The 255,027-nt window shown below is 38.5% G+C and overlaps 3 protein-coding genes and 3 long non-coding RNA genes across 9 annotated transcripts; 2 read left to right on the top strand and 4 right to left on the bottom strand.

Annotated features, from left to right (window-relative positions):
* Window positions 1–23,456: 23,456 nt before the first annotated feature.
* Window positions 23,457–32,536, bottom strand: LOC111856995 (ICOS ligand-like). 3 transcript variants are annotated; one of them, XM_023837411.2, is made up of 6 exons: window positions 32,301–32,535; window positions 31,698–31,744; window positions 29,956–30,261; window positions 26,062–26,358; window positions 25,820–25,947; window positions 23,457–25,353 (listed from the first exon to the last, which is right to left on the bottom strand). In XM_023837411.2, the coding sequence occupies exons 2-6, from the start codon at window positions 31,729–31,731 to the stop codon at window positions 25,324–25,326; spliced, it is 795 nt and encodes a 264-aa protein (XP_023693179.1). In that variant the 5' UTR covers window positions 31,732–31,744; window positions 32,301–32,535; the 3' UTR covers window positions 23,457–25,323. The 3 variants fall into 3 exon arrangements, with proteins under 3 accessions (XP_023693179.1, XP_023693159.1, XP_023693169.1); XM_023837391.2 differs by having other exon boundaries at window positions 31,698–31,747; window positions 32,301–32,534; XM_023837401.2 differs by having other exon boundaries at window positions 29,956–31,744; window positions 32,301–32,536.
* A 2,741-nt stretch (window positions 32,537–35,277) lies between these two features.
* Window positions 35,278–38,784, bottom strand: LOC140578881 (uncharacterized). The gene is made up of 3 exons (XR_011983177.1): window positions 38,537–38,784; window positions 36,722–36,904; window positions 35,278–36,087 (listed from the first exon to the last, which is right to left on the bottom strand). It is a non-coding gene; the product is annotated as an uncharacterized lncRNA (long non-coding RNA).
* A 19,471-nt stretch (window positions 38,785–58,255) lies between these two features.
* LOC140578879 (uncharacterized) lies at window positions 58,256–228,386 on the bottom strand. Its single transcript, XM_072700968.1, has 2 exons — window positions 224,615–228,386; window positions 58,256–58,383 (listed from the first exon to the last, which is right to left on the bottom strand). Exon 1 carries the CDS (start codon window positions 227,459–227,461, stop codon window positions 225,287–225,289), a length of 2,175 nt encoding a protein of 724 aa, XP_072557069.1. The 5' UTR covers window positions 227,462–228,386; the 3' UTR covers window positions 58,256–58,383; window positions 224,615–225,286.
* On the top strand, window positions 82,090–85,667 carry LOC111850994 (coiled-coil domain-containing protein 106-like). Its single transcript, XM_072700194.1, has 3 exons — window positions 82,090–82,146; window positions 84,178–84,358; window positions 85,202–85,667. Exons 1-3 carry the CDS (start codon window positions 82,090–82,092, stop codon window positions 85,516–85,518), a joined length of 555 nt encoding a protein of 184 aa, XP_072556295.1. The 3' UTR covers window positions 85,519–85,667.
* Window positions 228,387–240,001: 11,615 nt separating the features above from the next.
* LOC140578849 (uncharacterized) lies at window positions 240,002–242,829 on the top strand. Of its 2 annotated transcripts, XR_011983123.1 has the most exons (3): window positions 240,002–240,812; window positions 240,916–240,983; window positions 241,079–242,829. It is a non-coding gene; the product is annotated as an uncharacterized lncRNA (long non-coding RNA). The 2 variants fall into 2 exon arrangements; XR_011983122.1 differs by having other exon boundaries at window positions 240,002–240,983.
* Window positions 242,830–250,048: 7,219 nt separating this feature from the next.
* On the bottom strand, window positions 250,049–252,237 carry LOC140578851 (uncharacterized). The gene is made up of 3 exons (XR_011983131.1): window positions 252,066–252,237; window positions 251,895–251,962; window positions 250,049–251,799 (listed from the first exon to the last, which is right to left on the bottom strand). It is a non-coding gene; the product is annotated as an uncharacterized lncRNA (long non-coding RNA).
* Window positions 252,238–255,027: the final 2,790 nt, after the last annotated feature.

Genomic DNA, 255,027 nt, shown 5'->3' with positions numbered 1-255,027 from the left:
CGATTGTACAATTTCTACCATGAGTGTAAACTTAATTAGTTTACATGCATAAAACATTACGCATTACTTCTGTACCAAATACCAGATCCAGATCTGTAGAGGAAAAAACAGGCAAATATGAAACATAAATTGTTATTGCTGGTGTGATGTTGATCGAGTTTGCGTACGAATGTTTCTTCGCGTGGTTTCTAGTTTGAAAAGTACACAAAATCTCTCGTAATCGGATCACGATAAAATCTATCTGTACTGACCAGCTATAAATAACTGCTTTCCTAATTTTTTTTCTGCAGCGATGAATTATAACATGTAACATAGACTTTCTATATGTTTTTCACAGTGCTGTTAGAATCCAATTATTAAATTATCGCGCTGTTCTGTTTCCTGTGCGCTAGGAATTGTGGGATATGGAAGTGGTAGTGGAATCGCGCGAGCCACCATCGTTGCTGACTCGCTAAAGGAGGGCATAATCGACCACTCCCCCATAGCCCTTGCTGCTTTGAGACACACTTCAACATGGCGACGGGTCTCGGGAACGCGCAAACGAAGGCGGAGTGGTGAGGCGGAGTGTGTAGGGACCAGTTTGGGATTGGGCCCTAGTCTCTGCAGAACACTGACGCGAGTGGGCGGATTTCAAGCACTGGAAGTGTATTACAGTGGGCGGTTCCAAAGCATTGTTCTAATTGGCTAAAACAATCACTGGGTGGATTTCAAGTGGAATGGGCGGTTTCAAAGTGTTGTTCTGATTGGCTAAAACGACAACTGGGCGGATTTCAAGGTAAGTATCTGATTGGCTCTGTGACGGGACTTTCTGGAGGCGTGCAGAAACAGCGTTCAGAAACAATAGCGGCGGATTGGATGCAGTACATGACCCGGGTAAGTAAATGTCTATTTAGTCATACGTATTGTTTTTGATTATATGCTTATAATTATTTCTGATAATATTTCATTAAAATGGCGCCTCGCGATTCGCGTTTCTAAATGGCCGACTCGCCATTATTCATTTTGTTTGCTTACGTATGTGTGTTCCATATCTTTACCCTGTGTCACGCCCCGCTCCGTCCGCTCCCGATGTGTGCCACGCCCACCTCATTACCTCGTGTGATTCCCTGATTGTTCTTACCTGTGATTCGTCACCCTTAGCCTGTCTCTTGTATTTAGTCCGTGTCTAAGTCAGTGTACCCCAGATCTGTCATTGTATTGTCAAGTATTGTCCATGCTTGTCCGTTTTTGGTTAATTAAACCCAGTTTACCTGAAGTCCTGGTTTGCTCTCCTGCTTCCCTGCTCGCCTCCTTCGCCAAACGTGACAGAATGACCGATCTCTCCGAAAGCACGAAGCAGCAGTCCGAGCACCACCGGCTCGGACTGCTGCAAGACTTCGTGTATTGGCAATCCCAGCCCTAGGTCCAGGAGGACCCGGTAGCCCTGGAGCTGGCTAGCCGGGGCAGGGACCTGCTCCAGAAGGAGCGCCCATCTGGGCAGGAATACCCGCTTACAAGAGCCCGGAAATGCCTTCGCCACCTGAACCAGCGCCTGAAGAGCAACTGGGAGAAGCGGAGCAGAGAACGGATGGAAGAAGCCCCAATGCTCTTCCTGGGAGCTTGCTCTCTGCTCCCCGCCTGGGATGACACCGCCGCTACCCGCCTGGCGAGCTCCCATCCGGAGAAGCCACCTCCGATGGAAGCTTACTTTAATCGGCCGGAGCGTCTGGGGCACGGCGGAATTTGCACCGTAAGAGACGGCATTCCCCGGGTCTCGAGAGCCCTTAAAGGGACAACACCTTCTCGCTCGGCACCCCTCCTGCCGCCCGTGCCGAACCTACCGGCCGCACTGCCTGCTCCGGACCTGCCAGCGGCTACACCTGCTGCTGCCGCCGCCGCTCTGCCTGCGGCAATGCCTGCTGCTGCTGCTGCCACCGCCGCTCTGCCCGCGGCAATGCCTGCTGCTGCCGCCGCACTGCCCGCGGCACCGCCTGCTGCTGCTGCCGCACTGCCCGCGGCACCGCCTGTTCTGCCTGACCCGCCTGTCCTGCCTGACCCGCCTGTCCTGCTTGTCCTGCCTGCAGTCCCTGCAGCTGCCACCACTCTGCCTGCGACACTGCCTGAGGCGCCCGCTGCGGCGCCCCCTGCTGGCCGCGTGATGGCGGCGCCCGCTGCGGCGCCCCCTGCTGGCCGCGTGGTGGCGGCGCCCGCTGCGGCGCCCCCTGCTGGCCGCGTGGTGGCGGCGCCCGCCACGGCGCCCCCTGCTGGTCAGAAATTGGTGGTGCCTGCTGCAGCTCTGCCCGAGGTCCTGGCTTCACCTCCGCCGGCAGCTGAGGACACCGCTCTGCCTGCGGCACCCGCAGAGGCACCCCCTGCTGGCCGCGTGATGGCGGCGCCCGCCACGGCGCCCCCTGCTGGTCAGGAATTGGTGGTGCCTGCTGCAGCTCTGCCCGAGGGCTTGGCTTCGCCTCTGCCTGCAGCGGAGGAAACCGCTCTGCCTGTGGCGCCCCCTGCTGGCCTCACGCCCGAGGTGCCCGCCGAGGCGCCCCCTGCTGGCCGCACACCGGAGGTGCCCGTCGAGGCGCCCCCTGCTGGCCGCACACTGGAGGTGCACGCCGAGGCGCCCCCTGCTGGCCGCGTGAGGGTGGTGCCTGCCAAGGCGCCCCCTGCTGGTCGCACGCCCAAGGGACCTGCTGAGGCGCCCCCTGCTGGCCGCACGCCGGAGGTGCCCGCCGAGGCGCCCCCTGCTGGCCGCACGCTGGAGGTGCACGCCGAGGCGCCCCCTGCTGGCCGCGTGAGGGCGGTGCCTGCCAAGGCGGCCCCTGCTGGTCGCACGCCAGAGGCACCCGCCGAGGCGCTTCCACCTGAACTGCCTGTCTCACCTGTCTCGCCTGTCCTGCCGGCACCTGAACAGCCCGTCTCTCCCGTCCTGCCCGCGGCCCTGTCTGAGGCCGTCTCTCCCGTCCTGCCTGCGGCCCTGTCTGAGGCCGTCTCTCCCGTCCTGCCCGCGGCCCTGTCTGAGGCCACGCCCGCGGCTCCGGCTGCACCGCCTGCGGCCACACCCGTGGCTCCGGCTGCATCGCCTGCGGCCACGCCCCCTGCTCTGCCCGAGCCTACACCCTCGGGCACCTCCCTTCTGACTCCCTTGCCCTTGCCCCGACAAGGCCAATGCCACCTGGGACCCCGCCTTTCAGTGTCCCGTAAGGGACGGGGACACAGGCGTCGGGTCCAAGTCCCGCCCTCCCTGCCCCCTGGCTGTGGCTCGGTGGCTGCCTGCGGGTCCTCCGGCTCGGGGTCGGCGGTCTCCGCCGGGTCCCCCCCTGGTTCCGCAGTGCCGGTCCTCGGTCCCACCTCCAGCTCCGTGTCGGCCGCCTCCGGGCCCCCCTGCTCAGGCTTGGCGTCGGACGGCGCCTTCCCAGGCTCCGGCTGCGCCTCCGCCTGCCGCGGCTTCCCCCTCCTGCCTGCCTTCACTGGTGTTCCCTCCTGCTCCCTCCGTGTCCCCTCCGTCACTCCCTCGTCCCGTTCCCTTGGTCCCTGGGTGGTCCCCTTCAGCTCCCTTCTCCCTCTCGCCTGCGGCCCCTCCGGCTGCTGCCCGTTGCCCGCCTGGGCTCCCTCGGGCTCCCCTTTGTCCCCCTTCCGTTCCGGTCTGGTCTCCCCTGTCTGCTCCTCCTCCCTTCGTCCCGCCTGTGTCTGTTCCTCGTCCCCCTCTGTTCGCTCCTGGCCTCTTCGTGTCGCCTGTGGGTGTTCCCTCCGTGTCACCCTTTTCTGTCTGCCTGTCTGCGTTCCCTGTTCTCTGTCAGGTCTTGTCGTTTTTCTCGTCTTTGTTCCTGTTCTGTGTCTCTGTCCTGTTTCCCTGGTCTCGTTGATGGTTTTGTTCTTGTCTTCCAGGTCCTGTTACCCGGTCCCGTCCGTCGCCTCCTCTCGGGCGCGCCCGGATTTGTGCACGCCTTTGGGGGGGGGTTATGTCACGCCCCGCTTCGTTCGCTCCCGATGTGTGCCACGCCCACCTTGTTACCTCGTGTGATTCCCTGATTGTTCTTACCTGTGATTCGTTACCCTTAGCCTGTCTCTTGTATTTAGTCCGTGTCTAAGTCAGTGTACCCCAGATCTGTCATTGTATTGTCGTGTATTGTCCGTGTGCATGGTCCCCCGCGGATTCTGAATTATCGGAAGCCTTGTCAGACGTAGAATTTCTTCTCAATGCTGAGGAGATTGAAAATGACTTGGGACTGGGACAATTTGAAAATGTCTATGTTAAACAGGAAGGTGGTGGTGGTGATGTGGATCCGCAGCCTGATGGGGTCGTGCATCGCCACAGATTCAATAATGTACAGATTAGGCGAATTCTAAATATTCCGCAACCTAGAAACAAAGCCAATTTCCGCGAGTACTACGAAAATGTAATCGGGGGGTTTCAAAATATTGTGAATGAGGCGATACCTTATGGCGCATTTCAACCCTGCGCGGTGACTTTTTAAACGACGAGCTGTCTCAAATTGTACGGTATGGGGAGGGGGAGCTGACAGACTTGCAGCAACTGCTGGATCGCCTGGTTCAGGCTAATCAAGAGATTTTAAACGATTCCAACCTAGAAGTAATCGTAGACATAATCAATATCCCACGCGGCGGCGGTGGGAACAAACGAAAACTACAGACCATGCTAGCTTCAGAAATAATTTCTAAAAAAGCCAAACACATGTTTATCATTAAAAAAAACGACAGCAGAGCGTGTTTCGCCATAAACTTGGCGCATATGCTTCACGGAAACCTCACTGACGCCAAGGGTGAAAAGCTCGGCCTGGAGTTACAGGAGAAAGCGGGTTTCACCCACGATCATGCTGTCTGTTTAAATGACATAATCAATTTAGAGAAATTCATTGAATGCAAAGCAGTGGTGTATTATCAACAACCGTATTCAAACAATCTCCAGATTTACCAGACACCCACACCTACCGGCAGTAGACGGGTGATGTATTTCTTTTTACACAACCAGCATTTTTACGGCATTAAAAGCGTCAAGGGCTTCTTAGGGGCGAGCTACGTTTGCACAAGCTGTTTCAAAGGGTACGACTCGCCTCACACTTATCGCTGCAAAAAATTTTGCAACGTCTGTCAGACTAATTGTAGAGAAGGTGAAACCACACCGGGGGTAGTGTGTGAGCGGTGTTACAATGTCACGGGGGAAGAGCGTGTCCGCTACGTGGATTTCACGTCACTGTACCCGTTCACTCTGGCTAAATGTGAATTCCCCGTGGGGCACCCGGTAATCATTCATTCAAATTTTAAACCTCTGAATGAATACTTTGGCCTGATCAAAGCCACGGTGAACCCCCCGCGCGAGCTGTTCTTCCCCGTCCTACCCAGCAGACTGCCAAATGGGAAACTCGTGTTTACACTGTGCGGCCTGTGGTCATTCTGACGCAGAGTGTGCGCTGACCGGTGTGTGGGTCTCTGCAGAGCTCAATCTGGCATTAGACAGGGGCTATTCGGTCGTGAAGGTGCACGAAGTGTGGCATTTTCCCCAGACCAGCGGCAACCTGTTTAGAGGCTACATTAAAACCTTTCTCAAAGTGAAGCAACAGGCTTTGGGCTACCCCGACGGCCCGACCGATGACGCAGGTCACAGGGACTACATTAAAAACTATCTCGAGCGTGAGGGAATCCAATTGGAGCCCGATAAGATAGTGTCTAATGGGGGCAAGAGGCAGGTGGCCAAGCTTCTGCTTAACTCTCTGTGGGGTAAACTGGCGCAGAGGAACAACATGCTCCAGACATCTATAGTGTCTGACCCGGGGGTGTTTTTTAATTTTTTATGCTCGGAGCTGTATGAGATTTCCAGTTTTGCGTTTGTCAACGACGAGGTCGCCCTCATCCGCTGGCGGTACAAGTCTTCCTACAAAGTGCCGCCCGGAAAGACTAACATATTCATAGCCTGTCAAACTACCGCGTGGGGGGCGGTTGACGCTTTACAAAGTACTGGAAAAATTGGGGCAGCGGGTCCTGTATCACGACACAGACAGCATCGTGTACATAAGCAGGCCGGGTGAATATGAGCCGACCTTAGGCAATTGCCTGGGGGAGCTCACGTCCGAATTAGCCCCCGACGAATACATCGCTTCGTGGGGTGCGCTGGGGCCAAAAAGTTACTGTTACCGACTCAACAACAGGAAAACACAGTTGAAATGTAAGAGTATAACTCTAAATTACGAAACCTGTCAAAAGGTAAACTTTGACAGTATGATCGAATCGATTGAAAACTACATCGGTGGATGTAGGAATGATCCCCCTATAATGACGCACTACAACAAAATCGAACGCGACATGAAAAGTTTTCGCCTGTTTAATAGGCCTCTCGATAAAAAGGTCAGGGTCGTCTACGACAAACGCAGATTGTTGACTAACGAGGAAACTCTGCCTTTTGGGTACTGAAATGTAAAAACTAGCAGCATCGCAAAAGGGTGTTGTATGCCTTTAAAAATATTTCAACGAATGAATTTGTTAATGTATCATGAAAGTAAGATGTTTTAAAATTAAAGTTTTTTCAAAGATGTACATTTGTTTTAAAATGTAACAAATTTTTTCAAAGATGTTTTAAAATGAAAGTTTTTCAAAGTAAGATGTTTTTTTAAAATGTATCATGAAAGTAAGATGTTTTAAAATGAAAGTTTTTTTTTTCAAAGATGTACATTTGTTTTAAAATGTAACTTGTGTGTTTTTATTTTTCAAACTTGTACGAAAATGTTTTGTACATTTATCACAAGAGTTTATAAAAACTTTTACCCACGCATTCTGGGATTGTGTGTGTGTGTGTGTGGAAAAGATTTAAAAGATTAGGGTAGTGTTTACCGTTTCATCAGTGTTTTTTGGAAGATGATGGGTAGCGGCGTGAGAGAGGTCGACTTTGATAACCGTTTAGAATTGCCGTTTACGGCGATAATCGCCAGGGCAAGTTCTTTGGGGAAAACCTATTTTACTAAAGAATTGCTTTTAAATCAGAGTCACTGTTTCATAGGGGCACCCGTTAAAAAAATTTTGTGGTGTTACGCTTCCCGTCAGCCGCTTTATGATGAATTGCGTGATCAGATCAGCGAAATTGAATTTATACAAGGGCTGCCTAAAAGCTGGGAAGATGAGGAGCGGTTCCCCTCCGGCTCCTTGATAATCATTGATGATTTGATGGACAGCGCGTCCGAAAATAAACTCGTGGCAGAAGCGTTCACGAGATTCAGACATCACCGTCAAATCTCGGTCATATACCTCGTGCAGAACGTATTTCATCATGGCAAGTACAGTAGGACTATAACCCTAAATACTACTTATTATTGTCTGTTTAAGAATGTGCGAGACAGAATGCAAATCAAAGTTTTAGCTCAGCAAATGTTTCCTTGGCAGAAAAAGTTTTTTCTAGATGCATATGAAGAGGCCACTCGACCCACGCACGGGTATTTATTGGTCGATTTAAGAGCCACGTGCCCAGAAGAGTTCCGACTCAGGACCGGTTTATTACCGGGGTCACTCCCCGTCCTCTTTCTACCAGCGAGCCATTGATTGATTTAACATTACTGAACCATGTCCGAGCATCTCAGGAAACACCTGCCCACCCTTAAAGTTTTACAGAGGATGAGGGGGGTGAAACGTAAAAAGATTCTATCAGACCCATCTAATAACATAATTTTGGCTCTCTCTGAAATCTGTCTCAATCTTATAAGAGGCCGTATACCATTAACCATAGCTCAATTTAACAAGCTTAAGAAGCAGAAAAGGCTGATTAAGCTTTTCGCCTGTAAGAAAAACAGCATTGCGAGGAAACGCAAGGCCGTGCTTCAGAAAGGAGGATTTTTATTACCGCTGCTGTCAGTGGCTCTGCCATTCATCACAAGCCTGTTCACCAGTAAGATGGCTAACTAGCTTTTTTGTTTTTTTCCACCACCAGCATGAGCGAGGTAAAAAAAAAAGTTCCTGTTGAGCCCCCAACAACTCCGTATGCTGACCCAGAGGGCGACCCCGCATACCACCATCGGGGAATCGGCCCTGGGTGAACTTGAAAACCAGATGCACGGTTTATTAAATCAGCCGGGTATGAACTCGCACGAAAAAGTAAAGAGATACAACCAATTGCTACAGAGGTATCTGAATTTAGTCTGAAAAGAGGAAAATCAGGGGCGAGAAATTATACTTACCGAGCGGAAAGAAAGGAGGTGGAGGAGGAGAGACAGCCCGGCGGCGCGACTAGGGACAAATCTGTACAGGAAGTTGTCCAGCAAGTGGCGCCCAGGGCTAGAAAGAACGTGGGGTACATCATGCAGAAACTGCTCGATTCCGACGGGGCAGTATGTTGGACCCAGTCGGGTGAACTCATCATCAGAGATAGACCCATTAAAGGTTCCCATATTTTGGATTTGATGAAAACTTTATCCCAGCCGAAAACCCAGGCCGTCGGATATCCTAAAGGCTGGGAACCCTTTTTAAACATAATATCCGAATTAAACATCCCCCTCACGACCGTCGGTAACATTCAAGCTAGGAAAGCCCTAAGCCATCTTAAAGATTACGGCGGTGGAAACGCCACGGCGAGGGGTCCCCCGCCACCCTCCTCCCCTCCTGTGAAAAAGAAGCGCAAGAGACGTGCAAAATTTAGTACGAACTACTCTCCGCTTGTGGGTACCCCTCACACGCCGTGTGATTCCTCGCCTGAATATCGTTTATGGCCTTTAAAGGGTACCCCTTTTTCTCCGTGGATATATTACAGCGATTAAGTGTTTTATGCGTGTGAAAAAAAAAAAGCCTGTAACAACGAAAAAGATGGTTAATAAAATGTTGAATTTATTTAATAAAAGGTGTCACGTTTTTTTTTTTTTTTCCCGACAATAATCTAACAACTATAACAATCTTTAAATAGTTTTAAGGAACATACATTTTGCGGCTTTGAAAGTTTTTCGGCATTAACATGGCTAATACACTTTGAATATTTCTTGATAAACTTGGATACTAGAGCGTCATTTTTCCTCAAGTCATCAGAGTACAGCATCATAGTCTCTTGAAATGAAAGTCCCTTGAAGCACTGGTAGAGGAAAAAGGAGACGTGGGCCCCGCACGTGGAGGAAAAGTCGTGTTGAACTTGACGCGTATTATACCTTATTTCGCTAGCGTGCTTCCCCAAGAAGCGCATAAAACTTTTAGGGTAGTAAGGGGAATCGGGGGGATAACCGTAAGAATCAAAGAAGGAGGCTTTCCCCTCTTGGGGCTCCAAAATTATCCCGATCCAGTGTTCACCATCTCTATTGCGGTCGTGCGTGTTTGCGACCAGAAAAGTGGGCCTCGTCTCTACGCGGGTGGGTAATAAATCGCTAGGCCACACACCTCCAAAAGCATCCCCCAGCAGGGGTCGTAAAAGGCATTCCAGCTGGTGAGTGTTCATGATTAAAAGTCCACCAAAACTTGGAGTTTATTTCAATCACGGTGTCGAAGCAGGCATAGACGATGAGACTCATTGTCCAAGGTAGTGGGGCTCTGAACCTTAAATCCAGACGGCACGTGCCGCTGATGACGGGTGACAGGGCACCGCCGTCCAGCTCGTCGTCTCGGGAGAGATTGAGAGCAAATAGCGAGTATCCGTTTTCAAATCCTCACGGTTAATGCATAGCGCCGAATCCCTTAAATGCCTGTTTGTAGCCAGGAAAAGGTTGTAAAACTCTCTGACCGACTGCCTCGCGTTAAAATCGGGCTGGAATGGTTTGCTGGGTATGTGTCGGCCGTTTACAGAGAGACTCAGAAATTCCATGTCACAATGGTGAAACCTAAATGGGTTTCTGTTTCGCGTGCCCACGAACGCGGCGTGATCCACGATCCCCAAAACGATGTAGCGCGGTAAGTTGCCCAGGAAAAGATTGTCCTGCGGGCAGACCCGCGACTGTGTGGGCAGTGTGTAATTTTTAACGACTACCCTGCTTATAGGGTACAGGGCATTTGCTTTCATGAGAGCGGCCGAGTGACCCAGTGACACCGCCGGGGAGACGTCCACTTTTTTCACAAACAGACTGGCCCTCAGTATTTTCAGTTCATAATCGGCGTCATTTCTACACATGAGACAAAAATCGCTTTTAGCCTTTACAAACTTTAAGCGTATATCCACATTGTTTAACAGCATTCGTTCGCTGAAAAAAATATCAGCGTGTATAGGGCCGATCAGAGAGAATTCCCGAGAGTTTCTACAGAAGGCAGCTCGCTTCTGCAACCCCACGTTAGGGCCCTGGGGGGTGATGTCCATGCTATCCAAGTCGGCTCCGACGTCTTTGTACCAGAGCCCTGCCGAAAACTGACTCTCTAGCGTATCCGTAGAAAAATTGAGCAGCGTCTCTATGAATGACCTATAGGGGTGCGTGGCCGATGAGGAACTGATCAGGACGTCGTTCAGACTCACGTCCAGCTTAGGGAAAACTGAGATACAGTTTAGTGGGTACTGTATAATACCGCACGGGTCAGCGTCAACCAGGGATTAGATATAGCAATGTAGAGTTGAGGTCCAGATAGAAATTGCCCGACCCCGGTATTAGGAAATCCAAAACATCCTGATCGGTAATGGAATTTAATGGGTTGATTTTTACATAATTGGTCTGATCTATGGATAATTGCGTCATAGGGGCCGCAAACAGGTCCAGCTCAGATTTGGTGCATTCGGCCGAGAGGCGGTGAGCTAGAGCCATTCTTCCTTACGCTCTCTCTCTCTTAAAATATGTCCCCGGGGGGTTTCCTGTTTCTCTTTGGAGGTCAAGACTTGGGAATCCTGACAGCTCTGCTGCTGCGAGGTTTTTTATGACCGTGCTGCCTGGGTAAAGGTGCTGGGGCTCTCTTCCTACCCCGCTGAGATAGCAACAGCAGACCCGAGCCTTCCTGCTTGGGGTCACCGGTGTTTGTAAAACGGCCGCTGACTACAGAGCTGGCGAGATCCGAAGCTATTCCTTTGGCCGCCGATTTCAAATGAGGTTTCGCTATATCAACTCCACGCTTAAGAAAGGGTAAAACGAATCTAAAAGCCCTACTGAGCATGGAGCCCAACACACGCCCATACATCACGGTGCTCCCCGCAAAACCGGGGAGCCCATGTCCCGCCTGACTGGTGTAATACTGAATAAATCTCTGCGAATTGTGGTACGCCATGCTCCCCCACTACCTCCGCTTTCTCTCTTTTTTTTAAACGGGGATCTTTGGCATGGGGCGAAAGTGTAGCTTGACGATCGTTTTTCCGTAGGAGAAATTAATCAGAGTATTCTGATCGTTCTTTATCTCAATATGCAAATTCTGGAGGCTCTGCTTGTTCACCGGTACGTAGTGCAGTTTGTGGAACGGCAAAGTGACTACGTCGCCGAACCCACCGTCTATTTTAACGGTTCTCAGGAGCAGCACTACAAATTCCCCCACATGCTGCGGATCCACGATGTTACAGTAGACATACATATTATAGAATCCCGCGTGAATGTCGGCCGGGTAGGGTGAGGTTGGCATGGTACCTCCTACGTTATACCAGCCACCCGGCTCAAAGCCCAGCATGTAGGCCAGAGTAGGTTTAAATTTGATCTTGTATTTCTGATGTCCGGTTATATTAACCCTTCGCGTAATCTCATTGTATGCGAAGAAAACATCCGTACCTATTTTTTTTAACGAAGCATTAATTTCTGACACAATCTGTGAAACGGATTCATAATATCCAACTTTAATTTTCCGAGGGAAAAGGTAAGGCAAATCCACTAGAGGATCGGCGTCTCTTTTTGCCTCCACCTCCGTATCCCGCAATTCAAAAGTATTTTCGGGGTATGTAATATTTCGCCACGTGTAACAATACATGATTTCAGGAGTCCTACTTTGTAAGGCCCCCGTAGCTCTATAGGTCGCGAGAGCATCATGGTGTAATCCGAACTCTGGTTATCGGGGAAGATGGAGAGACAAGAGTTTGACGGTAGCGTGAGGTAAAAAGAGGGGCGATCCTCCATTTTTTTTTCCTTTTCTTGTAAAAATAAAAAATTAAATCCGTATCAAGTCCGACTGCAGTATCCATGAATCAAACCTAAAATCCACTTTTTCCCCTTTTCGTCGGTCTTTGAGCCTATAACCTTCTCGACCTTGAACGCACGTTTCGGAGATATTTTGACTTTCTGCAGCTCAGCTTCATAGAAGTCTTGGCAACAAAACGGGAAAAAACAAAACTTCAAACAAAATTTACTGTAAGACAAAATGTCCAATTTAATGTCCATCCATCCATCCATCATCTACCGCTTGTCCGGGGTTCGGGTCGCGGGGGTAGCAGCTTCAGTAGAGGCACCCAGACCTCCCTCTCCCCAGCCACCTCTACCAGCTCCTCGGGGAGGACACCGAGGCGTTCCCAGGCCAGCCGAGAGATATAATCCCTCCAGCGAGTCCTGGGTCTGCCCCGGGGCCTCCTCCCTGTAGGACATGCATGGAAAACCTCTCCGGGTAGCCGCCCAGGAGGCATCCGCACCAGATGTCCAAACCACCTCAACTGGCTCCTTTCGACGTGAAGAAGAAGCGGTTCTACTCTGAGGCGATAACTTCGGTCCTCGAGAAGTTAAATAAAAGCCCGCCCGCACTGAAATCTGATTGGCTTATTTTGCTAAGTAGACCAATCAGGATGCTGTCTGTCTAGCACGGGCTACATGAACAGGCACACACGCAGGGATCCATACATACGCACGCTCTCTCTCTCTCTCATTCCGTCGTGCGCGCGATTTTCTCAAGTGCGCAATGGACACGTTACTGTCTCGCGCGCATGCTCTTGTGTGCTTGCTCTAGTTTCCGGGACATTTTATTCAATTTGCGGGCATCAGGGAGCCGCTATCAATATGCGGGAGACTCCCGGATCTTCCGGGAGACTTGGGATGTCTGGCTTTTTCTTCCCAGTCTTTTTGTCATTCTGTTATTTTCACCTCCCACAAAATGAAACCTGCTACACTTTATTACCTACTACATTGATTTCACTTGCAAAGTCTCTCACCAATGTGGTTTCAATAAAATAATAATGTAAAACAAACATAAACATAAACTAGATATTGGAAGTCAGCTGAAATCCTTAGTCCTAACCCCCATTATGCCCCATAAGACCCAATCCAACAAGGTCCGATAAGGTGTTGTGAGTGAATTTGCATATAATGATCCCCTGGTGTGTGATGAGCCTGAGAAAGCACAATGGTGATTTCCTCATTGGTTAGTGTAATCACTTGACCAGCTTCCCATCCAAATGCTAGTTCAGTTACTTCCCTAGCCAGATGCTAGATCAATTACTTCCTCATCATTGTTTTCTTGATTGCTTTGGCATATTTCTCAAATGACATTTAACATTTGCAAATCAATGAGGGTAATCCCTACACCATGATATCACTTGTGCACAGCAGAATGTTATTTCTCATTGTTTCACAAATGTCTTAGTACATGTTTACAAATCACCATGTACAATTGTTATCATTTGGCATAATCATTAATTGCTTATGTTTTGATTGGATTATGTTGTTTCCCACTACAATAATTTTGCACCTAATATTATATACGTAAGTCGTGTTAGCTGCCAAGTTTCAGGTTTCAAGTTTTTTTTCGACACAATCGTATACAGTGGTCCCTCGTTAATGGCGGGAGTTATATTCTAAAAATAACCCGCAATAGGCGAAATCCGCGAAGTAGCTAGATTCTTTATTTATAAATCAAATATTTTCGTAGTTAGAGCATTGGAAACCTGTTTACGACCTTCTAAATACGGCTTTTAACAGAGCCCTCTAGACATGAAATAACACCCCTTAGTCACCATTACTTTATGACTGCTGGACACGGAATCAGGACTGAAGGGTTTATTTGGAATCACTCCAAATGCCAGACACAGGAACATGTAACATCAAAACGTCAATGACAGACATGGGGTTATAGACACTGACGTGGCCTTCAAACTGAATCAGATTGACAAAACAGCTGGTCACAATCGGGGTTGCATATGTGGTTAATAAGGGGGCGTGGCACACATGTACATCAGGTGGGGATGCTGTAAAGCGCTTTGGGACAATGTAATGTTGTGATAATGCGCTATACAAAAATAAATTTGTTGTTTGTTGTACAAGAGGATCGGACAGGCAGGTCATGACAATTACACTCGTATTACCCAAAATATTAGAAAAAATTATAGAAAATAAGAAATATTAGACATTATAAATATCACATTGTTATTATTGTACATTTAATTACGAAGAGCAAAGATGCTTCCGATGCGTAGCGATGAATCATTTTCGTTGTCTCGATCAACCTTTTAATCAATAGACAAAAAACCGCGATAGAGTGAAGCCGCGAAAGTCGAAGCGCGAAGTGGCGAGGGACGACTGTAGTGTACTATTGTGTAATGAAATGTTTTTTCCACTTGCTTCCTGGATTGTGCTCGATAAAATATGCAATACAAAGAAAACAGCATAGATAAGATAAGATAGTCACGCCCAGCTCCGAACGATCCTCGTGTGTGCCATGCCCCCTCATTACCTCGTGTCAATTCCTGATTGTCATCACCTGTTATGCTCCAACTTGTCCTGTGTATTTAGTCCGCATCTGAGTTAGTTTCCCTAGATCCGTCATTGTATTGTCGCGTGTGATGTCAGTGACCGTGTTGTCCGCCCTGAATAAACCCGTCTTCTTGGATCTTCGTCTACCTGCTTGATCTTTTCCCCGCATCCTGCCTGCCTGTCAGGCAGCGCGCGTGACAAAGATAAGATAAGTAACTTTGTCATAAACATGCTCAGTGCAACAAGAGGAATAAAGATAAGACAGTAAAGAGTTTAAAAAGAACAGTAGTAATAATGCAAAAAGAATAACAAAATAACTCTAACGAAGTAACACATAACTATAACAGATATAATAAAATAACAGATTATTAGTGAGAGTGGTAATGAAAAGTGACTTAGTGTTACGGCGATCGTGCGGGCGCGCGGGGAAGCAGGCGAGATGAGCCGTGAATATAGGGAAACACGGGGTTTAATGCAACCAACAGCAGGCAAGAACACAGAATGACACTACAACATCACAACGTCAATGACCGGACTGGGGATACAAACGGGAACGCGGACTAAATACACTGAACTAATGACAACAATCCGAAACAGCTGTAAAACACTGGGATTCCACATGAGGTTAACGAGGGGGCGTGGCACACCCCCCCCCCCCCCAAAGGCGCGCACACCGGGCGCGCCCGAGACGAGGCGACGGACGAGACGAGACCGGGGAACAGGACCTGAAAGACAAAAACCAAAAAACATCAACGAGAAACAGGAAACAAGACAGAGACACAGAACAGGAATAAGGACAGGAACCAAGACAAAACCCGACAAAGGACCGGGAACGCAGACAGACAGACAGAGAAGGGAGACACAGAGGGCACAGAAGGAACACCGAAAGGCGACACAAAGGGGCCAGGAGTGAACACAGGAGGAACAGAGGAACAAGGAGCAAAAACAGGCGGGACAGAGGGAAAGGGAGGAGGAGCCAGGGGAGCCTGAGAGAGCCCAGGCGGGCGACGGGCAGCGGCCGGAGGGACCGCAGGCGACAGGGAGGAGGGAGCAGGAGGGAACCACACAGGGGCCGAGGGAACGGGACGAGGGAGAGACGGAGGGGACACGGAGGGAGCAGGAGGGAACACCAGCGGAGGCAGGTAGGAGGGGGAAGCCGCGGCAGGCGACGGCGCAGCCGGCGAAGGCGGCGTCCGACGCCCCGCCCGACGCCCCGCCGAAGCAGGGGGGCCCGGAGGCGACGCCGAGGACCGGCACCGAGGCACCGGGGGGGGACCCGGAGGGGACCGCCGACCCAGAGCCGGAGGACCCGCAGGCAGCCACCGAGCGACAGCTAGGGGCCGAACGGGCGAGCCAGGGGGCAGGGTGGGCGGGACCCGGGCCCGACGCAGGTGTCCCCGCCCTTTCCGGGAGACAGATAGGCGGGGACTTGGCCGGGGTCTGTCACACCGGGGTGACGGTGGAGGAGTCACAGGGGAAGTCAAGGGGGCAGTCACAGGGAAAGCCACGGCAATCCCCGAGGGGTCCCACTCAAGCTCCCCCTCCGACTCCACTATGGAGGGAGGAGCATCATGGCAGCAGTCAGGGACCTCCTCGGGGACAGGAGCATAGGGAGTTGTGGGGGGCTGAGCTGAGAGCTCAGGGGCCGCGGGGAGCTCAGGCGCCGCGGGGAGCTCAGGGGTCAGGGCCTCAGGCGCCTCAGCTGTGGAAGTGGAGCCGCTGGAGAGACGGCAGCAAACTCCCTCCGGAGCTGCTCCAGGAGCGCAACTGCCTCCGGGGAGCCCCTTATGGCGGGTTCACCCACCACCCGCCAGTACAGACCCTGGAGGGTGAAAAATCTCCCAGCCATCTCCAGACAGGGCCGTGACTCAGGAACCACGGGGGGCGCTGCCGCCACAGGAACCACGGGGGGCGCTGCCGCCTCAGGAACCACGGGGGGCGCTGCCCGCTTCCGAAACCGCGGAACCCGCTGGATAGCGTCCTTAACGGACCTGGCCCCTTTAAGGGCCAGGCGCGTCCCGATGAAGGGGCATGTGGCTGGCTCTGGCTTGGGCAGCGAAGCGGCGGGCGGACGGTCTTCGGGCGTTCGCTTAGGCGAAGCGGCGGTGACGTCACCCGCGAACACCGCCGGGTGGAGAATCGAGCGGGGATTCTCCCTACGCGCAGCAGGGCAAACGGCGGAAAGGTAGACAGACCTGAGGAGGAGCTCGTCTGCTGCGTCCTCCTGTCTTCTGCCTCTACTCCTTCTGCGCGCTGGCGCTGCCACTCCAGGCACCCCGGGTGTCGGCTTCGGTTGCCGGTCAACTCCCGGCCAATACAGGCTGGAGTCACAGAAGGCGTAGTTCGCTGGAATCATCCTTGGAACTCCGGGTAAATCCGCCCACAGCTGGTGCGCCGGCGAAGTACCTGTTTTATATTTCGGGAGTCCGGTCATTCTGTTACGCCGATCGTGCGGGCGCGCGGGGAAGCAGGCGAGATGAGCCGTGAATATAGGGAAACACGGGGTTTAATGCAACCAACGGCAGGCAAGAACACAGAATGACACTACAACATCACAACGTCAATGACCGGACTGGGGATACAAACGGGAACGCGGACTAAATACACTGAATTAATGACAACAATCTGAAACAGCTGTAAAACACTGGGATTCCACATGAGGTTAACGAGGGGGCTTGGCACACATTAGGATCGGACGGAGCGGGGCATAACACTTAGTTTTTGTGCCATGAATTAAATGAGATAGCAGCATGTCATGAGGGGATGAAACAAACATTCAATAACATACAGGTAAGTAAATAAAAAGCAGATGAGTAATATTGTACAATCCGAATGAGAACCATAAATTCTGAAAAAGATCACCTACAGAAAGGGGAAGAGTTATACAGTCTTATTGCCACAGATAGAAAGGATTTCCTGTGGAATTCGGTTCTGCATTTACAGGGAATGAGTCTTTTGCTGTGTGTGCTCTGATGACCCATCATGGAGGCATGCATGGGGTGAGAGAAGTTGTCCATGATACTGAGAAGCTTTTTCAGCATTCTCCTCTCAGACACCTCCGCCAGGTTCTCCAGTCTGACACCCAGGACAAACCAGCCTTTTTAATCAGCTGTCGTCACCGCACTGCCCCAGCACACAGCTGCAAAAAACACCACACTCTCTACCACAGAGTGATAGAACATAGTCAGCATTTTCCTACAGACATTGAAAGACCTGAGCCTCCTCAGTAAGTAGAGCAGGCTCTGCCCTTTCTTGAAAACAGTGTCTGTGTTCTTGGACCAGTCCAGTTTACTGTCAATAAGAGAACAATATGCAATACAGTTTTTCCCAATTGCTTTGACACATTTCTCAAATGACATTTAACATTTGCAAAACAGCTAGTGCAATCCCCACACCATCACTTCTGCACAGCAGAATGTCACAATGTCACATGATCAAACTGTACAGTGGTGTGATAATGAACAGTACAACTGGCAGGAAAGATAAGAGGTTTGGTCTGAAGGTCAGCTGGGCTGGCAGTGACAATCCTTCTTCCTGACTGTGATGTCAGCAAGGCATGCTCTTAGCTGACCTATTCCTTTTTATACTTGAGACTGTTATACTTATCTGTTTGTCATATGTAGTCCATATTTTAGACAGAGTATGCTTTTGACCAGACTAGTATTTTTTTGCTCTATCCCCACCTCTATTTCTCCTGCTATTGTCTCCATCTGAGACCACAGAGGGTTTCGAAAAGAATCACATTACTCTATATTTTCTCAATTAATTTAGCTGATGATATTTCTAACATTATTAGTGAAATGGCTCATCAGTTTTAATTTCATTGACAAAAACAATAATGAACATTTTCAACAAAGATTTTTATAGATGAAAATGAGATGATGATAAAATAAAAATTAATCTATGATGCCAAAAATTATGACGAAATATATTACACTTTCATCAACAAATTAAAATGAGATAAAAATGTCAGAAAGATAAATTCTTGAAACTTATAAAATTAGAAGTAGTATCTTTAGTTACTGATGATTGCATTTGCACATCACTGGATAACGTTGATCTAACCAGCCTCAAGAGTGTAAACCATCTGTCAAGCAGAAACTATGCAGTTTTTTCTGTTAAGTCTGTCTTTAAATTGTTGAACCACTACAGTATGTCTCTGCCATACTCAGCTTTAGCTAGGAAAAACATACTGACATATGGATACATTTTACATTTGATGCAAAAGGAAAAAGAAGACTCCCTGTGGTGTGACAATTAAAAAGGTAAAAATACACAAACTTGAAGCACCATTTGCAGGTTTCTCATGACATGAGTTAAAGAAAAAGATGGGTTTCAAAATCAAGCACTTTACTGGAGCTGACAATTTTACAACATTGTTTTTTTTCTTCTTTTCTTCACTTAATGTGTGTATCTCACTAAAGCAGGGGCGGGCAATGTTATCCACAAAGGGCTGGTGTGTATGCAGGTTTTCAGGGTTATTAAGTCAGCTGTTCAAACCCAGCTGTTAGGACTTTTCAGCTAATGAGTCTTCTAATGTAATGTAATTGGGGAGTTGCAGCAAAAACCCACATAGACAGCAGCTCTTTCTGAATAAGATTACCCCCCCCCCCTGTACTAAAGCAATCTCCCTCCTACAGTACAGCCCCCTAGTGGTTGTGTCAGGCACCACATAGTCCCTCACTCTAAGCAATTATTCTACTGGGCCCAGTTTTTCAAAAAATTTAATCTGGATCAAATTGGTCCGGATTTGGAAATCCCATGTTTTGCTACCCAGGATTAACTGATCTATCTTACTTTTATGACAGTTTTTTAAAGGAACATTGGGTTGGATCACTGTGATCCAAATATCAAATTTCAGGATTACCAAATCCTGTTTATATGCCCCTGTATTACTACAGCCACACCTCCCAGGGAATTAGCAAAAAAACAACAGGTAGGCAAAATACCAGTGGCCACAAATAGCCATTGTTTGTTTTAATTGTAAGAAACAGAAACACTGCAAAAAAAAAAAAAAAAACCTTTTACATTTTTTTAGTTTGTTCTAATGTTAAATAACAAAACAAAAACAATACTGTCAAAAAGTCAAAAATCATTTACAGGACAGACACCAATGTTCTTACATAATGAAGGACACACTGGACATGCAATTAGAGATGCAATTGTGAGAAATTACTTTTCCTATTAAATTACTAGATGAGTATATCTGTTGTGGTCATTGTCATTGATATACTGTGGAATTATAGAGCTATGAGCAACAGTGACATTTATTTGACATCTGATAGCTTTGATATTAATTTGTTGTTGTTGTTTACCATATCTCAATATCATTATATGTGACATGCTTCATATAGGCTTCAAATATGAAGGCATTTATATATCATCAGTAACCATTAAGTTTGTGATCATTCACTTAACAAAAAATGTATATATATTAGGGCTGTCAAAATTAACGGGTTAATGCGGATTAATCCATCATCATGATTAATCTGATTAAAATTTTTAACGCAATTAACCCATCTGCAGCGCAGAATGATTCAAAATCACTGAAATGTCTCTGTCAACCCATTTCGGGTAGTTTTAGTGCGTTCCATTTCCCCTCGGAACTTGTATTCCGAGTCGGATTTCGGAGTTTTGAAGCCGGAAGTGACTACATGCGCTCCCGTTTCTCGGACATCCGAGAAATATCTCGGAGCAGCACAGAGGATCCTACGGAAGAGGATTAGGGCCACCATGAAAATATTATTTGAATTCTGACTTTAATCTCAGAATTCTGACTTTTTTCTCAGAATTCTGACTTTAATCTCAGAATTCTGAGTTTAGAAAAAAAAGTCAGAATTCTGACTTTAATCTCAGAATTCTGACTTTTTTCTCAGAATTCTGACTTTAATCTAAAAAAAGTCAGAATTCAAATAATATTTTCATGGTGGCCCTAATCCTCTTCCGTAGGATCCCGAGTTCAGAATCCAAGATGGCTGCGCCCTTTATCAACAGAAGGGAAAGTTGTAGTCTTATACTGTTTAAGCACTACTTCTCATTTGTGGCTCATTAAATCGATCGCACACGCTATACCGTCCAACTTATCTGTGGATGTGTTGCTACGGAGTATTATATGTAAAGCACTGCACGTAATGTGTCATCAACTGATATTGCTAACAATATCAATTAACCGGGCTAGAATTGGACTTCATGATTAGTTGGATTATTTGTCGGATTTACGGTAGTTCGTGCTAATTGTAAGCGAACGAAGATAAAGACCATTTAAACTGAGGTACCTTAAATCCGACAAGTTGTCCGGCTAAGCAAAAAATCTTGCTTTTTGATATGGGTCCATGGTATTGCACTTCTGTGGCAGATGGAATGCATCCGACTCATGTTCAAGATGTTCAATAAACATGTTAAGTGCATATATATTCCCTTTTTTCTTGAGTCTGTTTGCTCATGCAAAATTAAATGTGATTAATATAGATTAAAAATGAATTATATTTAATCATGATTAATCGAAATTAATCCACAGGAACCCTGTGATTAATCTGATTAAAATTTTTAATCATTTGACAGCACTAATATATATATTTTATTTGGTTTATTTGGGTCAAAAAATCACAACTGAATCCACCCTTCTGATGGGATCAGGATAATCCTGTTTTTTTGGATCAAATAGATCCCAATCTGAGTTCAAAGTTTTGAATAACCCAAAGGGCAGGTTTGATCCAAATCAAATGTGGTCTGATCTTAATTCAGGATCCCTCTTTTACTTTTGAAAAACCCATTTCCAAGATTTGATCCAATCCGTGATCCAAAATCCCACTGGATTACTTTTGAAAAACTGGGCCCTGGAGTGACATAAAGTATAAGATGCATGTAGAGCAATATTAACGTAACCATTAAAAATTTATAAAAAATAAAGGCATTAAACAAGATTAAAAGAGAAAACAGGATTAACCACTGTGTACCCATGCCTATGTATAAGGCACTTCCCATGTCCTATGGCAATATCGTGGTATTCCTGCAATAGTTAAGAAATCCCACGAGTGCCATATCCTAATGTGATTTGGTTAGAATTCTACAGCAGGTCTTGTGGTATGCATCAGTGGTAATCTCAGGAGCTGAATTTAATAAGTGCAACACATACTTTTTAATTATTAACATATTTACCTTTCATTTATTGACACATTACGTATTATTATAGTTATCATTATTATTAAACATGTATTGTTATTATTGTTGCAATTATTATTACTGATTATTAATGTTATTATCATAACATATTACTCATTAATTTATTACTTATTAATATATTGATGTTAAATTGAGCTCAGTTATGTCTAGGAGAAATACAAAGGACAAGAGATCCTATTTTGAGTTTTCCTTTCTCTGGGGATACCACTGGAATACCAATATCTCCTTTTGGTCTGGGTGTGACGCAAAGGCTACGGTTCGCTCTGAGTTATCAGGGTGTAGGCAGCTCCAACTCCATTGTCATATGTGTCTGTCATGACCTGGTGGGCAGCTCTGGGTCCAAAAGTGAAAGTGCAGGACTGATGAATATGTGCAGAAGCCTCAGGAAGTCAATATTATACAGGTTGTCGACTTTTTGGCTTGCGTTTCATTGACTGGGCTGCTTGAACTGTGAACAGAAGTGCAAAGTTCAGGTCCAGAAAGTACAAATGCAGACCAAGGCTTTGTTTCAACCAACCAGTTGAGTACTCTGTGAATGTGACTCTGTATACTCAGCTGGTTGGTTGAAATAAAACCTTGGTCTGCATTTGTACTTTCTGGACCTGAACTTTCCATCTCTGCTGTGCAGTCTAGTGAACTGGTTTGCTTAATTTTAGCCTCTGCTACTGCTGTTTCAATATGATAAGCAATCGTTATAGCTTTCTCCAATGTCAGTGGCACTTCAAAAAGCAGCCCACTCTCTAATGCACGGGGAATTTGTTTTTTTTCCACAAATATTTTTTTTCTGCCTTGTTTCCTTAAAGCAGCTACATACTATAATCTGTAATCTCACCCAGACACTGGCCATGTTTGGTGAAAAAACTGTAGTACTCTGGTACTACATTAACTTTCACGATGAAAAAATCCTGAATAGCTTGTAAAACAGTGTCAGCTTTGTCATCCGGTACTGTGAACATATAAAAAAAACCTTCAGTGCACAATGAATGAGTAAGGCATGTTTCCTTGCCCAGGGCCAACATTAGATGACTAAAATATGACTATAACTAAACCACATTTTTGTCAAAAGACTAAGACTAAAACTAAATTCAATTATGCTGTTAGAATTAACACTGCATACCATATAATTTTCACTTTTAAACTTTTAAAGTGCATGTAAACATGTTAGTCTTACTGAAATCGTACTAAATTGAATTTCTCAAAGTTGGACTAAGACTAAGCCTAGGCGCTCTGTGCATGCTAAGATGCTTAGAGCATAGCAGAGGTCGCATTCAAATAGGTACCAAGAGTACGGTACTTCAAGGTTTTGATTTTCCACTCATGTAAAAACTGGTACTGGAGTCAGCTAGATTAAGATCAGGCTTTTTCTTACCTTCAATTAGGCATGGATATTATTGTGCAGGGAGTTTATGTCTTGCTATAACATTTTTTGTCATGATTATTCATTTCCAAATTTCTAGTATGTTTAAAAATTAGTTTGAAGTTTTACTTCTGCTGCCTTTGCACAAGCATCTGAATGATGAGGATTCCCTGGGAGGTCTGGCTGTAGTAATACAGGGGCATACCTCTGGGATAGTGCCTGACAAAGTGATCAATACAATAAGAGTTTGTTTACTGGCAAACTGTTCACTTATTTGCAATCCTTTACTGTTATATTACAGTGCTTTCAGGCCCAAGTACGGTCCAGTATTTCTTACTTGCCCTATGAGAATGTGAACTCAAAGAAAGGGAAAAACAACTAGATAAACACTGAGATAGTCGTAATTTGTGTTTATATTTTCAAATAACTGCTGGTCACATCTGGATGTACTTGGGGGAAAAAAGCAATAATGAGCACAACAATAAAAAGTCATATAATATCCAAGATGAAATTACTTAATATACCTTTACCATGCATTCTTCCATGTCACAGACTGGCTAAGAGATTGTAGGATGATCAGTGTCACACTTTAAAGAATTATGAGTGGACTTTATACAAAAAAGAGATTTAATTTATCAGGGAATGAATCCATAGAGGTTCATCCTGAATATCTTAAGGAATACAACAGGGAATTAAGCCTGGCAGACAGAACAGTGTTCAGTGAAAACTGGTAATTATGTTAAAGGTTACAAGGCTAGGATGCACAATGAATCTCTACCCTCTATATTGTAACAATACCACGTTATGTATGATTATACTGTAAGAGGGTGTAATAAAGTTGAATATAAAATTAATGGATAGACGGATGGAATAGTTAGTCGATTTTTGGATATATTTACAGTTTGACCCTTACATGATTAAATTCCATCTCCGTGAGACACACAGCCACATATACTGTACACTCCCACCATATTACCGTATATACACTCATTGGCCACTTCATTAGGAATACCATTCTAATACTGGGTAGGCCTCAACTTTGGTCTGTTCTTCATGGCAAGGACTCAGTTAAGTGTTGAGAACATTGGGTCTATGTTGACTTAACGGCATCACATAATGGCTGCAGATTTGTTGTACATTCATGCTCTAAATTTCCCATTCCACCAAATCCCGAAGGTGCTCTGCTGGGCTCAGATCTGGTAATTGGAAGGCCATTGAAGTACACTACCATGTTCACAGAATCAGACTGAAATGACATATGATTTATGACATACTGTACAATCCACAGTATACCACCAACAGGCACCCTGGACTGTCGACACAAGGCAGGTTGGGTCCATGAATTTGTGCTGTTTACACCAAATTTTTACCACCTCTTCTCCATGTTGCAGCACAAATTGATATTCAACAGACCAGGTGACATTTTTCCAGTCATCAGCAGTTCAGTTTACATGAGCCTGTAAGCACTGTAGTCTCAGTTTCCTGTTCTTAACTGATAGGAATCCAATATGGTCTTCTGCCATTGTAGTCCATGCACCTCAAGGTTCAGCAAGTTGTGTTCAGACATACTTTTTTCGTTCATCACTGTAGTAATGAGTGGTTATTTGAGTTATTGAAGCCTTCCTATGAGCAGTCTACCCATTATCCTCTGATTTCTCTCATCAATAATATGTTTCTTTCCATAGAACTGCTATTTACTGGAGTTTTTTACACCATTCTGTGTAAACTATAGAAAGTGATGAAAATCCCAGGAGATCAGCAGTTTCTGAAAAACTTTACTTATATCACATATATCTAATTTCCCCTTATTCTTATGTTTGATCTGACCTATATCTGAAGCTCTTGGCCCAAATCTGCATGAATTCATGCACTGAGCTGCTGTCACATGATTGGCTGTTTAGATATTTACCTGAAGTGTCCAGGTGTTCCTAATATTGTAGGCAGTGAGTGTATACATACATTTCTAGAATAACAGGTTTAGGAGGTGATCCAGATTCTTGTTGCCAAATTAAACTATTCAATTTGAATGAGAAAGTCATCATGCATTGCATAATGAAACTAGCTTAGGCGTCAGTATCTGGGTTTCTTTAGCTTGTTGTCACTGGCTCAGATGTAGGTAGATGTAGTCAAATCTGGAAGCTTCCATCATCCACTAATGCAGTTCCCTCCACAGTCCGCCATGGGGTCACCGATGAGTCATTTGTGGACTGGCTCCTCTGCTTAGAGAGTCCTTAGATTAATTATGTCTCTTATTTCCCATACTCAGACCACCCATGATGCTCCAGTATAGCCCTTTAAGAAAGAAATACGCTTAAGTACCTGAACCACAGCTATGATACAACTTACCTACCAACTCAGACAGATAACAGGTTAATATAATGCAGTTACTCAATACAGCTTTGCTGTTGGAATACGACAAATAAACACAGCTTTACACTAATGACATATTGGCTACCTTCTAATACTACCCTCTAACTTTCTCTGAAGTTTCACGGTGACGTACAAGAAGCTAAAAATATTTTAGTAATTTAAATATTCATTAATTTCACAATAATTTAAGTTTCCTTTTGTGTCAGCTACTATTTTCAGGGACCTGAAGTATAAACGTTACTACATGTGTTGTTTATGACTAGTATTGTGAGAGGCTTTTCCTTTATAAAAGAGGCTCTTCTCTTCTAATAAACAATTAAATACTTGGTTCAAATATCTTGGTTTGAATACCATGCAAATAAGCGGGAGACAGAATGAAGAAGCTTACCATTTGAGTCAGATGCTGCCTCCTGTAATGCTTGATCAGCAGTACTGTGACTATCAGGATACTGGTCAAAATCCCTACTGTGATGGGAACCACACTGACAGCTGTGATTTGTTCTTGAATCTGCTTCACTATAAACAAGACGACAGGACAAGATCATGGTCAGCAGGAGAGCATGGCAAGAAAAGCTATAGGACTGAATGGACCCCTTAGGGCTAAGGAAACAGTGCACAAAGCTTACTCACTCGTGGGGGTGATGGCAGAGGGAGCGGGAAGAACTTCAGCAGTGGCATTGAGGTGCAGTCTGGGATTCTCCACCACACACTTTAGAATGGTGCCATTATCCATGCTGATGGATAGTGTGCTGGTCAGGGTATACAGCTGAGAAAAATTGTCCTGGTCCTGTGTAGAGTTAGCCACAATAGGCTCCCCATTGCGCAGCCAAAACAGTCTCCCCAGTGGGTATCCTCCCCTTGCCTGGCAGTGGTATTTCCCTGTTCCAGAATTCATCCCATTCACATCCAACTGGAGAGTATAGTTTGCTGGAAAGAAGAGGCACATATAAATTAATCTCTAAATACATGATTGCCACAAAAGTGCGCAATGAAATACCTACAGAGAATTGAGATATTGGTATTTTTTTCCCAGTACAGGAAGCTTTTTCACAAACCAGCAACTTTTGTCACATTCCCATGGTAGGAACTCGGCCTAACTGATGTTCCTCTGAGGTACTTCCTGAACCTTTTTTAGTCCCTAATCTGGAATAGGTACTTTGGGCTCAACCAAGACTACTGGGTGGGGCTTACATTCATAAACTTTGCTGAATGGTTGACCACAAGAACTGGTGTTAATTTGGAAGTTACTCAGAAATGCAGGGGGAAAAAAAGAAATAAAAGTACTGGAGCAAAAATTGAGCAGATGGATTTTTTATCAGATTAAATGCATTAATGAATAACTTTTTATGCTTATGTCTCCATATTTCTGCATTGGAAAATTCAGTCAATAACCAATATACTTATAATCTCGCCGGTGCCAGAGCATGTGAGCGGAGTGGAGCGGTGAGAGTTTCCGCTCCTCTGCTCTAATTCACACTAAGCCGCTCCGCTCAGCACCGCCCCTCGCTCCACTAAAATTTCTTCCCACTCCAGTCAAATCGCTCCACGCTTCCTCCAATTTAAAAGAGGGACAAATAATCTGCATGCCTAACAAATGTCACCTTAAACCGAAGCCTTATATCATAAAGAAATATGAGCAAACGCAACATTGCCAGTCAGAACAGAAAATATTTATTTTTAAACAACATAAAGGCACAACGGACAGGTTTGGCAATGGCATTCCACACAAAAATAGGCTTAAAAATAAAGGAATCAGTGGGCTTAATAGCCTAAAGAATATACAGGCTAAACATCCACGTTTTAAATTCCTCATTTTTTTTCTGTTGATGCTGCTGCGTCTCTCTATAAAATAAAATTTCACTGACAGCGTTACGTGAAATTAAAAAATCCTATTAGACCTACTTTGAATGACAAAACTAATTTATTTGATTACCAATATTTACCTTATAGGCTTTTACACTTTTATTTACTTTATAGACTTGATATGCTACAACCATATAAAACTTGCTTACATTTTGCTCTGGCCTCCGCGTGTTCGCGTAGCACACTCTCATGTTTCCGAGAAAGGTATCTTTTTAGATTCCAAAGTGAGTCTTTACTCACTGAAACAGTTTTCAGTGTTCTTGCTCTACATTATTGTCATCTATACGTTTGATAAGAATAGTACACTTGTATGATCTATCAGTTTCCTTTGTGAAATACTTTGCGAATTCCATCTCGGCCAATTTGTGTAACAGTCTTGATAACTGTACAGATTAATTCTGGGTAGATTTGGGCACGCCTCAGAGTCGTAGTGTGAGCGGTATCGGAGCGAAATTGGAGCGAGATAGAGCGACCGCTCCAGCCTTAAATAAAAAACCGCTCAGCGCTCTGACCAAATTCCGCTCGCTCCGCTCCTCGCTCACGCTCCACTCCACTCCGCTCACATGCTCTGGCCGGTGGTGGTGGTGAAACTTGCAAGCACCTACTAAGGGAATCACATTGCATCATTTTTCATTCTATGGAAAATAAAAGATTGATCTGCTGGCCAGATTTAATAATAAATTTTAAACATGTCATGCTATTTAAACATAAATATAAATAAAAGTATGCTTCCCATTTTTAACCAATATGGGATGTGTTTTGTCCTGAATTTTTGGAGTGTGCAATCAAATCCCCCCAATACCTAAAAAAAGATTTTTTCATCTTTCATTGTTTTGGAATTGCAGCATAGTTTCCTATGAAATTACAGGTGAAGTTTAACCTATGAGCCTTCCTGAATCTCCCATACTTATTTAGCATAAATTTCACAATTCTTGTTTTGTGGTGGGAAAACGGGTTCCCAGTGAAGACGACTCAGGAACTTGGAACCAAGAACTAGGTTCCTGAACTTTGGAGTGAAAGTGCCTTATGTGGCAAAGTGTGACAGTCCATGATAAAATGTATGGGTTACATCTCATCTCTGCACTATACAAGGAACTACCAGGGCCAGTGACCTCCTGCACCCAGGTTTGCTTGAAGCTGCATTCTATAGCAGAAAAAACATCATACAGTTAAAGAAACTAATAGAACAACGTTTTTCCACAAAGCTTTATTTTTTTTTTAACTTTTTTTAACGAGTTTTTTTATTCTAAGTGTAAGCAATTATGGCTTTTTACGCACTTGACCAACAGGAACCTTGAGTTCTGTTTTCATAATGAAAAGCATTGTGTATGCTGCAGCCTACAACAGTAAATAGTCCCATATGGTAATCCACATAATTATGTTAGTTGTGCTACATAATATGTGAATTTAATATCCGACGATTGAGTTAAACCCAGTGAATAGAGGAGTTAGACTAATTTTAATATATCTAATACTTTTATGTATAGCTAATGTTTATGCATTTTCTTGTGCAAATGTTGTTTATTACTGTGGTATTTATTGGATGCTAGACTGTTAGATTTAGCGTTGCAATAGCTACTCATTGTTATTTGGCATAAAAGTGAATAAAATAATACAAATGAGTTGTTCAAGTAATGAGTCAACCACAATGCCGAGGAGAGTAAGTCTTTCATATTTCAAAAATGGGGACTAAAAGAGTGAGTAGTTTGGTCAAATGAGAAAGTGAAACGGCAAATGAATTAGCATGTATTAACTGAATTTAGAATATGTATATCACCATATTGGAATATAAAGATAAAATTATATAATTATAAATTATTATTTAAGTTATACAGTAAAATGCCGTTGTAGTGGACTCGCTTATAACGGAATATCGTCTATAACTGAGGAGGTCCCCTGGTGCCGGCCGTGCGCCTTTAAGAACATGCAGAAAAAGCATCGGATATAGTGACTCGCATATAACGGAATTTCGCTTATAACAGACAAACAGTTTGGTCCCCAGGGCCGCTATTAGCTGTAGTTTTGTCCGGCTATAACAGACATGCAGGCTCCGCCTACAAGGATGTGGCGTGCCGGTGATATCCAGCGCAGATACGTAGTCGGGATTATTAATAGTCACGCATCTGGTGAGGTAAAGTTGGATTACTACATGTACAATATAATAATCTATACCACAAGTGTGTCTGCTAGGGTGTGGCATGAGTAAATGGTGTCCTGTAGTTGTGTTCTGGGCATACAGCAACTCTGGATATAAGGGACCGTTTTGCCAGGTCCCTTGAAGTCCGCTATAACTGGATTTTACTGTAATTATAAAATTCTAATTTATAGATATTTTTAACCCCCCCCCCCCCCCCCCCCCCCATCTTTGAGTCAGACGACGTCTGACTCAAATTCCACTGATAATTAAAGTGAACAGCAATCATTAGCATACTTCATGAATGTGTAACATATTAGCCATGATACTGATAGCTTTATGATACTTATTACAGTATAGGGTTATTTAGGTTGGTAGTCTTGCCATGGTACTTGCTGTGATGATTTTGTTTTTAAATGGCAAATGAATATAGCATGCATCATTTGAATTTATACTATGTATTTCACCATTTTTAAATATAAAGATAAAATTATGCAATTCATGTGACATAAAGCAAACACACTCACCAACCACCTGGAGTGACACCTTTGTTTCAACTATATCTCCATTCCTGTAGAAGCAGCTGTAGGTGTGCTCATCAAACACAGATACATTGCGGAGCAGCAGAGAGCAGTTCTTATGATTTTGTTGGTAATAAAGGTGGGTCCTGCTTTGATCCGGTACAGTCACGTTGCCAAACCGTTGGACATACTGGGCAACAACGGTTAGTCCAATCTGCCAGACCAGGTATGGGTCCCCTGTACTTGCTGGGCAGGGGCAGTGGAGATGAACATCGTCACCAACAAGAGCCAGTTGTGTGTCATGGGCCAGGGCTGGGTCAGAACAATCAGACACACAAATAACAGGAGGCATTTATTGCTACTTCACAGGACACACAGGCACACCCCTTACTAATGTTTTTTTGGCAAGGGCCCAGTTGAAATCCAAATTGGATTTTAAATCAGAGGAAGAGAAACTGAGAGCAATACTTGTTTTTCTTATTATAAATATCTGTAAATGAATAAACAACACACTATGCAAACTACAGTTAGCACAACCCAAAGCAAGAAGGTTTCCAAGAATAACACAGTAGGAAAAAATGGAGCTAAATCAATTAAAAATACAATAAGTAGCAAATCATTACCCATTTGCTTACACTCTTTGATGACAAAAACACAAATACATTCCAAATGCATGCAGGACCCTCAATCAGAACTGTTCAGTACATTACATTGTTATTTACTGATAGTTTGTATCTCGCTTAAAATTTTAATTGTTGCCTGTAATTTAGGCAAAACATATAACTGTAGCCAACATATAACAAAAATAGGTATAAATTTAGGTGGTGAGTGAAAAAGTTCCATTCTTATAAGAAGGAAGCAAAAGCAGCAGATTTCAGAAGGTTCACCAATAAATTCATGCTGATTAACTCACTAGCTGCCTATGCAAAAAGATATGTGAGAGGCTGATGCAAGAAATGGTCAGCAGGCACTGGGGTCACACACAAGCATGGGGGGAGTGGTTTTTCAGATCATACGCCCAGGACTCCACCATATTGGTATACACAATCTCGATAGGACTGAGAAGCTGATGTGAAAGCAGCTTTGGGGTTTTCGGTTCCTCTGCCATATGACTCCTGCCTCTGTCTACTTCATTTGTCTGCTTCTGCCACAGAGGAAGTGACCTCTTTGTCCAATGAGTGGAACAAAAAAAACACCATGCACAGCTCTCTTCAGAGATCTGAACTTTTTTCAGCAGGGAAATCCCCCACATTGTTGAAATGTCTGCCTCAAATTCCACTGATAATTAAAATGAAGAGTAATTACTTCCATACTTCTTAAATGTATAAAATATTAGCCACAGTACTGATGGTTTTATGATATTTATTAGTGTAGGTTTATTTGGGTTGGTAGTCTTGCTATGGTACTTGCTGTTGTTATTTTGTTTTTAAGTGGAAAAGTTCAGTGACAGATTTAATCATTCTTATGTGGCCGTGCATGGAGGTACAACTTTTTAAGCTTTAGAAATGCCATGACATGTTGAGACATAACACCATGGGTTTGCGTCATTTATTTGGTTCAGCAACCTGACACACTACACAATCAATCTCTTGTTTTTCCTGAAGAAGGTCAAGTTCTGTATCCTCAGAGTACAGCTGTTATTTCAAAACCTACACTGGAGTTTGGCTTTGTGTTGTGTTTTCTGCTATAGACAGAATGAGAGCAGAAGTCTTCACCTACCTGTTTAAGGTTACATAAAAATGACGTACCTGTTAGAAGGCAGGAAAGCAGCATGACTAACATGCTACAGTTTATTCTGCTGGAGGTAGAAAATATATAATGTTAATAAATATTAATAATTAATTAATGGAAGTTCTTTTGGCCAAATTTCAGTTCACAGTGATGTCAGGTGACATTGCTTAAAATCCCCGTTCTTTCCCCTTTCGTTTTATCGACGTTTCACGTGCTGCCGTTAAGGACTACTGCAGTTAAATTTACACTCTGAATGCGTTACATTTTACTAGAGAAAATCAAACGTTATTTATGTTATAATCTATGCTCTAAATATTTATATGAACAGCTCTTCCAACATGCATCATCAGTCGATCTGTTTTCTATAATCATCTATCCAGGAAAAGATCATTGAGAGCCCTTAACATATCCTACCAGGAGCACACGACGGACTAAATAGAAACACTTATTAAACTGGTAAACCGGCGCATACAAACTGATCACACACCCCTTGGGAAACGTGAGGCAATAGTCTGCTCCACCAAGCAAGCCGCCGCGAAACTACAGTTAAATTAAAAATACACCTTCCCGAAAGCATTGCTACAACATTCATTTAATGAAAGAGAAAACTGGAAACATACCAGTGTTCTTCCATTTTCACCGTGCGTGGGAAATTGAGAAGCAAAACGCGATTAAAAGATAAAGTCAGCGCAGCCTCTGCCACTTCCTCTGACGCGTATCGATTGTGAAATTTAAATGGGAAACGTGTTCGTAGCTCTTTAAGAGCCCTGTGAATTACCCGTTACTAAAACTGCAGATGATATTGCTTGCAGAAAGCATTGCCGTTCAACCCGTTAGGCGACATTGGTGGCCACTTAAGAACTAAACCCAGGCGGCGTGGTGGGGGGGGGGTATTTGACTCCTACAGAGTCTGATAATATTTCAGTTACGCCTCAAGATCTGTTCCAAAAACACATCTACTAGCCTGGGAGACACAAACACTATGCTGGTCCAACCCAAAACAAAAACATGGTGCCTGATGTCTTGCTAGGAAAACACCAGTGATACATGGCTGGCTACTACTGATCAAGCCCATCTGCTAACAGTTCTCTTCCAATAGTCGCAATATAAGACGACTGAACCAGGGAAAGGAAAAAGAAAGAGGTCTGTTAACCGCCCCCTGCAGAAGGACTGTATAAGAAAACTGCTTTCTGTCACTACCTTGGCCAGCTGAAACAAGCTCTAGAGCAGCGGTTCCCAACAGGGGGGTCCCGGCCCACAAGGGGGCCTCAGCGAGCTCTGAGGGGGGCCGCGTCATATTTTAAATTTTTTTTAGCAGTGGGCAATCAGGAGAACGATCGTGTTGCCTTAGTTAATTTTATCCCCTGGCTGACCAAAAAATGGACAAATTTGTAATTCGTCCTCCACAAAAAAGACAGAGTCTCACGGATTCGCCCTCAGCAGCTAATCGTAATGACCCAAGCATACTGGACCCAGGTGAGGAAGCTCCAAACATTTCGGGTCGCAGCGCTAGCAATACTGGAAACACGAAATACAGGAAATACCAAGATATATAGTTACCTGAACTATGGTTTTATTCCATTTTCTCGAAGCAAAGAGTCCCTGACCCAGCCACAGTGCATTATCTGCGCCAAAGTTCTTGCTAACGAATGCATGAGGCCGTCCAAATTAATAAGACATTTGCAGACGACTCATCCCCAATACCGCGACAATCCCAGAGCATTTTTTGAGCGCAAGGCAAAAGAATTGACACACACCCAAAATGAGATGAAGGACGTCACAGCTACTGATAAGAAACTTTTAAAAATATCGTACACAGTTGCTGAAAAAATCGCCAAAGCAAAGAAAGGGCATACAATTGCAGAAACTTTGATTTTGCCTTGCGCAACAGAGATTGTCAAGGAATTATTTGGAGAGGATAAATCAAAACAACTGGCCAAGATACCATTATCAAATAATACGGTCAAACGTCGCATCGCAACAATGTCAGAAGACGTGAGGGATCAGCTTTGTGCGCGACTTCGTGGTAACAAATTCGCACTTCAAATAGACGAGTCTACCGACGCGTCAAAAATGGCACAACTCCTCGCATATATACGTTCGTTATGAATGGGAAAACGAGATAAAAGAAGATTTTTTGTTTTGTAAAGAGCTCCGTACCACAACGACGGCAAACGATATTTTTGAAACTCTTGATAATTTCATCAGAACAAATGAGATAAACTGGAGTGACTGTATTGGGGTCTGTACTGATGGAGCTGCTGCGATGACTGGCAGGCAGTCCGGGGTAGTTCAGCGAATCAAAGAGGTTGCTCCGCTTGCCGTCTCAACGCACTGCTTTCTGCACAGAGAGGCGATTTCTACAAAAGAAATGGAACCCAGTCTTTATGGAGTTTTGGATGTGGCCGTAAAAATCGTGAACTTTGTAAAAGCCAGAGCCACCAACTCCAGGTTATTCACTGCTCTCTGCGAAGAGGTCGGCGCTGATTATCATACCCTGCTGATGCACACTGACGTGAGATGGCTGTCCAGAGGGCGGGTGCTGATGCGTCTGTTCAGCTTGAGGGAGGAGTTGCGTGATTTTCTTGCAGATAAAAGACCAGACCTTGCAGAGTTTTTGGACGATGACAAATTGCTCGCACAACTCAGCTACCTTTCAGACATATTCGATGAAATGAACTTAACAAACATGAAATGAACTTAGCATTGCATTGCTTAACAAAGCAATGCAAGGTGCAAACATAAACACTGTGGTGCAGCATGAACGAGTAGAAGCTTTCAAAAGAAAACTACACATTTGGAAAACCCGTGTCTCCTCTGGAATCAGTGACATGTTTGAGCACACCCATGCATTTATTGCAGACAGACACTTTGATTTTAAAATCATTCAACGACAAATAACAGTGCATCTATCAAAGCTTCTGGAGAAATTTGAAAGTTATTTCCCAGCTCTAACTGAGGAGCAGGCAGCTGATTTTCTGTGGATCAGAAACCCTTTCGCCGAGAACATTGAAACAAAGCTTCCAACTACACTGCCTTCAAGACTTCTGGAAGAGCTTATAGAAATATCTTCTGATGCCAGCCTGAAAGCTCATTTCAGTGAAGTTTCACTGGAATCATTCTGGTCTGAAATTGCAGAAGAACACCCAGTCTGTCACACTGCTGCAATAAAGGTGCTGATTCCCTTTTGCACCACCTACCTTTGTGAAGCTGGGTTTTCAACCATGACAGCCCTTAAAACCAAATACAGGGCCAGACTCACCCTTGAGGATGATATGCGTCTTGCTCTGTCAAAGATCTCTCCACGTATTGACCAAATTATTACTCACTGCCAGCAGCAATCCTCACACTGATTGATAAAGCATAACAAATAACATGCAAGTATTAAATTGTAATAGCCTTTATTAGTTTTTTCCCTTATACACCAGTGTGAATACTGATATTTTTGTTATTGAATTTCAAATAGGGCCAATTTAAAGGCCAAAGGCTTACGTTTTCAGTTACAAATGGCCTACTGATGTTTTGCTTTTATATTTTACATTAGACTATTATTTGTGCATAAACATATCTAGATATAGTAATAAACACACCGTTTGTTTGAAAACAACATTTTTTGTCATCCTTACTGCAAACTTATATGAGCGATAATATCATTAAATGTAGAGGGGACCTTACAATATTTTCCGGGGGAAAAGGGGGTCTCAGGCAAAAAAAGGTTGGGAACCACTGCTCTAGAGCACCAACCTCACCTTTGCTGTCACAGTGTGTATATCTTGCACCCACTTGAAGACCCAATATAGCACTACTTTAGAGCACTCTAGCTGCCCATTTACCACCTCTTCACCCATTACAACAGGAATTGGAGCTGTTCCAAGTTACTCCACTGTTGGAAGAGAGTTCCTGGGAATCAGTGCTGTGGTAGGGAAAAAGTATATAACTCAAAGAGAAATGTAATACCTTCAGCAAGTGAGAGGGATTCAGAGAAAATTGTGGTGAACTCAGTAGGTGAGCAGCTGCCAGATTTACTTTGTCTCCTAACGTGTTACTTTGTGGTTATGTTTTTGTTAGTTTGTTTTTCCTGTTTGTTTTTGACCCATTTTGGTCCCCTTATTTTCTGGTTTCCCCTTTGGGGTGGATCACCCCTTTTTCCATACCTTTGCCATGCCCCGCCATAAAACCATGTGATAAAAACTCTGTTTTCGGTCCCCACAAGGGGAAACTCAATTTTATAAAATCTGTGAATGCAACTTGTTCTAACCCCTTGGGGACCCAGGATCCACACAAAGAGCAGAGAGAGAAGCAAGGCATCAGGCAGATCATAGTAATTAAAAAGTCATAATCAGGAACATAAGCTGGAGTCAAAGGTCAGAATGCTGGTCCTGGGGGTGCAGGGCAATGCAGGTACATCTGTAAACACAAGCAACATGAGACACACACTCTTACTGAGACAGGGATTGGAACACACACACATTGGGCTGAGAATTGGGAGAATCACTCAGCCAACCACACAAGAGGAGAATTGAATATTTGAGGAAAACCTGGGATAGCGTATGCTCAGAGATTGGATATACATTCTACTGAAAGAACCTGTTATACCAGTTAAGTATAGGGTAGGTAATTATTAAAAGCCAGAAACTGGACTGAGACACAGCTGAATCAGAACTTTGGGAGGGAAGACCTGAAAGGGGCAGGTGTGGCTCCAGTGATGGAGCCATCAGCCTCACACCTGTATGATTACCTTTTTTTTGGGCCAATTATGTTACACTCAACAAACTTACTTTAATTTTATGTGCAATTGTATTTGAATGTTAGCCATGTAGATGCTTGGCCCCTTCATATGCTTGATAAAGATGAATTTCCCTAACAAATGTTTATTTAGATCACAGAAGACAGGTTTCCTTGATCCTCCCACATATAAATAAAGTTGTCAGAAAAGCCTTCTTCTACACGACATTGTACAATGGTCTGCAAGCTCATGTTCTCGATGTCACACTGTACCTACATCTAATATATGTAACTGTAACTATGGTTGCTGGTGTACCTGTATATGCCCTTTCGGCCTACTGTGCTTGTCCATCAATGTCTCATCATCTATGCATGATCTAACCAGTCCTGTTCTCTACTTTCCTTCCTTTTCCTTCCCATCCAAATGGTGCCTGGGATAGGCATAATCTGAGCTGGAGTCCTGGTTCTGCCCCATGGAATGGTGCACTATAACAGAATGCTGTAAAAAAAATAGTGAAATTATTACATTAACATACTGTTTATCAGTAAAACGGTACAATTGTTATGTCCTAAGAAATCATTAATTATGTTGGTATTACAATGTTGTGCATATGCATGGATGTTGCGTTGTAGGTTGCTTGTGGTGTCAGTTCTCAGTTCCCTTCTAGGCCTGTGGCCTGTACTACGAAGCGGGGTTACTGGCTTATCGAGGTAACTTTGCGAGTAACTTGATGGCATGTGGTGTAACTTCGCGATTAACCCGTACTACGAAAGGTGGGTAGGTTTTACTCGAGGCATGCTGCTATGGCAATTTATGCTAAGTCTCAAGTCTGTCAGTATATATGAAATGGAGCACTGGCATATAATATGCATACAATGTATTAATGAATAACTGTTAAAGAGAAAGTTATTCTGAAAACCCAAGGGGTGTGCATTGTTCCCTGTTGTCCACTGATCAAAGCAGACTTCACTAAATGTGCCTGTCTTGTGTAGTTTTAAAGTTATTAACCCATTCATGTATTGTCCCATTGCACATTATACGGATACATTCGAACATTCAAAAATTAATTAAAATTCGTACGTAAAGCAATCTGGGAAACAAAGAGGTGTGCAACAGTCACCATGAACCCAAAATGCTAAACCACCATGTCATTACAGCTGACAGGACCTATTATATTAGCCAATGACACAATTTGGCATAAATCACGAAATGGTTTGAAGCGCAAAAGTAATCGGTGTGCATCGATGTCTGTGTACTGACATCACAATTCTGTCATTAAAAATGCCCCACCTTACTTCCGTTAATAGTTATTAAAGCCAGAAAAATTTAACCGCGGTGACAGGTTCCTAGTGTCACGATGCAACGCGGAAGCAGGCGAATGAAGCCGTGAATAGGGGAACACAGGGTTTAATTCCACAAAAGGCAGGCAACAACACATTGACACTACAATGACCGGACTGGGGAAACACACGGAAACGCGGACTAAATACAATGGACCAGGGGCGTAGATTTCGGGTGGACGGAGGGGATGGCCCAATCCCAAACTATACCCTCGATACTCCGCCTTCATTTCGAGTCACACTCCCGCCGAGTCACCCTCACAACACGCCCTATGCACTTAAACTGAAGGAAACTGTCACAAGAAAGATTTGAGACAGACTTGCCCTCTTGCCCTTGTTTTTACAGTCTTCTTTACCGGAAAGAGGAAATGCATTACGTAGTGATTTGACGAAATGGATCCATCAAGAAGCTGTATTGTATTTTCTTTAATGACATATCAGTTATTTTAAAAAAGCACAAAGTTTATCTAATGCGAGAAGACGACGGCTACATCGTCTTATTGCACTGAGCAATTTTAAGTATGTACACGTCATATTGACGATTGTACAATTTCTACCATGAGTGTAAACTTAATTAGTTTACACGCATAAAACATTACGCATTACTTCTGTACCAAATACCAGATCCAGATCTGTAGAGGAAAAAACAGGCAAATATGAAACATAAATTGTTATTGCTGGTGTGATGTTGATCGAGTTTGCGTACGAATGTTTCTTCGCGTGGTTTCTAGTTTGAAAAGTACACAAAATCTCTCGTAATCGGATCACGATAAAATCTATCTGTACTGACCAGCTATAAATAACTGCTTTCCTAATTTTTTTTCTGCAGCGATGAATTATAACATGTAACATAGACTTTCTATATGTTTTTCACAGTGCTGTTAGAATCCAATTATTAAATTATCGCGCTGTTCTGTTTCCTGTGCGCTAGGAATTGTGGGATATGGAAGTGGTAGTGGAATCGCGCGAGCCACCATCGTTGCTGACTCGCTAAAGGAGGGCATAATCGACCACTCCCCCATAGCCCTTGCTGCTTTGAGACACACTTCAACATGGCGACGGGTCTCGGGAACGCGCAAACGAAGGCGGAGTGGTGAGGCGAAGTGTGTAGGGACCAGTTTGGGATTGGGCCGATGTGTCCCCACCAATATCCTCCGACCATTGAAATGTCCCCACCAATAATTTACTCCACTTAAAAAAAAACAAAAAAACAATCGTGCTGTCAACATTAATCTAGACACGCAGAAAGGGATAAATCACGTTCTCTCCTTGAGTCCTCCCGCCCCTAAAACACATATGAGTCATAGGTCCCCACCAATGTCCAGAGCAAATCTACGCCCTTGCAATGGACTAATTGACAACGATCAGGAACAGCCAGTAAACACGGGGAATCCACATGGGGTTAACGAAGGGGCGTGGCACACGAGAGGAGCGGACGATCGGGGCATGACACCAAGTCGTTTTCTCACTACACATATGCTTCTATTTTATCCTGTTGTAGATCATTTGTTTGTTAAACAATGGCTCACCTTCTATTAAGTGTAATATGAAGAGACACCTTTTTCTTATTAGCTGTAAAACATAGAAATATGCTATTATAAGTGGAGGCTAGACACAAGAAATCTTTCATGAGTAGAAATATAAATACATAGCACAATCACTTAACATGATGTTTTTATATTTCATCTTGACTTGCTGCCATGTACGCTTTCCACAACTAACGCATTTGAAATCAGGTCAGTTAAGTTACTGTTAATTAGTTAATTGTTATTAGGTTTACATTATGAGTAACATCACAGTAATGTAACTTTAGGGAGCATTACATTACTTATCAGCAAATAATAGGCTTCTGAATTGTGTCGCATACAACCACTACACAACATTAATGAACGGACTACAAAAGGCATACAGACACGGACTTAAATACATGGAACTAATGAAACTCGAAAGAGCTGATGACAAGGGGATTCCACATGAGGTAGCGAGGGGGGCGTGGCACACAGGAGGATCAGCACTAGCAGGGCGTGACATGTTTTTAATTAAAAACGCACCACTTTCGCTTTGTTTGCTCCTCTTGTCCAGGTGCTGGCTGCAAGTTGTTCAATAATGTCAAATAATGTCTATTAATATTTATGCATTATGTATTATGTATTATGGTGAATAATACACTGAACCAGGCAGGTAACAAGTGACATCACTTGTAGACGTCATATATCCTGAAGTGAATTTTCACTACTCAAAGATTTTAACCCCTTGAACTCATCACGTAATGACAACCAATGTGTATGTGATCTATAGTCCCAGCTGGATTGGACGGTGAAAATCCTTGTAGTTCCTGCTCGATATTTCTCAAAATATATCACCAGATGTGAATATGAGTAATGTTCCTTGTTAGATAAAAATCTCAAAACAACTTTGGATCAGTCTGTATACAATTAGGGACGTTACTTTCAGACATCATACTGGAGTAAATATTTAGTGGCCCAAACCCTTTTAATTCCTGAGCTCCTGTCTGGAAATCATCACATGTTACCCTTTGAGAAGTCATATTTTTGTTTAGATGTAATATTCTGTCATGAAAATGTTTGGCCCTTGGACCTTTGCTTGGATATGGTCAAGTAATGAAAACCAATCCAAATATAAATGCATTTCAGTGGTTAAAAATAAATAAAATTAAGTCATATTATTTTCAGATATTTTCTTTTTTTTCCTTTCAACTGTATTTATTAGAATTTTAACCAATAACACTAAATGATACAAAAGATACAAATGTTGGTCTTGATCTTAATACCCCCCCATACCTCCCTCCCTGTCGTACAAAATAAAATTGAAATAAACAAATTATATAAACAATACAAATCAAAATAATTGAAAAATAATAATTAGAGGGAAAAATATATATATATATACATACTAGGGCTGTCAAAATTAACGGGTTAACGCGGATTAATCCATCATCATGATTAATCTAATTAAAATTTTTAATGCAATTAACCCATCTGCAGTGCGGAATGACTCAAAATCCCTTAAATGTCTCTGTCAACCCATTTCGGGCAGTTTTGGTGCGTTCCATTTGCCCTCGGAACTCATATTCCAAGTCAGATTCTGAGTTTTGAAGCCGGAAGTGACGACATGCGCACTCCAGTTTCTTGGAGATCTGAGAAATGCAAAGAGGATCCCGACATTCCCGAGTTCAGAATCAAAGATGGCTGCGCCCTTTATCAACAGAAGGGAAACTTGTAGTTTTATACTGTTTAAGCACTACTTCTTATTTGTGGCTCATTAAATCGGTCGCACACACTATACCGTCCAACTTATCTGTGGACGTGTTGCTATGGAGTTTTATACGTAAAGCACTGCACGTAATGTGTTATCAACTGATATTGCTAACAATGGCAATTAACCGGACTAGAATTGGATTTTATGATTAGTCGGATTATTTGTCAGATTTACGGTAGTTTGGGCTAATTGTACGTGAAAGAAGATAAAGACCATTTAAACTGAGGTACCTTAAATCTGACAAGTTGTCGGGCTAAGCAAAAAATCTTGCTTTTTGATATGGGTCCATGGTATTGCACTTCTGTGGCAGATGGATTGCATCTGACTCATGTTCAAGATGTTCAGTAAACATGTTAAGTGCATATATATTCCCTTTTTTTCTTGAATCTGTTTGCTCATACAAAATGAAATGCGATTAATATAGATTAAAAATGAATGATATTTAATCGTGATTAATCGAAATTAATCCACAGCAACCCTGTGATTAATCTGATAAAAAATTGTAATAGTTTGACAGCACTAATACATACATATATATATACAGTCGTCCCTCGCCACTTCGCGCTTCTACTTTCGCGGCTTCACTCTATCGCGGTTTTTTGTCTATTGATTAAAAGGTTGATCGAGACAATAAAAATGATACATCGCTACGCATCGGAAGCATCTTTGCTCTTCGTAATTAAATGTACAATAATAACAATATGATATTTATAACGTCTAATATTTCTTATTTTCTATTATTTTTTCTAATATTTTGGGTAATACGAGTGTAATTGTCATGACCTGCCTGTCCGATCCTCTTGTATATGTGTGCCACGCCCCCTTATTAACCACATATGCAACCCCGATTGTGACCAGAGCATGTGAGTGGAGTGGAGTGGAGCGAGGAGCGGAGCGAGCGGAATTTGGTCAGAGCGCTGAGCTGTTTTTTAATTAAGGCTGGAGCGGTCGCTCTATCTCGCTCCAATTTCGCTCCGATACCGCTCACACTACGACTCTGAGGCGTGCCCAAATTCATCTGTACAATTATCAAGACTGTTACACAAATTGGCCGAGATGGAATTCGCAAAGTATTTCACAAAGGAAACTGATAGATCATACAAGTGTACTATTCTTATCAAACGTATACAGTATAAGTGCTGTGAAGCTGTCGTAATCTAGTTAAATGTTTAAAAATATTTATTATTTTATCATATTTTATGTATATTTCCAAGCTTATTCACAGGTCTTTCCTGCATTCATCTCACCATCCGTCCATGCCTCCTCAATCAGACAGATTGCTTAACTTGCAGCTGTCCAATTACGTGTACATATTTTATTGCTGCAGATAATTAAAGTAGGTATGATATACAACGCTGAAGGTTAGATGTATAGTACAATTACATATGTACAACATGAGGTCATTTCAGTCAGACAAACGTTTAAAATGGAAAACGAGCTTTCCATTTTTACCAGCAATTTCCATAGCACGTCTTAGTCGAAGTACTACACTGCCATCTATTGGACAAGTCAGGTTACTGAATCGTGAAATGTGTCTGTACTGAAATGGATAAAAATCCTCTTGTAGGACCACTACAAGAGGATTATCAGTATGAATGTTTATCAGTAAAAAATAATTTATTAAAATAAATATTACAGGGCTCTCCCTGAAAATAAAATGCTCTTAGCTTCCAAAGCCAAGGACACATTCTAGCGATTTTCCAGGAGACTGGACCTAACTAACCTGGGGCCTTATGAAAAACAATCAGTTCATGTTGAAGCTCACAAGGTATGGAGAACAAGAAACACAAGTAAGGGAGAAAGGCAAGGTGCAAAGCATACACAAGCAGTGTAACGACATATCAAGTAACAATGTATGATTAAAAATGCATCATTTCTCACAATATGAATAGTGGCCCGTTGCTCCTACTATAGTCTCACACCTCCAGGGTCATGGGTTCAATCTGCACCCCTGCTGTAATAAACAGTGAAATTATTACAGTAACATACTGTTTATCAGTAAAATAGTACAACACTGTAGAAAAAATGCTTTCTGGGCAATATTTATGCGAACCTTGCCGATAAAATACTGTAATGTACTGTAATTCTTTACATGAACTGCAAAAAAAAATAAACTGTAGAATTTATTCAAATTGAATGATGTAACAATTTGCACTCACTTTTTTGGGTTGAATTTAAACCGTTTTTAAGTAAAGTATACCCAATTCTAGGAAATATTTTAAATACATGAAGCTAAAGTCTACCTACTGTCACAGTACCATCCCCCCCATCCCCCCCCACCAGACCCACTCTGATCAGATAACTTTTTCTATGTTTATAAAACACACATGATACTCTGCTTTTCAGTTATTTTATTCAAGTGTTATTTTTAACAAAACAATTTTTATTTCAGCAGCATCACAAGCAGCTGTGGATCAAAAACATTTTTTTGTTAAAGGTTCGCAAAAATAAAGTTTAATATAACTTCAAACGACTATTAAGTAGCCCATAGCCTAACAAAAATTAGAAGCCAGGGTAATTTACCTGCGTGAAGTTGGCCCCCCATATGTTTCAGATTTCAACCAAACTGGTCTCAATCGTATGTGCCGCGTTTGTGCCGGATTGTGCCGTTAAAATTTTTGTTTGTGCTGTTTTAGTTTCTGAGATATAAATGTGTGTTTACATGGTGACGTCATCAGCGTGAAGTGGCCCCCCCATTTGCGTCAGATTTCCACCAGACCGATCGCAATCGTGTGTGCTGCGTTTCTGCTGGTTTGTGCCGTTAAAACTATCCTTTGTGCTGCTTTAGTTTCCGAGATATTAATGTTTGTTTACATGGTCACGTGACACCAGCGTGAAGTTAGCCCCCCATTTGTGTCTGATTTCCACCAAACCGATCGCAATCGTATGTACTGCGTTGTAACCCATGCTATCTGCACGCTCGCGTTTGCACAGCACTCGCTCGATTGGCGTTACAATAGTGCCAAAAGTCGAACCACGCGTGCGTGTGCGCTCGCGAGCTGAAAATCTATCCGCTCTACGCGCTCGCGTTCGCTGGACCCTATCTACGCGCTCGCGTCTGCACAGCACTCGCTCGCTTGACAGGATGAATTTTGACACTTTGGAGGCGGGAACAGTGGCTAATATCTCCGCTCCTTTGATTGGTTTTTTTAAATTTTGACTACGATTGGCCATTTGCTTTGGTAGAAGATGAAGATAACTTGTCACTGACCGCGGTTAAGTTAGCCTCATATTCGATATTCAGTTTTATGGCATTAATAACTTTTAACGGATGGTTGGGTGTTTTTAATGACAGAATCGTGATGTCCAGTACATAGGCAACGATGCACACCGATTATTTTTGCACTTCAAACCATTTCGTGATTTGTGCAAAATCGTTTTAATAGCTAATATTATATGTTCTTTCAGCTGTAATGACATGGTGGTTTAGCATTTTGGGCTCATGGCGACTGTTGCACACCCCTATGTTTCCCATATTACTTTACATACGAATTTTAGTTAATTTCTTAATGTTTGAATGTATCCGTATAATGTGCAATGGGACAATACATGAATGGGTTAGTAACTTTAAAACTAGACAAGACAGGCACATCTAGTGGAGTGTGCTTTGATCAGTGGAGTACAGGAAACAATGCACACCCCTTGGATTTTCAGAATAACTTTCTCTCTAACAGTTATTAACACATTGTATGCATGTTACATGCCATTGCTCCATTTCATCCATATTTATGCCAAATATGTATATACTGCTTTTATATTAGGCCACTTAAAATTAATAAATTGTTTTACATGACTCAAACTTCTAAAATATTGGTGAGTAGGGGATTTTATATTTTATATTTTTAGCGAAAAGACGATCGGCAACAGAGATATACTAAAACTAGAAAATTAAACTTTAATTTGTCAGTATCTCAACATTTTAAACTCTCAACAGTTCAAACAATTACAAGAAAAGAGAAACCTTCAAAACAAATGCCTAGTCTAAGAGTTTAATTGTCTTGCCACAGAATGGCCCAATAAAAGCGTCCTCCTGACAATAGCAAAACAGTTGTGTGACCTCAATGAGGGTCACTATTATTGGACCACCCTACAAGAGACTACTTGCTCACAGTGCACAGGATATCAGGATTTGGCACATTGACGATCTCTGACAGTTTTTGAGGTGAAAAAAACCGGATTTTTTGAAAAATATAAAATATTAAAAAAATCGAGGCGGCACCAAAAAATTGAGGCGGGCGGCCATGTAAAACAATTTATTAATTTTAAGTGGCCTTATATATGTGTACTCATTCTTTTTTTTTTTTTTTTTTTTTAACTATAATGTGTCGGTGTACGGCTGCTGGATCAATGCCATTCTTGATCTTGTTTTGTCTAATAACCAGGACAGGATTGGTAAATTAGACGTTTTAGAACCACTTGACAGTAGCGATCATAACATGGTTAAATTTGAGGTTAAGTTTAGTGCCCGAAGAGCAAAGTCCAAATCAAAAATATATAATGTTAGGAAGGCTAACTTCAATTGTATGAGATTAAAACTAGAAACTGTGAACTGGATGGAGTTAAATAACAAAACTGTTGAAGAGGCATGGGAATTTTTTAAAAGCACATTATTGCAAGTGCAAGAGGACTTCATACCTGTTTCCAGCAAGAATAAATCTAGGAAATTGCAACCTATGTGGTTTAATAGGGAAATAAAGTATAAAGTAAGGAGGAAGAGGGCTTTGTTCCAGAGATGGAAAATAACTGATGATGACATAATAAAGCAAGAGTATCTAAATCTACAGGCTGAATTAAAAAATGACATTAGACGAGCTAAAAGGAATGTCGAAAGGAAGATCGCATTGGAGGCTAAGGATGACGTTAAAAGTTTCTTCCAGTATTTTAACTCTAAAAGAGCTCTAAAAGCTGAAATTACTAATCTGCAGGATAGTAAGGGTCTTATAATTGAAAACGACATTGACATAGTAAATGAGTTCAATGATAGTTTTGCACGGGTATTCACTGTTGAGGACACTAGTAACTTACCAGTTCTTATTACTAATCTAACATCGTCTATAACTAATATATATATATAATATATATAACTGAAGCTGATGTTTTGCAAAGCCTAGCTAAGCTCAAAATAAATAAATCACAGGGCCCTGATGGCATCTTACCTATAGTGTTAAAAGAGATGAGGGATATTATTTGCCGACCCTTAACATTACTGTTTCAAAAATCCTTATCTGAAGGTGTGGTACCTTCTGATTGGAAGCATGCCAACATAACGCCCATTTTCAAAAAAGGGGATAGAAGTAATTTGTCAAACTATAGGCCAATCAGTCTAACTTGTATAACTGGTAAAGTTATGGAGGCTATAATCAAAGAGAAAATGGTAGATTACCTGGACTCAAATAACATTTTGAAGGATAGCCAGCATGGATTTAGGAGAGGTAGATCCTGTTTAACAAATCTGTTGGAGTTTTTTGAGGAAGCTACTCAGGAAATTGATGATAAGAAGGCCTATGATGTCATCTACTTAGATTTCCAAAAGGCTTTTGATGTTGTTCCCCACAAGAGGCTCTCACTTAAACTCAAAGCGACAGGTATTTTAGGAACTATAGCGACCTGGATTTATAACTGGTTAACGGATAGGAAGCAGCGAGTAGTTATAAGAGGCTCAATGTCACAGTGGGCCTGCGTTCATAGTGAGGTACCGCAGGGTTCAATTTTAGGACCACTTTTGTTCCTAATTTACATAAATGATATAGACACCAATATATACAGTAAACTGGTGAAATTTGCAGATGACACCAAGGTGGGTGGTGTAGCAGATACTGAACTAACGGCTCAGCAGCTACAGCGGGATCTTAATTTAATTAGTGACTGTGTCAGGGTCGGCCTCCCGCTGTGGTCCTTCCGTGCCCCTTCCCCGTTTGACCAGCAGGTGGTGCTGGTCATCCCCTCCATACGTCAGTCCTTGTTTCTCCCCTGTCTCTTGTCTGGTCTCGTGGCTCAATGTATTAAGCATGTGCTGTCTGTTTGCCCCTTGGTCCTGAGTTCCCTCTTGTTGTGAGTTCGAATCCCGCCTCCTCTGTTTTTGTATTTTGCTCCCTAGTGTTTCATTTCAGTTTCTTTAGTTCTTGTGTCTGATTTCGTAGTTGGTTTTGTCCCTTGTGCCCCTGCTTGTGTCTTTACCTGTTTAATTCCCTAGTGTTGGTTTCTGTTTCCTTGATTAATTCTTAGTTTCCCTGATTGTTAGTGTCTGAGTTAATTGGTTTCACCTGTGTCCTGTTTCCCTAGTCTTTGTTAATCAGCCTCACCTGCCCTGTTAGTCATTACCCCTGTAGTATATTAGTTCCTGCCTTTGTTCTGTTCCCCGCTGGTTCATTGCGTCGTGTCTAAACTATTGTCTAAGCTTGTGTCTCTGATGTCTACGTTTGTCTATGGTATGCCCTTGTCTCTGGTTTTCCCCCATGGTTGGATTTTACTTTAGTGTCTTGCTTTTCTAGTTAGTTTTTCCATGTGTGTTACTTAGTCTAGTTTATTCCTCCCTGTTTAGTTTTGACCCCTCGAGGTCCTTTTGTTTTGTTAGCCCTTCCTTGTGTTTTTCTTAGTTCAGTTTAATAAACCCTGTTTTGTTTGCTGGAGCCGCAAGTGGGTCGTCCGCCCCTCCTTTGTGCACCATGCCTCGTTCCCGTTCCCGTGCCGTCCGGAACCATGACAGACTGGGCTGACACCTGGCAGATGAAATTTAACATAGACAAATGTAAGGTACTCCATGTAGGGAGCAGAAATATAAAGTACAGGTATTTTATGGGACCTACTGAAATAAAGGTAGCTGATTATGAGAAAGACCTTGGTGTGTATGTTGATGCTTCCATGTCTCATTCTCGCCAGTGCGGGGAAGCAATAAAAAAGGCCAATAGGATGTTGGGGTATATTTTTCAATTCAATTCAATTTTATTTATATAGCACATTATCACAACATTACATTGTCTCAATGCGCTTTACATTTCTGCCTCGTAAGGACCCCCCATTGAGTAAGCCAAAGGCAATGGTGGCAAGGAAAAACTCCCTAAGAGGAAGAAACCTTGGGAGGAACCAGACCCAAAGGGGGAGCCCATCCTCCAGGGGCCGGCAGATGAGTCAAACAAACAAGATGAAATGACTAAGCTAATACGGGGGTTGAAATATGTCTCAATGCAGCGGCCGACCGGTGCAGGCACGTGGTGCTTGATGCACGATGGCAGGATTAAGAGACACACAGCCGCAGGATGGATGGCGAGGCATCGTGTTGAGCCAAGGGCAGGCAGGTTGGAGGGTAGTTGCCGGAGGTGGAGGTAGTTGTCTTGCAGGCCGCAGAGGCATAAACTCTTCAACGACATTGTGCTCCATGGAGCACACCCCAGAAGGGGTGAGGGAGGAAGTAAGAATAATTGTTTATTAGCCAGAGTTGAGGAAATCAGAGGCAGTGCAAGCAAAATGATCGAGTGCAATATTCGTCTAGGCTCCGGCAGATCTGAGTATAGCAGCATGAGAAAGAGGGAGAGACAGGCGGGAACACAGGCATGGGGACTCCCTGAACATCAGCACTCTAGTGTAGAGCTAGAGTGACAGCACTGATGCCTCAGTTTATCCAAAGCCAATGACACCGATCCCCACCCAGCTCATCACCTCATACTGTTAGTCTGACTGGGAGTGAGGGACTAGCTGGAACCAGAACTAGGTTTCCTATACGCTAAGCTATACAAGTGCGTTTTTAATCTAGACTTGAAAAGCGAGAGTGTGCCTGAATCCCGCACATCCGCCAGGAGACCATTCCACAGCTGCGGAGCTCTGTAAGAGAATGCTCTGCAGCCTGCCGTAGCCCTGTCTACTTTAGGAACTAATAGATATCCTGCTCCTTGTGAACGAAGCAGGCAAGAAGGGTTGTAAGGGACCAGAAGATCATTGAGATATTGTGGTGCAAGGCCATTCAGAGTTTTGTAAGTCAATAGTAATAATTTGTAGTCAATCCTAAACTTGACCGGTAGCCAGTGCAGGGAAGACAGGATAGGGCTAATGTGATCAAATTTTTTAGTTTTTGTTAGAACTCTGGCAGCTGCATTTTGTACTAACTGAAGTTTATGTAGCGATCCAGATGGACAACCCGAAAGGAGGGCATTGCAGTAGTCCAATCTAGAAGTTATAAAGGCATGTATTAGTTTTTCTGCATCTTGAAAGGACAGCAACTTCCAAAGCTTGGCTATGTTCCGTAGATGATAAAATGCCGTACTGGTAATGCTATTTATGTGAGCACTGAAGGTCGAAGTCTACCAGGACACCAAGATTTCTGACCACTGTTTTAAATTGAGTAGGGAGGCCGCTAGGGTTGGGGTTTACAAACTTATTGCGGGCCTCCTTAGGACCGATTAAAAGAACCTCAGTTTTTTCAGTAGACATTACATAGTTCTTATGTTCTTAACTAAATTTCCCGAAGGAACCTTCCCGAGGGATTAATAAAGTACTATCTAATCTAATCTAATCTATTGACAGTTAATTGGTAACACAAATTAATACATAAATAATTTGTAAAAGTGTGATTTAGGCAGTGCACCGTGGGACAAAGCAAATGCACCACAGTTGAATTGTTTGATTACGTGTTTCGTCACATTTAAAGTGATCTTGAAAATCCAAGGGGTGTGCATTATCACTCAGAGTCCACTGATGAAAGCATACTCCATAGGACATGGCTGTCCCATTTTGTTTTAGAGCTATTAACCCCTTAGTTGTTGCTTCATTCCACTTTAAGTGAACATAAGAACATAAGAAATTTACAAACGAGAGGAGGCCATTCGGCCCATCAAGCTCGTTTGGGGAGAACTTAACTAATAGCTCAGAGTTGTTAAAATCTTATCTAGCTCTGATTTAAAGGAACCCATGGTTTTAGCTTCCACTACACTAGCAGGAAGACTATTCCATACTCTAACTACACGCAATTCATCTTGTCGAGCGAGCGAGTGCTGTGCAGACGCGAGCGCGTAGATAGGGTCCAGCGAACGCGAGCGCGTAGAGAGGATGGGTTTTCAGCTCGCGAGCGGACACGCGCGCGCGGTTTGACTTTTGGCACTAATTTAACGCCGAGCGAGCGAGCGAGTGCTGTGCAAACGCGAGCGCGTAGAAAGCATGGGTTTTCTGCTTGCGAGCGCATACGCGCGCGTGGTTTTTATGCGCGCGAGTTTTGGCACTGATTTAACACCATAGTCTACGTGCTCAGATGAAAGCCGAGTGCGGAGTCTATTTACAATTAGACCAGCGGTGGAAAAAACGCGCTCAGCAGGCACAGAAGTTGCAGGAACAGCCAGGTACCACTGGGCAAGGGTGCTTAGCTTTGCAAATCGAGACTCATTTACTTTCCACCACAATAAAGGATCCTGGTTTACAGAGATGCATGGCTCCCTGAAGTAGCTTTCGATTTCGGTGTCATGCGGAGAAACATCACTCATGCCGTAGTCCTCGTCGAAAAGAGTGTTGAGCGCCGTTGCTGAGTCGGGCTTACTTTGTATGGGTCTGACAGGATTTGGGATTGTCTCGCAAAGCTGCTTCAGATTCTCTTTTACTCTCTCCCGAAGCTCTGTCTCAAGAAATTTGAGATGTTTGTGTCTTGGATCCAAAGCCGCTGCAATCAGAGGCAGATACACTTTCTCAGCATCCTCAGCATCTGCGACTGTGTGCCGTTTCAGAGATTCGGCTACGGCAATTTTAAATTCCGACACTCTTGGAGACTCACTCCTCTGTGTGTTTAAATGTCTAGTGATGAGACTGTGTGTGATCGGATAGACCATTGAACTGGAAACATGGGTCTCACTGCACATTGTAGTTGTGGCACACTTAAGAGACTTGAGAAGTGCTCATCTTTTAGATCAAGTGTCCTCGCATCTGCAAGTTTTGTAACATTGCGATCGGACAGAACAGCACACATAGCCCACCTCTGTTCCAAAAGGCGTTCGAACATGTCACACACCGAATTCCACCGCGTGCGACAATGCTGAATAAGCTTATGGTCGGGTATATTTTGTTCTTGTTGTTTCTGCCTTAGCGCGGCTGTAGCTATACTGTGCTGTGGTGTAAATGTGATACCAGGCGGCTACTTGCAGCTATTAGATTTTTTACAGTTGCAACATTGAAGCCCTCATTGATTGCAAGCTGCAGGGTGTGTGCGAAACAGGGCACTGATTCCCAAAGACTTTGATTTGCCAGAACCATGTTAGCAGCATTGTCGTGCACACATGCCATTATTTTTTCAGAGCTTAACCCCTTGGGACCGGCGATCCCGCCGGCGGGATCTGACAGAAATTTCGCAAAACCGTTTAAATAACTCCGCGAGTTTTTGTCATATACACATTTTAAAAATACTCTCAGAAACCTTGGACGGTCTACTTTTCAAATATATATAGGTAGAAACTAAATATATTTTTACAGCTTCGTGATACGAATTGAAAGAACAAGAGTGACTGACTTAAGCGTCTGCGTCTCGAAGCGGCTCTGATCGCCCACCCACTTGCAAATCGCGCTATTCGCATGATAATAACATGATAATCCGACAGTTAGTATTGGGTAAAGAAATATGTGAATACGCCCATTGTGACCGAAATAAACAAGAGCACATGTCTGGGTAGTGTTTACACTGATCGGCTACAATATAGCACACGGATACGTCTCTGCCGCTGAAGTGTTGCCACTTTCAGCAGCGAAGCTCATACCTGTGTTCATAGCTCAGTGGGCTAAGCCTGTGTGCCTGCAATCACGTGGTCGCCGATTCAAACGCAGCGTATTTAGAACGTGAATAGCGATCTTCCGCTGAGAGCGGTCCTACACGCTCCCGACGCAAGTAAAACAAAGAAAGATGACACGATTTGCTTTTTTGCCTATTTAACCTAATTTTAAAAACGTTAATACTTCTGACAATGGAAGTTTTGAAAAGAAGACAGATAACGGATTTAGTCAGTGTTTTTTTCATGATTCTACATAATGATTTCAGCGAGATATAAACTGAAATACACGAGAAAGATACGCGGTCGATGATGCCCTCGTCCCCAGAGCGTCAATAATAGTCACTGCATCATATTTATCGCTTTCTATATTTATATAGTCACAGTTTTTCATTTTTCATTCCATCTATCAATAAACTGTGAAAGGGATTTTATTGTTGCTACTTTTCTTGCGTTTCAAACTGCCTTTCCAAAGTGATGGGTGTGGGGTGCAGTGACATTCCAGACTGATGGGCCATTGACAGTATGCAAACTACTACAGGTGTGAGGACACCTATCTCATCAATATTCATTGTGAAGACCACTGACTTTGAGAAAAAGAGTGTCACTCCAAAGTTCTAACACTTTAGTAATCAAACTACATAAAATTTCAGAATGTCACTTTCACCTATGTGTAGCCAACCCCTGTGTCTATAAGCTTCAGAGCTCAAAAGTCTTACCTAGAAATGTCTATAATGTGATTTTTTACAATTTCTCAGCATGTCTGAAAATAGGTTTTTGAAAAGTATATGTTTAAAGTTGATTTTAACAAAAAATAGAATAATAACATTCTAAGAGGTCTCAGATTATTGGTGCTGAGTTTGTGCTGAATAAAAGCAAATGTATCACTTTGGGATAAATGTTTTTTAGATAGGTGAAATATTTTAAAATGTCAAGGCATGTCAGACTACCTCGAAAGTGGAAAAAAGGCCTCAGGCCCCAGGGGGTTAACAGCCACTTTTCTGTTGCATCTTTCAGTTAGTTGCCAATGTTCACAGCTGTGTGTGTTTCCTCGAAACCTCGCGTCTCCAATACTGCGCTGTGAATTTTCCATTCATTTATGTAATGACAGGTTAGCGTCATATACGATTCGGTGGTTAGCGAAGTCCACGAGCCCGTAGTTATTGCCACCCGCGCTGGCTTCGACAGACTGTCTTTTAGTGAACAAGCGCATTTTTTGTATAGAGCATCAATCCTTGCAGTGACCGCTTTGCACAATGGGACAGTATAGTGGGGCTCAACATAATTCATTAAACGTTTAAAACCTTCACCTTCCACAAAACTAATAGGCAGCAAGTCTTCTGCTGTCATTTCTGCTATTAACTGCGTCATCTTCTCTGCCCTGCCTTTGTCGCATTTCTGTCTGATGGTGAAATCTCTTATGCTCGTCTGACTGCTGGTAGTGGCATCGGCATCATCTGCTTTTTTGTGTTTATGTGCAAGATGATAACGCATCGAACTCGTTGTGGAGTTGTAGACGAGTGTGGCGCTGCACATCTTACACTTGACTGTTTTTTCGTTAAGTTTTTCAAAGTGTTGCCAGACATCGCTGCGCACTTTAGAAGCCATTTTCGCTCTGTGCTCCGGTCTTGTCTCTAGACCGCAACTTCTCACAGCCGTAACCAATCAAATATCAGACTACCGCCCAAATACCAGCATAACCAATCAGAAAGAATGAAAGTAGTTTAATGTTAAAAAATGCATTTTTAGAGCCCATCGATCGTCATTTTCATGCTCGATCGTCGCTGATGGGTTCGGTAATCGATTAATCGAGTACTCGTGCACATCCCTAGTATTTAAAGGGCCCTCTTCAGCATCCAACGCAAAGTGGTACTAGGCTTGAAACAAGGGTCTTTGCCAGCATGGCCTGATACAGTTTTCTGTCCCTTTGGGAGTAAAGGTCTTTGCTCAAGAGCTCATTAACATGTGGCTATTCTGCCAAGGCTGGGCTGTTCTGCAGCTGTGGTATATTTCACCCACCGTCATGAAGGAAACTCTGCCAAATACTGACCTTGCAAGATGTTCTCTGTTGAGATTAAAAGAAATGGAACAGCTTTGATTGCTCATGTGATGCTTTTTTGGGGTGATGTATTTGTTAATGTAAAGCCTTTTTGATTACCCACACGTGGCCTTGTAGCCTTATATTTGCAGAAAAGAGCCTGAGCAGTGATATTCTTTGCTGTGTGGGTCCTTGAACTGCCCACTCCCCTTTAGACCAATAGTGTTGGATGTATATTTGCATAGCATGACATTGTACTGCCTTTGATTTAGTAGATTTTTAATTCACTGTCATGATGTTGAATGGGACAAGTGCATAAAACCCCTACCACAGCTAAAATGGATCTTGTTGGGATGTGTTGGTTCGTGCTCCATGGAGTGATCATGGGTGGAAGACTAAGATTGGATGCACATAGAATAAAAAACCTCAATGCTTTCTAACATCCTCATCATAAGAGCACACATTAAGTCCTGCTCATACTAATCCTGGTATCTAAACCATCAGTTTTTCAGAACTCTTTGGCAGTTATACATATCTAAACACACAGAGCCAACTAATACAGAGCAATCAGTTTAAAGAACCCAAGGAATCCTGAAACAAAACAAGCAATGATATGTGATAGAGACCAATATCTGTGGCATTCCATTCTCAACTGCGGTGGGTTTCTAAATATTATGTAAAGATGGATATCCAAAATTTAAGCCTAATTAAAACCAAAATATTAAATGAACAAAATGATTAAATTTGTTGTTCTGTCCCAAGTTGTGATTAGAAAGCAATGAGGCTGCCATCCATTATATCTGCTCTAGGGAAATGCACTTCTGCAGCCACTAGGGGAGCTCTCACCTTCTCTCAGCCCTGCTAAATAATGTTACATAGTCTAACAAGCTTTATATTCTGTCAGTGAGCACTGCCTTACCGGAAATGCTTTCCCTGGAAATTATTGTAAACATGAATTACGTATTATAGGAGAAATACTTGAAAATGAATTAGATTTATTAACTGGCTCCTGAAATTAGGAATTGTAAATTAACTGACCTTAATGAGTATTAATTAAATTAATTCAGACACATTGCAGTTCATTCCACATGAAAAGATACAACTTAAGCTAAATCCGCTTAAATCATTTAGAGTGGTTAATAACACATTCAAGTTCAAGCAACTTGAAAAACTGAGCTTTTAAAGTTAAGGCTGAATTTTTATATCAATTTAACAAATACAGCTAAAGCTTTTTATACCTTTAAACATTAACAAAGACAGTTAATGTCTTCAGTAGCTGAACCCCGTTTCCCCCACTGTGACCATTAGCTGTCTGGTATATCAAAACAAGTGAAACAATGCTAGACCGTATAATTTCACCCTAAAAACGCTTTTACTGACATAAAATAGCAAATTTGCTTAAAATAACAAAACACAGCTATTGTTTTTACCATTTAAAAACGCAATAATCTCTTTCATCTCTAGCTAGAAAAGGTTGACGAGCCCAGAGCACGGTTAAAATTACGCTGCTAAAAGTTTTATTATCCTCAAAACGCATTTAAACCAGTACATTAATAAATACATGTAATGTGTTTTATTCTTTTAAAGACTAATGACCCCCGTTTTGCTGGCATGTACTGTACCGGACATGCTACGGCTACTGGCGGACATGTTGCTTCATCACGCGGCTCCCCGAAAACATCGCTCATGACATAATAGAGGGCTCGCGGCCATTCGTCGCCTGACATGTCTAAACATATTGGCTGTGCTTTTACTGACATAAAAAAGCACATTTGGTTAAAATTACACGTTAACAACTATTTTTTTATTTTTTACCATTTAAAACCGCTAGACCCTCTTTCGTCTCTAGCTAGAAAAGATCGATGTGCCCAGAGCACCGTTACAAGCACGCTGATAAAAGCCATTACCCTTAAAACGCATTTAAAATGATTCGTCAATAAACACCTGTAATGTATTTTATTCTTTTAAAGACTATTGACCCCGCTTTGGTGCAATATGTTTTTACCTTGTAGGTCGAAGGACAGGCTATGGTACATCTGCCTAGCGATTAATTCTAAATGCAGCTTCTACTTCTACTTCTAAATGCAGCTTCTAACTAGTTCCTATTAAATGTAATTAAATAATAATGTCCACCTCATTTTAAATAATAAAAAAACAATATCCTAAATTTTTGACTGTTGGTGACCTGGGCTATAAGAAAAACACACTTCTGTTGCTATAGTGTGCAGGTTTACAAAGAATGGTGTGCAAAGGGAAAAACATCCAGTATGCGGCAGTCCATCCGTCCATCCATCCCATCCATCTTCTGCCGATTGTCCGGGGTTCGGGTCGCGGGGGTAGCAGCTTCAGTAGAGGCAACCTGACCTCCCTCTCCCCAGCTAACCCCACCAGCTCCTCGGGGGGGACACCGAGGCGTTCCCAGGCCAGCCGAGAGATATAATCCCTCCAGCGAGTCCTGGGCCTGCCCCGGGGCCTCCTCCCTGTAGGACATGCACGGAAAACCTCTCCGGGTAGCCGCCCAGGAGGCATCCGCACCAGATGTCCAAATCACCTCAACTGGCTCCTTTCGACGTGAAGAAGCAGCGGTTCTACTCTGAGGCCCTCCCGGATATCCGAACTTCTCACCCTATCCCTAAGGGAGAGCCCAGACACCCTGTGGAGAAACCTCATTTCGGCCGCTTGTATTCGCGATCTCGTTCTTTCGGTCATTACCCATAGCTCATGACCATAGGTGAGGGTAGGGACAAAGATGGACCAATAGATCGAGAGCTTGGCTTTTTGGCTCAGTTCTTTCTTAGCCACGACGGACCGGTTAAGCGCCTGCAGAACTGCAGACGCCGCTCCGATCCGTCTATCCAGCTCCCGATCTCGCCTACCCTCACTCGAGAACAAGACCCCGAGATGCTTAAACTCCTCCACTTGAGGCAGTACGTCTTCCCCAACCCGAAGAGGGCAAACCACCCGTTTCCGGCTGAGAACCATGGTCTCGGACTTGGACGTGTTAATCCTCATCCCTGCCACTTCGCACTCGGCTGCAAACCACCCCAGTGCCTGCTGGAGATCCCCAGCAGATGAAGCCAGCAGGACGACATCGTCTGCAAAAAGCAGCGAGGCAATCCTGAGGTCACCAAACTGGACACCCTCGACGCCTTGGCTACGCCTAGAAATCCTGTCCATAAATATGATAAACAGGACCGATGACAAAGGGCAGCCCTGGCGGAGCCCAACACGCACCTGGAACACGTCCGACTTATTGCTGGCAATGCGGACCAAGCTTCTGCTTCGTTCGTACAGGGACCGGATCGCCCACAACAGTGGACCCCGGACCCCATACTCTCGAAGCACCCCCCACAGAGCACCTCGGGGAACCCGGTCGTAAGCCTTTTCCAAATCCACAAAACACATGTAGACTGGATAGGCAAACTCCCAGGCCCCCTCCAGTACCCTTGCAAGGGTATAAAGCTGGTCCAGCGTTCCACGACCAGGACGAAAACCGCATTATTCCTCCTGAATCCGAGATTCGACTATCGATCTCACCCTCCTCTCCAGTACCCCGGAATAGACTTTCCCAGGGAGGCTGAGAAGTGTGATCCCCCTGTAGTTGGAACACACCCTCCGGTCCCCTTTCTTAAATAAGGGGACCACCACCCCGGTCTGCCAATCCAGCGGCACTGTCCCTGACCTCCACGCACTGTTGAGAAGGCGTGTCAGCCACGACAGCCCCACAACATCTAGAGCCTTCAGGTACTCCGGGCGGATCTTGTCCACCCCCGGGGCCCGGCCACCACGGAGTTGTTTAACCACCCCGGCCACCTCAGCCTCAGTGATGGGCAAGCCCCCCCAAGCACCCTCGGGCTCTGTGCCCTCAGATGTCTCAAAGGCAGTATGCGTAGCTGTATCTGAGGCAGGGTTGAGGAGGTCCTCAAAGTATTCCTTCCACCTCCGGATGATGTCCCCAGGTGAGGTCAACAGCCCCCCCCCCCCCCCCCCACTATAAATAGTAGGAACAAGGAGCTGCTTCCCCCTCCTGATACTCCGTATGGTTTGCCAGAACCTTTTTGAGGCCGACCGAAAGTCACAGTCCTGTGGGTGAAAATGCCTTGTTGACGCTAGAGGTCAGAGGAGAATGGGCCGACTGATTCAAGCTGATAGAAGAGCAATTTTGACTGAAATAACCACTCGTTACAACCGAGGTATGCAGCAAAGCATTTGTGAAGCCACAACACGCACAACCTTGAGGCGGATGGGCTACAACAGCAGAAGACCCCACCGGGTACCACTCATCTCCACTACAAATAGGAAAAAGAGGCTACAATTTGCACGAGCTCACCAAAATTGGACAGTTGAAGACTGGGAAAATGTTGCCTGGTCTGATGAGTCTCGATTTCTGTTGAGACATTCAAATGGTAGAGTCAGAATTTGGTGTAAACAGAATGAGAACATGGATCCATCATGCCTTGTTACCACTGTGCAGGCTGGTGGTGGTGGTGTAATGGTGTGGGGGATGTTTTCTTGGCACACTTTAGGCCCCTTAGTGCCAATTGGGCATCGTTTAAATGCCACGGCCTACCTGAGCATTGTTTCTGACTATGTCCATCCCTTTATGACCACCATGTACCCATCCTCTGATGGCTACTTCCAGCAGGATAATGCACCGTGTCACAAAGCTCGAATCATTTCAAATTGGTTTCTTGAACATGACAATGAGTTCACTGTACTACAATGGCCCCCACAGTCACCAGATCTCAACCCAATAGAGCATCTTTGGGATGTGGTGGAACGGGAGCTTCGTGCCCTGGATGTGCATCCCACAAATCTCCATCAACTGCAAGATGCTATCCTATCAATATGGGCCAACATTTCTAAAGAATGCTTTCAGCACCTTGTTGAATCAATGCCACGTAGAATTAAGGCAGTTCTGAAGGTGAAAGGGGGTCAAACACCGTATTAGTATGGTGTTCCTAATAATCCTTTAGGTGAGTGTATATGCACTGTTTATGAATAGAGACATTTTACTATGTCCTATTTAAATATTATATTCAGTAAACAACTCCATTTCTTTGTCAACATACTGCAGTTTTCTACTTTGTTTCCTGAGGCTGATTTACAACTTGGCTGTCTGGACTGTTTGTAAATAAGTTTTCATGTCTGTGCTGCTCTTCCCTCTTTTTCTGCTGTGCCTTCCTCCAATAGGCCCTCTTGCTCCTTTTTTCTCTCTTACTCATCATTGCCACTGTTTTGACCTTTCCTTGTGCCCTTAGCCTGTGCCATGCCTGTCTCTGCTTCTATAAATATGCTTCCCTTCTCGCTGGATCAGCATCTCCACGCACCCTATATCGCCGCTGCTTTTCAGCTGCTGACACTCATTTTATTGAGACTGTGTCTGTTCCCCGCGTTTTTAATCATGGAAGCCGATTCCACCGTAGTGTGTGCCATAATAACTTAATAAAAATTACAATGAATCCGTTACTAGAAAACAGCTGTGATGCAGGGCTTAAACTTAAACTTGGACTTATGAATGTAAGATCACTGGCTCCTAAGGCACTATTAATAAATGAAATAATTACTGATTTTAGTCTTGGTGCCATATGCCTCACGGAGACCTGGCTTAAACCAAATGAATTCATGGCACTGAATGAATCTACTCCAGCTGAATACAGTTACAAGCATAACCCTCGACCAAATCGCAAAGGTGGTGGTGTTGCTGCAATTTTTCAATCCAGCCTAGGAGTGACTGAGAAATGTGGTCTTAGTTTCAGCACATTTGAAACTCTTGTTCTTAGTCTTGCTGGCTCATCTCTTTCTTGCTCTTCACCCCAAATCACCATTGTTATTGTTTATAGACCACCTGGGCCGTACAGTAATTTTCTTAAGGAGTTCGCTGATTTTTTAACTAACCTGGTGGTCAGTACTGACAAAGCTGTTATTGTGGGTGATTTTAACATTCATATGGAGAAAGATAGTGATCCTTTAAAAATAGCGTTTACAGCTATTCTTGACTCTCTAGGTGTATGTCAGAATGTAGTCGGGCCTACTCATGCCTGTAACCATACCCTTGATTTGATTATTAGTCATGGCATCTTGGTGGAACATGTATCTATTATGCCTCAGAGTCCCCTTCTCTCTGATCATTACTTGTTAACGTTTGAAATCCAGTATAGCCTCCCGTTGACCGCAGCTCCAAAGTACAGAATCAGACGTTCCATTGCCTCACTAACTACAATAACATTTATGAAACAACTTCCACAGTCCTTCAGCCTTACATCTGAAGCATCGTGTATAAATGAACTTGAACAGGCGACTGCAAACATGGATAAATCCCTTCGTAGCACACTAGATCTTGTAGCTCCACTTAAGAAAATAAAGCATAGAGATAAGAAACCTGCCCCCTGGTACTCTGATCATACACGTGAACTCAAACAGGCATCACGCAAGCTAGAGCGCAAATGGCGCTCAACTAAACTAGAAGTTTTCAAATCTGCATGGAAAGAGAGCCTGTCTAAATACAGACAAGCACTAGTGTCTGCTAGGTCTGTGTATCTCTCCAGATTAATAGACGGGAACAAAAACAATTCAAAATTCCTATTTGAATCCGTGGCTAGGTTAACACAGAATTCTCCATTAAACTCGCAAGTCCCACAATCTCTTAAGAGTAATGACTTTATTACATTCTTTAATGGTAAAATAACTAAGATTAGACAGACCATCCAGTGCACATCCTTAGCTACCTATGACTGCCAGACTCCTGCTAGTCTTATGCCTATCAATAATGAGACTTTTGAATCTTTCATTCCTATAAATCACCCAGAACTCCTGAGCTTAATTTCCTCCTGTAAATCCTCTACAAGCCTCATAGACCCAATTCCTACAAAATTTTTCAAGGAAATCGCACCACAGATTAGCAATACCCTGTTAAATGTGTTAAACTCTTCTCTTAAGCTTGGATATGTTCCTAAACCTTTTAAATTGGCTGTTATTAGACCCATTCTAAAGAAACCAAATCTTGACCCTAGTGTTTTAGGAAACTATAGACCAATCTCAAATCTTCCTTTCATTTCAAAGATCGTGGAAAAGGTTGTAGTTCGTCAGTTGTCTACTTTCCTACAAAAAAATAATAATAATGAATTGTATCAGTCTGGCTTTAGACCAAACCATAGCACAGAAACTGCTCTAGTCAAAGTAATGAATGATTTACTTATGGCTTCTGACCGTGGCTTGATATCGCTGTTGGTATTACTGGATTTAACTGCAGCATTTGATACTGTGGACCATAATATCCTCTTGGACCGGTTAGAAGGTGTAGTTGGCATTACAGGGACAGCACTCTCTTGGTTCCGCTCATATTTAACTGATCGCTATCAGTATGCACATGTGAACAACGAATCATCCAAGGCCACCAAAGTCACATACGGTGTCCCACAGGGATCAGTACTGGGCCCACTACTGTTTACACTATACATGCTACCGCTTGGTAACATTATTAGAAAACATGGTGTTGGTTTTCATTGTTATGCAGATGATACACAGTTATATATATCTGTTAACCCTGATGATACATCACTCCTATCTCGGTTAGAACATAAGAACATAAGAACAAGAACATAAGAACTATACAAACGAGAGGAGGCCATTCGGCCCATCGAGCTCGCTTGGGGAGAACTTAACTAATAGCTCAGAGTTGTTAAAATCTTATCTAGCTCTGATTTAAAGGAACCCAAGGATTCAGCTTGCACTACGTTATCAGGAAGACTATTCCATACTCTGACTACACGCTGTGTAAAGAAGTGCTTCCTTAAATCCAGTTTGAAATGTTCTCCCGCTAATTTCCACCTATGGCCACGAGTTCTTGTATTTGAACTAATGCTGAAGTAACTATTCGGTTGAACAGCATCCAAACCTGTTAGAATCTTATAGACCTGGATCATGTCCCCCCTCAGTCTCCTTTGCTTGAGGCTGAACAGATTTAGCTCAAATAACCTTTCCTCGTATGACATTCCTCTAAGACCAGGAATCATTCTTGTGGCCCTACGCTGCACCTTTTCTAAGGCCGCTATGTCCTTTTTAAGATATGGTGACCAAACCTGTACACAATATTCTAGGTGAGGTCTCACCAAGGAATTGTATAATCTTAGCATTACCTCCCTTGACTTAAACTCCACACACCTGGAGATGTACCCCAACATCCTATTGGCCTTTTTTATTGCTTCCCCACACTGGCGAGAATGAGACATGGAAGCATCAACATACACACCAAGGTCTTTCTCATAATCAGCTACCTTTATTTCAGTAGGTCCCATAAAATACCTGTACTTTATATTTCTGCTCCCTACATGGAGTACCTTACATTTGTCTATGTTAAATTTCATCTGCCAGGTGTCAGCCCAGTCACTAATTAAATTAAGATCCCGCTGTAGCTGCTGAGCCGCTAGTTCAGTATCTGCTACACCACCCACCTTGGTGTCATCTGCAAATTTCACCAGTTTACTGTATATATTGGTGTCTATATCATTTATGTAAATTAGGAACAAAAGTGGTCCTAAAATTGAACCCTGCGGTACCCCACTATGAACGCAGGCCCACTGTGACATCGAGCCTCTTATAACTACTCGCTGCTTCCTATCCGTTAACCAGTTATCAATCCAAGTCGCTACAGTTCCTAAAATACCTGTCGCTTTGAGTTTAAGTGAGAGCCTCTTGTGGGGAACAACATCAAAAGCCTTTTGGAAATCTAAATAGATGACATCATAGGCTTGTCATAAGATTGTCTGTTAGATATTCGGTGCTGGATGGCAAAAAATTTTCTAATGTTAAACACAGAAAAAACAGAAGTACTGGTGATTGGTCCCAAGGCTGCAAGAAATAAGTTTCACCACCTCAGCATTAGTGGCCTTCCTACACAACCTAACACAGTGGTTAGAAATCTTGGTCTTCTAGTAGATTCAGATCTATGTTTTGATGCTCACATAAGAAGTATTACTAGAACTGTGTTTTATCATCTACGAAACATAGCCAAGCTTCGTAAGATGCTCTCACTTCGTGATGCAGAAAAATTAATACATGCCTTCGTAACTACCAGACTAGACTACTGTAATGCCCTCCTTTCTGGTTGCCCGTCTGGTTCCTTAAATAAACTTCAGCTGGTACAAAATGCGGCAGCCAGAGTTCTCACAAACACTAAAAAATTTGATCACATCACACCAGTCTTATCCTCCCTTCATTGGTTACCAGTTAAGTCTCGGATTGACTATAAAATACTGCTGTTAACCTATAAAGCACTGAATGGCCTTGCACCAGACTACCTTAATAATCTGCTGACCACTTACAATCCCCCACGCTTGCTTCGATCTCAAGGTGCGGGATATCTGTTAGTACCTAGGGTAGAAAGATCTACGGCAGGCTGCAGAGCTTTCTCCTATAGAGCTCCTCAGCTGTGGAACGGTCTTCCACCAGATGTGCGGGTTTCAGGCTCACTTTCAATATTCAAGTCTAGACTAAAAACACACCTATTTAGTTTAGCTTATAGGGACACTAGTTCTAGCTCTAGCTAGCTTCTCACTCCCAGTTAAACCTATAGTGTGAGGTGTAGAGCTGGGTGGGGATCGGTGCCATTGGCTTTGGATAAACTGAATTGACAGTGCTGTCACTCTAGCTTCACAATTGCTTGTGGGATTGGAGTGCTGACATTTCAGGGACTCCCCATGCCTGCATTCCCACCTGCCTCTCCCTCCTACTTATGCTGCCATAGCCATATCTGCCGGAGCATTGCACTTCATATTGCACTCATCTAACTTTCAGCACTGCCTATAGTCTCCCTTACTTTGACTAATTGCATTTATTTCCACCACCTTCTCCTGGGTGGTGCTACCTGGAGCTTTCAATCTATCAAGATGTCCAGCACACCCTGCAACATGTGACGTCGCCACTGCCAATGACGACCGTGCATCCAGCTCGCCGTTCTGCCAGTGTCATCTTCCTTGTATGACCCGCTCCCTGCCTTCTGGCTGCCTGGCGATTGGAGGAAGTGTTGGCACCGGCTTGTCATCTCCCCCCTGCTCCCCGTTTGTGTTTCAGACTAAACTGTATTTGACTCTCCCTGCCGGCCCCTGGAGGATGGGCTCCCCCTTTGAGTCTGGTCCCTCCCAAGGTTTCTTCCTTCTAGGGAGTTTTTCCTTGCCACTTTCGCCTATGGCTTACTCACTGGGGGCTTTGGGTGGGGATGCTGTAAAGCGCTTTGGGACAATGTAATGTTGTGATAATGCGCTATACAAAAATAAATTTGTTGTTGTTGTTTGTAATTAAAATAGATTTAACCAATAAAAAAAGAGTCTTAAAGTATGCTAAGAGATATGTAGATTGATAATGATAATAATGTGGTGAAAATTACTGATGATACAGAGCACTGGTGTTACCTGCCAACTAAGTTACCCAGGCTGGGTAACTTAGTTGACAGGTAACTTGGTTGACAATTTCCATATTTTGTCACATAACTTCAACACCTAGCATAGTATAGCTAAGCACATGCCATTTTCTTGAACAGGTTAACAGCTATTTTTAACTTATAATTTAGTTAATATATGAAAACATTTAAAAGCCATGATTATGTGAGTGACTTAGTTGATGCTTAATTAATATACTGCAGGGCCATGTGCTATTTCAGATCAAATATTAATGAAAATGAGAGGACACTCACCATGTTGTATTCAAAATGTCCTCCAAAAAGGACAATGGCATCACAAAGTGCTGGTCACATGTTATTGGTGCAAACCATTTTTGAGTCAGAGAGGGGAGTTTTGTTAGTAACTTAGTTGACATACGTTTTGCGAACAACAGTAAATGTCAATATTTGAAGTACAGTATATAATTGTGAAAATTAAATTTAAAATTATTTTTCCTTAGTATATAACCCTCTGAAAAGCATTCTAAAATATATTTATTGACTTTAATGTTTTTTAATGAATTATTTTGAAACCAAAACACTGTCAACCTGAAATCGGACATGGCAAAATCTATAAATTTAAGATGATCATGATAGATTTTAAGGTGAAATATGCAAAAACTACATTAAATATTTGTATAGCGATATTACATCATGTACTTTTATGCATAAAATGTGAAATTTCAGAGAATAAAAGACTAAATAAATATAAATAACATCAGTGGACATGGAATGTACCCCAAATTATAGAATCACCCAGTGAAGGAGAATTGCTGAAAATTTTGGGTATGAGTTTGATTGGGTATTGGCCAAGTTGACTTTTGAGTAAGGAGTGGATCCTTTGCATGGCTTCTTGGGGTATTTCCTGCATTCTGCAGGCCATCCTGCACCTGGTGGGCGTCCTCTTTTTCCCTTCCAGTGTTTCGATTCACGAAATATAATGAGGGTCAGGAGACATCTGCAGATGGACCATGGCTGAGATCACTGTCGAGTCAGGTAGCAAAAATCACCAACTGTGACAGCAGCCCAGCAGCAGTGGCCAACATCATGTTGGGTCCTCGTTTAGGGTGGCCAGCAACATGCCTATCTGACCACCTATGCGATGAAGAAGCACACCCCCCCCCCCCAGCCCCCACCATGGGAAAGTCATACGAGGGGGGGACACCTTACAGTTTCACTTTCCTTAAAAGTGCTTTGAAAACTCTCCACTGACCTATTTCTAACTTTTTTATTTGCAGGTTTACTTTATATACAGACTCATACCTAACAGCCTTGTTTTATTTCGTAGCTGTGTCGTGTCTTAAGAATGAAAGCTTCCATCATTGTGAAATAAAGCAGTGGAAACTTTAAACAACTGAGAAAGTCGACCAGCTTGTGTTCAAGGATACCTTGGATGGATGAGGATTCATTAGAACAGTGGTCGCCAACCCGTCGATCGCGATCGACTGGTAGATCTTTATCACTGTCCCGGTAGCTCCCGAAAATAAAAACGTTTTCAGTTTTGCAAGCATCTGTATCTCTTAATCCAACTGCTTTATTTTCAATGAAGTGACCAATCAGATAAAAGAAGAGCACCCGTAAATTAACTGTCGCAAACGTCAATATGGATCTCCATGGTGATAGCCCGCGCGAGGTAACATACTACAAACTAGAATGGCGGAGGCTCCACGAAAGAAGGCAAAAACATACAATTTTCATCCAGAATGGGAACAGGAATTTCTGTTTACCTTGGTAAAAGAGAAGTGTGTATGTATGTTGTGCCACCAAAAACAAGCATTATGTAAAAGAGGGAATCTGGAGCGGCATCACAATACCAACCACCCGAAATTTAAAGACCGCTACCCGCAAAAGAGCGCGATTCGTGCACGGAAAGTTGACGAGCTGAGATCTGAGTTTTGCCTTCTGGTGGCATTGAGAAAAGTGATAACATAAAAAAGTGGGACATAACTGCACTTAGCTTAATTTGAGATTGTTGATAATTTTGTTGATAAAACAGTTCATTTATAAGGTAGGTAGTACCGTCAGAAACTTCAGTGAATAAGCACTTTACTGCTGACAATGGCATTTTTCTTGAGTTCAGTGCCACTTCATATGATCTGATTATATGATGGTTGCTTCCGAGTTAAGTAAAAAAAGAAAAAGAAAAGAACATTTAATGTATATTAAATTCAAATACAATTCAAATACTAAATAAAAGGCCTCAAGTTGGAAGTACAATCTGGGCTGTCTTTTTCTATCTATTCTTCGATAGGTAGATCTTGCCTTTCATTAAGGCCGAGGTCAGGGATCTTCGGCTTGAAAAGGTTGGTGACCACTGCATTAGAAACTATGTATGTCCACTAGGGGGCAGCAACCCTCCACAAGTCCTCCTGAGACCTGCTGATTGCTTAAGATTGAACAAACAGTGCAGGCAACCAGACCAGTGGCTCCCTATCCATGTACTTTTCCATCAGTACTACAGTGGCCCATTCTGATGATGCTATGTTGTAAATAGCTTGGTGATGTAATTCAGAATCATTCATAGTGAGTATTCTCTTACCATTTTTCAGGGACAGTGAATTGTGTTGCTGTAACAGTGACAGGGTTTCCTGCTCTCAGCTGCAATGTAACGAAGTGAACGCCAACATATTCTCAGCTGTAACTGCCTCGACTGGGAGGGTGCATGAAAAGTTCTGAGAGACATCATTGAAATTGCAGTCATAAATTTTACATATATACACTCACCTAAAGGATTATTAGGAACACCATACTAATACGGTGTTTGACCCCCTTTCGCCTTCAGAACTGCCTTAATTCTACGTGGCATTGATTCAACAAGGTGCTGAAAGCATTCTTTAGAAATGTTGGCCCATATTGATAGGATAGCATCTTGCAGTTGATGGAGATTTGTGGGATGCACATCCAGGGCACGAAGCTCCCGTTCCACCACATCCCAAAGATGCTCTATTGGGTTGAGATCTGGTGACTGTGGCGGCCATTTTAGTACAGTGAACTCATTGTCATGTTCCAGAAACCAATTTGAAATGATTCGAGCTTTGTGACATGGTGCATTATCCTGCTGGAAGTAGCCATCAGAGGATGGGTACATGGTGGTCATAAAGGGATGGACATGGTCAGAAACAATGCTCAGGTAGGCCGTGGCATTTAAACGATGCCCAATTGGCACTAAGGGGCCTAAAGTGTGCCAAGAAAACATCCCCCACACCATTACACCACCACCACCAGCCTGCACAGTGGTAACAAGGCATGATGGATCCATGTTCTCATTCTGTTTACGCCAAATTCTGACTCTACCATTTGAATGTCTCAACAGAAATCGAGTCTCATCAGACCAGGCAACATTTTTCCAGTCTTCAACTGTCCCAATTTTGGTGAGCTCGTGCAAATTGTAGCCTCTTTTTCCTATTTGTAGTGGAGATGAGTGGTACCCGGTGGGGTCTTCTGCTGTTGTAGCCCATCCGCCTCAAGGTTGTGCATGTTGTGGCTTCACAAATGCTTTGCTGCATACCTCGGTTGTAACGAGTGGTTATTTCAGTGAATGTTGCTCTTCTATCAGCTTGAATCAGTCAGCCCATTCTCCTCTGACCTCTAGCATCAACAATGCATTTTCGCCCACAGGACTGCCGCATACTGGATGTTTTTCCCTTTGCACACCATTCTTTGTAAACCCTAGAAATGGTTGTGTGTGAAAATCCCAGTAACTGAGCAGATTGTGAAATACTCAGACCGGCCCGTCTGGCACCAACAACCATGCCACGCTCAAAATTGCTTAAATAACCTTTCTTTCCCATTCTGACATTCAGTTTGGAGTTCAGGAGATTGTCTTGACCAGGACCACAACCCTAAATGCATTGAAGCAACTGCCATGTGATTGGTTGATTAGATAATTGCATTAATGAGAAATTGAACAGGTGTTCCTAATAATCCTTTAGGTGAGTATATATATATATATATATATATATATATATATATATATATATATATACACACACACACACACACACACACACACACACATTATTAGGTATGCATAGATGAAAGACTGGGGGAGGGGGGGGCATAGCCCAACCCTGCTCCCCCCCTCCCCCAGGAATCCATTACACTGCCATGTGGGCTGTGACAGCACTACTACCACAGATAAGCAGGTCCTCTGAAAAGCATAATATTTGAATATTTTCCCAAAGTACAGGCAGACATGTGCAAACTTGATGAGCAGTGGTACCTACAACAGACAATATCACATTTATTTAAAGTCATCCCACTTTACATGAGCAACATGTATAAAGAAATTGAAAAAGATGAATCAGAAAAAAAATCTGTAAATCACTTTCACAAGTTCATGCTAATCACAGACTTGAGCAATATACTGAATTGTAAGGTGTTTCTTCTCTTAGAAAAGTGATGAAAAAGCAAATTAACAGCAATCAAAATGTTACAAACTTACACAAGGACAGTCCTCACTTTTATTGCAAAGCATTTCTGAACACAACACATATTCAGGACCAAAGAAAGACATCAAAACAAACTCTACCTTTCGGTTTCTATCCCTGAAAAACCCCGACTTCCTGTGTCCACCCATCATATATTGGAAGGGTTAGCCTGTCTCCATTTAAAAGGATGAGGTGCCTAGACAGTAAGGTAGTGAAGGATGTTACAGATATTGAGGTGGTCCTGGTATCGGCTGTTGGAATGCCTTTGGTAAAATGAGCTTTATGAAGCAGCTTACAGTGCAAGAGACCATGTCTGTCTCTATCTAGGATACCCCTCCATTGGCGGTCTGAAAAAGTAGTACCAAGGGCTGATACCCGGGGTTTTTCAGGGATAGATACCGATTCTGGTGGCCGTTTAGTGATATGGGGATACAGCTTTCGGACAAAGAGTCCGCTTTGAAATAAATGAAACAGACGATTCTTTAGCAGGTTATACTTGACTGAAAGGATTGTGAATGTTTTCAGGGTTCAAGTGGTTACCCTTTGTTAGACATAATGACCCAATGTTTTTGAGGCAGATCATTTAATTAGAATGATTACAAACAAATAAAAAATATTCAAACATATTTTTGACCAGAGTCAATCGCAAACAGTTACATTCATTGCACAACGTCTGTCGGTACATGCTTGTCCCGCTCCATATCCCAGAACGGTTGAGCGGCTGCGTCTACATCATTACTGTATTCATTGACCATGACACCGCGTATCAATTCATCCATTTTGCTGCGTATGTCTCTCTCATTTAATGTATGTCTCTTATTTAAAACTACGGTAGAGTTGTAAAATTTGAATATTACAAGCCCAATAATACAATCTAAACATGGGCAAGGGTAGTCCTCTGGGTTTTTGACTTTTGTAAATGGTGTTTGCCCATGCAGTCTTGCCGGTTTTCTTATTCCAAACAAATTCCAAGACCAAATTGTCAGCTTTACGAAAAATGGCCTGAGGAAGACACACTGGGATGTTTTGAAACAAGTAAGAGAGAAGCGGCAGAACATTCATTTTAATGGCGTTAATCCGACCTGTTAGAGAAAGATTCAAAATAAACTAATGTTCACAATCGTCCTGGATCCTAGACAACAGTGGGAGGAAGTTAGCCTTGAGGTGACCATAACATTTATTTGTAATGGTTTTGCAAAGATAAGTGAAGCTGTCATTTGCAACTTTAAAGGGGAATTTATATAAGGGGTGTCATTTAGCAGCTGTGTTAATGCGAAAGATCTCACTTTCACACAAGTTCAGTTTATATCCAGATACCTGGGCAAATGCCTGAAGAATGGACAGGGCAGCTGGGATCGAAACCTCAATATAGGACAGATATAGCAGCAGGTCATCTGCATAAAGGGAGACCAAAACACCTGCACAATTCCTACAAATGTCAACTAGCTCAAAGTACAACAGGTAGGAGTTACATGGCAATAGCAAACAATAAAGGCCTTAAGAGACAACCCCTTCAAGCTGACTATTACATTTTTAAAAAACAATGTTGCATAGAATAAAAATAAAATACTCTTAGTTTCATCAGTGTTAACACAGTTCTTGGTAGCATTCATCTGGGTTCTCACTTGTTGTGGAGCGCTGTTGTTTCCTATTTGATGTTAGTTATAATTTGGTGTCATTTACTGTTTATTGTGCATATGGTCTATTGGGTCATTCCATGTCAAATCATCACACTTTCGGACCTCATCGTCACGGATTTTAATGAAACTTGGCATGCCGATTTGGTCACATGAGTAACTCATGAAACTGAAATTGGGCGAGTCTTGGATCAATATTGAGGGAGATTTAAGCGAAAAAATTATTAACTTTTTTTTGGGGGGACTATGACTTTGACTGGCTATATTTACCTTAATATAAGCTGCACAGAAATGGTCCTTATATTGTTTTGAAGGTATTGTCCAGCTCTATCATATGCCTTCCCCGTATGAATAAAATTCAATAAGAAAAAAACCTATATTTCAAAATTGATAAATTTTTTAAATAAAGCTAGCTAATAATATCATGAACATATCCAGAAAATTTGGTCTTTGGTTTTTAAGTCATTGCTGAGATATCTTGACGTAAAGGTAGCGTCACACAGTTTCATATCACTAATGGGCCTTTTTAATGGCAGCCAAACTGTCAATAGCCCTAGAAAGGGATACTTGGGAAAATAAGGAGATATCAGAAAGGGGTAAATTTGAGGGGAATGCCTCTGATGGTGAGATGGAGGGGGCAGAGGCTGGTATGGATGTAATGCATATGGTAAATGGAGGTGAGGAGAATGGATGTGAGGTGGGAGTGAATGTGGAGGAGGTTAAGGGAGAAGGAGAGAAAAGAGAGGGAATATTTTGGGATATACTTTGTCACAAGGAGGCAGATCATTGCTGGAAACCATTCAGGAAGAAGGATTTGAGGAAGAAGAAGAAACTGATGTGATGTTTCAGGAGGCACAAGACACTGAGGATGCCCAATTGGACAGATGGTGTCCATGTGGCTGGTGTAAGGTGGGGTAGGAGGCTTCTGAACCATGTGTTGGGCTTTAGTGCACTTGTGTATTGTGCTTGTTTGTTACAAATGAAATAATTAAGTTTATAAACTGAACATATATTTTAAAGGTACATGTTTATATCACTATCTACGTGTAAAGGGAGCAGACACAGGAAAAATGGGTAACACTTTATAACGTTCCTTTGTAAGGCATTTACAAGTGATTAGTTAATGATGAACTAATTATTTACAAAACATTCATAAATGATTAATAAGTGATATGCTAACAGTTTGTGTATGTTTTGTTAATACATTTACAAGTCATTTACAAGTGATTAGTTAGTGATGAACCTACCATTTACAAAACATTCATAAATGATTAATAAGTGATATGCTAACAGTTTGTGTATGTTTTGTTAATACATTTACAAGTCATTTACAAGTGATTAGTTAGTGATGAACCTACCATTTACAAAACATGACTGCATTCAAAAAGGAATGATAAATATGTTAATCATATTTTGATAAATATGTTAATCATGGTCGGTTAAAAAGCACAAAAATGCAATTATGCTAAAGCTCTTTTTTTTAAGAATAATAAATTATTTGGAGTCAAGTGAATCAACGTGTAAATGACTTACAGTTAGGGGATTACAGTGGGTTGTGTTAAACCCTTTCTTTCATCAGCATAGTCTTGGAGAGTGTGGGATCTAGTGATAATGTGAACCAGTTTCACCTTCCACAGCGTTACAGCGTTAACATGCTCCATGTGTCAAAGAACACATCTGTCTGCAGTCAGCCCTTACATTGCAGCACACGTTTTACTCATCATTCGTAGATCTTTCTTACCTGTTTCAAATCATCTGTAGCTGTACACAAGGCATTTACAACACTTTCTGCATCCCCTAATCTAAAGTGTAAACTACTCATCACTTGTAAATGTTTTACTCATCATTCGTAGATCTTTCTTACCTGTTTCAAATCATCGGTAGCTGTACACAAGGCATTTACAACACTTTCTGCATCCCCTAATCTAAAGTGTAAACTACTCATCACTTGTAAATGTTTTACTCATCATTCGTAGATCTTTTTTACCTGTTTCAAATCATCTGTAGCTGTACACAAGGCATTTACAACACTTTCTGCATCCCCTAATCTAAAGTGTAAACTACTCATCACTTGTAAATGTTTTACTCATCATTCGTAGATCTTTTTTACCTGTTTCAAATCATCTGTAGCTGTACACAAGGCATTTACAACACTTTCTGCATCCCCTAATCTAAAGTGTAAACTACTCATCACTTGTAAATGTTTTACTCATCATTCATAGATCTTTCTTACCTGTTTCAAATCATCTGTAGCTGTACACAAGGCATTTACAACACTTTCTGCATCCCCTAATCTAAAGTGTAAACTACTCATCACTTGTAAATGTTTTACTCATCATTCGTAGATCTTTTTTACCTGTTTCAAATCATCTGTAGCTGTACACAAGGCATTTACAACACTTTCTGCATCCCCTAATCTAAAGTGTAAACTACTCATCACTTGTAAATGTTTTACTCATCATTCGTAGATCTTTCTTACCTGTTTCAAATCATCTGTAGCTGTACACAAGGCATTTACAACACTTTCTGCATCCCCTAATCTAAAGTGTAAACTACTCATCACTTGTAAATGTTTTACTCATCATTCGTAGATCTTTTTTACCTGTTTCAAATCATCTGTAGCTGTACACAAGGCATTTACAACACTTTCTGCATCCCCTAATTTAAAGTGTAAACTACTCATCACTTGTAAATGTTTTACTCATCATTCGTAGATCTTTTTTACCTGTTTCAAATCATCTGTAGCTGTACACAAGGCATTTACAACACTTTCTGCATCCCCTAATCTAAAGTGTAAACTACTCATCACTTGTAAATGTTTTACTCATCATTCATAGATCTTTCTTACCTGTTTCAAATCATCTGTAGCTGTACACAAGGCATTTACAACACTTTCTGCATCCCCTAATCTAAAGTGTAAACTACTCATCACTTGTAAATGTTTTACTCATCATTCGTAGATCTTTTTTACCTGTTTCAAATCATCTGTAGCTGTACACAAGGCATTTACAACACTTTCTGCATCCCCTAATCTAAAGTGTAAACTACTCATCACTTGTACATGTTTTACTCATCATTCGTAGATCTTTTTTACCTGTTTCAAATCATCTGTAGCTGTACACAAGGCATTTACAACACTTTCTGCATCCCCTAATCTAAAGTGTAAACTACTCATCACTTGTAAATGTTTTACTCATCATTCGTAGATCTTTTTTACCTGTTTCAAATCATCTGTAGCTGTACACAAGGCATTTACAACACTTTCTGCATCCCCTAATTACTGTAACACGTACAAATTAGAAAAAAAATATATAATTTCTGCTATTCCTGACCTATTACAATGTCAATAAGTAAATCATCTGCAAATCTTTGTAAAGATGATTACTGTAAGCTGCAAAACAATCACTCTTTAACAGTGTACAAGTATGAGGAAATAATGCATAATGGTGCTGGCAGAATAACATTTATTTCAACCATGCAGGTTCAAAATAACATTTTCTATTGAATGTAACAACTTATAACAAATTTTGCAAACCCCCAGCCCCTCCAAACATATCCACACAACCTGTAACCAGCAGGTTTGCAAAATTGAGCAATTGAGCACTTTACATGACAAATGGTAACTTTGGTAACAATCTTTGAACTCTCAACTGTTTAACCTAAACTAGTATGAAAACATAAACTGGCACAGTACCCGACTTTTTACTTTCTCTTCATTATGGGGAGAACAACAACAACAACAAATTTATTTTTGTATAGCGCATTATCACAACATTACATTGTCCCAAAGCGCTTTACAGCATCCCCACCCAAAGCCCCCAGTGAGTAAGCCATAGGCGACAGTGGCAAGGAAAAACTCCCTAGAAGGAAGAAACCTTGGGAGGGACCAGACTCAAAGGGGGAGCCCATCCTCCAGGGGCCGGCAGGGAGAGTCAAATACAGTTTAGTCTGAAACACAAACGGGGAGCAGGGGGGAGATGACAAGCCGGTGCCAACACTTCCTCCAATCGCCAGGCAGCCAGAAGGCAGGGAGCGGGTCATACAAGGAAGATGACACTGGCAGAACGGCGAGCTGGATGCACGGTCGTCATTGGCAGTGGCGACGTCACATGTTGCAGGGTGTGCTGGACATCTTGATAGATTGAAAGCTCCAGGTAGCACCACCCAGGAGAAGGTGGTGGAAATAAATGCAATTAGTCAAAGTAAGGGAGACTATAGGCAGTGCTAAAAGTTAGATGAGTGCAATATGAAGTGCAATGCTCCGGCAGATATGGCTATGGCAGCATAAGTAGGAGGGAGAGGCAGGTGGGAATGCAGGCATGGGGAGTCCCTGAAATGTCAGCACTCCAATCCCACAAGCAATTGTGAAGCTAGAGTGACAGCACTGTCAATTCAGTTTATCCAAAGCCAATGGCACCGATCCCCACCCAGCTCTACACCTCACACTATAGGTTTAACTGGGAGTGAGAAGCTAGCTAGAGCTAGAACTAGTGTCCCTATAAGCTAAACTAAATAGGTGTGTTTTTAGTCTAGACTTGAATATTGAAAGTGAGCCTGAAACCCGCACATCCGGTGGAAGACCGTTCCACAGCTGAGGAGCTCTATAGGAGAAAGCTCTGCAGCCTGCCGTAGATCTTTCTACCCTAGGTACTAACAGATATCCCGCACCTTGAGATCGAAGCAAGCGTGGGGGATTGTATGTTTTCAGCAGATTATTAAGGTAGTCTGGTGCAAGGCCATTCAGTGCTTTATAGGTTAACAGCAGTATTTTATAGTCAATCCGAGACTTAACTGGTAACCAATGAAGGGAGGATAAGACTGGTGTGATGTGATCAAATTTTTTAGTGTTTGTGAGAACTCTGGCTGCCGCATTTTGTACCAGCAGAAGTTTATTTAAGGAACCAGACGGGCAACCAGAAAGGAGGGCATTACAGTAGTCTAGTCTGGTAGTTACGAAGGCATGTATTAATTTTTCTGCATCACGAAGTGAGAGCATCTTACGAAGCTTGGCTATGTTTCGTAGATGATAAAACACAGTTCTAGTAATACTTCTTATGTGAGCATCAAAACATAGATCTGAATCTACTAGAAGACCAAGATTTCTAACCACTGTGTTAGGTTGTGTAGGAAGGCCACTAATGCTGAGGTGGTGAAACTTATTTCTTGCAGCCTTGGGACCAATCACCAGTACTTCTGTTTTTTCTGTGTTTAACACCGAATCCAGCACCGAATATCTAACAGACAATCTTCTAACCGAGATAGGAGTGATGTATCATCAGGGTTAACAGATATATATAACTGTGTATCATCTGCATAACAATGAAAACCAACACCATGTTTTCTAATAATGTTACCAAGCGGTAGCATGTATAGTGTAAACAGTAGTGGGCCCAGTACTGATCCCTGTGGGACACCGTATGTGACTTTGGTGGCCTTGGATGATTCGTTGTTCACATGTGCATACTGATAGCGATCAGTTAAATATGAGCGGAACCAAGAGAGTGCTGTCCCTGTAATGCCAACTACACCTTCTAACCGGTCCAAGAGGATATTATGGTCCACAGTATCAAATGCTGCAGTTAAATCCAGTAATACCAACAGCGATATCAAGCCACGGTCAGAAGCCATAAGTAAATCATTCATTACTTTGACTAGAGCAGTTTCTGTGCTATGGTTTGGTCTAAAGCCAGACTGATACAATTCATTATTATTATTTTTTTGTAGGAAAGTAGACAACTGACGAACTACAACCTTTTCCACGATCTTTGAAATGAAAGGAAGATTTGAGATTGGTCTATAGTTTCCTAAAACACTAGGGTCAAGATTTGGTTTCTTTAGAATGGGTCTAATAACAGCCAATTTAAAAGGTTTAGGAACATATCCAAGCTTAAGAGAAGAGTTTAACACATTTAACAGGGTATTGCTAATCTGTGGTGCGATTTCCTTGAAAAATTTTGTAGGAATTGGGTCTATGAGGCTTGTAGAGGATTTACAGGAGGAAATTAAGCTCAGGAGTTCTGGGTGTTTTATAGGAATGAAAGATTCAAAAGTCTCATTATTGATAGGCATAAGACTAGCAGGAGTCTGGCAGTCATAGGTAGCTAAGGATGTGCACTGGATGGTCTGTCTAATCTTAGTTATTTTACCATTAAAGAATGTAATAAAGTCATTACTCTTAAGAGATTGTGGGACTTGCGAGTTTAATGGAGAATTCTGTGTTAACCTAGCCACGGATTCAAATAGGAATTTTGAATTGTTTTTGTTCCCGTCTATTAATCTGGAGAGATACACAGACCTAGCAGACACTAGTGCTTGTCTGTATTTAGACAGGCTCTCTTTCCATGCAGATTTGAAAACTTCTAGTTTAGTTGAGCGCCATTTGCGCTCTAGCTTGCGTGATGCCTGTTTGAGTTCACGTGTATGATCAGAGTACCAGGGGGCAGGTTTCTTATCTCTATGCTTTATTTTCTTAAGTGGAGCTACAAGATCTAGTGTGCTACGAAGGGATTTATCCATGTTTGCAGTCGCCTGTTCAAGTTCATTTATACACGATGCTTCAGATGTAAGGCTGAAGGACTGTGGAAGTTGTTTCATAAATGTTGTTGTAGTTAGTGAGGCAATGGAACGTCTGATTCTGCACTTTGGAGCTGCGGTCAACGGGAGGCTATACTGGATTTCAAACGTTAACAAGTAATGATCAGAGAGAAGGGGACTCTGAGGCATAATAGATACATGTTCCACCAAGATGCCATGACTAATAATCAAATCAAGGGTATGGTTACAGGCATGAGTAGGCCCGACTACATTCTGACATACACCTAGAGAGTCAAGAATAGCTGTAAACGCTATTTTTAAAGGATCACTATCTTTCTCCATATGAATGTTAAAATCACCCACAATAACAGCTTTGTCAGTACTGACCACCAGGTTAGTTAAAAAATCAGTGAACTCCTTAAGAAAATTACTGTACGGCCCAGGTGGTCTATAAACAATAACAATGGTGATTTGGGGTGAAGAGCAAGAAAGAGATGAGCCAGCAAGACTAAGAACAAGAGTTTCAAATGTGCTGAAACTAAGACCACATTTCTCAGTCACTCCTAGGCTGGATTGAAAAATTGCAGCAACACCACCACCTTTGCGATTTGGTCGAGGGTTATGCTTGTAACTGTATTCAGCTGGAGTAGATTCATTCAGTGCCATGAATTCATTTGGTTTAAGCCAGGTCTCCGTGAGGCATATGGCACCAAGACTAAAATCAGTAATTATTTCATTTATTAATAGTGCCTTAGGAGCCAGTGATCTTACATTCATAAGTCCAAGTTTAAGTTTAAGCCCTGCATCACAGCTGTTTTCTAGTATCGGATTCATTGTAATTTTTATTAAGTTATTATGGCACACACTACGGTGGAATCGGCTTCCATGATTAAAAACGCGGGGAACAGACACAGTCTCAATAAAATGAACCCTAGGTGACGACTCTAGGCGACTAGCAGGCGGTCGGTTATGCCGGTTTGCCTGCCGCCTGGGCTTGGCTCTAGTTAGTCAGCGATTTGTCTGGAGACTATGAGCTATGCTTTTAGACAAGAGGTCAGCACCAGCCCGCGAGGGGTGAATACCGTCCCTCTTCAAAAGCCCAGGCCTACCCCAAAACATCCGCCAGTTGTCAATATAACCCACACCATTTATCGGGCACCATTCCGACAGCCAGCGATGTAGCGACGATAATCTGCTGTACATTTCATCGCCACGTCTAGCAGGGATAGGGCCAGAGCACGTTACTGACACACACATCTTCTTCGCAAGGTTGCACACCTCTATAAAATTTGATTTCGTGATCTCCGATTGCCTCAATCGGACATCATTAGTGCCGACGTGGATAATAATGTTAGAGTATTTACGTTTACTTTTAGCCAGCACTTTTAAGTTTGCCGAGATGTCGGTCGCTCTGGCACCAGGGAGACAATTAACTATGGTCGCCGGAGTCGCTACTCTCACGTTTCTTAGAATAGAGTCGCCTATTACTAGAGCACTTTCAACAGGTGTCTCAGCGGGAGTTTCACTGAGTGGGGAGAACCTGTTGGAAACGCGAATGGGCGAATGGTGCCGGTGTGAATTTTGGTTGGATTTACGACTATGCCGCCGGGTCGTCACCCACTCGCCTTGCTGCGTAGGCTCTGCTGCCGGAGCGGGGGGAGACTGAATAGCTATGGCGGACATATCCGGAGCCGCTAACACTGAATCAATAAAACTCTCCGTTTCCTGAATGTCCCGTAACGTCCGGATACGTCCCTCTAAAACTACAATCTTCTCCGTCAGCCTAGCGACTAACTGACACTTCTCACAGGTAAACGTACCGCTAATAACCGGAGAAGAATAACTAAACATATTGCACTCAGAACACGGAACAGGAGACATGATGTTGTACTTACGTGAAACGGTAAGTTCTAAAGCTGGAAGCACCTTTTTGATTGAATGGAGATCGTGGGTCGGTGCTTGCGAAGGTGATTAATCCGTAGGGGTTTGGAGAATTATCAGAAGACTATTAAGCTTGTAAGGATTTTTATTTTTTCCGATGACTTAATTCTAATTAATTCTAATTATTATTTAGGTGATATCTATAGTTTTAAAGTTCGCGCGGTAGCAACCAGTTTCGCTCACGCAGGAAACAGCGGAGAAAGCTTTCCATTCTTTTTCATATGATCTACCTCTGACAAAAGTGCGGGAAATACCACTTAAAGTACAACTTTATCTATCTATAGAGTTTCCCAATGTCATGAATGAGACGACCTAAGGGTCCACTGTGATAATCTTTCGCCAGCCATTCTTGCCATTCAATAACTGCAAGGTGGTCAACCAGTAGTTCTTCTGTGCGGTTACCCCTGAGCCTCCACACATTCTCCTTGAAGGTCCTCCAGGCCCTCTCAATGTGTTGGGTATGAGCTCCTGTCTGGGCATCAACGAATGCCACACTGTGGTTCACAGTATAATGCTTGTAACCAAGCTGGGGCAGAGCATGTCTGTAAGCCCTCCACTCATCACTGATGATAATGGACCCTCTCTTGGCATGGTGAGCAATAAGTGGAATCAGTTCCCTTCTGGTCCTCCTTTCAACTAAGCGGAGGACTGGTTTTGCAGATTTGTGTCCTTGGTATTTCACCCCCAGCATGCCAAACACCCACTTCCTCCTTTTCCATCCACCATCCATTCTGCCTCGCCCATACTGAGAAAAGTCCAAAGAAAGAAAGGAATTTTAAATAGATTTGAAATTAATTAAAATAGATCATGGTTCAAACCCTGTGTAATTATGGTGGATAGTTTAAATTATAATAGTTATGTAATAAAAATATTAATAATAATTATGGTTACAATTTATTTTAAGGTGTCCTTGTTGCACTGTAATTATACATTTAAGTTTTGAGTAATATTAATTAACTACATGTACTTTCTATTTGGTTAGGATTAGGGTTTGGCTTAGGGTTACCTGCAATTATGCATATTTTATTGTTTTTATAATAGTAAATACATGTAACGTGCAACAAGGACACCGTAAAATAAAGTGTTAACATAATTATGACTCTTGCCTTTCTTTTATGTCGAAAGTGACTCTCATCTATAACAATGAACTGTTTTCTGCCCCCGATATGTTGTCCTCTTCTTCTCCTCAATTTGTCCATTGCCACCACACATGCCTCTCGCACTCTTTTGGCCATCATTGACAAGGTTGCAGAGCTCCCTGCTATGTCATCCTCGATCATATCAATTTGCCGCAAACGAAGTCCTTGAGAAAACCTAATAAATACAGTACAGAAAGTACAGAAAATTAATTGACCACATGTGATTGGGGCGTGTGTGTGTGTGTGTGTGTGGGGGGGGGGGGGGGGGGGGGATTAAACTAACCTGTACAGAAATTTCATCCATTTGAAGATTGAGACTTTGGAATGACTAAATATTGACTCGTGCCTAACTGACTTCTTCATTCTTCTGCCTCTGTGACTACTTCGCTGGCACCTCCTGGCAGATAAGTGAAAAGAAATATGCATAGAAGGCAAATAGGTTTTTACATATAAATTCAGATACAATAGTGAACGTGTGATCTACAGAGGTGAAAGTCCATTGGCACAAGTATTGTACATTTGATTTGGAGATCTGAGCTATTTTATACTATTTCATAATTTACTACAATATGAAAATTATGAATTTTCACTATTTTTAAAAATACTTTCACACATTACATACAGTTATCTGACATCTATAATAACTACCTATGAAAATCAAGCTTTTATAAAAATACAATATGTGTATGTAATACATAATGCATTGCATAATTTAATTTAAAAGAATAAAAAAGTAAAACTATGAATGCATTAGGTATGCATTACATTACAGATCAGGGTTCGAAATTAACACCCGCCAACCCGCCAAATGCGGGTTAAAAATCATTTTGGCGGGTATTGATAAAAACTTACCAGCCAGTTTGGCCGGTGATGCATGAACCAGTCATGCAAATCATGTCAGAGACGCTCTGGGTCGTTTGTCCCCTCCGTCCTACATTTCACATGAACACTACACTACGGGTGACGTTTTAGATACCTAAGGCAGCAGCACGCAGATACTGTACGCTTCGGTTTGCGGGTCCAATCAACGACGAGAGCGCGAAAACACAAACAAGAAATAGGAAATATCGGATGAGCAAAGAGGACTGAGCTGGACAGCGAAATAAGCTAAAATCAAAATGCTGCGGTGGTTAGGACAGACGTCAGGATCAGGAAGAGGTGAGAAGAGGAAGGAGGCAGAAGATGAAAATGTTGACAGAGCGTGCGAAACAAAGAGAAGGAAGTTTAATTGTAAATGGCAGAAAGGTTGTCATTGGCTAGTGTTTGATAGTAAAAATGCGGTCATGTTTTGTCAGATTTGCCGTGAGTACACGAAAGAAAAAAATAAAACTAAGAGTTTCGTGGTGGGGATGTATAGTTAAGTTTATAACAGTTTATAACTGTATAGTTTGTTGTGTGTATTGCACTTTCTGTGCGTTTTTCATGCACTGTTAATAAAATGATCAAATTTTCATTCAGTGGCATTCATAATCTCTTATTTTCACCACGTAAAAATTTGTCTAATGGAAATTCTGATTGGCTGGTAACTTCAGAAAGTTACCAGCCACTTTGGCTGGTGATCAAAAAAGTTAATTTCGAACCCTGTTACAGATCTCAAAATTCACCACCCCACCTTACTTACCATTCAAAATTGTCAATGCAATTACTTTGCTTCAACTTCATTCTGTGACTACAGGAATTACATTTAATCCTCCTTTTAAGTATTTTTTTCTTCTGCAGCCATTTTATAAGTTTCAGATGTTTCTTTTCCTCAACCAGCTCGCTCAACTTTCTAGCTAAACTTGGCATACTTGGCCTTGTACGCGTAGGTCTCCTCTGGTCTCCCTCCCACGGACTGTGTGTGGTCGCGCCAAAACTTTCAAATTGTAGCGCTGGGGTCACCCATACACAGCCAATCAGATCCATAGAAAACAATGTTAAATTGTAAAAGTATTTTTAAAGAATTACCATTACACGAATATGTAATAATTTATTTAAACATTTATTTTATCATTTTTTACTCTAATTAAGAAAAAATGCAAAATATAAAATTTTTACTATTAAGTGTTCTAATTGGTTGTATTAGTTGTGACGTACGTGGCCAGTAGGAGCATGTGAACTAGCGGGAGAAATGGCAGCACCGATCAGTACCGAAAAACCTTCCACCCGTTATAGAAAACGGTTCAAACAGAATACAGATGAAACAACCGTCGAGCAAAGAGAAACAGATGAAGCGGGCAGTAGCAGCAGCACAGGTAAGTGTACATTTACCACACAGTGGTAACATTTCTGCTAGCTAACTGCAAGCAATGTAATGTTACTTAGCTAACGTTTTTTTTAGATGCACCAAAACTTTTTGATCAGTACAAGAAGCATTTAAAAATGTTATTTATTATTTACATGGTTTTAAATAGTGTTTTAAATGCCTTAAGTCTTAAAAAATACAATTCAATATGAGTAATGTATCATCATGTATTCAGGGGCGGATCTACCGGGGTGGCATAGGGTGGCAAATGCCACCCTAAAAGAAAGCCTTGCCACCCCTGCTGCCATCCCAGTTGGCAGCAACGAATTAAAAGAAAAATTACGGCCAATTTGACATTTACGAGCGTGAATCTCCAATGTCCGACTGCGCTGAATGTAGCACGAGATAACACCGAGAGATGACGGTCGTAACCCCCCCCCACCGCTACCTGCATCGGCCACCCACACCCCAATATCTCACTCCGAGGTTCTTGGAAAAGTTGAGAGCCCTGGTGATAACTATGATTAAATTCAGTATATAAACGTCTGCCATACGTTGCCACCCCTCAGAAATTCCTGCCCCCCTCTTGCCACCACATAAATATTTTTCTAGATCCGCCCCTGCATGTATTAAAATATTTAGGGTCAACATGACCCCACAGATTGAAGTCACTGCTAAAATTTAAACATAACGTGGGTTAGGTGATTTGAAAGTGTACACTTCTTTTGCATAATCACCTGATAGGTGAAAAATCAGGCCCAGAGCCTTGCCCATATTTAATTTTATTTTTTTAAACATGCTAATGATATTGAAATGATGTAAACCTGTTTCTACAATAATACTGTATGTACTGTTGCATGTAAAGCACAAAATATATCATAATATAAAATAGGCCCAGACAAAAAACCTTATTTATTTTAGACAGTATAGTTAACTTAATGGTTAATTTATACAAATTCACTAATACACATCCTGTTAACAACTTTCTGTATCATTTCAGGAGTGATACAATCCCCGACAGCTGTGCTGTTTGCAAAAAAATGTCGCACACAACTCAGTGAGGCAAAGAAAAAAGAAGACCTTCAATCAAAGAAAATTGCTGAGTTGACCGAAGAAAGAGACTCCCTACTAAAGCAGCTGTCAGAATGTAACTAATTTACAATTACATTCACAGTAACTAAACTTCATGTTGATCAGCTATGGCAAACTACTAAAACATACTCTGAAACACAAAAATTTTTGCCTAACTTGGTGTGAAACTAAGTCAAACTCACTGGATAAGTACTGGGGCCTTAAAGACGTGATGAAATGTAAACAGGAACAGATATTTTCTTCTTTATGGTGACATCCGAATTAAATTAAATGTATACATAGAGTTCTCACAACAAGATCTATAACATACATTTACAAAACAGGTAGAATTCTCATTTACTCTAAGTCATTTAAATTTATTGTTAAAAAATGTGTTCATCATCTTTTACTTTGTTTGTATTCAAAATTAATGCAACCTCTTAATTTGTCCTTGAAAGTTATTGAATCTCATTGTCAAAAAATAATGGGATCCGTATGTTTGTGAGAGGGCACAAACAGTTTGACTTAAATAATTAGTCCACCTAAAAATACAAAATTCTCATAATTTGTAAGTCTAGATGTCTATTTGCACACTTTGGCCAAAAAATAAAAGAAAATGGAAAGTACATAAGACAAGTGGGCAAGTATGAAATACCAAAACCATGAGGTATTGGAACTGGCCCTAACTTACTTGGGTATAGCAATTCAGCAAAGGAAACTGACAGTAAACACAAGGATTTACATTTTACTACATTTTCACTATTAAAGTAACAAACGTTATCTGTGACAAATATTTAGAAAAAATATTTATTCTGATGAGGTCATGACTGTATTTTGGTGTTACGTGTCTCAGTATTAAGCTCTCTGTATTTCTCCCTCTGCATTAGACAAGAAGAAAAGTAGTGCTCGGACAAATGTGTCAGCTGACCTCAATGACTCAGACTTTTCTAACTCATCAGAGTCATTCTAGCAAGCGGCATCCTCTACATCATCTTCCTTGTCTTCTTCATCCTCCTCATCCTCCTCCTCATCTTCTGATTGTCAGAGAAAGAAAGTAAAAAAGCGCAACAAGTACAAGAAAAAGAAGACCCAGAAGGGGAAGAAGAAGAAGAAAGAGAAGATAAGGAAGGAAAGAAACTTTTTAAAGAGAGGTAAGTGGTGTTGGATTTTATCGTCTTTAGCTGAGCAGTTGATGGACCTTTCTCACATTTCCGGGTTTAGTGTTTTCACGATTTTCAATCAAAGGAAAAAAATGACAGAGATATTGCATTAGCGTTAACTAGTTTTTTGTAACTTGATAAAAAGGTGATATAATACAAAGTATAGTCTTACAAATGTACATACGTTGTTTTTTTCAAAAATCAAAATATGAATAAATGTCAATGCGTTATGATGATGACCGTTAAAACGCGTCATCACAGTCTTGTGAAAAGGGTCCATTGGTGGCTGGATCAGCAATTAGAAGTTAGTGGAGAGAAGTCTTTACTGAAGCTGTCAGTGTAGATAACTTTTTCAGGAGTGATGTCATGTCTAGGACCTCCTTAAGGAGAGCCTGCAATACACAAGAAAAAGACAAAAATTGTAGTGTTCTTGTAATTATGGGACCCTTGGTTTATAGTACACTTCACTGATACAACTGGCTTGCAACTGGATTTGTCTCAGTGTTTATGGGTTGCTTTGGTTATACCTTTACAAGAAGATACAACTAGTTTGCATATCACATATTCTTTCAGGCTGTAAAATGTTCCAGTGTTAACCGTATCTTTTTTGATACACAGTATGTTGATCAAGAATAGTGTTGACATTAATTTTATTATTGATCTAGAGTATGGTTTAGTAAAATAGTCATTTCAGTGTAATATGTTACATAATGGAAGATTTACAAACATGATTAAATGTTACATTAACAAGAACAGTAGTAAAGAATTTTACAAGGTTATGGATATTTTCACAGCTTGGTTAATTATTTTTTTTTTGTTTGTTTGTTTTTGCAGCTGTGAATCCAAAGGACGTTGTAAAGAGATACAAAAAGGTCTTGCATCATTTCAGGCAAGGGAAGAACTTGAGGTGTTCTTACAAGGCGGTTGGAGTGGACAGGAACACAGTGGTTGCCAGTGTTGCAATTGCAGAACTTGCCATTGTGTCTCAAACGAAGTATGAAGAACTCCTACAAGGCTGCTCCAGAGGCCAGAAGCTGCAGACCTTTATCCAGAAGTGTTCAGATGTCTTAAGCAATGATCCCGCACTTTTGTCAGAGGTAGATCATATGAAAAAGAATGGAAAGCTTCTCCCCATAATGAAGAGAAAGTAAAAAGTCGGGTACTGTGCCAGTTTATGTTTTCATACTAGTTTAGGTTAAACAGTTGAGAGTTCAAAGATTGTTACCAAAGTTACCATTTGTCATGTAAAGTGCTCAATTGCTCAATTTTGCAAACCTGCTGGTTACAGGTTGTGTGGATATGTTTGGAGGGGCTGGGGGTTTGCAAAATTTGTTATAAGTTGTTACATTCAATAGAAAATGTTATTTTGAACCTGCATGGTTGAAATAAATGTTATTCTGCCAGCACCATTATGCATTATTTCCTCATACTTGTACACTGTTAAAGAGTGATTGTTTTGCAGCTTACAGTAATCATCTTTACAAAGATTTGCAAATGATTTACTTATTGACATTGTAATAGGTCAGGAATAGCAGAAATTATATTTTTTTGTACGTGTTACAGTAATTAGGGGATGCAGAAAGTGTTGTAAATGCCTTGTGTACAGCTACAGATGATTTGAAACAGGTAAAAAAGATCTACGAATGATGAGTAAAACATTTACAAGTGATGAGTAGTTTACACTTTAGATTAGGGGATGCAGAAAGTGTTGTAAATGCCTTGTGTACAGCTACAGATGATTTGAAACAGGTAAGAAAGATCTATGAATGATGAGTAAAACATTTACAAGTGATGAGTAGTTTACACTTTAGATTAGGGGATGCAGAAAGTGTTGTAAATGCCTTGTGTACAGCTACAGATGATTTGAAACAGGTAAAAAAGATCTACGAATGATGAGTAAAACATTTACAAGTGATGAGTAGTTTACACTTTAGATTAGGGGATGCAGAAAGTGTTGTAAATGCCTTGTGTACAGCTACAGATGATTTGAAACAGGTAAGAAAGATCTACGAATGATGAGTAAAACATTTACAAGTGATGAGTAGTTTACACTTTAGATTAGGGGATGCAGAAAGTGTTGTAAATGCCTTGTGTACAGCTACAGATGATTTGAAACAGGTAAGAAAGATCTACGAATGATGAGTAAAACGTGTGCTGCAATGTAAGGGCTGACTGCAGACAGATGTGTTCTTTGACACATGGAGTATGTTAACGCTGTAACGCTGTGGAAGGTGAAACTGGTTCACATTATCACTAGATCCCACACTCTCCAAGACTATGCTGATGAAAGAAAGGGTTTAACACAACCCACTGTAATCCCCTAACTGTAAGTCATTTACACGTTGATTCACTTGACTCCAAATAATTTATTATTCTTAAAAAAAGAGCTTTAGCATAATTGCATTTTTGTGCTTTTTAACCGACCATGATTAACATATTTATCAAAATATGATTAACATATTTATCATTCCTTTTTGAATGCAGTCATGTTTTGTAAATGGTAGGTTCATCACTAACTAATCACTTGTAAATGACTTGTAAATGTATTAACAAAACATACACAAACTGTTAGCATATCACTTAATCATTTATGAATGTTTTGTAAATAATTAGTTCATCATTAACTAATCACTTGTAAATGCCTTACAAAGGAACGTTATAAAGTATTACCATGATGGCTTCACGAAAACACGTTTTCCTATAATAGTAGGTCGAACTCTTATAGGGGAAGCGCAGGTGTCATGAAATGAGCTCAGAATGTCAAGTTATAATGAAATCTTAATTTTGTGTTAGTTTGTCATGATTTCTTCACGAAAACACGTTTTCCTATAATGGTAGGTAGAACTCTTGTAGGGGAAGCGCAGGTTTCATGAAATGAACTCAGAATGTCAAGTTATAATGAAATCTTCATTTTGTGTTAGTTTGTCATGATTTCTTCACGAAAACACGTTTTCCTATAATGGTAGGTCGAGCTCTTGTAGGGGAAGCGCAGGATTCGTGAAATGAACTCAGAATGTCAAGTTATAATGAAATCTTCATTTTGTGTTAGTTTGTCATGATTTCTTCACGAAAACACGTTTTCCTATAATGTTAGGTCGAACTCTTGTAGGGGAAGCGCAGGTTTCATGAAATGAACTCAGAATGTCAAGTTATAATGAAATCTTCATTTTGTGTTAGTTTGTCATGATTTCTTCACGAAAACACGTTTTCCTATAATGGTAGGTCGAACTCTTGTAGGGGAAGCGCAGGATTCATGAAATGAACTCAGAATGTCAAGTTATAATGAAATCTTCATTTTGTGTTAGTTTGTCATGATTTCTTCACGAAAACACGTTTTCCTATAATGTTAGGTCGAACTCTTGTAGGGGAAGCGCAGGTTTCATGAAATGAACTCAGAATGTCAAGTTATAATGAAATCTTCATTTTGTGTTACTGTAGTTTGTCATGATTTCTTCACGAAAACACGTTTTCCTATAATGGTAGGTCGAACTCTTGTAGGGGAAGCACAGGATTCATGAAATGAACTCAGAATGTCAAGTTATAATGAAATCTTCATTTTGTGTTAGTTTGTCATGATTTCTTCACGAAAACACGTTTTCCTATAATGTTAGGTCGAACTCTTGTAGGGGAAGCGCAGGTTTCATGAAATGAACTCAGAATGTCAAGTTATAATGAAATCTTCATTTTGTGTTACAGTAGTTTGTCATGATTTCTTCACGAAAACACGTTTTCCTATAATGGTAGGTCGAACTCTTGTAGGGGAAGCGCAGGTTTCATGAAATAAACTCAGAATGTCAAGTTACAATGAAATCTTCATTTTGTGTTAGTTTGTCATGATTTCTTCACGAAAACACGTTTTCCTATAATGGTAGGTTAAACTCTTGTAGGGGAAGCGCAGGTTTCATGAAATGATTTCAGAATGTCAAGTTATAATGAAATCTTCATTTTGTGTTAGTTTGTCATGATTTCTTCACGAAAACACGTTTTCCTATAATGGTAGGTCGAACTCTTGTAGGGGAAGCGCAGGATTCATGAAATGAACTCATAATGTCAAGTTATAATGAAATCTTCATTTTGTGTTAGTTTGTCATGATTTCTTCACGAAAACACGTTTTCCTATAATGTTAGGCGAACTCTTATAGGGGAAGCGCAGGTTTCATGAAATCAACTCAGAATGTCAAGTTATAATGAAATCTTCATTTTGTGTTAGTTTGTCATGATTTCTTCACGAAAACACGTTTTCCTATAATGTTAGGTCGAACTCTTATAGAGGAAGCGCAGGTTTCATGAAATCAACTCAGAATGTCAAGTTATAATGAAATCTTCATTTTGTGTTAGTTTGTCATGATTTCTTCACGAAAACACGTTTTCCTATAATGTTAGGTCGAACTCTTGTAAGGGAAGCGCAGGTTTCATGAAATGAACTCAGAATGTCAAGTTATAATGAAATCTTCATTTTCTGTTAGTTTGTCATGATTTCTTCACGAAAACACGTTTTCCTATAATGTTAGGTCGAACTCTTATAGGGGAAGCGCAGGTTTCATGAAAACAACTCAGAATGTCAAGTTATAATGAAATCTTCGTTTTGTGTTAGTTTGTCATGAATTCTTCACGAAAACACGTTTTCCTATAATGGTAGGTCGAACTCTTATAGGGGAAACGCAGGTTTCATGAAATGAGCTCAGAATGTCAAGTTATAATGAAATCTTCATTTTGTGTTAGTTTGTCATGATTTCTTCACGAAAACATGTTTTCCTATAATGTTAGGTCAAACTCTTGTAGGGGAAGCGCAGGTTTCATGAAATGAACTCAGAATGTCAAGTTATAATGAAATCTTCATTTTGTGTTAGTTTGTCATGATTTCTTCACAAAAACACGTTTTCCTATAATAGTAGGTCGAACTCTTATAGGGGAAGCGCAGGTGTCATGAAATGAGCTCAGAATGTCAAGTTATAATGAAATCTTCATTTTGTGTTAGTTTGTCATGATTTCTTCACGAAAACACATTTTCCTATAATGGTAGGTCGAACTCTTGTAGGGGAAGCGCAGGTTTCATGAAATGAACTCAGAATGTCAAGTTATAATGAAATCTTCATTTTGTGTTAGTTTGTCATGATTTCTTCACGAAAACACGTTTTCCTATAATGGTAGGTCGAACTCTTGTAGGGGAAGCGCAGGATTCATGAAATGAACTCAGAATGTCAAGTTATAATGAAATCTTCATTTTGTGTTAGTTTGTCATGATTTCTTCACGAAAACACGTTTTCCTATAATGTTAGGTCGAACTCTTGTAGGGGAAGCGCAGGTTTCATGAAATGAACTCAGAATGTCAAGTTATAATGAAATCTTCATTTTGTGTTAGTTTGTCATGATTTCTTCACGAAAACACGTTTTCCTATAATGGTAGGTCGAACTCTTGTAGGGGAAGCGCAGGATTCATGAAATGAACTCAGAATGTCAAGTTATAATGAAATCTTCATTTTGTGTTAGTTTGTCATGATTTCTTCACGAAAACACGTTTTCCTATAATGTTAGGTCGAACTCTTGTAGGGGAAGCGCAGGTTTCATGAAATGAACTCAGAATGTCAAGTTATAATGAAATCTTCATTTTGTGTTAGTTTGTCATGATTTCTTGACGAAAACACGTTTTCCTATAATGTTAGGTCGAACTCTTATAGGGGAAGCGCAGGTTTCATGAAATCAACTGAGAATGTCAAGTTATAATGAAATCTTCATTTTGTGTTAGTTTGTCATGATTTCTTCACGAAAACACGTTTTCCTATAATGGTAGGTCGAACTCTTGTAGGGGAAGCGCAGGTTTCATGAAATGAACTCAGAATGTCAAGTTATAATGAAATCTTCATTTTGTGTTAGTTTGTCATGATTTCTTCACGAAAACACGTTTTCCTATAATGGTAGGTCGAACTCTTGTAGGGGAAGCGCAGGATTCATGAAATGAACTCAGAATGTCAAGTTATAATGAAATCTTCATTTTGTGTTAGTTTCTCATGATTTCTTCACGAAAACACGTTTTCCTATAATGTTAGGTCGATCTCTTGTAAGGGAAGCGCAGGTTTCATGAAATCAACTCAGAATGTCAAGTTATAATGAAATCTTCATTTTGTGTTAGTTTGTCATGATTTCTTCACGAAAACACGTTTTCCTATAATGTTAGGTCGAACTCTTATAGGGGAAGCGCAGGTTTCATGAAATCAACTCAGAATGTCAAGTTATAATGAAATCTTCATTTTGTGTTAGTTTGTCATGATTTCTTCACGAAAACACGTTTTCCTATAATAGTAGGTCGAACTCTTATAGGGGAAGCGCAGGTTTCATCAAATGAGCTCAGAATGTCAAGTTATAATGAAATCTTCATTTTGTGTTAGTTTGTCATGATTTCTTCACGAAAACACGTTTTCCTATAATGGTAGGTCGAACTCTTATAGGGGAAGCGCAGGTTTCATGAAAACAACTCAGAATGTCAAGTTATAATGAAATCTTCGTTTTGTGTTAGTTTGTCATGATTTCTTCACGAAAACACGTTTTCCTATAATGGTAGGTCGAACTCTTATAGGGGAAGCGCAGGTTTCATGAAATGAGCTCAGAATGTCAAGGTATAATGAAATCTTCATTTTGTGTTAGTTTGTCATGATTTCTTCACGAAAACACGTTTTCCTATAATGGTAGGTCGAACTCTTATAGGGGAAGCGCAGGTTTCATGAAAACAACTCAGAATGTCAAGTTATAATGAAATCTTCGTTTTGTGTTAGTTTGTCATGATTTCTTCACGAAAACACGTTTTCCTATAATGGTAGGTCGAGCTCTTATAGGGGAAGCACAGGTTTCATGAAATGAACTCAGAATGTCAAGTTATATTGAAATCTTCATTTTGTGTTAGTTTGTCATGATTTCTTCACGAAAACACGTTTTCCTATAATGGTAGGTCGAACTCTTATAGGGGAAGCGCAGGTTTCATGAAATGAACTCAGAATGTCAAGTTATAATGAAATCTTCATTTTGTGTTAGTTTGTCATGATTTCTTCACGAAAACACGTTTTCCTATAATAGTAGGTCGAACTCTTATAGGGGAAGCGCAGGTTTCATGAAATGAGCTCAGAATGTCAAGTTATAATGAAATCTTCATTTTGTGTTAGTTTGTCATGATTTCTTCACGAAAACACGTTTTCCTATAATGGTAGGTCGAACTCTTATAGGGGAAGCGCAGGTTTCATGAAAACAACTCAGAATGTCAAGTTATAATGAAATCTTCATTTTGTGTTAGTTTGTCATGATTTCTTCACGAAAACACGTTTTCCTATAATAGTAGGTCGAACTCTTATAGGGGAAGCGCAGGTTTCATGAAATGAGCTCAGAATGTCAAGTTATAATGAAATCTTCATTTTGTGTTAGTTTGTCATGATTTCTTCACGAAAACACGTTTTCCTATAATGGTAGGTCGAACTCTTGTAGGGGAAGCGCAGGTTTCATGAAATGAACTCAGAATGTCAAGTTATAATGAAATCTTCATTTTGTGTTAGTTTGTCATGATTTCTTCACGAAAACACGTTTTCCTATAATGGTAGGTCGAACTCTTGTAGCGGAAGCGCAGGATTCATGAAATGAACTCAGAATGTCAAGTTATAATGAAATCTTCATTTTGTGTTAGTTTGTCATGATTTCTTCACGAAAACACGTTTTCCTATTATTCTGTCCTTGCTAATGTTAATACGCAGCTTTTTTTAGCTTGACAGATAGCTAACAAGCTCCTCCAATAAACATCCAGGAAGCATCTTGCCGTTTGAGATATTTACTAAAAGATACACTGTGAAACTGAACAAATAATACATACATTACAAATTAATCCATACAATAAATACGATACACTTATAAACGGCCAAATTACCTACTAGCGGGACGCTGATACATTGAAAATCCCATTACACTGTAGCGCGATTAACACATCATTGTGTACATTACCTTTTATTTAGGTCACAAGTAACTTAACTTATCAGGTAAGTATTTAAAGTAAGCAATACAATTAATGTCTTTTCGTACTTACAGACATATGTTCTTTATGGGCTGAAGAAAGTTAACGGAGAGGAAGAAAACAACAGCTTGTCTCTGAATACGTCTAGAACTGACGTAACCTAGGAAAACTACGGTATGCGAAGAGGAACAAACTAACAAAACATCTTTTGCTATTTCAGACGGCACACCTATAATGTTAGGTCGAACTCTTGTAGGGGAAGCTCAGGTTTCATGAAATGAACTCAGAATGTCAAGTTATAATGAAATCTTCATTTTTTGTTAGTTTGTCATGATTTCTTCACGAAAACACGTTTTCCTATAATGGTAGGTCGAACTCTTGTAGCGGAAGCGCAGGATTCATGAAATGAACTCAGAATGTAAAGTTATAATGAAATCTTCATTTTGTGTTAGTTTGTCATGATTTCTTCACGAAAACACGTTTTCCTATAATAGTAGGTCGAACTCTTATAGGGGAAGCGCAGGTTTCATGAAATGAGCTCAGAATGTCAAGTTATAATGAAATCTTCATTTTGTGTTAGTTTGTCATGATTTCTTCACGAAAACACGTTTTCCTATAATGGTAGGTCGAACTCTTGCAGGGGAAGCGCAGGTTTCATGAAATAAACTCAGAATGTCAAGTTATAATGAAATCTTCATTTTGTGTTAGTTTGTCATGATTTCGTCACGAAAACCCGTTTTCCTATAATAGTAGGTCGAACTCTTATAGGGGAAGCGCAGGTTTCATGAAATGAGCTCAAAATGTCAAGTTATAATGAAATCTTCATTTTGTGTTAGTTTCTCATGATTTCTTCACGAAAACACGTTTTCCTATAATGGTAGGTCGAACTCTTGTAGGGGAAGCGCAGGATTCATGAAATGAACTCAGAATGTCAAGTTATAATGAAATCTTCATTTTGTGTTAGTTTGTCATGATATCTTCACGAAAACACGTTTTCTTATAATGTTAGGTCGAACTCTTATATGGGAAGCGCAGGTTTCATGAAATCAACTCAGAATGTCAAGTTATAATGAAATCTTCATTTTGTGTTAGTTTGTCATGATTTCTTCACGAAAACACGTTTTCCTATAATAGTAGGTCGAACTCTTATAGGGGAAGCGCAGGTTTCATGAAATGAACTCAGAATGTCAAGTTATAATGAAATCTTCATTTTGTGTTAGTTTGTCATGATTTCTTCACGAAAACACGTTTTCCTATAATGGTAGGTCGAACTCTTGTAGGAGAAGCGCAGGTTTCATGAAAACAACTCAGAATGTCAAGTTATAATGAAATCTTCGTTTTGTGTTAGTTTGTCATGAATTCTTCACGAAAACACGTTTTCCTATAATGGTAGGTCGAACTCTTATAGGGGAAGCGCAGGTTTCATGAAATGAGCTCAGAATGTCAAGTTATAATGAAATCTTCATTTTGTGTTAGTTTGTCATGATTTCTTCACGAAAACACGTTTTCCTATAATGTTAGGTCAAACTCTTGTAGGGGAAGCGCAGGTTTCATGAAATGAACTCAGAATGTCAAGTTATAATGAAATCTTCATTTTGTGTTAGTTTGTCATGATTTCTTCACGAAAACACGTTTTCCTATAATGGTAGGTCGAACTCTTGTAGGGGAAGCGCAGGATTCATGAAATGAACTCAGAATGTCAAGTTATAATGAAATCTTCATTTTGTGTTAGTTTGTTATGATTTCTTCACGAAAACACGTTTTCCTATAATGTTAGGTCGAACTCTTGTAGGGGAAGCGCAGGTTTCATGAAATGAACTCAGAATGTCAAGTTATAATGAAATCTTCATTTTGTGTTAGTTTGTCATGATTTCTTCACGAAAACACGTTTTCCTATAATGGTAGGTCGAACTCTTATAGGGGAAGCGCAGGTTTCATGAAATCAACTCAGAATGTCAAGTTATAATGAAATCTTCATTTTGTGTTAGTTTGTCATGATTTCTTCACGAAAACATGTTTTCCTATAATAGTAGGTCGAACTCTTATAGGGGAAGCGCAGGTTTCATCAAATGAGCTCAGAATGTCAAGTTATAATGAAATCTTCATTTTGTGTTAGTTTGTCATGATTTCTTCACGAAAACACGTTTTCCTATAATGGTAGGTCGAACTCTTATAGGGGAAGCGCAGGTTTCATGAAAACAACTCAGAATGTCAAGTTATAATGAAATCTTCGTTTTGTGTTAGTTTGTCATGATTTCTTCACGAAAACACGTTTTCCTATAATGGTAGGTCGAACTCTTATAGGGGAAGCGCAGGTTTCATGAAATGAGCTCAGAATGTCAAGGTATAATGAAATCTTCATTTTGTGTTAGTTTGTCATGATTTCTTCACGAAAACACGTTTTCCTATAATGGTAGGTCGAACTCTTATAGGGGAAGCGCAGGTTTCATGAAATGAACTCAGAATGTCAAGTTATAATGAAATCTTCATTTTGTGTTAGTTTGTCATGATTTCTTCACGAAAACACGTTTTCCTATAATGGTAGGTCGAACTCTTATAGGGGAAGCGCAGGTTTCATGAAATGAGCTCAGAATGTCAAGTTATAATGAAATCTTCATTTTGTTTTAGTTTGTCATGATTTCTTCACGAAAACACGTTTTCCTATAATGGTAGGTCGAACTCTTGTAGGGGAAGCGCAGGTTTCATGAAATGAACTCAGAATGTCAAGTTATAATGAAATCTTCATTTTGTGTTAGTTTGTCATGATTTCTTCACGAAAACACGTTTTCCTATAATAGTAGGTCGAACTCTTATAGGGGAAGCGCAGGTTTCATGAAATGAGCTCAGAATGTCAAGTTAAAATGAAATATTCATTTTGTGTTAGTTTGTCATGATTTCTTCACGAAAACACGTTTTCCTATAATGGTAGGTCGAACTCTTATAGGGGAAGCGCAGGTTTCATGAAAACAACTCAGAATGTCAAGTTATAATGAAATCTTCGTTTTATGTTAGTTTGTCATGATTTCTTCACGAAAACACGTTTTCCTATAATGGTAGGTCGAACTCTTATAGGGGAAGCGCAGGTTTCATGAAATGAACTCAGAATGTCAAGTTATAATGAAATCTTCATTTTGTGTTAGTTTGTCATGATATCTTCACGAAAACACGTTTTCCTATAATGTTAGGTCGAACTCTTATAGGGGAAGCGCAGGTTTCATGAAATGAACTCAGAATGTCAAGTTATAATGAAATCTTCATTTTGTGTTAGTTTGTCATGATTTCTTCACGAAAACACGTTTTCCTATAATAGTAGGTCGAACTCTTATAGGGGAAGCGCAGGTTTCATGAAATGAGCTCAGAATGTCAAGTTATAATGAAATCTTTATTTTGTGTTAGTATGTCATGATTTCTTCACGAAAACACATTTTCCTATAATGGTAGGTCGAACTCTTGTAGGGGAAGCGCAGGTTTCATGAAATGAACTCAGAATGTCAAGTTATAATGAAATCTTCATTTTGTGTTAGTTTGTCATGATTTCTTCACGAAAACACGTTTTCCTATAATGGTAGGTCGAACTCTTGTAGGGGAAGCGCAGGATTCATGAAATGAACTCAGAATGTCAAGTTATAATGAAATCTTCATTTTGTGTTAGTTTTTCATGATTTCTTCACGAAAACACGTTTTCCTATAATAGTAGGTCGAACTCTTATAGGGGAAGCGCAGGATTCATGAAATGAACTCAGAATGTCAAGTTATAATGAAATCTTCATTTTGTGTTAGTTTGTCATGATTTCTTCACGAAAACACGTTTTCCTATAATGGTAGGTCGAACTCTTATAGGGGAAGCGCAGGTTTCATGAAATCAACTCAGAATGTCAAGTTATAATGAAATCTTCATTTTGTGTTAGTTTGTCATGATTTCTTCACGAAAACATGTTTTCCTATAATAGTAGGTCGAACTCTTATAGGGGAAGTGCAGGTTTCATCAAATGAGCTCAGAATGTCAAGTTATAATGAAATCTTCATTTTGTGTTAGTTTGTCATGATTTCTTCACGAAAACACGTTTTCCTATAATGTTAGGTCGAACTCTTATAGGGGAAGCGCAGGTTTTATGAAATGAACTCAGAATGTCAAGTTATAATGAAATCTTCATTTTGTGTTAGTTTGTCATGATTTTTTCACGAAAACACGTTTTCCTATAATAGTAGGTCGAACTCTTATAGGGGAAGCGCAGGTTTCATGAAATGAGCTCAGAATGTCAAGTTATAATGAAATATTCATTTTGTGTTAGTTTGTCATGATTTCTTCACGAAAACACGTTTTCCTATAATGGTAGGTCGAACTCTTGTAGGGGAAGCGCAGGTTTCATGAAATGAACTCAGAATGTCAAGTTATAATGAAATCTTCATTTTGTGTTAGTTTGTCATGATTTCTTCACGAAAACACGTTTTCCTATAATGGTAGGTCGAACTCTTGTAGGGGAAGCGCAGGATTCATGAAATGAACTCAGAATGTCAAGTTATAATGAAATCTTCATTTTGTGTTAGTTTGTCATGATTTCTTCACGAAAACACGTTTTCCTATAATGTTAGGTCGAACTCTTATAGGGGAAGCGCAGGTTTCATGAAATGAACTCAGAATGTCAAGTTATAATGAAATCTTCATTTTGTGTTAGTTTGTCATGATTTCTTCACGAAAACACGTTTTCCTATAATAGTAGGTCGAACTCTTATAGGGGAAGCGCAGGTTTCATGAAATGAGCTCAGAATGTCAAGTTATAATGAAATATTCATTTTGTGTTAGCTTGTCATGATTTCTTCACGAAAACACGTTTTCCTATAATGGTAGGTCGAACTCTTGTAGGGGAAGCGCAGGTTTCATGAAATGAACTCAGAATGTCAAGTTATAATGAAATCTTCATTTTGTGTTAGTTTGTCATGATTTCTTCACGAAAACACGTTTTCCTATAATGGTAGGTCAAACTCTTGTAGGGGAAGCGCAGGATTCATGAAATGAACTCAGAATGTCAAGTTATAATGAAATCTTCATTTTGTGTTAGTTTGTCATGATTTCTTCACGAAAACACGTTTTCCTATAATGTTAGGTCGAACTCTTGTAGGGGAAGCGCAGGTTTCATGAAATGAACTCATAATGTCACGTTATAATGAAATCTTCATTTTGTGTTAGTTTGTCATGATTTCTTCACGAAAACACGTTTTCCTATAATGTTAGGTCGAACTCTTATAGGGGAAGCGCAGGTTTGATGAAATCAACTCAGAATGTCAAGTTATAATGAAATCTTCATTTTGTGTTAGTTTGTCATGATTTCTTCACGAAAACACGTTTTCCTATAATGGTAGGTCGAACTCTTGTAGGGGAAGCGCAGGATTCATGAAATGAACTCAGAATGTCAAGTTATAATGAAATCTTCATTTTGTGTTAGTTTGTCATGATTTCTTCACGAAAACACGTTTTCCTATAATGGTAGGTCGAACTCTTGTAGGGGAAGCGCAGGATTCATGAAATGAACTCAGAATGTCAAGTTATAATGAAATCTTCATTTTGTGTTAGTTTGTCATGATTTCTTCACGAAAACACGTTTTCCTATAATGTTAGGTCGAACTCTTATAGGGGAAGCGCAGGTTTTATGAAATGAACTCAGAATGTCAAGTTATAATGAAATCTTCATTTTGTGTTAGTTTGTCATGATTTTTTCACGAAAACACGTTTTCCTATAATAGTAGGTCGAACTCTTATAGGGGAAGCGCAGGTTTCATGAAATGAGCTCAGAATGTCAAGTTATAATGAAATATTCATTTTGTGTTAGTTTGTCATGATTTCTTCACGAAAACACGTTTTCCTATAATGGTAGGTCGAACTCTTGTAGGGGAAGCGCAGGTTTCATGAAATGAACTCAGAATGTCAAGTTATAATGAAATCTTCATTTTGTGTTAGTTTGTCATGATTTCTTCACGAAAACACGTTTTCCTATAATGGTAGGTCGAACTCTTGTAGGGGAAGCGCAGGATTCATGAAATGAACTCAGAATGTCAAGTTATAATGAAATCTTCATTTTGTGTTAGTTTGTCATGATTTCTTCACGAAAACACGTTTTCCTATAATGTTAGGTCGAACTCTTATAGGGGAAGCGCAGGTTTCATGAAATGAACTCAGAATGTCAAGTTATAATGAAATCTTCATTTTGTGTTAGTTTGTCATGATTTCTTCACGAAAACACGTTTTCCTATAATAGTAGGTCGAACTCTTATAGGGGAAGCGCAGGTTTCATGAAATGAGCTCAGAATGTCAAGTTATAATGAAATATTCATTTTGTGTTAGCTTGTCATGATTTCTTCACGAAAACACGTTTTCCTATAATGGTAGGTCGAACTCTTGTAGGGGAAGCGCAGGTTTCATGAAATGAACTCAGAATGTCAAGTTATAATGAAATCTTCATTTTGTGTTAGTTTGTCATGATTTCTTCACGAAAACACGTTTTCCTATAATGGTAGGTCGAACTCTTGTAGGGGAAGCGCAGGATTCATGAAATGAACTCAGAATGTCAAGTTATAATGAAATCTTCATTTTGTGTTAGTTTGTCATGATTTCTTCACGAAAACACGTTTTCCTATAATGTTAGGTCGAACTCTTGTAGGGGAAGCGCAGGTTTCATGAAATGAACTCATAATGTCACGTTATAATGAAATCTTCATTTTGTGTTAGTTTGTCATGATTTCTTCACGAAAACACGTTTTCCTATAATGTTAGGTCGAACTCTTATAGGGGAAGCGCAGGTTTGATGAAATCAACTCAGAATGTCAAGTTATAATGAAATCTTCATTTTGTGTTAGTTTGTCATGATTTCTTCACGAAAACACGTTTTCCTATAATAGTAGGTCGAACTCTTGTAGGGGAAGCGCAGGTTTCATGAAATGAACTCAGAATGTCAAGTTATAATGAAATCTTCATTTTGTGTTACTTTGTCATGATTTCTTCACGAAAACACGTTTTCCTATAATGGTACGTCGAACTCTTGTAGGGGAAGCGCAGGATTCATGAAATGAACTCAGAATGTCAAGTTATAATGAAATCTTCATTTTGTGTTACTTTGTCATGATTTCTTCACGAAAACACGTTTTCCTATAATGGTAGGTCGATCTCTTGCAGCGGAAGCGCAGGATTCATGAAATGAACTCAGAATGTCAAGTTATAATGAAATCTTCATTTTGTGTTAGTTTGTCATGAATTCTTCACGAAAACACGTTTTCCTATAATGGTAGGTCGAACTCTTGTAGGGGAAGCGCAGGTTTCATGAAATGAACTCAGAATGTCAAGTTATAATGAAATCTTCATTTTGTGTTAGTTTGTCATGATTTCTTCACGAAAACACGTTTTCCTATAATGGTAGGTCGAACTCTTGTAGGGGAAGCGCAGGATTCATGAAATGAACTCAGAATGTCAAGTTATAATGAAATCTTCATTTTGTGTTAGTTTGTCATGATTTCTTCACGAAAACACGTTTTCCTATAATGTTAGGTCGAACTCTTGTAGGGGAAGCGCAGGTTTCATGAAATGAACTCATAATGTCACGTTATAATGAAATCTTCATTTTGTGTTAGTTTGTCATGATTTCTTCACGAAAACACGTTTTCCTATAATGTTAGGTCGAACTCTTATAGGGGAAGCGCAGGTTTGATGAAATCAACTCAGAATGTCAAGTTATAATGAAATCTTCATTTTGTGTTAGTTTGTCATGATTTCTTCACGAAAACACGTTTTCCTATAATAGTAGGTCGAACTCTTGTAGGGGAAGCGCAGGTTTCATGAAATGAACTCAGAATGTCAAGTTATAATGAAATCTTCATTTTGTGTTACTTTGTCATGATTTCTTCACGAAAACACGTTTTCCTATAATGGTACGTCGAACTCTTGTAGGGGAAGCGCAGGATTCATGAAATGAACTCAGAATGTCAAGTTATAATGAAATCTTCATTTTGTGTTAGTTTGTCATGATTTCTTCACGAAAACACGTTTTCCTATAATGGTAGGTCGAACTCTTGTAGCGGAAGCGCAGGATTCATGAAATGAACTCAGAATGTAAAGTTATAATGAAATCTTCATTTTGTGTTAGTTTGTCATGAATTCTTCACGAAAACACGTTTTCCTATAATGGTAGGTCGAACTCTTATAGGGGAAGCGCAGGTTTCATGAAATGAGCTCAGAATGTCAAGTTATAATGAAATCTTCATTTTGTGTTAGTTTGTCATGATTTCTTCACGAAAACACGTTTTCCTATAATGTTAGGTCAAACTCTTGTAGGGGAAGCGCAGGTTTCATGAAATGAACTCAGAATGTCAAGTTATAATGAAATCTTCATTTTGTGTTAGTTTGTCATGATTTCTTCACGAAAACACGTTTTCCTATAATGGTAGGTCGAACTCTTGTAGGGGAAGCGCAGGATTCATGAAATGAACTCAGAATGTCAAGTTATAATGAAATCTTCATTTTGTGTTAGTTTGTTATGATTTCTTCACGAAAACACGTTTTCCTATAATGTTAGGTCGAACTCTTGTAGGGGAAGCGCAGGTTTCATGAAATGAACTCAGAATGTCAAGTTATAATGAAATCTTCATTTTGTGTTAGTTTGTCATGATTTCTTCACGAAAACACGTTTTCCTATAATAGTAGGTCGAACTCTTATAGGGGAAGCGCAGGTTTCATGAAATGAGCTCAGAATGTCAAGTTATAATGAAATATTCATTTTGTGTTAGCTTGTCATGATTTCTTCACGAAAACACGTTTTCCTATACTGGTAGGTCGAACTCTTGTAGGGGAAGCGCAGGTTTCATGAAATGAACTCAGAATGTCAAGTTATAATGAAATATTCATTTTGTGTTAGTTTGTCATGATTTCTTCACGAAAACACGTTTTCCTATAATGGTAGGTCGAACTCTTGTAGGGGAAGCGCAGGATTCATGAAATGAACTCAGAATGTCAAGTTATAATGAAATCTTCATTTTGTGTTAGTTTGTCATGATTTCTTCACGAAAACACGTTTTCCTATAATGGTAGGTCGAACTCTTGTAGGGGAAGCGCAGGATTCATGAAATGAACTCAGAATGTCAAGTTATAATGAAATCTTCATTTTGTGTTAGTTTGTCATGATTTCTTCACGAAAACACGTTTTCCTATAATGTTAGGTCGAACTCTTGTAGGGGAAGCGCAGGTTTCATGAAATGAACTCATAATGTCAAGTTATAATGAAATCTTCATTTTGTGTTAGTTTGTCATGATTTCTTCACGAAAACACGTTTTCCTATAATGTTAGGTCGAACTCTTATAGGGGAAGCGCAGGTTTCATGAAATCAACTCAGAATGTCAAGTTATAATGAAATCTTCATTTTGTGTTAGTTTGTCATGATTTCTTCACGAAAACACGTTTTCCTATAATGTTAGGTCGAACTCTTGTAGGGGAAGCGCAGGTTTCATGAAATGAGCTCAGAATGTCAAGTTATAATGAAATCTTCATTTTGTGTTACTTTGTCATGATTTCTTCACGAAAACACGTTTTCCTATAATGGTAGGTCGAACTCTTGTAGGGGAAGCGCAGGATTCATGAAATGAACTCAGAATGTCAAGTTATAATGAAATCTTCATTTTGTGTTAGTTTGTCATGATTTCTTCACGAAAACACGTTTTCCTATAATAGTAGGTCGAACTCTTGTAGGGGAAGCGCAGGTTTCATGAAATGAGCTCAGAATGTCAAGTTATAATGAAATCTTCATTTTGTTTTAGTTTGTCATGATTTCTTCACGAAAACACGTTTTCCTATAATGTTAGGTCGAACTCTTATAGGGGAAGCACAGGTTTCATGAAATGAACTCAGAATGTCAAGTTATAATGAAATCTTCATTTTGTGTTAGTTTGTCATGATTTCTTCACGAAAACACGTTTTCCTATAATGGTAGGTCGAACTCTTATAGGGGAAGCACAGGTTTCATGAAATGAACTCAGAATGTCAAGTTATAATGAAATCTTCATTTTGTGTTAGTTTGTCATGATTTCTTCACGAAAACACGTTTTCCTATAATGGTAGGTCGAACTCTTGTAGGGGAAGCGCAGGTTTCATGAAATAAACTCAGAATGTCAAGTTATAATGAAATCTTCATTTTGTGTTAGTTTGTCATGATTTCTTCACGAAAACACGTTTTCCTATAATGTTAGGTCGAACTCTTGTAGGGGAAGCGCAGGTTTCATGAAATGAACTCATAATGTCAAGTTATAATGAAATCTTCATTTTGTGTTAGTTTGTCATGATTTCTTCACGAAAACACGTTTTCCTATAATGTTAGGTCGAACTCTTATAGGGGAAGCGCAGGATTCATGAAATGTACTCAGAATGTCAAGTTATAATGAAATCTTCATTTTGTGTTAGTTTGTCATGATTTCTTCACGAAAACACGTTTTCCTATAATGTTAGGTCGAACTCTTGTAGGGGAAGCGCAGGTTTCATGAAATGAGCTCAGAATGTCAAGTTATAATGAAATCTTCATTTTGTGTTAGTTTGTCATGATTTCTTCACGAAAACACGTTTTCCTATAATGTTAGGTCGAACTCTTATAGGGGAAGCGCAGGTTTGATGAAATCAACTCAGAATGTCAAGTTATAATGAAATCTTCATTTTGTGTTAGTTTGTCATGATTTCTTCACGAAAACACGTTTTCCTATAATAGTAGGTCGAACTCTTGTAGGGGAAGCGCAGGTTTCATGAAATGAACTCAGAATGTCAAGTTATAATGAAATCTTCATTTTGTGTTAGTTTGTCATGATTTCTTCACGAAAACACGTTTTCCTATAATGGTAGGTCGAACTCTTGTAGGGGAAGCTCAGGTTTCATGAAATAAACTCAGAATGTCAAGTTATAATGAAATCTTCATTTTGTGTTAGTTTGTCATGATTTCGTCACGAAAACACGTTTTCCTATAATAGTAGGTCGAACTCTTATAGGGGAAGCGCAGGTTTCATGAAATGAGCTCAAATGTCAAGTTATAATGAAATCTTCATTTTGTGTTAGTTTCTCATGATTTCTTCACGAAAACACGTTTTCCTATAATGGTAGGTCGAACTCTTGTAGGGGAAGCGCAGGATTCATGAAATGAACTCAGAATGTCAAGTTATAATGAAATCTTCATTTTGTGTTAGTTTGTCATGATTTCTTCATGAAAACACGTTTTCCTATAATGTTAGGTCGAACTCTTATATGGGAAGCGCAGGTTTCATGAAATCAACTCAGAATGTCAAGTTATAATGAAATCTTCATTTTGTGTTAGTTTGTCATGATTTCTTCACGAAAACACGTTTTCCTATAATGTTAGGTCGAACTCTTATAGGGGAAGCGCAGGTTTCATGAAATCAACTCAGAATGTCAAGTTATAATGAAATCTTCATTTTGTGTTAGTTTGTCATGATTTCTTCACGAAAACACGTTTTCCTATAATGTTAGGTCGAACTCTTATAGGGGAAGCACAGGTTTCATGAAATGAACTCAGAATGTCAAGTTATAATGAAATCTTCATTTTGTGTTAGTTTGTCATGATTTCTTCACGAAAACAAGTTTTCCTATAATGGTAGGTCGAACTCTTATAGGGGAAGCGCAGGTTTCATGAAATGAACTCAGAATGTCAAGTTATAATGAAATCTTCATTTTGTGTTAGTTTGTCATGATTTCTTCACGAAAACACGTTTTCCTATAATGGTAGGTCGAACTCTTACAGGGGAAGCGCAGGTTTCATGAAATGAGCTCAGAATGTCAAGTTATAATGAAATCTTCATTTTGTTTTAGTTTGTCATGATTTCTTCACGAAAACACATTTTCCTATAATGTTAGGTCGAACTCTTATAGGGGAAGCACAGGTTTCATGAAATGAACTCAGAATGTCAAGTTATAATGAAATCTTCATTTTGTGTTAGTTTGTCATGATTTCTTCACGAAAACACGTTTTCCTATAATAGTAGGTCGAACTCTTATAGGGGAAGCGCAGGTTTCATGAAATGAGCTCAGAATGTCAAGTTATAATGAAATATTCATTTTGTGTTAGCTTGTCATGATTTCTTCACGAAAACACGTTTTCCTATAATGGTAGGTCGAACTCTTGTAGGGGAAGCGCAGGTTTCATGAAATGAACTCAGAATGTCAAGTTATAATGAAATATTCATTTTGTGTTAGTTTGTCATGATTTCTTCACGAAAACACGTTTTCCTATAATGGTAGGTCGAACTCTTGTAGGGGAAGCACAGGATTCATGAAATGAACTCAGAATGTCAAGTTATAATGAAATCTTCATTTTGTGTTAGTTTGTCATGATTTCTTCACGAAAACACGTTTTCCTATAATGGTAGGTCGAACTCTTGTAGGGGAAGCGCAGGATTCATGAAATGAACTCAGAATGTCAAGTTATAATGAAATCTTCATTTTGTGTTAGTTTGTCATGATTTCTTCACGAAAACACGTTTTCCTATAATGTTAGGTCGAACTCTTGTAGGGGAAGCGCAGGTTTCATGAAATGAACTCATAATGTCAAGTTATAATGAAATCTTCATTTTGTGTTAGTTTGTCATGATTTCTTCACGAAAACACGTTTTCCTATAATGTTAGGTCGAACTCTTATAGGGGAAGCGCAGGTTTCATGAAATCAACTCAGAATGTCAAGTTATAATGAAATCTTCATTTTGTGTTAGTTTGTCATGATTTCTTCACGAAAACACGTTTTCCTATAATGTTAGGTCGAACTCTTGTAGGGGAAGCGCAGGTTTCATGAAATGAGCTCAGAATGTCAAGTTATAATGAAATCTTCATTTTGTGTTAGTTTGTCATGATTTCTTCACGAAAACACGTTTTCCTATAATGGTAGGTCGAACTCTTGTAGGGGAAGCGCAGGTTTCATGAAATAAACTCAGAATGTCAAGTTATAATGAAATCTTCATTTTGTGTTAGTTTGTCATGATTTCTTCACGAAAACACGTTTTCCTATAATGTTAGGTCGAACTCTTGTAGGGGAAGCGCAGGTTTCATGAAATGAACTCATAATGTCAAGTTATAATGAAATCTTCATTTTGTGTTAGTTTGTCATGATTTCTTCACGAAAACACGTTTTCCTATAATGTTAGGTCGAACTCTTATAGGGGAAGCGCAGGATTCATGAAATGTACTCAGAATGTCAAGTTATAATGAAATCTTCATTTTGTGTTAGTTTGTCATGATTTCTTCACGAAAACACGTTTTCCTATAATGTTAGGTCGAACTCTTGTAGGGGAAGCGCAGGTTTCATGAAATGAGCTCAGAATGTCAAGTTATAATGAAATCTTCATTTTGTGTTAGTTTGTCATGATTTCTTCACGAAAACACGTTTTCCTATAATGTTAGGTCGAACTCTTATAGGGGAAGCGCAGGTTTGATGAAATCAACTCAGAATGTCAAGTTATAATGAAATCTTCATTTTGTGTTAGTTTGTCATGATTTCTTCACGAAAACACGTTTTCCTATAATAGTAGGTCGAACTCTTGTAGGGGAAGCGCAGGTTTCATGAAATGAACTCAGAATGTCAAGTTATAATGAAATCTTCATTTTGTGTTAGTTTGTCATGATTTCTTCACGAAAACACGTTTTCCTATAATGGTAGGTCGAACTCTTGTAGGGGAAGCTCAGGTTTCATGAAATAAACTCAGAATGTCAAGTTATAATGAAATCTTCATTTTGTGTTAGTTTGTCATGATTTCGTCACGAAAACACGTTTTCCTATAATAGTAGGTCGAACTCTTATAGGGGAAGCGCAGGTTTCATGAAATGAGCTCAAATGTCAAGTTATAATGAAATCTTCATTTTGTGTTAGTTTCTCATGATTTCTTCACGAAAACACGTTTTCCTATAATGGTAGGTCGAACTCTTGTAGGGGAAGCGCAGGATTCATGAAATGAACTCAGAATGTCAAGTTATAATGAAATCTTCATTTTGTGTTAGTTTGTCATGATTTCTTCATGAAAACACGTTTTCCTATAATGTTAGGTCGAACTCTTATATGGGAAGCGCAGGTTTCATGAAATCAACTCAGAATGTCAAGTTATAATGAAATCTTCATTTTGTGTTAGTTTGTCATGATTTCTTCACGAAAACACGTTTTCCTATAATGTTAGGTCGAACTCTTATAGGGGAAGCGCAGGTTTCATGAAATCAACTCAGAATGTCAAGTTATAATGAAATCTTCATTTTGTGTTAGTTTGTCATGATTTCTTCACGAAAACACGTTTTCCTATAATGTTAGGTCGAACTCTTATAGGGGAAGCACAGGTTTCATGAAATGAACTCAGAATGTCAAGTTATAATGAAATCTTCATTTTGTGTTAGTTTGTCATGATTTCTTCACGAAAACAAGTTTTCCTATAATGGTAGGTCGAACTCTTATAGGGGAAGCGCAGGTTTCATGAAATGAACTCAGAATGTCAAGTTATAATGAAATATTCATTTTGTGTTAGTTTGTCATGATTTCTTCACGAAAACACGTTTTCCTATAATGGTAGGTCGAACTCTTGTAGGGGAAGCACAGGATTCATGAAATGAACTCAGAATGTCAAGTTATAATGAAATCTTCATTTTGTGTTAGTTTGTCATGATTTCTTCACGAAAACACGTTTTCCTATAATGGTAGGTCGAACTCTTGTAGGGGAAGCGCAGGATTCATGAAATGAACTCAGAATGTCAAGTTATAATGAAATCTTCATTTTGTGTTAGTTTGTCATGATTTCTTCACGAAAACACGTTTTCCTATAATGTTAGGTCGAACTCTTGTAGGGGAAGCGCAGGTTTCATGAAATGAACTCATAATGTCAAGTTATAATGAAATCTTCATTTTGTGTTAGTTTGTCATGATTTCTTCACGAAAACACGTTTTCCTATAATGTTAGGTCGAACTCTTATAGGGGAAGCGCAGGTTTCATGAAATCAACTCAGAATGTCAAGTTATAATGAAATCTTCATTTTGTGTTAGTTTGTCATGATTTCTTCACGAAAACACGTTTTCCTATAATGTTAGGTCGAACTCTTGTAGGGGAAGCGCAGGTTTCATGAAATGAGCTCAGAATGTCAAGTTATAATGAAATCTTCATTTTGTGTTAGTTTGTCATGATTTCTTCACGAAAACACGTTTTCCTATAATGGTAGGTCGAACTCTTGTAGGGGAAGCGCAGGATTCATGAAATGAACTCAGAATGTCAAGTTATAATGAAATCTTCATTTTGTGTTAGTTTGTCATGATTTCTTCACGAAAACACGTTTTCCTATAATAGTAGGTCGAACTCTTGTAGGGGAAGCGCAGGTTTCATGAAATGAGCTCAGAATGTCAAGTTATAATGAAATCTTCATTTTGTGTTAGTTTGTCATGATTTCTTCACGAAAACACGTTTTCCTATAATAGTAGGTCGAACTCTTATAGGGGAAGCGCAGGTTTCATGAAATGAGCTCAAATGTCAAGTTATAATGAAATCTTCATTTTGTGTTAGTTTCTCATGATTTCTTCACGAAAACACGTTTTCCTATAATGGTAGGTCGAACTCTTGTAGGGGAAGCGCAGGATTCATGAAATGAACTCAGAATGTCAAGTTATAATGAAATCTTCATTTTGTGTTAGTTTGTCATGATTTCTTCATGAAAACACGTTTTCCTATAATGTTAGGTCGAACTCTTATATGGGAAGCGCAGGTTTCATGAAATCAACTCAGAATGTCAAGTTATAATGAAATCTTCATTTTGTGTTAGTTTGTCATGATTTCTTCACGAAAACACGTTTTCCTATAATGTTAGGTCGAACTCTTGTAGGGGAAGCGCAGGTTTCATGAAATCAACTCAGAATGTCAAGTTATAATGAAATCTTCATTTTGTGTTAGTTTGTCATGATTTCTTCACGAAAACACGTTTTCCTATAATAGTAGGTCGAACTCTTATAGGGGAAGCGCAGGTTTCATGAAATGAACTCAGAATGTCAAGTTATAATGAAATCTTCATTTTGTGTTAGTTTGTCATGATTTCTTCACGAAAACACGTTTTCCTATAATGGTAGGTCGAACTCTTGTAGGGGAAGCGCAGGATTCATGAAATGTACTCAGAATGTCAAGTTATAATGAAATCTTCATTTTGTGTTAGTTTGTCATGATTTCTTCACGAAAACACGTTTTCCTATAATGTTAGGTCGAACTCTTGTAGGGGAAGCGCAGGTTTCATGAAATGAGCTCAGAATGTCAAGTTATAATGAAATCTTCATTTTGTGTTAGTTTGTCATGATTTCTTCACGAAAACACGTTTTCCTATAATGTTAGGTCGAACTCTTATAGGGGAAGCGCAGGTTTCATGAAATGAGCTCAAATGTCAAGTTATAATGAAATCTTCATTTTGTGTTAGTTTCTCATGATTTCTTCACGAAAACACGTTTTCCTATAATGGTAGGTCGAACTCTTGTAGGGGAAGCGCAGGATTCATGAAATGAACTCAGAATGTCAAGTTATAATGAAATCTTCATTTTGTGTTAGTTTGTCATGATTTCTTCATGAAAACACGTTTTCCTATAATGTTAGGTCGAACTCTTATATGGGAAGCGCAGGTTTCATGAAATCAACTCAGAATGTCAAGTTATAATGAAATCTTCATTTTGTGTTAGTTTGTCATGATTTCTTCACGAAAACACGTTTTCCTATAATGTTAGGTCGAACTCTTATAGGGGAAGCGCAGGTTTCATGAAATCAACTCAGAATGTCAAGTTATAATGAAATCTTCATTTTGTGTTAGTTTGTCATGATTTCTTCACGAAAACACGTTTTCCTATAATAGTAGGTCGAACTCTTATAGGGGAAGCGCAGGTTTCATGAAATGAGCTCAGAATGTCAAGTTATAATGAAATCTTCATTTTGTGTTAGTTTGTCATGATTTCTTCACGAAAACACGTTTTCCTATAATGGTAGGTCGAACTCTTGTAGGGGAAGCGCAGGTATCATGAAATGAACTCAGAATGTCAAGTTATAATGAAATCTTCATTTTGTGTTAGTTTGTCATGATTTCTTCACGAAAACACGTTTTCCTATAATGTTAGGTCGAACTCTTGTAGGGGACGCGCAGGTTTCATGAAATGAACTCAGAATGTCAAGTTATAATGAAATCTTCATTTTGTGTTAGTTTGTCATGATTTCTTCACGAAAACACGTTTTCCTATAATGTTAGGTCGAACTCTTATAGGGGAAGCGCAGGTTTCATGAAATCAACTCAGAATGTCAAGTTATAATGAAATCTTCATTTTGTGTTAGTTTGTCATGATTTCTTCACGAAAACACGTTTTCCTATAATAGTAGGTCGAATTCTTATAGGGGAAGCGCAGGATTCATGAAATGAACTCAGAATGTCAAGTTATAATGAAATCTTCATTTTGTGTTAGTTTGTCATGATTTCTTCACGAAAACACGTTTTCCTATAATGTTAGGTCGAACTCTTGTAGGGGAAGCGCAGGTTTCATGAAATGAGCTCAGAATTTCAAGTTATAATGAAATCTTCATTTTGTGTTAGTTTGTCATGATTTCTTCACGAAAACACGTTTTCCTATAATGTTAGGTCGAACTCTTGTAGGGGAAGCGCAGGTTTCATGAAATGAACTCAGAATGTCAAGTTATAATGAAATCTTCATTTTGTGTTAGTTTGTCATGATTTCTTCACGAAAACACGTTTTCCTATAATAGTAGGTCGAACTCTTATAGGGGAAGCGCAGGTTTCATGAAATGAGCTCAGAATGTCAAGTTATAATGAAATCTTCATTTTGTGTTAGTTTGTCATGATTTCTTCACGAAAACACGTTTTCCTATAATGGTAGGTCGAACTCTTATAGGGGAAGCGCAGGTTTCATGAAAACAACTCAGAATGTCAAGTTATAATGAAATCTTCATTTTGTGTTAGTTTGTCATGATTTCTTCACGAAAACACGTTTTCCTATAATAGTAGGTCGAACTCTTATAGGGGAAGCGCAGGTTTCATGAAATGAGCTCAGAATGTCAAGTTATAATGAAATCTTCATTTTGTGTTAGTTTGTCATGATTTCTTCACGAAAACACGTTTTCCTATAATGGTAGGTCGAACTCTTGTAGGGGAAGCGCAGGTTTCATGAAATGAACTCAGAATGTCAAGTTATAATGAAATCTTCATTTTGTGTTAGTTTGTCATGATTTCTTCACGAAAACACGTTTTCCTATAATGGTAGGTCGAACTCTTGTAGCGGAAGCGCAGGATTCATGAAATGAACTCAGAATGTCAAGTTATAATGAAATCTTCATTTTGTGTTAGTTTGTCATGATTTCTTCACGAAAACACGTTTTCCTATTATTCTGTCCTTGCTAATGTTAATACGCAGCTTTTTTTAGCTTGACAGATAGCTAACAAGCTCCTCCAATAAACATCCAGGAAGCATCTTGCCGTTTGAGATATTTACTAAAAGATACACTGTGAAACTGAACAAATAATACATACATTACAAATTAATCCATACAATAAATACGATACACTTATAAACGGCCAAATTACCTACTAGCGGGACGCTGATACATTGAAAATCCCATTACACTGTAGCGCGATTAACACATCATTGTGTACATTACCTTTTATTTAGGTCACAAGTAACTTAACTTATCAGGTAAGTATTTAAAGTAAGCAATACAATTAATGTCTTTTCGTACTTACAGACATATGTTCTTTATGGGCTGAAGAAAGTTAACGGAGAGGAAGAAAACAACAGCTTGTCTCTGAATACGTCTAGAACTGACGTAACCTAGGAAAACTACGGTATGCGAAGAGGAACAAACTAACAAAACATCTTTTGCTATTTCAGACGGCACACCTATAATGTTAGGTCGAACTCTTGTAGGGGAAGCTCAGGTTTCATGAAATGAACTCAGAATGTCAAGTTATAATGAAATCTTCATTTTTTGTTAGTTTGTCATGATTTCTTCACGAAAACACGTTTTCCTATAATGGTAGGTCGAACTCTTGTAGCGGAAGCGCAGGATTCATGAAATGAACTCAGAATGTAAAGTTATAATGAAATCTTCATTTTGTGTTAGTTTGTCATGATTTCTTCACGAAAACACGTTTTCCTATAATAGTAGGTCGAACTCTTATAGGGGAAGCGCAGGTTTCATGAAATGAGCTCAGAATGTCAAGTTATAATGAAATCTTCATTTTGTGTTAGTTTGTCATGATTTCTTCACGAAAACACGTTTTCCTATAATGGTAGGTCGAACTCTTGCAGGGGAAGCGCAGGTTTCATGAAATAAACTCAGAATGTCAAGTTATAATGAAATCTTCATTTTGTGTTAGTTTGTCATGATTTCGTCACGAAAACCCGTTTTCCTATAATAGTAGGTCGAACTCTTATAGGGGAAGCGCAGGTTTCATGAAATGAGCTCAAAATGTCAAGTTATAATGAAATCTTCATTTTGTGTTAGTTTCTCATGATTTCTTCACGAAAACACGTTTTCCTATAATGGTAGGTCGAACTCTTGTAGGGGAAGCGCAGGATTCATGAAATGAACTCAGAATGTCAAGTTATAATGAAATCTTCATTTTGTGTTAGTTTGTCATGATTTCTTCACGAAAACACGTTTTCCTATAATGTTAGGTCGAACTCTTGTAGGGGAAGCGCAGGTTTCATGAAATGAACTCATAATGTCAAGTTATAATGAAATCTTCATTTTGTGTTAGTTTGTCATGATTTCTTCACGAAAACACGTTTTCCTATAATGTTAGGTCGAACTCTTATAGGGGAAGCGCAGGTTTCATGAAATCAACTCAGAATGTCAAGTTATAATGAAATCTTCATTTTGTGTTAGTTTGTCATGATTTCTTCACGAAAACACGTTTTCCTATAATGTTAGGTCGAACTCTTGTAGGGGAAGCGCAGGTTTCATGAAATGAGCTCAGAATGTCAAGTTATAATGAAATCTTCATTTTGTGTTAGTTTGTCATGATTTCTTCACGAAAACACGTTTTCCTATAATGGTAGGTCGAACTCTTGTAGGGGAAGCGCAGGATTCATGAAATGAACTCAGAATGTCAAGTTATAATGAAATCTTCATTTTGTGTTAGTTTGTCATGATTTCTTCACGAAAACACGTTTTCCTATAATAGTAGGTCGAACTCTTGTAGGGGAAGCGCAGGTTTCATGAAATGAGCTCAGAATGTCAAGTTATAATGAAATCTTCATTTTGTGTTAGTTTGTCATGATTTCTTCACGAAAACACGTTTTCCTATAATGGTAGGTCGAACTCTTGTAGGGGAAGCGCAGGATTCATGAAATGAACTCAGAATGTCAAGTTATAATGAAATCTTCATTTTGTGTTAGTTTGTCATGATTTCTTCACGAAAACACGTTTTCCTATAATAGTAGGTCGAACTCTTGTAGGGGAAGCGCAGGTTTCATGAAATGAGCTCAGAATGTCAAGTTATAATGAAATCTTCATTTTGTTTTAGTTTGTCATGATTTCTTCACGAAAACACGTTTTCCTATAATGTTAGGTCGAACTCTTATAGGGGAAGCACAGGTTTCATGAAATGAACTCAGAATGTCAAGTTATAATGAAATCTTCATTTTGTGTTAGTTTGTCATGATTTCTTCACGAAAACACGTTTTCCTATAATGGTAGGTCGAACTCTTATAGGGGAAGCACAGGTTTCATGAAATGAACTCAGAATGTCAAGTTATAATGAAATCTTCATTTTGTGTTAGTTTGTCATGATTTCTTCACGAAAACACGTTTTCCTATAATGGTAGGTCGAACTCTTGTAGGGGAAGCGCAGGTTTCATGAAATAAACTCAGAATGTCAAGTTATAATGAAATCTTCATTTTGTGTTAGTTTGTCATGATTTCTTCACGAAAACACGTTTGTCTCGAACTCTTGTAGGGGAAGCGCAGGTTTCATGAAATGAACTCATAATGTCAAGTTATAATGAAATCTTCATTTTGTGTTAGTTTGTCATGATTTCTTCACGAAAACACGTTTTCCTATAATGTTAGGTCGAACTCTTATAGGGGAAGCGCAGGATTCATGAAATGTACTCAGAATGTCAAGTTATAATGAAATCTTCATTTTGTGTTAGTTTGTCATGATTTCTTCACGAAAACACGTTTTCCTATAATGTTAGGTCGAACTCTTGTAGGGGAAGCGCAGGTTTCATGAAATGAGCTCAGAATGTCAAGTTATAATGAAATCTTCATTTTGTGTTAGTTTGTCATGATTTCTTCACGAAAACACGTTTTCCTATAATGTTAGGTCGAACTCTTATAGGGGAAGCGCAGGTTTGATGAAATCAACTCAGAATGTCAAGTTATAATGAAATCTTCATTTTGTGTTAGTTTGTCATGATTTCTTCACGAAAACACGTTTTCCTATAATAGTAGGTCGAACTCTTGTAGGGGAAGCGCAGGTTTCATGAAATGAACTCAGAATGTCAAGTTATAATGAAATCTTCATTTGGTGTTAGTTTGTCATGATTTCTTCACGAAAACACGTTTTCCTATAATGGTAGGTCGAACTCTTGTAGGGGAAGCTCAGGTTTCATGAAATAAACTCAGAATGTCAAGTTATAATGAAATCTTCATTTTGTGTTAGTTTGTCATGATTTCGTCACGAAAACACGTTTTCCTATAATAGTAGGTCGAACTCTTATAGGGGAAGCGCAGGTTTCATGAAATGAGCTCAAATGTCAAGTTATAATGAAATCTTCATTTTGTGTTAGTTTCTCATGATTTCTTCACGAAAACACGTTTTCCTATAATGGTAGGTCGAACTCTTGTAGGGGAAGCGCAGGATTCATGAAATGAACTCAGAATGTCAAGTTATAATGAAATCTTCATTTTGTGTTAGTTTGTCATGATTTCTTCATGAAAACACGTTTTCCTATAATGTTAGGTCGAACTCTTATATGGGAAGCGCAGGTTTCATGAAATCAACTCAGAATGTCAAGTTATAATGAAATCTTCATTTTGTGTTAGTTTGTCATGATTTCTTCACGAAAACACGTTTTCCTATAATGTTAGGTCGAACTCTTATAGGGGAAGCGCAGGTTTCATGAAATGAACTCAGAATGTCAAGTTATAATGAAATCTTCATTTTGTGTTAGTTTGTCATGATTTCTTCATGAAAACACGTTTTCCTATAATGTTAGGTCGAACTCTTATATGGGAAGCGCAGGTTTCATGAAATCAACTCAGAATGTCAAGTTATAATGAAATCTTCATTTTGTGTTAGTTTGTCATGATTTCTTCACGAAAACACGTTTTCCTATAATGTTACGTCGAACTCTTATAGGGGAAGCGCAGGTTTCATGAAATGAACTCAGAATGTCAAGTTATAATGAAATCTTCATTTTGTGTTAGTTTGTCATGATTTCTTCACGAAAACACGTTTTCCTATAATAGTAGGTCGAACTCTTATAGGGGAAGCGCAGGTTTCATGAAATGAACTCAGAATGTCAAGTTATAATGAAATCTTCATTTTGTGATAGTTTGTCATGATTTCTTCACGAAAACACGTTTTCCTATAATGGTAGGTCGAACTCTTGTAGGGGAAGCGCAGGATTCATGAAATGTACTCAGAATGTCAAGTTATAATGAAATCTTCATTTTGTGTTAGTTTGTCATGATTTCTTCACGAAAACACGTTTTCCTATAATGTTAGGTCGAACTCTTGTAGGGGAAGCGCAGGTTTCATGAAATGAGCTCAGAATGTCAAGTTATAATGAAATCTTCATTTTGTGTTAGTTTGTCATGATTTCTTCACGAAAACACGTTTTCCTATAATGGTAGGTCGAACTCTTGTAGGGGAAGCTCAGGTTTCATGAAATAAACTCAGAATGTCAAGTTATAATGAAATCTTCATTTTGTGTTAGTTTGTCATGATTTCGTCACGAAAACACGTTTTCCTATAATAGTAGGTCGAACTCTTATAGGGGAAGCGCAGGTTTCATGAAATGAGCTCAAATGTCAAGTTATAATGAAATCTTCATTTTGTGTTAGTTTCTCATGATTTCTTCACGAAAACACGTTTTCCTATAATGGTAGGTCGAACTCTTGTAGGGGAAGCGCAGGATTCATGAAATGAACTCAGAATGTCAAGTTATAATGAAATCTTCATTTTGTGTTAGTTTGTCATGATTTCTTCATGAAAACACGTTTTCCTATAATGTTAGGTCGAACTCTTATATGGGAAGCGCAGGTTTCATGAAATCAACTCAGAATGTCAAGTTATAATGAAATCTTCATTTTGTGTTAGTTTGTCATGATTTCTTCACGAAAACACGTTTTCCTATAATGTTAGGTCGAACTCTTGTAGGGGAAGCGCAGGTTTCATGAAATCAACTCAGAATGTCAAGTTATAATGAAATCTTCATTTTGTGTTAGTTTGTCATGATTTCTTCACGAAAACACGTTTTCCTATAATAGTAGGTCGAACTCTTATAGGGGAAGCGCAGGTTTCATGAAATGAACTCAGAATGTCAAGTTATAATGAAATCTTCATTTTGTGTTAGTTTGTCATGATTTCTTCACGAAAACACGTTTTCCTATAATGGTAGGTCGAACTCTTGTAGGGGAAGCGCAGGATTCATGAAATGTACTCAGAATGTCAAGTTATAATGAAATCTTCATTTTGTGTTAGTTTGTCATGATTTCTTCACGAAAACACGTTTTCCTATAATGTTAGGTCGAACTCTTGTAGGGGAAGCGCAGGTTTCATGAAATGAGCTCAGAATGTCAAGTTATAATGAAATCTTCATTTTGTGTTAGTTTGTCATGATTTCTTCACGAAAACACGTTTTCCTATAATGTTAGGTCGAACTCTTATAGGGGAAGCGCAGGTTTCATGAAATGAGCTCAAATGTCAAGTTATAATGAAATCTTCATTTTGTGTTAGTTTCTCATGATTTCTTCACGAAAACACGTTTTCCTATAATGGTAGGTCGAACTCTTGTAGGGGAAGCGCAGGATTCATGAAATGAACTCAGAATGTCAAGTTATAATGAAATCTTCATTTTGTGTTAGTTTGTCATGATTTCTTCATGAAAACACGTTTTCCTATAATGTTAGGTCGAACTCTTATATGGGAAGCGCAGGTTTGATGAAATCAACTCAGAATGTCAAGTTATAATGAAATCTTCATTTTGTGTTAGTTTGTCATGATTTCTTCACGAAAACACGTTTTCCTATAATGGTAGGTCGAACTCTTACAGGGGAAGCGCAGGTTTCATGAAATGAGCTCAGAATGTCAAGTTATAATGAAATCTTCATTTTGTTTTAGTTTGTCATGATTTCTTCACGAAAACACATTTTCCTATAATGTTAGGTCGAACTCTTATAGGGGAAGCACAGGTTTCATGAAATGAACTCAGAATGTCAAGTTATAATGAAATCTTCATTTTGTGTTAGTTTGTCATGATTTCTTCACGAAAACACGTTTTCCTATAATAGTAGGTCGAACTCTTATAGGGGAAGCGCAGGTTTCATGAAATGAGCTCAGAATGTCAAGTTATAATGAAATATTCATTTTGTGTTAGCTTGTCATGATTTCTTCACGAAAACACGTTTTCCTATAATGGTAGGTCGAACTCTTGTAGGGGAAGCGCAGGTTTCATGAAATGAACTCAGAATGTCAAGTTATAATGAAATATTCATTTTGTGTTAGTTTGTCATGATTTCTTCACGAAAACACGTTTTCCTATAATGGTAGGTCGAACTCTTGTAGGGGAAGCGCAGGATTCATGAAATGAACTCAGAATGTCAAGTTATAATGAAATCTTCATTTTGTGTTAGTTTGTCATGATTTCTTCACGAAAACACGTTTTCCTATAATGGTAGGTCGAACTCTTGTAGGGGAAGCGCAGGATTCATGAAATGAACTCAGAATGTCAAGTTATAATGAAATCTTCATTTTGTGTTAGTTTGTCATGATTTCTTCACGAAAACACGTTTTCCTATAATGTTAGGTCGAACTCTTGTAGGGGAAGCGCAGGTTTCATGAAATGAACTCATAATGTCAAGTTATAATGAAATCTTCATTTTGTGTTAGTTTGTCATGATTTCTTCACGAAAACACGTTTTCCTATAATGTTAGGTCGAACTCTTATAGGGGAAGCGCAGGTTTCATGAAATCAACTCAGAATGTCAAGTTATAATGAAATCTTCATTTTGTGTTAGTTTGTCATGATTTCTTCACGAAAACACGTTTTCCTATAATGTTAGGTCGAACTCTTGTAGGGGAAGCGCAGGTTTCATGAAATGAGCTCAGAATGTCAAGTTATAATGAAATCTTCATTTTGTGTTAGTTTGTCATGATTTCTTCACGAAAACACGTTTTCCTATAATGGTAGGTCGAACTCTTGTAGGGGAAGCGCAGGATTCATGAAATGAACTCAGAATGTCAAGTTATAATGAAATCTTCATTTTGTGTTAGTTTGTCATGATTTCTTCACGAAAACACGTTTTCCTATAATAGTAGGTCGAACTCTTGTAGGGGAAGCGCAGGTTTCATGAAATGAGCTCAGAATGTCAAGTTATAATGAAATCTTCATTTTGTGTTAGTTTGTCATGATTTCTTCACGAAAACACGTTTTCCTATAATGGTAGGTCGAACTCTTGTAGGGGAAGCGCAGGATTCATGAAATGAACTCAGAATGTCAAGTTATAATGAAATCTTCATTTTGTGTTAGTTTGTCATGATTTCTTCACGAAAACACGTTTTCCTATAATAGTAGGTCGAACTCTTGTAGGGGAAGCGCAGGTTTCATGAAATGAGCTCAGAATGTCAAGTTATAATGAAATCTTCATTTTGTTTTAGTTTGTCATGATTTCTTCACGAAAACACGTTTTCCTATAATGTTAGGTCGAACTCTTATAGGGGAAGCACAGGTTTCATGAAATGAACTCAGAATGTCAAGTTATAATGAAATCTTCATTTTGTGTTAGTTTGTCATGATTTCTTCACGAAAACACGTTTTCCTATAATGGTAGGTCGAACTCTTATAGGGGAAGCACAGGTTTCATGAAATGAACTCAGAATGTCAAGTTATAATGAAATCTTCATTTTGTGTTAGTTTGTCATGATTTCTTCACGAAAACACGTTTTCCTATAATGGTAGGTCGAACTCTTGTAGGGGAAGCGCAGGTTTCATGAAATAAACTCAGAATGTCAAGTTATAATGAAATCTTCATTTTGTGTTAGTTTGTCATGATTTCTTCACGAAAACACGTTTGTCTCGAACTCTTGTAGGGGAAGCGCAGGTTTCATGAAATGAACTCATAATGTCAAGTTATAATGAAATCTTCATTTTGTGTTAGTTTGTCATGATTTCTTCACGAAAACACGTTTTCCTATAATGTTAGGTCGAACTCTTATAGGGGAAGCGCAGGATTCATGAAATGTACTCAGAATGTCAAGTTATAATTAAATCTTCATTTTGTGTTAGTTTGTCATGATTTCTTCACGAAAACACGTTTTCCTATAATGTTAGGTCGAACTCTTGTAGGGGAAGCGCAGGTTTCATGAAATGAGCTCAGAATGTCAAGTTATAATGAAATCTTCATTTTGTGTTAGTTTGTCATGATTTCTTCACGAAAACACGTTTTCCTATAATGTTAGGTCGAACTCTTAGAGGGGAAGCGCAGGTTTGATGAAATCAACTCAGAATGTCAAGTTATAATGAAATCTTCATTTTGTGTTAGTTTGTCATGATTTCTTCACGAAAACACGTTTTCCTATAATGGTAGGTCGAACTCTTACAGGGGAAGCGCAGGTTTCATGAAATGAGCTCAGAATGTCAAGTTATAATGAAATCTTCATTTTGTTTTAGTTTGTCATGATTTCTTCACGAAAACACATTTTCCTATAATGTTAGGTCGAACTCTTATAGGGGAAGCACAGGTTTCATGAAATGAACTCAGAATGTCAAGTTATAATGAAATCTTCATTTTGTGTTAGTTTGTCATGATTTCTTCACGAAAACACGTTTTCCTATAATAGTAGGTCGAACTCTTATAGGGGAAGCGCAGGTTTCATGAAATGAGCTCAGAATGTCAAGTTATAATGAAATATTCATTTTGTGTTAGCTTGTCATGATTTCTTCACGAAAACACGTTTTCCTATAATGGTAGGTCGAACTCTTGTAGGGGAAGCGCAGGTTTCATGAAATGAACTCAGAATGTCAAGTTATAATGAAATATTCATTTTGTGTTAGTTTGTCATGATTTCTTCACGAAAACACGTTTTCCTATAATGGTAGGTCGAACTCTTGTAGGGGAAGCGCAGGATTCATGAAATGAACTCAGAATGTCAAGTTATAATGAAATCTTCATTTTGTGTTAGTTTGTCATGATTTCTTCACGAAAACACGTTTTCCTATAATGGTAGGTCGAACTCTTGTAGGGGAAGCGCAGGATTCATGAAATGAACTCAGAATGTCAAGTTATAATGAAATCTTCATTTTGTGTTAGTTTGTCATGATTTCTTCACGAAAACACGTTTTCCTATAATGTTAGGTCGAACTCTTGTAGGGGAAGCGCAGGTTTCATGAAATGAACTCATAATGTCAAGTTATAATGAAATCTTCATTTTGTGTTAGTTTGTCATGATTTCTTCACGAAAACACGTTTTCCTATAATGTTAGGTCGAACTCTTATAGGGGAAGCGCAGGTTTCATGAAATCAACTCAGAATGTCAAGTTATAATGAAATCTTCATTTTGTGTTAGTTTGTCATGATTTCTTCACGAAAACACGTTTTCCTATAATGTTAGGTCGAACTCTTGTAGGGGAAGCGCAGGTTTCATGAAATGAGCTCAGAATGTCAAGTTATAATGAAATCTTCATTTTGTGTTAGTTTGTCATGATTTCTTCACGAAAACACGTTTTCCTATAATGGTAGGTCGAACTCTTGTAGGGGAAGCGCAGGATTCATGAAATGAACTCAGAATGTCAAGTTATAATGAAATCTTCATTTTGTGTTAGTTTGTCATGATTTCTTCACGAAAACACGTTTTCCTATAATAGTAGGTCGAACTCTTGTAGGGGAAGCGCAGGTTTCATGAAATGAGCTCAGAATGTCAAGTTATAATGAAATCTTCATTTTGTGTTAGTTTGTCATGATTTCTTCACGAAAACACGTTTTCCTATAATGGTAGGTCGAACTCTTGTAGGGGAAGCGCAGGATTCATGAAATGAACTCAGAATGTCAAGTTATAATGAAATCTTCATTTTGTGTTAGTTTGTCATGATTTCTTCACGAAAACACGTTTTCCTATAATAGTAGGTCGAACTCTTGTAGGGGAAGCGCAGGTTTCATGAAATGAGCTCAGAATGTCAAGTTATAATGAAATCTTCATTTTGTTTTAGTTTGTCATGATTTCTTCACGAAAACACGTTTTCCTATAATGTTAGGTCGAACTCTTATAGGGGAAGCACAGGTTTCATGAAATGAACTCAGAATGTCAAGTTATAATGAAATCTTCATTTTGTGTTAGTTTGTCATGATTTCTTCACGAAAACACGTTTTCCTATAATGGTAGGTCGAACTCTTATAGGGGAAGCACAGGTTTCATGAAATGAACTCAGAATGTCAAGTTATAATGAAATCTTCATTTTGTGTTAGTTTGTCATGATTTCTTCACGAAAACACGTTTTCCTATAATGGTAGGTCGAACTCTTGTAGGGGAAGCGCAGGTTTCATGAAATAAACTCAGAATGTCAAGTTATAATGAAATATTCATTTTGTGTTAGCTTGTCATGATTTCTTCACGAAAACACGTTTTCCTATAATGGTAGGTCGAACTCTTGTAGGGGAAGCGCAGGTTTCATGAAATGAACTCAGAATGTCAAGTTATAATGAAATATTCATTTTGTGTTAGTTTGTCATGATTTCTTCACGAAAACACGTTTTCCTATAATGGTAGGTCGAACTCTTGTAGGGGAAGCGCAGGATTCATGAAATGAACTCAGAATGTCAAGTTATAATGAAATCTTCATTTTGTGTTAGTTTGTCATGATTTCTTCACGAAAACACGTTTTCCTATAATGGTAGGTCGAACTCTTGTAGGGGAAGCGCAGGATTCATGAAATGAACTCAGAATGTCAAGTTATAATGAAATCTTCATTTTGTGTTAGTTTGTCATGATTTCTTCACGAAAACACGTTTTCCTATAATGTTAGGTCGAACTCTTGTAGGGGAAGCGCAGGTTTCATGAAATGAACTCATAATGTCAAGTTATAATGAAATCTTCATTTTGTGTTAGTTTGTCATGATTTCTTCACGAAAACACGTTTTCCTATAATGTTAGGTCGAACTCTTATAGGGGAAGCGCAGGTTTCATGAAATCAACTCAGAATGTCAAGTTATAATGAAATCTTCATTTTGTGTTAGTTTGTCATGATTTCTTCACGAAAACACGTTTTCCTATAATGTTAGGTCGAACTCTTGTAGGGGAAGCGCAGGTTTCATGAAATGAGCTCAGAATGTCAAGTTATAATGAAATCTTCATTTTGTGTTAGTTTGTCATGATTTCTTCACGAAAACACGTTTTCCTATAATGGTAGGTCGAACTCTTGTAGGGGAAGCGCAGGATTCATGAAATGAACTCAGAATGTCAAGTTATAATGAAATCTTCATTTTGTGTTAGTTTGTCATGATTTCTTCACGAAAACACGTTTTCCTATAATAGTAGGTCGAACTCTTGTAGGGGAAGCGCAGGTTTCATGAAATGAGCTCAGAATGTCAAGTTATAATGAAATCTTCATTTTGTGTTAGTTTGTCATGATTTCTTCACGAAAACACGTTTTCCTATAATGGTAGGTCGAACTCTTGTAGGGGAAGCGCAGGATTCATGAAATGAACTCAGAATGTCAAGTTATAATGAAATCTTCATTTTGTGTTAGTTTGTCATGATTTCTTCACGAAAACACGTTTTCCTATAATAGTAGGTCGAACTCTTGTAGGGGAAGCGCAGGTTTCATGAAATGAGCTCAGAATGTCAAGTTATAATGAAATCTTCATTTTGTTTTAGTTTGTCATGATTTCTTCACGAAAACACGTTTTCCTATAATGTTAGGTCGAACTCTTATAGGGGAAGCACAGGTTTCATGAAATGAACTCAGAATGTCAAGTTATAATGAAATCTTCATTTTGTGTTAGTTTGTCATGATTTCTTCACGAAAACACGTTTTCCTATAATGGTAGGTCGAACTCTTATAGGGGAAGCACAGGTTTCATGAAATGAACTCAGAATGTCAAGTTATAATGAAATCTTCATTTTGTGTTAGTTTGTCATGATTTCTTCACGAAAACACGTTTTCCTATAATGGTAGGTCGAACTCTTGTAGGGGAAGCGCAGGTTTCATGAAATAAACTCAGAATGTCAAGTTATAATGAAATCTTCATTTTGTGTTAGTTTGTCATGATTTCTTCACGAAAACACGTTTGTCTCGAACTCTTGTAGGGGAAGCGCAGGTTTCATGAAATGAACTCATAATGTCAAGTTATAATGAAATCTTCATTTTGTGTTAGTTTGTCATGATTTCTTCACGAAAACACGTTTTCCTATAATGTTAGGTCGAACTCTTATAGGGGAAGCGCAGGATTCATGAAATGTACTCAGAATGTCAAGTTATAATGAAATCTTCATTTTGTGTTAGTTTGTCATGATTTCTTCACGAAAACACGTTTTCCTATAATGTTAGGTCGAACTCTTGTAGGGGAAGCGCAGGTTTCATGAAATGAGCTCAGAATGTCAAGTTATAATGAAATCTTCATTTTGTGTTAGTTTGTCATGATTTCTTCACGAAAACACGTTTTCCTATAATGGTAGGTCGAACTCTTGTAGGGGAAGCGCAGGATTCATGAAATGAACTCAGAATGTCAAGTTATAATGAAATCTTCATTTTGTGTTAGTTTGTCATGATTTCTTCACGAAAACACGTTTTCCTATAATAGTAGGTCGAACTCTTGTAGGGGAAGCGCAGGTTTCATGAAATGAGCTCAGAATGTCAAGTTATAATGAAATCTTCATTTTGTGTTAGTTTGTCATGATTTCTTCACGAAAACACGTTTTCCTATAATGGTAGGTCGAACTCTTGTAGGGGAAGCGCAGGATTCATGAAATGAACTCAGAATGTCAAGTTATAATGAAATCTTCATTTTGTGTTAGTTTGTCATGATTTCTTCACGAAAACACGTTTTCCTATAATAGTAGGTCGAACTCTTGTAGGGGAAGCGCAGGTTTCATGAAATGAGCTCAGAATGTCAAGTTATAATGAAATCTTCATTTTGTTTTAGTTTGTCATGATTTCTTCACGAAAACACGTTTTCCTATAATGTTAGGTCGAACTCTTATAGGGGAAGCACAGGTTTCATGAAATGAACTCAGAATGTCAAGTTATAATGAAATCTTCATTTTGTGTTAGTTTGTCATGATTTCTTCACGAAAACACGTTTTCCTATAATGGTAGGTCGAACTCTTATAGGGGAAGCACAGGTTTCATGAAATGAACTCAGAATGTCAAGTTATAATGAAATCTTCATTTTGTGTTAGTTTGTCATGATTTCTTCACGAAAACACGTTTTCCTATAATGGTAGGTCGAACTCTTGTAGGGGAAGCGCAGGTTTCATGAAATAAACTCAGAATGTCAAGTTATAATGAAATATTCATTTTGTGTTAGCTTGTCATGATTTCTTCACGAAAACACGTTTTCCTATAATGGTAGGTCGAACTCTTGTAGGGGAAGCGCAGGTTTCATGAAATGAACTCAGAATGTCAAGTTATAATGAAATATTCATTTTGTGTTAGTTTGTCATGATTTCTTCACGAAAACACGTTTTCCTATAATGGTAGGTCGAACTCTTGTAGGGGAAGCGCAGGATTCATGAAATGAACTCAGAATGTCAAGTTATAATGAAATCTTCATTTTGTGTTAGTTTGTCATGATTTCTTCACGAAAACACGTTTTCCTATAATGGTAGGTCGAACTCTTGTAGGGGAAGCGCAGGATTCATGAAATGAACTCAGAATGTCAAGTTATAATGAAATCTTCATTTTGTGTTAGTTTGTCATGATTTCTTCACGAAAACACGTTTTCCTATAATGTTAGGTCGAACTCTTGTAGGGGAAGCGCAGGTTTCATGAAATGAACTCATAATGTCAAGTTATAATGAAATCTTCATTTTGTGTTAGTTTGTCATGATTTCTTCACGAAAACACGTTTTCCTATAATGTTAGGTCGAACTCTTATAGGGGAAGCGCAGGTTTCATGAAATCAACTCAGAATGTCAAGTTATAATGAAATCTTCATTTTGTGTTAGTTTGTCATGATTTCTTCACGAAAACACGTTTTCCTATAATGTTAGGTCGAACTCTTGTAGGGGAAGCGCAGGTTTCATGAAATGAGCTCAGAATGTCAAGTTATAATGAAATCTTCATTTTGTGTTAGTTTGTCATGATTTCTTCACGAAAACACGTTTTCCTATAATGGTAGGTCGAACTCTTGTAGGGGAAGCGCAGGATTCATGAAATGAACTCAGAATGTCAAGTTATAATGAAATCTTCATTTTGTGTTAGTTTGTCATGATTTCTTCACGAAAACACGTTTTCCTATAATAGTAGGTCGAACTCTTGTAGGGGAAGCGCAGGTTTCATGAAATGAGCTCAGAATGTCAAGTTATAATGAAATCTTCATTTTGTGTTAGTTTGTCATGATTTCTTCACGAAAACACGTTTTCCTATAATGGTAGGTCGAACTCTTGTAGGGGAAGCGCAGGATTCATGAAATGAACTCAGAATGTCAAGTTATAATGAAATCTTCATTTTGTGTTAGTTTGTCATGATTTCTTCACGAAAACACGTTTTCCTATAATAGTAGGTCGAACTCTTGTAGGGGAAGCGCAGGTTTCATGAAATGAGCTCAGAATGTCAAGTTATAATGAAATCTTCATTTTGTTTTAGTTTGTCATGATTTCTTCACGAAAACACGTTTTCCTATAATGTTAGGTCGAACTCTTATAGGGGAAGCACAGGTTTCATGAAATGAACTCAGAATGTCAAGTTATAATGAAATCTTCATTTTGTGTTAGTTTGTCATGATTTCTTCACGAAAACACGTTTTCCTATAATGGTAGGTCGAACTCTTATAGGGGAAGCACAGGTTTCATGAAATGAACTCAGAATGTCAAGTTATAATGAAATCTTCATTTTGTGTTAGTTTGTCATGATTTCTTCACGAAAACACGTTTTCCTATAATGGTAGGTCGAACTCTTGTAGGGGAAGCGCAGGTTTCATGAAATAAACTCAGAATGTCAAGTTATAATGAAATCTTCATTTTGTGTTAGTTTGTCATGATTTCTTCACGAAAACACGTTTGTCTCGAACTCTTGTAGGGGAAGCGCAGGTTTCATGAAATGAACTCATAATGTCAAGTTATAATGAAATCTTCATTTTGTGTTAGTTTGTCATGATTTCTTCACGAAAACACGTTTTCCTATAATGTTAGGTCGAACTCTTATAGGGGAAGCGCAGGATTCATGAAATGTACTCAGAATGTCAAGTTATAATGAAATCTTCATTTTGTGTTAGTTTGTCATGATTTCTTCACGAAAACACGTTTTCCTATAATGTTAGGTCGAACTCTTGTAGGGGAAGCGCAGGTTTCATGAAATGAGCTCAGAATGTCAAGTTATAATGAAATCTTCATTTTGTGTTAGTTTGTCATGATTTCTTCACGAAAACACGTTTTCCTATAATGTTAGGTCGAACTCTTATAGGGGAAGCGCAGGTTTGATGAAATCAACTCAGAATGTCAAGTTATAATGAAATCTTCATTTTGTGTTAGTTTGTCATGATTTCTTCACGAAAACACGTTTTCCTATAATAGTAGGTCGAACTCTTGTAGGGGAAGCGCAGGTTTCATGAAATGAACTCAGAATGTCAAGTTATAATGAAATCTTCATTTGGTGTTAGTTTGTCATGATTTCTTCACGAAAACACGTTTTCCTATAATGGTAGGTCGAACTCTTGTAGGGGAAGCTCAGGTTTCATGAAATAAACTCAGAATGTCAAGTTATAATGAAATCTTCATTTTGTGTTAGTTTGTCATGATTTCGTCACGAAAACACGTTTTCCTATAATAGTAGGTCGAACTCTTATAGGGGAAGCGCAGGTTTCATGAAATGAGCTCAAATGTCAAGTTATAATGAAATCTTCATTTTGTGTTAGTTTCTCATGATTTCTTCACGAAAACACGTTTTCCTATAATGGTAGGTCGAACTCTTGTAGGGGAAGCGCAGGATTCATGAAATGAACTCAGAATGTCAAGTTATAATGAAATCTTCATTTTGTGTTAGTTTGTCATGATTTCTTCATGAAAACACGTTTTCCTATAATGTTAGGTCGAACTCTTATATGGGAAGCGCAGGTTTCATGAAATCAACTCAGAATGTCAAGTTATAATGAAATCTTCATTTTGTGTTAGTTTGTCATGATTTCTTCACGAAAACACGTTTTCCTATAATGTTAGGTCGAACTCTTATAGGGGAAGCGCAGGTTTCATGAAATGAACTCAGAATGTCAAGTTATAATGAAATCTTCATTTTGTGTTAGTTTGTCATGATTTCTTCATGAAAACACGTTTTCCTATAATGTTAGGTCGAACTCTTATATGGGAAGCGCAGGTTTCATGAAATCAACTCAGAATGTCAAGTTATAATGAAATCTTCATTTTGTGTTAGTTTGTCATGATTTCTTCACGAAAACACGTTTTCCTATAATGTTACGTCGAACTCTTATAGGGGAAGCGCAGGTTTCATGAAATGAACTCAGAATGTCAAGTTATAATGAAATCTTCATTTTGTGTTAGTTTGTCATGATTTCTTCACGAAAACACGTTTTCCTATAATAGTAGGTCGAACTCTTATAGGGGAAGCGCAGGTTTCATGAAATGAACTCAGAATGTCAAGTTATAATGAAATCTTCATTTTGTGATAGTTTGTCATGATTTCTTCACGAAAACACGTTTTCCTATAATGGTAGGTCGAACTCTTGTAGGGGAAGCGCAGGATTCATGAAATGTACTCAGAATGTCAAGTTATAATGAAATCTTCATTTTGTGTTAGTTTGTCATGATTTCTTCACGAAAACACGTTTTCCTATAATGTTAGGTCGAACTCTTGTAGGGGAAGCGCAGGTTTCATGAAATGAGCTCAGAATGTCAAGTTATAATGAAATCTTCATTTTGTGTTAGTTTGTCATGATTTCTTCACGAAAACACGTTTTCCTATAATGGTAGGTCGAACTCTTGTAGGGGAAGCTCAGGTTTCATGAAATAAACTCAGAATGTCAAGTTATAATGAAATCTTCATTTTGTGTTAGTTTGTCATGATTTCGTCACGAAAACACGTTTTCCTATAATAGTAGGTCGAACTCTTATAGGGGAAGCGCAGGTTTCATGAAATGAGCTCAAATGTCAAGTTATAATGAAATCTTCATTTTGTGTTAGTTTCTCATGATTTCTTCACGAAAACACGTTTTCCTATAATGGTAGGTCGAACTCTTGTAGGGGAAGCGCAGGATTCATGAAATGAACTCAGAATGTCAAGTTATAATGAAATCTTCATTTTGTGTTAGTTTGTCATGATTTCTTCATGAAAACACGTTTTCCTATAATGTTAGGTCGAACTCTTATATGGGAAGCGCAGGTTTCATGAAATCAACTCAGAATGTCAAGTTATAATGAAATCTTCATTTTGTGTTAGTTTGTCATGATTTCTTCACGAAAACACGTTTTCCTATAATGTTAGGTCGAACTCTTGTAGGGGAAGCGCAGGTTTCATGAAATCAACTCAGAATGTCAAGTTATAATGAAATCTTCATTTTGTGTTAGTTTGTCATGATTTCTTCACGAAAACACGTTTTCCTATAATAGTAGGTCGAACTCTTATAGGGGAAGCGCAGGTTTCATGAAATGAACTCAGAATGTCAAGTTATAATGAAATCTTCATTTTGTGTTAGTTTGTCATGATTTCTTCACGAAAACACGTTTTCCTATAATGGTAGGTCGAACTCTTGTAGGGGAAGCGCAGGATTCATGAAATGTACTCAGAATGTCAAGTTATAATGAAATCTTCATTTTGTGTTAGTTTGTCATGATTTCTTCACGAAAACACGTTTTCCTATAATGTTAGGTCGAACTCTTGTAGGGGAAGCGCAGGTTTCATGAAATGAGCTCAGAATGTCAAGTTATAATGAAATCTTCATTTTGTGTTAGTTTGTCATGATTTCTTCACGAAAACACGTTTTCCTATAATGTTAGGTCGAACTCTTATAGGGGAAGCGCAGGTTTCATGAAATGAGCTCAAATGTCAAGTTATAATGAAATCTTCATTTTGTGTTAGTTTCTCATGATTTCTTCACGAAAACACGTTTTCCTATAATGGTAGGTCGAACTCTTGTAGGGGAAGCGCAGGATTCATGAAATGAACTCAGAATGTCAAGTTATAATGAAATCTTCATTTTGTGTTAGTTTGTCATGATTTCTTCATGAAAACACGTTTTCCTATAATGTTAGGTCGAACTCTTATATGGGAAGCGCAGGTTTCATGAAATCAACTCAGAATGTCAAGTTATAATGAAATCTTCATTTTGTGTTAGTTTGTCATGATTTCTTCACGAAAACACGTTTTCCTATAATGTTAGGTCGAACTCTTATAGGGGAAGCGCAGGTTTCATGAAATCAACTCAGAATGTCAAGTTATAATGAAATCTTCATTTTGTGTTAGTTTGTCATGATTTCTTCACGAAAACACGTTTTCCTATAATAGTAGGTCGAACTCTTATAGGGGAAGCGCAGGTTTCATGAAATGAGCTCAGAATGTCAAGTTATAATGAAATCTTCATTTTGTGTTAGTTTGTCATGATTTCTTCACGAAAACACGTTTTCCTATAATGGTAGGTCGAACTCTTGTAGGGGAAGCGCAGGTATCATGAAATGAACTCAGAATGTCAAGTTATAATGAAATCTTCATTTTGTGTTAGTTTGTCATGATTTCTTCACGAAAACACGTTTTCCTATAATGTTAGGTCGAACTCTTGTAGGGGACGCGCAGGTTTCATGAAATGAACTCAGAATGTCAAGTTATAATGAAATCTTCATTTTGTGTTAGTTTGTCATGATTTCTTCACGAAAACACGTTTTCCTATAATGTTAGGTCGAACTCTTATAGGGGAAGCGCAGGTTTCATGAAATCAACTCAGAATGTCAAGTTATAATGAAATCTTCATTTTGTGTTAGTTTGTCATGATTTCTTCACGAAAACACGTTTTCCTATAATAGTAGGTCGAATTCTTATAGGGGAAGCGCAGGATTCATGAAATGAACTCAGAATGTCAAGTTATAATGAAATCTTCATTTTGTGTTAGTTTGTCATGATTTCTTCACGAAAACACGTTTTCCTATAATGTTAGGTCGAACTCTTGTAGGGGAAGCGCAGGTTTCATGAAATGAGCTCAGAATTTCAAGTTATAATGAAATCTTCATTTTGTGTTAGTTTGTCATGATTTCTTCACGAAAACACGTTTTCCTATAATGTTAGGTCGAACTCTTGTAGGGGAAGCGCAGGTTTCATGAAATGAACTCAGAATGTCAAGTTATAATGAAATCTTCATTTTGTGTTAGTTTGTCATGATTTCTTCACGAAAACACGTTTTCCTATAATAGTAGGTCGAACTCTTATAGGGGAAGCGCAGGTTTCATGAAATGAGCTCAGAATGTCAAGTTATAATGAAATCTTCATTTTGTGTTAGTTTGTCATGATTTCTTCACGAAAACACGTTTTCCTATAATGGTAGGTCGAACTCTTATAGGGGAAGCGCAGGTTTCATGAAAACAACTCAGAATGTCAAGTTATAATGAAATCTTCATTTTGTGTTAGTTTGTCATGATTTCTTCACGAAAACACGTTTTCCTATAATAGTAGGTCGAACTCTTATAGGGGAAGCGCAGGTTTCATGAAATGAGCTCAGAATGTCAAGTTATAATGAAATCTTCATTTTGTGTTAGTTTGTCATGATTTCTTCACGAAAACACGTTTTCCTATAATGGTAGGTCGAACTCTTGTAGGGGAAGCGCAGGTTTCATGAAATGAACTCAGAATGTCAAGTTATAATGAAATCTTCATTTTGTGTTAGTTTGTCATGATTTCTTCACGAAAACACGTTTTCCTATAATGGTAGGTCGAACTCTTGTAGCGGAAGCGCAGGATTCATGAAATGAACTCAGAATGTCAAGTTATAATGAAATCTTCATTTTGTGTTAGTTTGTCATGATTTCTTCACGAAAACACGTTTTCCTATTATTCTGTCCTTGCTAATGTTAATACGCAGCTTTTTTTAGCTTGACAGATAGCTAACAAGCTCCTCCAATAAACATCCAGGAAGCATCTTGCCGTTTGAGATATTTACTAAAAGATACACTGTGAAACTGAACAAATAATACATACATTACAAATTAATCCATACAATAAATACGATACACTTATAAACGGCCAAATTACCTACTAGCGGGACGCTGATACATTGAAAATCCCATTACACTGTAGCGCGATTAACACATCATTGTGTACATTACCTTTTATTTAGGTCACAAGTAACTTAACTTATCAGGTAAGTATTTAAAGTAAGCAATACAATTAATGTCTTTTCGTACTTACAGACATATGTTCTTTATGGGCTGAAGAAAGTTAACGGAGAGGAAGAAAACAACAGCTTGTCTCTGAATACGTCTAGAACTGACGTAACCTAGGAAAACTACGGTATGCGAAGAGGAACAAACTAACAAAACATCTTTTGCTATTTCAGACGGCACACCTATAATGTTAGGTCGAACTCTTGTAGGGGAAGCTCAGGTTTCATGAAATGAACTCAGAATGTCAAGTTATAATGAAATCTTCATTTTTTGTTAGTTTGTCATGATTTCTTCACGAAAACACGTTTTCCTATAATGGTAGGTCGAACTCTTGTAGCGGAAGCGCAGGATTCATGAAATGAACTCAGAATGTAAAGTTATAATGAAATCTTCATTTTGTGTTAGTTTGTCATGATTTCTTCACGAAAACACGTTTTCCTATAATAGTAGGTCGAACTCTTATAGGGGAAGCGCAGGTTTCATGAAATGAGCTCAGAATGTCAAGTTATAATGAAATCTTCATTTTGTGTTAGTTTGTCATGATTTCTTCACGAAAACACGTTTTCCTATAATGGTAGGTCGAACTCTTGCAGGGGAAGCGCAGGTTTCATGAAATAAACTCAGAATGTCAAGTTATAATGAAATCTTCATTTTGTGTTAGTTTGTCATGATTTCGTCACGAAAACCCGTTTTCCTATAATAGTAGGTCGAACTCTTATAGGGGAAGCGCAGGTTTCATGAAATGAGCTCAAAATGTCAAGTTATAATGAAATCTTCATTTTGTGTTAGTTTCTCATGATTTCTTCACGAAAACACGTTTTCCTATAATGGTAGGTCGAACTCTTGTAGGGGAAGCGCAGGATTCATGAAATGAACTCAGAATGTCAAGTTATAATGAAATCTTCATTTTGTGTTAGTTTGTCATGATATCTTCACGAAAACACGTTTTCTTATAATGTTAGGTCGAACTCTTATATGGGAAGCGCAGGTTTCATGAAATCAACTCAGAATGTCAAGTTATAATGAAATCTTCATTTTGTGTTAGTTTGTCATGATTTCTTCACGAAAACACGTTTTCCTATAATAGTAGGTCGAACTCTTATAGGGGAAGCGCAGGTTTCATGAAATGAACTCAGAATGTCAAGTTATAATGAAATCTTCATTTTGTGTTAGTTTGTCATGATTTCTTCACGAAAACACGTTTTCCTATAATGGTAGGTCGAACTCTTGTAGGAGAAGCGCAGGTTTCATGAAAACAACTCAGAATGTCAAGTTATAATGAAATCTTCGTTTTGTGTTAGTTTGTCATGAATTCTTCACGAAAACACGTTTTCCTATAATGGTAGGTCGAACTCTTATAGGGGAAGCGCAGGTTTCATGAAATGAGCTCAGAATGTCAAGTTATAATGAAATCTTCATTTTGTGTTAGTTTGTCATGATTTCTTCACGAAAACACGTTTTCCTATAATGTTAGGTCAAACTCTTGTAGGGGAAGCGCAGGTTTCATGAAATGAACTCAGAATGTCAAGTTATAATGAAATCTTCATTTTGTGTTAGTTTGTCATGATTTCTTCACGAAAACACGTTTTCCTATAATGGTAGGTCGAACTCTTGTAGGGGAAGCGCAGGATTCATGAAATGAACTCAGAATGTCAAGTTATAATGAAATCTTCATTTTGTGTTAGTTTGTTATGATTTCTTCACGAAAACACGTTTTCCTATAATGTTAGGTCGAACTCTTGTAGGGGAAGCGCAGGTTTCATGAAATGAACTCAGAATGTCAAGTTATAATGAAATCTTCATTTTGTGTTAGTTTGTCATGATTTCTTCACGAAAACACGTTTTCCTATAATGGTAGGTCGAACTCTTATAGGGGAAGCGCAGGTTTCATGAAATCAACTCAGAATGTCAAGTTATAATGAAATCTTCATTTTGTGTTAGTTTGTCATGATTTCTTCACGAAAACATGTTTTCCTATAATAGTAGGTCGAACTCTTATAGGGGAAGCGCAGGTTTCATCAAATGAGCTCAGAATGTCAAGTTATAATGAAATCTTCATTTTGTGTTAGTTTGTCATGATTTCTTCACGAAAACACGTTTTCCTATAATGGTAGGTCGAACTCTTATAGGGGAAGCGCAGGTTTCATGAAAACAACTCAGAATGTCAAGTTATAATGAAATCTTCGTTTTGTGTTAGTTTGTCATGATTTCTTCACGAAAACACGTTTTCCTATAATGGTAGGTCGAACTCTTATAGGGGAAGCGCAGGTTTCATGAAATGAGCTCAGAATGTCAAGGTATAATGAAATCTTCATTTTGTGTTAGTTTGTCATGATTTCTTCACGAAAACACGTTTTCCTATAATGGTAGGTCGAACTCTTATAGGGGAAGCGCAGGTTTCATGAAATGAACTCAGAATGTCAAGTTATAATGAAATCTTCATTTTGTGTTAGTTTGTCATGATTTCTTCACGAAAACACGTTTTCCTATAATGGTAGGTCGAACTCTTATAGGGGAAGCGCAGGTTTCATGAAATGAGCTCAGAATGTCAAGTTATAATGAAATCTTCATTTTGTTTTAGTTTGTCATGATTTCTTCACGAAAACACGTTTTCCTATAATGGTAGGTCGAACTCTTGTAGGGGAAGCGCAGGTTTCATGAAATGAACTCAGAATGTCAAGTTATAATGAAATCTTCATTTTGTGTTAGTTTGTCATGATTTCTTCACGAAAACACGTTTTCCTATAATAGTAGGTCGAACTCTTATAGGGGAAGCGCAGGTTTCATGAAATGAGCTCAGAATGTCAAGTTAAAATGAAATATTCATTTTGTGTTAGCTTGTCATGATTTCTTCACGAAAACACGTTTTCCTATAATGGTAGGTCGAACTCTTGTAGGGGAAGCGCAGGTTTCATGAAATGAACTCAGAATGTCAAGTTATAATGAAATCTTCATTTTGTGTTAGTTTGTCATGATTTCTTCACGAAAACACGTTTTCCTATAATGGTAGGTCAAACTCTTGTAGGGGAAGCGCAGGATTCATGAAATGAACTCAGAATGTCAAGTTATAATGAAATCTTCATTTTGTGTTAGTTTGTCATGATTTCTTCACGAAAACACGTTTTCCTATAATGTTAGGTCGAACTCTTGTAGGGGAAGCGCAGGTTTCATGAAATGAACTCATAATGTCACGTTATAATGAAATCTTCATTTTGTGTTAGTTTGTCATGATTTCTTCACGAAAACACGTTTTCCTATAATGTTAGGTCGAACTCTTATAGGGGAAGCGCAGGTTTGATGAAATCAACTCAGAATGTCAAGTTATAATGAAATCTTCATTTTGTGTTAGTTTGTCATGATTTCTTCACGAAAACACGTTTTCCTATAATGGTAGGTCGAACTCTTGTAGGGGAAGCGCAGGATTCATGAAATGAACTCAGAATGTCAAGTTATAATGAAATCTTCATTTTGTGTTAGTTTGTCATGATTTCTTCACGAAAACACGTTTTCCTATAATGGTAGGTCGAACTCTTGTAGGGGAAGCGCAGGATTCATGAAATGAACTCAGAATGTCAAGTTATAATGAAATCTTCATTTTGTGTTAGTTTGTCATGATTTCTTCACGAAAACACGTTTTCCTATAATGTTAGGTCGAACTCTTATAGGGGAAGCGCAGGTTTTATGAAATGAACTCAGAATGTCAAGTTATAATGAAATCTTCATTTTGTGTTAGTTTGTCATGATTTTTTCACGAAAACACGTTTTCCTATAATAGTAGGTCGAACTCTTATAGGGGAAGCGCAGGTTTCATGAAATGAGCTCAGAATGTCAAGTTATAATGAAATATTCATTTTGTGTTAGTTTGTCATGATTTCTTCACGAAAACACGTTTTCCTATAATGGTAGGTCGAACTCTTGTAGGGGAAGCGCAGGTTTCATGAAATGAACTCAGAATGTCAAGTTATAATGAAATCTTCATTTTGTGTTAGTTTGTCATGATTTCTTCACGAAAACACGTTTTCCTATAATGGTAGGTCGAACTCTTGTAGGGGAAGCGCAGGATTCATGAAATGAACTCAGAATGTCAAGTTATAATGAAATCTTCATTTTGTGTTAGTTTGTCATGATTTCTTCACGAAAACACGTTTTCCTATAATGTTAGGTCGAACTCTTATAGGGGAAGCGCAGGTTTCATGAAATGAACTCAGAATGTCAAGTTATAATGAAATCTTCATTTTGTGTTAGTTTGTCATGATTTCTTCACGAAAACACGTTTTCCTATAATAGTAGGTCGAACTCTTATAGGGGAAGCGCAGGTTTCATGAAATGAGCTCAGAATGTCAAGTTATAATGAAATATTCATTTTGTGTTAGCTTGTCATGATTTCTTCACGAAAACACGTTTTCCTATAATGGTAGGTCGAACTCTTGTAGGGGAAGCGCAGGTTTCATGAAATGAACTCAGAATGTCAAGTTATAATGAAATCTTCATTTTGTGTTAGTTTGTCATGATTTCTTCACGAAAACACGTTTTCCTATAATGGTAGGTCGAACTCTTGTAGGGGAAGCGCAGGATTCATGAAATGAACTCAGAATGTCAAGTTATAATGAAATCTTCATTTTGTGTTAGTTTGTCATGATTTCTTCACGAAAACACGTTTTCCTATAATGTTAGGTCGAACTCTTGTAGGGGAAGCGCAGGTTTCATGAAATGAACTCATAATGTCACGTTATAATGAAATCTTCATTTTGTGTTAGTTTGTCATGATTTCTTCACGAAAACACGTTTTCCTATAATGTTAGGTCGAACTCTTATAGGGGAAGCGCAGGTTTGATGAAATCAACTCAGAATGTCAAGTTATAATGAAATCTTCATTTTGTGTTAGTTTGTCATGATTTCTTCACGAAAACACGTTTTCCTATAATAGTAGGTCGAACTCTTGTAGGGGAAGCGCAGGTTTCATGAAATGAACTCAGAATGTCAAGTTATAATGAAATCTTCATTTTGTGTTACTTTGTCATGATTTCTTCACGAAAACACGTTTTCCTATAATGGTACGTCGAACTCTTGTAGGGGAAGCGCAGGATTCATGAAATGAACTCAGAATGTCAAGTTATAATGAAATCTTCATTTTGTGTTACTTTGTCATGATTTCTTCACGAAAACACGTTTTCCTATAATGGTAGGTCGATCTCTTGCAGCGGAAGCGCAGGATTCATGAAATGAACTCAGAATGTCAAGTTATAATGAAATCTTCATTTTGTGTTAGTTTGTCATGAATTCTTCACGAAAACACGTTTTCCTATAATGGTAGGTCGAACTCTTGTAGGGGAAGCGCAGGTTTCATGAAATGAACTCAGAATGTCAAGTTATAATGAAATCTTCATTTTGTGTTAGTTTGTCATGATTTCTTCACGAAAACACGTTTTCCTATAATGGTAGGTCGAACTCTTGTAGGGGAAGCGCAGGATTCATGAAATGAACTCAGAATGTCAAGTTATAATGAAATCTTCATTTTGTGTTAGTTTGTCATGATTTCTTCACGAAAACACGTTTTCCTATAATGTTAGGTCGAACTCTTGTAGGGGAAGCGCAGGTTTCATGAAATGAACTCATAATGTCACGTTATAATGAAATCTTCATTTTGTGTTAGTTTGTCATGATTTCTTCACGAAAACACGTTTTCCTATAATGTTAGGTCGAACTCTTATAGGGGAAGCGCAGGTTTGATGAAATCAACTCAGAATGTCAAGTTATAATGAAATCTTCATTTTGTGTTAGTTTGTCATGATTTCTTCACGAAAACACGTTTTCCTATAATAGTAGGTCGAACTCTTGTAGGGGAAGCGCAGGTTTCATGAAATGAACTCAGAATGTCAAGTTATAATGAAATCTTCATTTTGTGTTACTTTGTCATGATTTCTTCACGAAAACACGTTTTCCTATAATGGTACGTCGAACTCTTGTAGGGGAAGCGCAGGATTCATGAAATGAACTCAGAATGTCAAGTTATAATGAAATCTTCATTTTGTGTTAGTTTGTCATGATTTCTTCACGAAAACACGTTTTCCTATAATGGTAGGTCGAACTCTTGTAGCGGAAGCGCAGGATTCATGAAATGAACTCAGAATGTAAAGTTATAATGAAATCTTCATTTTGTGTTAGTTTGTCATGAATTCTTCACGAAAACACGTTTTCCTATAATGGTAGGTCGAACTCTTATAGGGGAAGCGCAGGTTTCATGAAATGAGCTCAGAATGTCAAGTTATAATGAAATCTTCATTTTGTGTTAGTTTGTCATGATTTCTTCACGAAAACACGTTTTCCTATAATGTTAGGTCAAACTCTTGTAGGGGAAGCGCAGGTTTCATGAAATGAACTCAGAATGTCAAGTTATAATTAAATCTTCATTTTGTGTTAGTTTGTCATGATTTCTTCACGAAAACACGTTTTCCTATAATGGTAGGTCGAACTCTTGTAGGGGAAGCGCAGGATTCATGAAATGAACTCAGAATGTCAAGTTATAATGAAATCTTCATTTTGTGTTAGTTTGTTATGATTTCTTCACGAAAACACGTTTTCCTATAATGTTAGGTCGAACTCTTGTAGGGGAAGCGCAGGTTTCATGAAATGAACTCAGAATGTCAAGTTATAATGAAATCTTCATTTTGTGTTAGTTTGTCATGATTTCTTCACGAAAACACGTTTTCCTATAATAGTAGGTCGAACTCTTATAGGGGAAGCGCAGGTTTCATGAAATGAGCTCAGAATGTCAAGTTATAATGAAATATTCATTTTGTGTTAGCTTGTCATGATTTCTTCACGAAAACACGTTTTCCTATACTGGTAGGTCGAACTCTTGTAGGGGAAGCGCAGGTTTCATGAAATGAACTCAGAATGTCAAGTTATAATGAAATATTCATTTTGTGTTAGTTTGTCATGATTTCTTCACGAAAACACGTTTTCCTATAATGGTAGGTCGAACTCTTGTAGGGGAAGCGCAGGATTCATGAAATGAACTCAGAATGTCAAGTTATAATGAAATCTTCATTTTGTGTTAGTTTGTCATGATTTCTTCACGAAAACACGTTTTCCTATAATGGTAGGTCGAACTCTTGTAGGGGAAGCGCAGGATTCATGAAATGAACTCAGAATGTCAAGTTATAATGAAATCTTCATTTTGTGTTAGTTTGTCATGATTTCTTCACGAAAACACGTTTTCCTATAATGTTAGGTCGAACTCTTGTAGGGGAAGCGCAGGTTTCATGAAATGAACTCATAATGTCAAGTTATAATGAAATCTTCATTTTGTGTTAGTTTGTCATGATTTCTTCACGAAAACACGTTTTCCTATAATGTTAGGTCGAACTCTTATAGGGGAAGCGCAGGTTTCATGAAATCAACTCAGAATGTCAAGTTATAATGAAATCTTCATTTTGTGTTAGTTTGTCATGATTTCTTCACGAAAACACGTTTTCCTATAATGTTAGGTCGAACTCTTGTAGGGGAAGCGCAGGTTTCATGAAATGAGCTCAGAATGTCAAGTTATAATGAAATCTTCATTTTGTGTTACTTTGTCATGATTTCTTCACGAAAACACGTTTTCCTATAATGGTAGGTCGAACTCTTGTAGGGGAAGCGCAGGATTCATGAAATGAACTCAGAATGTCAAGTTATAATGAAATCTTCATTTTGTGTTAGTTTGTCATGATTTCTTCACGAAAACACGTTTTCCTATAATAGTAGGTCGAACTCTTGTAGGGGAAGCGCAGGTTTCATGAAATGAGCTCAGAATGTCAAGTTATAATGAAATCTTCATTTTGTTTTAGTTTGTCATGATTTCTTCACGAAAACACGTTTTCCTATAATGTTAGGTCGAACTCTTATAGGGGAAGCACAGGTTTCATGAAATGAACTCAGAATGTCAAGTTATAATGAAATCTTCATTTTGTGTTAGTTTGTCATGATTTCTTCACGAAAACACGTTTTCCTATAATGGTAGGTCGAACTCTTATAGGGGAAGCACAGGTTTCATGAAATGAACTCAGAATGTCAAGTTATAATGAAATCTTCATTTTGTGTTAGTTTGTCATGATTTCTTCACGAAAACACGTTTTCCTATAATGGTAGGTCGAACTCTTGTAGGGGAAGCGCAGGTTTCATGAAATAAACTCAGAATGTCAAGTTATAATGAAATCTTCATTTTGTGTTAGTTTGTCATGATTTCTTCACGAAAACACGTTTTCCTATAATGTTAGGTCGAACTCTTGTAGGGGAAGCGCAGGTTTCATGAAATGAACTCATAATGTCAAGTTATAATGAAATCTTCATTTTGTGTTAGTTTGTCATGATTTCTTCACGAAAACACGTTTTCCTATAATGTTAGGTCGAACTCTTATAGGGGAAGCGCAGGATTCATGAAATGTACTCAGAATGTCAAGTTATAATGAAATCTTCATTTTGTGTTAGTTTGTCATGATTTCTTCACGAAAACACGTTTTCCTATAATGTTAGGTCGAACTCTTGTAGGGGAAGCGCAGGTTTCATGAAATGAGCTCAGAATGTCAAGTTATAATGAAATCTTCATTTTGTGTTAGTTTGTCATGATTTCTTCACGAAAACACGTTTTCCTATAATGTTAGGTCGAACTCTTATAGGGGAAGCGCAGGTTTGATGAAATCAACTCAGAATGTCAAGTTATAATGAAATCTTCATTTTGTGTTAGTTTGTCATGATTTCTTCACGAAAACACGTTTTCCTATAATAGTAGGTCGAACTCTTGTAGGGGAAGCGCAGGTTTCATGAAATGAACTCAGAATGTCAAGTTATAATGAAATCTTCATTTTGTGTTAGTTTGTCATGATTTCTTCACGAAAACACGTTTTCCTATAATGGTAGGTCGAACTCTTGTAGGGGAAGCTCAGGTTTCATGAAATAAACTCAGAATGTCAAGTTATAATGAAATCTTCATTTTGTGTTAGTTTGTCATGATTTCGTCACGAAAACACGTTTTCCTATAATAGTAGGTCGAACTCTTATAGGGGAAGCGCAGGTTTCATGAAATGAGCTCAAATGTCAAGTTATAATGAAATCTTCATTTTGTGTTAGTTTCTCATGATTTCTTCACGAAAACACGTTTTCCTATAATGGTAGGTCGAACTCTTGTAGGGGAAGCGCAGGATTCATGAAATGAACTCAGAATGTCAAGTTATAATGAAATCTTCATTTTGTGTTAGTTTGTCATGATTTCTTCATGAAAACACGTTTTCCTATAATGTTAGGTCGAACTCTTATATGGGAAGCGCAGGTTTCATGAAATCAACTCAGAATGTCAAGTTATAATGAAATCTTCATTTTGTGTTAGTTTGTCATGATTTCTTCACGAAAACACGTTTTCCTATAATGTTAGGTCGAACTCTTATAGGGGAAGCGCAGGTTTCATGAAATCAACTCAGAATGTCAAGTTATAATGAAATCTTCATTTTGTGTTAGTTTGTCATGATTTCTTCACGAAAACACGTTTTCCTATAATGTTAGGTCGAACTCTTATAGGGGAAGCACAGGTTTCATGAAATGAACTCAGAATGTCAAGTTATAATGAAATCTTCATTTTGTGTTAGTTTGTCATGATTTCTTCACGAAAACAAGTTTTCCTATAATGGTAGGTCGAACTCTTATAGGGGAAGCGCAGGTTTCATGAAATGAACTCAGAATGTCAAGTTATAATGAAATCTTCATTTTGTGTTAGTTTGTCATGATTTCTTCACGAAAACACGTTTTCCTATAATGGTAGGTCGAACTCTTACAGGGGAAGCGCAGGTTTCATGAAATGAGCTCAGAATGTCAAGTTATAATGAAATCTTCATTTTGTTTTAGTTTGTCATGATTTCTTCACGAAAACACATTTTCCTATAATGTTAGGTCGAACTCTTATAGGGGAAGCACAGGTTTCATGAAATGAACTCAGAATGTCAAGTTATAATGAAATCTTCATTTTGTGTTAGTTTGTCATGATTTCTTCACGAAAACACGTTTTCCTATAATAGTAGGTCGAACTCTTATAGGGGAAGCGCAGGTTTCATGAAATGAGCTCAGAATGTCAAGTTATAATGAAATATTCATTTTGTGTTAGCTTGTCATGATTTCTTCACGAAAACACGTTTTCCTATAATGGTAGGTCGAACTCTTGTAGGGGAAGCGCAGGTTTCATGAAATGAACTCAGAATGTCAAGTTATAATGAAATATTCATTTTGTGTTAGTTTGTCATGATTTCTTCACGAAAACACGTTTTCCTATAATGGTAGGTCGAACTCTTGTAGGGGAAGCACAGGATTCATGAAATGAACTCAGAATGTCAAGTTATAATGAAATCTTCATTTTGTGTTAGTTTGTCATGATTTCTTCACGAAAACACGTTTTCCTATAATGGTAGGTCGAACTCTTGTAGGGGAAGCGCAGGATTCATGAAATGAACTCAGAATGTCAAGTTATAATGAAATCTTCATTTTGTGTTAGTTTGTCATGATTTCTTCACGAAAACACGTTTTCCTATAATGTTAGGTCGAACTCTTGTAGGGGAAGCGCAGGTTTCATGAAATGAACTCATAATGTCAAGTTATAATGAAATCTTCATTTTGTGTTAGTTTGTCATGATTTCTTCACGAAAACACGTTTTCCTATAATGTTAGGTCGAACTCTTATAGGGGAAGCGCAGGTTTCATGAAATCAACTCAGAATGTCAAGTTATAATGAAATCTTCATTTTGTGTTAGTTTGTCATGATTTCTTCACGAAAACACGTTTTCCTATAATGTTAGGTCGAACTCTTGTAGGGGAAGCGCAGGTTTCATGAAATGAGCTCAGAATGTCAAGTTATAATGAAATCTTCATTTTGTGTTAGTTTGTCATGATTTCTTCACGAAAACACGTTTTCCTATAATGGTAGGTCGAACTCTTGTAGGGGAAGCGCAGGTTTCATGAAATAAACTCAGAATGTCAAGTTATAATGAAATCTTCATTTTGTGTTAGTTTGTCATGATTTCTTCACGAAAACACGTTTTCCTATAATGTTAGGTCGAACTCTTGTAGGGGAAGCGCAGGTTTCATGAAATGAACTCATAATGTCAAGTTATAATGAAATCTTCATTTTGTGTTAGTTTGTCATGATTTCTTCACGAAAACACGTTTTCCTATAATGTTAGGTCGAACTCTTATAGGGGAAGCGCAGGATTCATGAAATGTACTCAGAATGTCAAGTTATAATGAAATCTTCATTTTGTGTTAGTTTGTCATGATTTCTTCACGAAAACACGTTTTCCTATAATGTTAGGTCGAACTCTTGTAGGGGAAGCGCAGGTTTCATGAAATGAGCTCAGAATGTCAAGTTATAATGAAATCTTCATTTTGTGTTAGTTTGTCATGATTTCTTCACGAAAACACGTTTTCCTATAATGTTAGGTCGAACTCTTATAGGGGAAGCGCAGGTTTGATGAAATCAACTCAGAATGTCAAGTTATAATGAAATCTTCATTTTGTGTTAGTTTGTCATGATTTCTTCACGAAAACACGTTTTCCTATAATAGTAGGTCGAACTCTTGTAGGGGAAGCGCAGGTTTCATGAAATGAACTCAGAATGTCAAGTTATAATGAAATCTTCATTTTGTGTTAGTTTGTCATGATTTCTTCACGAAAACACGTTTTCCTATAATGGTAGGTCGAACTCTTGTAGGGGAAGCTCAGGTTTCATGAAATAAACTCAGAATGTCAAGTTATAATGAAATCTTCATTTTGTGTTAGTTTGTCATGATTTCGTCACGAAAACACGTTTTCCTATAATAGTAGGTCGAACTCTTATAGGGGAAGCGCAGGTTTCATGAAATGAGCTCAAATGTCAAGTTATAATGAAATCTTCATTTTGTGTTAGTTTCTCATGATTTCTTCACGAAAACACGTTTTCCTATAATGGTAGGTCGAACTCTTGTAGGGGAAGCGCAGGATTCATGAAATGAACTCAGAATGTCAAGTTATAATGAAATCTTCATTTTGTGTTAGTTTGTCATGATTTCTTCATGAAAACACGTTTTCCTATAATGTTAGGTCGAACTCTTATATGGGAAGCGCAGGTTTCATGAAATCAACTCAGAATGTCAAGTTATAATGAAATCTTCATTTTGTGTTAGTTTGTCATGATTTCTTCACGAAAACACGTTTTCCTATAATGTTAGGTCGAACTCTTATAGGGGAAGCGCAGGTTTCATGAAATCAACTCAGAATGTCAAGTTATAATGAAATCTTCATTTTGTGTTAGTTTGTCATGATTTCTTCACGAAAACACGTTTTCCTATAATGTTAGGTCGAACTCTTATAGGGGAAGCACAGGTTTCATGAAATGAACTCAGAATGTCAAGTTATAATGAAATCTTCATTTTGTGTTAGTTTGTCATGATTTCTTCACGAAAACAAGTTTTCCTATAATGGTAGGTCGAACTCTTATAGGGGAAGCGCAGGTTTCATGAAATGAACTCAGAATGTCAAGTTATAATGAAATATTCATTTTGTGTTAGTTTGTCATGATTTCTTCACGAAAACACGTTTTCCTATAATGGTAGGTCGAACTCTTGTAGGGGAAGCACAGGATTCATGAAATGAACTCAGAATGTCAAGTTATAATGAAATCTTCATTTTGTGTTAGTTTGTCATGATTTCTTCACGAAAACACGTTTTCCTATAATGGTAGGTCGAACTCTTGTAGGGGAAGCGCAGGATTCATGAAATGAACTCAGAATGTCAAGTTATAATGAAATCTTCATTTTGTGTTAGTTTGTCATGATTTCTTCACGAAAACACGTTTTCCTATAATGTTAGGTCGAACTCTTGTAGGGGAAGCGCAGGTTTCATGAAATGAACTCATAATGTCAAGTTATAATGAAATCTTCATTTTGTGTTAGTTTGTCATGATTTCTTCACGAAAACACGTTTTCCTATAATGTTAGGTCGAACTCTTATAGGGGAAGCGCAGGTTTCATGAAATCAACTCAGAATGTCAAGTTATAATGAAATCTTCATTTTGTGTTAGTTTGTCATGATTTCTTCACGAAAACACGTTTTCCTATAATGTTAGGTCGAACTCTTGTAGGGGAAGCGCAGGTTTCATGAAATGAGCTCAGAATGTCAAGTTATAATGAAATCTTCATTTTGTGTTAGTTTGTCATGATTTCTTCACGAAAACACGTTTTCCTATAATGGTAGGTCGAACTCTTGTAGGGGAAGCGCAGGATTCATGAAATGAACTCAGAATGTCAAGTTATAATGAAATCTTCATTTTGTGTTAGTTTGTCATGATTTCTTCACGAAAACACGTTTTCCTATAATAGTAGGTCGAACTCTTGTAGGGGAAGCGCAGGTTTCATGAAATGAGCTCAGAATGTCAAGTTATAATGAAATCTTCATTTTGTGTTAGTTTGTCATGATTTCTTCACGAAAACACGTTTTCCTATAATGGTAGGTCGAACTCTTGTAGGGGAAGCGCAGGATTCATGAAATGAACTCAGAATGTCAAGTTATAATGAAATCTTCATTTTGTGTTAGTTTGTCATGATTTCTTCACGAAAACACGTTTTCCTATAATAGTAGGTCGAACTCTTGTAGGGGAAGCGCAGGTTTCATGAAATGAGCTCAGAATGTCAAGTTATAATGAAATCTTCATTTTGTTTTAGTTTGTCATGATTTCTTCACGAAAACACGTTTTCCTATAATGTTAGGTCGAACTCTTATAGGGGAAGCACAGGTTTCATGAAATGAACTCAGAATGTCAAGTTATAATGAAATCTTCATTTTGTGTTAGTTTGTCATGATTTCTTCACGAAAACACGTTTTCCTATAATGGTAGGTCGAACTCTTATAGGGGAAGCACAGGTTTCATGAAATGAACTCAGAATGTCAAGTTATAATGAAATCTTCATTTTGTGTTAGTTTGTCATGATTTCTTCACGAAAACACGTTTTCCTATAATGGTAGGTCGAACTCTTGTAGGGGAAGCGCAGGTTTCATGAAATAAACTCAGAATGTCAAGTTATAATGAAATCTTCATTTTGTGTTAGTTTGTCATGATTTCTTCACGAAAACACGTTTGTCTCGAACTCTTGTAGGGGAAGCGCAGGTTTCATGAAATGAACTCATAATGTCAAGTTATAATGAAATCTTCATTTTGTGTTAGTTTGTCATGATTTCTTCACGAAAACACGTTTTCCTATAATGTTAGGTCGAACTCTTATAGGGGAAGCGCAGGATTCATGAAATGTACTCAGAATGTCAAGTTATAATTAAATCTTCATTTTGTGTTAGTTTGTCATGATTTCTTCACGAAAACACGTTTTCCTATAATGTTAGGTCGAACTCTTGTAGGGGAAGCGCAGGTTTCATGAAATGAGCTCAGAATGTCAAGTTATAATGAAATCTTCATTTTGTGTTAGTTTGTCATGATTTCTTCACGAAAACACGTTTTCCTATAATGTTAGGTCGAACTCTTAGAGGGGAAGCGCAGGTTTGATGAAATCAACTCAGAATGTCAAGTTATAATGAAATCTTCATTTTGTGTTAGTTTGTCATGATTTCTTCACGAAAACACGTTTTCCTATAATGGTAGGTCGAACTCTTACAGGGGAAGCGCAGGTTTCATGAAATGAGCTCAGAATGTCAAGTTATAATGAAATCTTCATTTTGTTTTAGTTTGTCATGATTTCTTCACGAAAACACATTTTCCTATAATGTTAGGTCGAACTCTTATAGGGGAAGCACAGGTTTCATGAAATGAACTCAGAATGTCAAGTTATAATGAAATCTTCATTTTGTGTTAGTTTGTCATGATTTCTTCACGAAAACACGTTTTCCTATAATAGTAGGTCGAACTCTTATAGGGGAAGCGCAGGTTTCATGAAATGAGCTCAGAATGTCAAGTTATAATGAAATATTCATTTTGTGTTAGCTTGTCATGATTTCTTCACGAAAACACGTTTTCCTATAATGGTAGGTCGAACTCTTGTAGGGGAAGCGCAGGTTTCATGAAATGAACTCAGAATGTCAAGTTATAATGAAATATTCATTTTGTGTTAGTTTGTCATGATTTCTTCACGAAAACACGTTTTCCTATAATGGTAGGTCGAACTCTTGTAGGGGAAGCGCAGGATTCATGAAATGAACTCAGAATGTCAAGTTATAATGAAATCTTCATTTTGTGTTAGTTTGTCATGATTTCTTCACGAAAACACGTTTTCCTATAATGGTAGGTCGAACTCTTGTAGGGGAAGCGCAGGATTCATGAAATGAACTCAGAATGTCAAGTTATAATGAAATCTTCATTTTGTGTTAGTTTGTCATGATTTCTTCACGAAAACACGTTTTCCTATAATGTTAGGTCGAACTCTTATAGGGGAAGCGCAGGTTTCATGAAATCAACTCAGAATGTCAAGTTATAATGAAATCTTCATTTTGTGTTAGTTTGTCATGATTTCTTCACGAAAACACGTTTTCCTATAATGTTAGGTCGAACTCTTGTAGGGGAAGCGCAGGTTTCATGAAATGAGCTCAGAATGTCAAGTTATAATGAAATCTTCATTTTGTGTTAGTTTGTCATGATTTCTTCACGAAAACACGTTTTCCTATAATGGTAGGTCGAACTCTTGTAGGGGAAGCGCAGGATTCATGAAATGAACTCAGAATGTCAAGTTATAATGAAATCTTCATTTTGTGTTAGTTTGTCATGATTTCTTCACGAAAACACGTTTTCCTATAATAGTAGGTCGAACTCTTGTAGGGGAAGCGCAGGTTTCATGAAATGAGCTCAGAATGTCAAGTTATAATGAAATCTTCATTTTGTGTTAGTTTGTCATGATTTCTTCACGAAAACACGTTTTCCTATAATGGTAGGTCGAACTCTTGTAGGGGAAGCGCAGGATTCATGAAATGAACTCAGAATGTCAAGTTATAATGAAATCTTCATTTTGTGTTAGTTTGTCATGATTTCTTCACGAAAACACGTTTTCCTATAATAGTAGGTCGAACTCTTGTAGGGGAAGCGCAGGTTTCATGAAATGAGCTCAGAATGTCAAGTTATAATGAAATCTTCATTTTGTTTTAGTTTGTCATGATTTCTTCACGAAAACACGTTTTCCTATAATGTTAGGTCGAACTCTTATAGGGGAAGCACAGGTTTCATGAAATGAACTCAGAATGTCAAGTTATAATGAAATCTTCATTTTGTGTTAGTTTGTCATGATTTCTTCACGAAAACACGTTTTCCTATAATGGTAGGTCGAACTCTTATAGGGGAAGCACAGGTTTCATGAAATGAACTCAGAATGTCAAGTTATAATGAAATCTTCATTTTGTGTTAGTTTGTCATGATTTCTTCACGAAAACACGTTTTCCTATAATGGTAGGTCGAACTCTTGTAGGGGAAGCGCAGGTTTCATGAAATAAACTCAGAATGTCAAGTTATAATGAAATATTCATTTTGTGTTAGCTTGTCATGATTTCTTCACGAAAACACGTTTTCCTATAATGGTAGGTCGAACTCTTGTAGGGGAAGCGCAGGTTTCATGAAATGAACTCAGAATGTCAAGTTATAATGAAATATTCATTTTGTGTTAGTTTGTCATGATTTCTTCACGAAAACACGTTTTCCTATAATGGTAGGTCGAACTCTTGTAGGGGAAGCGCAGGATTCATGAAATGAACTCAGAATGTCAAGTTATAATGAAATCTTCATTTTGTGTTAGTTTGTCATGATTTCTTCACGAAAACACGTTTTCCTATAATGGTAGGTCGAACTCTTGTAGGGGAAGCGCAGGATTCATGAAATGAACTCAGAATGTCAAGTTATAATGAAATCTTCATTTTGTGTTAGTTTGTCATGATTTCTTCACGAAAACACGTTTTCCTATAATGTTAGGTCGAACTCTTGTAGGGGAAGCGCAGGTTTCATGAAATGAACTCATAATGTCAAGTTATAATGAAATCTTCATTTTGTGTTAGTTTGTCATGATTTCTTCACGAAAACACGTTTTCCTATAATGTTAGGTCGAACTCTTATAGGGGAAGCGCAGGTTTCATGAAATCAACTCAGAATGTCAAGTTATAATGAAATCTTCATTTTGTGTTAGTTTGTCATGATTTCTTCACGAAAACACGTTTTCCTATAATGTTAGGTCGAACTCTTGTAGGGGAAGCGCAGGTTTCATGAAATGAGCTCAGAATGTCAAGTTATAATGAAATCTTCATTTTGTGTTAGTTTGTCATGATTTCTTCACGAAAACACGTTTTCCTATAATGGTAGGTCGAACTCTTGTAGGGGAAGCGCAGGATTCATGAAATGAACTCAGAATGTCAAGTTATAATGAAATCTTCATTTTGTGTTAGTTTGTCATGATTTCTTCACGAAAACACGTTTTCCTATAATAGTAGGTCGAACTCTTGTAGGGGAAGCGCAGGTTTCATGAAATGAGCTCAGAATGTCAAGTTATAATGAAATCTTCATTTTGTGTTAGTTTGTCATGATTTCTTCACGAAAACACGTTTTCCTATAATGGTAGGTCGAACTCTTGTAGGGGAAGCGCAGGATTCATGAAATGAACTCAGAATGTCAAGTTATAATGAAATCTTCATTTTGTGTTAGTTTGTCATGATTTCTTCACGAAAACACGTTTTCCTATAATAGTAGGTCGAACTCTTGTAGGGGAAGCGCAGGTTTCATGAAATGAGCTCAGAATGTCAAGTTATAATGAAATCTTCATTTTGTTTTAGTTTGTCATGATTTCTTCACGAAAACACGTTTTCCTATAATGTTAGGTCGAACTCTTATAGGGGAAGCACAGGTTTCATGAAATGAACTCAGAATGTCAAGTTATAATGAAATCTTCATTTTGTGTTAGTTTGTCATGATTTCTTCACGAAAACACGTTTTCCTATAATGGTAGGTCGAACTCTTATAGGGGAAGCACAGGTTTCATGAAATGAACTCAGAATGTCAAGTTATAATGAAATCTTCATTTTGTGTTAGTTTGTCATGATTTCTTCACGAAAACACGTTTTCCTATAATGGTAGGTCGAACTCTTGTAGGGGAAGCGCAGGTTTCATGAAATAAACTCAGAATGTCAAGTTATAATGAAATCTTCATTTTGTGTTAGTTTGTCATGATTTCTTCACGAAAACACGTTTGTCTCGAACTCTTGTAGGGGAAGCGCAGGTTTCATGAAATGAACTCATAATGTCAAGTTATAATGAAATCTTCATTTTGTGTTAGTTTGTCATGATTTCTTCACGAAAACACGTTTTCCTATAATGTTAGGTCGAACTCTTATAGGGGAAGCGCAGGATTCATGAAATGTACTCAGAATGTCAAGTTATAATGAAATCTTCATTTTGTGTTAGTTTGTCATGATTTCTTCACGAAAACACGTTTTCCTATAATGTTAGGTCGAACTCTTGTAGGGGAAGCGCAGGTTTCATGAAATGAACTCATAATGTCAAGTTATAATGAAATCTTCATTTTGTGTTAGTTTGTCATGATTTCTTCACGAAAACACGTTTTCCTATAATGTTAGGTCGAACTCTTATAGGGGAAGCGCAGGTTTCATGAAATCAACTCAGAATGTCAAGTTATAATGAAATCTTCATTTTGTGTTAGTTTGTCATGATTTCTTCACGAAAACACGTTTTCCTATAATGTTAGGTCGAACTCTTGTAGGGGAAGCGCAGGTTTCATGAAATGAGCTCAGAATGTCAAGTTATAATGAAATCTTCATTTTGTGTTAGTTTGTCATGATTTCTTCACGAAAACACGTTTTCCTATAATGGTAGGTCGAACTCTTGTAGGGGAAGCGCAGGATTCATGAAATGAACTCAGAATGTCAAGTTATAATGAAATCTTCATTTTGTGTTAGTTTGTCATGATTTCTTCACGAAAACACGTTTTCCTATAATAGTAGGTCGAACTCTTGTAGGGGAAGCGCAGGTTTCATGAAATGAGCTCAGAATGTCAAGTTATAATGAAATCTTCATTTTGTGTTAGTTTGTCATGATTTCTTCACGAAAACACGTTTTCCTATAATGGTAGGTCGAACTCTTGTAGGGGAAGCGCAGGATTCATGAAATGAACTCAGAATGTCAAGTTATAATGAAATCTTCATTTTGTGTTAGTTTGTCATGATTTCTTCACGAAAACACGTTTTCCTATAATAGTAGGTCGAACTCTTGTAGGGGAAGCGCAGGTTTCATGAAATGAGCTCAGAATGTCAAGTTATAATGAAATCTTCATTTTGTTTTAGTTTGTCATGATTTCTTCACGAAAACACGTTTTCCTATAATGTTAGGTCGAACTCTTATAGGGGAAGCACAGGTTTCATGAAATGAACTCAGAATGTCAAGTTATAATGAAATCTTCATTTTGTGTTAGTTTGTCATGATTTCTTCACGAAAACACGTTTTCCTATAATGGTAGGTCGAACTCTTATAGGGGAAGCACAGGTTTCATGAAATGAACTCAGAATGTCAAGTTATAATGAAATCTTCATTTTGTGTTAGTTTGTCATGATTTCTTCACGAAAACACGTTTTCCTATAATGGTAGGTCGAACTCTTGTAGGGGAAGCGCAGGTTTCATGAAATAAACTCAGAATGTCAAGTTATAATGAAATATTCATTTTGTGTTAGCTTGTCATGATTTCTTCACGAAAACACGTTTTCCTATAATGGTAGGTCGAACTCTTGTAGGGGAAGCGCAGGTTTCATGAAATGAACTCAGAATGTCAAGTTATAATGAAATATTCATTTTGTGTTAGTTTGTCATGATTTCTTCACGAAAACACGTTTTCCTATAATGGTAGGTCGAACTCTTGTAGGGGAAGCGCAGGATTCATGAAATGAACTCAGAATGTCAAGTTATAATGAAATCTTCATTTTGTGTTAGTTTGTCATGATTTCTTCACGAAAACACGTTTTCCTATAATGGTAGGTCGAACTCTTGTAGGGGAAGCGCAGGATTCATGAAATGAACTCAGAATGTCAAGTTATAATGAAATCTTCATTTTGTGTTAGTTTGTCATGATTTCTTCACGAAAACACGTTTTCCTATAATGTTAGGTCGAACTCTTGTAGGGGAAGCGCAGGTTTCATGAAATGAACTCATAATGTCAAGTTATAATGAAATCTTCATTTTGTGTTAGTTTGTCATGATTTCTTCACGAAAACACGTTTTCCTATAATGTTAGGTCGAACTCTTATAGGGGAAGCGCAGGTTTCATGAAATCAACTCAGAATGTCAAGTTATAATGAAATCTTCATTTTGTGTTAGTTTGTCATGATTTCTTCACGAAAACACGTTTTCCTATAATGTTAGGTCGAACTCTTGTAGGGGAAGCGCAGGTTTCATGAAATGAGCTCAGAATGTCAAGTTATAATGAAATCTTCATTTTGTGTTAGTTTGTCATGATTTCTTCACGAAAACACGTTTTCCTATAATGGTAGGTCGAACTCTTGTAGGGGAAGCGCAGGATTCATGAAATGAACTCAGAATGTCAAGTTATAATGAAATCTTCATTTTGTGTTAGTTTGTCATGATTTCTTCACGAAAACACGTTTTCCTATAATAGTAGGTCGAACTCTTGTAGGGGAAGCGCAGGTTTCATGAAATGAGCTCAGAATGTCAAGTTATAATGAAATCTTCATTTTGTGTTAGTTTGTCATGATTTCTTCACGAAAACACGTTTTCCTATAATGGTAGGTCGAACTCTTGTAGGGGAAGCGCAGGATTCATGAAATGAACTCAGAATGTCAAGTTATAATGAAATCTTCATTTTGTGTTAGTTTGTCATGATTTCTTCACGAAAACACGTTTTCCTATAATAGTAGGTCGAACTCTTGTAGGGGAAGCGCAGGTTTCATGAAATGAGCTCAGAATGTCAAGTTATAATGAAATCTTCATTTTGTTTTAGTTTGTCATGATTTCTTCACGAAAACACGTTTTCCTATAATGTTAGGTCGAACTCTTATAGGGGAAGCACAGGTTTCATGAAATGAACTCAGAATGTCAAGTTATAATGAAATCTTCATTTTGTGTTAGTTTGTCATGATTTCTTCACGAAAACACGTTTTCCTATAATGGTAGGTCGAACTCTTATAGGGGAAGCACAGGTTTCATGAAATGAACTCAGAATGTCAAGTTATAATGAAATCTTCATTTTGTGTTAGTTTGTCATGATTTCTTCACGAAAACACGTTTTCCTATAATGGTAGGTCGAACTCTTGTAGGGGAAGCGCAGGTTTCATGAAATAAACTCAGAATGTCAAGTTATAATGAAATCTTCATTTTGTGTTAGTTTGTCATGATTTCTTCACGAAAACACGTTTGTCTCGAACTCTTGTAGGGGAAGCGCAGGTTTCATGAAATGAACTCATAATGTCAAGTTATAATGAAATCTTCATTTTGTGTTAGTTTGTCATGATTTCTTCACGAAAACACGTTTTCCTATAATGTTAGGTCGAACTCTTATAGGGGAAGCGCAGGATTCATGAAATGTACTCAGAATGTCAAGTTATAATGAAATCTTCATTTTGTGTTAGTTTGTCATGATTTCTTCACGAAAACACGTTTTCCTATAATGTTAGGTCGAACTCTTGTAGGGGAAGCGCAGGTTTCATGAAATGAGCTCAGAATGTCAAGTTATAATGAAATCTTCATTTTGTGTTAGTTTGTCATGATTTCTTCACGAAAACACGTTTTCCTATAATGTTAGGTCGAACTCTTATAGGGGAAGCGCAGGTTTGATGAAATCAACTCAGAATGTCAAGTTATAATGAAATCTTCATTTTGTGTTAGTTTGTCATGATTTCTTCACGAAAACACGTTTTCCTATAATAGTAGGTCGAACTCTTGTAGGGGAAGCGCAGGTTTCATGAAATGAACTCAGAATGTCAAGTTATAATGAAATCTTCATTTGGTGTTAGTTTGTCATGATTTCTTCACGAAAACACGTTTTCCTATAATGGTAGGTCGAACTCTTGTAGGGGAAGCTCAGGTTTCATGAAATAAACTCAGAATGTCAAGTTATAATGAAATCTTCATTTTGTGTTAGTTTGTCATGATTTCGTCACGAAAACACGTTTTCCTATAATAGTAGGTCGAACTCTTATAGGGGAAGCGCAGGTTTCATGAAATGAGCTCAAATGTCAAGTTATAATGAAATCTTCATTTTGTGTTAGTTTCTCATGATTTCTTCACGAAAACACGTTTTCCTATAATGGTAGGTCGAACTCTTGTAGGGGAAGCGCAGGATTCATGAAATGAACTCAGAATGTCAAGTTATAATGAAATCTTCATTTTGTGTTAGTTTGTCATGATTTCTTCATGAAAACACGTTTTCCTATAATGTTAGGTCGAACTCTTATATGGGAAGCGCAGGTTTCATGAAATCAACTCAGAATGTCAAGTTATAATGAAATCTTCATTTTGTGTTAGTTTGTCATGATTTCTTCACGAAAACACGTTTTCCTATAATGTTAGGTCGAACTCTTATAGGGGAAGCGCAGGTTTCATGAAATGAACTCAGAATGTCAAGTTATAATGAAATCTTCATTTTGTGTTAGTTTGTCATGATTTCTTCATGAAAACACGTTTTCCTATAATGTTAGGTCGAACTCTTATATGGGAAGCGCAGGTTTCATGAAATCAACTCAGAATGTCAAGTTATAATGAAATCTTCATTTTGTGTTAGTTTGTCATGATTTCTTCACGAAAACACGTTTTCCTATAATGTTAGGTCGAACTCTTATAGGGGAAGCGCAGGTTTCATGAAATGAACTCAGAATGTCAAGTTATAATGAAATCTTCATTTTGTGTTAGTTTGTCATGATTTCTTCACGAAAACACGTTTTCCTATAATAGTAGGTCGAACTCTTATAGGGGAAGCGCAGGTTTCATGAAATGAACTCAGAATGTCAAGTTATAATGAAATCTTCATTTTGTGATAGTTTGTCATGATTTCTTCACGAAAACACGTTTTCCTATAATGGTAGGTCGAACTCTTGTAGGGGAAGCGCAGGATTCATGAAATGTACTCAGAATGTCAAGTTATAATGAAATCTTCATTTTGTGTTAGTTTGTCATGATTTCTTCACGAAAACACGTTTTCCTATAATGTTAGGTCGAACTCTTGTAGGGGAAGCGCAGGTTTCATGAAATGAGCTCAGAATGTCAAGTTATAATGAAATCTTCATTTTGTGTTAGTTTGTCATGATTTCTTCACGAAAACACGTTTTCCTATAATGGTAGGTCGAACTCTTGTAGGGGAAGCTCAGGTTTCATGAAATAAACTCAGAATGTCAAGTTATAATGAAATCTTCATTTTGTGTTAGTTTGTCATGATTTCGTCACGAAAACACGTTTTCCTATAATAGTAGGTCGAACTCTTATAGGGGAAGCGCAGGTTTCATGAAATGAGCTCAAATGTCAAGTTATAATGAAATCTTCATTTTGTGTTAGTTTCTCATGATTTCTTCACGAAAACACGTTTTCCTATAATGGTAGGTCGAACTCTTGTAGGGGAAGCGCAGGATTCATGAAATGAACTCAGAATGTCAAGTTATAATGAAATCTTCATTTTGTGTTAGTTTGTCATGATTTCTTCATGAAAACACGTTTTCCTATAATGTTAGGTCGAACTCTTATATGGGAAGCGCAGGTTTCATGAAATCAACTCAGAATGTCAAGTTATAATGAAATCTTCATTTTGTGTTAGTTTGTCATGATTTCTTCACGAAAACACGTTTTCCTATAATGTTAGGTCGAACTCTTGTAGGGGAAGCGCAGGTTTCATGAAATCAACTCAGAATGTCAAGTTATAATGAAATCTTCATTTTGTGTTAGTTTGTCATGATTTCTTCACGAAAACACGTTTTCCTATAATAGTAGGTCGAACTCTTATAGGGGAAGCGCAGGTTTCATGAAATGAACTCAGAATGTCAAGTTATAATGAAATCTTCATTTTGTGTTAGTTTGTCATGATTTCTTCACGAAAACACGTTTTCCTATAATGGTAGGTCGAACTCTTGTAGGGGAAGCGCAGGATTCATGAAATGTACTCAGAATGTCAAGTTATAATGAAATCTTCATTTTGTGTTAGTTTGTCATGATTTCTTCACGAAAACACGTTTTCCTATAATGTTAGGTCGAACTCTTGTAGGGGAAGCGCAGGTTTCATGAAATGAGCTCAGAATGTCAAGTTATAATGAAATCTTCATTTTGTGTTAGTTTGTCATGATTTCTTCACGAAAACACGTTTTCCTATAATGTTAGGTCGAACTCTTATAGGGGAAGCGCAGGTTTGATGAAATCAACTCAGAATGTCAAGTTATAATGAAATCTTCATTTTGTGTTAGTTTGTCATGATTTCTTCACGAAAACACGTTTTCCTATAATAGTAGGTCGAACTCTTGTAGGGGAAGCGCAGGTTTCATGAAATGAACTCAGAATGTCAAGTTATAATGAAATCTTCATTTTGTGTTAGTTTGTCATGATTTCTTCACGAAAACACGTTTTCCTATAATAGTAGGTCGAACTCTTATAGGGGAAGCGCAGGTTTCATGAAATGAGCTCAAATGTCAAGTTATAATGAAATCTTCATTTTGTGTTAGTTTCTCATGATTTCTTCACGAAAACACGTTTTCCTATAATGGTAGGTCGAACTCTTGTAGGGGAAGCGCAGGATTCATGAAATGAACTCAGAATGTCAAGTTATAATGAAATCTTCATTTTGTGTTAGTTTGTCATGATTTCTTCATGAAAACACGTTTTCCTATAATGTTAGGTCGAACTCTTATATGGGAAGCGCAGGTTTCATGAAATCAACTCAGAATGTCAAGTTATAATGAAATCTTCATTTTGTGTTAGTTTGTCATGATTTCTTCACGAAAACACGTTTTCCTATAATGTTAGGTCGAACTCTTATAGGGGAAGCGCAGGTTTCATGAAATCAACTCAGAATGTCAAGTTATAATGAAATCTTCATTTTGTGTTAGTTTGTCATGATTTCTTCACGAAAACACGTTTTCCTATAATAGTAGGTCGAACTCTTATAGGGGAAGCGCAGGTTTCATGAAATGAGCTCAGAATGTCAAGTTATAATGAAATCTTCATTTTGTGTTAGTTTGTCATGATTTCTTCACGAAAACACGTTTTCCTATAATGGTAGGTCGAACTCTTGTAGGGGAAGCGCAGGTATCATGAAATGAACTCAGAATGTCAAGTTATAATGAAATCTTCATTTTGTGTTAGTTTGTCATGATTTCTTCACGAAAACACGTTTTCCTATAATGTTAGGTCGAACTCTTGTAGGGGACGCGCAGGTTTCATGAAATGAACTCAGAATGTCAAGTTATAATGAAATCTTCATTTTGTGTTAGTTTGTCATGATTTCTTCACGAAAACACGTTTTCCTATAATGTTAGGTCGAACTCTTATAGGGGAAGCGCAGGTTTCATGAAATCAACTCAGAATGTCAAGTTATAATGAAATCTTCATTTTGTGTTAGTTTGTCATGATTTCTTCACGAAAACACGTTTTCCTATAATAGTAGGTCGAATTCTTATAGGGGAAGCGCAGGATTCATGAAATGAACTCAGAATGTCAAGTTATAATGAAATCTTCATTTTGTGTTAGTTTGTCATGATTTCTTCACGAAAACACGTTTTCCTATAATGTTAGGTCGAACTCTTGTAGGGGAAGCGCAGGTTTCATGAAATGAGCTCAGAATTTCAAGTTATAATGAAATCTTCATTTTGTGTTAGTTTGTCATGATTTCTTCACGAAAACACGTTTTCCTATAATGTTAGGTCGAACTCTTGTAGGGGAAGCGCAGGTTTCATGAAATGAACTCAGAATGTCAAGTTATAATGAAATCTTCATTTTGTGTTAGTTTGTCATGATTTCTTCACGAAAACACGTTTTCCTATAATAGTAGGTCGAACTCTTATAGGGGAAGCGCAGGTTTCATGAAATGAGCTCAGAATGTCAAGTTATAATGAAATCTTCATTTTGTGTTAGTTTGTCATGATTTCTTCACGAAAACACGTTTTCCTATAATGTTAGGTCGAACTCTTGTAGGGGAAGCGCAGGTTTCATGAAATGAACTCAGAATGTCAAGTTATAATGAAATCTTCATTTTGTGTTAGTTTGTCATGATTTCTTCACGAAAACACGTTTTCCTATAATGTTAGGTCGAACTCTTATAGGGGAAGCGCATGTTTCATGAAATCAACTCAGAATGTCAAGTTATAATGAAATCTTCATTTTGTGTTAGTTTGTCATGATTTCTTCACGAAAACACGTTTTCCTATAATAGTAGGTCGAATTCTTATAGGGGAAGCGCAGGATTCATGAAATGAACTCAGAATGTCAAGTTATAATGAAATCTTCATTTTGTGTTAGTTTGTCATGATTTCTTCACGAAAACACGTTTTCCTATAATGTTAGGTCGAACTCTTGTAGGGGAAGCGCAGGTTTCATGAAATGAGCTCAGAATTTCAAGTTATAATGAAATCTTCATTTTGTGTTAGTTTGTCATGATTTCTTCACGAAAACACGTTTTCCTATAATGGTAGGTCGAACTCTTGTAGGGGAAGCGCAGGATTCATGAAATGAACTCAGAATGTCAAGTTATAATGAAATCTTCATTTTGTGTTAGTTTGTCATGATTTCTTCACGAAAACACGTTTTCCTATAATGGTAGGTCGAACTCTTATAGGGGAAGCGCAGGTTTCATGAAATGAGCTCAGAATGTCAAGTTATAATGAAATCTTCATTTTGTGTTAGTTTGTCATGATTTCTTCACGAAAACACGTTTTCCTATAATGGTAGGTCGAACTCTTGTAGGGGAAGCGCAGGTTTCATGAAATAAACTCAGAATGTCAAGTTATAATGAAATCTTCATTTTGTGTTAGTTTGTCATGATTTCTTCACGAAAACACGTTTTCCTATAACAACAAACAACAACAACAAATTTATTTTTGTATAGCGCATTATCACAACATTACATTGTCCCAAAGCGCTTTACAGCATCCCCACCCAAAGCCCCCAGTGAGTAAGCCATAGGCGACAGTGGCAAGGAAAAACTCCCTAGAAGGAAGAAACCTTGGGAGGGACCAGACTCAAAGGGGGAGCCCATCCTCCAGGGGCCGGCAGGGAGAGTCAAATACAGTGTAGTCTGAAACACAAACGCAGAGTAGGGGGGAGATGACAAGCTGGTGCCAACACTTCCTCCAATCGCCAGGCAGCCAGAAGGCAGGGAGCGGGTCATACAAGGAAGATGACACTGGCAGAACGGCGAGCTGGATGCACGGTCGTCATTGGCAGTGGCGACGTCACATGTTGCAGGGTGTGCTGGACATCTTGATAGATTGAAGGCTCCAGGTAGCACCACCCAGGAGAAGGTGGTGGAAATAAATGCAATTAGTCAAAGTAAGGGAGACTATAGGCAGTGCTAAAAGTTAGATGAGTGCAATATGAAGTGCAATGCTCCGGCAGATATGGCTATGGCAGCATAAGTAGGAGGGAGAGGCAGGTGGGAATGCAGGCATGGGGAGTCCCTGAAATGTCAGCACTCCAATCCCACAAGCAATTGTGAAGCTAGAGTGACAGCACTGTCAATTCAGTTTATCCAAAGCCAATGGCACCGATCCCCACCCAGCTCTACACCTCACACTATAGGTTTAACTGGGAGTGAGAAGCTAGCTAGAACTAGTGTCCCTATAAGCTAAACTAAAAAGGTGTGTTTTTAGTCTAGACTTGAATATTGAAAGTGAGCCTGAAACCCGCACATCCGGTGGAAGACCGTTCCACAGCTGAGGAGCTCTATAGGAGAAAGCTCTGCAGCCTGCCGTAGATCTTTCTACCCTAGGTACTAACAGATATCCCGCACCTTGAGATCGAAGCAAGCGTGGGGGATTGTATGTGGTCAGCAGATTATTAAGGTAGTCTGGTGCAAGGCCATTCAGTGCTTTATAGGTTAACAGCAGTATTTTATAGTCAATCCGAGACTTAACTGGTAACCAGTGAAGGGAGGATAAGACTGGTGTGATGTGATCAAATTTTTTAGTGTTTGTGAGAACCCTGGCTGCTGCATTTTGTACCAGCTGAAGTTTATTTAAGGAACCAGACGGGCAACCAGAAAGGAGGGCATTACAGTAGTCTAGTCTGGTAGTTACGAAGGCATGTATTAATTTTTCTGCATCACGAAGTGAGAGCATCTTACGAAGCTTGGCTATGTTTCGTAGATGATAAAACGCAGTTCTAGTTATACTTCTTATGTGAGCATCAAAACATAGATCTGAATCTACTAGAAGACCAAGATTTCTAACCACTGTGTTAGGTTGTGTAGGAAGGCCACTAATGCTGAGGTGGTGAAACTTATTTCTTGCAGCCTTGGGACCAATCACCAGTACTTCTGTTTTTTCTGTGTTTAACATTAGAAAATTTTTTGCCATCCAGCACCGAATATCTAACAGACAATCTTCTAACCGAGATAGGAGTGATGTATCATCAGGGTTAACAGATATATATAACTGTGTATCATCTGCATAACAATGAAACCCAACACCATGTTTTCTAATAATGTTACCAAGCGGTAGCATGTATAGTGTAAACAGTAGTGGGCCCAGTACTGATCCCTGTGGGACACCGTATGTGACTTTGGTGGCCTTGGATGATTCGTTGTTCACATGTGCATACTGATAGCGATCAGTTAAATATGAGCGGAACCAAAAGAGTGCTGTCCCTGTAATGCCAACTACACCTTCTAACCGGTCCAAGAGGATATTATGGTCCACAGTATCAAATGCTGCAGTTAAATCTAGTAATACCAACAGCGATATCAAGCCACGGTCAGAAGCCATAAGTAAATCATTCATTACTTTGACTAGAGCAGTTTCTGTGCTATGGTTTGGTCTAAAGCCAGACTGATATAATTCATTAGTATTATTTTTTTGTAGGAAAGTATACAACTGACGAACTACAACCTTTTCCATGATCTTTGAAATGAAAGGAAGATTTGAGATTGGTCTATAGTTTCCTAAAACACTAGGGTCAAGATTTGGTTTCTTTAGAACGGGTCTAATAACAGCCAATTTAAAAGGTTTAGGAACATATCCAAGCTTAAGAGAAGAGTTTAACACATTTAACAGGGTATTGCTAATCTGTGGTGCGATTTCCTTGAAAAATTTTGTAGGAATTGGGTCTATGAGGCTTGTAGAGGATTTACAGGAGGAAATTAAGCTCAGGAGTTCTGGGTGTTTTATAGGAATGAAAGATTCAAAAGTCTCATTATTGATAGGCATAAGACTAGCAGGAGTCTGGCAGTCATAGGTAGCTAAGGATGTGCACTGGATGGTCTGTCTAATCTTAGTTATTTTACCATTAAAGAATGTAATAAAGTCATTACTCTTAAGAGATTGTGGGACTTGCGAGTTTAATGGAGAATTCTGTGTTAACCTAGCCACGGATTCAAATAGGAATTTTGAATTGTTTTTGTTCCCGTCTATTAATCTGGAGAGATACACAGACCTAGCAGTCACTAGTGCTTGTCTGTATTTAGACAGGCTCTCTTTCCATGCAGATTTGAAAACTTCTAGTTTAGTTGAGCGCCATTTGCGCTCTAGCTTGCGTGATGCCTGTTTGAGTTCACGTGTATGATCAGAGTACCAGGGGGCAGGTTTCTTATCTCTATGGTTTATTTTCTTAAGTGGAGCTACAAGATCTAGTGTGCTACGAAGGGATTTATCCATGTTTGCAGTCGCCTGTTCAAGTTCATTTATACACGATACTTCAGATGTAAGGCCGAAGGACTGTGGAAGTTGTTTCATAAATGTTGTTGTAGTTAGTGAGGCAATGGAACGTCTGATTCTGTACTTTGGAGCTGCGGTCAACGGGAGGCTATACTGGATTTCAAACGTTAACAAGTAATGATCAGAGAGAAGGGGACTCTGAGGCATAATAGATACATGTTCCACCAAGATGCCATGACTAATAATCAAATCAAGGGTATGGTTACAGGCATGAGTAGGCCCGACTACATTCTGACATACACCTAGAGAGTCAAGAATAGCTGTAAACGCTATTTTTAAAGGATCACTATCTTTCTCCATATGAATGTTAAAATCACCCACAATAACAGCTTTGTCAGTACTGACCACCAGGTTAGTTAAAAAATCAGCGAACTCCTTAAGAAAATTACTGTACGGCCCAGGTGGTCTATAAACAATAACAATGGTGATTTGGGGTGAAGAGCAAGAAAGAGATGAGCCAGCAAGACTAAGAACAAGAGTTTCAAATGTGCTGAAACTAAGACCACATTTCTCAGTCACTCTTAGGCTGGATTGAAAAATTGCAGCAACACCACCACCTTTGCGATTTGGTCGAGGGTTATGCTTGTAACTGTATTCAGCTGGAGTAGATTCATTCAGTGCCATGAATTCATTTGGTTTAAGCCAGGTCTCCGTGAGGCATATGGCACCAAGACTAAAATCAGTAATTATTTCATTTATTAATAGTGCCTTAGGAGCCAGTGATCTTACATTCATAAGTCCAAGTTTAAGTTTAAGCCCTGCATCACAGCTGTTTTCTAGTAACGGATTCATTGTAATTTTTATTAAGTTATTATGGCACACACTACGGTGGAATCGGCTTCCATGATTAAAAACGCGGGGAACAGACACAGTCTCAATAAAATGAACCCTAGGTGACGACTCTAGGCGACTAGCAGGCGGTCGGTTATGCCGGTTTGCCTGCCGCCTGGGCTTGGCTCTAGTTAGTCAGCGATTTGTCTGGAGACTATGAGCTATGCTTTTAGACAAGAGGTCAGCACCAGCCCGCGAGGGGTGAATACCGTCCCTCTTCAAAAGCCCAGGCCTACCCCAAAACATCCGCCAGTTGTCAATATAACCCACACCATTTATCGGGCACCATTCCGACAGCCAGCGATGTAGCGACGATAATCTGCTGTACATTTCATCGCCACGTCTAGCAGGGATAGGGCCAGAGCACGTTACTGACACACACATCTTCTTCGCAAGGTTGCACACCTCTATAAAATTTGATTTCGTGATCTCCGATTGCCTCAATCGGACATCATTAGTGCCGACGTGGATAATAATGTTAGAGTATTTACGTTTACTTTTAGCCAGCACTTTTAAGTTTGCCGAGATGTCGGTCGCTCTGGCACCAGGGAGACAATTAACTATGGTCGCTGGAGTCGCTACTCTCACGTTTCTTAGAATAGAGTCGCCTATTACTAGAGCACTTTCAACAGGTGTCTCAGCGGGAGTTTCACTGAGTGGGGAGAACCTGTTGGAAACGCGAATGGGCGAATGGTGCCGGTGTGAATTTTGGTTGGATTTACGACTATGCCGCCGGGTCGTCACCCACTCGCCTTGCTGCGTAGGCTCTGCTGCCGGAGCGGGGGGAGACTGAATACCTATGGCGGACGTATCCGGAGCCGCTAACACTGAATCAATAAAACTCTCCGTTTCCTGAATGTCCCGTAACGTCCGGATACGTCCCTCTAAAACTACAATCTTCTCCGTCAGCCTAGCTACTAACTGACACTTCTCACAGGTAAACGTACCGCTAATAACCGGAGAAGAATAACTAAACATATTGCACTCAGAACACGGAACAGGAGACATGATGTTGTACTTACGTGAAACGGTAAGTTCTAAAGCTGGAAGCACCTTTTTGATTGAATGGAGATCGTGGGTCGGTGCTTGCGAAGGTGATTAATCCGTAGGGGTTTGGAGAATTATCAGAAGACTATTAAGCTTGTAAGGATTTTTATTTTTTCCGATGACTTAATTCTAATCAAATTCTATAATAGTAGGTCGAACTCTTATAGGGGAAGGGCAGGTTTCATGAAATGAACTCAGAATGTCAAGTTATAATGAAATCTTCATTTTGTGTTAGTTTGTCATGATTTCTTCACGAAAACACGTTTTCCTATAATGGTAGGTCGAACTCTTGTAGGGGAAGCGCAGGTTTCATGAAAACAACTCAGAATGTCAAGTGATAATGAAATCTTCGTTTTGTGTTAGTTTGTCATGAATTCTTCACGAAAACACGTTTTCCTATAATGGTAGGTCGAACTCTTATAGGGGAAGCGCAGGTTTCATGAAATGAGCTCAGAATGTCAAGTTATAATGAAATCTTCATTTTGTGTTAGTTTGTCATGATTTCTTCACGAAAACACGTTTTCCTATAATGTTAGGTCAAACTCTTGTAGGGGAAGCGCAGGTTTCATGAAATGAACTCAGAATGTCAAGTTATAATGAAATCTTCATTTTGTGTTAGTTTGTCATGATTTCTTCACGAAAACACGTTTTCCTATAATAGTAGGTCGAACTCTTATAGGGGAAGCGCAGGATTCATGAAATGAACTCAGAATGTCAAGTTATAATGAAATCTTCATTTTGTGTTAGTTTGTCATGATTTCTTCACGAAAACACGTTTTCCTATAATGTTAGGTCGAACTCTTGTAGGGGAAGCGCAGGTTTCATGAAATGAGCTCAGAATTTCAAGTTATAATGAAATCTTCATTTTGTGTTAGTTTGTCATGATTTCTTCACGAAAACACGTTTTCCTATAATGTTAGGTCGAACTCTTGTAGGGGAAGCGCAGGTTTCATGAAATGAACTCAGAATGTCAAGTTATAATGAAATCTTCATTTTGTGTTAGTTTGTCATGATTTCTTCACGAAAACACGTTTTCCTATAATAGTAGGTCGAACTCTTATAGGGGAAGCGCAGGTTTCATGAAATGAGCTCAGAATGTCAAGTTATAATGAAATCTTCATTTTGTGTTAGTTTGTCATGATTTCTTCACGAAAACACGTTTTCCTATAATGTTAGGTCGAACTCTTGTAGGGGAAGCGCAGGTTTCATGAAATGAACTCAGAATGTCAAGTTATAATGAAATCTTCATTTTGTGTTAGTTTGTCATGATTTCTTCACGAAAACACGTTTTCCTATAATAGTAGGTCGAACTCTTATAGGGGAAGCGCAGGATTCATGAAATGAACTCAGAATGTCAAGTTATAATGAAATCTTCATTTTCTGTTAGTTTGTCATGATTTCTTCACGAAAACACGTTTTCCTATAATGTTAGGTCGAACTCTTGTAGGGGAAGCGCAGGTTTCATGAAATGAACTCAGAATGTCAAGTTATAATGAAATCTTCATTTTGTGTTAGTTTGTCATGATTTCTTCACGAAAACACGTTTTCCTATAATAGTAGGTCGAACTCTTGTAGGGGAAGCGCAGGATTCGTGAAATGAACTCAGAATGTCAAGTTATAATGAAATCTTCATTTTGTGTTAGTTTGTCATGATTTCTTCACGAAAACACGTTTTCCTATAATAGTAGGTCGAACTCTTATAGGGGAAGCGCAGGATTCATGAAATGAACTCAGAATGTCAAGTTATAATGAAATCTTCATTTTGTGTTAGTTTGTCATGATTTCTTCACGAAAACACGTTTTCCTATAATGGTAGGTTGAACTCTTATAGGGGAAGCGCAGGTTTCATGAAAACAACTCAGAATGTCAAGTTATAATGAAATCTTCATTTTGTGTTAGTTTGTCATGATTTCTTCACGAAAACACGTTTTCCTATAATGGTAGGTCGAACTCTTGTAGGGGAAGCGCAGGTTTCATGAAAACAACTCAGAATGTCAAGTTATAATGAAATCTTCATTTTGTGTTAGTTTGTCATGATTTCTTCACGAAAACACGTTTTCCTATAATGGTAGGTCGAACTCTTGTAGGGGAAGCGCAGGTTTCATGAAAACAACTCAGAATGTCAAGTTATAATGAAATCTTCATTTTGTGTTAGTTTGTCATGATTTCTTCACGAAAACACGTTTTCCTATAATGGTAGGTCGAACTCTTGTAGGGGAAGCGCAGGTTTCATGAAAACAACTCAGAATGTCAAGTTATAATGAAATCTTCATTTTGTGTTAGTTTGTCATGATTTCTTCACGAAAACACGTTTTCCTATAATGGTAGGTCGAACTCTTGTAGGGGAAGCGCAGGTTTCATGAAAACAACTCAGAATGTCAAGTTATAATGAAATCTTCATTTTGTGTTAGTTTGTCATGATTTCTTCACGAAAACACGTTTTCCTATAATGGTAGGTTGAACTCTTATAGGGGAAGCGCAGGTTTCATGAAAACAACTCAGAATGTCAAGTTATAATGAAATCTTCATTTTGTGTTAGTTTGTCATGATTTCTTCACGAAAACACGTTTTCCTATAATGGTAGGTTGAACTCTTGTAGGGGACGTGCAGGATTCATGAAAACAACTCAGAATGTCAAGTTATAATGAAATCTTCATTTTGTGTTAGTTTGTCATGATTTCTTCACGAAAACATGTTTTCCTATAATGGTAGGTCGAACTCTTATAGGGGAAGCGCAGGTTTCATGAAAACAACTCAGAATGTCAAGTTATAATGAAATCTTCATTTTGTGTTAGTTTGTCATGATTTCTTCACGAAAACACGTTTTCCTATAATGGTAGGTCGAACTCTTGTAGGGGAAGCGCAGGTTTCATGAAAACAACTCAGAATGTCAAGTTATAATGAAATCTTCATTTTGTGTTAGTTTGTCATGATTTCTTCACGAAAACACGTTTTCCTATAATGGTAGGTCGAACTCTTGTAGGGGACGTGCAGGATTCATGAAAACAACTCAGAATGTCAAGTTATAATGAAATCTTCATTTTGTGTTAGTTTGTCATGATTTCTTCACGAAAACACGTTTTCCTATAATGGTAGGTTGAACTCTTGTAGGGGAAGCGCAGGTTTCATGAAAACCACTCAGAATGTCAAGTTATAATGAAATCTTCATTTTGTGTTAGTTTGTCATGATTTCTTCACGAAAACACGTTTTCCTATAATGGTAGGTTGAACTCTTGTAGGGGAAGCGCAGGTTTCATGAAAACAACTCAGAATGTCAAGTTATAATGAAATCTTCATTTTGTGTTAGTTTGTCATGATTTCTTCACGAAAACACGTTTTCCTATAATGGTAGGTTGAACTCTTATAGGGGAAGCGCAGGTTTCATGAAAACAACTCAGAATGTCAAGTTATAATGAAATCTTCATTTTGTGTTAGTTTGTCATGATTTCTTCACGAAAACACGTTTTCCTATAATGGTAGGTTGAACTCTTGTAGGGGACGTGCAGGATTCATGAAAACAACTCAGAATGTCAAGTTATAATGAAATCTTCATTTTGTGTTAGTTTGTCATGATTTCTTCACGAAAACACGTTTTCCTATAATGGTACGTCGAACTCTTATAGGGGAAGCGCAGGTTTCATGAAAACAACTCAGAATGTCAAGTTATAATGAAATCTTCATTTTGTGTTAGTTTGTCATGATTTCTTCACGAAAACACGTTTTCCTATAATGGTAGGTTGAACTCTTGTAGGGGAAGCGCAGTTTTCATGAAAACCACTCAGAATGTCAAGTTATAATGAAATCTTCATTTTGTGTTAGTTTGTCATGATTTCTTCACGAAAACACGTTTTCCTATAATGGTAGGTCGAACTCTTGTAGGGGAAGCGCAGGTTTCATGAAAACAACTCAGAATGTCAAGTTATAATGAAATCTTCATTTTGTGTAAGTTTGTCATGATTTCTTCACGAAAACACGTTTTCCTATAATGGTAGTTCGAACTCTTGTAGGGGAAGCGCAGGATTCATGAAAACAACTCAGAATGTCAAGTTATAATGAAATCTTCATTTTGTGTTAGTTTGTCATGATTTCTTCACGAAAACACGTTTTCCTATAATGGTAGGTCGAACTCTTGTAGGGGAAGCGCAGGTTTCATGAAAACAACTCAGAATGTCAAGTTATAATGAAATCTTCATTTTGTGTTAGTTTGTCATGATTTCTTCACGAAAACACGTTTTCCTATAATGGTAGGTCGAACTCTTGTAGGGGAAGCGCAGGTTTCATGAAAACAACTCAGAATGTCAAGTTATAATGAAATCTTCATTTTGTGTTAGTTTGTCATGATTTCTTCACGAAAACACGTTTTCCTATAATGGTAGGTCGAACTCTTGTAGGGGAAGCGCAGGTTTCATGAAAACTACTCAGAATGTCAAGTTATAATGAAATCTTCATTTTGTGTTAGTTTGTCATGATTTCTTCACGAAAACACGTTTTCCTATAATGGTAGGTCGAACTCTTGTAGGGGAAGCGCAGGTTTCATGAAAACAACTCAGAATGTCAAGTTATAATGAAATCTTCATTTTGTGTTAGTTTGTCATGATTTCTTCACGAAAACACGTTTTCCTATAATGGTAGGTCGAACTCTTGTAGGGGAAGCGCAGGTTTCATGAAAACAACTCAGAATGTCAAGTTATAATGAAATCTTCATTTTGTGTTAGTTTGTCATGATTTCTTCACGAAAACACGTTTTCCTATAATGGTAGGTCGAACTCTTGTAGGGGAAGCGCAGGTTTCATGAAAACAACTCAGAATGTCAAGTTATAATGAAATCTTCATTTTGTGTTAGTTTGTCATGATTTCTTCACGAAAACACGTTTTCCTATAATGGTAGGTCGAACTCTTGTAGGGGAAGCGCAGGTTTCATGAAAACAACTCAGAATGTCAAGTTATAATGAAATCTTCATTTTGTGTTAGTTTGTCATGATTTCTTCACGAAAACACGTTTTCCTATAATGGTAGGTCGAACTCTTGTAGGGGAAGCGCAGGTTTCATGAAAACAACTCAGAATGTCAAGTTATAATGAAATCTTCATTTTGTGTTAGTTTGTCATGATTTCTTCACGAAAACACGTTTTCCTATAATGGTAGGTCGAACTCTTGTAGGGGAAGCGCAGGTTTCATGAAAACAACTCAGAATGTCAAGTTATAATGAAATCTCCATTTTGTGTTAGTTTGTCATGATTTCTTCACGAAAACACGTTTTCCTATAATGGTAGGTCGAACTCTTGTAGGGGAAGCGCAGGTTTCATGAAAACAACTCAGAATGTCAAGTTATAATGAAATCTTCATTTTGTGTTAGTTTGTCATGATTTCTTCACGAAAACACGTTTTCCTATAATGGTAGGTTGAACTCTTGTAGGGGAAGCGCAGGTTTCATGAAAACAACTCAGAATGTCAAGTTATAATGAAATCTTCATTTTGTGTTAGTTTGTCATGATTTCTTCACGAAAACACGTTTTCCTATAATGGTAGGTTGAACTCTTGTAGGGGAAGCGCAGGTTTCATGAAAACAACTCAGAATGTCAAGTTATAATGAAATCTTCATTTTGTGTTAGTTTGTCATGATTTCTTCACGAAAACACGTTTTCCTATAATGGTAGGTCGAACTCTTGTAGGGGAAGCGCAGGTTTCATGAAAACAACTCAGAATGTCAAGTTATAATGAAATCTTCATTTTGTGTTAGTTTGTCATGATTTCTTCACGAAAACACGTTTTCCTATAATGGTAGCTTGAACTCTTGTAGGGGACGTGCAGGATTCATGAAAACAACTCAGAATGTCAAGTTATAATGAAATCTTCATTTTGTGTTAGTTTGTCATGATTTCTTCACGAAAACACGTTTTCCTATAATGGTACGTCGAACTCTTATAGGGGAAGCGCAGGTTTCATGAAAACAACTCAGAATGTCAAGTTATAATGAAATCTTCATTTTGTGTTAGTTTGTCATGATTTCTTCACGAAAACACGTTTTCCTATAATGGTAGGTCGAACTCTTGTAGGGGAAGCGCAGGTTTCATGAAAACAACTCAGAATGTCAAGTTATAATGAAATCTTCATTTTGTGTTAGTTTGTCATGATTTCTTCACGAAAACACGTTTTCCTATAATGGTAGGTCGAACTCTTGTAGGGGAAGCGCAGGTTTCATGAAAACAACTCAGAATGTCAAGTTATAATGAAATCGTCATTTTGTGTTAGTTTGTCATGATTTCTTCACGAAAACACGTTTTCCTATAATGGTAGGTCGAACTCTTGTAGGGGAAGCGCAGGTTTCATGAAAACAACTCAGAATGTCAAGTTATAATGAAATCTTCATTTTGTGTAAGTTTGTCATGATTTCTTCACGAAAACACGTTTTCCTATAATGGTAGGTCGAACTCTTGTAGGGGAAGCGCAGGATTCATGAAAACAACTCAGAATGTCAAGTTATAATGAAATCTTCATTTTGTGTTAGTTTGTCATGATTTCTTCACGAAAACACGTTTTCCTATTATGGTAGGTCGAACTCTTGTAGGGGAAGCGCAGGTTTCATGAAAACAACTCAGAATGTCAAGTTATAATGAAATCTTCATTTTGTGTTAGTTTGTCATGATTTCTTCACGAAAACACGTTTTCCTATAATGGTAGGTCGAACTCTTGTAGGGGAAGCGCAGGTTTCATGAAAACAACTCAGAATGTCAAGTTATAATGAAATCTTCATTTTGTGTTAGTTTGTCATGATTTCTTCACGAAAACACGTTTTCCTATAATGGTAGGTCGAACTCTTGTAGGGGAAGCGCAGGTTTCATGAAAACAACTCAGAATGTCAAGTTATAATGAAATCTTCATTTTGTGTTAGTTTGTCATGATTTCTTCACGAAAACACGTTTTCCTATAATGGTAGGTCGAACTCTTGTAGGGGAAGCGCAGGTTTCATGAAAACAACTCAGAATGTCAAGTTATAATGAAATCTTCATTTTGTGTTAGTTTGTCATGATTTCTTCACGAAAACACGTTTTCCTATAATGGTAGGTCGAACTCTTGTAGGGGAAGCGCAGGTTTCATGAAAACAACTCAGAATGTCAAGTTATAATGAAATCTTCATTTTGTGTTAGTTTGTCATGATTTCTTCACGAAAACACGTTTTCCTATAATGGTAGGTCGAACTCTTGTAGGGGAAGCGCAGGTTTCATGAAAACAACTCAGAATGTCAAGTTATAATGAAATCTTCATTTTGTGTTAGTTTGTCATGATTTCTTCACGAAAACACGTTTTCCTATAATGGTAGGTCGAACTCTTGTAGGGGAAGCGCAGGTTTCATGAAAACAACTCAGAATGTCAAGTTATAATGAAATCTTCATTTTGTGTTAGTTTGTCATGATTTCTTCACGAAAACACGTTTTCCTATAATGGTAGGTTGAACTCTTGTAGGGGAAGCGCAGGTTTCATGAAAACAACTCAGAATGTCAAGTTATAATGAAATCTTCATTTTGTGTTAGTTTGTCATGATTTCTTCACGAAAACACGTTTTCCTATAATGGTAGGTTGAACTCTTGTAGGGGAAGCGCAGGTTTCATGAAAACAACTCAGAATGTCAAGTTATAATGAAATCTTCATTTTGTGTTAGTTTGTCATGATTTCTTCACGAAAACACGTTTTCCTGTAATGGTAGGTTGAACTCTTATAGGGGAAGCGCAGGTTTCATGAAAACCACTCAGAATGTCAAGTTATAATGAAATCTTCATTTTGTGTTAGTTTGTCATGATTTCTTCACGAAAACACGTTTTCCTATAATGGTAGGTTGAACTCTTATAGGGGAAGCGCAGGTTTCATGAAAACAACTCAGAATGTCAAGTTATAATGAAATCTTCATTTTGTGTTAGTTTGTCATGATTTCTTCACGAAAACACGTTTTCCTATAATGGTAGGTCGAACTCTTGTAGGGGAAGCGCAGGTTTCATGAAAACAACTCAGAATGTCAAGTTATAATGAAATCTTCATTTTGTGTTAGTTTGTCATGATTTCTTCACGAAAACACGTTTTCCTATAATGGTAGGTCGAACTCTTGTAGGGGAAGCGCAGGTTTCATGAAAACAACTCAGAATGTCAAGTTATAATGAAATCTTCATTTTGTGTTAGTTTGTCATGATTTCTTCACGAAAACACGTTTTCCTATAATGGTAGGTCGAACTCTTGTAGGGGAAGCGCAGGTTTCATGAAAACAACTCAGAATGTCAAGTTATAATGAAATCTTCATTTTGTGTTAGTTTGTCATGATTTCTTCACGAAAACACGTTTTCCTATAATGGTAGGTTGAACTCTTGTAGGGGAAGCGCAGGTTTCATGAAAACAACTCAGAATGTCAAGTTATAATGAAATCTTCATTTTGTGTTAGTTTGTCATGATTTCTTCACGAAAACACGTTTTCCTATAATGGTAGGTCGAACTCTTGTAGGGGAAGCGCAGGTTTCATGAAAACAACTCAGAATGTCAAGTTATAATGAAATCTTCATTTTGTGTTAGTTTGTCATGATTTCTTCACGAAAACACGTTTTCCTATTATGGTAGGTCGAACTCCTGTAGGGGAAGCGCAGGTTTCATGAAAACAACTCAGAATGTCAAGTTATAATAAAATCTTCATTTTGTGTAAGTTTGTCATGATTTCTTCACGAAAACACGTTTTCCGACAATGGTAGGTCGAACTCCTGTAGGGGAAGCGCAGGTTTCATAAAAACAACTCAGAATGTCAAGTTATAATGAAATCTTCATTTTGTGTTAGTTTGTCAAGATTTCTTCACGAACACACGTTTTCCTATAATGGTAGGTCGAACTCTTGTAGGGGAAGCGCAGGTTTCATGAAAACAACTCAGAATGTCAAGTTATAATGAAATCTTCATTTTGTGTTAGTTTGTCATGATTTCTTCACGAAAACACGTTTTCCTATAATGGTAGGTCGAACTCTTGTAGGGGAAGCGCAGGTTTCATGAAAACAACTCAGAATGTCAAGTTATAATGAAATCTTCATTTTGTGTTAGTTTGTCATGATTTCTTCACGAAAACACGTTTTCCTATAATGGTAGGTCGAACTCTTGTAGGGGAAGCGCAGGTTTCATGAAAACAACTCAGAATGTCAAGTTATAATGAAATCTTCATTTTGTGTTAGTTTGTCATGATTTCTTCACGAAAACACGTTTTCCTATAATGGTAGGTCGAACTCTTGTAGGGGAAGCGCAGGTTTCATGAAAACAACTCAGAATGTCAAGTTATAATGAAATCTTCATTTTGTGTAAGTTTGTCATGATTTCTTCACGAAAACACGTTTTCCTATAATGGTAGGTCGAACTCTTGTAGGGGAAGCGCAGGATTCATGAAAACAACTCAGAATGTCAAGTTATAATGAAATCTTCATTTTGTGTTAGTTTGTCATGATTTCTTCACGAAAACACGTTTTCCTATAATGGTAGGTCGAACTCTTGTAGGGGAAGCGCAGGTTTCATGAAAACAACTCAGAATGTCAAGTTATAATGAAATCTTCATTTTGTGTTAGTTTGTCATGATTTCTTCACGAAAACACGTTTTCCTATAATGGTAGGTCGAACTCTTGTAGGGGAAGCGCAGGTTTCATGAAAACAACTCAGAATGTCAAGTTATAAAGAAATCTTCATTTTGTGTTAGTTTGTCATGATTTCTTCACGAAAACACGTTTTCCTATAATGGTAGGTCGAACTCTTGTAGGGGAAGTGCAGGTTTCATGAAAACAACTCAGAATGTCAAGTTATAATGAAATCTTCATTTTGTGTTAGTTTGTCATGATTTCTTCACGAAAACACGTTTTCCTATAATGGTAGGTTGAACTCTTGTAGGGGAAGCGCAGGTTTCATGAAAACAACTCAGAATGTCAAGTTATAATGAAATCTTCATTTTGTGTTAGTTTGTCATGATTTCTTCACGAAAACACGTTTTCCTATAATGGTAGGTTGAACTCTTATAGGGGAAGCGCAGGTTTCATGAAAACAACTCAGAATGTCAAGTTATAATGAAATCTTCATTTTGTGTTAGTTTGTCATGATTTCTTCACGAAAACACGTTTTCCTATAATGGTAGGTCGAACTCTTGTAGGGGAAGTGCAGGATTCATGAAAACAACTCAGAATGTCAAGTTATAATGAAATCTTCATTTTGTGTTAGTTTGTCATGATTTCTTCACGAAAACACGTTTTCCTATAATGGTAGGTCGAACTCTTATAGGGGAAGCGCAGGTTTCATGAAAACAACTCAGAATGTCAAGTTATAATGAAATCTTCATTTTGTGTTAGTTTGTCATGATTTCTTCACGAAAACACGTTTTCCTATAATGGTAGGTCGAACTCTTGTAGGGGAAGCGCAGGTTTCATGAAAACAACTCAGAATGTCAAGTTATAATGAAATCTTCATTTTGTGTTAGTTTGTCATGATTTCTTCACGAAAACACGTTTTCCTATAATGGTAGGTTGAACTCTTGTAGGGGAAGTGCAGGATTCATGAAAACAACTCAGAATGTCAAGTTATAATGAAATCTTCATTTTGTGTTAGTTTGTCATGATTTCTTCACGAAAACACGTTTTCCTATAATGGTAGGTCGAACTCTTATAGGGGAAGCGCAGGTTTCATGAAAACAACTCAGAATGTCAAGTTATAATGAAATCTTCATTTTGTGTTAGTTTGTCATGATTTCTTCACGAAAACACGTTTTCCTATAATGGTAGGTTGAACTCTTGTAGGGGAAGCGCAGGTTTCATGAAAACAACTCAGAATGTCAAGTTATAATGAAATCTTCATTTTGTGTTAGTTTGTCATGATTTCTTCACGAAAACACGTTTTCCTATAATGGTAGGTTGAACTCTTGTAGGGGAAGCGCAGGTTTCATGAAAACAACTCAGAATGTCAAGTTATAATGAAATCTTCATTTTGTGTTAGTTTGTCATGATTTCTTCACGAAAACACGTTTTCCTATAATGGTAGGTTGAACTCTTATAGGGGAAGCGCAGGTTTCATGAAAACAACTCAGAATGTCAAGTTATAATGAAATCTTCATTTTGTGTTAGTTTGTCATGATTTCTTCACGAAAACACGTTTTCCTATAATGGTAGGTTGAACTCTTGTAGGGGAAGCGCAGGTTTCATGAAAACAACTCAGAATGTCAAGTTATAATGAAATCTTCATTTTGTGTAAGTTTGTCATGATTTCTTCACGAAAACACGTTTTCCTATAATGGTAGGTCGAACTCTTGTAGGGGAAGCGCAGGATTCATGAAAACAACTCAGAATGTCAAGTTATAATGAAATCTTCATTTTGTGTTAGTTTGTCATGATTTCTTCACGAAAACACGTTTTCCTATAATGGTAGGTCGAACTCTTGTAGGGGAAGCGCAGGTTTCATGAAAACAACTCAGAATGTCAAGTTATAATGAAATCTTCATTTTGTGTTAGTTTGTCATGATTTCTTCACGAAAACACGTTTTCCTATAATGGTAGGTTGAACTCTTATAGGGGAAGCGCAGGTTTCATGAAAACCACTCAGAATGTCAAGTTATAATGAAATCTTCATTTTGTGTTAGTTTGTCATGATTTCTTCACGAAAACACGTTTTCCTATAATGGTAGGTTGAACTCTTATAGGGGAAGCGCAGGTTTCATGAAAACAACTCAGAATGTCAAGTTATAATGAAATCTTCATTTTGTGTTAGTTTGTCATGATTTCTTCACGAAAACACGTCTTCCTATAATGGTAGGTTGAACTCTTGTAGGGGAAGCGCAGGTTTCATGAAAACAACTCAGAATGTCAAGTTATAATGAAATCTTCATTTTGTGTTAGTTTGTCATGATTTCTTCACGAAAACACGTTTTCCTATAATGGTAGGTCGAACTCTTGTAGGGGAAGCGCAGGTTTCATGAAAACAACTCAGAATGTCAAGTTATAATGAAATCTTCATTTTGTGTTAGTTTGTCATGATTTCTTCACGAAAACACGTTTTCCTATAATGGTAGGTCGAACTCTTGTAGGGGAAGCGCAGGTTTCATGAAAACAACTCAGAATGTCAAGTTATAATGAAATCTTCATTTTGTGTTAGTTTGTCATGATTTCTTCACGAAAACACGTTTTCCTATAATGGTAGGTTGAACTCTTGTAGGGGAAGCGCAGGTTTCATGAAAACAACTCAGAATGTCAAGTTATAATGAAATCTTCATTTTGTGTTAGTTTGTCATGATTTCTTCACGAAAACACGTTTTCCTATAATGGTAGGTCGAACTCTTGTAGGGGAAGCGCAGGTTTCATGAAAACAACTCAGAATGTCAAGTTATAATGAAATCTTCATTTTGTGTTAGTTTGTCATGATTTCTTCACGAAAACACGTTTTCCTATTATGGTAGGTCGAACTCTTGTAGGGGAAGCGCAGTTTTCATGAAAACAACTCAGAATGTCAAGTTATAATAAAATCTTCATTTTGTGTAAGTTTGTCATGATTTCTTCACGAAAACACGTTTTCCTATTATGGTAGGTCGAACTCCTGTAGGGGAAGCGCAGGTTTCATAAAAACAACTCAGAATGTCAAGTTATAATGAAATCTTCATTTTGTGTTAGTTTGTCAAGATTTCTTCACGAACACACGTTTTCCTATAATGGTAGGTCGAACTCTTGTAGGGGAAGCGCAGGTTTCATGAAAACAACTCAGAATGTCAAGTTATAATGAAATCTTCATTTTGTGTTAGTTTGTCATGATTTCTTCACGAAAACACGTTTTCCTATAATGGTAGGTCGAACTCTTGTAGGGGAAGCGCAGGTTTCATGAAAACAACTCAGAATGTCAAGTTATAATGAAATCTTCATTTTGTGTTAGTTTGTCATGATTTCTTCACGAAAACACGTTTTCCTATAATGGTAGGTTGAACTCTTGTAGGGGACGTGCAGGATTCATGAAAACAACTCAGAATGTCAAGTTATAATGAAATCTTCATTTTGTGTTAGTTTGTCATGATTTCTTCACGAAAACACGTTTTCCTATAATGGTAGGTCGAACTCTTATAGGGGAAGCGCAGGTTTCATGAAAACAACTCAGAATGTCAAGTTATAATGAAATCTTCATTTTGTGTTAGTTTGTCATGATTTCTTCACGAAAACACGTTTTCCTATAATGGTAGGTCGAACTCTTGTAGGGGAAGCGCAGGTTTCATGAAAACAACTCAGAATGTCAAGTTATAATGAAATCTTCATTTTGTGTTAGTTTGTCATGATTTCTTCACGAAAACACGTTTTCCTATAATGGTAGGTTGAACTCTTGTAGGGGAAGCGCAGGTTTCATGAAAACAACTCAGAATGTCAAGTTATAATGAAATCTTCATTTTGTGTTAGTTTGTCATGATTTCTTCACGAAAACACGTTTTCCTATAATGGTAGGTTGAACTCTTGTAGGGGAAGCGCAGGTTTCATGAAAACAACTCAGAATGTCAAGTTATAATGAAATCTTCATTTTGTGTTAGTTTGTCATGATTTCTTCACGAAAACACGTTTTCCTATAATGGTAGGTTGAACTCTTATAGGGGAAGCGCAGGTTTCATGAAAACAACTCAGAATGTCAAGTTATAATGAAATCTTCATTTTGTGTTAGTTTGTCATGATTTCTTCACGAAAACACGTTTTCCTATAATGGTAGGTTGAACTCTTGTAGGGGAAGTGCAGGATTCATGAAAACAACTCAGAATGTCAAGTTATAATGAAATCTTCATTTTGTGTTAGTTTGTCATGATTTCTTCACGAAAACACGTTTTCCTATAATGGTAGGTCGAACTCTTATAGGGGAAGCGCAGGTTTCATGAAAACAACTCAGAATGTCAAGTTATAATGAAATCTTCATTTTGTGTTAGTTTGTCATGATTTCTACACGAAAACACGTTTTCCTATTATGGTAGGTCGAACTCTTGTAGGGGAAGCGCAGTTTTCATGAAAACAACTCAGAATGTCAAGTTATAATAAAATCTTCATTTTGTGTAAGTTTGTCATGATTTCTTCACGAAAACACGTTTTCCTATTATGGTAGGTCGAACTCCTGTAGGGGAAGCGCAGGTTTCATAAAAACAACTCAGAATGTCAAGTTATAATGAAATCTTCATTTTGTGTTAGTTTGTCAAGATTTCTTCACGAACACACGTTTTCCTATAATGGTAGGTCGAACTCTTGTAGGGGAAGCGCAGGTTTCATGAAAACAACTCAGAATGTCAAGTTATAATGAAATCTTCATTTTGTGTTAGTTTGTCATGATTTCTTCACGAAAACACGTTTTCCTATAATGGTAGGTCGAACTCTTGTAGGGGAAGCGCAGGTTTCATGAAAACAACTCAGAATGTCAAGTTATAATGAAATCTTCATTTTGTGTTAGTTTGTCATGATTTCTTCACGAAAACACGTTTTCCTATAATGGTAGGTTGAACTCTTGTAGGGGACGTGCAGGATTCATGAAAACAACTCAGAATGTCAAGTTATAATGAAATCTTCATTTTGTGTTAGTTTGTCATGATTTCTTCACGAAAACACGTTTTCCTATAATGGTAGGTCGAACTCTTATAGGGGAAGCGCAGGTTTCATGAAAACAACTCAGAATGTCAAGTTATAATGAAATCTTCATTTTGTGTTAGTTTGTCATGATTTCTTCACGAAAACACGTTTTCCTATAATGGTAGGTCGAACTCTTGTAGGGGAAGCGCAGGTTTCATGAAAACAACTCAGAATGTCAAGTTATAATGAAATCTTCATTTTGTGTTAGTTTGTCATGATTTCTTCACGAAAACACGTTTTCCTATAATGGTAGGTTGAACTCTTGTAGGGGAAGCGCAGGTTTCATGAAAACAACTCAGAATGTCAAGTTATAATGAAATCTTCATTTTGTGTTAGTTTGTCATGATTTCTTCACGAAAACACGTTTTCCTATAATGGTAGGTTGAACTCTTGTAGGGGAAGCGCAGGTTTCATGAAAACAACTCAGAATGTCAAGTTATAATGAAATCTTCATTTTGTGTTAGTTTGTCATGATTTCTTCACGAAAACACGTTTTCCTATAATGGTAGGTTGAACTCTTATAGGGGAAGCGCAGGTTTCATGAAAACAACTCAGAATGTCAAGTTATAATGAAATCTTCATTTTGTGTTAGTTTGTCATGATTTCTTCACGAAAACACGTTTTCCTATAATGGTAGGTTGAACTCTTGTAGGGGAAGTGCAGGATTCATGAAAACAACTCAGAATGTCAAGTTATAATGAAATCTTCATTTTGTGTTAGTTTGTCATGATTTCTTCACGAAAACACGTTTTCCTATAATGGTAGGTCGAACTCTTATAGGGGAAGCGCAGGTTTCATGAAAACAACTCAGAATGTCAAGTTATAATGAAATCTTCATTTTGTGTTAGTTTGTCATGATTTCTACACGAAAACACGTTTTCCTATAATGGTAGGTTGAACTCTTGTAGGGGAAGCGCAGGTTTCATGAAAACAACTCAGAATGTCAAGTTATAATGAAATCTTCATTTTGTGTTAGTTTGTCATGATTTCTTCACGAAAACACGTTTTCCTATAATGGTAGGTTGAACTCTTGTAGGGGAAGCGCAGGTTTCATGAAAACAACTCAGAATGTCAAGTTATAATGAAATCTTCATTTTGTGTTAGTTTGTCATGATTTCTTCACGAAAACACGTTTTCCTATAATGGTAGGTTGATCTCTTATAGGGGAAGCGCAGGTTTCATGAAAACAACTCAGAATGTCAAGTTATAATGAAATCTTCATTTTGTGTTAGTTTGTCATGATTTCTTCACGAAAACACGTTTTCCTATAATGGTAGGTTGAACTCTTGTAGGGGACGTGCAGGATTCATGAAAACAACTCAGAATGTCAAGTTATAATGAAATCTTCATTTTGTGTTAGTTTGTCATGATTTCTTCACGAAAACACGTTTTCCTATAATGGTAGGTCGAACTCTTATAGGGGAAGCGCAGGTTTCATGAAAACAACTCAGAATGTCAAGTTATAATGAAATCTTCATTTTGTGTTAGTTTGTCATGATTTCTTCACGAAAACACGTTTTCCTATAATGGTAGGTTGAACTCTTGTAGGGGAAGCGCAGGTTTCATGAAAACCACTCAGAATGTCAAGTTATAATGAAATCTTCATTTTGTGTTAGTTTGTCATGATTTCTTCACGAAAACACGTTTTCCTATAATGGTAGGTTGAACTCTTGTAGGGGAAGCGCAGGTTTCATGAAAACAACTCAGAATGTCAAGTTATAATGAAATCTTCATTTTGTGTAAGTTTGTCATGATTTCTTCACGAAAACACGTTTTCCTATAATGGTAGGTCGAACTCTTGTAGGGGAAGCGCAGGATTCATGAAAACAACTCAGAATGTCAAGTTATAATGAAATCTTCATTTTGTGTTAGTTTGTCATGATTTCTTCACGAAAACACGTTTTCCTATAATGGTAGGTCGAACTCTTGTAGGGGAAGCGCAGGTTTCATGAAAACAACTCAGAATGTCAAGTTATAATGAAATCTTCATTTTGTGTTAGTTTGTCATGATTTCTTCACGAAAACACGTTTTCCTATAATGGTAGGTCGAACTCTTGTAGGGGAAGCGCAGGTTTCATGAAAACAACTCAGAATGTCAAGTTATAATGAAATCTTCATTTTGTATAAGTTTGTCATGATTTCTTCACGAAAACACGTTTTCCTATAATGGTAGGTCGAACTCTTGTAGGGGAAGCGCAGGATTCATGAAAACAACTCAGAATGTCAAGTTATAATGAAATCTTCATTTTGTGTTAGTTTGTCATGATTTCTTCACGAAAACACGTTTTCCTATAATGGTAGGTCGAACTCTTGTAGGGGAAGCGCAGGTTTCATGAAAACAACTCAGAATGTCAAGTTATAATGAAATCTTCATTTTGTGTTAGTTTGTCATGATTTCTTCACGAAAACACGTTTTCCTATAATGGTAGGTCGAACTCCTGTAGGGGAAGCGCAGGTTTCATAAAAACAACTCAGAATGTCAAGTTATAATGAAATCTTCATTTTGTGTTAGTTTGTCAAGATTTCTTCACGAACACACGTTTTCCTATAATGGTAGGTCGAACTCTTGTAGGGGAAGCGCAGGTTTCATGAAAACAACTCAGAATGTCAAGTTATAATGAAATCTTCATTTTGTGTTAGTTTGTCATGATTTCTTCACGAAAACACGTTTTCCTATAATGGTAGGTCGAACTCTTGTAGGGGAAGCGCAGGTTTCATGAAAACAACTCAGAATGTCAAGTTATAATGAAATCTTTATTTTGTGTTAGTTTGTCATGATTTCTTCACGAAAACACGTTTTCCTATAATGGTAGGTCGAACTCTTGTAGGGGAAGCGCAGGTTTCATGAAAACAACTCAGAATGTCAAGTTATAATGAAATCTTCATTTTGTGTTAGTTTGTCATGATTTCTTCACGAAAACACGTTTTCCTATAATGGTAGGTCGAACTCTTGTAGGGGAAGCGCAGGTTTCATGAAAACAACTCAGAATGTCAAGTTATAATGAAATCTTCATTTTGTGTAAGTTTGTCATGATTTCTTCACGAAAACACGTTTTCCTATAATGGTAGGTCGAACTCTTGTAGGGGAAGCGCAGGATTCATGAAAACAACTCAGAATGTCAAGTTATAATGAAATCTTCATTTTGTGTTAGTTTGTCATGATTTCTTCACGAAAACACGTTTTCCTATAATGGTAGGTCGAACTCTTGTAGGGGAAGCGCAGGTTTCATGAAAACAACTCAGAATGTCAAGTTATAATGAAATCTTCATTTTGTGTTAGTTTGTCATGATTTCTTCACGAAAACACGTTTTCCTATAATGGTAGGTCGAACTCCTGTAGGGGAAGCGCAGGTTTCATAAAAACAACTCAGAATGTCAAGTTATAATGAAATCTTCATTTTGTGTTAGTTTGTCAAGATTTCTTCACGAACACACGTTTTCCTATAATGGTAGGTCGAACTCTTGTAGGGGAAGCGCAGGTTTCATGAAAACAACTCAGAATGTCAAGTTATAATGAAATCTTCATTTTGTGTTAGTTTGTCATGATTTCTTCACGAAAACACGTTTTCCTATAATGGTAGGTCGAACTCTTGTAGGGGAAGCGCAGGTTTCATGAAAACAACTCAGAATGTCAAGTTATAATGAAATCTTTATTTTGTGTTAGTTTGTCATGATTTCTTCACGAAAACACGTTTTCCTATAATGGTAGGTCGAACTCTTGTAGGGGAAGCGCAGGTTTCATGAAAACAACTCAGAATGTCAAGTTATAATGAAATCTTCATTTTGTGTTAGTTTGTCATGATTTCTTCACGAAAACACGTTTTCCTATAATGGTAGGTCGAACTCTTGTAGGGGAAGCGCAGGTTTCATGAAAACAACTCAGAATGTCAAGTTATAATGAAATCTTCATTTTGTGTTAGTTTGTCATGATTTCTTCACGAAAACACGTTTTCCTATAATGGTAGGTCGAACTCTTGTAGGGGAAGCGCAGGTTTCATGAAAACAACTCAGAATGTCAAGTTATAATGAAATCTTCATTTTGTGTTAGTTTGTCATGATTTCTTCACGAAAACACGTTTTCCTATTATGGTAGGTCGAACTCTTGTAGGGGAAGCGCAGGTTTCATGAAAACAACTCAGAATGTCAAGTTATAATAAAATCTTCATTTTGTGTAAGTTTGTCATGATTTCTTCACGAAAACACGTTTTCCGACAATGGTAGGTCGAACTCCTGTAGGGGAAGCGCAGGTTTCATAAAAACAACTCAGAATGTCAAGTTATAATGAAATCTTCATTTTGTGTTAGTTTGTCAAGATTTCTTCACGAACACACGTTTTCCTATAATGGTAGGTCGAACTCTTGTAGGGGAAGCGCAGGTTTCATGAAAACAACTCAGAATGTCAAGTTATAATGAAATCTTCATTTTGTGTTAGTTTGTCATGATTTCTTCACGAAAACACGTTTTCCTATAATGGTAGGTCGAACTCTTGTAGGGGAAGCGCAGGTTTCATGAAAACAACTCAGAATGTCAAGTTATAATGAAATCTTCATTTTCAGATCCAGTGCACATCCTTAGCTACCTATGACTGCCAGACTCCTGCTAGTCTTATGCCTATCAATAATGAGACTTTTGAATCTTTCATTCCTATAAAACACCCAGAACTCCTGAGCTTAATTTCCTCCTGTAAATCCTCTACAAGCCTCATAGACCCAATTCCTACAAAATTTTTCAAGGAAATCGCACCACAGATTAGCAATACCCTGTTAAATGTGTTAAACTCTTCTCTTAAGCTTGGATATGTTCCTAAACCTTTTAAATTGGCTGTTATTAGACCCGTTCTAAAGAAACCAAATCTTGACCCTAGTGTTTTAGGAAACTATAGACCAATCTCAAATCTTCCTTTCATTTCAAAGATCATGGAAAAGGTTGTAGTTCGTCAGTTGTCTACTTTCCTACAAAAAAATAATACTAATGAATTATATCAGTCTGGCTTTAGACCAAACCATAGCACAGAAACTGCTCTAGTCAAAGTAATGAATGATTTACTTATGGCTTCTGACCGTGGCTTGATATCGCTGTTGGTATTACTAGATTTAACTGCAGCATTTGATACTGTGGACCATAATATCCTCTTGGACCGGTTAGAAGGTGTAGTTGGCATTACAGGGACAGCACTCTCTTGGTTCCGCTCATATTTAACTGATCGCTATCAGTATGCACATGTGAACAACGAATCATCCAAGGCCACCAAAGTCACATACGGTGTCCCACAGGGATCAGTACTGGGCCCACTACTGTTTACACTATACATGCTACCGCTTGGTAACATTATTAGAAAACATGGTGTTGGGTTTCATTGTTATGCAGATGATACACAGTTATATATATCTGTTAACCCTGATGATACATCACTCCTATCTCGGTTAGAAGATTGTCTGTTAGATATTCGGTGCTGGATGGCAAAAAATTTTCTAATGTTAAACACAGAAAAAACAGAAGTACTGGTGATTGGTCCCAAGACTGCAAGAAATAAGTTTCACCACCTCAGCATTAGTGGCCTTCCTACACAACCTAACTCAGTGGTTAGAAATCTTGGTCTTCTAGTAGATTCAGATCTATGTTTTGATGCTCACATAAGAAGTATAACTAGAACTGCGTTTTATCATCTACGAAACATAGCCAAGCTTCGTAAGATGCTCTCACTTCATGATGCAGAAAAATTAATACATGCCTTCGTAACTACCAGACTAGACTACTGTAATGCCCTCCTTTCTGGTTGCCCGTCTGGTTTCTTAAATAAACTTCAGCTGGTACAAAATGCAGCAGCCAGGGTTCTCACAAACACTAAAAAATTTGATCACATCACACCAGTCTTATCCTCCCTTCATTGGTTACCAGTTAAGTCTCGGATTGACTATAAAATACTGCTGTTAACCTATAAAGCACTGAATGGCCTTGCACCAGACTACCTTAATAATCTGCTGACCACATACAATCCCCCACGCTTGCTTCGATCTCAAGGTGCGGGATATCTGTTAGTACCTAGGGTAGAAAGATCTACGGCAGGCTGCAGAGCTTTCTCCTATAGAGCTCCTCAGCTGTGGAACGGTCTTCCACCGGATGTGCGGGTTTCAGGCTCACTTTCAATATTCAAGTCTAGACTAAAAACACACCTTTTTAGTTTAGCTTATAGGGACACTAGTTCTAGCTCTAGCTAGCTTCTCACTCCCAGTTAAACCTATAGTGTGAGGTGTAGAGCTGGGTGGGGATCGGTGCCATTGGCTTTGGATAAACTGAATTGACAGTGCTGTCACTCTAGCTTCACAATTGCTTGTGGGATTGGAGTGCTGACATTTCAGGGACTCCCCATGCCTGCATTCCCACCTGCCTCTCCCTCCTACTTATGCTGCCATAGCCATATCTGCCGGAGCATTGCACTTCATATTGCACTCATCTAACTTTTAGCACTGCCTATAGTCTCCCTTACTTTGACTAATTGCATTTATTTCCACCACCTTCTCCTGGGTGGTGCTACCTGGAGCCTTCAATCTATCAAGATGTCCAGCACACCCTGCAACATGTGACGTCGCCACTGCCAATGACGACCGTGCATCCAGCTCGCCGTTCTGCCAGTGTCATCTTCCTTGTATGACCCGCTCCCTGCCTTCTGGCTGCCTGGCGATTGGAGGAAGTGTTGGCACCGGCTTGTCATCTCCCCCCTACTCTGCGTTTGTGTTTCAGACTACACTGTATTTGACTCTCCCTGCCGGCCCCTGGAGGATGGGCTCCCCCTTTGAGTCTGCTCCCTCCCAAGGTTTCTTCCTTCTAGGGAGTTTTTCCTTGCCACTGTCGCCTATGGCTTACTCACTGGGGGCTTTGGGTGGGGATGCTGTAAAGCGCTTTGGGACAATGTAATGTTGTGATAATGCGCTATACAAAAATAAATTTGTTGTTGTTGTTGTTGGTTTCATGAAAACAACTCAGAATGTCAAGTTATAATGAAATCTTCATTTTGTGTTAGTTTGTCATGATTTCTTCACGAAAACACGTTTTCCTATAATGGTAGGTCGAACTCTTGTAGGGGAAGCGCAGGTTTCATGAAAACAACTCAGAATGTCAAGTTATAATGAAATCTTCATTTTGTGTAAGTTTGTCATGATTTCTTCACGAAAACACGTTTTCCTATAATGGTAGGTCGAACTCTTGTAGGGGAAGCGCAGGATTCATGAAAACAACTCAGAATGTCAAGTTATAATGAAATCTTCATTTTGTGTTAGTTTGTCATGATTTCTTCACGAAAACACGTTTTCCTATAATGGTAGGTCGAACTCTTGTAGGGGAAGCGCAGGTTTCATGAAAACAACTCAGAATGTCAAGTTATAATGAAATCTTCATTTTGTGTTAGTTTGTCATGATTTCTTCACGAAAACACGTTTTCCTATAATGGTAGGTCGAACTCTTGTAGGGGAAGCGCAGGTTTCATGAAAACAACTCAGAATGTCAAGTTATAATGAAATCTTCATTTTGTGTTAGTTTGTCATGATTTCTTCACGAAAACACGTTTTCCTATAATGGTAGGTCGAACTCTTGTAGGGGAAGCGCAGGTTTCATGAAAACAACTCAGAATGTCAAGTTATAATGAAATCTTCATTTTGTGTTAGTTTGTCATGATTTCTTCACGAAAACACGTTTTCCTATAATGGTAGGTCGAACTCTTGTAGGGGAAGCGCAGGATTCATGAAAACAACTCAGAATGTCAAGTTATAATGAAATCTTCATTTTGTGTTAGTTTGTCATGATTTCTTCACGAAAACACGTTTTCCTATAATGGTAGGTTGAACTCTTATAGGGGAAGCGCAGGTTTCATGAAAACAACTCAGAATGTCAAGTTATAATGAAATCTTCATTTTGTGTTAGTTTGTCATGATTTCTTCACGAAAACACGTTTTCCTATAATGGTAGGTCGAACTCTTGTAGGGGAAGCGCAGGTTTCATGAAAACAACTCAGAATGTCAAGTTATAATGAAATCTTCATTTTGTGTTAGTTTGTCATGATTTCTTCACGAAAACACGTTTTCCTATAATGGTAGGTCGAACTCTTGTAGGGGAAGCGCAGGTTTCATGAAAACAACTCAGAATGTCAAGTTATAATGAAATCGTCATTTTGTGTTAGTTTGTCATGATTTCTTCACGAAAACACGTTTTCCTATAATGGTAGGTCGAACTCTTGTAGGGGAAGCGCAGGTTTCATGAAAACAACTCAGAATGTCAAGTTATAATGAAATCTTCATTTTGTGTAAGTTTGTCATGATTTCTTCACGAAAACACGTTTTCCTATAATGGTAGGTCGAACTCTTGTAGGGGAAGCGCAGGATTCATGAAAACAACTCAGAATGTCACGTTATAATGAAATCTTCATTTTGTGTTAGTTTGTCATGATTTCTTCACGAAAACACGTTTTCCTATAATGGTAGGTCGAACTCTTGTAGGGGAAGCGCAGGTTTCATGAAAACAACTCAGAATGTCAAGTTATAATGAAATCTTCATTTTGTGTTAGTTTGTCATGATTTCTTCACGAAAACACGTTTTCCTATAATGGTAGGTCGAACTCTTGTAGGGGAAGCGCAGGTTTCATGAAAACAACTCAGAATGTCAAGTTATAATGAAATCTTCATTTTGTGTTAGTTTGTCATGATTTCTTCACGAAAACACGTTTTCCTATAATGGTAGGTCGAACTCTTGTAGGGGAAGCGCAGGTTTCATGAAAACAACTCAGAATGTCAAGTTATAATGAAATCTTCATTTTGTGTTAGTTTGTCATGATTTCTTCACGAAAACACGTTTTCCTATAATGGTAGGTCGAACTCTTGTAGGGGAAGCGCAGGTTTCATGAAAACAACTCAGAATGTCAAGTTATAATGAAATCTTCATTTTGTGTTAGTTTGTCATGATTTCTTCACGAAAACACGTTTTCCTATAATGGTAGGTTGAACTCTTGTAGGGGAAGCGCAGGTTTCATGAAAACAACTCAGAATGTCAAGTTATAATGAAATCTTCATTTTGTGTTAGTTTGTCATGATTTCTTCACGAAAACACGTTTTCCTATAATGGTAGGTTGAACTCTTGTAGGGGAAGCGCAGGTTTCATGAAAACAACTCAGAATGTCAAGTTATAATGAAATCTTCATTTTGTGTTAGTTTGTCATGATTTCTTCACGAAAACACGTTTTCCTATAATGGTAGGTTGAACTCTTATAGGGGAAGCGCAGGTTTCATGAAAACAACTCAGAATGTCAAGTTATAATGAAATCTTCATTTTGTGTTAGTTTGTCATGATTTCTTCACGAAAACACGTTTTCCTATAATGGTAGGTTGAACTCTTGTAGGGGAAGTGCAGGATTCATGAAAACAACTCAGAATGTCAAGTTATAATGAAATCTTCATTTTGTGTTAGTTTGTCATGATTTCTTCACGAAAACACGTTTTCCTATAATGGTAGGTCGAACTCTTATAGGGGAAGCGCAGGTTTCATGAAAACAACTCAGAATGTCAAGTTATAATGAAATCTTCATTTTGTGTTAGTTTGTCATGATTTCTACACGAAAACACGTTTTCCTATAATGGTAGGTTGAACTCTTGTAGGGGAAGCGCAGGTTTCATGAAAACAACTCAGAATGTCAAGTTATAATGAAATCTTCATTTTGTGTTAGTTTGTCATGATTTCTTCACGAAAACACGTTTTCCTATAATGGTAGGTCGAACTCTTGTAGGGGAAGCGCAGGTTTCATGAAAACAACTCAGAATGTCAAGTTATAATGAAATCTTCATTTTGTGTTAGTTTGTCATGATTTCTTCACGAAAACACGTTTTCCTATAATGGTAGGTTGAACTCTTATAGGGGAAGCGCAGGTTTCATGAAAACAACTCAGAATGTCAAGTTATAATGAAATCTTCATTTTGTGTTAGTTTGTCATGATTTCTTCACGAAAACACGTTTTCCTATAATGGTAGGTTGAACTCTTGTAGGGGACGTGCAGGATTCATGAAAACAACTCAGAATGTCAAGTTATAATGAAATCTTCAAACACGTTTTACCTGTTTACGTGGGTGGCTGTTTATTTCTATTTATTGTTCTTATTTCGGTCAGCGTGAGTGCTTGTCTGTCCTGTCTGTTAATCAACAGCGCGATTATTACCGACAGAGAGCTGCGGGTGTCGCGTGCGCGGCGTTTTTCTGTCCGCGTTTAAACTCCGTAACACACACCCGCGGGGCGATTATAACTAATAACATCTAACGTCGGTATCGCTACCAAGCGTCGGAAAAGGACAGTTGCTCCTGAGCTTTGCTCGGTCGCCAGTCGGGGCCGGGAGGACATTTTCCACTTTTTTCCCGCTCCGGCAGTAGCTAGCCTGCTGTGAGGGGGTTTTTGTGGTTTTTCGACCTCCCAAGAGCAACTTCGATTTCGCCTTGTTTTTAGTTCATACTTGGTTCAGGCAGAAGTTCTTCTGGTAAGTAGTAGTAAGTTTATCAGGTTTAAAATTTTTAATAAAATAATAATTAAGTTCCGTTTTAACACAAGTAATAACTTATTTTAGTGTACTCCGCACGTTACTGCATTTATTGTTACGCAAATTAATCTTTATAGTTAAATACACTATATAAATTTACTGGGCTGGGAGTACGGGGTCATAGTGAGTTAGTTAATTATGGGGCCAGCTCAGTGTTGCGTTTGCAAGATGTTTGCCCTTCTGGACGTTAGTGTCCAGTCGGACTTCATCTGCGAGCGATGTAAGCTAGTGGACTCACTCATGGTCAAGGTTCGCGACCTTGAGGAGCAACTGGCTCGCATCCAATGCAACAGTGAGTTAGATGAGCTAGTTGATACGCCGTTTAGGGAGACGGTGTGTACGCCACTAACGGGGGGGAGGGAGAATGAAGAGCAGAGAGGTCGAGAGAGCTGGGTGACCGTAGGTCGTAGACGCAGGAAAAGGCGTACACACGTTACAGAGGCGGCATCACCTGAGGTGTCTGTGTCTAACAGGTTTCAGGTGCTTCCAGCTTTAGAGCCGGAAGGGACTGGGGAAGCAGGTGGGCCCTTGGGCACTGAGGAGCCCCCTCCCCCCAGAAAGAGGGAGGTTGTGGTAGTGGGGGATTCAATTATTAGGGGAGTAGACAGTTATGTGTGCACGCGTGATAGAGGGTCCCGTACGGTGTCTTGCCTGCCTGGTGCCCAGGTAGGAGACCTTCCAGATCGTGTGGACAAGCTTTTGGCCCCAGCTGGGGTGGATCCAGTTGTCGTGGTGCATGTTGGCACCAACGACATAGGCAAGGGTAGAAGGGCTGTTCTGCAGGATAAATTTATAGAAGTCGCCAATAAGCTTAGAAGCAGAACGTCCATGGTGGTATTTTCCGAAATACTCCCCGTGCCACGCGCAAGTGAGGCTAAGTTAGCTGAGATAAGGAGATTAAATGCGTGGCTAAAAGGATGGTGTAGGAAAGAGGGGTTTAGGTTTATGGGGCACTGGAGGACCTTCTGGAACAGGTGGGACCTGTTCAAGCCGGATGGGTTGCATCTGAACCGGAGGGGAACCAGTGTACTGGGAAGGCGTATTTGTAGAGTAGTTGAGGAATGTTTAAACTAGGGACTGGGGGGGCAGGGAGGTTAGTTAAGTATGTAACTGGGGGGAAACGGAAAGCCCAAAAAAATCATATTATAAGTAGGCACTGTAATAAGCCTACCCTTTGTTGTCTGTATTTAAACGCCAGGAGTATTAGGAATAAAATTCATGATTTAGAGGCTCTTATCTCATCGGACTCTTATGATATTATAGCAATAACTGAAACGTGGTTGAGTGATAAGGATGGACAAGAATATAATATGGATGGTTACACATTGTTCCGTAAAGACCGTATAGGTAAGAAGGGAGGTGGTGTTGCAGTATATGTAAAGGAAATCTTGCAGGCAAGGGAGCTTACTGATATAAGTAAAAGTACGGAAGCTATATGGGTAAAATTAGATGCTACAAACTCAAATAGCCTAATTGTCGGTGTTTGTTACAGAGCACCCAATGTAGCTGCTGAGGAAAGCAGATTGTTATACAGTGATATTAGGATTATGAGCAATAAAAATGATGTGGTAGTTATGGGTGATTTTAATCTACCGGGGATACAGTGGGACATTGTTGCTGGCTCTTCTGAAAATGAACTTGAGATGGTGGAATTAGTACAGGATTGTTTTTTTACTCAGTTTGTTAACACCCCTACCAGGGGAGATGCCATTCTTGATCTTGTTTTGTCTAATAACCAGGACAGGATTGGTAAATTAGATGTTTTAGAACCACTTGACAGTAGCGATCATAACATGGTTAAATTTGAGGTTAAGTTTAGTGCCCGAAGAGCAAAGTCCAAATCAAAAATATATAATGTTAGGAAGGCTAACTTCAATTGTATGAGATTAAAACTAGAAACCGTGAACTGGATGGAGTTAAATAACAAAACTGTTGAAGAGGCATGGGAATTTTTTAAAAGCACGTTATTGCAAGTACAAGAGGACTTCATACCTGTTTCTAGCAAAAATAAATCTAGGAAATTGCAACCTAGGTGGTTTAATAGGGACATAAAGTATAAAGTAAGGAGGAAAAGGGCTTTGTTCCAGAGATGGAAAATAACTGATGATGACATAATAAAGCAAGAGTATCTAAATCTACAGGCTGAATTAAAAAATGACATTAGACGAGCTAAAAGGAATGTCGAAAGGAAGATCGCATTGGAGGCTAAGGATGACGTTAAAAGTTTCTTCCAGTATTTTAACTCTAAAAGAGCTCTAAAAGCTGAAATTACTAATCTGCAGGATAGTAAGGGTCTTATAATTGAAAACGACATTGACATAGTAAATGAGTTCAATGATAGTTTTGCACGGGTATTCACTGTCGAGGACACTAGTAACTTACCAGTTCTTATTACTAATTCAACATCGTCTATAACTAATATATATATAACTGAAGCTGATGTTTTGCAAAGCCTAGCTAAGCTCAAAATAAATAAATCACAGGGCCCTGATGGCATCTTACCTATAGTGTTAAAAGAGATGAGGGATATTATTTGCCGACCCTTAACATTACTGTTTCAAAAATCCTTATCTGAAGGTGTGGTACCTTCTGATTGGAAGCATGCCAACATAACGCCCATTTTCAAAAAAGGGGATAGAAGTAATTTGTCAAACTATAGGCCAATCAGTCTAACTTGTATAACTGGTAAAGTTATGGAGGCTATAATCAAAGAGAAAATGGTAGATTACCTGGACTCAAATAACATTTTGAGGGATAGCCAGCATGGATTTAGGAGAGGTAGATCCTGTTTAACAAATCTGTTGGAGTTTTTTGAGGAAGCTACTCAGGAAGTTGATGATAAGAAGGCCTATGATGTCATCTATTTAGATTTCCAAAAGGCTTTTGATGTTGTTCCCCACAAGAGGCTCTCACTTAAACTCAAAGCGACAGGTATTTTAGGAACTGTAGCGACTTGGATTGATAACTGGTTAACGGATAGGAAGCAGCGAGTAGTTATAAGAGGCTCGATGTCACAGTGGGCCTGCGTTCATAGTGGGGTACCGCAGGGTTCAATTTTAGGACCACTTTTGTTCCTAATTTACATAAATGATATAGACACCAATATATACAGTAAACTGGTGAAATTTGCAGATGACACCAAGGTGGGTGGTGTAGCAGATACTGAACTAGCGGCTCAGCAGCTACAGCGGGATCTTAATTTAATTAGTGACTGGGCTGACACCTGGCAGATGAAATTTAACATAGACAAATGTAAGGTACTCCATGTAGGGAGCAGAAATATAAAGTACAGGTATTTTATGGGACCTACTGAAATAAAGGTAGCTGATTATGAGAAAGACCTTGGTGTGTATGTTGATGCTTCCATGTCTCATTCTCGCCAGTGTGGGGAAGCAATAAAAAAGGCCAATAGGATGTTGGGGTACATCTCCAGGTGTGTGGAGTTTAAGTCAAGGGAGGTAATGCTAAGATTATACAATTCCTTGGTGAGACCTCACCTAGAATATTGTGTACAGGTTTGGTCACCATATCTTAAAAAGGACATAGCGGCCTTAGAAAAGGTGCAGCGTAGGGCCACAAGAATGATTCCTGGTCTTAGAGGAATGTCATACGAGGAAAGGTTATTTGAGCTAAATCTGTTCAGCCTCAAGCAAAGGAGACTGAGGGGGGACATGATCCAGGTCTATAAGATTCTAACAGGTTTGGATGCTGTTCAACCGAATAGTTACTTCAGCATTAGTTCAAATACAAGAACTCGTGGCCATAGGTGGAAATTAGCGGGAGAACATTTCAAACTGGATTTAAGGAAGCACTTCTTTACACAGCGTGTAGTCAGAGTATGGAATAGTCTTCCTGATAACGTAGTGCAAGCTGAATCCTTGGGTTCCTTTAAATCAGGGCTAGATAAGATTTTAACAACTCTGAGCTATTAGTTAAGTTCTCCCCAAGCGAGCTCGATGGGCCGAATGGCCTCCTCTCGTTTGTATAGTTCTTATGTTCTTATAATGAAATCTTCATTTTGTGTTAGTTTGTCATGATTTCTTCACGAAAACACGTTTTCCTATAATGGTAGGTCGAACTCTTATAGGGGAAGCGCAGGTTTCATGAAAACAACTCAGAATGTCAAGTTATAATGAAATCTTCATTTTGTGTTAGTTTGTCATGATTTCTTCACGAAAACACGTTTTCCTATAATGGTAGGTTGAACTCTTGTAGGGGAAGCGCAGGTTTCATGAAAACCACTCAGAATGTCAAGTTATAATGAAATCTTCATTTTGTGTTAGTTTGTCATGATTTCTTCACGAAAACACGTTTTCCTATAATGGTAGGTTGAACTCTTGTAGGGGAAGCGCAGGTTTCATGAAAACAACTCAGAATGTCAAGTTATAATGAAATCTTCATTTTGTGTAAGTTTGTCATGATTTCTTCACGAAAACACGTTTTCCTATAATGGTAGGTCGAACTCTTGTAGGGGAAGCGCAGGATTCATGAAAACAACTCAGAATGTCAAGTTATAATGAAATCTTCATTTTGTGTTAGTTTGTCATGATTTCTTCACGAAAACACGTTTTCCTATAATGGTAGGTCGAACTCTTGTAGGGGAAGCGCAGGTTTCATGAAAACAACTCAGAATGTCAAGTTATAATGAAATCTTCATTTTGTGTTAGTTTGTCATGATTTCTTCACGAAAACACGTTTTCCTATAATGGTAGGTCGAACTCTTGTAGGGGAAGCGCAGGTTTCATGAAAACAACTCAGAATGTCAAGTTATAATGAAATCTTCATTTTGTGTAAGTTTGTCATGATTTCTTCACGAAAACACGTTTTCCTATAATGGTAGGTCGAACTCTTGTAGGGGAAGCGCAGGATTCATGAAAACAACTCAGAATGTCAAGTTATAATGAAATCTTCATTTTGTGTTAGTTTGTCATGATTTCTTCACGAAAACACGTTTTCCTATAATGGTAGGTCGAACTCTTGTAGGGGAAGCGCAGGTTTCATGAAAACAACTCAGAATGTCAAGTTATAATGAAATCTTCATTTTGTGTTAGTTTGTCATGATTTCTTCACGAAAACACGTTTTCCTATAATGGTAGGTCGAACTCTTGTAGGGGAAGCGCAGGTTTCATGAAAACAACTCAGAATGTCAAGTTATAATGAAATCTTCATTTTGTGTTAGTTTGTCATGATTTCTTCACGAAAACACGTTTTCCTATAATGGTAGGTCGAACTCTTGTAGGGGAAGCGCAGGTTTCATGAAAACAACTCAGAATGTCAAGTTATAATGAAATCTTCATTTTGTGTTAGTTTGTCATGATTTCTTCACGAAAACACGTTTTCCTATAATGGTAGGTCGAACTCTTGTAGGGGAAGCGCAGGTTTCATGAAAACAACTCAGAATGTCAAGTTATAATGAAATCTTCATTTTGTGTTAGTTTGTCATGATTTCTTCACGAAAACACGTTTTCCTATAATGGTAGGTTGAACTCTTGTAGGGGAAGCGCAGGTTTCATGAAAACAACTCAGAATGTCAAGTTATAATGAAATCTTCATTTTGTGTTAGTTTGTCATGATTTCTTCACGAAAACACGTTTTCCTATAATGGTAGGTTGAACTCTTGTAGGGGAAGCGCAGGTTTCATGAAAACAACTCAGAATGTCAAGTTATAATGAAATCTTCATTTTGTGTTAGTTTGTCATGATTTCTTCACGAAAACACGTTTTCCTATAATGGTAGGTTGAACTCTTATAGGGGAAGCGCAGGTTTCATGAAAACAACTCAGAATGTCAAGTTATAATGAAATCTTCATTTTGTGTTAGTTTGTCATGATTTCTTCACGAAAACACGTTTTCCTATAATGGTAGGTTGAACTCTTGTAGGGGAAGTGCAGGATTCATGAAAACAACTCAGAATGTCAAGTTATAATGAAATCTTCATTTTGTGTTAGTTTGTCATGATTTCTTCACGAAAACACGTTTTCCTATAATGGTAGGTCGAACTCTTATAGGGGAAGCGCAGGTTTCATGAAAACAACTCAGAATGTCAAGTTATAATGAAATCTTCATTTTGTGTTAGTTTGTCATGATTTCTACACGAAAACACGTTTTCCTATAATGGTAGGTCGAACTCTTGTAGGGGAAGCGCAGGTTTCATGAAAACAACTCAGAATGTCAAGTTATAATGAAATCTTCATTTTGTGTTAGTTTGTCATGATTTCTTCACGAAAACACGTTTTCCTATAATGGTAGGTCGAACTCTTGTAGGGGAAGCGCAGGTTTCATGAAAACAACTCAGAATGTCAAGTTATAATGAAATCTTCATTTTGTGTTAGTTTGTCATGATTTCTTCACGAAAACACGTTTTCCTATAATGGTAGGTTGAACTCTTATAGGGGAAGCGCAGGTTTCATGAAAACAACTCAGAATGTCAAGTTATAATGAAATCTTCATTTTGTGTTAGTTTGTCATGATTTCTTCACGAAAACACGTTTTCCTATAATGGTAGGTTGAACTCTTGTAGGGGAAGCGCAGGTTTCATGAAAACCACTCAGAATGTCAAGTTATAATGAAATCTTCATTTTGTGTTAGTTTGTCATGATTTCTTCACGAAAACACGTTTTCCTATAATGGTAGGTTGAACTCTTGTAGGGGAAGCGCAGGTTTCATGAAAACAACTCAGAATGTCAAGTTATAATGAAATCTTCATTTTGTGTAAGTTTGTCATGATTTCTTCACGAAAACACGTTTTCCTATAATGGTAGGTCGAACTCTTGTAGGGGAAGCGCAGGATTCATGAAAACAACTCAGAATGTCAAGTTATAATGAAATCTTCATTTTGTGTTAGTTTGTCATGATTTCTTCACGAAAACACGTTTTCCTATAATGGTAGGTCGAACTCTTGTAGGGGAAGCGCAGGTTTCATGAAAACAACTCAGAATGTCAAGTTATAATGAAATCTTCATTTTGTGTTAGTTTGTCATGATTTCTTCACGAAAACACGTTTTCCTATAATGGTAGGTCGAACTCTTGTAGGGGAAGCGCAGGTTTCATGAAAACAACTCAGAATGTCAAGTTATAATGAAATCTTCATTTTGTGTAAGTTTGTCATGATTTCTTCACGAAAACACGTTTTCCTATAATGGTAGGTCGAACTCTTGTAGGGGAAGCGCAGGATTCATGAAAACAACTCAGAATGTCAAGTTATAATGAAATCTTCATTTTGTGTTAGTTTGTCATGACTTCTTCACGAAAACACGTTTTCCTATAATGGTAGGTCGAACTCTTGTAGGGGAAGCGCAGGTTTCATGAAAACAACTCAGAATGTCAAGTTATAATGAAATCTTCATTTTGTGTTAGTTTGTCATGATTTCTTCACGAAAACACGTTTTCCTATAATGGTAGGTCGAACTCTTGTAGGGGAAGCGCAGGTTTCATGAAAACAACTCAGAATGTCAAGTTATAATGAAATCTTCATTTTGTGTTAGTTTGTCATGATTTCTTCACGAAAACACGTTTTCCTATAATGGTAGGTCGAACTCTTGTAGGGGAAGCGCAGGTTTCATGAAAACAACTCAGAATGTCAAGTTATAATGAAATCTTCATTTTGTGTTAGTTTGTCATGATTTCTTCACGAAAACACGTTTTCCTATAATGGTAGGTCGAACTCTTGTAGGGGAAGCGCAGGTTTCATGAAAACAACTCAGAATGTCAAGTTATAATGAAATCTTCATTTTGTGTAAGTTTGTCATGATTTCTTCACGAAAACACGTTTTCCTATAATGGTAGGTCGAACTCTTGTAGGGGAAGCGCAGGATTCATGAAAACAACTCAGAATGTCAAGTTATAATGAAATCTTCATTTTGTGTTAGTTTGTCATGATTTCTTCACGAAAACACGTTTTCCTATAATGGTAGGTCGAACTCTTGTAGGGGAAGCGCAGGTTTCATGAAAACAACTCAGAATGTCAAGTTATAATGAAATCTTCATTTTGTGTTAGTTTGTCATGATTTCTTCACGAAAACACGTTTTCCTATAATGGTAGGTCGAACTCTTGTAGGGGAAGCGCAGGTTTCATGAAAACAACTCAGAATGTCAAGTTATAATGAAATCTTCATTTTGTGTTAGTTTGTCATGATTTCTTCACGAAAACACGTTTTCCTATAATGGTAGGTCGAACTCTTGTAGGGGAAGCGCAGGTTTCATGAAAACAACTCAGAATGTCAAGTTATAATGAAATCTTCATTTTGTGTTAGTTTGTCATGATTTCTTCACGAAAACACGTTTTCCTATAATGGTAGGTCGAACTCTTGTAGGGGAAGCGCAGGTTTCATGAAAACAACTCAGAATGTCAAGTTATAATGAAATCTTCATTTTGTGTTAGTTTGTCATGATTTCTTCACGAAAACACGTTTTCCTATAATGGTAGGTCGAACTCTTGTAGGGGAAGCGCAGGTTTCATGAAAACAACTCAGAATGTCAAGTTATAATGAAATCTTCATTTTGTGTTAGTTTGTCATGATTTCTTCACGAAAACACGTTTTCCTATAATGGTAGGTTGAACTCTTGTAGGGGAAGCGCAGGTTTCATGAAAACAACTCAGAATGTCAAGTTATAATAAAATCTTCATTTTGTGTAAGTTTGTCATGATTTCTTCACGAAAACACGTTTTCCGACAATGGTAGGTCGAACTCCTGTAGGGGAAGCGCAGGTTTCATAAAAACAACTCAGAATGTCAAGTTATAATGAAATCTTCATTTTGTGTTAGTTTGTCAAGATTTCTTCACGAACACACGTTTTCCTATAATGGTAGGTCGAACTCTTGTAGGGGAAGCGCAGGTTTCATGAAAACAACTCAGAATGTCAAGTTATAATGAAATCTTCATTTTGTGTTAGTTTGTCATGATTTCTTCACGAAAACACGTTTTCCTATAATGGTAGGTCGAACTCTTGTAGGGGAAGCGCAGGTTTCATGAAAACAACTCAGAATGTCAAGTTATAATGAAATCTTCATTTTGTGTTAGTTTGTCATGATTTCTTCACGAAAACACGTTTTCCTATAATGGTAGGTCGAACTCTTGTAGGGGAAGCGCAGGTTTCATGAAAACAACTCAGAATGTCAAGTTATAATGAAATCTTCATTTTGTGTTAGTTTGTCATGATTTCTTCACGAAAACACGTTTTCCTATAATGGTAGGTCGAACTCTTGTAGGGGAAGCGCAGGTTTCATGAAAACAACTCAGAATGTCAAGTTATAATGAAATCTTCATTTTGTGTAAGTTTGTCATGATTTCTTCACGAAAACACGTTTTCCTATAATGGTAGGTCGAACTCTTGTAGGGGAAGCGCAGGATTCATGAAAACAACTCAGAATGTCAAGTTATAATGAAATCTTCATTTTGTGTTAGTTTGTCATGATTTCTTCACGAAAACACGTTTTCCTATAATGGTAGGTCGAACTCTTGTAGGGGAAGCGCAGGTTTCATGAAAACAACTCAGAATGTCAAGTTATAATGAAATCTTCATTTTGTGTTAGTTTGTCATGATTTCTTCACGAAAACACGTTTTCCTATAATGGTAGGTCAAACTCTTGTAGGGGAAGCGCAGGTTTCATGAAAACAACTCAGAATGTCAAGTTATAATGAAATCTTCATTTTGTGTTAGTTTGTCATGATTTCTTCACGAAAACACGTTTTCCTATAATGGTAGGTCGAACTCTTGTAGGGGAAGCGCAGGTTTCATGAAAACAACTCAGAATGTCAAGTTATAATGAAATCTTCATTTTGTGTTAGTTTGTCATGATTTCTTCACGAAAACACGTTTTCCTATAATGGTAGGTCGAACTCTTGTAGGGGAAGCGCAGGTTTCATGAAAACAACTCAGAATGTCAAGTTATAATGAAATCTTCATTTTGTGTTAGTTTGTCATGATTTCTTCACGAAAACACGTTTTCCTATAATGGTAGGTCGAACTCTTGTAGGGGAAGTGCAGGTTTCATGAAAACAACTCAGAATGTCAAGTTATAATGAAATCTTCATTTTGTGTTAGTTTGTCATGATTTCTTCACGAAAACACGTTTTCCTATAATGGTAGGTTGAACTCTTGTAGGGGAAGCGCAGGTTTCATGAAAACAACTCAGAATGTCAAGTTATAATGAAATCTTCATTTTGTGTTAGTTTGTCATGATTTCTTCACGAAAACACGTTTTCCTATAATGGTAGGTTGAACTCTTATAGGGGAAGCGCAGGTTTCATGAAAACAACTCAGAATGTCAAGTTATAATGAAATCTTCATTTTGTGTTAGTTTGTCATGATTTCTTCACGAAAACACGTTTTCCTATAATGGTAGGTCGAACTCTTGTAGGGGAAGTGCAGGATTCATGAAAACAACTCAGAATGTCAAGTTATAATGAAATCTTCATTTTGTGTTAGTTTGTCATGATTTCTTCACGAAAACACGTTTTCCTATAATGGTAGGTCGAACTCTTATAGGGGAAGCGCAGGTTTCATGAAAACAACTCAGAATGTCAAGTTATAATGAAATCTTCATTTTGTGTTAGTTTGTCATGATTTCTTCACGAAAACACGTTTTCCTATAATGGTAGGTCGAACTCTTGTAGGGGAAGCGCAGGTTTCATGAAAACAACTCAGAATGTCAAGTTATAATGAAATCTTCATTTTGTGTTAGTTTGTCATGATTTCTTCACGAAAACACGTTTTCCTATAATGGTAGGTCGAACTCTTATAGGGGAAGCGCAGGTTTCATGAAAACAACTCAGAATGTCAAGTTATAATGAAATCTTCATTTTGTGTTAGTTTGTCATGATTTCTTCACGAAAACACGTTTTCCTATAATGGTAGGTCGAACTCTTATAGGGGAAGCGCAGGTTTCATGAAAACAACTCAGAATGTCAAGTTATAATGAAATCTTCATTTTGTGTTAGTTTGTCATGATTTCTTCACGAAAACACGTTTTCCTATAATGGTAGGTTGAACTCTTGTAGGGGAAGCGCAGGTTTCATGAAAACAACTCAGAATGTCAAGTTATAATGAAATCTTCATTTTGTGTTAGTTTGTCATGATTTCTTCACGAAAACACGTTTTCCTATAATGGTAGGTTGAACTCTTGTAGGGGAAGCGCAGTTTTCATGAAAACAACTCAGAATGTCAAGTTATAATGAAATCTTCATTTTGTGTTAGTTTGTCATGATTTCTTCACGAAAACACGTTTTCCTATAATGGTAGGTTGAACTCTTGTAGGGGAAGCGCAGGTTTCATGAAAACAACTCAGAATGTCAAGTTATAATGAAATCTTCATTTTGTGTTAGTTTGTCATGATTTCTTCACGAAAACACGTTTTCCTATAATGGTAGGTTGAACTCTTGTAGGGGAAGCGCAGGTTTCATGAAAACAACTCAGAATGTCAAGTTATAATGAAATCTTCATTTTGTGTAAGTTTGTCATGATTTCTTCACGAAAACACGTTTTCCTATAATGGTAGGTCGAACTCTTGTAGGGGAAGCGCAGGATTCATGAAAACAACTCAGAATGTCAAGTTATAATGAAATCTTCATTTTGTGTTAGTTTGTCATGATTTCTTCACGAAAACACGTTTTCCTATAATGGTAGGTCGAACTCTTGTAGGGGAAGCGCAGGTTTCATGAAAACAACTCAGAATGTCAAGTTATAATGAAATCTTCATTTTGTGTTAGTTTGTCATGATTTCTTCACGAAAACACGTTTTCCTATAATGGTAGGTTGAACTCTTATAGGGGAAGCGCAGGTTTCATGAAAACCACTCAGAATGTCAAGTTATAATGAAATCTTCATTTTGTGTTAGTTTGTCATGATTTCTTCACGAAAACACGTTTTCCTATAATGGTAGGTTGAACTCTTATAGGGGAAGCGCAGGTTTCATGAAAACAACTCAGAATGTCAAGTTATAATGAAATCTTCATTTTGTGTTAGTTTGTCATGATTTCTTCACGAAAACACGTCTTCCTATAATGGTAGGTCGAACTCTTGTAGGGGAAGCGCAGGTTTCATGAAAACAACTCAGAATGTCAAGTTATAATGAAATCTTCATTTTGTGTTAGTTTGTCATGATTTCTTCACGAAAACACGTTTTCCTATAATGGTAGGTTGAACTCTTGTAGGGGAAGCGCAGGTTTCATGAAAACAACTCAGAATGTCAAGTTATAATGAAATCTTCATTTTGTGTTGTTTTGTCATGATTTCTTCACGAAAACACGTTTTCCTATAATGGTAGGTCGAACTCTTGTAGGGGAAGCGCAGGTTTCATGAAAACAACTCAGAATGTCAAGTTATAATGAAATCTTCATTTTGTGTTAGTTTGTCATGATTTCTTCACGAAAACACGTTTTCCTATTATGGTAGGTCGAACTCTTGTAGGGGAAGCGCAGTTTTCATGAAAACAACTCAGAATGTCAAGTTATAATAAAATCTTCATTTTGTGTAAGTTTGTCATGATTTCTTCACGAAAACACGTTTTCCTATTATGGTAGGTCGAACTCCTGTAGGGGAAGCGCAGGTTTCATAAAAACAACTCAGAATGTCAAGTTATAATGAAATCTTCATTTTGTGTTAGTTTGTCAAGATTTCTTCACGAACACACGTTTTCCTATAATGGTAGGTCGAACTCTTGTAGGGGAAGCGCAGGTTTCATGAAAACAACTCAGAATGTCAAGTTATAATGAAATCTTCATTTTGTGTTAGTTTGTCATGATTTCTTCACGAAAACACGTTTTCCTATAATGGTAGGTCGAACTCTTGTAGGGGAAGCGCAGGTTTCATGAAAACAACTCAGAATGTCAAGTTATAATGAAATCTTTATTTTGTGTTAGTTTGTCATGATTTCTTCACGAAAACACGTTTTCCTATAATGGTAGGTCGAACTCTTGTAGGGGAAGCGCAGGTTTCATGAAAACAACTCAGAATGTCAAGTTATAATGAAATCTTCATTTTGTGTTAGTTTGTCATGATTTCTTCACGAAAACACGTTTTCCTATAATGGTAGGTCGAACTCTTGTAGGGGAAGCGCAGGTTTCATGAAAACAACTCAGAATGTCAAGTTATAATGAAATCTTCATTTTGTGTTAGTTTGTCATGATTTCTTCACGAAAACACGTTTTCCTATAATGGTAGGTCGAACTCTTGTAGGGGAAGCGCAGGTTTCATGAAAACAACTCAGAATGTCAAGTTATAATGAAATCTTCATTTTGTGTTAGTTTGTCATGATTTCTTCACGAAAACACGTTTTCCTATTATGGTAGGTCGAACTCTTGTAGGGGAAGCGCAGGTTTCATGAAAACAACTCAGAATGTCAAGTTATAATAAAATCTTCATTTTGTGTTAGTTTGTCATGATTTCTTCACGAAAACACGTTTTCCTATAATGGTAGGTCGAACTCTTGTAGGGGAAGCGCAGGTTTCATGAAAACAACTCAGAATGTCAAGTTATAATGAAATCTTCATTTTGTGTTAGTTTGTCATGATTTCTTCACGAAAACACGTTTTCCTATAATGGTAGGTCGAACTCTTGTAGGGGAAGCGCAGGTTTCATGAAAACAACTCAGAATGTCAAGTTATAATGAAATCTTCATTTTGTGTTAGTTTGTCATGATTTCTTCACGAAAACACGTTTTCCTATAATGGTAGGTCGAACTCTTGTAGGGGAAGCGCAGGTTTCATGAAAACAACTCAGAATGTCAAGTTATAATGAAATCTTCATTTTGTGTTAGTTTGTCATGATTTCTTCACGAAAACACGTTTTCCTATAATGGTAGGTTGAACTCTTGTAGGGGAAGTGCAGGATTCATGAAAACAACTCAGAATGTCAAGTTATAATGAAATCTTCATTTTGTGTTAGTTTGTCATGATTTCTTCACGAAAACACGTTTTCCTATAATGGTAGGTCGAACTCTTGTAGGGGAAGCGCAGGATTCATGAAAACAACTCAGAATGTCAAGTTATAATGAAATCTTCATTTTGTGTTAGTTTGTCATGATTTCTTCACGAAAACACGTTTTCCTATAATGGTAGGTCGAACTCTTGTAGGGGAAGCGCAGGATTCATGAAAACAACTCAGAATGTCAAGTTATAATGAAATCTTCATTTTGTGTTAGTTTGTCATGATTTCTTCACGAAAACACGTTTTCCTATAATGGTAGGTTGAACTCTTGTAGGGGAAGCGCAGGTTTCATGAAAACAACTCAGAATGTCAAGTTATAATGAAATCTTCATTTTGTGTTAGTTTGTCATGATTTCTTCACGAAAACACGTTTTCCTATAATGGTAGGTCGAACTCTTGTAGGGGAAGCGCAGGTTTCATGAAAACAACTCAGAATGTCAAGTTATAATGAAATCTTCATTTTGTGTTAGTTTGTCATGATTTCTTCACGAAAACACGTTTTCCTATAATGGTAGGTCGAACTCTTGTAGGGGAAGCGCAGGTTTCATGAAAACAACTCAGAATGTCAAGTTATAATGAAATCGCCATTTTGTGTTAGTTTGTCATGATTTCTTCACGAAAACACGTTTTCCTATAATGGTAGGTCGAACTCTTGTAGGGGAAGCGCAGGTTTCATGAAAACAACTCAGAATGTCAAGTTATAATGAAATCTTCATTTTGTGTAAGTTTGTCATGATTTCTTCACGAAAACACGTTTTCCTATAATGGTAGGTCGAACTCTTGTAGGGGAAGCGCAGGATTCATGAAAACAACTCAGAATGTCAAGTTATAATGAAATCTTCATTTTGTGTTAGTTTGTCATGATTTCTTCACGAAAACACGTTTTCCTATAATGGTAGGTCGAACTCTTGTAGGGGAAGCGCAGGTTTCATGAAAACAACTCAGAATGTCAAGTTATAATGAAATCTTCATTTTGTGTAAGTTTGTCATGATTTCTTCACGAAAACACGTTTTCCTATAATGGTAGGTCGAACTCTTGTAGGGGAAGCGCAGGTTTCATGAAAACAACTCAGAATGTCAAGTTATAATGAAATCTTCATTTTGTGTTAGTTTGTCATGATTTCTTCACGAAAACACGTTTTCCTATAATGGTAGGTCGAACTCTTGTAGGGGAAGCGCAGGTTTCATGAAAACAACTCAGAATGTCAAGTTATAATGAAATCTTCATTTTGTGTTAGTTTGTCATGATTTCTTCACGAAAACACGTTTTCCTATAATGGTAGGTCGAACTCTTGTAGGGGAAGCGCAGGTTTCATGAAAACAACTCAGAATGTCAAGTTATAATGAAATCTTCATTTTGTGTTAGTTTGTCATGATTTCTTCACGAAAACACGTTTTCCTATAATGGTAGGTCGAACTCTTGTAGGGGAAGCGCAGGTTTCATGAAAACAACTCAGAATGTCAAGTTATAATGAAATCTTCATTTTGTGTTAGTTTGTCATGATTTCTTCACGAAAACACGTTTTCCTATAATGGTAGGTCGAACTCTTGTAGAGGAAGCGCAGGTTTCATGAAAACAACTCAGAATGTCAAGTTATAATGAAATCTTCATTTTGTGTTAGTTTGTCATGATTTCTTCACGAAAACACGTTTTCCTATAATGGTAGGTCGAACTCTTGTAGGGGAAGCGCAGGTTTCATGAAAACAACTCAGAATGTCAAGTTATAATGAAATGTTCATTTTGTGTTAGTTTGTCATGATTTCTTCACGAAAACACGTTTTCCTATAATGGTAGGTTGAACTCTTGTAGGGGAAGCGCAGGTTTCATGAAAACAACTCAGAATGTCAAGTTATAATGAAATCTTCATTTTGTGTTAGTTTGTCATGATTTCTTCACGAAAACACGTTTTCCTATAATGGTAGGTTGAACTCTTGTAGGGGAAGCGCAGGTTTCATGAAAACAACTCAGAATGTCAAGTTATAATGAAATCTTCATTTTGTGTTAGTTTGTCATGATTTCTTCACGAAAACACGTTTTCCTATAATGGTAGGTCGAACTCTTGTAGGGGAAGCGCAGGTTTCATGAAAACAACTCAGAATGTCAAGTTATAATGAAATCTTCATTTTGTGTTAGTTTGTCATGATTTCTTCACGAAAACACGTTTTCCTATAATGGTAGGTCGAACTCTTATAGGGGAAGCGCAGGTTTCATGAAAACAACTCAGAATGTCAAGTTATAATGAAATCTTCATTTTGTGTTAGTTTGTCATGATTTCTACACGAAAACACGTTTTCCTATAATGGTAGGTTGAACTCTTGTAGGGGAAGCGCAGGATTCATGAAAACAACTCAGAATGTCAAGTTATAATGAAATCTTCATTTTGTGTTAGTTTGTCATGATTTCTTCACGAAAACACGTTTTCCTATAATGGTAGGTCGAACTCTTATAGGGGAAGCGCAGGTTTCATGAAAACAACTCAGAATGTCAAGTTATAATGAAATCTTCATTTTGTGTTAGTTTGTCATGATTTCTACACGAAAACACGTTTTCCTATAATGGTAGGTCGAACTCTTGTAGGGGAAGCGCAGGTTTCATGAAAACAACTCAGAATGTCAAGTTATAATGAAATCTTCATTTTGTGTTAGTTTGTCATGATTTCTTCACGAAAACACGTTTTCCTATAATGGTAGGTCGAACTCTTGTAGGGGAAGCGCAGGTTTCATGAAAACAACTCAGAATGTCAAGTTATAATGAAATCTTCATTTTGTGTTAGTTTGTCATGATTTCTTCACGAAAACACGTTTTCCTATAATGGTAGGTCGAACTCTTGTAGGGGAAGCGCAGGTTTCATGAAAACAACTCAGAATGTCAAGTTATAATGAAATCTTCATTTTGTGTAAGTTTGTCATGATTTCTTCACGAAAACACGTTTTCCTATAATGGTAGGTCGAACTCTTGTAGGGGAAGCGCAGGATTCATGAAAACAACTCAGAATGTCAAGTTATAATGAAATCTTCATTTTGTGTTAGTTTGTCATGATTTCTTCACGAAAACACGTTTTCCTATAATGGTAGGTCGAACTCTTGTAGGGGAAGCGCAGGTTTCATGAAAACAACTCAGAATGTCAAGTTATAATGAAATCTTCATTTTGTGTTAGTTTGTCATGATTTCTTCACGAAAACACGTTTTCCTATAATGGTAGGTCGAACTCTTGTAGGGGAAGCGCAGGTTTCATGAAAACAACTCAGAATGTCAAGTTATAATGAAATCTTCATTTTGTGTTAGTTTGTCATGATTTCTTCACGAAAACACGTTTTCCTATAATGGTAGGTCGAACTCTTGTAGGGGAAGCGCAGGTTTCATGAAAACAACTCAGAATGTCAAGTTATAATGAAATCTTCATTTTGTGTTAGTTTGTCATGATTTCTTCACGAAAACACGTTTTCCTATAATGGTAGGTCGAACTCTTGTAGGGGAAGTGCAGGATTCATGAAAACAACTCAGAATGTCAAGTTATAATGAAATCTTCATTTTGTGTTAGTTTGTCATGATTTCTTCACGAAAACACGTTTTCCTATAATGGTAGGTCGAACTCTTGTAGGGGAAGCGCAGGATTCATGAAAACAACTCAGAATGTCAAGTTATAATGAAATCTTCATTTTGTGTTAGTTTGTCATGATTTCTTCACGAAAACACGTTTTCCTATAATGGTAGGTTGAACTCTTATAGGGGAAGCGCAGGTTTCATGAAAACAACTCAGAATGTCAAGTTATAATGAAATCTTCATTTTGTGTTAGTTTGTCATGATTTCTTCACGAAAACACGTTTTCCTATAATGGTAGGTCGAACTCTTGTAGGGGAAGCGCAGGTTTCATGAAAACAACTCAGAATGTCAAGTTATAATGAAATCTTCATTTTGTGTTAGTTTGTCATGATTTCTTCACGAAAACACGTTTTCCTATAATGGTAGGTCGAACTCTTGTAGGGGAAGCGCAGGTTTCATGAAAACAACTCAGAATGTCAAGTTATAATGAAATCGTCATTTTGTGTTAGTTTGTCATGATTTCTTCACGAAAACACGTTTTCCTATAATGGTAGGTCGAACTCTTGTAGGGGAAGCGCAGGTTTCATGAAAACAACTCAGAATGTCAAGTTATAATGAAATCTTCATTTTGTGTAAGTTTGTCATGATTTCTTCACGAAAACACGTTTTCCTATAATGGTAGGTCGAACTCTTGTAGGGGAAGCGCAGGATTCATGAAAACAACTCAGAATGTCAAGTTATAATGAAATCTTCATTTTGTGTTAGTTTGTCATGATTTCTTCACGAAAACACGTTTTCCTATAATGGTAGGTCGAACTCTTGTAGGGGAAGCGCAGGTTTCATGAAAACAACTCAGAATGTCAAGTTATAATGAAATCTTCATTTTGTGTTAGTTTGTCATGATTTCTTCACGAAAACACGTTTTCCTATAATGGTAGGTCGAACTCTTGTAGGGGAAGCGCAGGTTTCATGAAAACAACTCAGAATGTCAAGTTATAATGAAATCTTCATTTTGTGTTAGTTTGTCATGATTTCTTCACGAAAACACGTTTTCCTATAATGGTAGGTCGAACTCTTGTAGGGGAAGCGCAGGTTTCATGAAAACAACTCAGAATGTCAAGTTATAATGAAATCTTCATTTTGTGTTAGTTTGTCATGATTTCTTCACGAAAACACGTTTTCCTATAATGGTAGGTCGAACTCTTGTAGAGGAAGCGCAGGTTTCATGAAAACAACTCAGAATGTCAAGTTATAATGAAATCTTCATTTTGTGTTAGTTTGTCATGATTTCTTCACGAAAACACGTTTTCCTATAATGGTAGGTCGAACTCTTGTAGGGGAAGCGCAGGTTTCATGAAAACAACTCAGAATGTCAAGTTATAATGAAATGTTCATTTTGTGTTAGTTTGTCATGATTTCTTCACGAAATCACGTTTTCCTATAATGGTAGGTTGAACTCTTGTAGGGGAAGCGCAGGTTTCATGAAAACAACTCAGAATGTCAAGTTATAATGAAATCTTCATTTTGTGTTAGTTTGTCATGATTTCTTCACGAAAACACGTTTTCCTATAATGGTAGGTTGAACTCTTGTAGGGGAAGCGCAGGTTTCATGAAAACAACTCAGAATGTCAAGTTATAATGAAATCTTCATTTTGTGTTAGTTTGTCATGATTTCTTCACGAAAACACGTTTTCCTATAATGGTAGGTTGAACTCTTGTAGGGGAAGCGCAGGTTTCATGAAAACAACTCAGAATGTCAAGTTATAATGAAATCTTCATTTTGTGTTAGTTTGTCATGATTTCTTCACGAAAACACGTTTTCCTATAATGGTAGGTCGAACTCTTATAGGGGAAGCGCAGGTTTCATGAAAACAACTCAGAATGTCAAGTTATAATGAAATCTTCATTTTGTGTTAGTTTGTCATGATTTCTTCACGAAAACACGTTTTCCTATAATGGTAGGTTGAACTCTTGTAGGGGAAGTGCAGGATTCATGAAAACAACTCAGAATGTCAAGTTATAATGAAATCTTCATTTTGTGTTAGTTTGTCATGATTTCTTCACGAAAACACGTTTTCCTATAATGGTAGGTCGAACTCTTATAGGGGAAGCGCAGGTTTCATGAAAACAACTCAGAATGTCAAGTTATAATGAAATCTTCATTTTGTGTTAGTTTGTCATGATTTCTACACGAAAACACGTTTTCCTATAATGGTAGGTTGAACTCTTGTAGGGGAAGCGCAGGTTTCATGAAAACAACTCAGAATGTCAAGTTATAATGAAATCTTCATTTTGTGTTAGTTTGTCATGATTTCTTCACGAAAACACGTTTTCCTATAATGGTAGGTTGAACTCTTGTAGGGGAAGCGCAGGTTTCATGAAAACAACTCAGAATGTCAAGTTATAATGAAATCTTCATTTTGTGTTAGTTTGTCATGATTTCTTCACGAAAACACGTTTTCCTATAATGGTAGGTTGAACTCTTATAGGGGAAGCGCAGGTTTCATGAAAACAACTCAGAATGTCAAGTTATAATGAAGTCTTCATTTTGTGTTAGTTTGTCATGATTTCTTCACGAAAACACGTTTTCCTATAATGGTAGGTCGAACTCTTGTAGGGGACGTGCAGGATTCATGAAAACAACTCAGAATGTCAAGTTATAATGAAATCTTCATTTTGTGTTAGTTTGTCATGATTTCTTCACGAAAACACGTTTTCCTATAATGGTAGGTCGAACTCTTATAGGGGAAGCGCAGGTTTCATGAAAACAACTCAGAATGTCAAGTTATAATGAAATCTTCATTTTGTGTTAGTTTGTCATGATTTTTTCACGAAAACACGTTTTCCTATAATGGTAGGTTGAACTCTTGTAGGGGAAGCGCAGGTTTCATGAAAACCACTCAGAATGTCAAGTTATAATGAAATCTTCATTTTGTGTTAGTTTGTCATGATTTCTTCACGAAAACACGTTTTCCTATAATGGTAGGTTGAACTCTTGTAGGGGAAGCGCAGGTTTCATGAAAACAACTCAGAATGTCAAGTTATAATGAAATCTTCATTTTGTGTAAGTTTGTCATGATTTCTTCACGAAAACACGTTTTCCTATAATGGTAGGTCGAACTCTTGTAGGGGAAGCGCAGGATTCATGAAAACAACTCAGAATGTCAAGTTATAATGAAATCTTCATTTTGTGTTAGTTTGTCATGATTTCTTCACGAAAACACGTTTTCCTATAATGGTAGGTCGAACTCTTGTAGGGGAAGCGCAGGTTTCATGAAAACAACTCAGAATGTCAAGTTATAATGAAATCTTCATTTTGTGTTAGTTTGTCATGATTTCTTCACGAAAACACGTTTTCCTATAATGGTAGGTCGAACTCTTGTAGGGGAAGCGCAGGTTTCATGAAAACAACTCAGAATGTCAAGTTATAATGAAATCTTCATTTTGTGTAAGTTTGTCATGATTTCTTCACGAAAACACGTTTTCCTATAATGGTAGGTCGAACTCTTGTAGGGGAAGCGCAGGATTCATGAAAACAACTCAGAATGTCAAGTTATAATGAAATCTTCATTTTGTGTTAGTTTGTCATGATTTCTTCACGAAAACACGTTTTCCTATAATGGTAGGTCGAACTCTTGTAGGGGAAGCGCAGGTTTCATGAAAACAACTCAGAATGTCAAGTTATAATGAAATCTTCATTTTGTGTTAGTTTGTCATGATTTCTTCACGAAAACACGTTTTCCTATAATGGTAGGTCGAACTCTTGTAGGGGAAGCGCAGGTTTCATGAAAACAACTCAGAATGTCAAGTTATAATGAAATCTTCATTTTGTGTTAGTTTGTCATGATTTCTTCACGAAAACACGTTTTCCTATAATGGTAGGTCGAACTCTTGTAGGGGAAGCGCAGGTTTCATGAAAACAACTCAGAATGTCAAGTTATAATGAAATCTTCATTTTGTGTTAGTTTGTCATGATTTCTTCACGAAAACACGTTTTCCTATAATGGTAGGTTGAACTCTTGTAGGGGAAGTGCAGGATTCATGAAAACAACTCAGAATGTCAAGTTATAATGAAATCTTCATTTTGTGTTAGTTTGTCATGATTTCTTCACGAAAACACGTTTTCCTATAATGGTAGGTCGAACTCTTATAGGGGAAGCGCAGGTTTCATGAAAACAACTCAGAATGTCAAGTTATAATGAAATCTTCATTTTGTGTTAGTTTGTCATGATTTCTTCACGAAAACACGTTTTCCTATAATGGTAGGTCGAACTCTTATAGGGGAAGCGCAGGTTTCATGAAAACAACTCAGAATGTCAAGTTATAATGAAATCTTCATTTTGTGTTAGTTTGTCATGATTTCTTCACGAAAACACGTTTTCCTATAATGGTAGGTTGAACTCTTGTAGGGGAAGCGCAGGTTTCATGAAAACCACTCAGAATGTCAAGTTATAATGAAATCTTCATTTTGTGTTAGTTTGTCATGATTTTTTCACGAAAACACGTTTTCCTATAATGGTAGGTTGAACTCTTATAGGTGAAGCGCAGGTTTCATGAAAACAACTCAGAATGTCAAGTATAATGAAATCTTCATTTTGTGTTAGTTTGTCATGATTTCTTCACGAAAACACGTTTTCCTATAATGGTAGGTTGAACTCTTGTAGGGGAAGCGCAGGTTCGAGGTTAATTTTAGTGTCCGAAGAGCAAAGTCTAAATTAAAAGTATACAATGTTAGGAAGGCTAACTTTAATGGTATGAGACGGAAATTAGAAACTGTAAACTGGACAGAGTTAAATAGCAAAACAGTTGAAGAGGCATGGGAATTTTTCAAAAGCACATTGTTGCAAGTGCAAGAGGACTTCATACCTGTTTCCAGCAAAACTAAATCTAGGAAACGACAACCAAGGTGGTTTACTAAGGAAATTAAGAGTAAAGTCAGGAGGAAAAGGGCTCTGTTCCACAACTGGAAAATAACTAATGATTTCAAAATCAAGCAGGAGTATCTAAGTCTACAGGCAGAGTTAAAAAATGACATTAGGCTATCAAAGAGGGATGTAGAAAGAAAAATTGCATTGGAGGCTAAGCATGACAGTAAAGGTTTCTTCCAATATTTTAACTCCAAGAGAGCACTAAAAGCTGAAATCACTAATTTGCAGGATAGTAAGGGCCTTATAATTGATAACGAAATTGATATGGTAAACGAGTTTAATGATTATTTTTCAAGGGTGTTCACAATAGAGAACACAAGTAATTTACCACCAATTAATACGAATACAGCATCGTCTATGACCAATATATGTATAACTGAGGTTGATGTGATACTAAGCCTAGCTAAACTCAAAATAAATAAATCGCAGGGGCCTGATGGCATCTTACCTTTAGTCTTGAAAGAGATGAGGGATATTATTAGCCAACCTTTGACTTTAATATTCCAGAAATCGTTATCTGCGGGTGTGGTACCATCAGATTGGAAGCATGCTAATATAACACCCATATTCAAAAAAGGGGATAGAAGTAATCCAGCAAACTATAGGCCAATCAGTTTAACTAGCATTACTGGAAAAATAATGGAAGCTATAATTCAAGTGAAAATGGTAGATTACCTAGATGCAAATAACATTATAAAGGATAGCCAACATGGATTTAGGAGAGGTAGATCCTGCCTAACGAATCTGCTTGAGTTCTTTGAGGAAGCTACAAGTGAAATTGATCACAAAAAGGCCTATGATGTGATTTACTTAGATTTCCAGAAAGCCTTTGATGTTGTCCCCCACAAACGGCTCTTGTTAAAGCTTAAAGCTGCAGGAATTTTAGGAACTGTGGCAGCTTGGATCAAAAACTGGCTAACTGATAGGAAGCAGCGAGTAGTTATTAGAGGCACTATGTCACAGTGGGCCTCCGTTTATAGTGGGGTACCGCAGGGTTCAATTTTAGGACCACTATTGTTCCTAATTTACATTAATGATATTGACACGAATACATACAGTAAACTGGTTAAATTTGCAGACGACACTAAGGTGGGCGGGGTAGCAGATACTAATCTAGCAGCAGAGAGGCTTCAACGGGATCTGGATTTAATTAGCGAATGGGCTGATACTTGGCAGATGAAATTTAACACAGATAAATGTAAGGTAATCCATGCAGGGAGCAGAAATATACAGTACAGATATTTTATGGGTTCCACTGAAATAAAGGTAGCTGATTACGAGAAAGATCTCGGTATGTATGTTGATGCTTCCATGTCCCACTCTCGCCAATGTGGGGAAGCAATAAAAAAGGCGAACAGAATGTTGGGTTATATCTCTAGATGTGTGGAGTTTAAGTCAAGGGAGGTGATGTTACACTTATATAATTCCTTGGTAAGACCCCACCTAGAATACTGTGTGCAGGTTTGGTCACCATACCTCAAGAAGGACATTGCTGCCTTAGAAAAGGTGCAACGAAGAGCTACGAGAATGATTCCTGGTCTTAGAGGAATGTCTTACGAGGAGAGGTTAGCGGAACTGAATCTGTTCAGCCTTGAGCAAAGGAGACTAAGGGGGGATATGATTCAGGTCTATAAGATTCTAACGGGTCTGGATGCTGTTCAGCCAAATGACTATTTCAATATTAGTCTAAATACTAGAACTCGTGGCCATAAGTGGAAATTAGCGGGAGAACATTTTAAAACAAATTTGAGGAAGCACTTCTTTACACAGCGTGTAGTCAGAGTATGGAATAGTCTTCCTGCTATTGTAGTGGAAGCTAAAACCATGGGTTCCTTTAAATCAGAGCTAGATAAGATTTTAACAACTCTGAGATATTAGCTAAGTTCTCCCCAAACGAGCTTGATGGGCCGAATGGCCTCCTCTCGTTTGTAAATTTCTTATGTATGTTCTTATGTTTCATGAAAACAACTCAGAATGTCAAGTTATAATGAAATCTTCATTTTGTGTTAGTTTGTCATGATTTCTTCACGAAAACACGTTTTCCTATAATGGTAGGTTGAACTCTTGTAGGGGAAGCGCAGGTTTCATGAAAACCACTCAGAATGTCAAGTTATAATGAAATCTTCATTTTGTGTTAGTTTGTCATGATTTCTTCACGAAAACACGTTTTCCTATAATGGTAGGTTGAACTCTTATAGGGGAAGCGCAGGTTTCATGAAAACCACTCAGAATGTCAAGTTATAATGAAATCTTCATTTTGTGTTAGTTTGTCATGATTTCTTCACGAAAACACGTTTTCCTATAATGGTAGGTCGAACTCTTGTAGGCGAAGCGCAGGTTTCATGAAAACAACTCAGAATGTCAAGTTATAATGAAATCTTCATTTTGTGTTAGTTTGTCATGATTTCTTCACGAAAACACGTTTTCCTATAATGGTAGGTTGAACTCTTGTAGGGGAAGCGCAGATTTCATGAAAACCACTCAGAATGTCAAGTTATAATGAAATCTTCTTTTTGTGTTAGTTTGCCATGATTTCTTCACGAAAACACGTTTTCCTATAATGGTAGGTTGAACTCTTGTAGGGGAAGCGCAGGTTTCATGAAAACAACTCAGAATGTCAAGTTATAATGAAATCTTCATTTTGTGTTAGTTTGTCATGATTTCTTCACGAAAACACGTTTTCCTATAATGGTAGGTCGAACTCTTGTAGGGGAAGAGCAGGTTTCATGAAAACAACTCAGAATGTCAAGTTATAATGAAATCTTCATTTTGTGTTAGTTTGTCATGATTTCTTCACGAAAACACGTTTTCCTATAATGGTAGGTTGAACTCTTATAGGGGAAGCGCAGGTTTCATGAAAACAACTCAGAATGTCAAGTTATAATGAAATCTTCATTTTGTGTTAGTTTGTCATGATTTCTTCACGAAAACACGTTTTCCTATAATGGTAGGTTGAACTCTTGTAGGGGAAGCGCAGGTTTCATGAAAACAACTCAGAATGTCAAGTTATAATGAAATCTTCATTTTGTGTTAGTTTGTCATGATTTCTTCACGAAAACACGTTTTCCTATAATGGTAGGTCGAACTCTTGTAGGGGAAGCGCAGGTTTCATGAAAACAACTCAGAATGTCAAGTTATAATGAAATCTTCATTTTGTGTTAGTTTGTCATGATTTCTTCACGAAAACACGTTTTCCTATAATGGTAGGTCGAACTCTTGTAGGGGAAGCGCAGGTTTCATGAAAACAACTCAGAATGTCAAGTTATAATAAAATCTTCATTTTGTGTAAGTTTGTCATGATTTCTTCACGAAAACACGTTTTCCGACAATGGTAGGTCGAACTCCTGTAGGGGAAGCGCAGGTTTCATGAAAACAACTCAGAATGTCAAGTTATAATGAAATCGTCATTTTGTGTTAGTTTGTCATGATTTCTTCACGAAAACACGTTTTCCTATAATGGTAGGTCGAACTCTTGTAGGGGAAGCGCAGGTTTCATGAAAACAACTCAGAATGTCAAGTTATAATAAAATCTTCATTTTGTGTTAGTTTGTCATGATTTCTTCACGAAAACACGTTTTCCTATAATGGTAGGTCGAACTCTTGTAGGGGAAGCGCAGGTTTCATGAAAACAACTCAGAATGTCAAGTTATAATGAAATCTTCATTTTGTGTTAGTTTGTCATGATTTCTTCACGAAAACACGTTTTCCTATAATGGTAGGTCGAACTCTTGTAGGGGAAGCGCAGGTTTCATGAAAACAACTCAGAATGTCAAGTTATAATGAAATCTTCATTTTGTGTTAGTTTGTCATGATTTCTTCACGAAAACACGTTTTCCTATAATGGTAGGTCGAACTCTTGTAGGGGAAGCGCAGGTTTCATGAAAACAACTCAGAATGTCAAGTTATAATGAAATCTTCATTTTGTGTAAGTTTGTCATGATTTCTTCACGAAAACACGTTTTCCTATAATGGTAGGTCGAACTCTTGTAGGGGAAGCGCAGGATTCATGAAAACAACTCAGAATGTCAAGTTATAATGAAATCTTCATTTTGTGTTAGTTTGTCATGATTTCTTCACGAAAACACGTTTTCCTATAATGGTAGGTCGAACTCTTGTAGGGGAAGCGCAGGTTTCATGAAAACAACTCAGAATGTCAAGTTATAATGAAATCTTCATTTTGTGTTAGTTTGTCATGATTTCTTCACGAAAACACGTTTTCCTATAATGGTAGGTCAAACTCTTGTAGGGGAAGCGCAGGTTTCATGAAAACAACTCAGAATGTCAAGTTATAATGAAATCTTCATTTTGTGTTAGTTTGTCATGATTTCTTCACGAAAACACGTTTTCCTATAATGGTAGGTCGAACTCTTGTAGGGGAAGCGCAGGTTTCATGAAAACAACTCAGAATGTCAAGTTATAATGAAATCTTCATTTTGTGTTAGTTTGTCATGATTTCTTCACGAAAACACGTTTTCCTATAATGGTAGGTCGAACTCTTGTAGGGGAAGCGCAGGTTTCATGAAAACAACTCAGAATGTCAAGTTATAATGAAATCTTCATTTTGTGTTAGTTTGTCATGATTTCTTCACGAAAACACGTTTTCCTATAATGGTAGGTCGAACTCTTGTAGGGGAAGCGCAGGTTTCATGAAAACAACTCAGAATGTCAAGTTATAATAAAATCTTCATTTTGTGTAAGTTTGTCATGATTTCTTCACGAAAACACGTTTTCCGACAATGGTAGGTCGAACTCCTGTAGGGGAAGCGCAGGTTTCATGAAAACAACTCAGAATGTCAAGTTATAATGAAATCTTCATTTTGTGTTAGTTTGTCATGATTTCTTCACGAAAACACGTTTTCCTATAATGGTAGGTTGAACTCTTGTAGGGGAAGCGCAGGTTTCATGAAAACAACTCAGAATGTCAAGTTATAATGAAATCTTCATTTTGTGTTAGTTTGTCATGATTTCTTCACGAAAACACGTTTTCCTATAATGGTAGGTTGAACTCTTATAGGGGAAGCGCAGGTTTCATGAAAACAACTCAGAATGTCAAGTTATAATGAAATCTTCATTTTGTGTTAGTTTGTCATGATTTCTTCACGAAAACACGTTTTCCTATAATGGTAGGTTGAACTCTTGTAGGGGAAGTGCAGGATTCATGAAAACAACTCAGAATGTCAAGTTATAATGAAATCTTCATTTTGTGTTAGTTTGTCATGATTTCTTCACGAAAACACGTTTTCCTATAATGGTAGGTCGAACTCTTATAGGGGAAGCGCAGGTTTCATGAAAACAACTCAGAATGTCAAGTTATAATGAAATCTTCATTTTGTGTTAGTTTGTCATGATTTCTACATGAAAACACGTTTTCCTATAATGGTAGGTTGAACTCTTGTAGGGGAAGCGCAGGTTTCATGAAAACAACTCAGAATGTCAAGTTATAATGAAATCTTCATTTTGTGTTAGTTTGTCATGATTTCTTCACGAAAACACGTTTTCCTATAATGGTAGGTTGAACTCTTGTAGGGGAAGCGCAGGTTTCATGAAAACAACTCAGAATGTCAAGTTATAATGAAATCTTCATTTTGTGTTAGTTTGTCATGATTTCTTCACGAAAACACGTTTTCCTATAATGGTAGGTTGAACTCTTATAGGGGAAGCGCAGGTTTCATGAAAACAACTCAGAATGTCAAGTTATAATGAAATCTTCATTTTGTGTTAGTTTGTCATGATTTCTTCACGAAAACACGTTTTCCTATAATGGTAGGTTGAACTCTTGTAGGGGACGTGCAGGATTCATGAAAACAACTCAGAATGTCAAGTTATAATGAAATCTTCATTTTGTGTTAGTTTGTCATGATTTCTTCACGAAAACACGTTTTCCTATAATGGTAGGTCGAACTCTTATAGGGGAAGCGCAGGTTTCATGAAAACAACTCAGAATGTCAAGTTATAATGAAATCTTCATTTTGTGTTAGTTTGTCATGATTTCTTCACGAAAACACGTTTTCCTATAATGGTAGGTTGAACTCTTGTAGGGGAAGCGCAGGTTTCATGAAAACCACTCAGAATGTCAAGTTATAATGAAATCTTCATTTTGTGTTAGTTTGTCATGATTTCTTCACGAAAACACGTTTTCCTATAATGGTAGGTTGAACTCTTGTAGGGGAAGCGCAGGTTTCATGAAAACAACTCAGAATGTCAAGTTATAATGAAATCTTCATTTTGTGTAAGTTTGTCATGATTTCTTCACGAAAACACGTTTTCCTATAATGGTAGGTCGAACTCTTGTAGGGGAAGCGCAGGATTCATGAAAACAACTCAGAATGTCAAGTTATAATGAAATCTTCATTTTGTGTTAGTTTGTCATGATTTCTTCACGAAAACACGTTTTCCTATAATGGTAGGTCGAACTCTTGTAGGGGAAGCGCAGGTTTCATGAAAACAACTCAGAATGTCAAGTTATAATGAAATCTTCATTTTGTGTTAGTTTGTCATGATTTCTTCACGAAAACACGTTTTCCTATAATGGTAGGTCGAACTCTTGTAGGGGAAGCGCAGGTCTCATGAAAACAACTCAGAATGTCAAGTTATAATGAAATCTTCATTTTGTGTAAGTTTGTCATGATTTCTTCACGAAAACACGTTTTCCTATAATGGTAGGTCGAACTCTTGTAGGGGAAGCGCAGGATTCATGAAAACAACTCAGAATGTCAAGTTATAATGAAATCTTCATTTTGTGTTAGTTTGTCATGATTTCTTCACGAAAACACGTTTTCCTATAATGGTAGGTCGAACTCTTGTAGGGGAAGCGCAGGTTTCATGAAAACAACTCAGAATGTCAAGTTATAATGAAATCTTCATTTTGTGTTAGTTTGTCATGATTTCTTCACGAAAACACGTTTTCCTATAATGGTAGGTCGAACTCTTGTAGGGGAAGCGCAGGTTTCATGAAAACAACTCAGAATGTCAAGTTATAATGAAATCTTCATTTTGTGTTAGTTTGTCATGATTTCTTCACGAAAACACGTTTTCCTATAATGGTAGGTCGAACTCTTGTAGGGGAAGCGCAGGTTTCATGAAAACAACTCAGAATGTCAAGTTATAATGAAATCTTCATTTTGTGTTAGTTTGTCATGATTTCTTCACGAAAACACGTTTTCCTATAATGGTAGGTTGAACTCTTGTAGGGGAAGTGCAGGATTCATGAAAACAACTCAGAATGTCAAGTTATAATGAAATCTTCATTTTGTGTTAGTTTGTCATGATTTCTTCACGAAAACACGTTTTCCTATAATGGTAGGTTGAACTCTTGTAGGGGAAGTGCAGGATTCATGAAAACAACTCAGAATGTCAAGTTATAATGAAATCTTCATTTTGTGTTAGTTTGTCAAGATTTCTTCACGAACACACGTTTTCCTATAATGGTAGGTCGAACTCTTGTAGGGGAAGCGCAGGTTTCATGAAAACAACTCAGAATGTCAAGTTATAATGAAATCTTCATTTTGTGTTAGTTTGTCATGATTTCTTCACGAAAACACGTTTTCCTATAATGGTAGGTCGAACTCTTGTAGGGGAAGCGCAGGTTTCATGAAAACAACTCAGAATGTCAAGTTATAATGAAATCTTCATTTTGTGTTAGTTTGTCATGATTTCTTCACGAAAACACGTTTTCCTATTATGGTAGGTCGAACTCTTGTAGGGGAAGCGCAGGTTTCATGAAAACAACTCAGAATGTCAAGTTATAATAAAATCTTCATTTTGTGTAAGTTTGTCATGATTTCTTCACGAAAACACGTTTTCCTATTATGGTAGGTCGAACTCCTGTAGGGGAAGCGCAGGTTTCATAAAAACAACTCAGAATGTCAAGTTATAATGAAATCTTCATTTTGTGTTAGTTTGTCAAGATTTCTTCACGAACACACGTTTTCCTATAATGGTAGGTCGAACTCTTGTAGGGGAAGCGCAGGTTTCATGAAAACAACTCAGAATGTCAAGTTATAATGAAATCTTCATTTTGTGTTAGTTTGTCATGATTTCTTCACGAAAACACGTTTTCCTATAATGGTAGGTCGAACTCTTGTAGGGGAAGCGCAGGTTTCATGAAAACAACTCAGAATGTCAAGTTATAATGAAATCTTCATTTTGTGTTAGTTTGTCATGATTTCTTCACGAAAACACGTTTTCCTATAATAGTAGGTCGAACTCTTGTAGGGGAAGCGCAGGTTTCATGAAAACAACTCAGAATGTCAAGTTATAAAGAAATCTTCATTTTGTGTTAGTTTGTCATGATTTCTTCACGAAAACACGTTTTCCTATAATGGTAGGTCGAACTCTTGTAGGGGAAGCGCAGGTTTCATGAAAACAACTCAGAATGTCAAGTTATAATGAAATCTTCATTTTGTGTTAGTTTGTCATGATTTCTTCACGAAAACACGTTTTCCTATAATGGTAGGTTGAACTCTTGTAGGGGAAGCGCAGGTTTCATGAAAACAACTCAGAATGTCAAGTTATAATGAAATCTTCATTTTGTGTTAGTTTGTCATGATTTCTTCACGAAAACACGTTTTCCTATAATGGTAGGTTGAACTCTTATAGGGGAAGCGCAGGTTTCATGAAAACAACTCAGAATGTCAAGTTATAATGAAATCTTCATTTTGTGTTAGTTTGTCATGATTTCTTCACGAAAACACGTTTTCCTATAATGGTAGGTTGAACTCTTGTAGGGGAAGTGCAGGATTCATGAAAACAACTCAGAATGTCAAGTTATAATGAAATCTTCATTTTGTGTTAGTTTGTCATGATTTCTTCACGAAAACACGTTTTCCTATAATGGTAGGTCGAACTCTTATAGGGGAAGCGCAGGTTTCATGAAAACAACTCAGAATGTCAAGTTATAATGAAATCTTCATTTTGTGTTAGTTTGTCATGATTTCTACACGAAAACACGTTTTCCTATAATGGTAGGTTGAACTCTTGTAGGGGAAGCGCAGGTTTCATGAAAACAACTCAGAATGTCAAGTTATAATGAAATCTTCATTTTGTGTTAGTTTGTCATGATTTCTTCACGAAAACACGTTTTCCTATAATGGTAGGTTGAACTCTTGTAGGGGAAGCGCAGGTTTCATGAAAACAACTCAGAATGTCAAGTTATAATGAAATCTTCATTTTGTGTTAGTTTGTCATGATTTCTTCACGAAAACACGTTTTCCTATAATGGTAGGTTGAACTCTTATAGGGGAAGCGCAGGTTTCATGAAAACAACTCAGAATGTCAAGTTATAATGAAATCTTCATTTTGTGTTAGTTTGTCATGATTTCTTCACGAAAACACGTTTTCCTATAATGGTAGGTTGAACTCTTGTAGGGGACGTGCAGGATTCATGAAAACAACTCAGAATGTCAAGTTATAATGAAATCTTCATTTTGTGTTAGTTTGTCATGATTTCTTCACGAAAACACGTTTTCCTATAATGGTAGGTCGAACTCTTATAGGGGAAGCGCAGGTTTCATGAAAACAACTCAGAATGTCAAGTTATAATGAAATCTTCATTTTGTGTTAGTTTGTCATGATTTCTTCACGAAAACACGTTTTCCTATAATGGTAGGTTGAACTCTTGTAGGGGAAGCGCAGGTTTCATGAAAACCACTCAGAATGTCAAGTTATAATGAAATCTTCATTTTGTGTTAGTTTGTCATGATTTCTTCACGAAAACACGTTTTCCTATAATGGTAGGTTGAACTCTTGTAGGGGAAGCGCAGGTTTCATGAAAACAACTCAGAATGTCAAGTTATAATGAAATCTTCATTTTGTGTAAGTTTGTCATGATTTCTTCACGAAAACACGTTTTCCTATAATGGTAGGTCGAACTCTTGTAGGGGAAGCGCAGGATTCATGAAAACAACTCAGAATGTCAAGTTATAATGAAATCTTCATTTTGTGTTAGTTTGTCATGATTTCTTCACGAAAACACGTTTTCCTATAATGGTAGGTCGAACTCTTGTAGGGGAAGCGCAGGTTTCATGAAAACAACTCAGAATGTCAAGTTATAATGAAATCTTCATTTTGTGTTAGTTTGTCATGATTTCTTCACGAAAACACGTTTTCCTATAATGGTAGGTCGAACTCTTGTAGGGGAAGCGCAGGTTTCATGAAAACAACTCAGAATGTCAAGTTATAATGAAATCTTCATTTTGTGTAAGTTTGTCATGATTTCTTCACGAAAACACGTTTTCCTATAATGGTAGGTCGAACTCTTGTAGGGGAAGCGCAGGATTCATGAAAACAACTCAGAATGTCAAGTTATAATGAAATCTTCATTTTGTGTTAGTTTGTCATGATTTCTTCACGAAAACACGTTTTCCTATAATGGTAGGTCGAACTCTTGTAGGGGAAGCGCAGGTTTCATGAAAACAACTCAGAATGTCAAGTTATAATGAAATCTTCATTTTGTGTTAGTTTGTCATGATTTCTTCACGAAAACACGTTTTCCTATAATGGTAGGTCGAACTCTTATAGGGGAAGCGCAGGTTTCATGAAAACAACTCAGAATGTCAAGTTATAATGAAATCTTCATTTTGTGTTAGTTTGTCATGATTTCTTCACGAAAACACGTTTTCCTATAATGGTAGGTTGAACTCTTGTAGGGGAAGCGCAGGTTTCATGAAAACCACTCAGAATGTCAAGTTATAATGAAATCTTCATTTTGTGTTAGTTTGTCATGATTTCTTCACGAAAACACGTTTTCCTATAATGGTAGGTTGAACTCTTGTAGGGGAAGCGCAGGTTTCATGAAAACAACTCAGAATGTCAAGTTATAATGAAATCTTCATTTTGTGTAAGTTTGTCATGATTTCTTCACGAAAACACGTTTTCCTATAATGGTAGGTCGAACTCTTGTAGGGGAAGCGCAGGATTCATGAAAACAACTCAGAATGTCAAGTTATAATGAAATCTTCATTTTGTGTTAGTTTGTCATGATTTCTTCACGAAAACACGTTTTCCTATAATGGTAGGTCGAACTCTTGTAGGGGAAGCGCAGGTTTCATGAAAACAACTCAGAATGTCAAGTTATAATGAAATCTTCATTTTGTGTTAGTTTGTCATGATTTCTTCACGAAAACACGTTTTCCTATAATGGTAGGTCGAACTCTTGTAGGGGAAGCGCAGGTTTCATGAAAACAACTCAGAATGTCAAGTTATAATGAAATCTTCATTTTGTGTAAGTTTGTCATGATTTCTTCACGAAAACACGTTTTCCTATAATGGTAGGTCGAACTCTTGTAGGGGAAGCGCAGGATTCATGAAAACAACTCAGAATGTCAAGTTATAATGAAATCTTCATTTTGTGTTAGTTTGTCATGATTTCTTCACGAAAACACGTTTTCCTATAATGGTAGGTCGAACTCTTGTAGGGGAAGCGCAGGTTTCATGAAAACAACTCAGAATGTCAAGTTATAATGAAATCTTCATTTTGTGTTAGTTTGTCATGATTTCTTCACGAAAACACGTTTTCCTATAATGGTAGGTCGAACTCTTGTAGGGGAAGCGCAGGTTTCATGAAAACAACTCAGAATGTCAAGTTATAATGAAATCTTCATTTTGTGTTAGTTTGTCATGATTTCTTCACGAAAACACGTTTTCCTATAATGGTAGGTCGAACTCTTGTAGGGGAAGCGCAGGTTTCATGAAAACAACTCAGAATGTCAAGTTATAATGAAATCTTCATTTTGTGTTAGTTTGTCATGATTTCTTCACGAAAACACGTTTTCCTATAATGGTAGGTTGAACTCTTGTAGGGGAAGTGCAGGATTCATGAAAACAACTCAGAATGTCAAGTTATAATGAAATCTTCATTTTGTGTTAGTTTGTCAAGATTTCTTCACGAACACACGTTTTCCTATAATGGTAGGTCGAACTCTTGTAGGGGAAGCGCAGGTTTCATGAAAACAACTCAGAATGTCAAGTTATAATGAAATCTTCATTTTGTGTTAGTTTGTCATGATTTCTTCACGAAAACACGTTTTCCTATAATGGTAGGTCGAACTCTTGTAGGGGAAGCGCAGGTTTCATGAAAACAACTCAGAATGTCAAGTTATAATGAAATCTTCATTTTGTGTTAGTTTGTCATGATTTCTTCACGAAAACACGTTTTCCTATTATGGTAGGTCGAACTCTTGTAGGGGAAGCGCAGGTTTCATGAAAACAACTCAGAATGTCAAGTTATAATAAAATCTTCATTTTGTGTAAGTTTGTCATGATTTCTTCACGAAAACACGTTTTCCTATTATGGTAGGTCGAACTCCTGTAGGGGAAGCGCAGGTTTCATAAAAACAACTCAGAATGTCAAGTTATAATGAAATCTTCATTTTGTGTTAGTTTGTCAAGATTTCTTCACGAACACACGTTTTCCTATAATGGTAGGTCGAACTCTTGTAGGGGAAGCGCAGGTTTCATGAAAACAACTCAGAATGTCAAGTTATAATGAAATCTTCATTTTGTGTTAGTTTGTCATGATTTCTTCACGAAAACACGTTTTCCTATAATGGTAGGTCGAACTCTTGTAGGGGAAGCGCAGGTTTCATGAAAACAACTCAGAATGTCAAGTTATAATGAAATCTTCATTTTGTGTTAGTTTGTCATGATTTCTTCACGAAAACACGTTTTCCTATAATAGTAGGTCGAACTCTTGTAGGGGAAGCGCAGGTTTCATGAAAACAACTCAGAATGTCAAGTTATAAAGAAATCTTCATTTTGTGTTAGTTTGTCATGATTTCTTCACGAAAACACGTTTTCCTATAATGGTAGGTCGAACTCTTGTAGGGGAAGCGCAGGTTTCATGAAAACAACTCAGAATGTCAAGTTATAATGAAATCTTCATTTTGTGTTAGTTTGTCATGATTTCTTCACGAAAACACGTTTTCCTATAATGGTAGGTCGAACTCTTGTAGGGGAAGCGCAGGTTTCATGAAAACAACTCAGAATGTCAAGTTATAATGAAATCTTCATTTTGTGTTAGTTTGTCATGATTTCTTCACGAAAACACGTTTTCCTATAATGGTAGGTCGAACTCTTGTAGGGGAAGCGCAGGTTTCATGAAAACAACTCAGAATGTCAAGTTATAATGAAATCTTCATTTTGTGTTAGTTTGTCATGATTTCTTCACGAAAACACGTTTTCCTATAATGGTAGGTCGAACTCTTGTAGGGGAAGCGCAGGTTTCATGAAAACAACTCAGAATGTCAAGTTATAATGAAATCTTCATTTTGTGTTAGTTTGTCATGATTTCTTCACGAAAACACGTTTTCCTATAATGGTAGGTTGAACTCTTGTAGGGGAAGCGCAGGTTTCATGAAAACAACTCAGAATGTCAAGTTATAATGAAATCTTCATTTTGTGTTAGTTTGTCATGATTTCTTCACGAAAACACGTTTTCCTATAATGGTAGGTTGAACTCTTGTAGGGGAAGCGCAGGTTTCATGAAAACCACTCAGAATGTCAAGTTATAATGAAATCTTCTTTTTGTGTTAGTTTGCCATGATTTCTTCACGAAAACACGTTTTCCTATAATGGTAGGTTGAACTCTTGTAGGGGAAGCGCAGGTTTCATGAAAACAACTCAGAATGTCAAGTTATAATGAAATCTTCATTTTGTGTAAGTTTGTCATGATTTCTTCACGAAAACACGTTTTCCTATAATGGTAGGTCGAACTCTTGTAGGGGAAGCGCAGGATTCATGAAAACAACTCAGAATGTCAAGTTATAATGAAATCTTCATTTTGTGTTAGTTTGTCATGATTTCTTCACGAAAACACGTTTTCCTATAATGGTAGGTCGAACTCTTGTAGGGGAAGCGCAGGTTTCATGAAAACAACTCAGAATGTCAAGTTATAATGAAATCTTCATTTTGTGTTAGTTTGTCATGATTTCTTCACGAAAACACGTTTTCCTATAATGGTCGGTCGAACTCTTGTAGGGGAAGCGCAGGTTTCATGAAAACAACTCAGAATGTCAAGTTATAATGAAATCTTCATTTTGTGATAGTTTGTCATGATTTCTTCACGAAAACACGTTTTCCTATAATGGTAGGTCGAACTCTTGTAGGGGAAGAGCAGGTTTCATGAAAACAACTGTTACGATCCAGTCTAGGGTTGGACCGCAACAAAGTGAAAGGGAAGGAGGGATTGGGGAGGACAGGACAACTAGGGCTAGGAGAAGGGAACACGGGACACAGAGGGAGTCTTTTTTTATAGTTTTTTTTTTATAGTTTTTCACAAACACAGTACAAACACTAGGTGTAACGAACGTCAGGAGTGACAAAGGCCAAAGAAACAAACAAAAGCACATCTACCGAGTATCCCAAGCTGAGCTACCTAAGTGAACACAAAGAAAATGGTGAAATGAAACAACAATGCCTAAATCTATCTCCCTGACCAAACAAACAATAATCCCCACGTTAACGAATAAACCAAAAAAGGCAGACACTCCCTACACACCTAGTGAAACACGAAACACCAAGCCGAGGCAAAGGTATCAAAAGGGAAAACCGAGAGGCGAAGTCGAAACACAGGCGAAAGTCCAAAACCAATCAAGCAATCAGAAACAAAGGCGAAAGTACAAATAAGGGCGAGGCGAGAATCGGAAGTCAAGGGCAAAACAGTCATACACGATCAATCAAACAAAGCAAAAGCGAACAGAGAGCGAGCTAGCAGGCGAGAAGCAAGTAGCGGGCAACGAAGGGACGAAGCGGCGAACTCTTCAGCCGGTGAACCGGAAACGGCTCCGAGGGCAAGGGAGGCGGGGTCAGGTCCTGAGGGCGGTGTCGAGGGGGCGGGCGACCAATCGGCGAGTGGGCAGGACGTCCGGAGGACCTGCAGGCATCCTCCTAAACTTACGGCACGTAACACTTACGGCACGTACCCGAAACTTACGGCACAAATTCCTTACGGCACGTAACCCGAACTTACGGCACGTAACACCCCCCCACACAAGAGTGAACCCACACGGGTCACCAAAATACACAGATCCCAAACAAAAAACAACAAAAATCACAAAATAAACATAAGAAAACAAACAGAACGGAACTTCAGGGGAGGTAACAGAGTTATTAGGATCCGGGGTCACAGACTCAATCTTCGAAGGTTTATCCAACACTGGCACGGACATGAACGTGTCCTCGAGGTCAATGTCGGCAAGCTGGCGCCGCTGTGCACGAGTAAGCACACACGCAGGAAACACCGTCGGGTGTTCCACCGCTACATCATTTTCACACAGCACAGGGTCCAGAACGACTTCGGGTAGAGGAACGATTCTCTTCCCCGCTATGTCATTCCCAAGAATAAACGTAATGCCTGGGACAGGTAACTGGGGCTGGACAGCTACTCGCACGTATCCCGAGAAATCGGGAGTACACAGATAAACGGTGTGCAGGGGAACTCCAGCCACACATAAATCAATTCCCTGCACCAACACATCCGTACCACAGTACGTTTTGTCACATAGGGGAATAACTCCTTCCACCAAGAATGACTGAGCGGCTCCCGTATCCCGCAGGATAGTCACAGGGTGCCGAGCATCCATCTCACTGAGCGAAACCGAACCAGTAAATACAAATGGTTCGAAAGCAGCATCAACGCGAGAGGAGGAGGACGAAGAACTGTCGGGGCAGGCAGCAACATTTACTTTCCTAGCTGCTGAACGAGCTTCCTTGCGCTTTAACACAGGACAAACAGATATAATATGGCCCACTTCGTGGCAATAGAAACACTCGCGTTTCTCCACGGGTGGTGGAGACGATGCTGACGAGGGGGAGGATACGACTGGACGAGTTTTACGTGGCAAAGGAATCGGAGTAAACACAGTTTTGTGGGTCAAAACGAACTCGTCAGCGAGGGTGGCAGCTTCAGTTAGCGAAGTGACTTTTTTCTCATTCAAGTACACTACCACTCGATCAGGAACACAGTTCTTAAATTCTTCTAACAGGACCAGTTCCTTAAGCTGGTCGAAGGTAAACACACCACTAGCGCCGCACCACTTATCAAACAAGACGGCTTTCTCGCGTGCGAACTCCACGTATGTTTGGCTGGCGGATTTGGGAAGATTTCGAAAGTTCTGCCGATAAGCTTCCGGCACTAACTCATAAGCGCGAAGCACAGTAGCCTTCACAATGTCGTAATCCAGGCTCTGCTCTAACGCAAGAGCCGAACAAACTTCCTGTGCCTTACCCACAAGCTTACATTGCAGTAACAGTGACCAAAGGTGTTTGGGCCAGTTCAATGTCATAGCAATGCGCTCAAAAATGGAAAAGTAGGCGTCTACCTCATTTTCCCGAAACACAGGAACAAGACCGATGTGTCGGCTCACATCAAAGCTCGATCTACCAATTTCCGGGGAGACAGGCGAGCTCAAGGGAGACCGGGGACGGGGTCTAGGAGCGTCTTGGGCGTCAGCCTGGTCTCGGGCGGAGCGAGCTGCGGGTGGAGGTGTACCTGGTGTGGGTGCTTTACGCGGAAGAGGCATCGGTTTTTGGTCGCCCATGCTCATCCGACGTAACTCCAGCTCCTTCTCAGCCTCCATCTCCATAGCCCGGACACGGAGTAGCTGAGCCTGGTACTCCTGTCTCTTAATCTCAAGCTCGAGCTCCCGTAGCTTAATCGTCAGCAGTAGGTCCTCCCTGGTTGAGCGGGGATCTCCAAGATCCATGCGGTGTCCACTCCCTGGATCGTCGCTGCTGGCCTCCGCTACAGCAGACATCCGAACCGGGGTGGCAGCAACACTAGGGGATCCACCCAACTCAGGCAGTATACCTTGCTGAACCAATTCATCGAGCAGAATTTGCTTAACAACCCGCTTGGAAGCCTCAGCGGGAACCAAAATGTTAAAGAAGTCTGCTATCTGTAGCAGATCATCCTTGCGGCACACATCAAATTGTTCGAGTGTGGGGTAAAGGGTGAACGCAACAAGGTCGAATTGGGCCATCACGATTACTGCAATCACCACAACACCCCCCCACACAAAAAAAATCCGCCAGACAAGCACGAAAGGGAAAGAAGGAAAGGACGAGCCCCCAATTTTGTTACGATCCAGTCTAGGGTTGGACCGCAACAAAGTGAAAGGGAAGGAGGGATTGGGGAGGACAGGACAACTAGGGCTAGGAGAAGGGAACACGGGACACAGAGGGAGTCTTTTTTTATAGTTTTTTTTTTATAGTTTTTCACAAACACAGTACAAACACTAGGTGTAACGAACGTCAGGAGTGACAAAGGCCAAAGAAACAAACAAAAGCACATCTACCGAGTATCCCAAGCTGAGCTACCTAAGTGAACACAAAGAAAATGGTGAAATGAAACAACAATGCCTAAATCTATCTCCCTGACCAAACAAACAATAATCCCCACGTTAACGAATAAACCAAAAAAGGCAGACACTCCCTACACACCTAGTGAAACACGAAACACCAAGCCGAGGCAAAGGTATCAAAAGGGAAAACCGAGAGGCGAAGTCGAAACACAGGCGAAAGTCCAAAACCAATCAAGCAATCAGAAACAAAGGCGAAAGTACAAATAAGGGCGAGGCGAGAATCGGAAGTCAAGGGCAAAACAGTCATACACGATCAATCAAACAAAGCAAAAGCGAACAGAGAGCGAGCTAGCAGGCGAGAAGCAAGTAGCGGGCAACGAAGGGACGAAGCGGCGAACTCTTCAGCCGGTGAACCGGAAACGGCTCCGAGGGCAAGGGAGGCGGGGTCAGGTCCTGAGGGCGGTGTCGAGGGGGCGGGCGACCAATCGGCGAGTGGGCAGGACGTCCGGAGGACCTGCAGGCATCCTCCTAAACTTACGGCACGTAACACTTACGGCACGTACCCGAAACTTACGGCACAAATTCCTTACGGCACGTAACCCGAACTTACGGCACGTAACACAACTCAGAATGTCAAGTTATAATGAAATCTTCATTTTGTGTTAGTTTGTCATGATTTCTTCACGAAAACACGTTTTCCTATAATGGTAGGTTGAACTCTTATAGGGGAAGCGCAGGTTTCATGAAAACAACTCAGAATGTCAAGTTATAATGAAATCTTCATTTTGTGTTAGTTTGTCATGATTTCTTCACGAAAACACGTTTTCCTATAATGGTAGGTTGAACTCTTGTAGGGGAAGCGCAGGTTTCATGAAAACAACTCAGAATGTCAAGTTATAATGAAATCTTCATTTTGTGTTAGTTTGTCATGATTTCTTCACGAAAACACGTTTTCCTATAATGGTAGGTCGAACTCTTGTAGGGGAAGCGCAGGTTTCATGAAAACAACTCAGAATGTCAAGTTATAATGAAATCTTCATTTTGTGTTAGTTTGTCATGATTTCTTCACGAAAACACGTTTTCCTATAATGGTAGGTCGAACTCTTGTAGGGGAAGCGCAGGTTTCATGAAAACAACTCAGAATGTCAAGTTATAATAAAATCTTCATTTTGTGTAAGTTTGTCATGATTTCTTCACGAAAACACGTTTTCCGACAATGGTAGGTCGAACTCCTGTAGGGGAAGCGCAGGTTTCATGAAAACAACTCAGAATGTCAAGTTATAATGAAATCGTCATTTTGTGTTAGTTTGTCATGATTTCTTCACGAAAACACGTTTTCCTATAATGGTAGGTCGAACTCTTGTAGGGGAAGCGCAGGTTTCATGAAAAAAACTCAGAATGTCAAGTTATAATAAAATCTTCATTTTGTGTAAGTTTGTCATGATTTCTTCACGAAAACACGTTTTCCGACAATGGTAGGTCGAACTCCTGTAGGGGAAGCGCAGGTTTCATAAAAACAACTCAGAATGTCAAGTTATAATGAAATCTTCATTTTGTGTTAGTTTGTCAAGATTTCTTCACGAACACACGTTTTCCTATAATGGTAGGTCGAACTCTTGTAGGGGAAGCGCAGGTTTCATGAAAACAACTCAGAATGTCAAGTTATAATGAAATCTTCATTTTGTGTTAGTTTGTCATGATTTCTTCACGAAAACACGTTTTCCTATAATGGTAGGTCGAACTCTTGTAGGGGAAGCGCAGGTTTCATGAAAACAACTCAGAATGTCAAGTTATAATGAAATCTTCATTTTGTGTTAGTTTGTCATGATTTCTTCACGAAAACACGTTTTCCTATAATGGTAGGTCGAACTCTTGTAGGGGAAGCGCAGGTTTCATGAAAACAACTCAGAATGTCAAGTTATAATGAAATCTTCATTTTGTGTTAGTTTGTCATGATTTCTTCACGAAAACATGTTTTCCTATAATGGTAGGTCGAACTCTTGTAGGGGAAGCGCAGGTTTCATGAAAACAACTCAGAATGTCAAGTTATAATGAAATCTTCATTTTGTGTAAGTTTGTCATGATTTCTTCACGAAAACACGTTTTCCTATAATGGTAGGTCGAACTCTTGTAGGGGAAGCGCAGGATTCATGAAAACAACTCAGAATGTTAAGTTATAATGAAATCTTCATTTTGTGTTAGTTTGTCATGATTTCTTCACGAAAACACGTTTTCCTATAATGGTAGGTCGAACTCTTGTAGGGGAAGCGCAGGTTTCATGAAAACAACTCAGAATGTCAAGTTATAATGAAATCTTCATTTTGTGTTAGTTTGTCATGATTTCTTCACGAAAACACGTTTTCCTATAATGGTAGGTCGTACTCTTGTAGGGGAAGCGCAGGTTTCATGAAAACAACTCAGAATGTCAAGTTATAATGAAATCTTCATTTTGTGTTAGTTTGTCATGATTTCTTCACGAAAACACGTTTTCCTATAATGGTAGGTCGAACTCTTGTAGGGGAAGCGCAGGTTTCATGAAAACAACTCAGAATGTCAAGTTATAATGAAATCTTCATTTTGTGTTAGTTTGTCATGATTTCTTCACGAAAACACGTTTTCCTATAATGGTAGGTCGAACTCTTGTAGGGGAAGCGCAGGTTTCATGAAAACAACTCAGAATGTCAAGTTATAATGAAATCTTCATTTTGTGTTAGTTTGTCATGATTTCTTCACGAAAACACGTTTTCCTATAATGGTAGGTCGAACTCTTGTAGGGGAAGCGCAGGTTTCATGAAAACAACTCAGAATGTCAAGTTATAATAAAATCTTCATTTTGTGTAAGTTTGTCATGATTTCTTCACGAAAACACGTTTTCCGACAATGGTAGGTCGAACTCCTGTAGGGGAAGCGCAGGTTTCATGAAAACAACTCAGAATGTCAAGTTATAATGAAATCTTCATTTTGTGTTAGTTTGTCATGATTTCTTCACGAAAACACGTTTTCCTATAATGGTAGGTTGAACTCTTGTAGGGGAAGCGCAGGTTTCATGAAAACAACTCAGAATGTCAAGTTATAATGAAATCTTCATTTTGTGTTAGTTTGTCATGATTTCTTCACGAAAACACGTTTTCCTATAATGGTAGGTTGAACTCTTATAGGGGAAGCGCAGGTTTCATGAAAACAACTCAGAATGTCAAGTTATAATGAAATCTTCATTTTGTGTTAGTTTGTCATGATTTCTTCACGAAAACACGTTTTCCTATAATGGTAGGTTGAACTCTTGTAGGGGAAGTGCAGGATTCATGAAAACAACTCAGAATGTCAAGTTATAATGAAATCTTCATTTTGTGTTAGTTTGTCATGATTTCTTCACGAAAACACGTTTTCCTATAATGGTAGGTCGAACTCTTATAGGGGAAGCGCAGGTTTCATGAAAACAACTCAGAATATCAAGTTATAATGAAATCTTCATTTTGTGTTAGTTTGTCATGATTTCTACACGAAAACACGTTTTCCTATAATGGTAGGTTGAACTCTTGTAGGGGAAGCGCAGGTTTCATGAAAACAACTCAGAATGTCAAGTTATAATGAAATCTTCATTTTGTGTTAGTTTGTCATGATTTCTTCACGAAAACACGTTTTCCTATAATGGTAGGTTGAACTCTTGTAGGGGAAGCGCAGGTTTCATGAAAACAACTCAGAATGTCAAGTTATAATGAAATCTTCATTTTGTGTTAGTTTGTCATGATTTCTTCACGAAAACACGTTTTCCTATAATGGTAGGTTGAACTCTTATAGGGGAAGCGCAGGTTTCATGAAAACAACTCAGAATGTCAAGTTATAATGAAATCTTCATTTTGTGTTAGTTTGTCATGATTTCTTCACGAAAACACGTTTTCCTATAATGGTAGGTTGAACTCTTGTAGGGGACGTGCAGGATTCATGAAAACAACTCAGAATGTCAAGTTATAATGAAATCTTCATTTTGTGTTAGTTTGTCATGATTTCTTCACGAAAACACGTTTTCCTATAATGGTAGGTCGAACTCTTATAGGGGAAGCGCAGGTTTCATGAAAACAACTCAGAATGTCAAGTTATAATGAAATCTTCATTTTGTGTTAGTTTGTCATGATTTCTTCACGAAAACACGTTTTCCTATAATGGTAGGTCGAACTCTTGTAGGGGAAGCGCAGGTTTCATGAAAACAACTCAGAATGTCAAGTTATAATGAAATCTTCATTTTGTGTAAGTTTGTCATGATTTCTTCACGAAAACACGTTTTCCTATAATGGTAGGTCGAACTCTTGTAGGGGAAGCGCAGGATTCATGAAAACAACTCAGAATGTCAAGTTATAATGAAATCTTCATTTTGTGTTAGTTTGTCATGATTTCTTCACGAAAACACGTTTTCCTATAATGGTAGGTCGAACTCTTGTAGGGGAAGCGCAGGTTTCATGAAAACAACTCAGAATGTCAAGTTATAATGACATCTTCATTTTGTGTTAGTTTGTCATGATTTCTTCACGAAAACACGTTTTCCTATAATGGTAGGTCGAACTCTTGTAGGGGAAGCGCAGGTTTCATGAAAACAACTCAGAATGTCAAGTTATAATGAAATCTTCATTTTGTGTAAGTTTGTCATGATTTCTTCACGAAAACACGTTTTCCTATAATGGTAGGTCGAACTCTTGTAGGGGAAGCGCAGGATTCATGAAAACAACTCAGAATGTCAAGTTATAATGAAATCTTCATTTTGTGTTAGTTTGTCATGATTTCTTCACGAAAACACGTTTTCCTATAATGGTAGGTCGAACTCTTGTAGGGGAAGCGCAGGTTTCATGAAAACAACTCAGAATGTCAAGTTATAATGAAATCTTCATTTTGTGTTAGTTTGTCATGATTTCTTCACGAAAACACGTTTTCCTATAATGGTAGGACGAACTCTTGTAGGGGAAGCGCAGGTTTCATGAAAACAACTCAGAATGTCAAGTTATAATGAAATCTTCATTTTGTGTTAGTTTGTCATGATTTCTTCACGAAAACACGTTTTCCTATAATGGTAGGTCGAACTCTTGTAGGGGAAGCGCAGGTTTCATGAAAACAACTCAGAATGTCAAGTTATAATGAAATCTTCATTTTGTGTTAGTTTGTCATGATTTCTTCACGAAAACACGTTTTCCTATAATGGTAGGTTGAACTCTTGTAGGGGAAGTGCAGGATTCATGAAAACAACTCAGAATGTCAAGTTATAATGAAATCTTCATTTTGTGTTAGTTTGTCATGATTTCTTCACGAAAACACGTTTTCCTATAATGGTAGGTCGAACTCTTATAGGGGAAGCGCAGGTTTCATGAAAACAACTCAGAATGTCAAGTTATAATGAAATCTTCATTTTGTGTTAGTTTGTCATGATTTCTTCACGAAAACACGTTTTCCAATAATGGTAGGTCGAACTCTTATAGGGGAAGCGCAGGTTTCATGAAAACAACTCAGAATGTCATGTTATAATGAAATCTTCATTTTGTGTTAGTTTGTCATGATTTCTTCACGAAAACACGTTTTCCTATAATGGTAGGTTGAACTCTTGTAGGGGAAGCGCAGGTTTCATGAAAACCACTCAGAATGTCAAGTTATAATGAAATCTTCATTTTGTGTTAGTTTGTCATGATTTTTTCACGAAAACACGTTTTCCTATAATGGTAGGTTGAACTCTTATAGGTGAAGCGCAGGTTTCATGAAAACAACTCAGAATGTCAAGTATAATGAAATCTTCATTTTGTGTTAGTTTGTCATGATTTCTTCACGAAAACACGTTTTCCTATAATGGTAGGTTGAACTCTTGTAGGGGAAGCGCAGGTTTCATGAAAACAACTCAGAATGTCAAGTTATAATGAAATCTTCATTTTGTGTTAGTTTGTCATGATTTCTTCACGAAAACACGTTTTCCTATAATGGTAGGTCGAACTCTTGTAGGGGAAGCGCAGGTTTCATGAAAACAACTCAGAATGTCAAGTTATAATGAAATCTTCATTTTGTGTTAGTTTGTCATGATTTCTTCACGAAAACACGTTTTCCTATAATGGTAGGTCGAACTCTTGTAGGGGAAGCGCAGGTTTCATGAAAACAACTCAGAATGTCAAGTTATAATAAAATCTTCATTTTGTGTAAGTTTGTCATGATTTCTTCACGAAAACACGTTTTCCGACAATGGTAGGTCGAACTCCTGTAGGGGAAGCGCAGGTTTCATAAAAACAACTCAGAATGTCAAGTTATAATGAAATCTTCATTTTGTGTTAGTTTGTCAAGATTTCTTCACGAACACACGTTTTCCTATAATGGTAGGTCGAACTCTTGTAGGGGAAGCGCAGGTTTCATGAAAACAACTCAGAATGTCAAGTTATAATGAAATCTTCATTTTGTGTTAGTTTGTCATGATTTCTTCACGAAAACACGTTTTCCTATAATGGTAGGTCGAACTCTTGTAGGGGAAGCGCAGGTTTCATGAAAACAACTCAGAATGTCAAGTTATAATGAAATCTTCATTTTGTGTTAGTTTGTCATGATTTCTTCACGAAAACACGTTTTCCTATAATGGTAGGTCGAACTCTTGTAGGGGAAGCGCAGGTTTCATGAAAACAACTCAGAATGTCAAGTTATAATGAAATCTTCATTTTGTGTTAGTTTGTCATGATTTCTTCACGAAAACACGTTTTCCTATAATGGTAGGTCGAACTCTTGTAGGGGAAGCGCAGGTTTCATGAAAACAACTCAGAATGTCAAGTTATAATGAAATCTTCATTTTGTGTTAGTTTGTCATGATTTCTTCACGAAAACACGTTTTCCTATAATGGTAGGTCGAACTCTTGTAGGGGAAGCGCAGGTTTCATGAAAACAACTCAGAATGTCAAGTTATAATGAAATCTTCATTTTGTGTTAGTTTGTCATGATTTCTTCACGAAAACACGTTTTCCTATAATGGTAGGTCGAACTCTTGTAGGGGAAGCGCAGGTTTCATGAAAACAACTCAGAATGTCAAGTTATAATGAAATCTTCATTTTGTGTAAGTTTGTCATGATTTCTTCACGAAAACACGTTTTCCTATAATGGTAGGTCGAACTCTTGTAGGGGAAGCGCAGGATTCATGAAAACAACTCAGAATGTCAAGTTATAATGAAATCTTCATTTTGTGTTAGTTTGTCATGATTTCTTCACGAAAACACGTTTTCCTATAATGGTAGGTCGAACTCTTGTAGGGGAAGCGCAGGTTTCATGAAAACAACTCAGAATGTCAAGTTATAATGAAATCTTCATTTTGTGTTAGTTTGTCATGATTTCTTCACGAAAACACGTTTTCCTATAATGGTAGGTCGAACTCTTGTAGGGGAAGAGCAGGTTTCATGAAAACAACTCAGAATGTCAAGTTATAATGAAATCTTCATTTTGTGTTAGTTTGTCATGATTTCTTCACGAAAACACGTTTTCCTATAATGGTAGGTTGAACTCTTATAGGGGAAGCGCAGGTTTCATGAAAACAACTCAGAATGTCAAGTTATAATGAAATCTTCATTTTGTGTTAGTTTGTCAAGATTTCTTCACGAACACACGTTTTCCTATAATGGTAGGTCGAACTCTTGTAGGGGAAGCGCAGGTTTCATGAAAACAACTCAGAATGTCAAGTTATAATGAAATCTTCATTTTGTGTTAGTTTGTCATGATTTCTTCACGAAAACACGTTTTCCTATAATGGTAGGTCGAACTCTTGTAGGGGAAGCGCAGGTTTCATGAAAACAACTCAGAATGTCAAGTTATAATGAAATCTTCATTTTGTGTTAGTTTGTCATGATTTCTTCACGAAAACACGTTTTCCTATAATGGTAGGTCGAACTCTTGTAGGGGAAGCGCAGGTTTCATGAAAACAACTCAGAATGTCAAGTTATAATGAAATCTTCATTTTGTGTTAGTTTGTCATGATTTCTTCACGAAAACACGTTTTCCTATAATGGTAGGTCGAACTCTTGTAGGGGAAGCGCAGGTTTCATGAAAACAACTCAGAATGTCAAGTTATAATGAAATCTTCATTTTGTGTAAGTTTGTCATGATTTCTTCACGAAAACACGTTTTCCTATAATGGTAGGTCGAACTCTTGTAGGGGAAGCGCAGGATTCATGAAAACAACTCAGAATGTTAAGTTATAATGAAATCTTCATTTTGTGTTAGTTTGTCATGATTTCTTCACGAAAACACGTTTTCCTATAATGGTAGGTCGAACTCTTGTAGGGGAAGCGCAGGTTTCATGAAAACAACTCAGAATGTCAAGTTATAATGAAATCTTCATTTTGTGTTAGTTTGTCATGATTTCTTCACGAAAACACGTTTTCCTATAATGGTAGGTCGAACTCTTGTAGGGGAAGCGCAGGTTTCATGAAAACAACTCAGAATGTCAAGTTATAATGAAATCTTCATTTTGTGTTAGTTTGTCATGATTTCTTCACGAAAACACGTTTTCCTATAATGGTAGGTCGAACTCTTGTAGGGGAAGCGCAGGTTTCATGAAAACAACTCAGAATGTCAAGTTATAATGAAATCTTCATTTTGTGTTAGTTTGTCATGATTTCTTCACGAAAACACGTTTTCCTATAATGGTAGGTCGAACTCTTGTAGGGGAAGCGCAGGTTTCATGAAAACAACTCAGAATGTCAAGTTATAATGAAATCTTCATTTTGTGTTAGTTTGTCATGATTTCTTCACGAAAACACGTTTTCCTATAATGGTAGGTCGAACTCTTGTAGGGGAAGCGCAGGTTTCATGAAAACAACTCAGAATGTCAAGTTATAATAAAATCTTCATTTTGTGTAAGTTTGTCATGATTTCTTCACGAAAACACGTTTTCCGACAATGGTAGGTCGAACTCCTGTAGGGGAAGCGCAGGTTTCATGAAAACAACTCAGAATGTCAAGTTATAATGAAATCTTCATTTTGTGTTAGTTTGTCATGATTTCTTCACGAAAACACGTTTTCCTATAATGGTAGGTTGAACTCTTGTAGGGGAAGCGCAGGTTTCATGAAAACAACTCAGAATGTCAAGTTATAATGAAATCTTCATTTTGTGTTAGTTTGTCATGATTTCTTCACGAAAACACGTTTTCCTATAATGGTAGGTTGAACTCTTATAGGGGAAGCGCAGGTTTCATGAAAACAACTCAGAATGTCAAGTTATAATGAAATCTTCATTTTGTGTTAGTTTGTCATGATTTCTTCACGAAAACACGTTTTCCTATAATGGTAGGTTGAACTCTTGTAGGGGAAGTGCAGGATTCATGAAAACAACTCAGAATGTCAAGTTATAATGAAATCTTCATTTTGTGTTAGTTTGTCATGATTTCTTCACGAAAACACGTTTTCCTATAATGGTAGGTCGAACTCTTATAGGGGAAGCGCAGGTTTCATGAAAACAACTCAGAATGTCAAGTTATAATGAAATCTTCATTTTGTGTTAGTTTGTCATGATTTCTACACGAAAACACGTTTTCCTATAATGGTAGGTTGAACTCTTGTAGGGGAAGCGCAGGTTTCATGAAAACAACTCAGAATGTCAAGTTATAATGAAATCTTCATTTTGTGTTAGTTTGTCATGATTTCTTCACGAAAACACGTTTTCCTATAATGGTAGGTTGAACTCTTGTAGGGGAAGCGCAGGTTTCATGAAAACAACTCAGAATGTCAAGTTATAATGAAATCTTCATTTTGTGTTAGTTTGTCATGATTTCTTCACGAAAACACGTTTTCCTATAATGGTAGGTTGAACTCTTATAGGGGAAGCGCAGGTTTCATGAAAACAACTCAGAATGTCAAGTTATAATGAAATCTTCATTTTGTGTTAGTTTGTCATGATTTCTTCACGAAAACACGTTTTCCTATAATGGTAGGTTGAACTCTTGTAGGGGACGTGCAGGATTCATGAAAACAACTCAGAATGTCAAGTTATAATGAAATCTTCATTTTGTGTTAGTTTGTCATGATTTCTTCACGAAAACACGTTTTCCTATAATGGTAGGTCGAACTCTTATAGGGGAAGCGCAGGTTTCATGAAAACAACTCAGAATGTCAAGTTATAATGAAATCTTCATTTTGTGTTAGTTTGTCATGATTTCTTCACGAAAACACGTTTTCCTATAATGGTAGGTCGAACTCTTGTAGGGGAAGCGCAGGTTTCATGAAAACAACTCAGAATGTCAAGTTATAATGAAATCTTCATTTTGTGTAAGTTTGTCATGATTTCTTCACGAAAACACGTTTTCCTATAATGGTAGGTCGAACTCTTGTAGGGGAAGCGCAGGATTCATGAAAACAACTCAGAATGTCAAGTTATAATGAAATCTTCATTTTGTGTTAGTTTGTCATGATTTCTTCACGAAAACACGTTTTCCTATAATGGTAGGTCGAACTCTTGTAGGGGAAGCGCAGGTTTCATGAAAACAACTCAGAATGTCAAGTTATAATGACATCTTCATTTTGTGTTAGTTTGTCATGATTTCTTCACGAAAACACGTTTTCCTATAATGGTAGGTCGAACTCTTGTAGGGGAAGCGCAGGTTTCATGAAAACAACTCAGAATGTCAAGTTATAATGAAATCTTCATTTTGTGTAAGTTTGTCATGATTTCTTCACGAAAACACGTTTTCCTATAATGGTAGGTCGAACTCTTGTAGGGGAAGCGCAGGATTCATGAAAACAACTCAGAATGTCAAGTTATAATGAAATCTTCATTTTGTGTTAGTTTGTCATGATTTCTTCACGAAAACACGTTTTCCTATAATGGTAGGTCGAACTCTTGTAGGGGAAGCGCAGGTTTCATGAAAACAACTCAGAATGTCAAGTTATAATGAAATCTTCATTTTGTGTTAGTTTGTCATGATTTCTTCACGAAAACACGTTTTCCTATAATGGTAGGACGAACTCTTGTAGGGGAAGCGCAGGTTTCATGAAAACAACTCAGAATGTCAAGTTATAATGAAATCTTCATTTTGTGTTAGTTTGTCATGATTTCTTCACGAAAACACGTTTTCCTATAATGGTAGGTCGAACTCTTGTAGGGGAAGCGCAGGTTTCATGAAAACAACTCAGAATGTCAAGTTATAATGAAATCTTCATTTTGTGTTAGTTTGTCATGATTTCTTCACGAAAACACGTTTTCCTATAATGGTAGGTTGAACTCTTGTAGGGGAAGTGCAGGATTCATGAAAACAACTCAGAATGTCAAGTTATAATGAAATCTTCATTTTGTGTTAGTTTGTCATGATTTCTTCACGAAAACACGTTTTCCTATAATGGTAGGTCGAACTCTTATAGGGGAAGCGCAGGTTTCATGAAAACAACTCAGAATGTCAAGTTATAATGAAATCTTCATTTTGTGTTAGTTTGTCATGATTTCTTCACGAAAACACGTTTTCCTATAATGGTAGGTCGAACTCTTATAGGGGAAGCGCAGGTTTCATGAAAACAACTCAGAATGTCATGTTATAATGAAATCTTCATTTTGTGTTAGTTTGTCATGATTTCTTCACGAAAACACGTTTTCCTATAATGGTAGGTTGAACTCTTGTAGGGGAAGCGCAGGTTTCATGAAAACCACTCAGAATGTCAAGTTATAATGAAATCTTCATTTTGTGTTAGTTTGTCATGATTTTTTCACGAAAACACGTTTTCCTATAATGGTAGGTTGAACTCTTATAGGTGAAGCGCAGGTTTCATGAAAACAACTCAGAATGTCAAGTATAATGAAATCTTCATTTTGTGTTAGTTTGTCATGATTTCTTCACGAAAACACGTTTTCCTATAATGGTAGGTTGAACTCTTGTAGGGGAAGCGCAGGTTTCATGAAAACAACTCAAGAGAGAGATAGAATACCGCTTCTTTCAAAAAGATTTATGACCCAAAGGTCATAAAGGTCACGGGTCAAAAGTTCACTGGATGGGCGGTTCTGGGGCGTGACGTCACCTGGCTGTGACGTTGGGATAGGGGTTTATTTGTATATAGTTTATTTATTTATTATAATTATTATAATTTAATTATTTATTATAATTTAATTATTTATTATAATGTAATTATTATTATTTTAATTTGAGTAGAGTGCTTATGAGTGTGTTGTTTTGTCTGCATCCACCGGGTGCCGAGCAGGGGACTGAGCAGGGGGGGGGGGGTTGTTGCGTTAAGGTCTCAAACACTGGGTCTGAGTGGGGGTGGGTTACCTGATGGAGTGTGAGCGTACGCTGTACCACCGTGGTAAGGTCCGTGGCTTTGGAGAATCTGTAGAAAAGGGCTCTGAGAGAGCGATGCTGTGTCTGTTGCGGTACCGTGGTAAGGTCCCATGGCTTTGGATAATCCGCAAAGGACTCGGAGAGAGCGATGCCGGAGAGCTGAGAGTTGTGCTGCGCGAGACTGAAAGAAATCCTGTGAGAATGACCAAGTTGGAGCTAAGAATGAGAGGAGGAGCTGGGTCTGACGTCCAGTAAAAAAACGCTTAGCAGTAGTTTGACCGTCTGTGTGTGTGTGTATGTGTGTGTGAAAGCCGACACCCCCCTGCAGCAGTAGCAGTTTGGCCTTGTGTTTTTCCTCATGCAACCTATGTACATCCCGATAGGTCAAATCCCGGTCAAACTGTAATTTCGGCCACAGATCAAGTTTGACACTTTGTATTTCAGTAAATTTTGTTAAAAGTTTTGTCTTTTCCCCCCGACTCCCCGCCACACATCAAGTTTGACATTTTGTATTTCAGTAAATTTTGTCTTTTCCCCCCGACTCCCCCCATACCGTCTACGCAGTTAAAACGTACATCGAAATAGACAACAGATAAAACTTGACAGGACGTATATTTCTCCTTAAAGAATCCTAAAAAGTAAGCAACCGGTGAAATTTTTATTACCTTGAGAAGGGTCCCCCTCCTTTGGTAAAGAGACACAAGTACCCCACACCCCGTATCATCAAGGCATTGCCCTACTGGAAAGAGAAAACTACATGGGACCTGCATAGAGTAAGTATATTATTTCTTTTACGCGTGTTTTATGATATTTTACGCGTGTTTTATGATAAACACAATACAATAAAATAACTTAAAATAATTATTTTATTTTTAGAGATTCAGCTATTTTGGGTTTGTTTTTTTTTCTCTACGGGAGACACTGCGGATAGAAAACTCCATATAGTGAGTATATTATTTCTTTTATACATATGATAAACGCTATACATTAAAAATAACTTATTCTAATAATAGGTATTCTCTATTATTTTATGTACAAGAGAGACGGCACGGACCGGTCAAGAGAAAATCTACGCAAGACCTGAATCAGCAGGTATGGATGGAGCAACACCCCCCCTCCTATACCTGAAGCGCTATTAAATGAAATAGACAACATCAACAACGCTAATAATGATGAAAATGATGCGGTTTACTTTGCTCAACACGACTCGCCACCCGCAGCGTCTGGTGAAGCGACGGCCCAAGAGCCCTGTTTGCTACCATCCTTAGAGACATTATTAATAACCTTCCGGTGCTGATAGGGTCGGCACCGACCCATTTTTAAGTTTAACATGCATAAAAGCACCACATATATTTGTGCATACTCTTAAAACAAAAGGCTCCATATTGAACCTTTTAGCTTGGTACATATATGACACTCCTTGGACATTCTCAATTAAAAGAAATGGCACCTTTTTGAAGGCAATGGTTATATTTCCTCTGGTTAGAACCCCTATAGTTCTATATAGCACACCCAAGAACCTTTTTTTTCGAAATATATACTGCATCAAAGTTTTTTGACTTTGTCAGGAATCTCTATTTAAACTAAATAAATTAAAACAAAATCAAGGTAAGGCATCCCCACACATGTAAGGTAAGATAAGACCAGTTCAGTTTATTTATATAATTCTCTAGAGGTTTATTTTATCATTATTTTTTATTGAAAACGAGAGGAATGCTGTCAAAAGAAAGGTCCAGAAAGCCACACCAAAAATATTAAAACCAATCTTTTCATGGATAAGGAAGCCTAACAAGGTAACCAAGAAGTAAGAAACAAATTGGATGATAAATAATTGTTTTGAGGGTATCTTATGGCTGATGTACTGTAAGACACGTGCTGCTTGACACCGACCCGTCTAACATAAGAGACAGGAACAGAAAGCTAACATAGGCCGAAGGTTAAGCGTGTTAAATGAAAGGCAGCGGGATAATTCCCCATAATGCCGCACTATAACAAAATCAAACGCGACGTGAAAACGTTTAATAGACCTCAATAAAAATGTCAGGGACGTCTACGACAAACGCAGATTGTTGCCTAGTGGGGAAACTGCCTTTTGGATACCGAAATGTAAAACTAGCAGCATCGCAAAAAGGGTGTTGTAAGTCTTTAAAAATATTTCATCGAATGAATTTGTTAGTGTAACATGAAAGTGTTTCAAAGATGTACAGATGTTTTAAAATGTAATATGAAAGTTTTTCAAAGTAAGATGTACAGATGTTTTAAAATGTAACATGAAAGTTTTTCAAAGTAAGATGTACAGATGTTTTAAAATGTAACATGAAAGTTTTTCAAAGTAAGATGTACAGATGTTTTAAAAAATGTAACATGAAAGTTTTTCAAAGTAAGATGTACAGATGCTTTAAAAATGTTCGGGTGTTTTATTTTCTAGACGCGTTGTACAAAAACGGTTTGTTATGTGTACGCAGCGCAAGCATGTTTGTACAAAGTTTTATGCATTCATTTTGCGAATCAGTTTTGAAATCTAATATGAACGTGGCTTTTATTTTACAAAAACAAAGTTGCAAAAAATTTGTAGGCTCTTTATCAAAGCAGATTTTGTTAATATAACATGAAGTTTTTTTTTATTATTTTCAAAGTTGCACAAGGGTTTTAAAATGTAACATGTACACGTGTGTTTTATTTTTCAAACTTGTACAAAAACGTGTGTGTACATTTATCAAATGAGTTTTAAAATGCAACATGTACAGGTATTTTATTATTCAAAATAAAAGTTGTACATACATTTTGTTATATGTATGCAGCACGGTCATGTTTTTAAAATGTGCTAATATTTGCGGGATGGTGGGAATAAAGCGTATTTAAAAGGGGTACCTCTCGTGGAATCTACCAATCTTTAGCAGCTTTTGAACCCTGAGCCACACGGGGACTGGGGTTTTTAACCGTGAGACTCGACACCTATAGCTACGCATTAGATCCTTACTTCAGCAATGGTCCCCATGTACCCAGTGTAGGGTCAGGTCCATCGCAAGAGAATGTCTCCGCCGTGAAAGAACGATCCACCAGCATTTTGTGTATCAACGAATCTGTAATCATTCTTTCCATTCATTATATGCTGAGTTTTCCAAAATTGTTTTTTAGCTGAAGCATCAAAAGCTGTAACTTCGAGTGCACCTGGTTTAATAGCATTTTATTTATAACAGTAGGAGCTTGTAAACTGCATTTAGCGGTCGCATGAAAACACATTAAAAACTTTAAAGAATAAAGCTTTAGTTATTTTTAATAAAGACGGCTTTCTAGTAAATGGTTTTCCTACAAGGTGACCCCGCGGCCTATACTTAAGACATCCGGGCGCCTGATTTGAGATGTTTACTGAGGACGGTATGTTAAGTTAACAGTGGTGACTGAGCTGCACCGTGTTTGACTCTTAATGAAACTTAGACCTAATTCAACAGAACCAGTCGTCATCCACTTTGCAGTGAGATTTCTGTGCGAAATGTGAACAAAGATTCATTTTCTTACTTTACCACTTATCGGATAACAAGGGAAATGGCAGCGGCAATAACCTACACAGTTATTTGTTCCTTCCATATGTATATATATAGCACCGCAGAACGTTTTGCACTTTTTTGCACTATTTGTTTATTGTTTGTTGTGTGTTCTACATGCATGTTTGCACTGGAGGATCTGCTTTTTATTCTCATTGTACATGAGTATAGTGACAATAAAAAGGCATTTCATTCATTCATAATATGTCGGACACAATGGCTCTGAGCACCAGGGAGTCCGCCGTGAGGCGCACGAGCTGCTAGCTGATGTAATGCTGCGAACGGTCGGGGCTCTGACATTCTTAAGGTGCGGCTATCTATCCCCGAGACACTTTAGCCAGGAGCGTGTATATTTGCGCTTATTAATGCTGCAGTGTCAGGGTTTTGCTGACTCTTATAGGAAGCTGGCTAGCAATAACATTTTTAGCTGGTCTTTTTCATTTAGTACATACACGGTTTAGAAGAAAACCTAATCACCATTAAAAAAAATAAATAAATAAACGTACAAAACTATTGAAATCCCCCAGAAGCATGTGCATATTTTTCTGGTTTGCATGTTGTGTGTGTGTGTGTGTGTGTGTGTGTGTGTGTGTGTGTGTGTTACCTAAGCACAGTCGGCCTAGTGTTTGATAGGTGATGGAGAAGCGTACGGTCGTGGGGACAATAAACTACATGCGCCTATGCCAACATGTGTTTAAGTATAGCGACAAACATGGACGCTTTCTTTAACGTAAAACAGTTAAAGGCTCATACGGTTTTGTTTACATTTTTATTTTTTTAATTTCAAGTAGCCTCTAATCACCTTACATTAGTTCTGATTTACTGTAGTCACCAATCAGAGTATTTTAAAACAATGGCACTGAAATGTCACCACATGTTAAAGCTAACAAAGTAACATGATTATATCAGCGGAACAAACCAGTCGCCGGTACGTATAGACAGATCATGTGTTGCTCAACAATCGACAGCATTTTGAAATCTATTTGTATTTAGACAAATATATTGGGAATAAAGCGTTGTGTTTTAAAAGGCAGACATTGAGGTCGAATTTAAATTGGTCACAATTGTATTGTTTTCCGCAGCTAGAAGTGTCGGCTGAGGTTGATTTTAATTGGCATGTCAGTTTAGGATTCTTGCAGTAGAAGTTATGTAGTGAATTGCGGTACTCTGAAATTAAGTGATATGTGTATTAGAATCGTGAAGCGTCATCTTCCTTTGTTTTAGGTTCACCCCGGGCATTTTATGAATTGTAATGTAATATCAGACAGTGTGTGATGAATTTCTGAAGGCCTGTTATAGGCCTATATGACAATTTCGTGGAAACGTCTCATGGAAAAATGTAGTTGCAGTTTGTCAGGACTAAAGACTGGCTAATGTGACATGGTGAACAAGTCCTGTGGTTAAAGAATGCCGGCCTGTTGCTTAAAACATTGTGTTGTATGCCGAATGTTTCTTGCCCATAGACTACATGTTGCTATACTGTTCCTTTATAATATTCAACTATTATTTTTTAAATCATTTAATGAAATAGGTAAATACCTCATCATTGATGACTATGGTCCACCTGAGTGACAAGTAACCCGTCCTGGACAGAGGTTTCTTCAAGGCCTGTTGTGGGAACCCCATGGTGTAGGATTAAGAGAAAGAATACAGGGAGTGGTACAAATGAGCAGTTGTCCTGCCCCCTTTTACTCATTTTGGATGCTTAAATTACTAAATTGTGATTTTAATGCTCATCTGTATGATTCTATGGTCTGAGCGAGTCTCCAGTACTACATGAATGGTAAACTTAAAAACTCTACTTCTCTTAGCTTAATGATATTTTCTTTTACTGTGTACGATTGGTAGAAATGAAAATCGTGATTTGTCTCTCAGCTTGTGTGTGTGTGTGTGTGTGTGTCTGTGTGTGTGCGTGCGGTGTGTCAACAATGGCAATTATTCACTAAATTCTAAACAAACCCACATATAAAACCCCCTCCCCACCCACCCCAGACACCTATAAAACACAGCATTCTTGCTCTCACCCCCCACTCATTTTGTGAAAAAGCATGTCTGTTGCCAAGACTACAGCTCGTGTCTTGAGTCGTACATACTATGACCCCAGCCACCCGGGGTCATACGGAGGGGCCTCCAGACTGCAGAGAGCCGTGCAGGAAGATACGGGGGAAAAAAGTGGCTACTGATGACATCAGAGAGTGGCTGTCTATGCAAGACAGTTATACTTTACATAAGCCGGCTAAAAAGAATTTCCCCAGGAGCAGAGTGTTTAATACCGAGAGCCATGTATCAGCGGCAGGCCGGTTTATGCGACATGCAAGGGCTGGCGATGTACAACGACGGGTTAAAGTATCTCCTTACGGCAAACCCACATATAAAACCCCCTCCCCAACCTCCCCAGACACCAGCCCTTTTCCTGGAGGACATGTCTGAATTTACTTTTGGGTCGATACAGCACAACAAGTCTTCTCCTCAACTTAACCCCCAGCGATCCCCATCCATGACCCTCTATACTTTTGGACAGCGAATGGATACAACGCCACCAGAGCTTCCTCAATACACTCCGCGGCAGGCCGCATCATGGTGCCCGTATGGGGTTCTGTTCCAGTCACAACCTCCGCGTGCGGACTCTGCCCTAATGGATACATCGCGGGTTACTGCATCGATGTTGGATGATTTCCGCGATCGTTTTGCGGCTCCATCATTATCTGGAGATTCTGGGTGTGGCGGCATCACCGTAGCTGCCATGAAGATAATCAAAGGGTCACTTGCCTTTATTCTGGATCGGCTAATCGAAGATGACTTGAAGGCGACCTGTATCGGCTGTACTGTGAAACACCCTAGCCTGCTTCAGCACACGTGTCGCTATGAACCTGTACCGTTTTATTTCTTTAACAATTTTGAAAAGCTGTTCAAAAAGCTGTATAGGCCACGGCTTAAACATATTATCACAAAGGCGGTGGCCATGTTTCACCCTCATACCGCTCCTGTAAAAATACATGCATCAATCGATGTGTTAGTTTCTGAACTTAAAGGCCAAATTAATGTACGGGCCAAATTGCGCGAGCTGAAACGCTTCGCTGAAGACGGTGATTGTGAGTATGCTGTAGATGAGGCGTTTAATGATTTCTGCAATTTGTACACATGCGAGCACCCTATGGCTGGTGTGTAAACGTCTGTCAAAATGTGATTGGCTGCTCATTTTTATATGCTTTCTAAATAAAATGAGTTGAGTCATGAAAACATTGTGTCGTTATTGCTAACAAGTACTTGACCGTGTTTATTTTACGCCATCAAAACCCTGGGTCATTTGGTGGCGTAGATAGATTATACAGGGTGGTACACATGTTGCCTGCTTAAGGGTGACATAATGGGGTAGTTGTACATCGCCAGCCCTTGCATGTCGCATAAACCGGCCTGCCGCTGATACATGGCTCTCGGTATTAAACACTCTGCTCCTGGGGAAATTCTTTTTAGCCGGCTTATGTAAAGTATAACTGTCTTGCATAGACAGCCACTCTCTGATGTCATCAGTAGCCACTTTTTTCCCCCGTATCTTCCTGCACGGCTCTCTGCAGTCTGGAGGCCCCTCCGTATGACCCCGGGTGGCTGGGGTCATAGTATGTACGACTCAAGACACGAGCTGTAGTCTTGGCAACAGACATGCTTTTTCACAAAATGAGTGGGGGGTGAGAGCAAGAATGCTGTGTTTTATAGGTGTCTGGGGTGGGTGGGGAGGGGGTTTTATATGTGGGTTTGTTTAGAATTTAGTGAATAATTGCCATTGTTGACACACCGCACGCACACACACAGACACACACACACACACACACACAAGCTGAGAGACAAATCACGATTTTCATTTCTACCAATCGTACACAGTAAAAGAAAATATCATTAAGCTAAGAGAAGTAGAGTTTTTAAGTTTACCATTCATGTAGTACTGGAGACTCGCTCAGACCATAGAATCATACAGATGAGCATTAAAATCACAATTTAGTAATTTAAGCATCCAAAATGAGTAAAAGGGGGCAGGACAACTGCTCATTTGTACCACTCCCTGTATTCTTTCTCTTAATCCTACACCATGGGGTTCCCACAACAGGCCTTGAAGAAACCTCTGTCCAGGACGGGTTACTTGTCACTCAGGTGGACCATAGTCATCAATGATGAGGTATTTACCTATTTCATTAAATGATTTAAAAAATAATAGTTGAATATTATAAAGGAACAGTATAGCAACATGTAGTCTATGGGCAAGAAACATTCGGCATACAACACAATGTTTTAAGCAACAGGCCGGCATTCTTTAACCACAGGACTTGTTCACCATGTCACATTAGCCAGTCTTTAGTCCTGACAAACTGCAACTACATTTTTCCATGAGACGTTTCCACGAAATTGTCATATAGGCCTATAACAGGCCTTCAGAAATTCATCACACACTGTCTGATATTACATTACAATTCATAAAATGCCCGGGGTGAACCTAAAACAAAGGAAGATGACGCTTCACGATTCTAATACACATATCACTTAATTTCAGAGTACCGCAATTCACTACATAACTTCTACTGCAAGAATCCTAAACTGACATGCCAATTAAAATCAACCTCAGCCGACACTTCTAGCTGCGGAAAACAATACAATTGTGACCAATTTAAATTCGACCTCAATGTCTGCCTTTTAAAACACAACGCTTTATTCCCAATATATTTGTCTAAATACAAATAGATTTCAAAATGCTGTCGATTGTTGAGCAACACATGATCTGTCTATACGTACCGGCGACTGGTTTGTTCCGCTGATATAATCATGTTACTTTGTTAGCTTTAACATGTGGTGACATTTCAGTGCCATTGTTTTAAAATACTCTGATTGGTGACTACAGTAAATCAGAACTAATGTAAGGTGATTAGAGGCTACTTGAAATTAAAAAAATAAAAATGTAAACAAAACCGTATGAGCCTTTAACTGTTTTACGTTAAAGAAAGCGTCCATGTTTGTCGCTATACTTAAACACATGTTGGCATAGGCGCATGTAGTTTATTGTCCCCACGACCGTACGCTTCTCCATCACCTATCAAACACTAGGCCGACTGTGCTTAGGTAACCACACACACACACACACACACACACACACACACACACACAACATGCAAACCAGAAAAATATGCACATGCTTCTGGGGGATTTCAATAGTTTTGTACGTTTATTTATTTATTTTTTTTAATGGTGATTAGGTTTTCTTCTAAACCGTGTATGTACTAAATGAAAAAGACCAGCTAAAAATGTTATTGCTAGCCAGCTTCCTATAAGAGTCAGCAAAACCCTGACACTGCAGCATTAATAAGCGCAAATATACACGCTCCTGGCTAAAGTGTCTCGGGGATAGATAGCCGCACCTTAAGAATGTCAGAGCCCCGACCGTTCGCAGCATTACATCAGCTAGCAGCTCGTGCGCCTCACGGCGGACTCCCTGGTGCTCAGAGCCATTGTGTCCGACATATTATGAATGAATGAAATGCCTTTTTATTGTCACTATACTCATGTACAATGAGAATAAAAAGCAGATCCTCCAGTGCAAACATGCATGTAGAACACACAACAAACAATAAACAAATAGTGCAAAAAAGTGCAAAACGTTCTGCGGTGCTATATATATACATATGGAAGGAACAAATAACTGTGTAGGTTATTGCCGCTGCCATTTCCCTTGTTATCCGATAAGTGGTAAAGTAAGAAAATGAATCTTTGTTCACATTTCGCACAGAAATCTCACTGCAAAGTGGATGACGACTGGTTCTGTTGAATTAGGTCTAAGTTTCATTAAGAGTCAAACACGGTGCAGCTCAGTCACCACTGTTAACTTAACATACCGTCCTCAGTAAACATCTCAAATCAGGCGCCCGGATGTCTTAAGTATAGGCCGCGGGGTCACCTTGTAGGAAAACCATTTACTAGAAAGCCGTCTTTATTAAAAATAACTAAAGCTTTATTCTTTAAAGTTTTTAATGTGTTTTCATGCGACCGCTAAATGCAGTTTACAAGCTCCTACTGTTATAAATAAAATGCTATTAAACCAGGTGCACTCGAAGTTACAGCTTTTGATGCTTCAGCTAAAAAACAATTTTGGAAAACTCAGCATATAATGAATGGAAAGAATGATTACAGATTCGTTGATACACAAAATGCTGGTGGATCGTTCTTTCACGGCGGAGACATTCTCTTGCGATGGACCTGACCCTACACTGGGTACATGGGGACCATTGCTGAAGTAAGGATCTAATGCGTAGCTATAGGTGTCGAGTCTCACGGTTAAAAACCCCAGTCCCCGTGTGGCTCAGGGTTCAAAAGCTGCTAAAGATTGGTAGATTCCACGAGAGGTACCCCTTTTAAATACGCTTTATTCCCACCATCCCGCAAATATTAGCACATTTTAAAAACATGACCGTGCTGCATACATATAACAAAATGTATGTACAACTTTTATTTTGAATAATAAAATACCTGTACATGTTGCATTTTAAAACTCATTTGATAAATGTACACACACGTTTTTGTACAAGTTTGAAAAATAAAACACACGTGTACATGTTACATTTTAAAACCCTTGTGCAACTTTGAAAATAATAAAAAAAAACTTCATGTTATATTAACAAAATCTGCTTTGATAAAGAGCCTACAAATTTTTTGCAACTTTGTTTTTGTAAAATAAAAGCCACGTTCATATTAGATTTCAAAACTGATTCGCAAAATGAATGCATAAAACTTTGTACAAACATGCTTGCGCTGCGTACACATAACAAACCGTTTTTGTACAACGCGTCTAGAAAATAAAACACCCGAACATTTTTAAAGCATCTGTACATCTTACTTTGAAAAACTTTCATGTTACATTTTTTAAAACATCTGTACATCTTACTTTGAAAAACTTTCATGTTACATTTTAAAACATCTGTACATCTTACTTTGAAAAACTTTCATGTTACATTTTAAAACATCTGTACATCTTACTTTGAAAAACTTTCATATTACATTTTAAAACATCTGTACATCTTTGAAACACTTTCATGTTACACTAACAAATTCATTCGATGAAATATTTTTAAAGACTTACAACACCCTTTTTGCGATGCTGCTAGTTTTACATTTCGGTATCCAAAAGGCAGTTTCCCCACTAGGCAACAATCTGCGTTTGTCGTAGACGTCCCTGACATTTTTATTGAGGTCTATTAAACGTTTTCACGTCGCGTTTGATTTTGTTATAGTGCGGCATTATGGGGAATTATCCCGCTGCCTTTCATTTAACACGCTTAACCTTCGGCCTATGTTAGCTTTCTGTTCCTGTCTCTTATGTTAGACGGGTCGGTGTCAAGCAGCACGTGTCTTACAGTACATCAGCCATAAGATACCCTCAAAACAATTATTTATCATCCAATTTGTTTCTTACTTCTTGGTTACCTTGTTAGGCTTCCTTATCCATGAAAAGATTGGTTTTAATATTTTTGGTGTGGCTTTCTGGACCTTTCTTTTGACAGCATTCCTCTCGTTTTCAATAAAAAATAATGATAAAATAAACCTCTAGAGAATTATATAAATAAACTGAACTGGTCTTATCTTACCTTACATGTGTGGGGATGCCTTACCTTGATTTTGTTTTAATTTATTTAGTTTAAATAGAGATTCCTGACAAAGTCAAAAAACTTTGATGCAGTATATATTTCGAAAAAAAAGGTTCTTGGGTGTGCTATATAGAACTATAGGGGTTCTAACCAGAGGAAATATAACCATTGCCTTCAAAAAGGTGCCATTTCTTTTAATTGAGAATGTCCAAGGAGTGTCATATATGTACCAAGCTAAAAGGTTCAATATGGAGCCTTTTGTTTTAAGAGTATGCACAAATATATGTGGTGCTTTTATGCATGTTAAACTTAAAAATGGGTCGGTGCCGACCCTATCAGCACCGGAAGGTTATTAATAATGTCTCTAAGGATGGTAGCAAACAGGGCTCTTGGGCCGTCGCTTCACCAGACGCTGCGGGTGGCGAGTCGTGTTGAGCAAAGTAAACCGCATCATTTTCATCATTATTAGCGTTGTTGATGTTGTCTATTTCATTTAATAGCGCTTCAGGTATAGGAGGGGGGGTGTTGCTCCATCCATACCTGCTGATTCAGGTCTTGCGTAGATTTTCTCTTGACCGGTCCGTGCCGTCTCTCTTGTACATAAAATAATAGAGAATACCTATTATTAGAATAAGTTATTTTTAATGTATAGCGTTTATCATATGTATAAAAGAAATAATATACTCACTATATGGAGTTTTCTATCCGCAGTGTCTCCCGTAGAGAAAAAAAAACAAACCCAAAATAGCTGAATCTCTAAAAATAAAATAATTATTTTAAGTTATTTTATTGTATTGTGTTTATCATAAAACACGCGTAAAATATCATAAAACACGCGTAAAAGAAATAATATACTTACTCTATGCAGGTCCCATGTAGTTTTCTCTTTCCAGTAGGGCAATGCCTTGATGATACGGGGTGTGGGGTACTTGTGTCTACCAAAGGAGTGAAACCCTTCTCGGCATACTAAAAATTTCTGGGGTTGCTTACTTTTTAGGATTCTTTAAGGAGAAATATACGTCCTGTCAAGTTTTATCTGATGTCTATTTCGATGTACATTTTAACTGCGCAGACGGTATGGGGGGAGTCGGGGGGAAAAGACAAAATTTACTGAAATACAAAATGTCAAACTTGATGTGTGGCGGGGAGTCGGGGGGAAAAGACAAAACTTTTAACAAAATTTACTGAAATACAAAGTGTCAAACTTGATCTGTGCCCCAAATTACAGTTTGACCGGGATTTGACCTATCGGGATGTACATAGGTTGCATGAGGAAAAACACAAGGCCAAACTGCTACTGCTGCAGGGGGGTGTCGGCTTTCACACACACACACACATACACACACAGACGGTCAAACTACTGCTAAGCGTTTTTTTACTGGACGTCAGACCCAGCTCCTCCTCTCATTCTTAGCTCCAACTTGGTCATTCTCACAGGATTTCTTTCAGTCTCGCGCAGCACAACTCTCAGCTCTCCGGCATCGCTCTCTCCGAGTCCTTTGCGGATTATCCAAAGCCATGGGACCTTACCACGGTACCGCAACAGACACAGCATCGCTCTCTCAGAGCCCTTTTCTACAGATTCTCCAAAGCCACGGACCTTACCACGGTGGTACAGCGTACGCTCACACTCCATCAGGTAACCCACCCCCACTCAGACCCAGTGTTTGGGACCTTAACGCACCAACCCCCCTGCTCAGTCCCCCCTGCTCGGCACCCGCTGGATGCAGACAAAACACCACACTCATAAGCACTCTACTCAATATAAAATAATAATAATTACATAATAATAAATAATTAAATAATAATACATAATTAAATTATAATAAATAAATAAACTATATACAAATAAACCCCTATCCCAACGCTCAACTGGCTCACAGCCAAAAAAAAAACCCCCCCTCCCACTACCTCATGACGTCACCCGGCTTGCACCCACCGCCTGTCACTTTTTGATTTATTTGACCTTTGTGACCTTTGACCCAACCTGTCACTTTGACATAAGCGGTATTCTATCTCTCTCTTGTGCGTATTCCAAACGGACACGGTGCTCAATTGCTCTTAAACTATCAACAATGGTATCATCGATGCTAACACCTTGAAGAGCAATTATCATCCCAAGCATTTCAAAAACTTAATCTAAACGATTCAAAACCGTATCTACGGGTAAATTATCCCTCTCTATCTGATCTGCTAAAATAAGCAGAACTGAATGAAGTTCATGCCAGTCCGCCATCCTCCATGACTTTTCACCTAGCACGTTGTTGCTAGCTGTAACAGCGGTCCGCCGAGCAGGTATGCAGGAAAACTAATCGATGTTAAAGGATGAGCCAATAGGCGTGCAGGTCCAACCCACTGACACTGATTGACAGACGAAGAAATTTCATGAAATGATGAAATACGGCATCATGAAATGATGAAATACGGCCATGAAATGATAAAATACGGCATCATGAAATGATGAAATACGGCATCATGAAATGATGAAATACGGCCATGAAATGATAAAATACGGTATCATGAAATGATGAAATACGGCATCATGAAATGATGAAAAACGGCATTATGAAATAAATACTGACTTTGAAAAATAAAAATATGAAATATTTCATAATAATAGGTACATTTATATAACAGAATGCAATATATTTCACAATAATGAGTTGTATTTCACAATATCATTCTCATATATTTCATAATACTTTTGAACACTATGGAGTTCCATAGGAGAGACTATGTGGCCTAACTATAAAAGTGACAAAAGGATTGACAAAGCAATTCAGCAAAGGGAAAGGCTGGGGCGAGGACTGGGACCAGCATGACTGCACGGTTTCAGTCATGTGGTATGTTCAGCTCTGAAATCAGATTGTATGTTGAAAATCCTAAAATTAAAATTAACCTTTTGTTTACTTAAGAATGATTGACAACATTAACAAACTTACTACTACTGTTACTATTTTATTAGTGGTGTTAACACATTGATTTGTTTGGCATTGTGAAAATTTGTGTTTCAGACAACTACTTGCAGGCACGCCAAGCAATGAAAAAATCTTTAACTTGCAGCACATCAGACATGCAGTCCGAACAGGATGACGAAGAAGACTCAAGACCTCGGAGAAAACCCAAACCTGTGTTAGTATTACTGCTTCAAAATTGATTGATTTCTGCATTTGTATTTTCTGAAACTTTAGTTACTGCTAAATAATTTAACTAATGAATAAGTGATTTATAAATAGTAATAAGTCTTAAACAACCTAACTGGGTTAGGGTTAGGTTACGTAATTAGGTACAAAAATGAATAGCATAATACTGAATTTTTTGATAATGTTTACTAATGATTTTTTGCAGTATCTAAAGTGTTTCCCTGTATTCTTAATTAAAATGTGGCTTACATTTGTGTGTTTTCTGCTTTCAGCCACTATTTAGGAGATTCTGACTTTGATAGTGATGATACTGAGATGAAAGCCCCTCACAAGAAACCACGGGACTATATTCCAGCTCTTCGCCTGCCAAGTACCTCAGTCCAGGCTCCTCCCATTCCCCCACCACCAAATGTCGCTCCTCAGGTGACACCTCCAGTAGCAGCAAAAGCTCAGCCTACTTACATGCTGTCTCTCCCCGAGATGAACACCACCACTTTGGACGGTCAACATCTTTTCCACCCAACTTGCAGAGTGGCCAGAACTGGAACTGGACAAATTCCCTGCACAGGTGTGTTTTTTAATCACCTACACAGCTGACATAGTCCTTCAGACTTGCCTCTTATTTGTGTTGCAAATATTAGGTCCTTTATGCCACACCCTTTTTATGGCACAGAGGGT

The sequence above is a fragment of the Paramormyrops kingsleyae genome, chromosome 16, assembly GCF_048594095.1.
Source record: "Paramormyrops kingsleyae isolate MSU_618 chromosome 16, PKINGS_0.4, whole genome shotgun sequence".
Classification (NCBI taxonomy): domain Eukaryota; kingdom Metazoa; phylum Chordata; class Actinopteri; order Osteoglossiformes; family Mormyridae; genus Paramormyrops; species Paramormyrops kingsleyae.
This window is presented reverse-complemented; position numbering and strand designations above follow the sequence as displayed.

Excerpts from the sequence above, each read along its gene's own strand:
- LOC111850994 (XM_072700194.1), top strand. The coding sequence starts at position 82,090 with ATGAAACAACCGTCGAGCAAAGAGAAACAGATGAAGCGGGCAGTAGCA. Across the intron at positions 82,147-84,177 it reads GGGCAGTAGCAGCAGCACAG|CAAGCGGCATCCTCTACATC; the intron begins GTAAGTGTACAT and ends GAGTCATTCTAG. Across the intron at positions 84,359-85,201 it reads AAGAAACTTTTTAAAGAGAG|CTGTGAATCCAAAGGACGTT; the intron begins GTAAGTGGTGTT and ends TTGTTTTTGCAG.
- LOC140578879 (XM_072700968.1), bottom strand. The coding sequence starts at position 227,461 with ATGGCCCAATTCGACCTTGTTGCGTTCACCCTTTACCCCACACTCGAA.
- LOC111856995 (XM_023837391.2), bottom strand. Across the intron at positions 25,948-26,061 it reads CTCTGCCATCACCCCCACGA|TGAAGCAGATTCAAGAACAA; the intron begins GTGAGTAAGCTT and ends TCTTGTTTATAG. Across the intron at positions 25,354-25,819 it reads GGCAGCATCTGACTCAAATG|GGCTATACTGGAGCATCATG; the intron begins GTAAGCTTCTTC and ends TCTTTCTTAAAG.